At 40.9% G+C, this 280,885-nt stretch overlaps 5 protein-coding genes and 1 long non-coding RNA gene across 17 annotated transcripts; 3 read left to right on the top strand and 3 right to left on the bottom strand.

The window, feature by feature from the left end:
* The first annotated feature begins 25,554 nt into the window (after positions 1-25,554).
* LOC145421061 (uncharacterized) lies at positions 25,555-29,010 on the top strand. Its single transcript, XM_080290818.1, has 2 exons — positions 25,555-27,714; positions 27,804-29,010. The coding sequence occupies exon 2, from the start codon at positions 28,173-28,175 to the stop codon at positions 28,767-28,769; it is 597 nt and encodes a 198-aa protein (XP_080146944.1). The 5' UTR covers positions 25,555-27,714; positions 27,804-28,172; the 3' UTR covers positions 28,770-29,010.
* Positions 29,011-31,046: 2,036 nt separating this feature from the next.
* On the top strand, positions 31,047-37,348 carry LOC145421223 (uncharacterized). 2 transcript variants are annotated; one of them, XR_013902532.1, is made up of 3 exons: positions 31,047-31,337; positions 34,410-34,467; positions 36,808-37,348. It is a non-coding gene; the product is annotated as an uncharacterized LOC145421223 (long non-coding RNA). The 2 variants fall into 2 exon arrangements; XR_013902531.1 differs by lacking the exon at positions 36,808-37,348 and having other exon boundaries at positions 34,410-34,655.
* Positions 37,349-38,805: 1,457 nt separating this feature from the next.
* On the bottom strand, positions 38,806-47,580 carry tnfsf11 (TNF superfamily member 11). The gene is made up of 4 exons (XM_026145637.2): positions 47,244-47,580; positions 44,739-44,774; positions 41,364-41,487; positions 38,806-40,619 (listed from the first exon to the last, which is right to left on the bottom strand). Exons 1-4 carry the CDS (start codon positions 47,445-47,447, stop codon positions 40,186-40,188), a joined length of 798 nt encoding a protein of 265 aa, XP_026001422.1. The 5' UTR covers positions 47,448-47,580; the 3' UTR covers positions 38,806-40,185.
* A 19,297-nt stretch (positions 47,581-66,877) lies between these two features.
* akap11 (A kinase (PRKA) anchor protein 11) lies at positions 66,878-92,903 on the bottom strand. Of its 6 annotated transcripts, none has more exons than XM_026144215.2 (12): positions 92,620-92,900; positions 90,282-90,390; positions 89,057-89,167; positions 88,918-88,971; positions 88,638-88,769; positions 87,412-87,676; positions 81,838-86,194; positions 81,454-81,594; positions 77,830-77,916; positions 74,371-74,417; positions 73,726-73,925; positions 66,878-70,272 (listed from the first exon to the last, which is right to left on the bottom strand). In XM_026144215.2, exons 2-12 carry the CDS (start codon positions 90,342-90,344, stop codon positions 70,093-70,095), a joined length of 5,637 nt encoding a protein of 1,878 aa, XP_026000000.2. In that variant the 5' UTR covers positions 90,345-90,390; positions 92,620-92,900; the 3' UTR covers positions 66,878-70,092. The 6 variants fall into 6 exon arrangements, 5 of the variants coding, with proteins under 5 accessions (XP_026000000.2, XP_026000003.2, XP_026000001.2 ...); XM_026144218.2 differs by having other exon boundaries at positions 77,830-77,913; positions 92,620-92,899; XM_026144216.2 differs by lacking the exon at positions 92,620-92,900 and adding an exon at positions 92,369-92,503.
* A 2,258-nt stretch (positions 92,904-95,161) lies between these two features.
* On the bottom strand, positions 95,162-174,226 carry dgkh (diacylglycerol kinase, eta). 6 transcript variants are annotated; one of them, XM_080291096.1, is made up of 30 exons: positions 173,886-174,224; positions 172,560-172,850; positions 161,050-161,160; positions 148,722-148,802; positions 131,476-131,580; positions 130,188-130,320; positions 123,793-123,899; positions 123,442-123,567; positions 122,214-122,316; positions 119,160-119,322; positions 118,915-119,023; positions 118,353-118,574; positions 117,996-118,087; positions 117,244-117,343; positions 116,781-117,090; positions 116,517-116,642; positions 114,739-114,873; positions 114,502-114,619; positions 114,223-114,333; positions 113,479-113,575; positions 112,451-112,558; positions 108,183-108,296; positions 107,956-108,090; positions 105,277-105,437; positions 105,063-105,168; positions 104,307-104,399; positions 103,608-103,727; positions 102,950-103,077; positions 101,565-101,695; positions 95,162-98,434 (listed from the first exon to the last, which is right to left on the bottom strand). In XM_080291096.1, exons 2-30 carry the CDS (start codon positions 172,836-172,838, stop codon positions 98,382-98,384), a joined length of 3,777 nt encoding a protein of 1,258 aa, XP_080147222.1. In that variant the 5' UTR covers positions 172,839-172,850; positions 173,886-174,224; the 3' UTR covers positions 95,162-98,381. The 6 variants fall into 6 exon arrangements, 5 of the variants coding, with proteins under 5 accessions (XP_080147222.1, XP_026001603.2, XP_026001606.2 ...); XM_026145818.2 differs by having other exon boundaries at positions 102,950-103,055; positions 173,886-174,221; XM_026145821.2 differs by having other exon boundaries at positions 102,950-103,055; positions 172,560-172,724; positions 173,886-174,220.
* Positions 174,227-177,137: 2,911 nt separating this feature from the next.
* vwa8 (von Willebrand factor A domain containing 8) lies at positions 177,138-257,582 on the top strand. Its single transcript, XM_026145979.2, has 45 exons — positions 177,138-177,438; positions 178,993-179,070; positions 179,160-179,290; positions 180,057-180,167; positions 188,943-189,110; positions 189,794-189,958; positions 190,329-190,378; positions 190,467-190,575; positions 190,675-190,779; positions 190,905-191,033; positions 193,615-193,749; positions 193,834-193,911; positions 196,188-196,348; positions 196,598-196,711; positions 206,343-206,526; positions 206,815-206,892; positions 207,205-207,320; positions 207,530-207,630; positions 210,110-210,216; positions 211,505-211,576; positions 212,385-212,461; positions 215,462-215,537; positions 217,218-217,353; positions 217,837-217,956; positions 218,120-218,325; positions 222,225-222,376; positions 224,512-224,620; positions 224,959-225,097; positions 226,841-227,028; positions 232,502-232,621; positions 232,840-232,904; positions 232,986-233,111; positions 233,189-233,298; positions 235,888-236,039; positions 236,404-236,608; positions 236,698-236,779; positions 237,386-237,590; positions 244,570-244,678; positions 245,423-245,579; positions 249,548-249,656; positions 251,641-251,766; positions 252,261-252,419; positions 253,792-253,890; positions 254,115-254,353; positions 256,192-257,582. The coding sequence occupies exons 1-45, from the start codon at positions 177,300-177,302 to the stop codon at positions 256,298-256,300; spliced, it is 5,706 nt and encodes a 1,901-aa protein (XP_026001764.1). The 5' UTR covers positions 177,138-177,299; the 3' UTR covers positions 256,301-257,582.
* Positions 257,583-280,885: the final 23,303 nt, after the last annotated feature.

Genomic DNA, 280,885 nt, shown 5'->3' with positions numbered 1-280,885 from the left:
AAAATCAGAATCAGAGTACTTTATTAATCCCTAGCATGCCCAAAAGGGGCTAAGTATTGCACTGTGTACTGTACGTTGGATGGAGAAGTTGTACACAGGCAGGAGTGATTTCCTGTGTCATCCAGTGCTGCATTTGCGTAATCTCAGTCTCTCACTGAACGTGTTCCTGTGACTGGCCAGCATGTTATAGAGTGGGTGGGAGGTTGTCTAACTTGTCTAAACTTTATGTAGTAATTTTATGATGTTTATTATGATGTTGTGATGTAGCATCTAAAAGAGAAATCCATTAAAGTACATTGTTCGCTAATGCCAGTTTAGAAAAGATAGCTACAGTCAAAATATCAAATTTGATGCAAAAACTTCTAATTTAATGTAGAACGCCAAAACATTTGCACAAAACATTTGCTGCCTCTGATAAATTATCTTTTCCCACAACTCCATGGCTATGGCCTGACATCTCTTATATACATCATATGCTTTTATTAACTAAAGTATACTGAAAGGCATCATTGCATTGGAGACTATTGTGATTCTCCCTCGTCACCTCTTTAGTTGTAAAAGGTCTAAGTGTTCCACCCCCCAAGATTGTTTGAGATGTCTTACCCACTTGGCCCACTAAAAGTCACATGATAATCTCTTTAAACATTATCAGTAATGTTTGAATCTAAGACATATCCATGCATATGTTTGCATGCATTTCTAATTATTTACAGTAAAACAGTTGTTGTTGTGATAGCAATCCACAATAATAGTATAAATAAAAACACACAGGAGTGTAGCTTTTGTGGTAACTTAATGATAAACAGCAAACCTGTGTGGTTAAAGGGATGCCCGACCACTAAACCATGTATACATGCATTTATTTTCTGCTATGATTGAATTAATTTGCTATGTGGTTGATGAATCAGAGATGCTGAGGTGTAACACGGCCACACCTTGGATAAGGTGAGAAATGTTGGTGCTATTGATACAGTCTTCCAATGCGTTTTCAGTGTGTGTGTGTGTGTGTGTGTGTGTGTGTGTGTATGTGTGTGTGTGTGTGTGTGTGTGTGGACCACAACCATATATAGTAACAAAAAAGGTGACACCCTCAAAGGGTTATTAATATTCTCAGAAATGAGATCTATGCCATAGCAACAGCGCCAAACCCTACACGCACACACACACAGACATGCACACATATAGACACACGATGACTGTATGAGCAAGTGTTTCCTGGCCTTTTGCTCCTCTGTAAGGGAGTCTTACCAGAAACATGTCTATCCAAGATCCACCACATCTGTCTGAGGTTGGAGACATTAACACCTCACTCAACTCCATCGTCATTTCCTACAGCCTGTCCTCCCCCAACTTCAGGTCCATGAAAAATTAGTCATGAACAGAATGGGTGGATGGGGCTTACTAATGCTGTGTGTAATTGTTCCAATTATCAAGAAGACAAATCAAATCATGAGGGCTTATAGTGTCTTGAAATGCCAGATATGTGGGTATCAGCTTTCTTCCCGCTGACATGCAGCGCGGTGACAAGCACTTGCAAAAGGCTAGTTCGCGCTATAGCTGAGAAATAGATTTTGACACGGGGAGATGATTTGCATTTGGGGTTTTGGGGATCATTATCTGGTTCCCTGCGCTGATTTGCGAGAACAGGAATGCATCATAGTGTTTGGAGTGGGGATTATGGCAATGGCAAATTTCAAAACCAGTTTTATTCAAAGAGCGTCTTACTGGTTATCTTAACAGAAAATCAACCCTGGGGTGCAAGCAAAAAATAAAATGCAGTCGTAATGGTTTTTTCCAGGAAACATTTTCAGTCTTCTCCTTTGGTGCAACCATTTTCACCTCTGCACTTCTTCCTCAGCTAATGATGTCCTGGGTTTCCATGAGTGACTTTCAGCAGGGCAGCAGATGGAAACATGTAACACTCAAAGTGCAATAGCAGTGGTGACAGCTAGGTGAGAGATTGGGTCCACTGATTTTGTGGTCGTATTGCATTCTAGCCTGCTGAGGCAACTTGTCAGTAAGAGATTACCATTCTTTGCCTTTTTAAAATTGAAATTCATCTCTGTGTGTCGCTTTCTCATAATAGCAGCAGTGGATAAACCACATCTGCTATTATCTTTCTCGAGATGTATTTCAAAATAGCCTCACTTTACGCCAAGACCTTAAATGGGGAAAAAAGATGATTTTACTCTGTAGCTCAGAGGAGCTTTAAATGAGCAAAAGAGGTGCCAAGATAGCAAAAAATGGATTTTTGTGCAGTTCTCAAACACTGCCGTGTATGTGGTGGAGTTCCATGAAATTTAAGTCACTCAAATTCACAGTAACACGATGTTCCTGAAAAAGCACTGCAACACTTCTTTTGTTTCATTTTGTATGAAAGCCACATCTTCGGGGGCTGCATCTGTAACAGGAAGCAGGAGAGGAAATGCTAGGACACTACTAGGTTATTCGTGGGTGGTTTGAGCCTCATGACCTTTTCAAATGAGCCCAAGATGCGAGGTTTCACTTTCAAACAATGTTTTTCGGTTGTCTCTGACACAGATTTTTATCACTACACCATAAGGTGCAGATAAACAAAGGCAAACTATTTTGCAGTCCTGAAGAAACCTTTAGCTCCCCATGTCTGCACCGCCTCCACTGTTAGATCACTTCAGAGAACCAAACTAATGAAACTAAATAAAGTTGTGCAACTTATTTTTGGTACCAAATAAAGTGAAGTCATCTTGGGTCCCAATGACGTCTGCAGCCGCATTCCAGTTTAAGTGGCTCTCTCACACAAGTGGGGTAGCAGAGAATCCTCGTGGCAGTTTGTTTGATTTAACGCAGCCTTTCACTTGACGTTGTGGTGAATAATAAAACTAATGCACCCCGCTCTGTGGGAAATGTCAAGCCTGCAAAGATTTTCAATAAACATTCAGCCAATATGGATAGATGTCTGGTCAGCATCAACTGCCTGAGGCAAGGAGGCTTTGGTGACATGCACACCATAGCAGGGACATCTGAACTTTTCCCCTGCTGGCAGTGTTAATGTGCACGTTGTTTGAACGAATTGAGATTGGGATAAATTTGTCAGAGCGTTTGCCTGAGGTCAGTGAAGCGCGGTAGGAGTGTTAATGTCACTGGAACAGGCCAGAGAGGATTCCCTTAAAGTCAAAGTTAAGAGGAATAACAGTAGTGCAAGGGTGTTGTGTGCATGTGTGCATGTGTGCGTGCGTGCGTGCGTGCGTGCGCGTGTGTGTGTGTGTTGGCTCTGGAAGTACAGTGACTCCAATGAACTGGTTTCAGTGACTGAAACCAAAGAGAGCCCTGCCCACTCCCACAGTGGAAAGAATGATGTAAATGACACTATTGACCAAACAGATGCTTGCATGAGGTGAAACACTGGGCATTCTGAGTCTGTGTGTGTGTGTGTGTGTGTGTGTGTGTGTGTGTGTGTGTGTGTGTGTGTGTGTGTGTGTGTGTGTGTGTGTGTGTGTGTGTGTGTGCATGCGTGCGTGCATGAGTGTGTGTGTTCAAAAGATAGAAAGCCAATGTGTCTGTGAATCACCTCACGTGCAGCAGTTAGCTATGAAAATATTGTAATTCGGGGTGTGTTTTTATGCACAAGCGTTTGTGAATTAGTGCTCCTGCAGATAGTGTTGGACACCATCGGCGTGGCCACCTGAGGAGTGTTTGGTCTGTAAACCCTCCTTCGTCTGTTGTGGTTCCAGTGTGTATGCAGTGAGGGGGCCGGCCCTCCCTTGTTGTACACTCTCAGCATGCTTTCTAATCACATTGACCACAGAGGAAACTGTTTATGATGTGTAGGTGTGTGTCCATGTGAGCAGACCATGGGTCAGTATCGTGAGATTGCAGGTGCAGATGAGTGCCATGTTTTGCTTTATGAGCATGTAAGTCAGTGAGTAAGTATAGTGTGTGAGAGTGCCTGAGCGAGTGTTTTGCGTGAGAGACTATCTCCCTTCATGTGGTCACTGAATCTTGCCACAGTTAGCATAATTGTGTTTACAGTAAAGCTACTGCCTACTGGAACAAACACTTACTGGATCGGAATCAAACCCAAGGCCAAATACTGGAGTGTGGGATTTAAATACAGTGTGCCTTCAGATAGCAAGAGAGTACAAAGGGCTGCTTCAACATCAGTGCTCCTTATGTTGTCAAACTGGCATTTATTTGTATGAAAGGAGTAAACCAGTCCCAACAATGGCATGTAAGCCTCAGTGAGTGTGGGCCATGCTCACTAAAATGAAATAATGAAGTTTGGCCTTCAATCAAGGTAGTAATTAAAATGTATAGGGGAGGGATATACCTCCCACCAATACTCAGGTATACTTTAAATGCTTGTCCCCTGTAGTGTTAAGAAGTTTTGAGGAAAAAGCTCCTTGGAATGAAAAACCTTACTGTGTCTCATTTAATTTGCCTGATCTCATGTTCAAGATCATCTCCTCATGCAATTTTGGGCAGCTAATTTTAGATCTATTAGTGGAAGTTAATTTATGTCACTTTGTACTTGTGTCTCCTCAGTGGGTGTTGGATCTCTTCCAGTGTGCCAAAGCAGTGGTCCTTCATATTCCCGTTATTGATGAGGTTGTGGGGACTCGTCCAGGTGGTGAGTGACGATTGCACTGGTGTGAGAGAAGAACAGACCAAAAGTAAAATATTTTCACAGATGAATTAAAGGTTAATCAGTTCACATCTGAATGCTAATTAAGTTTTGACCCTAAATTTAACATATTTGCTTTTAAATGTACTGAAGGATTATTGGTCAGGTTGAAGATTTTAAACCTGTCGGCTGCTTAATCATTTTAGTTCTCTTAGACTTCCCTCTTCTACAGTCCGCATGTCTATTCCATGACGATAAGTGCTCATTACTAGCTTCAGTTGGTTAAGGTTAAACAATATGTTATGGTCAGAGCCAATTAAAGGCAAGGTAAACATAGGCTTTTCCAGAAAAGTCGAGACTTTACAGCTTCAATTGTCCTGTTTGACTAGTTTAGAAAATGTATCCAATGGTTTAGCAGATAGTCCTCTGCAATTCCATCGTGAAATAAAACATATACCCACGCTGAGAAGTTTTCAGGTGTTAATTTTAGCTCTCGAATCTAACCATCCATAAAACTTTTGACAAGATGTACTAGGCGTTAACTACAACAACAAAAAGCCCATTTGTGACAGAAAACAATTACCGACATCATATTTCAACCTAGCTATGAACCCAATGTGGGTTTTGAACCAAATCTGACTCTAATTTTTACATTAGACCCTAAAGTCTACTGTTTAAAAGCATGCTGAACCTTAAGACTCATGATGTTTGTAACAGTATGAATGGGACAAATATCTTACACACTTCAGCATTAAAGAAATTCCATAAAACCAGTGTGGAGATGGTCTGTTTTTGTTCCGAGTCCTTGATTAACAACCTCACTCACTGTTAAGCATCAGTTGCGTAGATGTCAGAGTTGGGTAGATGTCAGCTTTGCTTCCAGTTGTGCATTTGTAAAGCATGCTTTCCCAAAACTATCATTAGTGATGCCAGTCCATCCAATTCAAAAACCAGAGAGAACATTACCAAAACAGCAAGTGTTTGAGCAAATGTTTTAAATTCAAGGATGGCAAAAATTTCTATTGTCGATAGGTTTCTGACCGAGTTTTATTAATACTGCAAACCACATTTCCTGTACGCTTCCCTGATATTGTTGATTTTGCAACTTCAGGACTATCCCCAGTTCGATCTGAAAAAACAGATACCTGCCTGCAGTATCATGGGCTTGACACTCACACGCAAACATCAAAGAGAGATGACAAAAAAACCCAATGAATATTATGTGTTTTCCCACGTCCTCATGTGTCTTTGAATGTTGCATGAGTCGAATCACTGTCAGTGAGTTCATCACCCTAGCGATCTAATTCTAAACAGCTGTTTGTGTGTGTGCAAGTGCTCATGTGTTTAAATGTGTCTATGCAGGCATGTAATCCTTTGTATATGCAAGTGTGTGCGTGTGTGAGATCCTCTCCCAGACTGACATTAACTACAGACAGTGAGACGGTTGTTGACAGAGGGTTGTTGATTCCTAGATTCCTGTCTCTCTAATTTGCTACTGCTGCCGTGGTTTGGAGCAGACAAACTGACGGATCGCTGCGGGGAAACAACTATCCATGACATGTTTGTTTCCAATCAGTGGAAGGATTAACTAAGAATAAATATGTTTTTTTTCTCAGGTGATACAGTTTTAAGCAACACACATGGTACCTCTAACTCATCAGTGTGGTCTTGCTGCTGGCACATTTGAGTTTGATCCCTTTCCAAGGTCAGCTGGATTCTGGTAAAAGGATGTTTGGCAGAGGTGCACAATCTCATGTCAATAACCCAGTAGGGGGAAGTTTTTACTAGCTCTCTGTGTGTGTCCTGTAAGTGTGTGCATGTGTGTAAGTGTGCACAGGCTTGTGTTTCCTTATTTGAATTAGCTCACTCTTTTGTACAAATGTCATGACTGCTTTCACTGGAGAGCTAGAGCCATTTGTTTATCTGTACAATTTCACAAACACTTAAGTCATCTAGGGTCAGAGTGGGAATAGAGTGTAAGAAGCAGTGATGAAATACTGTTTGGGTAGAGAAATAAAACTTGTGGAGGATCTCAAAGCAAGAACAAAACAGCTTCAAAAGAAGAGAAACTGAATCATAAAGGATTGCATAAGAAATGATGAAGCAGCATGCGGAGAAAATCACATCGTGTTACTTTGATCAAAGTGACAAGCTACAAATGTCAACTTTATCGTTTTAGATTATTCTTGATGGCTGCACCTAATCAGCTCCTGCAATCAAGTCAAACTGGCTTGAAGGTGGAAAATGCCATGCCTTACAGTATCAGATATCTACTTTTCAAAGCAAGAGAAAAATATGCAGTAATTAGGATGCCAGTCTCTATTCTGTCAACTTATTCGGTCAAAGTAATTTGATAAATGAGTCTTTTGTGTGTGTTGGGTAGAGTTATTCCATTGTTTATGACGTACTGGAACAATCTGCCATGCAGGGACAAGTATAGGTTACAAAGCTGACTCCTGCAAATGGTTGACAGCAACAGGATGTTTTTTATGTCACAGGAAGCAAACAGGGTCATCAGAGCTAATGAGGTTTAGCCCAAACAAACATCTGTACAACATCATTATGAAAGCTGTTGTTTCTGACAATTGCTTCATACCAGGACAGGCATGTATAATCACAACCTTAAACATCTTTTCCTCAATTGTTTCATGAACTTTATGTTAACAGACTCATTTTGGTCAGTTTCAGTTATGTATCTCTATCTATATGTATAAATTAGCTTTTAAGGTAGCACTTGCTTAGGATTTGACAGCCTTGGCCCATTCTTTCTGTTACATTTTAATTGATTGCTGACATTTAATTCTTAATGCATCCTGAGTGTTGGTTGCTGTCCAAAACCTTTAGCAGAAAACCTGATAACAAGTCAGAGTAATGCTTAAATACAGTCGTGTGGACGATTTTGTATGTTGGCAAATTGACTGCCTTTATACAGCTTGCCCTCTTTTTCAATGCTAATTCTCTCTACGTGCCTTTTATTTAATATTTACATGCATTCATAGAGCAACTTGGGGTTAGTCTTGTCTTGAGGATATTTGGCATGCAGACTGGAGCAGACAAGGATTGCACCACCGACCTTCCAATTAGTAGGTAACCTTCTCTACCACCTGAGCTACAGCCACCCCATTGTGCTGTATCGCAAAAAGATGTTTTTCTGGAGTTTTACAAATCATCACATATATCATCATAGTTGTATAACATAACTGCTTAACACTTTAAACATTAAACTAACTTGCACAATATTGGCTCATAATAAAATTGAACCTGTTTAAACCTGTTGCTTAAAGCCCTTCTTTTCCAACATGTAAATGCATCAGTAATTTCCTTCCACAGTTTGCTTTTCCTGTCATTTGGAATGCAGCTAGCAGGTACTTCAGCAGCCATCAGTTGAGTCCTTTGTTTACTTTGGAGTCACACATCACCAGCTGCTAATACCTTCTCCTTCATAGCCCTGTTTTGTTTTTGCCTCGAGCAATAAAACACATTTGCTGTTCCTACCTCAAGCAGGAACAGTGTTCTTGCACGTTTTGTAAAGCATTGTGTTGAAACTCCCTTTTTTGGGTACAAAATCTTTATCAGAGGCTGACAGATGGCGCTAACTCTCAGCCCTGCCTGTGCTTGTCTTGTTTGTAAAAGGCATTACTATGTCACTGATAACATGATATAACACTTTTTATACTAGTATTATTGTCATGTTGTTGCATGACATGATATGGCACATCCCTAAAGACCGCACAATTTGTTTTTCATCCTGAATTTAAACAGGGTGTTCTTTTTAACATAATTGTATCTTTTATTGGAAACCGATACTGATGCTGAATGACTGTCAAAGCATAGTGAAGCCTGTGAGCTAGTTCAGGCAGGCAACTAACATGCCTCACTGCCGTGACATTATATGCTGGTGCTGGTCTATTTACACTCTATCTCCCTCTCCCACATGTCAGTGACTTTGCCAGCATTGCTCTCATGCATCATTGCCTGTGGTTTCATCCCCTCCACCACCCCAACATCCACCTGCAGGGTCAAGAACGATGTTTACTCATCTCTCCATGATTTCTTTGTGTTTCACATTCGCAGGAAGTTAAGAACTCAGATCCTAGATCTAAAACATCAATCACCTAATGCAGTTTTACTTGGCAAATGGTGCTAGCAGTTGTAAAAATAAATAAATAAATAAATAAAACTGTTTATGTACATTTAATGTAGTAAGGAAGTTCGTGTTCAGGGCCCTGTTTCAGGAAGCCGGTTTAGTGCAAACTCTGAGTAAGTATACCCTGAGTTAACGAAAACTCTGGGTTTTCGGTTTCACAAAGCGAGTTCAGCTGAAGCCTGAGTGAGTCACTATGACGACACACTCCGTGAAGCTAACCTGCCACCTAGCAGGTTTACTACAACTAACCCTGACTGTCCCCGCCTCTTTGTCGGAAACCTGACAGTAGGAAGTGTCAGACATGGCGTGTCCCTTCCTTGAAGAGCCAGTAGATCTTGAAGCCCAAATACTCCGCAGAGCTCTCCGCCGGGAGAGAGTGATTAGAGCGCGTTTGGACATTTTATCATTACCTGATGATTTCCTGTGCGAACGTTACCATTTCTCAGCACAATCTATAATTTATTTGAATAACATCCTCAGGCCATATATTGCGCATGTGACACATCGCTGACATTCTCTCAGTTCTGTACATATTATTTGTATTGCACTTCGGTTTTTTGCAAACGGGAGCTTTCTGTATAATATTGGTGACGCTGAGCACGTTTCCAAGGCTACCGTCTGTCGGGCAGTCAGGAATGTTACAGTTGCACTGAAACGTCTCCTGCACTCGTTTGTGGTGTTCCCCGGTCATAGACCCACAAGATTTATCAAAGAGGGATGCCACAAAATTGCAGGTAGCCGGATGAACAAAACTTAATTCATGATTGGTGATACTTGAACTACTACTTAAATTTTACATTTATTTTCACGGTTCCCAGGCGTGATTGGCTGTATAGATGGCACTCACATTCCAATCATTGCTCCTTCAGTAAATGAAGGAGACTATGTGAACAGGAAGTCTTTCCACAGCATTAATGTACAGGTACATAGTTCCCTGTAGCATTTCAAACTAACAAATTATTTCATTATAGTAATGGATGCTAATTTGTGTTCTCTGCACTGTGAAGATCATATGTGATGCTGCCAACATTATCACAAATGTGGAAGCCAAGTGGCCAGGCCAGGCTGGAGGACCCCCACCTGTTTTTCGGGCCTCCGCTTTTTTTCTGTTGGCTATAATGGGTCACATTTGAGCATACAGAGTAAGCAAATATGTACTTGTAATGTGCTCAGATAATTTCAATAAGTGCTTACAGAGGGGAAATTAATGTAGCCTCTAACTGCAATTGATTTACATCGGACAAACAGACCAAGCACTATGGCTAATAATACAATTACACCTTACCTGTTTGGACTATATTTTTATATTTCATTTTTACTTGCTGCCAGGAACGTTGGGGGCCTGTTGGGTTGCACCTGCGCTCAAATCACATCACAAAATAAAATGTATAAAATACAAAATAAAATATAATGAAATAACGTGTTAAATGGGTGGAAATCCCTAGATCAATGTTTAAATTAACACTCATGCATTGACTCTGTCGGCAATGTTTTGCCATGCATGCTCCCTTTCCTTTGCAGCTGCGGCTGTGTTACTTTTTTTCTGCATGATGTGCATGCTGTCGGCATATGCTGCCATCAGAATTTCCGCCTCGAGCGCTGTGAAATACGTCGACCGCGCCTTCTTTCCCTCCGTCTCCATGGTGACTCGCTTAATCTGTGCTCCACTGATCAGGGCTTTATGTATCCTCGTGCGCGTGCTTAACTTGGGGTTGTAGCAACTCCGCGTTGATTGAACTAATTGTTATCAGCCTTTCTGAAACGGAATATTCCGAGTTGGACAGTTCGGGGTTACTCAACCCTGAGTATCGTTTTTCACTCTGAGTTTTCTAAACCGGCTTCCTGAAATAGGGCCCAGAACTTGAAGTTTGAGTTCAGAACTTTCAACATTCCTAAAATGAATTCACAAAGTGCGGAAAAACATGGCACCAGTAGTTGTTTTTCAGGGGACAACAAATGCTCATCAGTAGTAGCATAGAACAGAAAATGAATGAAAAGGTGTCATCTAAAGTTTTCAAGATTTAGAAATTAAAAATAATAGAAAGAGGGAAGCTGTTCTTGATGAACTATGTAACCTGCAGACATTTGGTTGAAAAATTATGCGGAGTAAGAATTCCAGCTTTTGCGATTTTCTTTGATTCCTCTTTAAATCAGATACTGGAACAATCCCAAACTCTACAGATCATTAACTGTCATCATTAACTGATGAGCCTATCCTGATAATCCTCTTTCTGAAACTTAGAATGAACAGACTTTATAAATTGGACATAATGGTCATTTCAGTATGATCCAAAACAAACGAACCCAATAACTTATCAGGAAAGTGTTTACAGAGTATACACAGAGTATTTTTTTCAGCATTAAAGTATCCCAAGGTTCAGCAGACCTTGGGAGCAACAGCCATCTTTTATACCTATATAGTTTGTGCTCACCAGCCCAGGGGAGTAATCTGACCATTTTGCTTATTATTAGCAAGGTTTATATTAGTTATGCTTGCAAATAATGTTTAGTTTCGGACTTACTGTCTTCAAAAGATTTCTTCTCAGCTGCTCTGAGCCACTCACATTCATTTTTTCCAAATCATTTCCACTATGCCACTCTTGCACAAACATTACGTATCCCCCAAAACCAATTCTTATCGTAACCTACCACACAGACACGTTGTTATCATTCGATCTAGGGGTTATTATCAGTTGTGATCAATCCCATAGATATCTCCAGTATGTACCCATCTCTACCTACCCATAGACCAGAAAGTGTTATCATCCTTTCTAATCAGAGATCAAACTCAAAGCAACCCGGAGTATGTAGGGGGCTTGTGGAATTGAGTGCATGTTTAGTTTTCAGAGCAATATTTCCCCAGACAACCTATAAAATTAGCTTTTAGACACAGTGGTAAAACCCCTTTTAAAAATAATTCTCCAAGAGGACACACGTGAGAGAGATTTGCGGGCTCAAGTAGAACAGCTAAAAAGCAAAAGCTAACAGCAGAAACATGGCAAATTCAATAACAATGCCTTTAATTTAACTTTGCCAACACAGATGAGTCATAGTTTAACTTATCTTTAAGCTAAAGGTTGTGCAGAAAAGGTTTAAAGTAACTTATGGTTGACGTTTATTAAAAATTATGCAAGTCAAAGAGAAAAGTTCACTTACTGAATATGGATGCATGACATAAAATAATTTAAAATTTGTTGCTGTATTTCAAATCTCTACATAAGCATTTACCCATACTGTTTTAGAATTATTGTAAAATGTGGGTTTTATAACAGAAAAAATGTAAACAGAGGTTTGAAAGAGGTCACAAACTTACAATGTGCATAAACAGCCCAGAAGTTAACCCCTTTTACTGTGTGTGCAGGAAACTATGCACTGCTCTGGTTTTGTGTGTATATGAGTAAAAGAAAACAGGTTGTGCACAGCTAGAGAGCTTGTGATTTAAAGCCAAATCTATGTGTCATGTGCAGGACAGCTTTGGTGCCACATACATTTAGACTGAACTAACTGTTGTCATGCTAAGCCTTTGTCGTTTGGTGATCACTAAACAATACCCCTTCCCATTAGTTCCTCATTCAAATTTTTGTTCCAACTTTAATTAATTTTTCATGTTAATTAAAAGATATGCACTGTATTATAAATGGTAGCAGCCTATGAATGTGCTGAAAAGAGGACGTAGCAGTGTAATGAAAAGATACACAGAGGTAACTCACCACAGAAGTAAATGGATATCATCTGTATACAATCCAGTGGTTTCAGTTTACAAAATGCCTGAGTGGGTTTCCAGGAACATGACCTAAAGTAACAACACAGCAGAGCTGAGCACGGTATGAGGTTCCTGCCTGTCTCAGCAGCACAGCTGCCCTTTAAAATTGGGCTTCCAACTGATGTGATGAGGCACAAAAAATAATTATTTTATGGCTTTTCAGGATTCATATTTACACAAGAGTACAATACATACAACACTCAATAGCTAAATTAATAACACTTTGCCTGCCAGAGTATTGTTTTGAAATTACCAGTGACTCATAAATGACTAATAATTCAAGACCTCAGAGTTAGATCTTTAATGCTATCGCAACATGTGAAAACAATGATTGCTTGAATATGTTGTCACTGGCAGTGATGGTGTTAAGTTAAAATCAGTGTAATACCCTGAAATAAATCCTGTAGCTTGTAGTTTGATATTGGTGCTGATTCAGCTGTAGGATTTTGAGTGTTTAGTTACAAGGACTGTTATGACATCTTGCTTGTTCCTGACAAAAAAAAAAAGTCAGTTTTGCCTTTCTCAAAGGGAGGTAAGGTTATCAGAAATGAGGATTTTAGTCTGATTATAAATTCCTATGAAGTCAGGGTCTTCGGGTGTTCAGTGACCATGTGTTTCCTTCTTTTTTTCCTTTTTTTAAATTGTTCTCTAAACTCTTGGCAATCAGGGGACAACACTAACACCTGTTAGGTTTGGAGCGATGTTTGGGGTCAACACAAAAAGATCCTTCAGTCACAAATGATCTGATTACTGTATTATGATTTATTGGTGACATGTTTAGATTGTTTTTAACCCTTTCACGTATAGTCACTACAGTGGACAGCTATTCAAAAGCTCTTGTATTTGTGCCAGTGTTGGACACTCATCATGTGTCACTCCATACACATCAGTTTTCCACCTAAGTGGACATGTAAAAAACTCTTTGAAAAGTACGTTTAAAAAAATGAAGTTCAAAAATCCTTTTTTCATTTAACTGTACACTGTGCCAATCAAATATCACATTAGTAGAAAAATACTCAAAACCTTGGCTTTAGTTCAAGTTTGTTTAAGACTGCTGCAGCTTTTTTCTCATACTGTTTCCTGATTCTTACCGTTCCTGAGTTTGTTCCAAGTCCATTCTCACCCGCAGCTTTCTTTTATAAACCTGATTAACCTGTTCCATGCTCTTTGTGCATTCAAGGAATTATAATTCAGAGTCAACTCACACTGAAACTTCAGTCCAGCTTGCAGACTGCAGGCATTTACCTCATAGTTCTCATTTTATTTAAGGTAGCATTTCTCAACATACTCGCAAGGCTGTTACTATGCATTGCTTCACAGTCACACTGCATTTGTAACGATGGCCTACCACACCACAGACAGATCTTTGGCTGACTGTCCCTTCTCGTTGTCCACACTGTAATAAGAGAATTCATCTCCCAATGTGCCTGAACAGCAGGCAGTCCAAAAATATTCGCTGACAGGCTGTGAATTCACAACACTGTGAAGGGGGGAAACCAGCTGGAGACGTTTTAATGACATGAGATTCTCGATATAAAGCCATGTGGATCTGACAGATACAGAATGTGGCCGAGGCTGACTGCCTTCCTGGTAGTGCTACACTGTAGCGGTTAGGATGTTCTGTGTGGTCGTATCAAGGCCAGCCATATAGAAAACTGCTGCACTAATCAGAATACATGTGTTCTAGTGCTGAGATAAAGATAAAGATCAAATCTGATGCAATGCATTGCAGCTGACATTGGCCTAGTTTGTCAAAGCGTAGGAAAGATTGCCAACCATGATACTGATTTCCATTTGAGTATGAAGGGGAAGTTTTGTCATATGAGTTATGTAAAGTGAAACATCATGGTAAATTGCCTGTGGCCTGTGGTCACAATTTAATCCACCATTTTCCAACTAGACTAACTTGTTTTGCTCCTTAATGTAGACTGAGATTGAAAAATAACCTACTCTTCACAGTTTGACCCAAAGCAATTGTTCATTTGTTTAAACACAATCCTAAAGCGAACCTGAAACATGTAACTACTGTACTGAAACCCAAATTATGACCAGTAATTGTATTGTTTTTATAATTTGTTACACAATGAAAGGATTAAGAGATAACAATATTTAGAATTTACATAAACAGCAAGCTGGGGGATAGCCATGTCTGTTTCACCACAACCCACCGGATAACCAAGCAATCAGCCAACTAGTCGTACAACCCAACCCAAAGGACGCCCTGTCTGAATGTTAACATCTAATCGAAAGGCCATTTTCAGTTATAATCACCAAAAACAGATATCACCACTTTCCTATTCACTGGCAAACTCAAGACGTGTCAGTACATGTGCCTTCTTGAGCAGGGGGACCTTGCAGTGTGTGTGTGTTACCAATGATGTTCTTGGTGACTGTGGTCTCAGCTGCTTCAGATCATTAACAGGTTTTTCCTGTGTAGTTTTTGGCTGATGCACCACCTTTCTCATGATCATTCTCACCCCATGAGGATCTTTTATACAATGGGAGTAGCTGAGCAAAGTTCCAGCAGTGGATCAAATAATTACTTCCTCCATTTGTAAACTGTATGGTGGTCCGGTTTTTTTAATAGTTTTTTTTAATATATGGTAAAAACATACATTTTTGGGAGGAGCTCAGAGTAGAGCCGCTGCCCCTCCACATCGAAAGGAGCCAGTTGAGGTGGTTCGGGCATCTGACAAGGATCTTACAACATCTCCTGGGCGCCTCCTGGGTGAGGTTTTTCGGGCATGTCCCACTGGGAGGAGGCCCCGGGGCAGACCCAGGACACGCTGAAGAGATTATATCTCTCGGCTGGCCTGGGAACACCTTGGTTTCCCCCGATAAGCTGGAGAAGGTGGCTGGGAGAGGGAGGTCTGGGCTTCTCTGCTTGGGCTGCTGCCTCCGTGACCCGGCCCCGGATAAGCAGAAGAAAATGGATGGATGGAACACACATTTTTCTATATTAAGTTTTTTAACAGACTAAATGTCAATATATGTGAATACGTTTTGATGTGGGTCAGTCAGAATTCTTATTTTCTTTGTTCCCTAACTGCCAAGGCTTTGGAAAACAATCTAATGAAAAAAAAAGATGTCATCTGAAAGTTAGGAATTAGGGTTCACTGATGAGCAGACCTTTGAGGATTAGGAAGGCTAATGTAAACCAACCAATTGGAGAAGGAATATGACAGTGTCCTTCATGTCGTCTTATGAGAGTGGACTTCGTGGTTACAGGTTGTCAAGCAATTTGGTCCCTGTACAACCTGTGCAAGAGCATTGGCACAATACTCCATTGAGCTGGACTCCACCACGCGTTCCCTTTACCAGAGACTCTGTTCATAAAGGTCAAGATTTTTACTTCAGTGTCACAAAAATCATCCACTGAACAAATCAGTGGGTCAACAAGTCATCCAACCAAACAACCAAACAGCGAATTCATCATAGACGTGGGATGGAAAAAAATATGAGAGGATGGGAGAGGGATCAAATGAGGACCATATGAATGACATTCCAACTTGTCTTGATTCTGGGTGTGTTGCTTGTTGTTGCTGGTGGTTTGGGAAGTCTGAGAGCCTCCGCAGATTTAGGTTTTGTTGACAATGTGTTTGTCTGACTCATCCCTGTCGTTACTACATTACACATCCGACTCAGCGACTGATTGACTGACTGACAGAAAGGACACAATCAAACACATCTTCTACAGAATAGTATCAAAAGAGTAGCCCATTTTGATAGCATCTTTATATCACTGATTCTCTGCGTTGATTTAATCAAGGGATCTAAGTTGCACTAATCCTTATGAGGATTAGAGTGTTTGTCAGTGTTATTTATGACTGCCCAGGTGTCACGACATCTTAATGGAAGCTAACTGAACCATCTGAGACATTTTATCTGGGATTATTCTTGAGAATTGCAGCACCATGACTGGGATGGGGAGTCCCTTTGTGTATGCATGTGTGTGTGAGTTATTAAGTGTAGTTGCATGGGTGCATATATCTGTGTGCGTCTGGCCATGCCTTCATTGTCTGTGTGTATTAGTGTAAGTTTAACCACAGTCTTTCCTGTTTTTAACTGTACTGACATTCCCTCTTCCTCTGGGTGTATTCTGAAATGCAATGCTCAAATCTGTGGGATAACCAGCCATTAGAATCCTGAGTAGTGCAGGGTTTTAGTCAGAGCAATGGGAATTTGTGGGCCTACAATAAAAACTGAAAAGAAAACATTGCATTAGGTAAAACTTCAATGATACCCATAAGGCAAGTTAGGAGAAGGAAAATAAGTAGTCTGGGGCACATTTAGAAACTCTTAGGGGCTGGGGGAGCATTTGAGAAACTATGAACATTCTTTTACAGTCAAATTTAAACTTATATTTATTTTAATTTGAAATAATCTATGTCACATTATTTTTCCCGGTCAATGCAAACTAACCAAAAGTTCTTTCTAACAGAACAGATGCACAAACAATCATTGCTTGGACACATTTCAAAACTGTCACCGACATTTGTGCAAAATACCCCAATAGCCTCTACTCATCTACTTTTGCATTTATCTGTAGTTTATTGGAAGTTCTTTGTGGTTATATTGCATTCGAGCATGTATGTCTTGTGATTTTGCATCTGGTTATGGTCATTTAAGCTTTTTTTTTCTATTTTGTGTTTTGGTTTTGTGTGTGTGTCTTTAGGGTTGTTTTGAGCGGCTTTGTAATTCTCATTTTGCATTTCTTTTGGTCCATTGGATTCCAATGGTAAACTTGCTGTAAAACTGACACAGTGACTGACGACAGTCCTCTGACTCTTTTGAGTAAGTTTCATATCTATGCTTGTGGCATGCTAGCACTACAAAATGTAACTATTACAGCCAAACGAAACCGACACAGCAGATCATATCAGCAACTGTTTCATGTCTTAAGGACAAACTCATAATAAGCACAACCCAAGAGGCAGCCAACAAGACTGTGTACGCTGTAAACCTGAAGACGTTAGCAGAACTTAAAGGCAACCAATTGCCTTAAGTTTGTTAAGTTCATGAACTTAAAAGGTTATCAGAACTCCAATATTTTGATTACATTCAAAATGTACCTTTTGACTAAAATAAAAGTAATACATTTAATAATTAAATTCAAAAATATTTAATAACCGGAACTTCAAGTTTTCATCCCTGTCTCCCATGGGAATAAGTTGACATAGCTTAAAAAGAATGACTACAACAGAGTCACTTTTTTTTCAGTTTAGCAAAACTCAATATTCATTTTTCACAACTGTTTGTAAAGATCTGGGCACTGAAAACTCAAAAACATTCACACAAAATGTAGAAAAATTAAAGCAACTGACTGCCTCAGTGGCTTTTAGGACTGCTAAATTTCAATCTTAAGTACACTTCTTCAGTTCAACAGTATTTTGTTGACTTCCACCAATAACACATTGCACTGTTAACAGACATGACTATATCTCAATAGCAGATTAATAAACTCTTGAAACTCTAAAATTCTAAAGTCTACATATACCACCGTTATGGTTCTGTTATGTTTCAATACGTGCTTGGTTAACATTCATTTTCAAAACAATGACTATAAGAACTTTCTTGTAGTCCAGTTATTGCAACAAAAACATGAAATGAAACAACAACAAAAAACAAAACAAGACACTGTGCACTGATACAGTGATTCACACTCTCGAGTCTCTAAGTTGGGGAACAATTTACCAGCTTCCAGACTACTTTACTCAGTGTTATTTAGTCCCTTGGTAATTGTTACATCCCCCAGGAGGATGTCTCTTCTCCCTATTAACCCTTTGTTTTGTCCAGGCTCCACCTCCTCTGTCCTGATTGGATGCTGTGCAGAGTCCGGCTGATTGGTAATCAGCAGAGCACTATTTAAGGCCTGTGGAGCTGTGCTTCTGGGCCCTCCGGCCATTTTGGTTGCCATACTGGTGCAGGCTTGCATGCCTTTGTATTTTGTGTGAGCATTATTGTTTCATGTTCAGACTGCTTGTAGGGGAGAGCTGCCTTTTGTTTTGACACCCTGTTTTCTCCTGTTTATGTGTTGTTAGGTAGGTTATGGTTATAGCTTGTATATTTTGTTTCTTTGGAGTTAGGTAAGTTTCTTTTATTTCTACGTCAGGGATGTTTTGTTTGTTATGTTGGCCTTGGCTCTCCCTGACGTTACACCTCGGTCTGAACCCACGTCCCATCACCAGTATTAAATAAACCTTTTAAATTTACCATCTTGGCTCCTCCTTCTCTATCCACATTTATGTTCGTCCCTTCAACCCCCTAGACTAGCCAGGGGACGTAACATAAATTGGGGGCTCGTCCGGGATAAAAGTCCTGGTTAATCCATTTGTGGATGGTGAAGGTTTGGAGTTGTTTGTTTCTGCTGGTGTATTTGGCAGAGGTAGTTAGTATGGCAACTGGTGTTTTTGCTTTGAGTGCATTTTTGAGTAATCCTTCTTGGGAGGAGCTAAATGCGTGTAGAAAACGTGATTTGTTTGCTATAGCAGCACACTTTGAGTTAAATGTATCAAGGCAAATGGTGAAAGAGGACTTGAAAACTGCTGTTTCAAACAAACTTGTGGAAGAAGGCCTGCTTCCTGTTTCTAAATCACCTCGTTTGCCAGTTCCTCTTGACAGGACCCCTAATGAAGGACTGAAGCCTGCTGTGTTAAAGGACCAAGGGCAAAACCCTGCTGCTGTGGAGCAACAAATGGTGGAAAATTTAAGCACTAATGGCTCACCTTCTTTTGCTACTCCATCTTCTCCTCGTTCAAGACAAGAAGTATTACTCAAGGTACGTTTGGCTAAATTACAATTTGAGGCTCAGGATAAAGCCCAAGCTCGTCAGGCAGAGTTGGAACTTCGCAGGTTGGAAGCAGAGACAGAAAAGGTGTTAAAGCTGAAAAAGTTGGAGCTGGAGTTGCAGATTGAAAGGGAGGTCAGACTGCGTCAGTTGGAGCTACAGGCACAGACTTCAAGAAGTACCACTACTCAACCTAGTTCTGCAAATTCATCTGTTGGTGAAACAACCTCCTCCCATGTAAACCCAGGTGGTTTCAATGTGAGTAAAAACATTGTGTTGGTACCTCCATTTCGTGAATCAGAAGTTGCGCGAATGTGTTTGAACGTGTGGCTGCCTCATTGCACTGGCCAAGAGAAGTTTGGCCATTGCTTCTTCAGTGCAAATTGGTAGGCAAAGCACAAGAAGTCTGTTCTGCTTTGTCTTTGGAAGAAAGTTTGAAATATGATGTAGTGAAGTCTGCTATCCTTGCTGCTTATGAACTTGTTCCCGAAGCGTATAGGCAACGCTTTCGCAATCACAAAAGAACAGCAAATCAGACTTTTGTAGAGTTTGCTCGTGAAAAAGCTACTCTTTTTGATAGATGGATAACAGCAAGTAAAGTTCCTGACTACAACTCCTTACGTGAACTGATACTGCTGGAAGAGTTCAAAAATGGCCTGCCAGAACGCATTGTTGTACACCTTAATGAACAGAAGGTTTCCACTTTGAAAGAAGCAGCTGTGATAGCTGATGAATTTGTGCTGACTCATAAAACTGTTTTTGTGCAGAAACGTGAAGTTACCACCAGAGAACCTCCCCCACGAAAGGATCCTTCAAGCCCACGACAGACTTTTGCTCCAAGGACTGAAAGGGAATGTTTCTATTGTCATAAACTTGGTCATGTTGTTGTTGAATGTCCCGCTTTGAAGCGCAAGAACCAGTCACCAAAAGGAGTAGGATTAATTAAAACCATCCGTGCTGAGAGAAGGGACCAAAGTGAAGGAGTTGATCCCTGCTTCAAACCCTTCCTCTTAGATGGCACTGTGTCATTGACTGGGAAGCCTGAGGATGAAAAACCCATTCGAATACTCAGAGATACGGGAGGGTCAAGATCTGTGATTTTATCTGATGTATTACCCCTGAGTGACCATTCCTCTTGTCATGGTAGTATTCTGATTCAAGGAGTTGAAATGGGCTATGTCGAAGCTCCTTTGCATTATGTACACATCAAGTCAAAGTTGGTTAATGGCATCTTCTCTGTGGCAGTACGCCCCTCACTTCCCATAAAAGGGGTGCAGTTCATTTTGGGAAATGATATTGCTGGTGGAAAAGTGCAACCTGTTCCCGAAGTAATAAATGATCCAGAATCAAACTTGAAGAGCAACGACCTAGCAACATGTTTCCCATCTGTTTTTCCTGCTTGTGTTCTCACCAGGGCTCAAGCAAGACGTAAAGCTGCAGAAATTGATTTGTCAGACTCTTCGTTGGCTCAGGCTCTGGCTACAGATGATTTGCAAACCCTGATTGATCTTAAAAGTGGTTCAAAGGATACTACTGAGAAGTGGAAGGATCTACATCTTCCACAGTTAGACTTGCCAGTCACACGTGAAAGCCTTGTTGCTGCTCAGAAGTCTGATCCCTCATTGACTAAATGCTTTACTTCTCCTTCTGAAACAGGAAATAAAAAGGCTTCTTATTTCTTGGAAGATGGGGTCTTGATGCGCAAGTGGACTGCCCACCCAAGTCTAACAGCAGACGTTGAGGAAAGCTGTTCTGATGACTGTGACTGGAGCACTACTTATCAGATTGTTGTGCCTCTTGAGTATCGTCACTACGTAGTCTCCCTTGCACATGAGCACCCTCTGTCTGGTCATTTGGGAGTTACAAAAACGTACAACAAGATACTCAACCATTTCTTTTGGCCAGGATTGAAGGCTGATATAGTTGAGTTTTGCCGCACTTGTAAAACATGTCAGATTGCAGGAAAGCCAAACCAGACAGTTCCTATAGCTCCTCTTCATCCTATACCAGTACTTGGTGAACCTTTTGAACGTGTCATTGTGGACTGTGTTGGTCCATTGCCCAAGACAAAGAATGGTAATCAGTTTTTACTGACTGCAATGTGTACTTCGACTCGTTTTCCAGAAGCTGTCCCACTCAGAAGAATAACTGCACCTTTGGTGATTAAAGTTTTGACAAAGTTCTTCACTACTTTTGGTTTACCAAAAGTAGTCCAGACAGACCAAGGAACTAACTTTCTGTCTAAACTTTTCAAGCAGGTCATGCAGACTCTGGGGATTAAGCATGTTGTGTCAAGTGCATACCATCCTGAGTCTCAAGGAGCATTGGAGCGCTGGCATCAGACACTCAAGGCAACATTGCAGAAATACTGCTTGGATACTGCAAAAGAGTGGGATGAGGGAGTACCCCTGATGGTGTTTGCCATGCGCGAAGCTAAGCAAGAGTCCCTTGGGTTTAGCCCAAATGAACTAGTGTTTGGTCATTCTGTCCGGGGACCTTTGAAGTTGTTGAAAGAACAGTTCTTGTCAACAGACCATGTTGTGAAAACTAATGTTCTGGATTATGTTTCACAGTTCAGAGAGCGCCTCCATAAGGCCAGGTTGGCAGCTGCAGAAGCCCTCTCCTCTGCTCAGGGGAAGATGAAGAGTTGGTATGATAAGAAAGCCGTTCCTCGATCTTTCAATCCAGGTGACAAGGTTTTGGTTCTTCTACCAACTGCTAGCTCTGCATTGTCTGCCCGCTTCTGTGGACCATACCAGGTGGATAAGAAAGTAAATGACACTGACTATGTGATTAAAACCCCAGACAGGAAGCGTAAAACACGCTTGTGCCATCTCAATATGCTCAAATCTTTTCATTCTAGAGCTGACTCTCTCTGTGGTCCTGCAGATAAGTCTGTGGCATCTCCGTCCGAGCCAATCTCATCTCCAGAACCTCTCTTGTTGAACTCTTCCTCAGGATTGAGGTCAAGTTTAGATGAAGACGGGCTCAAACTTTGTGATGCCAGCTACCAGAATGCCAGAATGCTTAATTCTGAGGTACTGTCCCAGTTGTCTATATATCTGTCTCACTTGACCCGTGAGCAACAGTTGGACATTGAAAGGCTCGTCACCATTCATTTAACACTCTTTGGGGACATGCCTTCCCGTACTACTGTAATAGAGCACGACATTGATGTTGGGAATGCCGTGCCTATTAAGCAGCATGCTTACCGTGTGAATATGGCAAAAAGGGAAATGATGAACACAGAAGTAGACTACCTTCTGAAGCATGGATTGGCTATCCCAAGCTATAGTCCATGGAGTTCTCCGTGCCTGGTTACGCCAAAATCAGATGGAACACCTCGCTTTTGCACAGATTTCCGCAAGGTAAATGCAGTAACAGTGCCTGATTCCTTCCCACTGCCCCGTGTTGAGGACTGTATTGACAGCGTCGGATCTGCTGCTTATGTGAGTAAGCTTGACCTTCTTAAAGGTTATTGGCAAGTACCTCTGACAGAAAGAGCATCAGAAATCTCAGCTTTCGTAACACCTGATCACTTTTTACAATATACAGTCATGGCATTTGGAATGAGAAATGCTCCTGCTACCTTTCAGAGGTTAATGTCAACTGTATTATCTGGTGTGGCAAACTGTAATGTTTATCTTGATGATGTGGTCATCTATTCTTCCAGCTGGTCAGAGCATGTTGACACCTTAACCACTGTGTTCAAGCGTTTAGCTGATGCTTCCTTGACCCTCAACTTGGCTAAATGCGAGTTTGGTAAGGCTACAGTGACCTACCTTGGAAAGGAAGTTGGGCAGGGCAAGGTTCGCCCAATCAGTGCAAAGGTTAATGCCATTCTTAATTTTCCTGTGCCAACAACACGCCGTGAGCTGCGCAGATTTCTGGGGATGGTTGGTTACTACAGGTGTTTCTGTAGGAATTTTTCTGAAGTCGTAACACCACTGACAAACCTGTGCAGCCCGAAGGTACCATTCATTTGGAGTCCTGAGTGTCAACATGCTTTTGAATGTGCAAAAGGTCTTCTGTCGAGTTCACCTGTTCTTGTCGCTCCAGACTTTTCTAAACCTTTCAAGCTTGAAGTGGATGCCAGTGAGGTGGGGGCTGGAGCTGTTCTTCTTCAGGATGATGGACAAGGAGTGAGTCATCCTGTCTGCTTCTTTGGCAAGAAGTTCGATACTCATCAAAGGCGGTACTCGACAATTGAAAAGGAGACTCTGGCCATGCTTCTGGCTCTTCAGCATTTTGACGTGTATGTGGGATCTACTTCCCAACCTGTAGAGGTCTTCACTGATCACAATCCTCTCGTGTTCCTCTCTCGTATGTATAACAACAATCAGCGACTGATGAGGTGGGCTTTAATTTCACAAAACTACAACATTGAAATAAAGCATAAAAGAGGATGTGAAAATATTGTGGCCGATGCCCTCTCAAGAATGTGATGGTGTAAGGTTAACAAACTTATACGTTTGTTTTTCTGGGTGGGGGTGTTACATCCCCCAGGAGGATGTCTCTTCTCCCTATTAACCCTTTGTTTTGTCCAGGCTCCACCTCCTCTGTCCTGATTGGATGCTGTGCAGAGTCCGGCTGATTGGTAATCAGCAGAGCACTATTTAAGGCCTGTGGAGCTGTGCTTCTGGTCCCTCCGGCCATTTTGGTTGCCATACTGGTGCAGGCTTGCATGCCTTTGTATTTTGTGTGAGCATTATTGTTTCATGTTCAGACTGCTTGTAGGGGAGAGCTGCCTTTTGTTTTGACACCCTGTTTTCTCCTGTTTATGTGTTGTTAGGTAGGTTATGGTTATAGCTTGTATATTTTGTTTCTTTGGAGTTAGGTAAGTTTCTTTTATTTCTACGTCAGGGATGTTTTGTTTGTTATGTTGGCCTTGGCTCTCCCTGACGTTACACCTCGGTCTGAACCCACGTCCCATCACCAGTATTAAATAAACCTTTTAAATTTACCATCTTGGCTCCTCCTTCTCTATCCACATTTATGTTCGTCCCTTCAACCCCCTAGACTAGCCAGGGGACGTAACAGTAATAATCGTGATAGCAGATGTAGTGCACAGATCACTCCAAACATTACCAAGAATTTCATCAGCATTTCTGGGAGACCTCCACAAAGTCAGTTTGAATGAGTTTTTACAGGCTGGTAATGAAAAAACTTTCATGGATTATCATGGATTACTAAAACCAGGGTTGCTGCATCATCTCAGATCTGGCTTAACAGGCTCCTCCTGAATGAATAAGAGAGAGTGATTACAAACGAATCTACTAATTCTACACCTACATTCATCATCATAATCATCTTTATCAGAAAAATCGCTTATATTAGCGGTGACCCAGAAGATTCTACAAATTCTCATATATGTCTCCAAGTATCCTCCAGCAACTTTTAGGGTGTAGGAGTATTTTTGTAGTTGTTTTGAAAACAACTACATATGGGTAGGTAAAAACATCTGATTTGTAATCTAGACATCAATAATTTATGAGGTCACTGAACCAAAGTGACAAATAGATGATGATGAGATGGTTTGGATATGTGCAGGAGGGATAGTGGATATGGTGGACGAAAGATGTTGAGGATTGAGTTGTAAGGCAGGAGAAAAGAAAGAGGAAACCAAAAAGTAAAACCAAGTGTGCTTATGCTAGAATTCAAAATCTCAGCGTGAGGTTCATAACAAGTCTTTTTCCATTGTGAAAGCTTTCAATTTCAGCCCAAACTTTTGCTGACATACCCGTTTTGGGAGCTTTCTATACAAATAAAATCAGTCTCAGTCAGTCAGCTAACTTAGTAAAATGGCTACATTAGCTTATTAGCTGTTAGCTTTTTAACTGTTAGCAAATGGTACCACTGAATGAGATTGCTTTGCTCACTAAAATAGTTTGGAAAAAAGAAAAATCTAAAGAAAAGTAGAATACTTACTGTGAAATAAACAATGCTGTTAATGGTCAATAGTGATGAATGCACAGTCACCTTATGGCAGGTCTTTAATCCCCCGTCCACGTTTTAAAATCAAACAACCACAAAGAGTGGGTGACCCACCATATTTGACAGGAAATTAAGTCTTTATTAAAAGAAAAGAAAATGTGAAAAATTTAAAAAGCTAAATAAAAAAAGTCAGTTGACTGATTATAACGCTTGCAGTAAATGCAGATTTTTTAAATTCCCCAAAAAATTTATTGCAGTAAATTTGATTATTTTTAAGTCTAATTGTTTTGTATATGTTTAAAATGTTTATGTAATGTTTCAAAAAGAAATAAAAGCAACCAAAAACAAAGCAAAAAACAAACAAAACCTGTGAGCAACTGATAAAGGACAAGGACATTTAAATTTTACTCTTTTCTCAGAATTTAAATCAATCCGTTGTCTCCGACTAAAATTAACCCCACACAGCAAATCCAGCATGTCCAAATTAACACTGTCGGATTTGATTTCAACACTATTAAAGTGTCTATATGGGTCCACACCAGAGAGTGTTAATTTAAATACTTTACTTGTGTAAAGTATTTTCCCAAAAGACAAGGACACAGGCAACAGGTAATACTGAACTAAATGTAAAACCTCAACCTTTTTCATTTTTACCTAAACCGTGTGCACAAAACTCTGGAGGGATCTATGCTAACGTAGAATCCAGTCAGGACGTCTGCTACTGCTGTTTGCTCGTTTTTTGTTTTTTTTTATGGGTGATCATTTTCAGGCTTCAAGTAGCACCATTATACCAACATTTCACATTCTAGACATTGTTTTAGGTGTATATTAGACCAAAAGTTTGACTGAAAATTCACATGCAAGCTTTTTTCAAGGCTGTGGTATTTGCCCGCAAACAATACCTTTCAGCTAGCTAAAACAGAATATTATGCTATCACCGAGCAACATGGCTAATGCCTTTCACACAGCTTTGTCTCAACTCCAAAGAGCCACAGAAGTAAAAGCTCATAATAATAATTGAAACAATCTTTTGAAAAAATGACTTACCAAGCATGGCAAACAACTCAAATATGTAGAGCAAAATGTTCTGAAACGGCTTCACTTCAGCTTCGATTGGAGCCGTGCTGGGGGCGGAGTCTGTGAATTTACTCTGTTGGTGTCATAGCCCCTCTAGGAGTTCAGAGTTAAGAGGTCAAGAGTTAATGTTTCCATTGTAACACCTCCAGATTTGACATAGAAACACTCATTTTTAACACTCGACATAAGTTCTATATTACAGTTGTTTTTTTTTATTGGTTTGGTGCAGTTTTCACAAGCAATTGGTACATTTTCAAAACTCTTAGTACTTATATCACAACAGATCATCAAAAGTGCACGTTTTTCAAACATTTCAGCATATTTCCAATTGTGTCAGTACAATACACATAATGACAAAATATCCTTTTCACTACACAAAATAAGTGTTTCATCTAAATAAATGTTTTGTTCACAGTTACTGCCTTTCATAATGTTGTCACTATCAAATTTTTGATTTGCACCCCTTATTATTCAGTTTAATACATTTGTCTATCATTTAATTCAACTGATCTTAATGTTTAATCAATGAATCCTTCATTATGTCCATGGATTTTTAACTTGACTGATTGTTGTCTGGTCATTTGTAAGTTACACATTGCTGCAAGAGCTTTCAATCTAGAAATACTAATTGCTAATTGTTTCCCCCTGATGATCACAATTAGTTACCATATAAGTAGAACTGTGTTTGAGACTTTGCACTGTTCAAATATGGAGCAGGATAGACTCGTAGGGAGAGGAAACCTTCATCGAAGAGGTGGTGGTGCTCCTCGACAGAGAGGTGGGCACAGGCACAGGCAAAGAGAAAGAGGTGGTGGTGCTCCGCAACAGAGAGGTGGTCTTCAGAGAAATGTAGGCAGAAGACAACGCACCATCATCTCTAATGAAGTCCGGGCCATCATTGTTGACCATGGCTGAGGCTGCCAGGTTGGTACAGCCTAATTTACAAAGGTCAACTGTCAGCTCTATCATCAGAACTTTTCGCCAAGAAAACTGGTATGTCTGCTATAGCAACTTCACTTCTAAAATATAGTACTCTATTGTATAGATGAACAACATGTAATTGTCAGTTTACAGTAATGTAATTTGTAATACTTCAATATTGACAGTATATGATTGTCCTCAGAATTAACAGGAGACAACCTGGTGGTGGTCGCCCACGTGTTTTGACTGACCAGCAGGAGTTGGCTGTGGTGGAAATGGTCAGGGCAAGGAATGACATACGGCTGTCTGAAATCAAACAGGCTATTGAGAACAACAATGACACCTTTGCCAATGTGCCATCAATTAGCCTTCCAACGATTGCCCGAGTTTTGAAGAAGCACCAGGTTTCCATGAAACAAATTTACTTGGTTCCTTTTGAGAGGAACAATGTCTGGGTGAAACAACTGCGTTCAGAATATATTCAGGTACAACACTAAACTGGCATGCAATTACTGTAACAGTACTGACAACTATTAGTTGTAAAAAAAAAAAACTAACTAAATTATCATTTTAGAGGGTGATGGAGCTGGACGCTGCTGTGAATCATCACAAGTATATTTTTGTTGATGAGGCCAGTTTCAATCTGGCAAAAACTAGACGCAGAGGACGTAACCTTATTGGACAAAGGGCTACCATCCAAGTCCCTGGACAACGTGGAGGAAACAGCTCAATGGGTGCAGCTCCCCTCAGGGCTGTGTTCTTTCTCCTCTGCTCTTCTCCCTGTACACCAACTGCTGCACCTCCACCCACCAGTCTGTCAAGCTAATCAAGTTCGCAGACGACACCACCGTCATTGGACTCATCTCGGACGGGGACGAGTCTGCCTACAGGAGGGAGGTTGAACGTCTGGTGTCTTGGTGCAGCCACAACAACCTGGTGCTGAATGCCCAGAAGACAGTGGAGATTATTGTGGACTTCAGGAAGCACACAGCCCCACTCCCCCCCCATCATCCTGACTGACACCCCCATCACCTCTGTGGACTCATTCCGCTTCCTGGGTACCACCATCACCCAGGACCTGAAGTGGGAGCCCACCATCACCTCCGTCATCAAGAAAGCCCAGCAGAGGATGTACTTCCTGAGGCAGCTGAAGAAATTCAACCTGCCAACACGGACGATGATGCAATTCTACACTGCAATCATCGAGTCCATCCTCACCTCCTCCATCACCGTGTGGTACGCTGGAGCCACTATCAGGGACAAACAGAGACTGCAGCGTGTTGTGCGCTCTGCTGAGAAGGTGATTGGCTGCAGACTCCCATCTCTGCAGGACCTGTACACCTCCAGGACACGGCGGCGTGCAGCCCGGATCTCAGCTGACCCTTCTCACCCTGGACACAGTCTGTTTGACCTGCTCCCCTCAGGCAGGAGGCTCCGGTCCATTCGCACCAGAACCTCTCGCCATAAGAACAGTTTCTTCCCCTCTGCTGTTGGACACATGAACAATAACCACATGATTGTCCCCGCCACTAACACATGACCCTACGCTGTGTCACTGCATCATTTCATGTTTGGCACTGATCACCACCTGCACTCATGTATATATCTTTCTACGTAGCACTCATAATTCTTATTCTCATGTATATATCTCATGTATATCTCATGCACATATCTTTCTTTCTACATAGCACTTTAATTCTTATTGTCTGCACTGAAGCACCGCAGCAATTTCCTAATGTTGTAAACCTCAACATCTGGCAATAAACCCATTCTGATTCTGATTCTGATTCTGATTCTATATCTGAAGATGGTGTGGTAGGCTGTAGACCAGTTCTAGGGTCATACAACACTGAACACCTGATAGTTTTTTTTTTTTTAAATGAACTGGAGCAGGCCTGTCAGGGAGAAGACATTGTCTATGTTGTTGTGTGGGACAATGTCAGCTTCCACCATGCACAGCTGGTTCAGGAATGGTTTCAAACACATCCTCGCTTCATGACACTCTATCTTCCACCATATTCCCCTTTCCTCAACCCAATTGAGGAATTCTTCTCTACATGGAGGTGGAAGGTGTATGATCGCCATCCCCATGAGCATGTCTCCCTTCTTCAAGCCATGTGTGAAGCTTGTGGTGATATAACTCCTGAGCAATGTCAAGCCTGGATTCGTCATGCCAGGAAATTTTTCCCACGGTGCCTGAACAACGAAGACATCCATTGTGATGTTGATGAAAATTTATGGCCCAATGTTAATGACCGGCTTGATTAATTGTGTAAAAGTGATAAAAATAAAATAAAAAATATATTGTGCTTATGTAAATGACTTGTTGTTTTTTCTCCCTTTTTCGTGTGTATGTGTATATGTGTATGTATGTATGTATGTATGTATGTGTATATGTGTATATGTATGTATGTGTATATGTGTATATATATATATATATGTGTGTATATATATATATATATATGTGTGTATATATATATATATATATATATATATATATATATATATGTATATATATATATATATATATATATATGTATATGTGTGTATATATGTGTATATGTGTATATATATATGTGTGTATATATATATGTGTATATATATATATATATATACACACATATATGTGTATATATATATGTGTGTATATATATATGTGTATATATATATATATACACACATATATGTGTATATGTGTGTATATATATATATATACACACATATGTGTATATATATATGTGTGTGTGTGCCTGGTGTGATAGACCCCAGCCTCTATGGATCTTGTGCTCAGAGCTTGTTCTTGTGCTGCCATGATTAGTGCTTCTGTGCTGTCTTTCAGTCCAGCTTTGTCCAGCCACTGGTAGGATTTCTGGATATCAGCCACCTCCTCTATCTGCCGGTGGTACATACCGTGCAGGGGCCTGTCCTTCCATGATGGTTCCTCGTCTCCCTCCTCTTTCTTGGGTTTCTGCTGCCTGAGGTATTCACTGAGCACTCGGTCAGTTGGGGCCATCTTCCCAATGTATTCTTGGATGTTCGTTGTCTCATCCTGGACTGTGGTGCTGACACTCACCAGTCCCCGGCCCCCTTCCTTCCGCTTAGCGTACAGCCTCAGGGTGCTGGATTTGGGGTGAAACCCTCCATGCATGGTAAGGAGCTTTCTTGTCTTTATGTCAGTGTGTATATATGTGTATATACATGTGTGTGTATATATATATATATATATATATATATATATATATATATATATATATATATATATATATATATATATACACACATATATATACATATATATATACACACACACACATATATATATATATATATATATATATATATATATATATATATATATATATATATATATATATATATATATATATATATATACACACATATATATATATATATACCTCTGGTGCAAATTACTGACCTCTGTCATCATTTTAAGTGGGGGAACTTGCACAATCGGTGGCTGACTAAATACTTTTTTGCCCCACTGTATGTGTATATGTGTATATGTATATATATATATGTATATGCAGTGTTGGGGAGTAACGGAATACATGTACCGCCGTTACGTATTTAGAATACAAAATATGAGTAACTGTATTCCGTTACAGTTACCGTTTAAAAAGGTGGTATTCAGAATACAGTTACTTTGTTGAAATAAATGGATTACACTGCGGTACTTTCCTGTTTCATTTAGTCGCGGGTCAGGACTGTTTGGGTTTTGTTTGACAGCTACGTTCTTTCGTTCCAGGCGGCAGCGTTACGGTTGCCATGGTTACAGGGCGACGCTCTCTCTCTCTTTCTGCGACTGTGTGTTTCCTGGGTGAGAGAGCGCCTTTTCGTTGTTGTTGTTGTGCTAAGCTAACAGGCAGAATGCTACAAGCATAGCTCTAAAGAATGTAGCATCATGGGCAGTGTAGTCCGTGCTGCAGGGAGAATGCACTGCCATACACGTTATGTGTCTGTGAGCGCGAGGAGGGAGAAAAAGGCGAGTGGAAAGGTACGAGTTGTCGTCGAGGAAAAACGGGAGCTGGAAACATGTAAATATAATAATAACCACTGCAGCCAAGAAGAGTGCCTGACGAGCCCAGTTGTAAGTAAGCTATTAAGACTCGACTGTACACCGTGTTCGTGTTTTCCTCCGAAAACATTAAGTTCCGTTGGAGCAGTCTTTCAACGCCTCTGTCTCTCGCAAGAAAAATTGACCCACACAACAAAGTAAAGCTATTTTTCGGCTATGAGCCGACAGGGACCCCGCCGTATTAGTCAGAGGTCCCTTTACTACAGTTCGGAGTCGCGGACCTTCAGTAATAGTAATAAATCACACAGCAATAGTACATTCACGTTGTTGTAAAAAGCACGATAATATATTAAGTAATCCAAAGTATTCAGAATACGTTACTCTCATTAAGTAACGTAACGGAATACGTTACAGAATACATTTTGGGGCATGTATTCTGTATTCTGTAACGGAATACATTTTAAAAGTAACCTTCCCAACACTGTGTATATGTATATATATGTATATGTATATGTGTGTGTATATATATATATATATATATATATATATATATATATATATATACAAATGTGAGTTTTGTACTGAGAGATTTGAAAATGCACACTTTAGTTGTGAAAATAGTACCAAACCAATTTTTAAAAAACTGTAATTCTTCTTAATCTGCTTACAATAGTAATGTTTTGGTGTATTTTATTAGTTCATTTTAACAATGGAATGGTTAGTATGGAAGTACTAGCTTCCATAAATCAGAGCTCGGATTGAGACATATTTGTTTTGGTTTCACCACCAATGGTCAGCTGCTGGCTCAAGGCTTTTCAGACTCAGTTTGCTTGGTGGCTTTTCTACTGTGCCAGCAGTAAATTGAACTCAGTACTGGGTATTTCTTAACACAATGATGAGTTTGTTTATGACAAGCAATATAATAATAGGCCTTTTTCAGTGCTTGGAGTTGATTAATGTTAGTTTCAAACTACGGCTCATATGGAAACTCATTATTTTGACTGACCCCTGCGGCCACAGATGTGCATATTCTGGGCACAGTTACACACTCTCTGACACCTGGAAGCTGCCCAGTATAACCACAGTCTGGTCTACTTGTCAGCTGGAAGTTGAGTTCCTTGCTAAGGAGGACCTAAGTAGTAGTAACTTGCACCTTTCAGTCAACATGTTGCTAGATATTTCTGGGCACAAACAGTATTGTGCAAAAGTTTGAGCTGCCCCTCAATCCTTTTCCTTCTAGAATCGTTGGAAATGGTCTCAGTGACTTTTAGAAAAATGTAAATCATTCATGGGAATACAGTATGTAAGTCAAAAACACGCACCTTTATTCCTTGACACAGCCTAAACGCCTAAACTCTCTCAGACAAGCTCACTTGTAATTTATTTAAACAGTCTTCATGAATAGTTCTCCAGGCTTCTTAAAGGACATTGCAAAGCTCTTCTTTGGGTGCAAATAATATCTTTTACGCTTAGTTGGGACTAGAGCTGGGCGATAGAACGATAACGATATGTATCGCGATATAACTTTTACTCGATAGAGAAATTAAGCTATCGCGATAGACCTCGCAGCTCTTGTCCTCAAAAAAAAAAAAAAAAAAAAAGGTCAGCCAATCCAAATTAAGTAGCGCAGAGCCGAACCAATCACAGCCGCAGCGTCACGTCGCGTGACTTGTTACGTACAGCACAAGTGCCAAGCCGCACGTGTGTTTGTTTGGGAAGCAGCCAGCGGTTAATGGAGCCAGCGCGTAATGGAGGAAATGAGTGTGCCGACTAGAAAAATCAACCGAGCGTGACCGAAGAGAAAACAGATGATGGTTCCAATGCCGGAGAGATTGTCGAACGGAAGAGCCATAGAAGTTCCGTAGTGTGAAGGTATTTCGGCTATTTCAAGTCTGACAAAAAACAGAGTAGCGTGCACTGTAAATTGTGCCGAAAGCAAGTCTGGAAATACAATAAACTGGTGCATGCGTCACACTGTGCGCCACGTTATTGTTTCGGTGAAATGAATTTCTACAATACTGTTACTGTTAATTCTACTCTCTGCAGTGTTTAAATGCTTACATATACACACAGTTACTGTCCCTCCACACATACGACTCGGTTCTGCTTCTATGCCCCAGCTTTGTTTACTTTTTCCCACAGAGGCTTCTAGACTTCTGATTGGCCAACATTTCTGCACAGTTAGGAATCTAGCGCCACCTGCTGCTTTGGCATGTTCATAGCAGCGTTTTCCTTCATTTCTGCCTTTATGTGTGGACGGGATTATTTTTTAAAACGAAAACGGAAAATCTCCGTTTTCAAAAATACCCGTGTACGTGTGGACGTAGCCTCAGTCTCTGACTGGAAGCGCTAATTCGTCATTCGGCTTTTGTCAGACTAAAGTAACTGTTAAAACTGTTTGAAAAGCTCAGCTATACAACAAGGAGAGATTGAGAATTTCCTTTTAGTTCTCAGTTTATTTGATGTTGACAAAAGTTAGTCAGTTTTGTCTGTTCTTCTGTAAAACAAACTAAGATTTATTTTTAGAATTAATATTTTGTTTCTAAGTGGAATTGACAATTTAGTCTGTTTCGTTTGTCCTATTTTGAAACTTAAATGCTTTAGCGGCTGCCTTTTGTGTAGTTTGCAATATTTGCCTTTATTTATCTGAAAAAGTCTCATGTTCCTTAAGTACATCTACCCTGTTGAACTTATTATGGGAAATAAATATTTAAATAAAAACAAGCTGCTGATTATTTCACATTTTCCTTGTGAGCAACGGCACATTTAAATCTTACAAATATAGTTATTTGGCTTATATCGTGATATATATCGTTATCGCCTGAAATGAAAAAAACATATCGTGATATGAAAAAATCTCATATCGCCCAGCTCTAGTTGGGACCATATTGTCATGGTCCTCCATTTTTGCCCCGGTGTGCTGTCTTCACTCCTCGCACCAAGGTGGCAGCTGGTCTCCGACTGATCTCCACATCCACGCTACTCTCACCTGCTGCTAATCTCCTCTGATTGTTCCAGCCAGTACTTAGGACCCTGGTGGAGGACTGTTCCTCGCTGGATTGTTATACTTACCTCTGTTAGTGTAGCAAATTTCTTTGTGTTTCCTGTTTCTCTCCTAACAGCTGTCTCCATCTCCCTGTACAGATCTACCTGGGTCCTTGCCTGTTTCCCTTGGACCTGACCTGGATGAGCGTGAGTGAGAGTGAGTCACTGCATGGGATCGGATTGAGTGTGTTTGTGTCACTCTGGTACAAAGAGGAGTGTGAGCCTGTTATCCCCTGCCCTGGACCCCTTTTTTGGAACCCCTGGAGCCCTCATCCCTTGATCACTGTATATATATATATACATAACTCACGTGGTGTTGTAAATAAATGCCCCTTTGATTGCATAGCTCTGAATCCTGCCTAATCCAATGTGACACATACACTGTATGGTTGAGAAGGTGCACTAAGTTGTCATGTAGTGCTAGCGAGTGCTAGGCATTAAACAATTTAGATAATAGAATTTAACTCATCATAACTGAAGCACAAAATTCTTTGGCAGTCTGTAGCACACAGTAAGTCATGGTCTTTGTCAAATAGTCCATTAAAAATGCTCTGAAAGGCATTACGAGCGCAAAAATAGCAGAAAAGAGGCTCAGCCGTAAGTGGCCTTTTGAGAAACTGCAGTTTAACTTTGCACTTCGGCATTGGCTTCATTGTATTAGCGCACAAAAAAGGTTTGGTATATTTTCTGCAGTGTTGTGCCATGCATGTCTCTCCATTCATTTTTGCAGTGTAGATGCAAGAGTGCTTTAGTGCTTTTTCTTGGCTTACATACTGACTGCATTGCAATTGTCCATGCTCCAGTGGGAAGAGCAGAGATACTGCTCATCGTGGCACTCTGGACTGAGCCATTACTGAAGTCATCATGTTGTGAATCTGTGCACATGTAGAGTAAACGTATGAATTGTATTAAATTTGTGTTTGGGGGGAAAAATCTTTCTAAGTTTGGTTTTTGATTAAATTTAACATGTAATCCTTTACTTGCAGTTTTGATGTCGCCATAGGTCTGTTGGAAGCTCTCTCCCCTTTCGTTTAGTTAGGACCTTCAAAATGACTGCCAAATAGTGAAACCAAAATGGCTCCCATCTTGCATGACCTGCTTCTTGAAGGACCTTAGCCGTATAACACATTTCCCTTATTTTGAGCTTGCTAAGGCATTAATAAGGCATTCGTTTTGGGGGTTCAAATTTTAGATTTGCTCTCCATGGTTCTGAAAAATTGTCAAAAACGATTATTAACAAGCTCACTGGAGTCTCAGTTATAGCCAAAGTGGGATTACCTTTGAGAGTCTCCATAGAAAATTGCAAAATTTAGCATTTGGTACAGGGGAGAAAAGAAAGAAGGATAGAGAGGACTCATGGACTTCATCTCTTTGTTCTGACATTGTACTTGGGCAATCGGTACAATGCCGATCACAATCACAGTCGCCCCCTGAGCCACGGTCGGTTGGGAAGCTCATCTGTAATGGTTATGAAGGTAACAGGAAGGTTGCCGGTTCGATCCCCGGGCTCTCTGTCCTGGTCGTTGTGTCCTTGGGCAAGACACTTTACCCTACCGCCTACTGGTGATGGCCAGAGGGGCCGATGGCGCGATATGGCAGCCTCGCTTCTGTCAGTCTGCCCCAGGGCAGCTGTGGCTACAACTGTAGCTTGCCTCCACCAGTGTGTGAATGAATAGTGGAATTGTAAAGCGCTTTGGGTGCCTTGAAAAGCGCTATATAAATGCAATCCATTATTACTTGGACCAGCTGACCCATTACAATGCCCTTTAGACCTTTTGACTTTTTAATTTATTATGGGGTTCCCTTTAATTGAAGACCCCTCAAAGGTCTGCTGACCTACACAGAGACATAGACAGTCTGGCACACACAGACACACATACTTTGCCGACAGCTTAAGCAGGAGATGACAGGCCTGGTTACAGTAATAACCCTTCCAGCTATCTCACGCCCATGCGTCTGCAGTATAGCCTGTAAATCTCACTCTGTTATTGTTTTAATAACACTAATGTTAGTATTAGCCAAGCGGTAAAAACGTCAGACATCAAAAGCCTGAAACATCTGAGCTATATTGGGGTGAAGACAAAGGGCGAGGGCCCAGCTTGTGAAAATAGCTGACTGTGCTGACTCAGCAAAGGAGTGTGTGTGTGTGTGTGTGTGTGTGTGTGTGTGTGTGTGTGTGTGTGTGTGCGTGCATGAAGCAGGAAGGGCAGTAGTAGGCACAAATTTGTATACTGATAGTGCAATTGTGTAAGTGTGTGGATAGTTCAGTGCATGTAAGAGAGCCAAGCGACCTGCACAGAACAAAGCCCTGCAGCTGCTCGGTAAAAACGGACTTCTCAGAGCTCCATTTCCTCCAAACCACAAAGCCTCATAAAACTAGGCAGCCATACTTAGCTAATGGCATTAACTTCAGTACCGATGCCTCTGGTGCTGCTTATTGGGGGAAAACACCCTGATATATTTTCCAGCACATGACTTTGTTTTTCTGAATCAACAGCTCCACCTCTTCTCTGAACCATGGGGAAATAATAACTCTGAAATCACGTCTGATGGAGATGCATCGTAAAACGGCAGAAGATGGAAATAAAATCCACTTTGTGTTTGCTGGAGCTCATCTGCGACACACTGTCATGGAATATGTGAAAACCTGTTGGCAGCAGGGGTGTGGCTAGGGTCTGGGCTGGCACCACCACTGTCTGAAATTTGATTTGAACCCAAGAGCCTCCGCAAACTTTTATTCACATGGGAACACATGGGGTCTGGATTCCCTTTCTGGGAAAAACAGCATTGTCATCTTCAGGGCATCATTGTAAATGTAACTATATAATGACAAATACTAAAACATTATGTCTGCATGCTCATATAACTAATGCAAGATGCTAGAAAATACATTTCTTAAGCTGTTAAGTTGAAATATGGACTCCCCCTTTGACTCACAGTGATGTCTAAGACATAGTTTTTTGTTTTTGTGTGTGTGTGTGTGGGGGGGGGGGTTTACCAACAACCACTCAGTACAATAAAACTCCTGTACAGCTGGACAGCCTTGTATTTTGTTACTCTGTGGTTGAACCTAGTTTTGCCATATTGCTACATGGCAACCTAATGTGACTTTATGGAGGCAGGAGGCCTCACATCTATGAAAGTCCTTGTGATCTGATTCATTTTCAACACCCAGCCCTCATCCTGACTGGTTCTTGGCCCAGTGCCTCCCCATTTAAAAAATTCTATAAACACCCCTGACTGGCACCAGGGAAAATAGAAGAAAGCGATGCAGCTTGTGCCCTGTAGTGTACGTTGAAACCTATATGACATTAATATTGGTTGCTGTGGCCCCTTGCGTTTTAAAATATGTGAGTAATGAAATAAGTTCTCCACGTGTACCAAAAATGACCTATTTTATGAACCTCTGAGCGCAGCAGGCGAGACTTCTTTGTCAGCGTACATATATGGGTGTGTGTGCGCGCGCGCACGTGTGTGTATGTGTGCGTGGATGCATGCTCAGGGTGGGGGTCCAGTGAATGCCAGGCTATCCATAATGTTTACTGACACAACACATTTTAATGGTTTTAGCTAAGAGCCAAGAATTGAGAAATCAAGTCACATCAAAAGGGTGGCACACAGCGGAAGTCCATTGTTTACACTTATGGCTTCAGCTAAATCTGAGCACAGCTGAATTACTTTGTTGTTGCAAAACTTTGTACAAGTATTGTTTATTTGTATAAAACAGCTTTCTAAAAAAAATAGCATTCCCATTTTTGCCTTTAAGATGTATTATTGTTCTGTGAACTTTCATTAAGGGAAATTCTATATTATACTTTCCACAGTCAGAAATGAAATACGGCAATGCCAATCAAGTCAAAACTCAAAAACTAATTAGCTCCTCACCCACCTCAGCCAAGTATTTTTATTCCACCCCCAGATTTAATTTCAGACCCTCAGTAAGTAGTGTTTGAACAATGAGCTGAGAGTCGTGTGAGGTCCCAGCATGCAGAACAAACGTGTGAACCCCAGTCATTCTCTGGCCATATGCTGGTGAACACCCAAGATCACACAATAGAGGAATTGTTTGGCTTTGGGTCTAACATTAAGAGTTTCTCTTTCTCTTGCGTGCCGCAGGGCTTCATGGGAGACCCATTACAACGATGATCAAAACGACTCCTACATATTACATACAGGCTGTTTCTTGTTTATTTTGCAGGTCGTTTCGAGCCGGGTCTCCAAATATCTGCTGTGAGTTAGCAGTAGTGGGCGGTTTCTAGTGGGCCACTGTGACCGGGTGTGCAGAGGTAAAGGAACAACGTGACATCATTCTTTGGCAACAGCGGTGTTGAATTTTCCAAAGATTTTGGAGATGATCAAATTTCACATTGCAATCATATCACAGTCAGGGTGGCCTGTTCATCACCTTACAGCTTGAGGCAGCTAATCCTGTGAAGTTCAGCCACACCAAACAACAGCCTGGATCAGGTCTTTTCCAATACACTTGAAACAATTGTAAAAAAGTAGGTTTTTTTTATTAAAACATACACAAACATAAATAAAAAGAACACTGAATAGAAAAATCTAGCAGATGAAAACAGATGAAGGTCTTACAGGTGTGCTACAATCTTGTAGAAGAAACAATATAACCATATTGCTTTTGGCTAGGCAAGTACACACAGAATTGTCAAAAATCGAGATACATAAATATAGAATTTAAAAGGAAGCCCCTGTGTTTTAATAACAAAAAGCGTGCCTACTATTTCCTCTAAGTGCTGCTTAATGAATGTCATACAGACATAAAATATAAATGATTTTACAGGCGAAAGGTCACTTTAACAGTGGCCCGTCTCTGTACTTTTCTAGCTAATAAATAAATATTTAGTGCATATTCCCATTTACCTCACTAAGAGCCAAATGAAAAACAAACAAACAAAAAAAAAAAAGTTAAGTTAAAGATGAACCAAACTCAACTTGGTCCGTCTAGTGAAAGAAGAGACAGGAGTCTATTCCTGTCATTCATGGTCAGACAGTCCTGCTATCTGCTTCACTTGCTGATCGTCATAAATGAAACAAACATGTCATTTATGACATTGTCATGTTGTAACCTTCAAATGACCACTTGGGGCGGAAAGATGGATAATAAATGTTTTTGGAGCAACAACCCCATGGCCCCAAGTCAAACTCATACTAAACCTAAATTTTAATTTTAATTTTTGGGTGAAATTACCTATTACTGTCACTATCCGCTAAAGTTGCTAAACTGCAAGGATGCTTCACTGCCTGCCTTGATCTGACTTCCAAAGACTTTCAAGAAAACACTTATACCAAGGCCTTATTTTTATCCTATGATAATCTGCTAAGTACAAGCAGATGCTCTATCAACTCCAATTCTCTCTTTGGACATTTTTCTCCAACAATCAGCACTGATAAATCCTTTCTTGCTGCACCTCCTCCCAACAAACTTACTTCCTTAGTTGCTCCCTTGTGAATCGTTTAATTAGTGCATAAACACATGTCAATCCTTAAGTCTAAATGTTGTAATCTAAACTGAATGTATTTAAATTCCCCAACACAAACCACAAAAAAGTCCAATAAAACTCAAGTGCTATTTTGGGTGAAGTAGAGAGTGCTAGTTCTGCTTTTTGGGAAAGGAAAAACAGAAAGTGGAAAGACAAGTTTGTTTTTTGAAAGGTGTTTACCTTTTGCATAAGTTTTTCCTCATAATAAGAGTCTAAAAAGGCTATCTGATGCAAAACAATGTGACACAAAAAACAAAACAATTTAAAAAAAACAAAAACAAAAAAAACCTCTTTTGACAAATTAACATCACTAACAGTGGTTCTTTGGCATATCAAATGTTCAGTAGCATGTCCGCTCCCCATGTATTTAAGTTTCAGATACCCCACTTTATGGCCCCAAAATACGTCGCTTCTCCTGCCAGATCCAGCATGAAGGCGTTGGACACATTGACAAACAAGGCATCTCCGACATCCAGCTGGACCCCTCGTCCCTGCTGGGCACAGTACATATTATAGGTTGTGCCGTTCCACCGCATAGTGCTGCCCATCTTGCTTAATACCACAGCCTTGCTGTTGTGTTTGATGCTCTCATGGCACAAGTACTGGAAGAGCTGGGTGTTTTTAACATCCACTGGGGGATTGTCGTCTGAAATTGGCCCTTTGAAATTGTAATAGCGAAAGCAAGTTTTGGCGTAAACGTAGTAGGAACCGGCTTCCCTCACCAGCAGTTTCCCCTTGTGGTAACCCATGTTATGGAGGTGCGCATGTGTATCATCCCATTCAATGGTGATGGCCGCCAGCTCACTCTCTGTGTGACGACAAAGAACAACAGAAAAACTGGATGAATTACTTCACCTTTAGAGAACTTTTGTTGTTTATCAAGAACATCCTTTCTATATTTGCAGTAATCTAGTTTAACTAACCTAGTTTCAAACTAAAGGTTCAGTAAATCAGGTCACAACATTAAAACTTAACCTCTCTATTGTAAAACTTATATTCGTTGCAACTCTGTTAAGCATTAACATTATAGCACCATCAAGAGACTCAACACTTAAAACAGGAAGTCATCTTTGTATCCCAATGCAAAGTAATTTCTAAAGGACGTTTAATGCTGTACTACTGAACAAGGGTAAAAAGTTATGAATTCAACCATAGCTGTAGCTATTTTTGTACAACTAAGATTTACACAGTTTACAATGAGTAGAAAGTAAAACATAATGGAAAAGTATGAGCAAGTCTCGCCACTCATGGGGCATCTTGGTAACGGCTTCAGAGAGTTATTTGAGAAGCCTCTGATGAGGCAGAGGACAAGTATATGCCATATAGTAGCAAGCTAATGTTTCATTTGTTGAGCACTTTGGTTAGTGTTTAAAAACAAATCATTTCATTTGGCGATTTTTTTTTAAACTGGATGATGCATACAATATGAATCATATATTATATATAATAGTTATATCAACCCATATGGGGCAAATAACATATTTCGTTTACATTTTATTTATTATAAATGTGAAACTGTAAAAAAAAAAAAGACATTTCGATTAAGACTCACTCTTTGAGAAATCCTGATCCGTTCTGATTGGTAGATGGGCTGAAGCCATGCCATCTTTATTCTTGCATCGTCCTTTTTTCTTTGGATCTTTCAGTGCATTCAGCATTGGCTCTGTCTGCACCTCCTGCAGAAAAAGTGGAAAAGCTGACATAACAAACTGACAGATTTACAGATCAAACATGAAAGTGTTCCTGAGCTTATCATCGTGAGGTTTTGAACTTAGCGACCTCTCATATAATCAGTCACAATTAACTTGCACCAGCATGGTTAGAACTAAGCAGGGCCTATTACATGATGCTATCAGTATACAGCCTCTCAGTCAATCTTCGGTCTGAAAGCGAGCCATGTGAGCTGAGCAAGGTTTCTTGTGATTGGCTGCCTCTAGTAAACAGAAAGTTAAAGGTGGGTGAGGATGAGTGCTTGTGATGACCGTATTAAGTGCATCCACTCTTGATGACATCATACAAAGCTAAGAGTAGAAAAAGATGACTGAAACAGAGCAGTCTGGAGCCTGAACTTTTGGCTAAGAGAGACTATTTGTACATACAATGACCTCACTATATGAAACTTTAGCCAAGTTTACTATAAACATTGACCACTGGAACAGTACACAGTATATATATATACATATATATATGACATAAAATAAAGATCCGATTATAGGCCCACTATAAAGCTGTAATGTTTTTAAAAAGATTTTGACATTTTTTTACCCACAGCTTTATTCTGCTGTCTGTTTGAATAACTGCTTCTTTCCATGGAGCTGAGCATGTGTGTATACTTGAAGATGTGTGTGACCTCCTGGTGAGTGTAAACTTTCAGAAAGATTGTTCTTCTCAGGGATTTGGCAGCAATAGTGTCTGGACTGAATTCAGTCACTGACTGCTGATTCTATTCAAGGCCGCGATGACGCCGCCATCCACTGTCTGAACCGGGCTGTCCTCAGGCAAGACAGAGCATATACAGTCAAGGAAAACATGGTTTCCAAGCAAGTAAACAGTTGCAAAGGAGCTGCCAACTCTCCTACACATCTGGCATGAAATTAAAATATCAGGTGTGAGTGTTGTTTTCTGACTGCTCTTACTCAAGACATCCCAGGGATAAGGTGGAATATATATATATATAGATAAATAGATAGACATAGATATATATAGTGTTAGTGTGTAGTGTTATGCCACTATCACTTGTTTTTAAATTGAGTATTTATTCACATGCTCTGTGTAACAGATAGGGCTTTGCCGCAAAACACTGGGGTGAAGATTATTAAACTTTTTAAGCAGTTTCCTCTGATTGGAAGAATGCAGGTATAATGGCAGGATTATCTCACCTCAACTCTGAGCCAAGATTAAAAAAAAAAAAATCTAATGAAAAGGAGAGTGTTGAAAGTTTTAAACATACCAGTTGTGAAACCACACATGTGCACAGTTGCACATTCCAAATAAACTCCAGTACAAAGCCAGTCTGGCAACGTCACACCTTTAACGCTCTAATATTGCTCTTAAGTATTTATTCACAGCCTAAGTCTAGACAAATTTGCACAGATCTCAAGCTAAGATTAGCAGTCTCTGTCCCCCAAAAACAATTTGCTGCACAAACATGTTTATAGTGCAGCGCCCTGGAATGAGACAGGGGTAAACAAGGCCTTGCCAAGGCTACAAAGCAATTGTGAATGCTCTCCCAGTTGGCCCTACATTGTGGGATCTATCTTGATTTGTGGTGAGACCAAGTCATACCTCTTTAACCATAGTGAAGAGATTATTTAAACAAAGTTAACAGCAGCTTGGCAGCTACCTGAGCGACACAGGGACCTAGAAGTAAAGTGTGCAGGATGGCAGCCACTCTGCACCAGGCTAAGCTGCTACACGATGAAGACGTGCTTAGAAAATATTCATGCAGCTAAGGCTGACTGGATTGCACATGCTTGGTCCTGCAACACCACAGTGAATGCAGGCTTCAGTTCAGCCTTTTAACAACACACCGCATCCATCCTTCCCCATGTCTATTATGTTGATGAGTGGTTTCTGTGATGCTACACTAGAACAAAAGTCCTCTCACTCAGAACTTGGCCACCAAAGCAGATTGTCTCTTTGTATTTCGTACTGCATCTGACTCCTAAAACAGATCTCTAAACATTCAGATCATGAGCTATGTCTGATTCATGGCACTGTGTTCTCACCACTCCCCAGATCTTACTGACCACAGGCCCAGCCCCAGTGCAGGCCAAGCCTGAACATCCTGTCTCACATCAAAAATGAGCCGATAGCTGTCCAGCTGAGGCCTGAGAGCACCAACTCTCTTCTATAGTCTGCAGGGATCACCAACAGTCTCGGTGCTGACCCCGACACAACACAGCACTGGCCATGAGGACCTGTCATCCTGACACCTCATAAAAACTCCCAGCATGTCTTCCTGTGCTACATGGGAAACAGCCGCAGGGCTGACACAATGAACTCCTCAGTACAAGACAGGCTGGGTGGTTTGTGCAAGCACTCCGCCAGGGATATCAAACACAAATACATAATTTCAAAGGAAATTAAAACATTATGGGAACCCAGTGTTATTTTACTTCCTGGACTGTTTTTTTGCTATTGCTCTACTTTAAAAAAAAATGGGCGGCAACTTCTATAGAGGGATTAGAAAATATGACTTCAGCGATTAAGAATTTCCATTTTACAACTCCCTCGTGCTTCTCCCGATCATCGAACAAACACTCTGCGACCACTGACGCCAATGGGTGACTCAGTAATGGCCAATGCTGTAAACTACATTCTACATCGAAGATTAATCAAACTTGTGGGGGGAAAAAACCCCAAGAAGCTATTCAATGCTATATCAAAGGCAGAGAGGTGTTTTTCCTGCTGTGGTCTGACCTCTCTCCAGCCTGTGTGACCACCTAGGGTTTTTGTGCTTGCTTTACAGAAGCTGTGGTGTGCACTGAAAAACATACCCATGGGAAAATCATAACTCCTGTCACTGCAGAAATTGCACATGATTATCCTGTTTTCCAAGTGCTTTAGGCTCTTCTCTGTTAAAAAACAAAACAAAAAACATGTACTTCCCCCTTTGCAGTGACAAAAGGAAATACCTTGCAAGCGTTGGCGTATTCTTAAAGCAGATTACTTTTAGCCTCTGTGGCATTATCTCTAATTAGCAGCAGTGTAACTACTTCTTTCTTAAGCTTTACTTTAATGACAATTTCAGAGTTGATTGGAGGAAATCAAAATCTACAGATGATCAAGTCTGATTAACTAAGTGCATGTATGCGTGTAGCATGTGTATAATGTTGCAGCAGGAGGGACGTGTGAAAATGCACAATATCTGAGTGGAATGTGTCAGAGGGCATGTTGCCTGGGGTCACCCAGGGGTCAGACTCACCTCCATGGGCCGATGTGGAGTTGTGGACAAATCTACCTGAAGAAAGAAACAAAAACGGTTATAGAGATTTTGTTTTGTTTTTAATGCAGTGATAACATCATATTTAATGAGCCGAATCTATCTCAAGAATGGTTCTCTGACAGGTCAAGATAGGAGAAATATCTCAGGCTCTACAGGCTGTCCTGTAAGATGAGATTAAGACTCACGCATACAGTACACATCAGTGTGTGTGTGTGTGTGTGTCTGCGAGAGTACAAGAGAGTGGGAGGCTATTTTCCGCATGTCATTCTGCATTCCACCGCAACAGGAGGGGAAAAAGAAGTCTGTTTTGTAACTTGAGCTTTGGCTCTCAGTTGCTGCTGTTCTGTTATCTGTGTGTAATAACAACCAATAGTCTCCCATGCACGCAAACACACTTTAACCTTCACATTCCAATCAGCTGTTTTAAATTAAAAATAGTCTCTTCAGCACATTCCTATCTCTGCATGACACTGTGCCAATCCCAGGTCTCCTCACCATCTCCAGGAAGTTTTACAGGTGTTGTGGTCAGATGATGGCCCAGCACCATACTGATGACTCACACAGACTGCTGCTATATGCATCTGTCATCGGAAAAAAGCCCTGACCAACCACAGGGCCTCTTGTGCTGCTGGGTACTTAAGACAGCCTTCCCCTCTTGTCATCTTCTCAGACAATTCCACACACTTTTATTGTACAGCTATGGAATTAAATCCATATCTGTATAATAAAAACCCTGCCTTTCTTTAGTGTTCCTTTATTGACAAGCCAAAAAATAATAATCAGGGGTGTCTCTAGAGAATGGAGGCATAGGGTGGCACTGGCCCCCTCTGGAAATATGATTGGCTCTCAAACTACCACTTTCAGTATTTTCATGCTATGCTACTTTATACTCCACTGTATCCCTGAGGTACCACCTTGTTTATTTTAAAACTTTAGTTACTTATTACTTATACTTTCCTCATCTCACTTGTAACCGGTCTTGGCAGATAGCCGCCCCTCCCTGATCCTGGTTCAGCAGGATGTTTCTTCCTGTTAAAAGGGAGTTTTTCCTTCCCACTGTCCTCCAGTGCTTGCTCATAGGGGATCATCTGATTGTTAGGATTTTCTCTGTATTACTTTAGGGTTTTTACCTTAGAATATAAAGTGCCTTAAGGCGACTGTTGTAATTCCACGCTATATAATTAAAACTGAACTGAATTATTATCTTATACAATTTCTCCAATAAATGTACAAATATATGTAGCTGTGTTGTTAGAGCTAAAGCTATCCAACAGTGCGAGTATTTTAAATCATTTCCAGCTGCAGCATTAAGATTATATAGACTTTGATGAACTGTATGATATTGCATAATTAGTACCTGCCATAATTTTTGTACCATTACTTTTATAGGATTACGATTTTATGAGCCCTGTAAAACGCCCCCGAAATTCACACATAAACAGGTGGAAGAGATGGGAAAAGGGAGAAAGGAGGAAGAGAGATGCTCGCCAGGTGAACTTAGTGCATCCTGACAGAGCAGAGATGCGGTCTGCCCTCTCGGCTTGTTCAAACACGACGATTATTCAACTCTAAAACCGCCATCAAGTAGAAAAAACAATTATTAATACTATTATTATTATTATTATTTCACATCATCGCAGACACGCAACCTACAAGATGCCACACACGCGTCTTCAAGGAATATGAGCGATCCCAGATCATATGTCACTGCGCTGTCACACATGGCAGCACGTCGGAACATCCACAGGGTCCTGCTTGAACTTTGCCATACTCCCCTGCCTCCACTGCGTTTCTGCTTATCCTCAAACGTTTACAGCTAATGTCACACACAGATTACAAATACAGCTCGCGGACGGCATGTAAACACGCTGCACGAAGAACTTCAGCGGCAGCAGCGGCAGCCTCAAGTGAAAACATCTGTATTTTGCAAACAAGACATCATGGAGACTGACATTTGGATTCGCAGCCGAGCCTCAGTTGCTGAGATGTTATCGTCTCAAAAACAGGTAATCTTCGTGGAAAGGAAAAAAAATCTTTAAGGGGGGTTCGTGAGATGCTATCAGCGAGTCAGGGTGTTTCTGCAGCGAGGCAGCAGTTTAACTGCGTGCCGCCGAGGCGCAGCACCTTCAAAGGAACACCAAAGTGCACCAAAGCTTTGCGCGGAGAACAGCACAAGTGGCTCGATCTGAAAGCTGCTCCCCCCCCCCCCCCCCCCCTCTCTCTCTCTCTCTTTTTTTATCTTCACAGGTTGCTTTACATGTAGAGCTAGAAAGGTTATCTGACATTTTATAGGTATTGTAAAGTTGCGCAAACATCCCTGGACCCGGTCCTACCTCGCTCACGGCCAGCAATTGTTGACAGTCTTTTAGAAGTAAATATTTACACACAAACCCCAAGTTTGAGTGAAGCTACACACACAATGAAAGCAGTATAGGACCGAACTATGCAGTAGATCACACCACGCTGTTGCTCTGAGATTCTTACCTCTTGGAGATAACCTGTCAGGTGTAATAAGATCGCCACGCTGGAGGCCACCTGAAGCAATCCCATAACAGCGAGGGTCCCGAATAGGAGCGGCCGGTATGTGGGTTCCGAACTCTGCACCGGGTGGAAGCGGTGCTGCTGCCCCACCTCGATGTCGACGGTGTTCCGCAGGTAGCCTCTGTACTCGCTGTGGGTAGCTGCCATGCTGCGCGCTTTGTGTGTGTGCCGTTCAGCCCCGGGGCCAGGTCCCAGACTCAATGCAAGGAAGGAAACCGAGTTTGCAAGAGTCCCTATAATCAGCAGTGGGTGGGCTGAGAGAGCGCGTTTGCGTCTGCAGCCAATCAGAGGGATCCTCCGGTAGCCGGAGAGAAACAGACTCGAGCAGGACTGTCAACCGGATCGACCTGAGCGCATGACAGGTAAAGCGAGCCCTTTATGTCTGGCCCTTTGTGGAGACGCGTTAATGTGTGATCCTCCCCTTCCCGTCTACACCCCGTGAACATGAATTAGGCGCACAGCAGGGATGCAAAGAGGATGGGTTTAAAAAAGAAAAAAATCCAACCCATCAGTGATCAGTGGGCACTCCTGTTTTGTTTTTTAAAGAAAACCGAGAAAAAGATCAAATAAAATACAAACATATTCAGCCATACATTCATTCATTCATTAATTTTTGACATAAATACTAAAAAAAATGCTGCTTTGCTTAGAAAAAACTTGTCTTAGTGATTTTAAAAGTATTCAGATATGATCTTCCTCGTTTTTACACCGCTATGTTTCCACGTGTACTGGTTTACACAGTCACCTAAAAAGTGAAAGCTCTCTGGGTTGATCTCAAGAGGAGCCAAAGGTTCCCTGGGGGTAGCGACAGGAAATGCAACCGGCATAAAAATCTGTCCAAAACAAAACAGGCAAAGCTGCCTGCTGTGCCGACGCCTTCGGAATAAAAGGGAGAACCCGAGAATAGCTTTTAATGCAGAGTCTATTCTGACCTACTGGATATATAAGATGTTTCCTTATCCAGTAGAGGGAGGCTTCAATGTCTCACATCCACTTATGGAAGTTGCATAATGGGTCCGGACTGAGGGGCAAAAAGTTCTTGAACTTAAACAGTTAACTAAGCTCCAGCACCTCAGTGAAGTCAAACATATACAAGACACATTCTGCTTTAAGATAGTGAGTCTTTGTGTGTCAGATCTCATTAGCTCAACAGATTCAGTGGTGCTTTTTGGTCCTGTTCAGCCATCGTCATGTCTTTCAGAGAGGGAGTTCTGATGAACAGTGGTGCAGATTACTGGCTGAATGAAGTATAACATTCTGTGAATCCTGTGCTTCATTGCTGCCGCCACATTACTATTGGGCAACCATGTCCCGGACGCATGTATATGGAGGCTGGGGGTCTGACCACTGCTAAAACAATTAGAACTTTCTAAATTATCAGCATATTTTTAAAGAGATTCAGTTTGGTGTTTTATTTCTATTAGCAGTTTCTGATTTCCCATGGTTACCTAACTGATTTTTTCTTGGTCCCTCACTTGTTGGTGGTGTTTAACCATATGCTTTAGTCCTGCTTTAGTCTAATGTAATAACCTAGGGTCTGTGTGCACAGAGGTCTCTGGCTGGGCCAGCATAACTGATAAAGTGATGTGGTTTTGTTTCTTGTAACACAGGAAAGAGGTCACATTTGAAGACATTCCTTTGTGTAAAATGCACGGAAACTCTTAATCATGCATTTATCACATCTCTGCATTGGAATTTTGTTGTTTTTTTGTAAGTTCCTGGTTGGCACCACAGAAATGCACCACGACAGTAAACTTGTGAAATCAGCCCACTAAACGCAACCCTTCACTTCTTGTGAATTGTGAATCAGATGTGTTTTTTCAGTATATTTGTTAAAGAGCAGCTTGTAAGTCTTTTTTTTTTCTTTTGAGTCATGCATAATATTTCTTGGAAATGTACTTTTGATTTGACATGTTTTGCGAAACATAAAGGCTAAAATTTAGATGAAAAAGTGAATTTGAAGCAGAGCTCTTACGCTTTTTTTGTGAACATGCATCATATTACATCACACTAGGAAGTTGTCTCTGTCCCTGTAGTAATTTGATGAGTTGGCGGGGCAGTGAGTTGGTGTTTTTTAATCGGAGTTTCATCATGGTGAATTATGTGTATGTGCAGATTGGACAAACCCGGGCCTTACAGGACTTTGATTCCACAGTTTTCCTGATAGGAAAAGGAAAAGAGCTTTTTTTCCTGCCCGGGTGTTCTGTGCAGCTGAAGCAAGGGGTGATATTGATTCATTGTCTTAAAAAAATATTGGAAATTAGCTGTTATTCTGCTGTTTTCTCTTCCATAAAGACATGTCACTTTGTATTGTTGATCGACAACAGTTGATCCTCTCATTAATTTTGTTTAGAGATGCCTTAATACGCTATTAAATTGTCAGTTTTGTTAAACTGAAACACGTTAGAGGCAAATTCACATTATTGTTTAGCAAAACAACATTAGACAACATTAGCTAGGGTTGGTAATTTTCCAGTGTGCACTGATTTAAACTATTAACGTCTTTAGAGACTTCATACTTCCTGTAGCTTCATCTTCCCCAGCCTCATTCCCACGTGTTACATTATGGTCAAGCCCTGTGTTTCTTACTCTGTAATAAATATTGTTTGAAGTGTTATTTTAGTGCATATGTAAGCATTTTTTCTGCATAATCTAGTTATTTCAAGCTGCTGTTTAAGGTATAGTTGGGTCTGTTCTTCCAAAAAATTTTCGCAAGACAGTGCTGATATGTCAACACAGGCAAGCAGGGCATCCCATGGTGTCTGGAATCAAGCTTTAGCATCCTCCTGATGCTCTGTCAGTTTCAGTATTGGTTTAACATGAAGAACTTCAAAGACTTCATTAATCTGATTGCAAAACAATCCCATGTCATGCCAAAAAGATGCCACTTAGATGGATGGGGGCATCAATGCAAGAGTGATATCAGATAAGTTTATCAGCTTGATGCCAGATCGACCGAAACATAATGGAGCAAGAATTTGAGTATGTGTATTCGCGGGTTTCAATGCCATTTGGGCTTGTGTGTAAAAACTGCAATGGAGGAGACATGAAACAACATGTAAGAAAACATTTTCACATTTTTTTCCATTTCATCTGGAACTGCAGATCAACTATTTCTCTTTTAACCCTCTGTGGTCTAACTCTTAATCAGTGACTGTCCAAGCCTTAGTCCCAAACTAACCCTATATTTTGGAGACATGCAGAAAGTACTTTTGATACTATAGTTTGGGCAATGTAAATAGTTGTGAATTCTTGTCAGTGATTCCACTCTAGTCCTAGACTTGGGAGAACACAAGTCATGAGTGGGTGGCTGAAGTTCAGGGGGTAGAGCGAGCAGGTCATCTACTGATCAGAAGGTTGGTGGACTGGCTGTTCCAGTTTGCATGCCAAATATCCTTGGACAAGATACGACAACTTGCTCTCCAACGCCTCCATCAGAGTATGAATGTATCTGAATGTTAGAAATATAACAAAAAAATGATAGATAGCACTTAAGTGAAAAAAGTGCTTGTGAGTATCATTGTGAATGAGTCATGTTATATAAAGCACTTTGATTGCTCCTGGTATAAAAGCATTACATAGGAATCAGCCCTTTTACCATATGAAGTTACAGTGTGTAAAATCCCACCAGTAGATGTCAGTAGCTGTGTCAATAGGAGTGGTGGTTTCTTGAAGCTACTGTGAGTAGAACTGGTTGTAGTACAGATGAATGTGGCTTCTCCTTCTTCTGCTGAAAGGGATCCAGGCAAATCCATATGAATGTGGCGCCATGTAGGATGTCACCACTGGAATCACAATCAGAATCACGTTTATTGGCCATGTATGTGCGCAAACTCATACAAGGAATTTGGTTCCGATAGATGGTGACTCTCAAGCACAGCAATGTCAATTACAACAATATGTAACTATATGTAAATGGCACAATACACACACATATTCACATATATATAGATAGATGTATAAGTATGCACATATGCACACATACATACACAAAGGCGTGTAAACCAACCCTAAATAACCAGTCTAAATCTTATATACATAAAATACAGGATGGCAGAAGTGAATAAATACCACAGAATGTACATAAAGTGCAGTTGCAGTCTAGCAACTGTTTAGGAGGGAGATGGCGAGGGGAAAGAAACTGTTCCTATGACGGGTGGTCCTGGTCTTCTATACCGTCTGCCAGAGGCAGCAGGTCAAAAAGTCTGTATCCAGGGTGTGAGGGATCTGTGATGGTTTTCCCTGCCCATTTCCTGGTTCTTGAGAGGTACAGGTCCTGGATGGAGGGCAGGGGGGCGCCAATGATCCTTTCTGCTGCCCGTACAGTCCGCTGCAGTCTGTGCCTGTCCTGTTTAGTGGCTGCTCCATACCAGACTGTGATGGAGGAGCACAGGACAGACTCAATGACTGCAGTGTAGAACTGGATCAGCAGCTCCTGTGGAAGACTGTACTTCAAAGTTGTCTCAGGAAGTACATCCTCTGCTGGGTCTTTTTGAGGATGGAGGAGATGTTGGTTTCCCACTTCAGGTCCTGGGAGATGGTGGTACCCAGGAACTTGAAGATCTCCACAGTCAACACCAGACTGTCTGATATAGTGAAGGGGAGGGGTGTTGAGGGATGTCTCCTGAAGTCCACTGTCATCTCTACAGTCTTAAGCGTGTTCAGCTCCAGATTGTGCTGACTGCACCAGAGTACCAGCCGCTCAACTTCCTGCCGATATGCAGACTCATCACCATCCTGAATGAGGCCAATGACGGTTATGTCATCTGCAGACTTTAGGAGTTTAACAGCCGAGTTCTTGGAGGTGCAGTCATTGGTGTAGAGAGAGAACAATAGCGGTGAGAGGACACATCCTTGAGGGGCACCAATACTGAGGGACCGAGTGTCAGAGGTGATCCACTGACAGATAGCTGGTGACACGCTGATCTGGGAGAGTTTCAGCATAATTGAAAAGCCAAACAGTCTAATAGGCAGAATGACAGAATGATGTATAAAGTAGGGCTGCTCAATTAATCGAATTTTAATCACGATTACGATCTGGGCTTTCAACGATCATTAAAAATGACTGAGCCGATTATTAGCCCCTCCCTCATTTATCCGCGACACCTTAAAGGCCGGTCCGTGAAAATATTGTCGGGCATAAACCAGTCCGTGGCGCAAAAAAGGGTGGAGACCGCTGATTAAGAGGACCCGAGGGAAGCTCGGAAAGCTAAGCAGAAGTTATTTGGAGAGGAGAGTGACTGCCGTTGGTTGAAAAGAGTTAAAAAAAAACAAAAAAAAACTTCAGTGGTGTTGCACACTATTTTATATTATTTTTTTAAAGTCATTGTTAACCCTTTAAAGCCGGTCAGAGCAGCACGCTCCGTTTTGCGTAACTATTTTTAAATCCCTGTAGAATCTGAACCGTGTAAGCTAGCGCAATAATTTGTTTTGCATATGAAACCGGAGGAGTTGTACTTACATCTGATGCCATCAGCTTGTCCTCGGTCACGGTTTCGTTCCACATATAGCTTTGCAAAAATTGCATAAAAAGCGCTTGCAGGAACAAAAACATAATATTCCAGAAACACGCTTTGCCGATCCATCAGCTGTTCGTAACACTTCCCACAGTGAAATGATGCACATGCTGTTTTCTTTGCAAATTTGCATCATAGGATTGTTTTTTGTTTTTCCTGCAGTATATAAAAATTGCTGTATCTCCAAAATAAAACTACGAAGACACTCAAAATAAATTTCCTGTGGTGGGAAACTATTTTTTGCAACTTTATTGTATTTAAAGTTTTGAGGGATAAACCTCTTAAACTTCTCCAAGTAGAAATATATGTAAACAAAACAAACGCGATTTTCAATTTTTTTTGTAGTTTATTGCACTTTTTTGCAATTTATGTAATTACTATGAAATTAATGCATACATATTATTAAAATATGGGCTATAACAGTTGTATTGATGTATAGCAACTTGAAATGCTCCCACAAATGGCACTACAGCATGTAAAAAAAATAAATAAAAATAATATAAGCTCTGGTGGACTTGGTTCTATAGTAGGTCTTAAAGGGTTAAATAAATATCGTCAAATAATCGTGATCTCAATTTCAGTGAAAATAATCGTGATTATCATTTTTGCCATAATTGAGCAGGCCTAGTATAAAGCACTGAGAGCAGAGTTTGAATGGCTCGAAGAAGATGGGTAAGGAAATTATTGGACCAGAGTGAAAATGACAGAATTGAGTTTACGAGCAATGGAACGAGCAAACATTTCGACTGAACAACCACTGGCTGGTGGTGTTTTAATGAAGTCTAGTCATGGTTGAAAAGTAGTTCCAAAAAGAAAATTGAACCACATCATCACTTTAAATCTTCAATGTTGCCTAGACGTCATTGTTGTCCTTCTAAAAGAATTACATTCAAGAAATGGATTACACTTTCCAATGATTTGTAATTCCCAGCAGTGACAACAGCAGTGTTTTTAGATCTGGAGTTCTTTAATAGCTTAAACATCTTTTAAATTCATGCATATGTTTGTGAACAAGAAACCATTAAGTGTTTATTCTCTATTTTTAATACTTACATTGAACATATTTTTGTCTCATTCAAACATTCAGAACAGACATTCTTCCTGATTTGACCAAAACAGGCATTCCCCCTTCTTTTCCAAAAAGAACTTGCTTAGTAAAATGATTTGTTTTATCTAAAAAGCTTGTTTAAAAAAGATAGAATTTTTATGAAAATTAATTGGACACAGAAGACAGATGACAGCAAGTCTGGATTTCCACTATTGCAGCAGTGGAATAACTAATACAAAAACACAGTGTCATAGTGATTCATAAGTCTGACCACAAATATCCATAATAGGCCTTCCTGCATGAACAAACTTATTTCAAATTTCCTCTCACCATTCAGGTACTGTGACACTTACCACAGTTGTATGAAGGGAATCAGTGTTCAGCCTTTTAATTATGTGCACCTCCTATAACAATCCAGAGTTTTGAACAGTAAACAAAAGCTTTCTACACTATCACCATTGATACAACAAAGGTCGCAATTTACAGCTGTTTGTCAAATGACATAAATGAAGCAATTCTTTTTCAGCTAGTAGTTGATACGTGTTTCTGTCATGACTTTTGAAAATATTCTCCTTCCTGATGGTGAAGTTAGATTGCTGTAATTGCTCTGAAGTTTGATGTATAATTTGTATGTGTAATTTTTCTTCTCTTTTGTACATCTAGCTCATCAAATTTGTAATGATTTTTCTTCAGGTTAGATGATTATTAGCACTCTCACATCTGCCAGAAGAGTCCAAAACACTTTATTTTTCGAGATTCATCCAAGAGGTCACAAAAGAACATGATTCAACAGTAAGAAAGACACTGGGCAAAAATGACATCCATGGAAGAATCCTGAGGTGAAAAAACATCTTTAAGATCTGGAAGATGGACAATCAAACATGGTGGTGGTAGTGTGATGGTCTGGGGTTGTTTTGCTGCTAAATTATAACAATTTTGCAAAGAAGAATGACAAATTTACAGTTACCATAAATATTTGATTATAGTTCTTGCTGCCAAGGGTGATACAACCACTTATTAGGTTTATGGGGCAATTACTTTCTCACACAAGGCTAGGTGAGTTTAGATAGCTTCTTTCCCCTAATAAATGACATCAGCTTTTATAATCTACATTTTGTATTTACTCTGATTATTTTTTGTCTAATATTAAACTTTGTTTGATTATCTGAAACATTTGTGTGTGCCAGACGAAGAAGAAGAAGAAAACAGGAGTCGGGCAATTGCTTTTTCACAGCACTACATAGTGGTGTTGAAGAAAGAGAGTAAACACAAGTTCTAAAATGTCAAACTATTTATTTAAAGCTATATTAATCGATTTTTAGCCACACAGTGACTGTGACACTTGCTTTGCAGACCACATTTACAACATATATTCCATATCTAGCAGTGACAGATGAATGCTAACATTTACTTTGGGTCCTGTTTCTGACCACCCAATGAATGAAAGGCCAATATTAGCTCTGTTTTGGTTTCAAAAACTCAGAGGGTAATATTTGTCTACCTAGCTATTACATGTATCACTCTATTTACCCGCCTGTTACTAACTTAGCTCTGGACATGTTACTTTGTCAAAGCTTTTTTTTTTTCCTAAAAAAGCTCATTCAAGCTGGTAACTCGATAAGCATTGGAGGAATGAATCACAACACGAGCACTATGGGCCTAAAACCCAAACATTAACTGGCAAATTACTCTCCTATTTTTTCCTTTCCGAGCATCCACTTCTACCATTAAACATAGTTTATGATACACTTCTAACACTCAGTGTTGATTACTGCAGCTTTCAGTGACTGAAAAAGTGATTCTACAGTATGGGCATCGTCTAGCTGTGGAAATGCCAAGCAATGTCACTTTAGCTATGCATCTAAAAAAAAATATGAGAATGCTATTAATTCCTCTTCGTGCTCTATTATAATCCACTTGCAACAGCGTTCTCTAAAAACATGCACAATGGGATAATGGTATATGCTACGGTTGGACCACCTCATTAAGGCTGTGTGTCCACAGACGGTCCAGTGGTTATATATCGTGGTTGTTGCAGCATCTAAACACGGCAGTGGCTCCTGTTAGCCCAGAGGGTGACCTCCCTAACCTCTCCTGTTTTCCTAGTGCCAGCAGAACAACACTGTAGTATTTGAAAACCCAGCAGAAAACGAGCCTCCTTTAGGAACATGAGTTATTTTAGGCACCAGTAGTGACAATAGAAGGGAAGGGGTGGTTGTAGTAGGTTGGACGCGTTTGCGAAATCCAAGTTCTGGGTGCCAGAGGAGTTCATGGGAGAAGGCTAGCTTTTTCATATGTGCCCACACACCCCCATGTTCCCTTCACCCCCCCACGCTCAAACCATCAAACCATGGCGCTACAATCATTTAATACTCCATCATTATTGGGCTGTCTAACTTCATAAAACCACACACATGATTTTGGTTATGTTGTAGTGTAACCACATTCCCCCCTCTCTTACTATTACTCTTGTTTTTACGATGCTTGTATAGAACTGCCTCTGTTGATGTTTTGCTTCTGAAATGTAGCACAAGGACTGGAGTTTCTCCTGATGCTGCGTCAGAGCAAAACCAGCAGCGACGTAGACTTCACCTACGAGACCTTTCGAACCCCGTCTCAGGGCTCCAGCAACCTCCCACACTTGGCTGGCCGTCGACTGCTCTTGGTATCGGCTCTGTGGTATAAAGTGCTCATCTCTCAGTCAGGGGCTCATTAATACACCGTGAGAACCTGTGTTTAGCTGTGGGTTTCCTGTGCCCTCAGCAATTTCCTCCAGGAGTCACAAGCTCGCCGCTGCAGTAGAGAAACAGCAGTGTTCAGGTTAACGTGTGTTTGTTTGGACTGTAAGCCCACACTTTTATTCATGTCGGTCTGGTTCTCAAGTGCGCGTGCACATGCATGAATGTGTGTTTGAGTGATATCCATACCCCTGTGTTTTGCTATGTAAGCCTACAGCCACAGAGTGGATTTGGATGCTCTTTCAGATGCTGAAAGACGGCCAAAAGCCCCGTAGCTGCTACAAAGAAGAAGAAAAATGAGAGGAAACATGAATGAGAGACAAAGAGAGGAAGAGAAAGAGAAACCCAAAAGTGCCAATATAACTGCATGCAAAGATAAAACTTGAGACGGGGTGTTTACCTTTGCCACCAGCCAACTCTTACATTGTTATGAGCAACTCATTATCTCTGGTTTTAAGTGCATTACTAGTAAAACGTGTCTGTATACTCACTATGATACTGAACTCTGCAACCTCACACTTTTTTGTGAAACTGTGACGTCGGCAACTTATCCCATTGGAGGGAAGGGTCATGGGTTAAAGTGCAGGGTTCAGAAACTGCAGGACTGTGGAGTCACAGTGAGCAGGGTCTGGTCAATATGGTTCTGCCCATTGCTATTTCAACTTCAAAGCAACCAGAAAGATTCCACTGGATTCAGCCTGTTTTTCAAACCAGAAGGGTAGAAATGCATAAATTAGAGAAGCCAGATATGAGGAAATGGTTGCACTGCTGCCTGGCATAAATATCTGATGGCACGCATCCTGAGCACAGCTGTTGTAGTAGGATTTGATTGACAACAACTTATCTTCTCGAGGTCATTCAGACTTTAGAGAGACCCTGAACACCAAGGATATAACAAGGCTGGATTTTTCCACTGTTTATTTTTTGGGCTCTTTTATCTGATCGAGAGACTGCTCTTTAAGACACACGAAGAGCAAAGAATTGTCTCTTTCCCCTCACTCCCACATCCTCTGTGGTAAGAAGGTCACTCCAAGTCTGCAATAAAACACACACACATGGACACAGTCAAACACACACACATTGCCTTTCTGATTGCTTTGCTCGTAGCTCAAGAACTTTTGGGCTGCCGCCTCCATAGCAACCCCAGTGTTTACACCCCCCCCCCCCCCCTCCCCCGGCCCTCACATCACACCAGGCTGCGGTTTTATCAAAACTACATATTTGAAAAGAAAATTGGAGTGATGATCAGCCCAAACAGGGATATTCCAGACCATTAGGCAGATCCTGTTTCAGTTGATGTGAGTGGGCTGGGGAGTGTGGGAGAGTCGGGGTAAAGACTTAGCAGGCTATAAGAGCAGGCACTTCTGCACTGTGTGGAGGGAAACACTAAAATGACAAGCGACACCAGCAGAATCTGCAGCACAGATCAATGCACAGCAAAGTGTTATTTATTTTAAAGTGTTTCATGAATGAAGCATTGCCACTTAAAGGTAGGCGTATTTATAGCTATTATAAATATGTTCCAGAGGGTACCAACAGCAGACAGTTGTGACAGTGCAATTCAGATCATGTTATGGACTAAAAAAGTAATGTATCAAGCAATGTCAAAAATTAATTTCTCCTGGAAGTAATTAAATAACATACTACATTACTTTTAGGAAAAGTGATGAGCAGAGTGTAATACGCTACTTTTTTGCCACTGCAAATGTGTAACAAGAGAAAACAAACCGGTCTGTGAAACAAACCTCCCATAGAATCAACAAAAATTCATAAGGACAGAAAAACCCAGATGGAGCCTTCATGCTTTGTCAGGAGAGGAAAGCCAATGCCAATATGATTTTCAAAGACCAGTAATTATCTATGATACAGACACTAGCACTCCTAAATGCTTTCATCCTGAGCTGCTTCCACTTTCCTGCCCTGCCTCCATCTTTCATCCCAGCTCTCAGTCTTAAATGTCAACAGTTTTCTTTTCTAAACAGAGATACCAGTGGAGTATTTTCCAGTGAAAATACGAAAAGAAATGGCACTGGTCATGATTTTTGATCGACATAAAGATTAGCCTGTATTTATCAGGTATGGTCACATTGAATTTCAATAAAAGACAGAACCACTTTCTAGTTAGCAAAATGCAACAATTGATCAGAATAATTAAATAAATATGGTAGATAAATGGGTGCAGTAGTAAGTTAAGATTAATAAAACACCTACACATCCGTGATATGTATCTCCTATTCCATCACACCCCAAAGGAGCTCTGTCGGATTGCGATTATGGTGACTGTGGAGGCCATCTGAGCATGGTGAACTCATTGCTGTGTTCAAGAAACCAGTTTGAGATGATTTGAGTGGCATTATTGATGTTATGCAGCTGGAAGCAGCCATTAGAAGGTGGGTACACTGTGGTCATAAAGAGGTGGATATGGGCAGAAACTGCTAAGGTGGTTGTGGCGTTTAAACATTACCCAACTGGTACTAAGTCTGCCAAAAAAATATTAACCACACTATTGCACCACTACTGCCAGCCTCAGACTCTGATATTTCTTTAGCTGTGGGTCAGTTTAAGCAGTACTTTTTTACTCTAACTGAGCACTTTTTACTACAAGTTTCTGAAATGCTCAGACCAGCTTGTCTTGTATGGGCACAACACCTTTCTTCCACATTCTGATGCTCGAGTTGATCTTCCACAGGCCATCTTGACCATGTCTTCATGCCTAAATGCATTGAGTTGCTGTCATGTGAACTGAGGTAGCTAACAACATAGCTGGTGAGTATAAAACTTTGAAAAAAATAAAATATGATTCCACTATTTAACATCAGGTAATGAGCTCTAAGCTCATAAGCTTAAATTTGATCTTCACAGTTAATGCAATGTAATATTCCTGTATAACATTAGCCAGTATTTTATTAATGTTAGCCTTAAGGTAAGGTGGTTTCTTTATTTAAATGTCTAGTCATGTTGGTATACTTAACGGTAATGCTAGCTAGAGAACTGTCTAACCTGCCATGATAAGCATTAACTATTATGCTTATTATTATAATGTAGTCAGGTGGTTAGTATAAGCCGATAAAGAGTGGGAGTGCGGGAACAATGGGATCTAGTGGAGCTGTGTAGCATGGAAAAATGACTCAGTTCTAAATATCTCCCAAGACTGGTTTGTTGATTTGGTAGATTTGTTTCATATTGGACAGGGACTACAAAGCTTTCTCTTTGAGTATTTGGCCAGCTTAATTCTAAAACATATTAGCTGATGTTACATGACTTACTGCCATGGCTGCTTTCCAACCAAGCCCAGTCATTTAGGAATTTGGCAAGCGATGCTAAAGAATCTAAACTGATGATCATTATCTTTGACCTAAACTGACAGTGAGCCCATCCTGTACTAAGCCAAATGAGTCCATTAATGTAAACTTTTCCATAATACTGTCCAGTATTCTCACACAGCCTTTAAATCATCATCACCATTTGGTATGTGAGTATCTTATAAATTAGTAACTTCAACAAGATATCATTACAGATCTACAGTCTGATTAATGATATGACTCATTGTAAGCTTTGTCTAGATCTGTAATGATAAAAGGGAATTTGCTGCTCCGCCCTGAAATTTGAAAATTAAGAACAGGCTCTTCTTTTGCCCTATATTTCTTCCATCTTTCTCCAGATTGCCAGTAGTTGCAGCAACCACTTTTAGTTTCAGTGGGAAGGTATTAAAACAATCATGGTAGGACTCACACTGACTGCAATCACTCTCAGACAGATTGACAAGAGTTTGTGGTCTAATTTATAAACAGAGCCAGATTGCCAACATGCTGCAATCAGTCTGAGTCTCAGTGCTATATTGCTAAATAAGTGCCTGTCATTTTGCACATTTGAATAATCTTGCAGCAATTACTTCACTGTCTATGGAGGAATTTATAAATTTGTGTTTCAGATCTATGCTGTTGTGTGAATAGAAGTTGTTTAACATAAATTTCTTTGTGATTTCCACTGATTTCTCGCAGTTCATTGAATTATCATAATGAGATTTCCTGTTTTTGCAAACTTTCATGTAACTGACAATAATTTTGGCAGCTAGTAAGTGATAATAGTTGAATTGTTGCATTTGATATTTAGCATAGACCTCCCTCCATAACTAAATGCAATCACAAATTTATTGATATAAAACATTTTGAGATATTTGAATAAATTGTTGAAGACGGTAAAAAGTAATGCAAAAATGAAGCATAAACAGCAAAACTGACATTTTGGATGTTCGCTAGAACTTTCTTGATCTCCAAACCACATCTCTCTTGCAAAGCATTCAATCCAACACAATAAAAGATCAACTGCCAGTCTGGCTGCAGTCGAGTTAAGCTCAGAAGGGGTGGAGGAAGACAATGGGGGAAGAGGAAAAGCACCGATGTGCACCAGCCGTGACATCAGCATGAGACAACTTTTATTCATTTGGCCATTTTGCAAGGCTCTCCCAGACTTGACCTTCACTTCCTCTCTGTGGTCATCAGAGTGGCTCAGCTTTGCCCAAATAAGCCACAGCAAACTGTTATCTCCAGGGTAAGGTGTGTATTCGGAACTCCCCGAGGCCATCAGGAAGGAAGATATGATTTGTCAAGATGTTTCCTCATTCGTGTGTTGTCTTTCAAAGCTGAACTTGTGCTCACTACTGAGTCAATACAGCAGTGGGTGTGAACTGACAGAAAATGAGGAGAGACACAACAGCAGATGAAGCAACACCTCTTAGATTAACACTGAAAACCTGCTCCTGCTGTTTTCCTTTCCTCCAAAGTGGGAACAACGATGTGTAGTGTGCATGTGCAGTTGTGAGGTGTTTGTTGTTTTTATGAGTCAGACAGACTTACTACTCGTCTTCACAGATAATATCTAATTTTATTTACCATGTTACCAGGTCCACACAGAGCTCCAGCGGCTGTTTTCAATCTTCAACGAGTCAAAACAGAGCTATCGGTTTGGGAAACACCGGCGGCCCCTCTTGACTATGATATTTCCCCTCCACCCAAGGTCTGCTCTGTCTGCTCATTTTGAGATAAACACTCAATTCCAACATGATTCAGCTGTTCCTTCTGACATAAACTCTTATCTCTCGCTGTTCCCCCCCTCTCTCTTTCATAATTGTCTCCATCCCTTCGCTCCCACGCTGATTGTTTTCATTCTGCCAGGGTCTGAGGTGCCCTGGGAGTTGATGTGCCGGAGTTATTGTCCAGCTTATGCACACACACACTCATAGTTACAGCATCACTGTGTGGTCACTCCTGGAAATAAGCAGACAATAGCAGGGAAATGTCATGGGTAGTGTTGTGCTCACGTTTTGAAAAATGAACATTTCCAACTCCCTGGCAGTGACTCCATGGGATCTTTCATTAGTTGTGACCTTAGTCATGAAGTCAAAAGGATTAAAGAGGTCTGCCGCAATTTGTGTTACCATGACATCAGCAAAAACATCACAGCAGGATATCCAATATGTTTACAAGGCTGCCAAGTTTCATTTATCAATGGGAGTCAGACGGTGGGGGCTGGGAGTGGTGTGTGTGCATGGGGAGGTGTTGGAGCTTTGCAGTACTTTAACTGCAAAATTGTGAGCAAAATTCGACCTTAGTGTGATTTAATATAAAACTGTGACTGTGCTGAAAAGTAAAGACTGTGATACACCAGCAGGATACCATCTCTGCATAAAGTCATGAATAATTTATAGAGTAACCACTGCTGTGCCATGTTGCTTTCTTGCACAGGATCCTTTTAGGTCACCCTGTGAAGATGTAGGTATTTCATAAAATTAGAAAATGATATTACCCTCTTAAAGAGGTTTCCGAAGGGGTCACCAGAGCAGATAGATCCCTGTGGTTATTATGCTCTCTCTAACACAACTTTCCCATTATAGGAAAGTCATTATGAGACTGTAGGGTGGCTTGTTCCCCCTGAGGCAAGGTTTAGGTTGTGTCTCAGAATGACAGTTTCTGGATTTTTCATGTAAGTCTAACGTGTTATCACTACACAGTAATCAAATGCACTCAATTAGCTTATCGAAATCAGATGGTTTGCCAGTTTGCAGGTCAGAATGGAGATGTTTGGCCATAATACACATTATCATGTCTGGAGGAAACTAAATACAACATATCAGCACAAGAACTGTGAAGCACGGTGGTGGAGAGATCCAGATTTGGGCCTGTTTTTGCAGCGACTGGGCACCTAGCAGGCACTGAGTTGACCATGAACACATCTGTATAACAGAGCTGAAGCAGCTAAAGCTTCACCAATATTAGGTCATGCACCAGGACAATGATCCCAAGTACATCAGCGAATCTACAACAGAATGTCTGAAAGAAAACAATGCAGGTGACATTATGGATCAGTCAAAATCCAGATACCTACCTTACTGAAATGCTGTGGCTGGACCTTTAGAGAGCTGCACATACACAAACCTCTATAAACTGAAGAAAGGACAAGAAAGAAAGTAGAGTGTGCCAAAAGTCCTCCACAGTGATATGAGAGTCATGCAGAAAGTGATTACTTCAAGTTACTGCTGCTACGGGTGGTTCAACAAGCTACTGAATCACAGGTTGTAGATGGAAAACACTGAAATAAGTGAAGTATTTGCTATGTGAGTCAAAATAATTGTGAAAAACTAATACTTTACATCTTCTTCAAAATCAGTTCAAACAGTAACAAACAATGAGAAGAAGCTCATTGCCCACCATAAAGAAGGTGTTAAAGTATGAGAAAATATATTAATTCCAATACAGGTGGTGGCTGTATGTAGACAGGTGCAAGCAAGTTGTGTGCAATGTAAATAGTTTGAATGGGCCTCTTTCAGACATCCAGTAGAAAAGCTGCAATAAGATCCAAATGATTACATCTTCCAATCCATAAACATTTTCAGTATTACACTTGGATTCTGAGCTTTTTGGATAGCAAGACTGCAACCTCTGCCTAAAAACAATTGATCTCACGATCCAGGAGAAAATTAATTTCTGAATTATCATGTCAGAATCTGTTGAAATGCCTCATTGCTCTCCAGCGTGACCTTAGACCCACCTCAGTGATTCAGCTTCTTGGCCCATTAGGCAAGCACACCTATTAGTCCATGGTGATGAAAGAAAGAGCAGATGCATCAATAAGAAAAAAGACTGAAGTAAACAAAAGACTAGATGATGTAGCTGGTTTTCCCCTTTCCAGCACAAAGCCTAGTACAGTATATCATGGATTCCATGGGTCTGAGTCAAACGTACCCCCTCCTCTCCCCTCATCCAGTGGACTCTCCCAACAACCCAGCCGTTTGTTGCTGTTGAGAGGGAAGTGATGTCAGTGAATTACAAGTCGACACAGTGGGGGGAACCCGAGAGGATGCACCCAGCCAGAACCCTGCCTATATGATGTCAGAGACTGTGTGTGTGTCAGACATCAGCCCACACTACTGTGGAACAGACAGAGGGTATTATGGTACTGGGCTCCTGTCTGTCTCCCTACATTGCTGAGTGATTATATTCTACACAGTAACTGCTATACATATTGCTACGCTGACAACATTGTGCGTGTGTGTGTGTGTGTGTGTGTGTGTGTGTGTGTGTGTGTGTGTGTGTGTGTGTGCACTTCTCAGAACTGATTAATAAAAGCATCTGATTTTCTGCTTTTGTGTCAGAATGACATTCCTGCGGCCTCATCTCTGTTGCAATCTATGATTGAGGTTTTTGTGGTCATGTTTTAGCATGAGTCTTATCCGTAACCAAGTTTCATCCCAGCTGCATGTGGTCACCTTAAACTGACGCATTGTACGTAAGAATAATGTGTGTCACCTAACCATGGTGTTGCTTTCTGACATATCCAGTACATAAACCGATAACATTTCTATAGCTTCCACTGTCAAGAAGAGAAAGAAAGGGTTTAAAATGTTATAAGTAGGATAATATTAACAGGCATACTGTGAAATGGTGGTGTTAGTCTACATGGGTTTTTGTACTGTTAAATTAATTTTAAAAAAATCTATGGATTAATTCATCTTGACTTATTCATGAAGTAAAATCAGGCATCCCAGACACAGACTGCATTAAAAACATGCAGGCATAGATAAATGGCTGAAACTATTGCTAATGCGTAATGATTAGCAAAACAAATCATGACAAACACCTGTAAGGTAAATTTAAATGTAACGAATGAACAGATACTTAAATCGCTAAAAAGTGTTGATGAAGTATGTTGATGAAGCCGTTTATGTACAAGATGGGGGTGGGATCACATCAGGGATCGCCTCTGAGCTCCTTCTTGCTTGTGATGGTGATGGACAGGCTGGCTGATGAGTTCAGGAAGGAGTCTTCGTGGACTATGATGTTTGCAGATGGTATTGTGATCTGTAGTGAGAGTAGGGAGGAGGTGGAGGAGAGCAGAGGAATGAAAAAAAATACATGTGAAAGAATGAGAGGGAGGCAGGTAGGAAAGTGAAGTTGTAAAGAGCAGAGGGCCTTAAGGTAGATGAGTTTAAATTACAGGGAACAACGGGCAGTGCACACGAGAGGTGAAGAAGAGAACGCAGGCAGGGTGGAGTAGGTGGAGACAAGTGTTAGGCCTGATATGTGACAGAGGGATAGCAACAAGAGCGAAAGGGAAGGTTCACAAGATGGTAGTGAGACCTGCATAACAAAAACTTAAGACTTAAGTCAGATTGAGATCCTTTGAAATTTCATGTTCCAATAAGCCAAAATTCCTCCAAAAGGATATGAAAGAGTTCTTTTTCAGATTGCAGTTATTGATGCAAAGGGTGGCACAACCACCCATTAGGTTTATGGGGCAATGAGTTTTTCACCTAGGACTAGGTAGGTTTGGATTGCTTTTTTTGCCCTAATAAATACAATCATAATTTGACAGCTGCATTTTGTGTTTAATCACCTTATTTTTGTCTAATATTGAAATTTGTTTGATGATCTGAAATATTAGGAGTGATAGAAAGGCATGTCACTTCTAATATAGGAAGGATGCTGTCTTTCTCAGTATGCCATCTCTCTCTTTTTTTTTTTTACCCCCATACAGTTATTCCCTAATTTCAAGAAACCTCCTGGAAATGACATCACTCAGTCAGGTCACCCACAAGCTGAGCAGCCCATATGTTTCTATGGTTGGTCTAAGAGCCTCTTGTTGTCTGTCAGTAGGCTTGCCAACACTCAAGAGATCAAAGATGTGCTTGTCAGACGCATTCCTCTCCCTATCTATCACGATAAAGCCTGCAATTAGGTATTCCCACCTTCCCTCCTCCCTCTCTCTTTCGTCTTTTTTCTTCCTCTGTGTCAGACAGACATCTCCATTCATCTGCTGCTAAGAGAGCTGTATCCTGACAGGCTCTGGCCATTGTACCAAACATTACCCAATTATCCATGTGTGTGTGGTACGATCTAATCGCACAGCAACAATGGTTGTTTTGTGCTGCCGTATCCAGGCATAACCATGAACTGTTATTGAAGCCATCATTCAATAGATACACAGCCCTTCTGTTTTCTTTGAGACATGCAGCACAGATAATGAGGAGGAGGAGAGCTGCCTCGCCTAGTAAAGTGACACCTTTATTTTAGGTCTGGAGGAAGCTGCAGTTTAACAGCAGTAAAGGTTGTCATCAGTGAGAAACTCACCCTTAATCAGCATCCAAGAAATGCTTTTCATCCAAGTGCTTGAAACAAATTGGTAAGGTGCTTTGCTGACAGTGAGATTGTTTTTTGATTTTAAATGATTAGTTGCAGCTTGGAAAAACAAAAAAGGTTCTGTGGCGCAGTGGTTAATGTAGTCAGCCTAGGTTTAAACGATCCCCAGTTCAACACCTGGAAGAGACACGAGCGGACTCCTGCTAGCAAACTGCTAGTGCTGGTCCCAAGCTCAGATATACAGGAAGGATATCTGGTCAAAGATTGTTTGCAGTGTGGTTCTTGAGGAATTACTTCTATTAAAGTGGGTTTCCTTTTTTTTTGGTACCACAGGGTGGAAATTGCAGGGACCCCTCCTTCAGATAAAATAACATTGAAATTAAAGTTCTCATGCTAATTCTAGATGTAGAACAATACATCGTGACATTATTTAAGACAAAAAAAATTTACAACACGAGTAAAGAGCATAATGGCTGCATGTTTCTACCAAAAAAATATGTTCATTTCCTTTTCGGAAAACTGGCAGACTTTACCTGTAATACCTGTAATACAACACTTCAGCAATGTGAAACGATACTCTGCGTGCTGATACACGGATGTGTTCTCACCATTAAGACATTAATCAAAACAAAAACAAAACTAGAGCACATGAAAAAGCTTTATTGTCACACCAAGCTTTGACAAATAAATGTATAGTTTCTGATTTCAAGCTTAGAATGTGCAAACTATTTAGCAATGCCACTGGGAGAACAAGTAGTGAACTCACTGTTATATGACTTATTATAATTTATTAAATATCTTTGTTTGGCAGGATCTTACAAGGAAGCAGGAAAATACACAAGTGAGAAGAAGTAAGGTACAACTCTCGAATCTTTTTTGTTGTTTTTTTCCTTGTACAAACGCCCCAAAATAAGAGTTAAAGAGGGAGGCAGAAAACAACAATGGGAACGAGTGTAACAAAAACAGATTTTACAGCATCTGCTTCTAAACAGCAGTCTCAGCGGGTTCAGATTCAGCTTTCACAAACACGACAACATTAGCGCTACTGTAGGTCATGTGGGGTGAGCAGGAATGTAAAGTAGATCAAGAATGAAAATAAAAGAAGAGGGGCAGGGTGCTGGGAAAAACCTGGGAAAGTCCTACAAACTAGGCAGTCACATCAGGAGAGAATCTATACAGTGAAGCACTCAAGTGTCTGTGACTTTTAATACATTCCTTTAATGTAAACCAATATATATACTGTCCCTCACCTCTCAGGTTAATACTTCAATGTGTGATTTCTGCTCCCATTTTTTTTAAAATATATATATATATATTCCATTGTTATTTTTTTTCTATTAATATTGTAATGTGTAAACAATTCATACAGAACAAACACCTTTAAGATTATATGACCATATGGCAGCCTAGAGATTTAAGCAGGAACAAAGAAGGCATCTGCAGAGGCCTCTAGCATACTGTGAGGCAGTGTGGACACACATGAATCACTGCTGCACCATTACTGTAGGCCAGCACAAGGAGGAGAGTAACAATGTTAAGCTTTAAAAGTTAGATTGAGCCATGCAGGCAAACACCACCGACAACACGTAGTTTTATAATAATACATGTGAGACTGTGGTATATTACAGTGTTTCAAACTTAAATTTGACGACCTTGCAGCATCATGTCATCCTTCAGTCCCTCATTTGGGGAAAAACAGAACATAACAAAAAAAAACCAAACAAACAACAACAACAATAAATAAATACAAACATCCAAATGTATCCCATTAATTTGTAGATTGATTTTAGGTCCACAGAGGAGGGATAGGAAACGCCCAGTCTCTCCTCAGGCTAAGTCCAAAAAGGGGGGGGGAAGAAAAAAAAAAGTGCTTCTCAGCAAGTAGCTGGTAGTGCTGTGCATGTGGGGGCTGGTGAGTAATGAGGGTGTGTGTGTGTGTGTGTGTTGCACCGATGAGGTGGGGGTAGGGGGGCAGGTTACTGTACGGAAGTTGTGGTATTCATACTCGTCGACTCCTCGAGGTGACTGTGGAGTGTGGGTGACAGAATGTGTGAGTCCAGGCCTGAGCTACGCAGATGTTGCTAGCCTGCGGTTTTACGACGTGCAGACAGAGCCGGTGTCTTTAATTACTCAACGATCTGCTATCTGCGTCACTGGATCTTCCCCAAGACTGGACGAGGGCCACTGACACAGCTGACCGCCATACGCAATTAACTACTGAACTGCAGAGGGTGATCAGTCACCCGGCTTAGTAGCGGTAAGCCAAAGTGACCATTTCCTCCACAAGTAAAAGCAGCATTTCATGTTGGATTAGATACTCTACCTTCAAAAAAATAAGGCATATTTATATTTACATCTATAAAAAGAAATAGAAAAATAATCCTTGTACATACATACAAAGATTATTTTTTCTTTTCTTTTTTAATAAATCCTCACTATGACTCATTCTCCTCTTTAATATTTTACTAAGTATGACAACCAAGTAGATTGCTACTAGAAGAAGCAGGGTTACAGTATTAGGTAAAACTCTTATTTATTCTGTGGCCAAATAAATTTGCTCATGATCATCATTGCAAAAATGACGGCACAGTTCATTAAACTACAGAGGTGGGCTTAACAGAGTTTTATCAACCTCTCTGTATGGCAGCGTAGTGAATCATTTAGAGAAAAGCTAAATGTACTTACTGCAGCACAACTCTAGTGGATCAAGACAGTAACGGAATTGTGTTCATGTATTTGTGTGGATGCTGTAAAGCATCCCATCCACCCAGTCCTCCGACTGGGAGGCCTGGGTTCAAATCTTGCTAATGGCAACAATTCTTTCAGTTAACAGTTAAACATTTTTAACTCTTTTCAACAGAAATTTTATCTTCTTCACCCCTTTTCAGCACAAATCCCAGCTTTTTCAGCTGTTTTCAGAAAAAAAAAAACTATTTTCAGCAGAAATTCTGCTCATTCACCTATTTTCAGCAGAATTTTCAGCCTTTTCACCTCTTATCAGCACAAATCTCAGCATCTTTTGCTCATTTTAGCAGAATTGTCAGTTTCTCCATCTCTTTTTTGTGAGAACGAGTTTGGGTCAGTGAGATGAGTAGCCGCCTTGAGGCCAGGAGGGCCAGGTTTGAATCCTGCTCATGGCAACAGTTCACCTCTTTTCAGCAAAGATTTCTACTTCTTCAGCTGTTTTCAGCAGAATTTTCAGTTTCTTCACCACCATACAATTTTTGCAACTTTTCATCTTTTTCAGCTATTTTCAGCAGACAGCTTCAGCGTTACAGCATCCACACAGCATTTTTGCAGGAAATGCAAATTTTTCTCTTGAATTGGTTCTAATAATCTAAATGTGTTTGTGTGTGCATATGTGCGCGTGTACAGTTGGTCTCTCAACATGTGGAAATACCACCAGAGAGGTGAGGTGTGGGTGTGATGACATCATCCACCCAGCAGCTATGGGGATTCCCAGTCTGTCTTTTCTCCCAACACACTGCATCTCCCTCTGGAAACACACCGGGTGGGTCTTCCCCCACTTATTGTAGCTTAAGCACAGCAAGGTGTGAGGCCTTCGATTCAAGAGTGTAGGCAAGGAAAGGAGACACCTCATTAAATCAACACAGGTTACACATACAGGCCTGATAACTGATGAAACTGCAGCAACAAAACAGAAACTGGGGAGGAAAAAAACAAACAAACAACAAAAAAAAAAAACGGGAAAAGATGGCATGCCATACACGCAATGCAACACACGTGCTGCCCACATTTGTGAGAGGGAGTTCAGATTTATGGGGCTCACAGAGGTTGCAAAGCCCTGTTTGGAAATAATGAGAGGAGAGCAAGGAGGGAAAAAAAGCAGAGGCCTTAGGTGCGCTCCAGAAGCCACTGGAAGAGGGAGATGCAGTGAGGTTCTTTGCTGGCCTCAAGTGCCTCTTCTCTGGCCTCGGGCTGACTGTGGCTCACATCACAGTAGCGCAGCAGCATGTGCAGCAGCTCACCCACCTTCCACTTCCTCTCTCGAAGCCTCTGGACTACCGCTGGGAGCTGAAAGGACACATTGATTATACAGTCATCTCAAGGCATTTATCTTGTATTGAAAAGACTTCATAATATTAGAAAGAGCAAATGCTTGGCAATGTGAGGGAGGAAGAACTCCCTCTTTTTGTGGAGTGACAGGAAAAAGGAGAGATAGCGAGCAACAAACTGAACAAAACATAACTTACAGGAGAGAGTAAATAAAAGTTAATGAGATGCAATAGTGGCATAAAAACAGAGTGTGAAATGTGGGGATTGAAGGAGAATTGCTGAGCGCAGCATGGGAAGTCCCCAAGCAGCCCAAGCCTACTGCAGCACAACTAAGGGGGATGTTCAGGGTCACCTGAACCACAGTAAGCTGGGTTTGTAGAAAGGGACTCTGTCCTAAATTTAAACTGGAACCTGGTTTCATGGGAGGCCTGACAACTGAAGGCTCTGCCTTCCATTCTACAGGGTGGGCCATTTATATGGATGCACCGTAATAACATGGGAATGGTTGGTGATATTAAAGTCCTGTTTGTGGCACATTAGTATATGTGAGGGGCAAACTCCTCAAGATGGGTGGTGACCATGGTGGCCATTTAGAAGTCGGCCATCTTGGATACAACTTTTGTTTTTTCAATAGTAAGAGGGCCATGTGACACATCAAACTTATTGGTAATGTCACAAGAAAAACAAAGGTGTGCTTGGTTTCAACGTAACTTTATTCTTTCATGAGTTATTTACAAGTTTCTCTTTGTTCACAGCCATTGACATGTTGAAGAGGTTAACACATGAGGAGCGGATCGAAATTGTGTTGATATCTGGTGAACACAGTAACCGGGTCATTGCAGCAGATTTCAATGCAAGACACCCTACGAGACCACCCATCTCCCATGCTACAGTTAGCAAACTGCTTGCTAAGTTTCGTGAAACTGGTTCAGTGTTGGATTTGCCAAAATGTGGACGCAAGAAACCTGTTATTAATGAAGAAACATCAGTGGCTGTCCTAGCTTCATTCAGCAAGAGCCCACAGCGTAGCACTCGCTGCATGTCACTGGAGAGTGGCATTAGTCGAACATCCCTTCGGCGGATATTAGCTACTCACAAATGGCACCCTTACAAACTCCAGCTACTGCAGCATCTCAACGAGGATGACCCAGATCGGTGCACAGAATTTGCAGAATGGGCAAAAAAAAAAAAAAAAAAAAAAAACTGGAACAGGACCCTCAGTTCACGCAGAAGATTTTGTTCAGTGATGAGGCAAACTTTTATGTGAATGGTGAAGTTAACAAACAAAACCACCACTATTGGTCTGACACTAACCCACATTGGATGGATCCCTCCAAGACTGTTGGCACAACAAAAGTGATGGTTTGGTGTGGTATATGGGGTACATCGATAGTGGGTCCATTCTTCATCAATGGAAACCTCAAGGCCACTGGATATTTGAAATTGCTACATGATGATGTGTTTCCCTCTTTGTGCACTGAAGCTGGCACGTTCCCTGAGTTTTTCCAGCAGGATGGTGCACCACCACATTATGGGTGCCAGGTCCGAGCATTCCTAGATGAACAGTTTCCTGGAAAGTGGATTGGTCGTCGCGGGCCAGTTGAATGGCCGCCAAGGTCTCCCAATCTGACCCCCTTAGACTTTTATCTTTGGGGTCATCTGAAGGCAATGGTCTATGGTGTGAAGATACGAGATGTGCAGCACCTGAAACTACGGATACTGGATGCCTGTGCTGCCATTTCTCCTGCGGTGTTGCTATCAGAGTGTGAAGAGTGGGAGAAGAGGGTTGCACTGACAATCCAACACAATGGGCAGCACATTGAACACATTTTATAAGTGGTCAGAAACTTGCAAATAACTCATGAAAGAATAAAGTTACGTTGAAACCAAGCACACCATTGTTTTTCTTGTGACATTACCAATAAGTTTGATGTGTCACATGGCCCTCTTCCTATTGAAAAAACAAAAGTTGTATCCAAGATGGCCGACTTCTACATGGCCACCATGGTCACCACCCATCTTAAGGAGTTTGCCCCCTCACATATACTAATGTGCCACAAACAGGACTTTAATATCACCAACCATTCCCATGTTATTACGGTGTACCCATATAAATGGCCCACCCTGTACTTTCAGAATCTTTAGGATTTCCTTACAAGCTGACTACTGAAGTAGTAGTGAAAGGGTGTTAGTTAATACTTCTTCCTGCCTGGGGAAAAAAGGAACTCAAAAATTCTCTGAATATAACCTAAGCAGAGAGCCGTGCTTCAAAAAAACAAAATAAAACAATAATAATAATAATAATAATAATAATAGACAGTTAAATTAGAATTGTAAGGGTTTGAAATTAAACATGATGTAATGTAATCATGTTTACTAAAGTAAATGTAATGCCTAAACAGTCATTGTAACACACTCCTGAAACACGAAACTCTTGAATGCTTGTACCGTTCCCAAGTTGAAACACACTTAAGCCCCTTTTCCATTAGTATCTACTCGGATTGACTCTCCACGGCTCACCACGACTCGACTCAGATCGACTGGTTTTCCATTAAAATCGAGTACGATCAATCTGCTGCTCGATCTGTGGCTTTTTGTCAGACTTGTTTCTTTGTAGCGATTTATGTTCTCATGACCCATCGAGTGATGCCAATGACCAGGCCAATCGGTGGTATGCAGTCTGACGATGTCACATTTTAGTATGTGTTGCTTGGAACCCCAGCCGAGAAGGTACTATTTTATTACTTAGTACCAGGTACTATGACCTAATGGAAACCTGAAAACTGTGGCAAGTCAATCAGAGTAGGTACTAATAGAAAAGGGGCTCATTTTAATATGTGTAGGTCACATATCCATATACTGGCGTCATTAGACCAAAATCCATCAAATAAAGCAAAGAGAATCTCATCCCAGTAGCAGATGTTTTGCTGTATTATTATAATATTACAGTGTTAAATGTTTGAGATTGTGCTTTTGTTCAAACACAGGGTTTTTAAATAAGAAAAACAAAAAAAGCAAAAAGAGTAAAATTAGTATATGAACATTGCACATGGCCATATTTAAACATCAGGATCTGTATCACCCCACAATTTTACTGGCTGTGCAGGCTTTGGAAATTGTATAACAATATATACCATTAAGTTTTGTCAGGTAACAGCGATGACTATGACCTTTACTGAAATGCAGAAAACAGGAACAAACTGGTGAAATTACTGGTGATTTTTCCAAAAAAAATCTACAGCTCAATCGTCACAGTAGCTGGTGCTTCTCAGCTGTTTGTCTCCATAGCAAAGCACAGTATGGTGGGAACCAGCACAGAACTTTACAGGATTGTTGACCTTCAAAACAGACAATCACGGAAAGAATGACTTCTTTCACTGAAGCGACATGACGTGGTTTAAAAAGAGTTTTAGTGCTGACTAATGAAGACCACAGAGGGAACCTGTTTGTGAGGAATATAGCCACAATCACCTGCTGCAGTTCTCTGTCAGGACTTAGCTGAATCTGAGGGATGTCGGCCATGGAGGCTGCCAGCCACTGTAGCATGCTCCTGAGCTGGGGGTCGAGGGTGACGTGCTTAGGGCCACTCCCAGGATCTCTGACATCTGAGTTTGCTATGACAAGCACAGTCCTGGGAGTTTGCACTTGAGTCCTGTCCACACAGAGTGTCCCTGCAGCACAGAGAAAAAGGATTCACTCAGCCGTCAGCCACACCTTTTCAGTTTTCTAGCGCTCCTTCTTTAGAACACTATGTCCTGATCTGCTCAAACCCAGGTTTCCATAGCACAGCAAACACAATAAGGGGACCCCTTTAAGTGGAGGCAATTGTAGTCTGAGACATACAGAAGGCAGAGTGACTGACTGTGGATGGAGTGCATGCATGAGTATTAGTGTGGCTGAATGTGGGGGTGGTTAAATCCCCAGCAACAACACAGACAGACTAACACAGTCAGCTGGAATCCAACTGTGTCTCGGACAGCAAAGAGCAAGAGCACAAAAAATTTTTTTTTTCCATTAGATGTCCCAAAAACTCCAAGTATTAACCTGTAGCACTGCCACAGTCTACTTAAAAACATTAAAGAAAGAAAGATGCTGCAGGCAATAAAACGTGCTTACCACTTGATTCCTCTTTGACCTCAGCCTCCTTGTCCTCTGTATTGTCACTGTTGGATGAGAAACGCCACACAGGTTAGTAAGAAGACAGAACAGGTCGGACACACAAGGATGCATGCAAAGATATAGAAATGGCAATAAGCACACTAAAGCTAATAGCCTTTGACAAAAGCAAAGCACACAAACACTGCAACCAAAGCAATTCTGATCAAAAGACGTCTTAGACACGGTGATGCCGTATATCTTTCCTGAATTCCTGTAAATTGACTTTTCTGATCAGGTGTCTTTTGTCAGTTAATGCGCAGTGACGAAGAGGAGATCTTGATCAGTGTGAAAGTTGATTTTTCCCTTCTGAAAAGCTACTTGATATCCATTCTGTCAATTGTGCAAATATTTGCTGTGTGACGTGCCAGCAGGTAAACAGTCATTTCACCACTTTATAAGGTTGTTAATCACAGGCCTGTTGACACAGCCCACAGCTACAGACACTCAGGCTCTGCACGTTAGGATATAAGGATATCATTTTCTTTTCAGAAAGGAAAACCGTTTAAGGTGTTTCACTGTTTGAGACTGCAAAGGAGCGACGGCACTGAAAAAGTAGGGAGAGGAGGCGAACTAAGAAGGAGGGCGATAAAGCTATGCACTCAAAATATATATGGGCATCAATGGAGGTGCCTGAACAGTATAAACCTATAGGTGTGGAGTACTTCCTAGTTAGAAAATCTTTGTGTGTCTGTCTACTTGAGGTTTCACTCACACAATGCATGAATCAAACCTTTTTCCCTCCATTTTAACATCTCTTGAATTCTTTAAAAAGAACTAAACCACAAATGTGACTCTGTGAGAAATCTGCCACCTGTTGGTAGCCACAAAACTGCTATTTACTACGCTCAACATCAAGTAACTGTGGGTGTGAGCAACATATATAAAAATAGCTTATTATTAAAACAAAACTATAATGTTAATAAACTGAATTTAAAAAATACTTTTAGTAGTTATATTATTAACAAGTAACTGAATATTAATTAGATCACAAAGAAATTATTAACCAATAATCGTCTTGGGATTTATTACCACTAAAACAGTACGGAAACTTATTAAATATTTTATGAATGCTAGTCATTATATACTGACATTATATTCTGTTACTATAAACATTATTTCTAGACAGAAGAAATTACAATATATTATACATTTTACACCACTGTAAGCTGATGAAAACTACACTAACTAAAATCAAAGTAAAAGCACAATTGCTAATATAAGAACTAATACAAAATACAAATCTGTAAGTCAACCTTGTGCTCTGCTTTAATCAGCAAGACACATCAATGTGGATTCAGAATAGCTTTAAGTTATCCTTTCTTCTTTTTTCTGACCTGTAACACCTTTGTTTAACTAAAGGTTTTGACATGTTTCATATTGGAAAATCTGTTGCACTTTTGATATAATCTTGGAAGCCATCAGCTTTAGTTGATGTTATGACTATCAAAATGCACAAACCTGTGAATATTTATTGCCAGCTCTGATCATGGACTAATAAGGGAATGACAAGATGCAGAGATACTCTGTTCTCAGAGGTCTCAAATATCAAACAGACCGGCTATGTTAATATATCCGGTCAAATAATATCTTATAAAAGGACAACTGAATGTGTTAGCTTTTTAGATTTTCAATACAGCCGTTCAGTGGTAGCACCTAGAGCTGAAATGATACTGGAATTTTCTAAAAGCACATTTTGAGTTGAAGCTGCTAAACAAGCTGAAAGAAAATCCATTCATCAGCCTGAGAAAGGAAGACTAAATAAATGGTTGGTAGTACTGTCAGTTGGGTAGTACATGGCAATACATCTTTGCATTTTTTTCCACACTGCATCAAATTGAAGTTGATTACGTCAATTAAGCATCATGTGGTGGAGGGTGGTTCCTTATTTATTAATTTTTTTTTGCTGGGAGTTTTAGAACCCTATTAGTTATGGTGCTTACTCTTTAAAATACCAGAATAGGGAGGATGGAGTAGGTCTAAGTTTATTAGATTGATCAGTATTGCTGAACTATGAAATATTTTGGGTGCATACTGTATTTTTGTGGGGTTTTTTTGTTGTTTTTTTTAACTTGAGTATAAACTTATACAAAATATTTAAAAAAAACAGTTTTGTTGATTAAAAAACACTATAGGATTCATATTGGTATCGGCTGATATCCAAATTTATGATATTGGTATCAGACATAAAAAAGTGGTATCGTGCCATCTCTAGTTGCAACAGCTGCAAGACTGATATATGCAGCCACCTCTAAACATCCACCATGTCTACTACCTGTTTAAGATTAGCTTTAGGTTTCCCTTTGTATGACATTTCCAACTATTTTACATATCCTTACAGTTTCATGAATCACTTGCATTCATGAAACGGCAAAACACAAAGTAAGACAGATTGCTACCTCAAAGTTTGGGGAGAGACCCCGCCCTAGTCTAAAAAGGTTGGGTATCTTCGGATTTTGTTCACAAGAAAAAAAAGTATGTGGGGTGTGAGAGAAACAGGTAAACTGGCGCACCAGCCACAGAGCTTTTGATCTACATTTTAACTCTCACTTACAATCATGAGCTCTGGGTGGTCACTGAAAAAATAATGTTAGGAAAGAAGCAAGAAAAATGAGTTTAGGCTTGGCGAAAAGACTGGCTGAGGAGCTTGGACATCCAGAAGGAGCCCAGAGTACTCCCAATGCTTAAGGCAGGTGAGGTGTTTTGGGTATTTGATCAAGGTGCCTTGAGGCTTAACTTAGAGGTTTTCCAGGGACACCCAAGTAGGAGGAGACCACAGGGTATATCTAGAATTCACTAGCTTGGGTCTATCTCGGGATTTTCCAAAAGGAAACCTGCTCTGTGACTAGACTTTAGATAAGTGGGGGGGGAAATGGATGCCCGGTCATAATGCATGCAAGAGACTTAATTTGAAAGTTAATATATTATAGTTTCTAAAACTATGAAATTAAATGAAAAATAACCCTCCACGTTGTTCTTCAGGGACTGGTTGGCTGTTCAGAGGTAATACAACATGGACAAAATAATAACACTACATATTTCCCACAAAGACAAAAAATTGCATGCAAGCAATGCAGAACCAACAAAACTTAAGCAACACATTGCATGCTAAGATTAGCATCAACAAGCATTTGCCATGTCAAGCCTATTAATGTTTAAAGCTCAAGTATGGTCATGTTAGGGGGCTGGTGGTTCCTAGTATGAGACAAAGTATAAATCAGAATATTGTAGAGTGGCAGTTTAAATCATTTTCATATGATGAAGAAAGATTTTCCACTAGTGGATCTATCACATACTTCAGTACTTTGTGGTGCTTTCATAGCAAATTCAGTTCATTCTTTGTCACATTCTAGGTAAACCCCCATGTCTTGTGTGCATTTCTTTTCCAAGGATAGCCATGCCAATCGGGTGCTGACCAACCTGTCAGAGGGGGAGAATGACAAGTGCTCTTCACACGCCTCCCCCTCCAGGCCCAGACTGCTCCAGCTACTGCTATTCCCATTACTGCTGGACACAGAAGGCAGGTAACACACCGCTGTAACACTGACACAGTAAGTGGCTAACACAGAGAGCTACCAAAATGCAACAAAAGATCAGGATGTAATAAGCAGTTTCATCACATTTGCTATAAGAGCTTACTGTCATGTATCGTCAACAAACAACACGGAGGTGGATGGCCATTTCTGGTAATCCTTTAAATGTCAGGTGAGGTTGAAAAAAACAGAGGAGGATTCTTCAAATTATGCAGGTTTTTTCCACTGTACACCTCCCTGAATCAGCTTTAATGTTGACTGGGCCCATTTGTTGCTAAAGTCCTGAAATGTGAGATCATTACATTTTTGTTCTCACATAATCTCGTTAATCATGTGGCTTCCAGCGGGACAACCAGCTGGCAACAGAAGCATAACAACATACACTCTCGCTATAATTAGTGAATGATTAGCCTTGCTGGCTGGAACCTGCATACTGTGGCATGCTATAGCCTAACTAAAAGGGAGAGATGTTTCTGATATCTAAAAATACCTCTATTAATCTGCATTACCTCAGCGGCAGGTGTGGTCTGAATGGCATACTGAGAGGTGATTCATCTAGTCAGTCAGCCTGATCTCTGTCTCGCTAAACTCATAAAGGAATTTTCCCCCCGTTATTTCATCTGCTGAGCGGAAATAGTAGCAGCAGGCCTTTGAAATGTCTTATGAATTACACATGGTGGACTTTGTTCCAGTAGAAACAGCACTTGAAGAGAGGTGAGCACTTAAAGACACACCTTTAGAAAATATTATGACACATTAACTTTGCCCTGATGGCCAAAATAACTTAATGCTAACACAATATGCTCTTTTAGCATGTTGGGAACAAACCCATTGTCAGGTTTGCTTCCATAGAGATATCAACCCCTGCCAGAACTGTCAACAGCCCATTTCCCAGAGACTTTATCAGACTCACTCACTTTTTTTTTCTTTTTTAAATTGACACACACAAACATAGGTCATGTCCATCCAAGACAAGAAGACCAAATCGGTCATGCCTACAACTACTTAGAACTTGGTAACATAGACAGTAATCTAAAATACTTATCCTTTAGCCTTCACATATAATGCAACATAAATCAGAGAAAACTTGCACTCTGGCAGTCAAGTTTAAATGATTTTGGAAAAACATACAATCTGCACTGTCTTTGGGAAACCTTACATCTACAATGAACTGCAGAAAACACTCCTAAATGGCTCCAACGGGAGCAAAAAACCCTCCAAAAAAACCCAAAAACATAAAGTGACACAGTATGATCAAAGTATAACCTCAGGCTTTAAATTCTGAACCCAAACCAATTAAGAACAATAGATTACATTCAATGTCTTCTGCTTGGACATTAACAGACTGTCCATTCTGAAACAACTAAATACAGAAACATATGATAGATAACCTGCTGAAAAAAAGGATACTACTTGCTGTGACAAAAGAAATGGTAGCAGCTGTCACAAAAACATGAAAAAACATTTTACTGCATACCCACATGTAGACTGATACTGCATACAAGACATGCAGTATCAGTCTGTACCAAGCAGAGCTGCAACGACTATAAAAATTATTTGACGTGGAATTTTATTGTTAACATTTTCATATGCTAATAAATGTGTTGTAACTGCAATACACTACAGGAAACTGTGGGGGCAGTATTGCCTATATCGTCTGCCAAGACTAGACAATACTGAAGAAGAATGTAGCACAAACAGCAAAACAGGAGGACTGAAGAAAATAGAAACTGAGATTTTAAACATTTTGAAAGCATTCCACAGAAAACAAAGTTCAATGCAGATTGTGCAAACCGGTGCTTTCCTTCCACGACAGCACTAAAACGCCGGCAACCTGGAGCAGTAAGGTCAGTTAGTGTTAGTGCGTCACAGTTGTTGCTCATTCCAGCCTTGTGTAGGCCCACAATCTTGTCCTTGACATCATTGGAAAGCTCTTTAGTCTTGGCCATGGTGCAGAGTTTGGAACATGAAAAATAAATAAGTATTTATGTTCATGTTTGTACAGCAAGGTTTATTTCAGCTTACCTGTCGGAAACTTCTCAGGATGATGCTTGCACCATTTCAGTTTTGTTAGCTAAACAGTGAAATGCAATAATAAACCATTAAAGAGCTCCACTGTCTACTAATTTTTGGGGTTTTTCTCTCCCATATTAATATTAGCATTTATTCTGAGTAGTAAACCTCTTCCATTTAACGTTAGGTAATTAAATGTGGGTTAAATCATATACAAAATAATTGGTACTGAACATTACACCATCTGAGAAATGATGTTTTCAGTGTATCGGCAACCAGCAACAATCAAAGTTCCTAGAATGTGCTGTGCGTCGCATTTTGTCGCGCCTCGTTTACCTTCTATCAAAAAAGGGAATTTTTGACAAAGTCTGGAGACAGACCCTCAGCTTTGAAAAATGGGCTTAAAATGTTCCTTTTTAATGCTTACAGGATCAAGGAACCCTGAACCACCCCTTAGTTATGCTTCTATAGTATCAGACTACTGGGAGATTTCCCATAATACAGTAAGCAGTTTATAAAGCATAATTTGGTCTCTATGAAGTTCTTTTCTGTTTCTCTTTTCTTGATTGCTTCTGCTTGTGGTTCCGCTTATCCTTTACAGGGCCGCAGGGGGGCTGGAGCCTATCCAGCCTATCCTACAACATGCATCACACACAGAAAGACTCCAACCTGATGATGGAATTGAGCTTAGGACATTTTTGCTGTGAGGCAACTGTGCTAACCACTGTGCCACTGGCATATGTTAAAACAGGCACAAATGATCTATTAGTCTGGGATCTGGTGGTGATCATGAGGGTTATTGGGAGCTGCAGAGACTTCTGTGTCATTACACATTCAAGGTATAACAACACACAAAGACAGTTACTGGTAATGTCACCTCAAGGAGCACAAACTGGGTGATTTCAACCATAAAGTCAAAATCTGCATGTCTGCTTTCCAACTAAGCTAATCATGAAACCCACGACACACAGCTATGATCACTTTGTTCTCAGACTTGTTGTGGTTGCTATAGTTGCTAACCCAACCACCAGCTGGTTCTTATGTGACATTAGAGTTCCTATTGTGGGTGTGAATGCAAAACAGGAAAAAAAAAAACAACCAAACCTTTAATTCTCAAGGGGAGCGCCCCCGTATGTAGTTTATTTACTCTCAAGGATTCTTCAGATGTTTTAGTGAAAGTGCCTTAGGTAGGTTTTTTATTGCCACAAACAAAAGTTTGAAGCTAAAAATCATCCAAAGGAAAAAATCTTTATATGTTAGTATAACATATATACATATATATATATATACACATTTATGGAGTGTAACTAGTAGCTAGCCACTCCATAAATCACAATCTGATTCTTTCTTTCAAATTCTGGTTAAAAAGCTGTGCATAAATAAGTGTATAATAAGGAATGCACTACAAATGTTCTCAGACCCCATTCTAACGTATATTTTAAAGCACCAAGTTGGACTGTGCTCTAGAGGTGATAGATATAAAGTTAGGTGTGTTTACCTGTCGCTGAGGTGGAGGAAGCTGCTGTTATCATCTGGGTGCTCATCTTCAAAGCTCAGGTTAGACCAGCTTCCCAGGCTGTCATCTCCAACACTCAGCTGCTGGGATACAGTGGACTCAGTGGTTTCCCTACCTGAAGCACTAAATACAAAGAAACCAAAGGAGAGAGAAAGAAAAAAAAAGCCTCACTAACAATGCAAATAGTCACATGTCAGTGCAGTAAAACTGGGAAAATAAAACATTAAAATGTTTGTCAAAAGAAGTGAAACAAAGCTGATTATAGGTTACAACACGTTTATGGCCTGGCCATTGATTAAACGTATGCATGGAATGAATTTCGGGGCAAACAGACACTCTTCCTGATGTGAACTGGGAAGTGTGTACCTGGTAAGGGCAGCCTGGCATATGTTGGACAGGGCTGATGTCATGATCTCAGCAGTGAGGCTCTCGGCGTAGCTGGTGCCATCATGGCCGATCCCGCTGTCAGCATTAAGGCTGGTGTTGCTCAGCTCGCGCTTTGCTGTATCCATTGCCATGGACACCATCTCCTCTGCAAATGCCACCCTGTGGTCCAGGTCGATGTGGATTTTTGGAATCTCCAGACTAGAGAGCACTCTTGCTTGACAGTCTCCTCCCCTTTTCCTCCTCTGCAGCACAGGTTGGTAGTGGTGCCTGCTGTGCTTGCTGCAGTATGGACACTCCTGGACTTGACAGCAACAACATGGCCTCTCCCCCATTGCCCGGACCAGAACTGGGCCCTCAGACAACCTCTGTGTGTGAGTGTGTCTGTCATGGTCTTGGTGCTCCCGTGATGAATGGCCAACTGAAGCCACGCTTATCTTCAGCGTGTCATCCACTATTTTCCTGGCATAATGCTCAATGACTTGCATCACCTTGCTACTGTAACCTTGATCGTAGAGACTCCCTGTGCTGTGGTAGTGCTTGCTCTTACCCTCCTTGGATAACACAGGGCAGGAGAAGGAGTTCCTGATGAGATTCTCTGCCATGTCTTCCAGTTTGGATTTTTTATAAAGACAGGAGTCAGTGAAAGACTTTGGCAGCCGTACAGAGGAGAGATGGAGCTTGCGTGTGACATCACAGGTGATATTATATGCTAAAGATTCAGCAAAGTGGACTAGATCCATGTACTCCCTCTTACTCTGCTCTTCAGAGTCCCTGCAACAACACTGGGTGTTTCTATCCATCTCTGTTCGATCCTTGGCTGATGACGTTTTACTACTACAAGACGATTTCCATTCATCTGGCAGAGACTTAGAGGAACGAAGACGTGCACTAGAGGATCTCTGCTTTATTTTACGACTGGCGTGAGCCAAGCCAAGTTTTATAGAACGATAAGCCAAACGGCTTGCATACTGGTCCAGGACTAACTCCCTACTCCCCCCTTCCTTTTTCAGCACCCTAATGAGGTAGCTGGCATACTCATCTGTCACGCTCTCACAGCTGGGATACTCAGAGGATAGACCAGAGCTGGAGCTAGACACAGTGCTCGAAGCAGAGGTGGAAGACTGGGAGACCGAGGCAATCAGGTCATTGGACCACTGCTCAGCCAGCCTTCCTAACCTCCAGTCTCTGCTCTGATCTGTACCGGGTTGAGAGTGATGTCTGTGGTGGTAATGCAAACATTCGGAGCTAGATCTGTCCCAGCTTCTTCTTCTGAGAGCTCTGTGATACGGGCACTGCTGTCCAGAGCTCACCATCCTCTTCACATCACTAATTACCTCTCCCGCCACTTCTCCTGCATACACCCACAATGAGTTGAGGGTCTGCTCTGAAAACTGAGCCACACTGTCTCTCCTCTTCTCACTGCCCTGGTTCATCTCTCCCTGCTCCTCTTCCGCCCCTCCTAGGGTGTCCATCTCTGTTGCCATCGAGACTATGTGGCACGCCAACCGCTCAGCATAGTGGAGAGCTTCCTTGTTGGACATTACACGAGCGCACATCGGGCTGGGTGTGTGTCGGCCGCCCCCTCTCTCTGAACATGTGTTAATGACTCCAACACCGCCTTCTTCTGCCGGTTCTTCCTCCTCTTCTTCCTCATTTCCATCAGCCTCCTCAGAGAGAGATCTCATCAGTTTGAGCATAAACTCTGCCTTGTCTGCATCTGGGATGGTGTCTTTTGGTCCCGGGCCCAGCTCAGGCTGATAGTGAGGGGTTGGAGGTGGTGTTGCAGGGGAAAATTCTTTAGCCAGCTTGCTTTTCAGCTTTTTGGAGAACTGCTTTATCTGTCTCTCCTTGGACACCTCACTGGGCTGCTGGGGGGTGGACGGAGGAGTACCAGGAGTCGCAGCAGACTTCTGTCCAGAGTTTGGAGCTGAATCATCCACAGTAGCGGATATCCTCCTTTGTCCACCCGTCTCATTACCCGGCACTTCCAAAGTATTCATCATCACAGGATGTGTTTCAGACACACCCCTGGTCCTGGGGCCTCGCTCACATCGGTAACTCCCCTGGTTTAGAGTGCCTGTCTGAAAGGAAATGGGAGGATTATTTTCTTGTCCCATAGGGCCACCTAGCCTAACATGCCCAGAATCTGTATAGTCATATCTAAAACTTTCCCTGACAACTCCTTGCTTTGAAGGGGAATCCAGAGCATCGTAAGAGTCCCTGCGGCTCCTGATTGTCTTTGTGAGGAAGTCAGCACAGTCGCCCAAACCCTTCTTCATTTTAGAGGCAGTAATTAGCTCACAAGCCTCAGTTACTATCATATCCACCATGTTGCCAGAGAAGTTTTGGAATGAAGACTGTTTTTGGGAGGGCTCTCCTGCTGGTAGAGAGGTCTGAGTTCCATGACTGTAAAGGGCCGTTAGTGGAGACGTGGCATTGTCAGAGGATGACACAGTTGATCTTTTGGGGCTGGTCGGTGGGGTATGTGACAAGCTAGACCTCTGCTGAGTGGTCTCCTCGGAATCCTGGAGGTTGGAGAGGGCGTGCCCTGCTTGGGGCACAGGAATACAGCTGGCCATTCCTGATACAGTGAACAGGGCTTTCTTCACAGTACAAGAAGCATCCTCCGCTGGGACCGCTACACTTAAAACCTGCTGGTTAGCAAAGGTGCTGCAGGTATGAGTGCAGGTGTTATCTGCACTGACATAACAGATGTTGTCCACAGACACACTTATAGCTGCTTGGCTTGTGAAGGCAACATCTGCCTGAGAGAGCTCTATGAAGGCCTCCTGGATGACAGACTCAGAAAGGTCTGAAGCATAGGAGGACACCACCACCTCCTCCTCTTCTTCCTCTTGCCCATGGCCAAAAGACCAATCACTTGGGGTGAGAGGCGTTGAGGGGTGGGAGAACTGACATACTTCCATTATACCTTCAAAAACAAGCTCTTCAGCCAGATCAGCAGCAAAACGTGATACAGTGCTGTGGAAAATCTGCTTCTTCACAGTCAGGAACTCTTTGAGCGCTGCGGACACGGCCTCTCCAACCAGGAAAGTGGCCAGCCCGTTGATTGCCCGCTCCTTCAGTACATATGCACGTCGCATGCCAATCTCATGGAAGGCCATTTGAAATACTGAGGAGGTAAGTCGAGCAGCTAGGTGGCACAAGGTGGTGGTGCAGGAGGACACCCCTTTTTGGAGGTCTCGCAAAGCGCTGCCCAAGCTCATTTCCACAAGGTCACTGGCAAACCTCTGAATACCATCTTTCAGAGACTGGGATTTCTTCTGCAGCTTGGCCACCGTCACAGTCTCCTGTATTTCTGAGAGTTTCATCAGGTATCCTGAAGGGTTCTTAAATTCCTTGTGGCAGACACAGGAGAGATTCTTGTTGTCACTGATGTCGACAGCAGACTGGTAGCCACAGACAGATCCGAGAATTTCTTTGGACAGACTGCTAGCAAAGTCTGAGTAGGTCTTATACAAAGAACAGAGATCCTGAGGTTTACGTAGCTCAGAGTCATCTTGTCCATCTGCCTCTGTATTCCAGAAGTATTCCAGTGGCCCGCTGGAGTCCACCAGGGGACTGAAGGCAGAGGAGCTCAAAGGACTGAAGAGGGGACCACCGTTCTCCTCAGAGGGAGTCTGTACAGGCCGAGGGGAATCCGGCACCTCAGAGGGAATTGAGTAAGGAGAGCCTGGTTTCAGGGGCGTGGGTTTTTTCACATTGGCTGGGAGAGTGGGCTGATCAAAGCGGTGAGGATTCATTCCCTTGGTTGAGCAGCCCCTAGAAACATATTTTAAAGATGATGTACTTATGCCAGATTCATCAGCCTCTTTCTGTGCTGCTGGGACACTAATCGCATCCAGAGGCAGAGTAAGAGTACAGCTCTCAGAGTTGAGCTCATCCAGATCATCAAACTGGTCAAAGCTATCAAAAAACTCACTAACTTCGGAATCTGAGTCTTCAACTCGCTCTCTGGGCCCCCCTGGCACTTGAGGAATGTCCAGTTTGGCCAGCAGGCTCTTCTGGTAGCCCACTTCATCCAGGAAAATGATAGGGCTGGGGCTGGAACAGTCTGACTCTTCTGATTCACTGACATGAATCAAAGGTGAGGGGAGACGAGCTCCAGGACTGCAGTAAGTCCACTGGGATTCCACACCCGATGACCTCTGCACTGTGACAGATACGTCAGGACCAGATCTGTGTTTGGCTGAATACTTCTTCGAAGACGAGCTTATGATAACGCGGGAGCCTGATAATTCCTTTTTTCTCTTGTGGGCTGGGACTGTCTGTGAAGCCACATCACGCCTTTTAAAATGACTAAATGGAGCTGCAGCTGTGGAGATGGACATGAAGGAGAAAGAGGAGAAAAGTGGTTAGATGCAACAATTGCAAAGAGGGGATTATAAGATGATTTTCCACAGTGCTCATGGCACTGTGGAAAAATAACAGACAAGTAAAACTAGTAAATAGCTAATTAGTGCCATCTAGCAGTGAACTGAAACCATTTACATTCTAGAGACGTTTTAATTAAAGTTTGCACAGATTATGACAGCATAGTGCTGCGGATGGAAAAAATACATATTACATTATTCTTGTAAGATTCTAATTGTTTCACATTAAATCACAATATTAATAATTCTATGTAAGTCTTCCCATAGGGCTAGATGTGTTGAGAATGTAGAAAAAATGATAACTATGACCTTGAGCACAATTTGGCTGAAGACCTATTAAGTAATCACTGTCTATATGTTTGATTAATTTCCGACCAATGCTGAATGAGAGGCAGGGTACGCCCTGGACAGGTCACCACTCTGTCGCAGGACTAATCCGGAGAGAAAGACAACCTTCCACACTTACATTCACACCTCTGGCTGATTTGAACCCTACATTTCAAAACAATATGCAAAATAACAAATAATCTACTCTTAGGCTGTATTATCAAAAATGAAATATCTGCCACGGGACTAGAGTTTTTAAACAGACTGTGTTTTACATTTTGCTGTATAATGTCACTTTTTTCCTCCAAAGTTTGAGGGCAAAAATCTTCAAGTATTTTCAGATTTGAGTATTTTCAAGTATTCAACTGTCCTGCCAGTCTCAGTCTGTGTGTGCGCGCGCGGACGTGTGTGTGTGTGTGTGTGTGTGTGTGTGTGTGTGTGTGTCAGGCCTGCTAATCTCTGCCTGCTGCGAAAGTCCTTCTCAGAGGAGAGCCGACCACAGAAGCAGAAATACTTGCAAAAGAGCTTTTATTCCCCCTCAAAAACCAAACAAGGTTCCAAAAAGCAGACACGGGTCCTTGTTTGGTCACACTTTTTTGGGGGGGCATCTTTGCTCTCTTCTCTCCTCTTCCCCGTACTAAGCGCAACTATGGAGTTTTTTACCAGTTGGTGCTACTTGGAAAATATAGGAATGTCTATATTATACATGAAATTACAAGTGGTATACCACAAAGCATTATGAGAGCATTAAAATAAAAAGAAATCCTTTTCTGCACATGACTCAAAAACCAGAGGCCACTAAATGCCAATAAGCATTGGCTGCTAAACCTACAGGTATTGTCTGCTGTGTCGTCCTCCTCCAGATGTTCTAGAGCTGTGACAAAGTCATCCTCGATTGATGAGACCGACTGGTTGGTGTCGTCTTCGTCTGGCTGGTTGGGCTCAGCTGCGCCCCTCTGAAGAGCCTGAAGCTCCAGCGTATAGCGGAGACCTGCCATGTAGCACCCCAGCAGGCCCACCAAAGTTGGAACACTGGCTTGAGGGTAAACGTTGGTGCTGGAACTATTCCTCAGAACACACACTGTCTTTAACCAATACTGGAGGAAGAGGAAAATGGCATGAGAAAGGGGAATAAGGGGGAAATGAGAATTGCTGACAGCATGGTTTGGCTGGTGATTTTTCAGCTCATTTGAAGAAAATCATTTTTACCCAGCAAGCAGACAGACAGTCAAAGCAATCACTTTTGTAAATTAAATTCACATGGGCATTTTTTTTTTTTTTATCTCACAGGAGGAGGGAGATGGCTGGAAGTATATTGTTATGTCTGTGTCCTGATTGCAAATTGATGCATATGCAGAACGCAAAAATCCTTTAGTGCTAGCCCACTCTTTAATTCACAAAGCTGGGGCGAGAGAGCCACAGAATGAGCTGCAGGGTCTGTGTGAACCCAAACATGGCACACAGGAACAGGAAAGTGGCGGCTGCAAAAGCAACTTCTCTGTCAGCCTATCCCACACCTGTGTTTCTTTGGAAGCGTGAGAGAGACTCATACATCTGCTTACATAGCCCTCATGTGGGAAAACTTTTAATCAACAACTGCTAGAACTGGATTAGCGGTTGTTAAAAATACATCTTCTTAAAATTAAACATTTACTGTGTTTGGACATGTTTCAAGTATCATTAACCCTACACATATAAATTCAGATCCCAACACATCCCGAGGACAGCAAAAGGAATGCAGCTAAGCTGGGGTCTGAATAAGCATAGTGAAGCATTGCAGTACTCTTTTAGTCAATACATTTTTAAAGACCAGAATGAGAGGCTAAAACAAAAATTTTATGCATTTAAAAAGATACAACACCAGAATGTTAAACAAGAGAAAGTGTCTGTCGTCAGTTTAGAGAGCTCCTTTTCTAATCGACTGTACTTACTAGGATAGGCAGTAAGTGCTGTACACTTACCCACTCTTATTTCCTGCTATTCTCTCCAATCACTTCTGCTTTGTTTGACATGCTGACAAAACAAATTAATTTAACACAAAAACGGTCGTTTACATACCTGAGGTCCGGCATCCTTGTGCTCTGGCAGCCTGCGAGAGTCTTTGAGCAGCAGGACTTCATCGTTCTTAATGCTGTGGACGTGGAGGGACCTGAGAAGCTCACACAGCCCCCCTGACAGAGAAGACAGAGCCTGGTGGACAAGAACACTCAGAATCACCCCAGTTTGAAGGCCAAAGTGGTAACTAAAAGACCAGGATAGAACTCAGAGATTTAGTTTTTGAGTTTTGTGTCCTCTACCATCAAAGTATGACCTACTGTCCATAACTAACATGTTGTACCTGCTGGGTGACATCTTCTCCTTCACTTACATCAGGCAGACACACAAAGTGAATCTGAAAAAGCACAGCTGATGGTCAATATTGATGTGTCATGTGTTTAAACATGGCTGAGCTTCACTGGTGCGTTTGTGTGACATACCTCTGTCAGCCTGGTGGCGTCTCTTGCTGGCAGCTCTAAACCAATGCCACAGAGCTCCTTTTTATTCCTGAAGAGGCTCTTCACATTCTGCGCCCCACTGTCTCGCACAGTCTGCAAACAGACATGCAGCTTTTTTTTTGTTTGTTTGTTTTAAATACAAGTACACACTGGCCTACAGCCTCAGTGAGTATACTTTTATTCATCTCTGCACCGTGCACCGAGGAATGCAAAAAAAGAACTTGACTGTGTGCATCTGCCTTCTCGTACACGCGCAGATCCTAAGCAATCCCATTATTTTAAAATGCCTGATAAGGTTCTACAGGACTGTGCATTTTCAAATGAAAATGAATTAACTGCATTAGAAACTACAATGAAAATCAAGCGGGGATAAGAGAGGAAATTAAATATCTTTGCAACAAAATTCTTTTAAAAAGCGCAACATATAGTTACTGAGTTTTGTACTGAAATCCAGTGGAGTCTACATAGCATTGTTGTTTGTATTTATACTTGTGTCTTCATTCCTCAACCATCACACCGACTTGAAGCTAAGAAAAAGTGAACACTTACCAAGCAGGCATCTTACTGGCAGTGATCTCCAAGGCCAGGAGGCAAAACTTTTACTAGTAACATTAAAGCAGTTCATTTATTCATTACTTAATAGACTACTAAGCAGCTGAATCTTTAAGTATATCATGTAATTTCTTAGTAGATGTATATATTAATAATCTTAATCCTCAGCATACTTAAAAAACAAAACTTTAAATACATTTTAGTGGAATAAATACTGTGCCATGCTGACTCCTCCCAGCTGTCATAGAACAAGAGGCAGGGTATGCTCTGGAGAGGTCGGCAGACTGTTGGGGGGCCAAAACTTACGCGGCTGACAACTGTTCACACTTACAATCACACACAGGAATCATCAATTAGTCTTTGAACTGTGAAAGAGAGTTGCAATGTTTGAAAGGTCATAGCCTTCATCAAACTCCTTTAATGTGCAACTAATTCTTGACTGCAAGAAAAACAACTTGATAGCGGCAAGTCAGCTGGTTTGGTTCACAGGTGAACTCAGCACTGTGAAACTCCCAGTGGGCCAGTGGCTGGCCCACCAACTTGTTCACCATACCTTTCTGCTAGTCCTTAGCCACTGGGCAATTCAATAGGTGGAGCCCTGAGTGTACTGCACATGTGTGCAAAATTAAATGCAAATACATCCTGACAGACAGACCTCTTTCCGCACTGAGGATCTGGACCTGATTGGGACTCCTCGAATACGGGCACAGGCATCCATAGTGACAGCTAGCTGTACGTGGCTGGTTGGCCGGCTGGCCTTTCACCTGTAAGGAGTAAGAAAAGTGGATAAAAAATATGTTAAAGTGTGAAGTTCAACTTCTTTAACGACTTCTATTGTCACTTTGAATACCACAGCTAAGTCTTTTTCTATTTTAATCTACAATCCTCTGCAAGTAAAAGAGAGCAGCTCAGTGTGATCTCTCTGGTGCGCTTACATTCCACTCCACTTTCCCACCCCCCTGACCACAGCAACAATCACATGACAAAGCAATGACAGTCTCAGTGTTATTAGCAAGAAGCTATGTCCCTATCTAGTGTTGCACATAAATACAGATGCCAAAATAAGAAGCATGATGCAACAAAGTCAGTGGGCTGTGAAGATGATAGTTCCACTAACATGAATCAAGTGCCTCAAAGCAGGACTTACCTAGACTTACCCTGCTTGTGAAGCTAAGCTATTGTATTGCACTGGCAATGCTTCTTTTCTTTCTCTTTGCTATTCTTTAAACAGCCAGGCCTGCATCAAAGATCAAACAGCAAGGCAAAAGAACAGAGGGGTGTATGCGCTTAGAGCAGGACGACCACATTTGGTAAGCAGCATGAGAGCGCGAGTGATGGAAGCAAAATATTTACAGTGTACAAGAAGGAAAAGTTTCCCAAGAAATCCAAGCCTCTCCTTTGAGGTACGGGCCAAAGTGGCTAGTTGAGTCTAGACGCAGGCAGGCGGTCCTACTGATCAGCCCATCCTGCAACCTGAGAACCAGAGGGGTAGAGTGCATGCCACAGGCTTCCTCTGGTGATCCAGGACCTCCTAGCTTCGCAGCTACTGCTGCCTAAAAATCAACTATGCAGCACACCCCACTTCACTCACAACAAAAGCAGCCACAGTGATGTATATTATGGCGGTGACTAATTTGCATAAGTAGATTGATAATCTGTTTATGTTTCATGTTTAGCTCACAGACTTGTCATTCAGTGGTACAGTTTGTGAGAATCGACTCAGGAGGCCTACATCACCACCTTATGCAACCAGCGTGGTCACATAATGCGAAATGGATTCAGCATTAGTCATGTTACAGGAAAAACTACAATTAAGGGTAACTAAGTTTAGGCTTACACAAATCCTCCAGGGCTGATTCATAAAAGTCAATTATCAATGTTTGGACAAAACAAAAAACAAAAATTATGAAGCTAAGTCAAGCCAGCGAGAGGATTGTCTGGTGGGGGGAGCTGATGATCTAAAATGGGTGGCAGGGGGAAAAAAAAAAAACCCCAAAAAAACAAAGCCAACCTGTGGAGGGCTATGTAGGGATCTGGTTGTGGGCCAAATTCTGAGGGTGAGTGTGGGTGGCCGGAAGGGTGGATAAACAGAGACAGGGAGAGAAGAAAACTCACAGCTCACTGTGAGATCTGACACCAGCTTCTACTGAGGCACAGGTACCACTATGGTTAGAGATAAACTGACTTTTTGTCCTCCAATATCTGTCATTATTGCAAAAAGACAATCACGTGGAGGCCAGTACATTTCAGACATGGCAGCTGCAGAACAAATATGTGCAACTCTGACCACAGAGTTATTTTATAGACAAAATAACACATTTGCCATTTTCTATGTAAAATTTCTTTTCAACAAAATGATAACTTGATCTGCATGTTAACTGCTATTCGAACCATTTACATGTAAACATTTCGCATAACATGACTTGTTGGCATTGACAACTCCCCCTGAACACTGCATGCTTGTCGTCTTTATGGATGAATAAATGCCTGTAAACACTGCTAGATTTTTAATAGACGTAAAAAAGCATTGGGGTGCTTTGGAGGAAGAAAGCTGGCTAATTTACAGTTCGCGGGGCTGGTACCCCCCGCAGCAGCAGGCCGCAGAAGAGCCACACACCGTGGATGCTGAGGCTGATTCACGACTACTCAGGCTCTGTGAAATCATGGCCAGAACACACAAACGCCTAACCAGCTAGCTAGCAAAGGCACATTATACATAGACATACAGAGTACACAACAAACCTTGGGCACACTTAAAAAGACTGTCGACCACAGCAAAATAAACCTTTGTTAGTTGACAGGCTGTCAATCACTGTTAGCAGCAGAACCAGGCCGCGGTCCGCTCGGTCTGTTGTCACCTTAACGTCGCCAGCTAGCACCTAGCCACCAAGCTAATGACAGCGCTACGACACATCCAGATAAACCGGCAGCAGTTTGTGGTCATTTTTCGTTTAGCATATACGTCGCAATTGCTATTAGTAAGTCATTTTTACCTCTTCGCTCAGTGTCGGACTCCAGCAGCGCTGACGGTAGCCGCTGTGTTTGATGCGCGATTCGTAAACGATTCACCCGTTTGGAACTCTTCCGACCACAAAATGAAAACGTGAACTTTCAAGTCACACTGAGCACAGCAGTGTTTAGGACCTCTGTGATTAAATACCATAACTATGTCAATTCTTCCCAATCGCCAAAACACAGCCCAAAAGTCACCGGGAGGAGTTCAGGCAAATTACAGATTAATTTAGACAGCTCCTAAACCTGACTCGAAATCCCCATCTACTGCGTGCTGCCGTTCTTCCCATGAAAACAAGAATGAGGCATAATCAATCGCACACCGAAAAAAAATATATAAGTGTCGCACTGCTGCTGAAGACAGAACAATGAAAACACAGGCGCGCACACACACACACATACACTGAGTATTATTTAAAAACAACAACAATAACAATAAAATGCATCATCATAGCAAACCGATTTTGACATATACCTGGCATAGATATATATTGCCTTCTTGTTTGACCACCCACCCTTCATCGTTCTGGATACCTTTACTTATCATGTGAACATCAACACCAATAATATAGCTGGACAGTCTTTCTGTTGGTTTTAGCTTCTTGGGATAAAAATAAATATCAGGAGGAATTTTAAGCAGAAAAGTAGAAGTGAGCTACAGCAATACTACAAAGAGAGAATATCTCAGTAAAGAAAAGTCTAATCATAAGAGTGGATGCGGAAGGAAATGCTCGGGGGTCTAGTCGTATAAAATAGTTCTCTAAATGCCACAAAAGTCTGAAGTCACAATGTAGCTATTCTTTTGTTTGACACGAGTGATTAATCTCACAGCACAACAGAGAAACTGTAAAGTGTAAATTCCCAAAACATATTAGCAAAAATTAGCTTCACTTGGAAAGGTTTGGGGTGTTAACAGGTGGAATTCTAGGCCCACCGGCTGTGTTATGTTGAGATACTGTGGGCTTACAGCAAACAGACCTGCTAACCTGTTGCTACAGTCATCATCATCTCAAGCTAAGGTTGCTTTGATAGCAAACATCAACTCATCTGTGTTTGTCATCTACCACACACAGGTCGGGTCAGAGCACAACAGTAACATGGTTTGCAAACCATTAAGTAGTAGTTTAGGAACTGTGGGCAGGAGCTAAATTCTGCTGGAAAAAGAAATGGACGTCTCCATGAAGCTTGTCAGTAGATAGCATCATGAAGTTCCCTTCCTGGTAAACAGCAGCACTGACTTTGGACCAAAAGCAGCAACAACAGCTGCTGACCCCCCAAATTAGCATGTGGAAACTTCACACTGGACTTCAAACACTCTCCACTGTTCCTCTTTCCTTCCTGACTCTTGGATGCTGATTTCTAAATGAAATGCAACATTTACTTTCATCTGAAAAGTGGACTAGGACCAGAGTGCAACAGTGTGGTTCTTTTTTTTTTCTTAGCCCAGGAAAGATGCTTATAATGTCTCCAGTTATATTGTGATATTAGGAATGTAACAACCGAAGGTTTTACTCCTGGTCATCCCAGTTGCTTGTGCGCCTTTTACTACCACACTTTTCACTTCCAACGAGGAAAATTGATTAATACAGCTCTCTGCAAACAGGCAACTTTTTTAGCAGTGATGTTCTGCAGCCCTGTTGATGATCATCTGGATAACCACAACTGGTCTTCCCCATGACTGTGGTTGTGTGTACTGACCTACAATAAGAGATGTATTGTAGTCATACTATTTGAACAGTAATTTATTCAAACTCTGATATGATTTTATTTGATTTATTTTCTGTACTGCAGGTCACAATTATCAAAATGAAAATAGAAAATGTCTTTGTAGGCATTGTTGTTTGTATGTGCCTGGATATATTCAAATTTACCCCTTTTAAATTTTCTGTGGCACACCTGTATACTGTTCCAGTGTTGGATGCTCCTGTTAAACGCAACCAACGTTTCAAATAATGAGTGTAGTGTATGTGCAAGTAATCCATTTGAGATAAATGTTCAGGTTTCAGACTGGACTCAAAACTTCAGTCACTTTTTTCTTCTATTGTTGAGAACTTGACTGATTTAAGCTGAATAGTATTATCAGCAGACATGTACCAGTGTATCTGGTGCCATGTACAACAGTCGCAAAATACATTTGAAAAATTAAAAAGTTATGAGTGTTAACAATGCATAGTTTGCCCACCAGAGGGCACTTTGAAACGTTCCCATTGGCAAAACACCTGTTTGGAATGCCACAAAAACAACAAACAAGCTGATCAAAGCAGAGAGAGCATAAAAGAGTAAACAAACCAGCCAGTTTATTTAGGAAATTTGAGTATGTTTTGTTGTTCTTGTCTAAGAAAAATTAATGGCTGATATACATTTTCTGGTCACCACCTTCGTGCCACCCCATTTAAAAAGGGCTGTGTTGCATTAAAGGAGATAGAATGGCACTAACGTTTTCCATTTTCTCGACATATTTTGAAATTATAAGACACAATCCTTTTGTTTAAAGTGTTAATGAAAAAAGAAGAGCCTGTCAGATTGCATATGTATCCGATTTTATTGAAGAAGAGAGATATGAATAGGTAGCCTGTTTCAAGGCACCTTAAAAATGTACAACAAAAGCTGAACCATTTATTTATTCAGAATACAAAAATACACATCTCAGTGACTCCAAATTGTAATAAATAGTTAACCATGCATTCTAACCATAAAAAGGCACAGAAAACAGTCACTTAGTAGTCATAAAAATGATCAACTACTTTACCAAAATCATCCAGATAGTAATACAGGTGACAACTGTAACATTATATTCCAAATGTGAAAACACAATACACATCATATCATTTAACCTTAGGCAATAAATATGCAAATATTGTCTATACCTACATATATCTCCTTAAAAAGTAAAACTGTGCCATTGTAAACATAATGTAAACAAATGAAACTCACTTTTCTCCCAACGCTTCGATAACCACACCAAGTGTTAAATCCATCTTTTAGAGATCCTTGCATGGGTTTCATTGGTTTTTGAAAACCAGGCAGTTTGCAGCATTATTTACAGACCACTGGAAAACACAGCAAGGGAGAAAGGTGGCAACTTCCACTGTATATGGCAAGGTCAAGCTGGAGCCTGGGGCCAAAATGCTTCAGATTAACAGAACCTGGCAGACACCCTGGACATGCAGACGCCATTAATGCAGACAGACACAGCTCATGAACTGCAACAGCATCATTCACAACTTGCGTTTGGTGACTGGCGTGATGAGAGTACATGGATGTGAGGCCAAACTTCAAGAGCGCTGCAGCAAAGAAGCAGCGTAGAGCACCCTAGCACTGTATAAAGCACATACTAACAGAAAGGCTTCTATAACAAAGGGTTCTGGTTTACAAAAGGCTAACTGTCATTAGTCTCATCTATTTAATGGATAAAAGGCATATGAGACTAAAAAGATGGGAAGGTCTGACAAATTTGTAGTTTTATGAACACTGAATGATAAAAACTCAAATTGGACTGTAACTTTATTTATGCCAATGAGCACCTGATTGTCAGCATAAGGAGCTGGAAGATAATGCAGTTTAATGGTGTAATCCAGGCGTGTAGAGGTGTGAGATGTGATAGATTGCCCCCTGGTGGAGGGAACACACAATTCCAAAGTTTCGTTCACATTCTGCTAGGGTGGCATATTAGTCTATGGGTGTGGCAAAATTTTCAATTATACTGTAAAATTAGCTGGCAATGAAAAGTATACAACTGTACAATATGCCACTGTTGTAGTACACACACTTGAATGCACACGTTACAACAGGATACATGAAGTGAACACAACAGTCATGCCTGCCTAATCTCTCCCATTCGCTGGCACAGTCCTACTTTAGTGTATCATCTTGGAAGCACAAAGGAGCAAAACTATAAACTACTGAACCCCTGGAAGAAATCTGGAGTAAAAAGCTGTCTGTCTGTCTCTGGGTCTAACTTTGAAAATCCTCAAACCTCGAGGAAGAGTACAAAAGAACGTTTACAAGGTTTTTCTGTGGTGTTTTTTTTTACCCACCGAGGAACATCATGTTTGGAAAGTTTCAGAGACTGTATCAAAACAAGAGATTAAAATATTGCACCATCATTAGAATACAACAGCATCATCATGTACAAGAGATTAGAACAAAATCAACAACAACTGGTATGGTGTAATGTACACAATCGAATGTGTGGGCTGTCGACAATGCATGCCATGTCTACAAATGCATCAGATTACACTTACAAACATTGTTTGCATACACTGGTTTACTGTATATACAGTGCATAATTATATACAAACTTAGCATCACATATAGAAATATACCCTGTAATGCCACCAGTCTTAAATGAAACTAACAATTAGAAGTAGCATTCTAGCAAAGTCTCACTTGGAATTTGAAGGAGAAAAAAACTGAAAAAGCTGCACTTGAACAATGTTAAGCAGACTGCAGATCAACTGCTCTATTCAAAACTCATATCTAACTCCTCAATAGTGTTAAATACTGTATTAAGTTGCCAAAAGGTAAAAAGTTGAGGTGAACTGTTAACTCTATGCAATGATATGAGGATTTGCACTTGCATGAAGCAAGAAGTAGAAAGTGCCTGTTTAAGAATTCCTTTAAAAAATCTCTACAACCCTATAGTATAGGTGGTTGGCGTCTGACCAACAGTTTTACTCTCTTCCTGACTAATACAGCTTTTTCCCGCCTAAAATGAAATTAAGACTTAAAACCTACTGGCTTATTAAATAAAGACAAAACTGTCTGATGATTTCTTCGACATTCACTTTGGTACAGATTTTTCACATCCACAGAGAACGTGTCAACTTATTAATTTCATATAATCATAACTCATCGATAACTTGTTTAAAGATTTCTTACGATGTCTACCATTAAAGCACGTCTTACACGAAATGACTCAAAATATGGCACTTGACAGAAACCTTTTAAACATGTCATTATCATGCAAACAAAATAATTTAAAGCTAGAATAAAAAGTTGGATTTAGACCAAAAATGATGTTTTCAGTAGTAACAAATGGCATTATAATACTTAAGTTATGTAAAACTTGTTCAAGTGTCATTTTGCACACACACACACACAGACACACACACCCACACACACACGCATACACACAAAAAAAATCAAGACACTAATCATGCAATTAAACACATCTAAGGTTGAGCAAGCATAGCATGCAACAGTATCCCACTGTTTTCAAACAAAGCTTCCAGACAACCACCTGCATGGTCCAGATTATTCTGTTCTGCATGTGCAGCTCTGTAATGTGAGGCAGAGAGCCAGCAAATACATTTTTTACACAGACTCAACTGAAGCAGAACCCCACACCTATGGAAGTCTTAGTTTTGCTACTAGTTTGTTATCACAACTCAGACAACAAGCTGTCAACAGTAAGGTTAGTTGCATACCTGATTATGTGCTATGAATGGTTATTAAATAAGAAATGGCTTTTTTGTGTGTGTGACTTCCATCAGCGTTCTCGATTGTCATTTTGGCACCAAAGAACAAACAAACACACGCACATGTATCTTGATCACGACATCACACAGACTTTCTCAGCAGAGGGATCAAATATCCATCTCTCCTTCAATACATATCTCTTCCGCCACTGCCTATGGTGCTCCCAAACACTTCCACTAAGTCAGGAGGAATGCACGTTTCCCCTTTCTGGTAGCGTTTGCTCCTGGGTTAGAGGTCAATCATGGAGGCCTTGGCCAGGTCTTTAGTTCCCTGGAGAATTCTCTTCATATGACCCACTTTCGATATCCCCAGATCCTGAGGGCCAACAAAGACAGGAATTAAAAACACGCTGAGAGAGGTCTGTTTCACACCATCATAAATAAATGTCGAGTGGGTGATATAAACAGTCTGGTATGAACAGCACTAGAAATCAAACGTTTAAAGGCTACACACCAGGTTGCTTCATAATCTATAGTGGGAGAAATCAGTATTAATAGTGTCAAAACTATAAAATATTAATAATTAAAACATTTCATAGTGATCTAACAAATATATCTTAGGAATATTTAGGCAAATCATGTCCACAGAAATATATCTTTAATCAAATTTTCTTTAGAAGCTACTAAAAGCTATAAGGTGGGCTGCCATTCATGTCACATTTGAGATAAATTATGATATATATAGTTATCATTTGCAGAAAAATGTAAACTGAATATAAATTTCCACTGACATCATGAGCAATGTGTTAATGAATAGATACTAATGTACCAAACTAAGACTGTGAAAATGGTTCGATGGTTAACTTGCCATATTTTTTGCTCTGGTTTTGGTCAGCACCTTCTGTGAAAATGATCTATTGCTTTGGCAGCTAAAAGCCATAGACTGTATAATACAGACTTAAATCCCTCTTGTTGAAGGGAGAGGAAAACTGATTTTAGAAAAGTCTCTGAGAAAATGAGCTCTCAATTGCCAGTATCTATCACTAAGCACAACAGCTTCAATACATCATATGGCATTAATATTGTCTGTAATGATACGATATAGAGTAACCAAATAAAAAAAAGGTGGATAGCTTTTAATAAAGAAGTTGCCTCCAGTGTCTTCAGATTTTCATAAAGATCCAACCCTCAGATGTTCAGTTCATGTTTGACTGTTCAAATACCCCGGTAAGTATGTTCATTTAAAGCCTGAAGTCAACTAGTGAAAACCTAAAATCCAAATAAATATCATAATCACATTAGTTTCAGTATGCTCCCAAAGCTAGCTTACTAGTACTATTGTTAGCTTATTAGCTACAAAATTAGCTACAAATATGTTATGAGTAATTTTAAAAGACCTGGAAAAAAACCCAAGGCTTCAAATTAGTAAACCAAAATGTAACCTTGTCTTTTCTGATCTTATTAGATGCAACAAGCATCGGCAATTTGTTATGTTTTCTAACCATAACAAACCATAACAACTCCTCCAGCTCAAACGGGAGGCAGAATGGGAGGGGGGACAGCTGTCTAGGGTCTGTCCCTAGGGCCTCTTCCCAGAAAAGCCTTGTCACTACCCAGAGCACATGGCCATAGGGGAAGCTGGGGAAGACAATCAACAAGCAAACTGACAGTTTTGCTTATACGCTCAGCTCTCTCTTCACCACAACAAACTGGTACAGCGTTGCATTACTGCAGACGTGGCACCAATACATCTATCAGTCTCCAGCTCCACTCTCCCCTCACTTGTGAACAAGAACCTGAGATGCTTAAACTGTGGGGCGGTGACTCCTCCCTGACCCAGAGTCAGCACTCCATCCTCTTCCATGGCCTCAGACTTGGAGGCTCAAACAACTAGCAAATATGTATGTACGACAAAGGAATCAGAGTCGGTTGGCCTTTAAATGACTCAAAACAATCAATGTATATCAATAAACAATATATATCAGTCAGTGAATCTGTACTTTTATCCATTCAAATATAAACTACCAAGCAACATAGACAGCTAGCCACAGTATGACTGAGTGATAAATTGTAAGACAATGAAATGAGGGGCACAGATATAGAACGAACACAAGTATATTGCCATACAAATGTGAACCTGGGTATCTTGTGTGTGTTTGCATAAACAATGGTATTCAATTTTCTTGTACTGATATTTTTAACAAATCAAACAGGTAGATTGATTTTACTTGGCAATACCAGCTTATCACAGATATATTATCAGTGCAAATATCAGCCAATTATTATAGGATATCTAAAGATACATAGTTGTTGCTTACCAGTGTTTCAGCTTAACGTGTGTAAAGAGATGGTCGAGAAATCAAAGGAAAATAACCTTAAACCTTGACCTGATATGGTGTGGGGGGTATTTTGATGCTATTGGTTTATGTCCACCTCTCTGTGTAGAGAAAAGAGTCACTGAAATGTCAAATCAAAATTATTCTGAGTGATAACCTTTACCCTATGATGAAACATTTGTATTTTTATGGGAGTGGTCTCTAGGATAAAAACACCCTCATCATCAGTTTTCATCTGAGCACAAAAACCCCCACGAAGCATTAACTGTGCAACTGAGAAGATTGAGGGAAAAAAAGTCCATACTTGATTTAAATGTGGTTCATAATAACTTCAAGTTTGTCTTCTTGTGCACCTGTGCTTGGCTTCCAGTGTCCTTCTATTTTAAGATCGTTACCTGGAGGTTCAGTGGATATTACACAACCCAGATCAACATTATTATTATTATTACGAGTTGCCTTATACACTTCACTACAGTGTATTATGAAAATAGCATCAAAAACCACAGTCATGTTCTAACTTACGTTACACAGTAAAGAATGTGCTTTTGACTTTTTTTGACAGATTGTTTTAAAGTAGAATGCTCTAGTCCTCATGTTCTGATATACACGTTGACAGTATAATCTGAAACTGCAAGCTGTTTTGTTTGACAAGTGTTTATATGCATACGACTGAAGACAGTAGACACTGCACAAGCTTTCGAACAGTTCCTAGAAAGGCTATGTTTCTGCTCCCTTTGTTCGCTCCACGTTCATGTTGCAACACAGTTTTTTCAAGACTGCCACTATATGCATTCGTTTTTTTCTCACTTTTGCCCTAAGCCTAACTCAGTTTGGTCTATCCACACCGAGCCCCTCCTTGACCTGAAGGCTTCCCCCCCTTTTCAGCAGGTACACAGTGTTAGTGGGTTACAGCAAGTCTTTTTCAACAAGCCACGATCAGACGGTAAAAGCCAAGCAGAGCGATGCAGCGCAGCACGAGAGGTGGCAAAAACAGGGAGACATCTAACAGAGCGAAAGAAACGCAGCACACCAAGAGGGTACAGAGAGAAAGAGTTGATTTTGGATTGGAGGAGGGGGTTCACACAGATTCACTGAGATGTGACAACAAGTGGGTACCAGTGTGTGTGTGTGTGTGTGCGTGTGTATATGTGTGTGTGAGTGAGAGAGTACCTTCAGGTCCCTCCTCTCCAGGTGCAGCAGCTCTGAGCCTCGGATGTCGTGTCGGATGAAGGTGTCTCTGTACTCCCCCAGACTCAGCTGTTCCAGCCAGATGCCCACCTCCTCTGTGCCCCATCTTTCCACTGTACACGCACACACACATGTGTGCACACGCACACACACGCACAAAAATGCACACACAGAGCAGAGCAGAGAGAGGCTCAGAGTGCCTCACAGGTATGCAAACGCACTGCCACATTCCACAAACTGTCACACTCTCACTTCTTTTAACCACATATACTCTGTGAATGTGTCTTCAAACACACACACACAACCTCACCAATGGACACAGATTGTGGTAAATCATTGAAGAGAGAGATGGAGGGGAGGAAGGGAAGAGAGAGAAGAAGGGAGGAGAAAGAACAATGACGGCAGCTGGTAGATGAGGAAGGAGTGGGACAGAGGCCAAAGGTTGGTCAGAACAAGGCAGTGACCAATGGCGTTCACGGCAGGCTGGGAGCATGCACATCATTGACCAATATCAGCGCACACAGAGAAAAGTAGGAGGTAAAGGGAGGCGGAAGCCTGTGCAATCTGCAGGAAATACAGCTCAACTACCCAGGAAAATGCCCCAGATAGAAGGAAGGGCTTCTCAGTATACTTATTTGTACACAGCAACATTGTAATCTCACTGTCTCCTCATCTACAAATCCTATATTGCCTTTTCTACTCAGTTTTTCTTTTTTGTGTTCATATGAACTCTTCCATCTCTGCACATGTGTCCTTGGTGCACAGACTTGTTCTTCTCCCGACTTTGTACCTTCTGAAAACATACTGACAGCTGGATAAGAGCATGAAAAGAGGGGAGTATGCAAGTTGATGGTCAGGGTGTGGGATGTTAACACCTCAAACACATTCAAACACATTCTTTGTGTTTCTACTAGGGGACGACAATGGAGTACAACATTTATGCATGGGCTTCAAAAACAACAGGAGTGAGGGGCAAGATAACCATCATGAAAGGTAACCGTGATGACTCTGGGCAGAAACAAGCTGTTCTTGTGTGTGTGATGGAGCAGTGGTCAGCTTTACATTACTGAAGAATAAAGTATGGTACCACTTCCCGCTAAACATCTTGCTTGCCATTAGCAAGTGAAATAACATCTGTACCCTTTCAATTCAACTAACTTCAAGTTATGATTAACAAGTCAAAAATTACTATGATTTTATTGTTATCATCCTTTTTAATAAGAGGTGGAAACAATTATACAGTGTAAATACAAATAAGGCAGCTGGTAAGTAAGTCCCTCCCAAGGCAGATGGGAGGGACTTACTGATTCCTTATCCTGAGTTTTTCCAGTTTGCTCAGTACTGAGGAAAAGTGGACACAGCCCTACCTGATTGAGGGCTTGTCTTCTTGGTGGCCTTCTCCTTCTTGAACTTGGGCACTATGCGAAACATGCTGCTGCGACTGTTCCTCTTGCCGTAACCCAGAGAGTGATCCTGGTACATAAGCACAGTCAACCTATAGCCTTTTATTTAGCTACTCGACTCTCCTGTTACCTGAAGCCATGCTACACTGAAGACATACAGGACAGCTGCAAGACAGCTGTGTGAACACTTTGGATTTAGCTGGTCAGTAACTGATCAGTCAGTCATCTAAGCCACAAGTATTAATATGTATGCACACTATGCTTAAACCGATAACAAACTATTATTATCTTTCAGTCCTGGTGGGAAAGTTACTTAGTGACAGCCTCCAATTAGCTTTTGTTGTTCTGAGTTTTTGTTTTCCAAATATTTTTCCCTGTCAGAATACTAGGGATGGACAAGAACAGCACAATGATTTGTGTGTTAAATTTGAAGCTCATATTTGTACTTTCAGTGACAATGTGACCATATTTGAAGGCACTGTTATTGCAGATAACTCCATAGTGTTCACTTTTAGCTTTGAGTTGCAGGAGTACACAATGTACCTAATGTCTTCTATTTTACAAAGATACCACACACAATGGAGCATGTGCATGCAAACGCATATTTACTGAGGCTGCTTACCTCCTCATCATTGGGCTGCAGGATGTGGTAAAGCCAGGGGATTTCTCCCAGTTTCCCAAGTTCCAGCTCCACGCTCTGCAGAGCGCTGGACAGCTGCTCCTCCTCTGGTGGGTCCAGTTGCTGTAAGGATGACAGAGAACAAGGTGAATTTAACACACCATAATGCAACCTTAACATCAGGACCCCAAGTTATAATAAAACCACAGACTGTAAATACAAGATGGATGTAGCAGCAAATGGCAAAATCCTGTTATGAAGTCTCAGAGTAAGCATTCTTGCATTCCCCCTATGCCAGATGAGCGAGAGATGGATCTAGGTATATATTTTACACAGCACCCTAAGAGGACCAGTGACTAATTCATCACAAAACAGGTCTGCCTTAAAGCATAGCCCACTTGACTTTCTTGGCTGCAGTGGACACCATGACTTACAAAAACAACATCATGTTGTATTCAGCAAGACCAGAAACTGGTGACTTAAATTATAAACTGATCAGGAAAGTATTTACGAAGGGCACAGAGCAAGTGAGCCAGGGGCTGTTTTCCATAACAAGACTTCTGTCTGTGATCCCCTCCACCAAGATTCTTTCACCATTAGAAATAATCTAGTTTTAAAGTACACTGCCTTCAAGTCTTTGTTTCATAAACATATAAAAAGAAAGTAGGATTGAAACAATCTATTTCAGCCATGATAACTCACCAGAGAGACTCGGCCCAACAGAAGAGACTCGGTCTCATTGTGGAGTGCCTTCATAGTGCTGGCCACCTCAATGGCTGTGTTCCGAGTAAGGCTCTGTAAAAAGAATTCAATGTTACACACCATGAAAAACAGAAGCAGAGTGCACATATTTCACACAGTTCTAGATGCTATTTTAGTAGCTTAGCCTCTCTTCAGGGGTTTAATATAATATAAAGTAAGTGCTTATAATCAGAATCAGAACAAGTTAAATAACCCTTAAAACATCAATTAACAATGGAGGAAATTCACACATTGCCACATATAGTAATTACTTAAAGGGCACTTTTATTATTATATTAATGGCCAATGAAGAAATAAACTTAGCTTAACTTTTAGCAGCAGTTCAACTAAAACTGTGGATGCTGTAAACTGGACTCAAGTACTCAAGTACTTGACTTTGTCATTTTGAAATATGGCAGAAAATACCACATTTTAAAAGATTTGTCTGAAACACAGTGCCTAGCTTTTAAAGATTCAAATATCTCAAGAGCAAGAAATTGCACCTGGAACAGTGCTCATTAGTCTCCTTAAAACAATAAGTGGTACATCTTAAATGTAAGCTTTGACTTCAGTGACCTCTAATGGCAAGAAAAAGTCATTTTTATTTTACAAGAATTAATTATTTTAAACGGCAGTTTTAAGGATGGAACAGTGAGTTGTAAAAGACTTTCTCAAGACAATGTCAATGTCTCAAAAATCAGGCTAAACCCAGCTCACCTCGGGGAACTTCGGGTGTGTTTTGTTGATGGCGTGTGATGCAGCATTAACAGCGTGAGCCAGTTCCTGCTCTAAGAGCCCGTTCGTCTTTGCAGCCTCACATATCCTGTGATTAGACAGAGCGCAGTCAGTGAGCTTAGCTCAAGGTAACAAAGTCTGGGAAGCCTGTCCACACGGCGACTGATACCTGATATTCACATAAATTCAAGTTTACCTTGTAATGAGCTCTTCTGCAGCCCGGGCACACATCTGCACCAGGCCTGCCTCCTCCTCTGTGGCTAGATCCACAGACTGCTGAGGGTAGAGGTGAGGTCGCAAAGGAGGCTTATCATACTTGAGCTTGTCCTCCCATGACTTCAGTGTGTTCTCAAAAGCCTGCGGGGTAATTTTGAAGAAAACACAGATAAGTATATACATATATATATATATCAGGGGTAGGCAACCTTTCTGATGGCGAGTGCCATTTAAAATTTCCTCAGAAGTCAGTGTGTCATATGATTGCATTAGCAATAAATTTAATAACGCTCTATATGAACAGTTACACAATATATAGAACCACTTTATAGAATCATATTTGTTTGCAGATGTTGGCAGCTATCAGCGAATAGTTATCAGCTATTTTGAAACAAAAAAAGACACTTTTTATCCATAACAGCAAATGAACTGTACAACAGAAAATGCAAACGCTATTTATGGTCTCCTTACAACAATGATAAGGAAAAATAAACTAAGCCAATATGGCATGTCTGTTAATACAGAGACACACATGTTAATGTGATCTCTGGTCTCCCACTCAGAGACACAGGTCTCAGAGTGTCCAGCATTCAGACGGCTACCTGAGGACACTCATGTGAGAGAAAATCTGCTCACACAGATATGTAGAGCCAAATACTGTCAATAAGGCCTCTGCAATGTTCTGAAGACAGTTAAACTTGTCAGGTAGTGATGTCCAGCAGGTGAAAATGCACAGCTGTGGATTCCAGCTGCTTCGATGTTGCATTAACTGGCATTAACTCAGCCAGTTAATGCGAGACAAATCTAGCTGCTCATTAAAGCTTTCTGGTTTGATCAGAAAATAAAACATTGGTCCATACACCTGAAAGGCCCAAAAGTGCATTGTGTATCCATGTATCTCCGTGGTGCTGATGCTGTGCTGAGCGGACAGCTCCTGAAGCTTTTGAAGTGTCGGAATGTGGAAAGCTAACAACGTCCCTCTCACCAGTAGGCTAAGTTATTTTTAGCCAATTAATTCAATTCAATTCAATTTTATTTATATAGTGCCAAATCACAACAAAAGTCGCCTCAAGGCGCTTCATAGATACAGAGAAAACCCCCCGATGAGCAGCACTTTGGTGACAGTGGGAAGGAAAAACCCTCTTCTAACAGGAAGAATCCTCCGGCAGAACCAGGCTGCGAGCTGATTTACGATGTGCACCGCTGCTGCGGCCATTTATTTTTTGATGCACCTTCTCAGATTAATTCACTGTGTGTCATGCCCAGGGCTGGACTGGGACAAAAAAACAGCCCGGGCATTTTGACTAGAGACCGGCCCACCAGGTATTAAAGCCATAAAGCCTTTGAATGAAAACAAACACTGTTGTGACAGTGATGTACAGTCTTGTTGGTATATGTATGATTTCTATACATTTTATGTCAGATAAAAACTTTGGTTGTAAGCTTCAGATAATTATTTAATAACAGCCAGACATTTTAAATGAGAATAAGAAAGTGTTTCTTATGGTTTCTCTTTCTGGTGTTATTTGTCTCTCAGAAACAGTTCATAACGTCCCTTCAACTCATTCATGTCACCTAAAAGGTAAACCTGTTTCTCCATCACCTGTTCAGCTCTGATGATTCAGTAAGGACATCTCCTGGTTTCATCTTCATGTTTCCCTCTCACCACATATCTAAACAGACATCATGACCAGCAGCTTTACAGCTGTGGCTCCAGCAAACCTCAGCTGATACTAGAAATAAATATTAAATAAATTCTAACAACAGCTGATCAAGCTTAAACGTGCTGCTATTTAGCGCAACCTCGGCTGGTTTCCTCTTTCTGGCGCAAAGTGGGCGATAAACAAACACGAGAGAAAAGCCGATCAGCTGATCATTGATCAGTTTCATGATTAAAGTAGCAACAGGAGAGGGAGGATGAGAGAAGAAGAGGCAGCTGTGCAGCGTAACGACAGAATAAATCCACCTTTGTGTCTTTTTCCATCCTAGACAAACTGCGTCCCTTCTCAGCTCAACACGAAACACGTAATAATTTCTCTGAATGCGGGACGATTCCGTTTGTACGGGACGGTTGGCAACTCTACTAACTAACCTTATGAATAAAATAAAGTTCACTATCAGTAACATCATAGCACCCACCCAGCTGTATAGAAACTCCGTCATGCATAGTTATTGTAACTGATGGTAAAAAGTCACCACAATGAAAATAAACTCCACCTAAACTTGGTTTATATCTGACCCAGATAGACTGCAGGTCATAACTTCTTACCTGAAGTTCAGTTCACCTGACACTTGAACCGGCGGCCGCCTCGGGTCTCTCCTCCTCCTGCCTCCCCTCTCCCTCATCCACCTGCTGGCCTCCACCACTTGTTAATTTTACTGAATCTGTGGAAGCTCCACTATAGCCACCACCAAACAACTGAGTTATTTTTACACACCGACCAGCATCTGGCCAATCCAACACCTTTCATTGTTTATACCGTTACAAAAAAAAAAACATCGGCCCACCAAGCAAATGCCTGGTATGCCCGATGGCCAGTCCAGCTATGGTCGTGCCATCAGTTAACCCTTCGCGTGCCAACTGTGGCTTGCCGACCCCTGATATATATATATCTACACAAATTGCTTTTCACTCAGCAACAGCAGCACCCTTCCTCACCCGGTCTCTGGTGAGCATCTGTGCTCTGTTCTTGTGCTGGATCTTGATGACTCCAGGCGGTTGGATCCAGGCCTCACCATCTACCTGAATGGGAACCCCCTCATCACCCAGGATTGTAATCTTCACAGTTCGACACTGATTGAGGAAGACGCTTGGATTAGAATCACACAGTGTACAGACACAGAGACACAATTTGTACTTCATACGGTTTTAACGCATCTGCTCACCTGTGCTATGCGGTGGTGTTGCAATTTGATGACTCTGGACACAGCCATTTGCATGCTCCCAAAAACAGCAACCACTTCCAGGATCTTGTCATCGAAAGATGGAGCACAGAATATCTGCATAAAAACATTTTGGCAATAATGAAATCTATGTCAATGTAATGTAGCTGGAAGGATCCTAAAAGGATACAGTTGCCGCTATTTCAAATTTATGTAAATATTCCACATAAACATAAATAAAAGAAAAGCTAACATATTCAAAAATTTGTTTTCAGCAGCCCTTTAAAACAAACTACAGACTCAGCCAACCTGAGGAGGTTTATGAGCTACATCGAGGATGTGGTTTTAAAATAAGGGACAGTTAAAGACCCAGTATCAGGGGCCTGGTCAGTTTGTCTGTGACCCAGCATCTCGAGTTTATTTAGTACTGTTGATTTCCTATGTTAGATTTGTGCGTTTTTCTTAGTTTAGGGTGTAGTTGAGTTATTTTGTATTTTTGATTACTAATGAGATAATGTTCAGGTCTGGTATTATTATTAGTTAGGGTTTAGTTAACATTCCATGTCCCAATTGCCAGTCTTGGTAGCCGGGGATCAATCCACCAGGACCTCCGCCCGGCTCACATTGCACCCGACCCCTACGGTGCCACCTGCGGGTGGTGGGCCTGCAGGAAGATGGGCCCATGTCCCTTTTTCGGGCTGTGCCTGGCCGGGCCCCATGGACTAAGACCCGGCCGCCAGACGCTCGCACTTGGGCACCCTCGCTGGGCCTGGCTCCAGGGCGGGGCCCCGGTAACCCTATCCCAGGCAGGGTAAACTGTTCCCTAGATGGTCTTTTCATAGGGGTTTTCTGAATCGCTCTTTGTCTGGTCCCTCACCCAGGACCAATTTGCCATGGGAGACCCGACCAGGGGGCAAAAGCCCCCAGACAACATTCGGGAGGGGCTCAGAGTAGAGCCGCTGCTCCTCCACATCGAAAGGAGCCAGTTGAGGTGGTTCGTGCATCCGACAAGGATGCCTCCTGGGCAAGGTTTTCCGGGCATGTCCCACTGGGAGGATGCCCCGGGGCAGACCCAGGACACGCTGGAGAGTTTATATCTCTTGGCTGGCCTGGGAACGCCTTGGTGTTCCCCTGGATAAGCTGGAGGAGGTGGCTGGGGAGAGGGAGGTCTGGGCTTCTCTGCTTGGGCTGCTGACCCCACGACCTGGCCCCGGATAAGCGGAAGAAAATGGATGGATGGATGGTTTAGTTGAGTTCCAGTCTAGTTTATGGTTCTTCTATGTCTCCTGATTTATGAGTCTTTTCCTGTCCTCTGTCATGTGTAAATGTCTGTGTGCTTACGTTGTCAAGCTTGTGTTGTCTTGTGTCTGTGAAGGTTCTCAGTCATCCAGGTCATCGTAGTCAAAGGAGCTTGCAAAGAAAAGCGTCTGGACTTCTTTAAGTTGCTTGAAGACGTTTCACCTCTCATCCGAGAAGCTTCTTCAGTTCTAAGGTCAAATGGTGGAGAGTCCCAGATATAAACCTAGTGGGAGTTTCCCCCCACAGAGGGACAAAAGGACCCCCTGATGATCCTCTAATCGCCTGAGCCAAGGTGTGAAACTGGGTGTGGGTCCCAATCAGCCAGGGTTTCGGGTGTGTTCATTGTGAAACTTGGCCCCACCTTATCATGCGAATTCCTGAGGTCAGATGGCCCAGGATGTGAGTGGGCATTAAGGCGTCTGGGAAGGGATCTCAAAACTGGATTATAGATGGCAGAGAGTTGGTGTCGTAAACCCCCGCCTCTGTTCAAAGATGGTCGCTCACAGTGGACATAGATGGCTTCTTTCACTCCTCTTTCAAACCATCTGTCCTCTCTGTGCAAAATGTGAACATTGGCATCCTCGAAAGAGTGTCCTTTATCCTTAAGATGCAGATGGACTGCTGAGTCTTGTTCTGTGGAGGTGGCTCTTCTGTGTTGTGCCATGCGCTTGTGAAGTGGCTGTTTGGTCTCTCCAATGTAGAGGTCTGAGCATTCCTCACTGCACTGTACAGCATATACCACATTGTTAAGTCTGTGTTTTGGCGTTTTGTCTTTCGGGTGAACCAGTTTCTGTCTGAGCGTGTTGCTGGGTCTGAAATACATTGACATCCCGGTGTATTTCAGACCCAGCAACACGCTTTGACTGTGTTGTCTTGTCTACATTCTATTATGTGTCTTGTGTTCCCTGTGGCGTCAGGTTCATTTGTGTCAGCTGTGTTTTCCCAGGTGTTTCCACTTCTCTCATCACCCTTCTGTGTATTTAAGTCCTCTGACTTCTTCTGTTCTTTGTTGGGTTGTCTGTTGTTTCCATGTCAGGTAATATCAGGTCAGCGTTTTCTTTCGATTGCTCAGGTTTTTTTCATGTTCATCTTCATGTTTTGCATGTACGTGTTCAGTTTCTTGTTTTAGTTATCGTAGTAATTTAGTTGCTCCAAGTTGACGCTCCACAAACACACCAGCCATCCCAACATTGAGCTGGATTGTTGAAATATAGATTTAGTTGTATTTTACCGTTTCCTTAAAATGAGAAAATGAAGTAGATTTCCAAAATTGCCCTATGAAACCTCTAAATCTATTCACAGTGTTTACAAAATGAAGCAACCCAACCTGTAAAGGAGGTCCACAGAGCCATGTGCAAAAGGCAGCATACTGCCATAGGGGCCCATTTTCAGACACTATCACACCCATGCTCCTGTGGAACACCGTGTTAGCTGCACATTCAATTTATAGGCTGAAAGATTATTATAAAAGTATTTTCAATCATGTTAGCACTGCTGACAACTGTTATGCTGATGAAAGAAGTAATTCATTTAGTCGGTTAAGCGTCTGTGTAGGTTTGAAAAGGGCCAAAGAAAGAGGCTTCTTTTCTGAAACTCACTGACAATGAATTCATGTTCTAGCTTGCAGACTTGAACATGAATTCAGCGTCAGACTTTTTTTTTATTACAGTGAGAGATTGTGCGGACTTGTGAAGAGAATAATACACGCACAACTTCTTAAAATAACAAAATAACTTTATTCCTTAAAATAGAAACCTCTGACGAGTTTCAGAAACTCAACTAGACAGACTGATTAAGTGAACATGACTGCTGTCAGCAGTGCTAACATAACTAGACAAAGAGATCCCAAGCCTAATGATCATTAGTAGGATATAAGGTAACATAATGCGACACAGCAGTGAGGGGTGCTGAAACAGGCCTCTGTAGATCTAACGTAGAAATCTAATTGTTTTGACAACATTTTTGATCCATCACTTATATATAACATAAAATAATAGACTTAATTTCCAAGGGACCCCAAGATTTTGAGGAGTAGATCATATGTGTATGTTGTAAAAAAATTAATAAATAAATTAAAAAAAAAGAAAAATTGTCAAATTTATTCCTGAATTTTCTTTTACACATATTTGTACTTCTAAAACAAACAAACAAACAAACAAACAAACAAACAAAAACTTAGAAACTGCTGAAAAGCGATCAGGTGACCCTCTCAGTTGTCTTGTGGGGCACCAGCCACTAGATGGACACAGCCAGTGGGAGGGCACTGATCTGTGTGTTAGCAGGATCGGTCATTTTATCATTAGCTTTTACAATTACTAAGATGTATATTATCTTCTCTCTCTCTCTCTCTCCATATATATGTATATGTATAAAAAACTATATTTACTCCCACGTGTCAAAATGAATGATTTATTCCAAACAAAGGCAAAACTCTGATGATAATCTGTGCCTGTGTTTGTGCAGTCGTGTATATACTGTCTCTGTTTCTGCTTCCTCCTCTCCAGCAAAAACAGTTACATAACACCCCATGCACATTGCTGTATATATGTGTGTGTGTGTGTGTGTGTGTGTGTGTGTGTGTGTGTGCCCCCCCACACACACCCCTGAGTGAGCCCTCTGCAGTGTGTGCAAACTGACACTCTAATCCCTCAGCCAGTGTGCTCTGAGCCTTAAACATACAAGCAGAGACGTCTCTCTAGCCATCCTTCCCCCTGCACATCCAGGCTATTGGGGTCATGTCAAACAGGCGTCCACACTGTCATTCTTTAGGTAATATCAGAGAAGACAAAAAGAAGACAAAAAGAAAAAGAAGACAAAAAGAAAAAAGCTCCAAGCAGAGCGGAAAACACACCTGTTTTCATCCCTCAAAGATGATCTGAGTTTCCTACCAGGGCCATGCCAAGTAGGATGGAACATCACACAGAGAGCAGTTTTATTACAGTGAACAGCTTGAGAACAGTAAATGTACTTACATCATCCTCCTTGGTGCCGCCCCAGAAGTTGGTTCCGCCTGCGTAGCTAGGAATGTTCAACACTGCTATGCCTTGAAGGCTGGGCAGTGGGATGTACTGTCCATCACACTGGGAAAGACCCAAATAACAAAGTTAAGTTGGACCAGTAAAGCAAAAGAAAAGAGAACATGGTGAAAAAAAAAAAAAAAAAAAAGGACTGGTTCTTATATAGCGCTTTTCTACTCTTTCTGAGCACTCAAAGCGCTGTACACAACTTGTACATTCACCCAAGCACATTTTTCTAAGTGCTTACTAAGTAACATTCACACTCCAATGGATGCATCGGAGAGCAATTTGGGGTTAGTATCTTGCCCAAGGATGTTTGGCATGCAGACTGGGGAAGCCAGGGATCGAACCACGAACCTTCCAATCAATAGATGACCCGCTCTACCACCTGAGCTACAGCCACATATACTCTGTGTCTAAATTAAGGCTGTTTGCTGGTTCTATAAACATTTAACCACATTTTTGCTTCTGCCTTTACTGAGCTTTCAGAACTATTTCATTGAAAAACTGACACAAAAAAACTGGTGTTTTTTTTATTACACGTTATCAGTTTTCTGGCTGTGTAAATAAGCAATCTCACAGAACAGGGTGGTTTTTACTCTTACCAGACCAACATCGTCACTGCCTAAGAAACCTGGAGTTCGTTCAAATATACACATAATCATGGAATTTTTTTAAGGGCATATTATTAAGGACAGTTATTCTCTAAATGTTTTTACATAATAACAAACAATAGAATTTTTTTTAATATTAAAACTTTTTTTATTAACTTTAAATATAATAAAAATCTTTGTGAGTAAAAGGAGAGGTGAACTCTAATTTTTGTCACGTGTTCCTTATTCTGTCATGCGTAATTTAAGTGATTATAAAGATTTAAGCGCTGGTGAAATGCGAGTGTGTAACATGCAGTGTTTTCAATTAAAAATTTTCTCGTTTCTTTTTTAATCCAAAGCCTTAAATGCCTGATTTTCTCCATGTCTCACCTCCAGCTGGACCTTCTGCTCCAGGTTCTTGTAGGTTCTTTGCAGCAGCTCCTTAGTGCCCAGAACACCGTACCACATCATATTCTTGGTACGACTCCTGTGTGGGGAAGGTGCAGAGGCGGTGTGCAGGAAAAAGACTGTTGTGTCACTTCAACTTTAAAACACACAAATACGTGGACAACACATCACCTGCAACACAATCACTGAAATGGAGGGAATGTGCCTGGAAAAGTCAGACTCTGTATTTTGTAATGCCCCAAATTACAAGCAAACAAATAAATGTACAACAGCCTTGCAGAAGATTAAGTGATCACATTTTCACAATTTTTTTTTTAGACACGTGGGAAAATAAAACCTTCTGGGATGTCATCTTGGCAGCTCTTGGTGACATATTTACTTGTCTTTATTCAAGGACCAACACCTGTTTAAGGTTATCCTGTTAGCAGCACACACAAAAAAAGATAACTTAAAACTGGCTAAGGACTGCAACACTCAGTTCTAGACAGTTGGTGATTGTGTTTGACGAGGTCCTGAAAATAGAAAAACTCACATACAGACTGAAAAAATGAGAATACTTGACTGGTAAGTAACTTCAGTTATCAAAAGAGGCAGATTTGCTCCAACGCTGCCAGCTTAGGACTGTTCAAAAGTTCATGTGCTTGTTTATGTATAAACAAAGCAAATAAAATGAAATTATAAAAAAACCCACACAAATATGCTGTGTTCATTGGAAATGAGACTCACCTGCATTTCTCTGGATGCTCCTCTCGCTTGTTGTTAAACTCCAGCGAGATCTTTGCATCCAAGCCAATGCCAAAGTAGTTGTTCATAACACACTTCTCCATATAGCCCTCTCTGGATGAACAAGCAATCAACACAAACGCACACACAAAAAAGGTAGTTAGATTGCACACAAATACATGAAGTGAGAGAAAGACAAAGCAACAGTGTAGAATGTGACCAACAAACAACATCACAGTGACAAAGATGGAAGAAGGCATTAGAAAAAGACATGGCTCTTACAGAGAGTCCAGGTCAGGGTCGATGAATGATGTGGCCCCGAAAGGGTCGATGTTAGCCAGCAGCATCTTGCTAATGATAGAGCTGCCAGCAATAGAGGCAGCCAGACCTGCTCGCAAACCTGCACATACACACAAACACACATCGTCTGTGTCACACAATACTGAACTGCAATGCCTGACTGATTGTGCCCTTGTTGATCCAATGTGATGAGTTTGGTGCCTGTTTATGTGTGTTTACCTGGGCAGATGATGCGTGTGTTGAGTACAGGGAGATTCTCCTTGCTGGTGGTGAAGGGTGTGATGGTGAAGGAGCTATAGGACTGGGTGCTACGGCTCACTCTCCTCTCCGTTGGAGAACAGGGACTCTTAGCAGCTGGGCCAAGGAGAGAAAAACTTACTTTGAATTTAGGGACAGATATGATGGAAAGTATAAAGCAAAACAAAATGCGCTTCAGCTGTGTCAGAGGGTACTTATTAACACAGAGATGCACATCCATAGACATGCATCATGCATCCACATATGAACAAAAATATGAACATATTAATGCAATTTTAGGAATATAATATTTATACAGTAAGGCTGGGTGCAGGTACAAATAATAACATTTGGGGTCTATGTGTCCAATAGACAGTACTCACAAGGGCCTCATTCACCAAGATGTGGCTAACAATGTTATTACCTTCCTCATACCTTGCTCATAAATTAAGAACATACACAAAATCAACATCAATTCATCAAAGGTATGCAATGGTCATCTTTTTCCTACCTTGCACACGCTACCTGTGATCTGTACAAGGACTGTCTGAACAAGTTGAGGCTTTGGCCAACAAATTTCCAGTTAATATTTTTTCTTCTCTACATCGAATTTAATTTCAGGTAAGAATATACTGATGAATCAAAACGCATTGCTTGTGAGTGAGTCCCACTGTCTAACAACATGATTACTTTTGCATACAGTAAAATTACACACGTTTACTTTGAAAGACTGGTTGCTCGGGGTTTATTCTGGTGTTGCATCCTGGATTTGACATTATTTTTGCTTTCATTGTATGACTTCAAGAGCAATTGGTTAGAAGGCTGACAATTACTGATAGCTATATTTGAACCAGACCATGGGCAGCAATCTCTTCTGCTCTACTTCCTCGGAGTGCTTCCTGGTCAGGAAGGAGAAACAGGACGAAAGACGGAAACAAGGAGAGGACACAAAGCAGAGGGTTTGACTGATTCCTCCTAGTCTTCTAATACTTGGAAAATGTGTGGAAGGAAGGAAGCAGCCCAATGATAAACAGGAAGAACTTCTGCCCCTAAGACAATAACATATCCTGTGGCCCATCCACACACACACACACAAAGAAGCGCAGTGGACATTTCACAGTAACCTGCATGTTGAAACAGCTGGCCTGCCTGTGTACTTTCAACAGGTACACTGATTTATTATTAAAGAAGTTGCCACAGTCTGAAGATTAGAACCTAAGCAGCTCAGCCTGGTGTAAGAGGTGGAATATCACAGGAGGAAAAGTTGCTCCAAGCACTTTTAGCACTAATCCCGGAGTTTATTTATGACAGGAAACTTGATTTGCGTCAGCAGGCTTTTTTTCCCCCATTAGCTATGTCTCTGGTCCACTGTGGTGCAATGACTGCAATACCCACCAGGTGGCAACATTAAAATCATGTGTACAAAAATCTATGCCTTTAAGGCATCTTTGTTGTTCTTAAACTTGCCTAAATTATAGAGATAGCTGTGTTTCCTTCTCTCAGTAGAGAAAAGAGTGAGGAAACATGTTTTTACACCGACCACTGCTGACTTATTTTCTTAATTCAGCCCAAAAATAATATGTGTCAGCTACAAGAACAATGCAAGCTGGAAGACTTGCACAGTGGACATGCAAAGCTGGGCAGGTTAAGTTCTCTGGAACTAGCCTTTTATGAAATGTAGCGGGCCAAGTAAGTGAATGTTTGGAAGTACCTCGCAAATGTAGAAGGGGAACAGGCCAAAAAGCAGCAGAAACACTTACATGACACTGCTTCCAGTTCCTTAGTGTCCTCATCTTTCTCACTGTCTCTGTTCTCGTCCTCGCTGTCCTTCTCCAGAGGGGATGGAAGCTCTGGGTCCTCCGTATGGGCATTCTGCTCATCAACCACTAAACAGGGCATAAATGGGTTGGCCATAACACAATAAGTTGCATTTAATAACCGCATGTTTTTGTTTCAAAAACATTTTGATAATTCCATTCATCATCACGAGGCAGAATCCTTATCCTGTAGCTCACTACACGTACCTCTCTCTGCCTGTTCTATGACCTGTCGAACCGCTTTCTTCAGACTGTCGGCCCTGAGCATCAACTGCTCCCTGCTTTTGAACAGCTGGTGCGGCGAACCTCCTGCCACTCCTTTCTCCGTCTCCTCCTCCTCCAATTTCTCCTTCAGCTCTGTCAGGCTTTCTTCACTGGCCTCCTCCTCCTCCTCTTCCTCCTCCTCCTGTTCCTCCTCTACAATAGGTGGAGTGGAGAGGGGGAGCGGAGGTAGAGCTTGGCACTCTGTGTTGAGGGTCTGGAGGAGGGAGTCCAGTTTCTCATTGAGGATGGCACACTGGAGGGCACAGAGGAAGAGACACTTAAGGACCAGATGGAGTGCTGCAGCAGCATTCACAGGACAGTGAATTAGCAGAAATTTAATATATATGGAGTTGGCTTTCAGCACAAGCAGATAATGGATGTTTACTGCATTGTTTTTGAGGCTTACTTTGAGAGACATAGAGTCGCACTCCTCAGCATTCTCAGTGCTTTTCTCATACGCCTTCCCCACTTTGGCAACAAAATCCTTCACTGTCTCACACAGAATTCTAAGAAACGGGGAGAAAACACAAGTTCTTCCTGACATAACGTAATCTGAGAAAAGCTAATTATTTACCTCCTTTTGTATCTTTTTACATACTTCATTTACTATTTTCACTATATGGAAATAATTTATTTTTCACAAAAGTAAATTTTTGTTCTCCTCTTTGTTCTTTATTCTAGAATGTGGCACATGGCTGCCCCTCCCTGAGCCTGTTAAAAGGATGTTCTTGCTTCCCACTGTTGCCAACTGCTGCTCATAGCGGTTCTTTCTTACTATAAAAAAAACACCTTGAGAAAACTATTGTTGTAGAGTTGTGCTTTATAAATACATTTTTATTCCAGCCAAAAACAAAAGATTCATTACTTATGTGAAGGGAGGGGTACATTGGTTATTTGTGACTAGGACAAAATCAATACAAGAACAGTTGCTTAAATGTACTTTTGTCAAATGTGTCCCCAAGTGGACTGCTCACATATTTAAAAATGTCAGAATTATTAGTGTGATTGCTGGAGCAGCTGCAATAATGCTGCAGCAATTACAATGCAATATCACCACGACCTGCACATCATGGTTTTTAGCCTGTAGTTGATTACATTGCTGTTTGGGTTGATTTTAGACTTCTTATTCTGGGTAACGGCGGTGTTATAAACACTTACTTGGCAGAGGAGATGACCACAGAGTGCTGCTCAGAGTTGAGGATCTTTGTGAGGTGAGTAGCTACTGAGTCTTCATAGGTTGAAATGTGAAACTGTTGAGAAAACAATGAAACTGTTTATTTCTATTCAGAAAACAACTGTTAAACGCAATCTTATAGGCACTACAGTTAATAAGGTATAAGTGCTAAAATGCTTATTTGCCCATGTTTAAACTGGAGGTAAGGTGAACATGAATTCAAAATGTCAGGTGCTATTCCCTGCAACTACCTCCTCCCCATGTCTGTCTGTCTGGAATCCCCTGCTGGCTTTTATTGGGTCTACTGATGCATGTGAATATCTGTCAACTCCTGTGAGTACCTGGCAGTCGTCAGCTCCCTCAGGCGTGGTAGGGCAGCTGTGTTTGGGTGGGATCTTAATCTCGTAGGTCATGATGCTCCAGCGGTCCAACATCTTGGTGCTGGCCCTCTCTAGCTTCTCCAGAATCTGAGGCAGCTGGGTGTCATCGTCACATGACGGGCCCCAGCCAAGCACTCGCGCCAGATCATTGCCGGTGCCCAAGGGCAACACCCCCAGCTGGCACTGAAAGGCAGGCACAGGGTTTATTTGGCATCAGTGTCTGCTATACTCAAAATGAGCTGTTTGTCTGTACATTCCTGCCTGTGAGTGTGGAATGACTTTGTATCTTTATGTGAGCTTGCTCAGAGCAAAGGCAAAAAGCGCAATTGGAACACTGGCCAAAGACAAATTATCGTCTGTGTACTTGTTCTGGAAAGCTGTGCAAAACCTGTTTAAAAAGACTTTCTATCCAATATGTTTATGATAGTTTGTGATTATCATTCATTTTCAGTAGAAGAGAAACAAATCCTAATAGTGTTTTCATTGTCATTGTTAAAATAACGCTTATGTTACTGTGCACTACTTGTTTGTGTAGATTGAGTTTGTCGATCTCTGAGAGGACCCATCCCACGCTGCCATCACCTCCGCACACCAAGATTCGGAAGTTGTCAAACTTCTGAAACAGGCGCAAACTGGAAAAAACACAACAAAGCCACTCATGTACTTATTCTGCAGGATCAGCTTTCAACTAAAGCCTAATAACAAAACTGGTGCACTTTGATATTTATGGATATTTACAGCAGATTTGTTTGCAAGTGTTTTCCTCACCCAAGGTGTGGCCCACCGTTGACCAGGTCAAAGACTTGAGCTGGGTTCAGAAGCTGCTTGAAGCGCCGTAGGAACTTCACTCCCTGGTTGTCGCCACTTTTGGAGTTGACAAAGACCAGGAGGGGACTGGCACATGACGGGGGACAGGTGGCCTTCCAGAAGCCTGAAGAGTCATGGCAGCAGTAAGAACAACAAAAGTCAACATGGCTCTGTTTCATCAGACTGAAATTTACATGGAAAAAGAACATAAATTACTGTTTTATTGCTGTTTGAATTGAAATTTTTTTGTGTATAGAGTGTCCAAAGTGGAGAAGGAGTCACATAGCAGATCTGCCTAATCAATCTTTTTTGCTCAGTTCTATGCCAGGTCTATAAACGGGATTTCCTCTAATGGCCACTTGAGTTTATTGCCCACTTTTAAATGCACAACTTTCCAGCACTAAAAAAACACATCTTCACAACCTGGTAAGAAAAACATTTTTGGTGTCTATGGTTAGCTTCAACCTCGATATCAACTCTATACTGAATTTCCCGGAGGAACCCACCTGAGGGATTAATAAAGTTGTATCTAATCTAATCTAATATTATTATAAAAGTAATATATCACCTGTTCGATTTTTGTAAGCACTTTAAGATTAGGGGTGTTGCTGTGTGTCAACACAAGCTGACTGGTGTCTGTTCCACTAACTGAGGTCATTGTAGTGGAGCGCTTGATTTTTTTGCAGTTGACACCTTTTTGAGCAATATAATGTTACTGTCTTACTGATAATAGGCCCTACTGTGTGACGTAGCCCATCTAAGAAGCCTATGCTTCCATTTTGGTGCGCAACATGCTGTGGTTTCTCTGTATTATTGTAGGGTGTTTATCTTATAATATTTAGTGCCTTGAGGTAACTATTGTTTTTAATGCCATATAAATAAAACTGAATTGAATTGAATGATCATCTTATATCTGCAATAAATGTTCTGTATGCATTCTCTATGTGTTACACATCCTAAAACTTTATCCATCAAGCTTTTTTGTTTTGTTTTTTTAACATTTTCATCTAATTCAAATTGGATTGGATTGAAGAAAAAAAAATATCAGGTAAAACCTTTGATTTGTGCTACTAGAATGTTTAAATAAAACTGTCTTAACTTGATGCTTTAGTGTTTTAAATATCTTACCATGTTATGACTTAAACTTGAGCAGCAGTGCTAGATGCAGCAGGAGGTGTGAGCCAGCTCTGTCATCGCTAAACAGCCTCATCAAATTCCTGTGTGTGTGTGTCTGTGTGTGTGTGTGTGTGTGTGTGTGTGTGACACCAAGCATAATAATGCATAGGACGGGCTTAACACATGCCACAAACACGTGTTTTGCTGTGCAGTAGAGGACAAAACACATATACATACTCTGGTCTCGGGGAGGTAATGTAACTACCAGCTGTAATCTGAACACTGCCTCTGTGGTGAAAGCTTTGCGCATATTAAGGCTTCAACCTTAAATATATGGGAATACCATCTCTGGCAGCATGGACACAATCGTCCTTCTTCATATCTTTCTCATTCTCTTTAATCTCTTCCTCTACAATCTTTTGATTTATCGTCCTTTCTGGGTCACTCTCTTTGTGACTGTTTCTGTAAAGGATGAACAGAGGGAGAGCACATGAAAGTGGAGGAGAGAGAAAGGACAAGCAGGGAGTCACGATACTCTGGCACGTGCTACAGTCAGCCCCCCCAGCCAATTACAACCAAACTCCCCCTCTTTTCAGCCAGTGTTCGAGCAGAGGGGATCCTGGCACGTGCCGAGATGACGGCGAGAGAAGGACAGAAAGAGCGCAAGAAAGAGAAAGAGACAGAGAGACAGAGAGAGAGAGAGAGAGCCTAACGAAGCATATATCTCCCCTTTTGTTAGCCCTCTCCCTATCCCACATGTTAATGTGAGTCTGCCTCTCAGGTGCTGATCTTCATCTAAAACGGATTTAAGCACTGGCAAACACACACACACACACACACACACACACACACACACACACACACACACACACACACACACACACACACACACACCTGTATAAAGTCTGTCTTTATGTTGAGATCATAAGTAGAGTCTGAGGGTATTATGAAGCCTCTTGCACAGTTGTATCATTATCAAATTGGGTTTTTATCACATGCACACGTCTTGTGAGAGGATCTATTTTAAGAAACGTGTGTTTCAAACTGTCACATGGGTCTATTTTTAACCACCTCGCTATATGAGAAACAGGCAGTGTCCTGGAACACATTCCTTGTCATGATCCTGTATTAACACTCTATACTGAACTCCATATAAAAAGAAATGGAAGAGGGAATTTATAGCAACAGTTTGTCATTTTTGTCTATTCTATGTCTCAGTAATTTAATATGTAAAAGGGAGGCACTCTTGAGTAAATCAGAATGTGAGACATAAATGTGGATAACTTGTGAATAAAACCTAAACATTTCCTGCTGCATACAGTTTATGTTTTGGGTCTGCTCTTTTTTTAAAAGTGCATCCATGGGTTTTTACAGAATATATGAACTTTGTACATTTGTTGGAGCGATAAAGCACACACACAATAATGAAGAGTTTAGTAGTGATGGTTTGAAAAGAACAGTTTAACAAAAAACAAAATAATTTTACACTGTCATTCATTTAACACCGCCAAAAAATCTAGTCATATAGTCATATATACATGGTTGAACCACTTATGCCGCAGTTTAATAAACTTGCTTTGGGTCTGTTTGGTGCTAAGATCAGAGGGGAAAATAATTTTATCATTTTTTATTTCTTCAGAGAAGAAGGTATTGAGAAAAGGAAAGTGTCAGTGGCTGTGTCCCTGAGTGGATGCTGACTAAACCAAAATGAAACATCCTCCCTGCCACTATCTTTTCATACGATAGAGCAAAAGGTCAAAGTTCAATGAGAAGTCATCAGCTGAACAAATAAGAGCAAAATCTCATGAATTCACCTCTGAAAACTAATGACAGGTGCAACCTCTGACCCTCAGAGTGAGTCAGCACGATTGCACGGCTGATCACGTGTGTGTTGCCTACCATCTGAGTCGATGCTGTTGAGAGCAGTAGGGGGGATGATGGAGACTTTGCATTGACCTAGGGGACACTTGCGTGGATATAAGTCCATGCAGGCTGTGTGCACCTAAAAGAACAACACCAAATACAGGGAATTAAAACTCTAAGCAGATTTTAGATATAAGATTATTGATTTTTCCATAATTTAGTGGGCTGGTTTCAGTCATTATGCAAATGTACTGTTTATAAGATTGGGGAAACCTGCAGTCAGCTAAGACTGAAGAAGTCACTTGGATGAGTGATGAAATGTTTCTCCCATGAAAATGCTACGTCCATATGAACAGAATCCACCTTTGGAGACTCAGGAGGTAGAGCAGGTCATCTGCTGATCAGAAGGTTGGTGGTTCAATTCCTGGCTCCCCCAGTCTTCATGCCAAATATCCTTAGGCAAGATACTAACCCCCACTTGCTCTCTGATGCATCCATCGGCGTTTGAATGCGTATGAATGTATGTTAGTTAGAAAGCACTGACAAAGCATAGACAACAGTACTTGTGTGAATGGGTGTGTATGGGTGAATGCAGGGTATTGTATAGAGCACTTGGAGTACTCCAGGAGAGTAGAAAAGCGCCATATAAGAATCAGTCCATTTACGTAACGCCATGTATACCTTGTGTCATTTTGGCAGCAAAATGGGGAGCAACACTATATCATGGTCATAATGGTAATAATGTTATACTTGATCATGGTAAATATGCAGAATTTGTAAACAAAGGAAAAGAGTTTTGTACTGGAAGCTGGTTTGCAGGCTCTGATAGCATTTGGGTAAAGTCCTTCTGAAGTGTAAAAAGAGGGACTGTATTTCCCAAAATACAATCTTAAAACCATCAGATATTGTTATTAAGGTTTTTATTACCTTTTGTAATTCATCTGTATTGATCAACCAGATATTTATTGTCTGCAATAAAGAAAGCCAGGAGTAACTGACAGCTGCCTCCAGAGGATGACTACAAGTTGAGTTCCCAGATTGTTCCAGCTGGCTCTCCAGATTTCTCAGATTCCAATCATTCACGAGTTTGTGGTGAGTGCCAGGACAAGCCCAAGTGCTGCGATCAGCCCAGCGAAAAAGGAAACCTCCAAACATCTACTGTCCATGCTTGGATCAGAGCCTTGGCACGACAACAGGGAACCTACATAAAATTAACCAGATGGTTTTATTGTTATGTGCGATGTGCATGTGATAGATGCCTTACCATAGCTTTGCACCAGAGGCAGCGCCAATCCTGCAGTCTCAGCACGCTGCCACACGTCTTATCACACACAGCACACTTGGCACTGACAGGCAGGTTGCCTTCCAACCACTGGTGAGGCATTGCAATCTGTAGGTTTCAAACACACACACACACACAAAATTAAAAATGGTTAATAATGTCGGCTTCCGTTCACTTGAACTAGGACAGTTTTCTATATTGACTCCCACATTATATTTTAGAAACTCTTTGCAGAAAACCAGGCTGAGGAAATTCCCAACCAGCTCAAAATCTTATTAAAAAATTACATGAACATTCTGCCTTTCAAAGAAGACTGCTTTTGAACAAACTTACCCCATCCTCATCCTCAATGATATCCTTCCCTATGGAGGCCAGGGTGGTCCATTTACAATTGTTGGTGGCTCTGACAGCACAGCGTTTGTGCGCTTTGAATTTGCACACTGTAAAACACAAATATCACACCTGAGTCTGACAATGGTTTCCACCTTTCAACTGTCATTTTGATGATTATGACAGTTATTTATGAATCAAACAGTGATCCAGATAATCTTCCTCCAAAGACTATAAACCATGTATTTCTAGCCAATTTAAGATCAATTCAGTTTGAATTGAATTGTCATTTTTTTCTAATTTGATAAAATTTAGAACTTTTATTGTCATTGTACACTTGCTTGCACAGTCAAATTAGGTAGCAAGACCACAAAGGTGCGAAAGTAAAGAAAACAATATACAAGAAAAGAAAGAGAAACAATATAAGAATACTATGTACACTATATACACGTTGTTTGGGTTGCAAGAAGCATTGTGGGGGTGTGTACAAGGGCATCATAATAAAATGCAATAAATAATAATAGGGTGGAAGGGCTATGGTTGTTAAGGATAGGGATGGAAATTGCACATCTGCCGAAATATTGCACAGGAACAAAAAAAAATGGCAGCAACATAATATGAATTATTTTTCTTGACTGAAAACACAAATGAAGACCTCAGAAACAGACACACCCAGTGTTTTAATAAATTAGTCCAAATGAGAGGCCTACTGTGTGCGTAAATTCTCAAAAAAGTTCTGAAAACACTGTTCATCGTGAGCCATATTAGCCCAGTTTACAACCTGACATTTGCATTTCAAACTGCAGATTGGGGCAAGGGATTGACCTGGCAACCTTCTGGCTGGTACATGACCTGTTCTACCTCCTGCAGCACCCTATGTGAGACAAAACTATTCAACTCATGAACTTGACTACCTCCATTTGAGAGGTAGTTTGCAACAGAGTCATGCTAGGTGTTGTCTGTCTCCATTGTCTGTGCTAAATTAAGCTAAGAGAGTATTAGAGTGCTATCAATTCGCCTATCAAATACCTAACTATTCAACTGAAATGTCAGACGCTTCTTGATTTAAGAAGTAATGTCGTAGTTAGAGAACAATGGTTTTTAGCAGTGTTACATTGCTAACCTTACTTTCACTATGCGTTTACTGTCTACCAGAAAATCAAGAAAATGAAGGCTGAAAAAAGCAACCAAAACTGGAAGAGGACAGCATTTTTTTCCTAGACTGTTGGAGAGATTGAGTAGTTCTCCCAGGTTAATCAAATGCTGCATGGTTCAGCAATGGGAATGATTGTGGAAGGTCTACCGGGCAAACGAAATGTTGCTCTGGTGTCAAAGGAGGTAAAGAGTGATCGAAACAAAGAAAAAAAAGAAGGAACCTTGAATGGACATTCACTTAACAAAGAGAGATCTGGAGCTTCACAGGGCTTAAGCCTGGTAAGATTTTTGTTACTTGATCAGTGTAAACACAGAGCTACAAGTAGGTGTGGTGATGGAGGGATCTTACATCATTTTTACTAAAGATGATCAGTGCTGACAAAGTCATTGTACAACTTTAACATCCAGTCCATCAAGCTTTAGTCCATATAAATGAGAAGCAGAAGCATGGACTTGAATGCGTTTAATGCTGGCTGCTTTGAACAGGAATGAAGAGTGAAGTGTAAATACAACATAAATGTCTCTTAAGAAACAGTACAGTGGCACAGACAGACGGAGACTGCTCTCGACTTTTTCTCCTGTAAAGATGAGGCACTTAGCAGACTCATGAATAATGTCTGTGATATGGGGAGCTTTGCTTCCAGCTACCCCACCTTGTTGTCCTCTCTCTCTCTAAACACGCAAAACCTCATCATTAGGCATGCCACACAGATACACTACAAACTGAGCCAAAGTCATATCCGGGAGCAAAATCAATGTTTCAATCTCGTCTACCACTAAATGCTGTTAGAGAGCATTAGTAGGACGTTAAGAGAATTCTCAGGACATAATACCACTGCCTGTTAATGGCCAAACACAGAGCCGTCATACAAACCAGACTAGAAGAAAACATTGTCTCAGACTGTGAGTGTCTGTGTGAGGGTGAAATACAGACGGAAAGGCAAACTGCTTTTACGGTTTGTGTGTGTGTTTATGGGTAGGTAGCACAAATCAATCCCCACTGACTGTCCCGTGCAGGAAATCGAAGGGAAATTTAAGCCACGCTGATTGCTGTGAAACTGTTTGGCAGGCTGCCCTCAAAGTTTAATAAAGACTGCATTCTATGATAGCCTCTCTATTTTCTTGTCTCCCACTCTCTCCCATTCTCACATACTGGTTCTCATATTCCCACGGGTGATCCTCCCATTCTCACTGTCGCTGCTGACAATGAAAGTATTTTGAAATAACTCCAATGAATTAGCCATTCTGCAGAACATACAGGAACATGTAGGCATGCTTAGCACACATTTAAATAATGTGTGCCAAACATCACATTTTAAAAAATGCAACGATTTGGTTAAAACAATGCCCTTTTATAGCTAAATGTCTTTGAAATCTTTTTAATCTTCAGTGCTTATCCAGCTATGGTTGTCAGGGTGGAGCGTGTCCCTGCAGATAAGTTCCTTACAGTAAAATTCCCTAGCCAGTCAGCAGGTGCTAACCACTCCAACTCTGTGCTAAAGATGTGTGAACACAGTAACAACTGTTGTAACATGCACACCTGAATGGTACGGCTATGTCAAAGCTAGATAAAGCCCTGTGTTATCACAAAAGTTATGACATAGTTTATTTGTGCAGTAAATTGAATAATTTACCGCAAATTTTCTACTCTTACTGAGGACTCAAAAGACTTTGACACTACATTTGCCACATTTGTCCATTGACAGACATTCATTTTTACAGCTTTGTACCTATCACACACACACTTCCACACATTCACTAAAATTGGACTGTGGACAACTTGGGGTTCAACATCTTATCCAAGGACACCAGAGATCAAACCACTGACTTTCCAGGTTGTAGATCTACCTCCTGAGCCACAGGTGCTTTACAACTGCTTTGTATCACCAAAACATTTACAAATTACAGCAGTATTGTCCAAAACTCTTGAACCACCTCTCATTTCTTTCTATTTTGCTTTCAAGAAGGGAGACCTTAACTGTAGTCTTGAGCAAGACAGCTGGAACAGCTACGACCTTAATTGCATCATTGGAAGGAATTGGATGGATGGGTGGATGTATCTTGGATAATAGCTCTCCAGACTTTCTGAAGGTCTTTCCAAGTGTTTCTTTTAATATTGGCTGCTTTTTCTCTTATTTTCAGTCCACTCATTTTACATGACCATTTTCAGAGGAATGTTGTTTTGATTGTTATGCCACTTAACACTGTCCCATGAATCACTCAAGCATAAAAAAGGCATCTAACACAGTGTATGAGCCAGTGTTGTCTATACATACAATTTAGCGAAGAGCTCTGTTGTCTCACTCTGAGTTATCTAACTCAGAAAGGTGAAGTGAAAGTTATTACTGAGTTGATGACAACACAGTGTTATCCTAAAAAAATATAAAGAAATAAGGTTGTGGATCTACTTCAGTACTTACAATCATTTTGCACGTTAGCAGACAATAAAAAAATATATGAAATCTTTTATTGATATGTTAAAAAGTGGCACTGGCCATTTTAAAAATTAAAATAAACATATAAGCATTTTTATGCCATTACTGTATATCCATATGTAACTTTCACTTTGCTTCATGGTGATTTAGCCCAAAAAACAATGTCCATGAATGTCTGCCTGTAGGTACCTTGTGCCCAATGGAAGGCTTCTCTCAGTGATGTATAATGAAAACCCCATAATCTCAATGCACCTTCCTATTGTTGCTTGTCTATGCGTGGCGCAAAATAAGCCGATTCAAATAACAACCATTAGATACTGCTCTAATGATTTGGTCTTTCTCTCTACGTCTCTCTCTTTTGCCTTCTGCTCTGGAAATGAGAGGATAATGAGCACTGAGTGGCGAGGCTCTCACTGCCTCCACACGTATACAGCAAACCCAGCGCACATGTAGGCACACACACAGGACTGAGTTACACATGCACATGCTCACAGGGGAACATTAGCAAAATTAGAGTGAGAGGATATGCAGATGGTGCTCATTATGGCCTGCTGCCTGTCAATAACACTTTACACCAGCTAAAAGAAAGTACAAAAAAGAAAAAAAAATAGTGTCAGCCCCCCATGTCAAACACCTTCCTCATAACACCCCACTTCTCTGTTCTTTCACACATGAGGTGAGGAGATATGGTGTCATTCGTGATCCTTTAACAGTTTTTTCCCTGTTAAGGGCAATTGGAGGCAAGTGAAATGCTATTTTTTTAAAATGCAGTCTAAGTCAACGCTTATCTAACGCGCAATATGGCATAAAAGCATATGAATACAGGGTGACATGCACTGATATGCTGGCTGTGAGCTTGGTGGGCATCCTGCTCCACAACCCAGTGCATTTCAAAGACTCTTGCTGGCTCAGGTATATCCAATCTGCTGCACTTGGGCAGACACAAGAAAAGGCTTTTCTCACTTCAGTGACTCACCAGTCCTTACGTAAAATAGCAATATAGCCTTCCCAAAGTGCCTATAGACCTGCCAACTCACAGGCTTTGCTTCCAAAGCAAAATCATCTGTTGCAATACTATAGGGTGTCTGATCTTAAAAGAGTGGCTATTTGAAGTAGGAGCCAGGAAAGAGAGTTATGTAAGAAAACACTATGTGTCTAAAAACAAATTCTTCACAAGATAATTCAGCATCATTTCAACCTGCCTCATTCTCATTAAAGAAGACTTAATGTGCCCATTTCCATCTCTATCATGATATGCTTAGACTCTACTAGACTAGCTTTGTGTGCTTCAGAATTCAAACCTATCTTTATTTGTCCTATGCTGAGTCTTGATGCGAGTTGATCCTCTGTGTGAAGCAAGTAGTTTTAGCTTCCTTGCCTGTTCCACATGAGACGACCATATTAGGAGTAACCACTCTCACCGACATGACACAGACACAAGTTAAAAAACATTTTAAAAAAGCAATCTGAAGCCTGAGCTTTAGTTTCACAGGGATTACTTAGTACAGCGGTACCGGTCTGTGAGTTGAGGCTCAGGTGTGAAATGTATAGTTTTCAGGGTTTTTATCGGTTTTCAGCGTTATTTTGTTATCATTTTTATTGTTAACTCGGTTTTCCTGGGTCTTTTCACGTGTGTTATGAATAAATCGTATTTTTTTCGGTACCAGTACTACTTTTATTTTGTTGTATTTATCCGCGACACCTTAAAGGCCGGTCCGTGAAAATATTGTCGGTCCGTGGCGCAAAAAAGGTTGGAGACCGCTGGCTTAGTACATATGCTCACATTATTATTTGATATAGATATAGTGAAGCACAGACTTACGCAAAACAGCTCATATTAGGGCAACTACCATGAGCTCCCTTCTGTTAAAAAAGGATTTTTACTCTACCTGGAGATACTTGCCAGCTGACCTAATAATCACCATAATTACACCTAAGTCCATGGTGACTGAAATGTAGGACGAGACATGGAATGTCCACGTCAATCTGAGAGGAAAAGCAGCCAAATTTACATCTGGTGTGTTGGGATGGGCAGAGTTCTGGAATCTTTTTGATCATACGTCACATATTTGTTTACTCTGTGAGGCTGCGGTTAGCTCTCCAATCAGTGTAGGTGTTTGTGTTGGAGAAGTAAAATGCATTTTAAGACATTTTAAGTGTTACATATGTGACAATTTTTGCGACCTTTTTTGCAACCTAAAAACCCCCCCAAAAAAACAACAACAAAAACAAGTACCATGGTCTTTAGTGACCTCATAGCTGTTGAGAGCCATGCAGTTAGCAACAGTGCAGCGGTTCTTTGGAAGTTTGGATGGATGTCATACCTCCTACACCAACAATTTTCTTCATTGTCTGCAGTAGTTTGTGGCACGAGTGAAAAGCTTACCGGTAGATGACAAATTTTTTCCGTTGTCTCTCTGTCCTCCTCTCTCTTGTTTGCACTCGTGCCATCTTCTGAAGCTTTTAGTGCACTTAGGCTAACACTATGTTACTGTCAACTCAGTACTAACTTAACATTATTTCACTTCACCTTTTTGTTGTTAGATAGCTCTACTGCACAGGACCTATCATTTGTGTGAGGAGATGCACTTACAGTGAGAACAGGGACAGGAGAAACTAGCGGACTGCAAATGGAGTATTGAGTAGTCTATGTGCTAGTGCCAAAAATCTTTTGATTTTTCATCCAGTGATGACAAAAACATGTTGGCTTACCCCAAATTTAAAGTGAAATACATGAAATAATGATCCTTTTTGAGTTTCACACTTGTGATAGTAAACATGTGTAGTTTTGAGTGTATTTGTACTCACCTTCACAAGAGAGGCCGTGAGATGTGACCCCAGACAAACTATCCTTACAAACATTGCAAAAGGTGGGCCGTGCATGGGAGCAGGCGTACCAGTTGTGCATCCCTGAGAAATGTTCCACATTAAACTGTGCTGTCTGGCAAAGGAGAGGTGAAAACAGCAGTCACATGTCACAAATGTAAGCATGATCAAAAAGAAAAAACATTGAACATTGATTTACAGACACACAATTGATACTCGACTCCTTTGTGGTATACTAGCTTTCTTTTAGAATAACTATTATTCATTTTCCCCTAACACCATGACAACATTAGTTAGGAAAGTGCCTGGTATAAGAAAAGAGCCTCCACAGGAGAGAGAGAGCCTCCACTTCCTTAGAGTTGTTAGAGTGACGACTTTTACAAAAAGCTACACACCCAGGTCAGATGAACTGGATGCCTCTACACATTAGTATATGGAGAGGTCCTACTGTGGAGCCACAGTGTAGTGTACCCATGTGGGTGTTGCATCTGCAGTAGTTGGCGCAGTCCTGGATATAATTGGTTTTTCACAAGTACAACTCTAACAGGTGCTTACAAACTGGGGTACTTGCATTCTTTAACAGTGTCACATAAAAGGATACAGCAATTAAATGCTGCTGTGTGGACATATTGGCAGGAGTGCGCATGCTTGTGTGTCTGTGTGCGTGTGTTTGTGTGAACATGTGTGTTCCCTGTGTTGTGTGAGCTCTGGGGTTGCTGCAGCACTGCAGTGCAGTAAGGGGGTGAGGGATGGGGTCTTATATAAGATTTCCCTCTCAAATCAAAGGCATTAAAATGCAGCACAGCTTTCTTCCTGTGCTCGCCACATCACCTCGCTGTCAGTGCACAGCCAGGATTTACAGTCTTCTTAACATATTCTGTTGACAGTGGAATACGCTGAGCAGTTACGATCAGTTTTGATGCTGGTAACATGTTTTCTAGATTCTTCAAGAAATACTGGCTTGAAGTGAAAAAAAAAGCTTTCAAATAGGCATCTACCGAGTATGTTCTGTGTTAGAAAGTCATAAGGAGAAAAAACACTTGGGAGAATAGGATGTGCCAATACAGTTTTTCTTACTGTTACTCTGCCCAGTGTCGAACATGTGACAACATGCGGGTGGAGGCGTGCTTATGCATGTGCTGCAGCCCTATCTGAACTCCGCATTTCTATGTATCCCATCCCCAAAACTGCCAAACAACCCCCCCCTCCACAAACACACACACACACACACGCACACACACACACTTTAATCTGTTGAACTGGACCTTACCTCGTAATGCTCTCTGGACTGGACGGACTTGAGCGAGCTGATCCAGTCCTCCATCTCTTTCCTGTTCTCAGCACAGAGGATGAGCCTACGGAACGGAGTGATCACCTGGAGGCAAAGGGGGGAGGAGGTACGAGAGAGTGAGACAGATACTGTGGCTAAACAGCGAGACAGCGCAAGCGAAACAGAGCTTAATGTTTCCAGCTCTTTCCTCTTCAGCCTGCGGTACCTCTGAGTGGAGAACAACCGGCTCTGTCTTTAAGAGAGAGCAAGGATGTAAAGCCCCCCTCCCTCTTTCTCTCTCTCCTTCGCTCTCTCTCTCTCTTACATACATACACTCTCTTTGTCTCTCATTAACTCTAGCTCACTCACACCTTCTTCAGTTAAGTCTCTTCCCAGCTCTTCATGAGGCTTTGAGGCAGATATGTGCTGACAGGCAAAGAGCCTCACTAAAGGCAAAGAGCCTCTCTCTCTCCCGTTGCCTCCTCCTCTCTCGTCCTCTACTTGTGAGCATGTGTGTGTGTGTTCGTGTGTTTAAAGGACAGTGCCTGTAGATAACCCTACAGACAAACAGCACCCTTTCAACAGCCCATCACTTATTTATGCTCACTCATCTTAAAAATTCCATCTCTCCATTTCTTTCCAAGTCATTGTTTTCCCACAGTGTGTTATCTTGATTTACATTAGTGAGAGGAGAGAGTTGAAATACAGGCACGGCTCACACACACGTACACAAGATAATCTCACAGCACTAAAACTGCTCCAACCACTAGCTTTCTATCTGCAAGAAATGCTTTGTCTAAAGCAGGTCACTAAATACAAATGCCATATTTTAAGTGGACTGTATTACCAAATGAGATAATAATTAAAACCATGTAATTCATTTATTGAGCTATCCAGTCTGCTTTTTGGACAAGTGTGGAAAACAAAGTGTAAAAATAAAGAGCTAAATTTAAAATACTGTCTACAGAGAAGCTGCTTGTGAAATCTGTAGACTGTATAGATAAGATGGTCATAGCCACAATAACTTGAAAATTGGCACAGCATTACTTGTCTGATACTGCCTCTAGTTAAATGTTTTATTCATTGTTATTTTTGATTTTTAAAACCAACTGTGACAAACAAGCAATACTAGTGCATCATTAGTAGGAACTTATTACTCACAAGTAGGGATGGGTATCGTTTAGGTTTTATCCGATACCGGTGCCAAATCGGTACTTTTGAAACGGTGCCGGTGCTTAAACGGTGCTCAAACCGGTGCTTAAAGAATGGAGAACACAAACTTTGTCCAAAAACCTCTCATGTTCAGCTGTTTGTTTGTTTTTTTTGTAAAAAGATAACAATGTTAGCCTTTTCTGCAGCTATGGGGCATATATGGTATCACTCTTGGCTGGAAGCAGTGCTTAAACAATGGAAAAAAACACAAACTTTGTCCAAAAACCTCTCATGTTTAACTGTTTCCCACTTTTTCTTTGGTCATTTTAGCCTTTTTGGCCAGGGTGAAGGGAGTATCTGCCATCAAACAAGAAGACAGCATCATGTAGCTATGATGATGTTTGCTAGTTCACCTTACATGCATTAATGTAATAACGTGGTTAGCCTACTCAACGTAAATTACACTCGAACAACATTAAGCTACTCGCCCAGAGAAGAACGGCTGCTGCTGCCTTCATCATCCTCATCATTTCTGCTACACTGGCAGGGCTAGGGGCCAGGACTCTATTCTTCGGGTTTTTGGGGGATGTTGCTCCGGGTCCGATAACTGGCAACCCACCCAACATGCACGGTGTGAGGTCTCGCAGCAAGCTATCAAATACGGCGCATTTCTCGGCTTTTAAAAAAAACGCTATGCGTCGCCAGGTGTTTAATCGGATTCGAGGTGTTACCTCCTTTGACAGTATCATAGTATCAGCTTAAAGCACTTGTTGCTGCTGAGTTTGCATATTTTGCTGTGAAGTACAACCAGACTTTTGACCGCTTCGCCTTGGACATTTTTAATCTGTAGCTCTGCTCTAACTGAACGTACGTACCTGGCCCCGCCTACTATCCTGGGAAACGTAAAATGATTGGCTAGAAGTGTATCACAGCTCAGGAAAAAAAAGCACCGAAATAAAGCACCGAAATGTGCGCTGCTTTTCGGTCTGGTTACTACCGTTTATGTCAGAACCGGTGCCATCATGGCACTGGACACCGGTACCCATCCCTACTCACAAGGTATCTCTATCCTAAAGCTTTTTCACTCTAAATGGGCCCATAATTCACAAAGTGAAAATGAAGCTATGTTGAAAGACACAGAAAACTAGCAACTAAAATTACAAATCACCAAGAAAGAGGTCACAGACTGAGACAACTGGGTTTCCGATTCCGATTCCATTGGAAGGATTTAGGTTTAAATGACTTTCATGTTGGCTTCACATGCTTTTAAAGAGCTTGGGAATCATAACGCCAACAGGTAACAAGGAGGAAAACACACTAACAAATGGTGAAACAAAACATCCAAATGACCTGGGAGATTAACAACACAATAGGACACAGACAGATGCTAAACAATTAGGCTAAGGAGTGTTATTAGGAAGGATAGATCCATATAAACACAAAGAATGGTCACTTTAGTTTTAGGAGCTCTTGCTCTTGTTCCCCAACATTTTCTCAGAAACAGTTTGTGGTGAATTATGATACATCAAAAAAAAGCTAAGAATTATAAATTGCTTGAAGCTTGCATTGATGTGGGACTCAGACATTCAGCCACTGAGCCATGGCTCTGTGGTACACACAAAGATTGCAGGGGAAAAGATGCAGAAAAGTATATACAAGGTGTCTTTACACCTTGTATATACTTTGTTTTACTTCATATTTAATACTTTACTGTGTAGCATAATGTTTTGCTATGTAATAATAACTTAACATGCTCTACCTTGTAGTTAAACTGTACTGTGAATCTGAAAAATAAATTTTTTTTAGATGTGAAAATAATTTTCTGTCTTTTATGATGGCAAAATGTTTCATTGCAACACTTTGTGTTCTTGCAGCAGGTGCAGGATCTCTGTTGATACTAGTCCGAGGGAACAACAACATCTTCTGTGTCCGAGGTATATCAGATGCCGAAGTGGTATCCAGTCATGATCACACTCTTGCATTTCAGAAGCTGTTTAAAAAAAACCCCCAAACCCACAAGATTTTCTTTGCTTCTAGCTATGCTCATGTGTATCAGCAAAGTATCTGCTGTCATCAAGCAACATATATTTTGAAATTTTATTGATGGTGATGTTTTTCCTTCATCCAGCTGCTACCCAGACCAAGCTCCATGTTGCTGCTTCCGGTCTAGAAAGAGCTCCATACCGTTTCGGTCATACATACAGCTGTGAATGAGCAGATGAGCTTCAATGCCCACAACGTAACTTTCAAACCCAGAGGCAGCATCTACCTCTGTCCATTATTTTATCAGCTCAGACTTGTGTGAACAATAGTCCAATGATGTATTCTGTATACAGTTAAGGACCTTAGTCAGTGAAATCTATATGTGAGGAAATACTAGCCTCTAAACAAAAGATCATTGACACAGATGTTATATAGGGAGGAGACAAGGCACTTAAGGAATTCTGAACAGAAATCTACTGGAGACTAACTTTGACCAAAACAGTGCAGACATAATTAATCTCTTTTTGATATACATATACAATTCTATGCACTTATATTTTGCAATCACATACTGTAAAAACGCAGAAATGGAAATCAGGAACATAAATAAAGATCTGCATCTCCGCTGTGTCTTTATCTTCTGTTCTGGTGCTTCTCTTTGAGGTCACCTCATGTGCATATTTTAATTTACTGTTACATTCTTCATTGCCATCATCAAGTGTTTTCATTATCCATTACTCAGAAGAAACAGCACTGTCTTATTACTCCCTCCCCTCTCTCTCTGACTCACTGTGTCGCATTGTGTCTAATAAAACAGCCTCAGATTTTACACCTGCTTTCATCCACATGTTACATTTTTAGGTGCAGTTTGCTCTGCTGGAGCTAATCTTAGGAAGGATAGTTCACAAGCAGTCAGTTATTAAGTTTCTGTTCCCTTCTTCAATAATTTAAGAAGAAGCAGCCTATAATATAGTGCATCTGGAATGTATTCACAACACATCACTTGGTCCACATTTTATCATTTTACAGTCTTATTCCAAAATGTATTAAATTCATTTTTCACCTTTTCGCCTTCACAATTTTACACACAATACCGAAAATTGACAAAGTGAAATTATTTCAAATTTATTAAAAATGAAAAACAAAAATATTACATGTATATACCAAGCCTTTGCTCAGCGTTTTGTTGAGGCACCTTTGGTAGCAATTACAGCCTCAAGTCTTTTTGAGAAGCTCAATAATAATGAATGGGGAACATCAGCTTGTTTTCAGATTTCTCCAGAGATGTTCAATCAGGTTCACGTCTGGGCTCAGGCTGGGCCACTCAAGGACAATCACAGCGTGGTTTCGTAGCCAAACATTTTCTTATCTTGGCTATGGATTTTTTTTAGCTTTGTAAAGACGTTTCACCTCTTGTCTTCATAAAATGTAATGAAATCCGGTTGCTTTCTTTCCAAGAACCTACACAGACATATAGCTGTATTTATCTTTCAATCAACCTTGACTAGTGTCCCAATTCCTGCTGCCAAAAAACATCCCTACAGCATGATTCTGCCACCACCACGCTTCATGAACCTTTTTCATTAGGAGTAGTTTCCATATTGCCACTCATACACGTTTGATTGGTGGTGTGCAACAGAAATGGTTGTGTTTCTGAAAGGTTCTCGTCTTTCCACAAAGCAACACTGGAGTAAGCGCACGCACGTGGCTCAGGGGGTTGGGAAGCACATCTGTAACCGAAAGGTTGCTGGTTCGATCCCCGGGCTCTCTGTCTCTGTAAGACACTTTTCCCTACCGCCTACTGGTGTTGGCTAGAGGGGCCGATGGCGTGATATGGCAGCCTCGTTTCTGTCAGTCTGCCCCAGGGTAGCTGTGGCTACAAGTGTAGCTTTCCTCCACCAGTGTGTGAGAGTGAATGACTAGTGGCATTGTAAAGCGCTTTGGGTGCCTGGAAAAGCGCTATATAAATCCAATCCATTATTATTGTGCGCTTTGTCACCTCCATGACTAGGGCCATTCTACGCTGATCCCTCAGATTGGCCAGGCAACCAGCTCTATGAAGGTTCCTGGTGGTTGATTTATTTACAATGCTGGAATTGGAATAAGGCTGTACCATGACAAAATATGGAACAAGTGAAGTGTTGTGAATACTTTCCAGGTTCAGTGTAAAAACTGCACGAGGAAAAATACATAGCTTTGCAGCTTTTCCTCTAACTTATTAATGTCTCCAAATATTCATAGACTTCAGCTGATTAGCCTCTCGCTCTCTCCCTGATTTTTGATGCACTATTTCAAATGCACACCACTTGTAAGCAATACACTGCTGTGGAGCTCCAATCCTTTCTTAAATTGCATCCTTTTTAGCAATAAGATGACAAATGTGTTACAGTGCAGTCCACACAGCCTTTGGACTAAATGCATCCATCAAAGAAAAAATGAGCGAGACACTACCCCTAACTCCCCCTCTGTCTTTCTGATTGCAGGCCTGTTTAGACCTGTAGCAACCGAGGCTATTACAAGGTGTGGAAAACAGCAGGTGCACAACAAACCCGTGTCACTATGGCTGCAAGTGTGTATAGTGTGCAATGTTTATTAGGGTATGTGTATTTTAGGGTTTTAATGATACATCTGGTGCTGCACTGCCTTTCTTTCTGTAGAAAGGTTTCTGTTGCTCACTGACCATCTGGTTTGCATCAACATGTTTCAAATAGCCAAAGCTCTGGTGGAGGTAAACTTATGTACTTTGTTACCTATATAACAACATTATTTTCTTTAAGCTACAAAATGAAATGTCCTAAACTGATAAACTAAGACTTTTTTGGTTCTATATTTTATTGCTTTGGATATATAAAACAAGTGAACCATGGAGTGCATTTACAGGGTGAGTGTGGCTCAATAGGAACTGAGTAATAAAAGACTGAATCTACACACTACATAATAAAAAAAAAACATCTCGTTGGACTTATAGGGCAGACAACTCAACACAAATACTATTAAAATGCTTCTCAGACTGACTCATAAGAATGCGACTGTAGTTTTCTCAGCAGTGAGACCAAAATGAATTTCTGTTTAATCAATTACCTCACAAAAACACCAAATTCTTACAATTTAACACAGCTTGTAGTCTATTGCTATTTAGTACTAATGCACACATGCACACATTTGGATGCATCTCAACATTAAGCTACAAAGAAACATGAAACATCAGGTAGTCAGTTATTCTCATTAGACACACTTTAGTAGGAGGCTACTAAACCCTATAAAGCAGCTGACTGCCCAGTGACAATATGTTCATTACATATTAAGGGTCAACCATGTGTGAATGCACATGCAGTGCAGCAGAGTTATATAAAAATGGATGGCATGACAAAGCTTACATGATACCCACTTTTAGGGCTGCTCAATTAATCGAATTTTAATCACGATTACGATCTGGGCTTTCAACGATCATTAAAAATGACTGAGCCGATTATTAGCCCCTCCCTCATTTATCCGCGACACCTTAAAGGCCGGTCTGTGAAAATATTGTCGGGCATAAACCGGTCCGTGGCGCAAAAAAGGGTGGAGACCGCTGATTAAGAGGACCCGAGGGAAGCTCGGAAAGCTAAGCAGAAGTTATTTGGAGAGGAGAGTGACTGCCGCTGGTTGAAAAGAGAGGTAAAAAAAACTTCAGTGGTGTTGCACACTATTTTATATTATTTTTTAAAAGTCATTGTTAACCCTTTAAAGCCGGTCAGAGCAGCATGCTCCGTTTTGCGTAACTATTTTTAAATCCCTGTAGAACCTGAACCGTGTAAGCTAGCGCAATAATTTGTTTTGCATATGAAACCGGAGGAGTTGTACTTACATCTTATGCCATCAGCTTGTCCTCGGTCACGGTTTCCTTCCACATATAGCTTTGCAAAAATTGCATAAAAAGCGCTTGCAGCAACAAAAACATAATATTCCAGAAACACGCTTTGCCGTTCCTATCAGCTGTTCGTAACACTTCCCACAGTGAAATGATGCACCTGCTGTTTTCTTTGCAAATTTGCATCATAGGATTGTTTTTTGTTTTTCCTGCAATATATAAAAATTGCTGTATCTCCAAAATAAAACTATGAAGACACTCAAAATAAATTTCCTGTTGTTGTAAACTATTTTTTGCAACTTTTTTGTATTTAAAGTTTTGAGGGATAAACCTCTTAAATTTCTCCAAGTAGAAATATATGTAAACAAAACAAAATTTTCAATTTTCGATTTTCAATTTTTTTTGTAGTTTATTGCACTTTTTTGCAATTAATGTAGTTACTATGGACTTAATGCATACATATTAGTAAAATATGGGCTATAACAGTTGTATAGCAACTTGAAATACTCCCACAAATGGCACTACAGCATGTAAAAAAAATAATATAAGCTCTGGTGGACTTGGTTCTATAGTAGGTCTTAAAGGGTTAAATAAATATCGTCAAATAATCGTGATCTCAATTTCAGTGAAAATAATCGTGATTATCATTTTTGCCATAATCGAGCAGCCCTACCCACTTTTAACTCTCCAGTTCTCTAGGAAAGTCACTTTGAGTTGAACATGCTAAAGAAAGTTTATACACCGATCGGGCAAAATTACTAACATTGACAGGTAAAATAAATAACACTGATTATCTCTTTATCGTGGCACCTGTTACTGGCTGGGACATATTAAAGCAGGTGAACATTTTATCCTCAAAGTTTATGTGTTAGAAGCAAGGAAAATGGGGACGCATAAGGATTTAAGTGAGTCTGACAAGGGTCAAAATTCTGCAGTGGTCAGGCTCATTGATGAGCGAGTGAAGGCTGGCCCATGTGGTCAGATCCAACAGATGAGCTACTTTAGCTCAAAGCTGCCTAAAAGGTTAATGCTGGTTCTGATAGAAAGGTGTACACAGTCCATCATAGTTTGTTGGAATGCATGTGACTAGAGATGGAGACCAGTCAGGGTGTCCATGCTGACCCCGTGCTGTCCACTGCCGAAAGCCCCAACAATGGGCAATTTTTTTTTACATACCATACCCGGATGCACTATGGGAAGAATGCAAGCAGACAGAGGCAATGTGATGCTTTAGGAAATATTCTGCTGGGAAACCTTGGGTCCTGTAATCCCTGTGGATGTCACTTTGGCACACACCACCTACCTAAGCATTGTTGCAGACCATGTACACCCATTCATGGATGCAGTATTGCCTGACGTCTGTGGCCTTTTTCAGTAGGCTAATGCATCATGAAGAAAAGCAAAAATGTTTCAGGAACAGTTTGAAAAGCAGAAGGAGGAGGTGTTGACTTGGCCTCCAAATTCTTCAGATCTCACTCCAATCAAGCATCTGTGGGATGTGGTGGACAAACAAGTCCAAACTATGGAGGCCCCACCTCGCAACTTACAAGACTTAAAGAATATGTTGCTATAATCTCAGTGCAGATACTATAGCACACTTTCAGTGGAGTCCATGCCTCAACAAGTCAGGAATGGACCAACACAATATTATACACACCACAACAGACAGGTGGTTATAATGCAATGCCTGATCAGTGTATGCATTTACCAGTGCAAATTCTTGTCTTCACAGAATCCCTTCCACATAGGAGGTCCAACTATTGCAATCAGATTGAATGTGAACACCCCACCACCATTTCCAAAAGGCTGTCAACTTTGGAATACCCACAGAAAAGGCCACCTAGCAATACTGTTACTAAAATGGAAGTAGCATTTGTTATACTTCATTTCTGTTGCATTACAGGTTCAATAACACCAGTCTTCAGTGACTCACTGTGTTAAAGCTTGCTCTTTGTCTTAAGAGGTTCATAAGTTTCACTTTCAGTTGTTTTAGTTTTCTAATGGGACACAAGCAGGGGCGATTTTAGCCCATTTTTGGGAATGAATCAAAGCACCCCCAAAGATTTCTTACTTTTTTTGACAATATTTGCTGTTTGTGGGACACACTACTAAAAATACAAAAAGCATACATTACTTAATTGAGATGGAACATTTTAACAACAAAAGTATAGACAGCCAGGTTCATAATGGATATGAGGAAGTTTTTTTCAAAAAACGGAGCCACATTCAGGTAAAAGTGTAAAATTAAATGATCCGTCAATAAAGGATAATGTTAGATCAGTGTTTCAATATTCATATCTTTTATTAGATGTACATGTGGTTTGGTTATTTGCCTTTTGGTTGAAATTACACTGAGAGAGGACTTTTTTATTAGTGATCTTAATAGTTTTTTTAAATCTAATTGAATACAAACTATTTGTGTATGATTGTCAGTCCAAAGAGGGAGAGAGGAAAGAGGGGAACATGAGGAGAAAGTACAAGTTCAGCAAGAACCAGGTAAGAAAACAGACAGGGAATACTAACAGGCAAAACAGAAACTGTTAAACCGGCAAAGAAAAAAACCCCCAACTAATTTTACTCATACAATCTGGAAGTTATGTTGTCCCATATTAAAGCTGCTATACAGAATTTGCAAAACAAACTGGGTTGTCAGCCCTGGCACTGCATTACCATAGCGAACTTCAGTCAGAGGAAGTCACGGTTGCCAAAAACTTTTTGAAGCTCAAGAGTGAGGCTGGTGCCATCCCAGATATGTTAACATTGTACAATCTTCTGGATAATCAGATCTTCCCCACAGTGAAAACTGTAATTCAGGTTGCCCTAACAAACCCAGTTAGCAGCTGTAGCTGTGAGAGGTCATTTAGTGTCTTAAGTCAGCTCCATACCTGGCTGAGAAGAACCATGGGTCAAAGCAGACTCCAGCACCTGGCTGTGATGTCAGTTGAGAAAGAGATGCTTGAGAGACTTGAACACCAAAATGTGATAGACAGATTTGCCAACCTCAAGGTGAGGCGACATAGGTTAAAAGAAAAGAAAAAAACTGCAGAGCCATAGTAGTATCTGCAGTAAACATCTTTTCATACATTGTATACTTCGTACCAAAGGCCAAGGTGTCTCCATTTTTCTAATTTTTTAATAGTATTTTGTACATTTCAAGGACTCTTCTATTTTTGGAGTGTATTTTTTATGTATCTGTATTATATTATACATACACATTAAAAGTGAATCTCTGTCCAAAAAATGCACTCAGTCTACTTTTTACTCACTATGAGCATCGTTCATTATTCTCCCGCAGTAATTAAGGTTAGGATTTTTTTTTTTTTTTAATTCCAATCCATTGTTCTTTGGCAGTAGTAGTCTTTAACAGCATTTACATAACCTTGATCAGATTTGATGGTTTTGTTACAGACTTTTCAAAAAAGTGATGTCATGTTTTGTGACGAGGACCCAGGCACAGAGAGACTTGATGAATTTAAGAATCTTATGATTTAATAAAGAAATTTGCCGACTTGCACAGAGATGGTAAAATTATGATGACTGATGAAGACAACAGACAATGAGGACAGGGAGGAACAGGGGTTTAAATGCACCAAGTAGACAGTCAGAGGGAATTCAGGACAACTGGAGATATTTAAGGATGCAGGGACTGACAGAGCCAGGGAAGAAGTCTCATCGTGACGAGTAAAGTTTATCTTGCCTGGCTGGGCAGCTCTCTGCTCTGCTCTGATTCTAGAATCGCTCCTGAACACAAGTATGCTGACACAGAAAAAAAATGTTAAAATTGCATGAATCTCAAGTGAAACAAAGTGTAAAACACAGAGTTTCCATGAACCTTGTATCATAACATAAATTAAATAAAAGATAAACAAAATTACTTTGTATTAACTACAGAATGTACTACTGGGCAGCTCAATTAAAATCAATGGCTGCCTGGATTATTCATGATTCAGAAATGCAGTGGGTATCTATGGAAGAGTATTCCTTACCAGGTATCTCCCTTCGGAGTCTCCCATTTCTCAATCCAAAATCACAGAAAAAAATTTAAATAACTAACCCATGGGTCAAGCACACTGTAAATATTTGGAACCAAGTGTTAAAAATGCTAAAAGGGAATTTGACCATGTCTCGAGCTGTTCCCATAAATGGAAATGTTGAGTTCCTTCCATCATTGTCAGATTAGAGTTTTGAGAGGTAGGCGGAGAAAGGATTGATTACAGTCAATCAGCTGTTTGAAAAGAATACTCTTAAAAGTTTTGCCCATCTAAGGGCCAAATATGCTTTATCCCCAGGGGACCACTATAGATATTTCCAGTTAAGGGACTAAATTACAAAGCATAAGAATTGGGACAATATTAGAAGAGAACCAATCGGGTTAGAAAACGATTTCATGGAACTTGGATGATGTCACATGTCTATACAATGGAACGGATAACAGCTCAACTACAACTAAAAGTGCCAACCTTCGAGAAAAATGGGCTCCAATTATAAAATATCTTGACAGGACACTCAGGCCTTAACACTGTTACATCTGTGCTAAGGAATGTAAGTATTGGTATGTATGTATATGTATATGTGTATGTATGTTTTTCCTTTGAAATTAAGTTTTTGAATAATCCTCACTATTATATACTGCAAATTTGGTCTCAGGTTATGTTGTTGCTGTGAATTGCCTTGTTACTTTTGGCAATAAAAGTAAAAAAAAAAAAAAAAAAAGAATTACTTTGTATTGCTTGAGATGGCTTACAATCAATTTTAAGTGGTGCCTATGGAAGACTTATGATGAATTTGTATTAGCTCTGAATGTTTCCATGCCAGGCTCTTTAAGTCTGCACTCTAATACCCCTGCTATCAATCAGTCTGGAATGAAAACATGATCCTGAAATTCTAAATTTAATGGTAGTAGTATTCACAATAACCCAAGTTCTAGGTCTTTCATCAACAAACAAATTTGAAAACAGACAAACTTAGACATGAACTGCATTTAATAGCGCCTTTTTTGTAAATAGTAAAATATGACTTGCTGCTGCATGTTATTTTGTGTGGGGGTTTTTTTTTGTTTATTTTAAAAAATTATTCAGAAATGTGCATTTTAACCCAACTCTGATAGTTCATAGCCTTTACCTTCTGTTTCCTAATAAGCCTTATTTCTGTATATAGCTTTTAGCTCTAACAGATGTTCTTCTGTGGGAATCCTTCTGGCGAGAACACTGCCCAACAGTTCTGCTAAATGCTCAACTGAAGCATAATATTTTTCACACTGAATGTGGTTATTGTCAAGTTAACAAAGTTATGTGTTGCCAAGTTGACTGGAACACTAGCAGATGTTTATTTTAACAGAATAAATTCTAGCAATTCACAAATTATGTAAAAGCTATGGAAACAAAGTTCATTCAAAGATGTTAAAATCAGGTTATTTTCTTTATTATTTTTATTAAGGGAGGAACACCTGAACTGGATAAGTGGAATAGAATGGATGGATGGAATTTTATTAAGGTTAGCATGTTCCATCTAAAACACTTTAAAAGATACAACTTATAAACATTTTATAGATTCAACAATTGGTAAAGCAAAAAAAAAAAAAAATAACTGAAAGCTGCAGTCCTAATTAATAAAAGTGTGGAGTAAAAGCTCCCTGACTCTCATTTCCTCATCAGTCAGCTTAATCACTCATGTAATCAATCTGTCTCAGGACCTTGAGTCAATATCTGTTTTTTTTGGAGGGGGGGTTGCTGAGAACTGAACAACATGTTCTGAAAAATGAAGCCATGATGAAAAATCGTACCAGCTCTGTCAAACATGCTTATCTGCATTAATGTGTTTTTGTGTATGTTGAATATTGTCCTCTCCTTGCCCTCACCCAGTAATAAAGTTAATGACATTAGGATTCTTCCTCTCCTCTTAAGTGGAGAAAACACCCAAATTACTGAAAGCATTTGGTGTGTATTCCCATGCTTGCTTGTTTGTTTGCAGTGCATGTTTAACTGAATCAATCGTCCATTTATAAATTATTCTGCATGTTCAACAAGAGAAAATCTCTTCTCTCTCCCCACTGCAACTCTGACTCTATAACTTTTGTCTTGGAAGCTCAATCAACAGTATATTGTATGCTTTTAAGCACTATACATCTTCATTACCCCCCAGGAGCTGAAAAAAATAGCATGAGTATGGGTGTCCATTTGTGCTCTGGAGTGTGCACTCACATGCACATGGGAAAATTGATCTCTTTGGTCTTAGATCATCTTCTATCTGCTGGTACTATATCCATGTGTGTGTATGTGTATTTGTGTGTGTATCTGTGTCTTTCAGATAGTGATAAGATTTGTTGCCAGGGGGAACGGGAATGGCTGTTTCCAAAAATGGTTCCTGGCATCCCTCTGACTGACTAACTGGTCATCATGTGACAAAAAGAAGTGGCTCTATAAAGGGAACCTGGATGATTCACTGTTTAAAATAATCCTCATTTATCTTATAATGGGCTTTGTTCATTTTCTGCCTAAAACATGGTACTCTCATCTCTACTTACTTTGACTGGTTATTCCTGTTAAACAAAATATTGCAAAACACATACACCAACCTCATTGTTTAAAATTGTGTCTGCATTTTCAATATGTGTATTTTCAATTGTGTCTGCATCTTTAATATGAGCATCCAGCCTATACCTCATAGCAGATAATTATATTTTGGGATAGGAAATGGGGCGTTTCCTGTACCAGGCTGTAACAAGCTTGTTAATACTCTAATGTTAACATTTTAACATGGAAGTCTGTGGGGACTGACTTGCTTTTTGTAGCCAGCCTCAACCACTCCATAAACTGCAGTTTTTAAAATCTTGGTGTTGGTCTCTTTTTCAGCCCAAGAGGCTGCTACTTCTGATATCCTCTCTCTATGGCCAGGAGTAGAAAACATTTCCTAAATGAAGTGTTTAAAGAACTCGGAGCTACTGGCTCATAAATATGACTTGTACATACACAGACCTCATTATTTGAAACTTTGGCCAAGTTTAGTATAAGCATCCATCATTGTAACAGCGTATACATGAGAGTAAATAATACAAAATATAAGAAGTCTATAATGTTCTGCAAATGATTTCTCTAGGTATGAACTTTAGCTTCCAACACAATTGCATTTTACTGCAGTTACAGCCTTATAGGGCAAGATCGTTCAGCTTCTACCATCCACTCTGCACCAGGAAACTGATTCTAGTAAGCTATTTTCATTTGGTAGAGAGGTAATCAGCAACAATGACCCAATAATCTGGAACACAAGTCACGCTTTAGGCACTTTCATACACAACGCAGTAGAAAATCAGGCTGCTCACTCCCTACAACACACGCACAGACCAATGCATAAACTGATTAAATTCACATTCTGCAAACACCCAAAATTAAGCTAAAGTGAATTTCCTAAAGATTCCTCGTATGGATTCAAAGGAAACATTAAAAAGAGAGCCGAGCAAATAAGCACGAGTAAGTCAGCGTGAGAGGCGGCTGTTCCTGCAGAGGATGGAACGAGTTTGTGGGTTCGGGTTGGGTTGAGCCTTTCCTCACGTGGACTTCAAGGTGCTCCCTGTCTGCGCGACAACGACAGCCTCATTATACATTCACACAAGCACATATTCACCACAAAGACCTAAACATATACACACACAAGTGTATTCCAACATATACACTTGTACAACTCTGTGTTAGAGCATAACCACTCATAAAAATACACAGATGGATGCATTCTTGATTTTTTTAAATCCTTTTTTACTCCTATATCCTTCGTGCATTAATCTTTTCATTCAAATAAGGCAATTTGTAAAAAAAACAGCTGAAGAATTTATAAGAATGCAAGTGAAAAATATTCCTTTTTCTCAGTTTTTTTGTGACCATAACATTTTTCTTTATGTTGCTGGTAGGTTTCTAAGAGGTCCGCTCAGCTAAAATACAACCATGCACATTAGGCACACCGAGGAGTCATGTGCAGAGCGCCTACACGAACATGCACGATGAAGCGAATCATTTATGTTTCAAGCCTTTCAACCAATTAGCACCAACCTGCACAGAAGGCGTCAGCAACATCATTCATCCTCGGGGGACCAACTGACAGACAGAAAACAACAAGAGACCACACAGACAGACAGACGGACACAGAGACTGCACAGTCAAAGTCCTGCAGTGCGTCCTCTGCAGCACCGCTCTCTCTTTCTCTCTCTAAGTCGTGCTTGCACAACCTGTCTGATGAATCCTGGTCTCCCCCGGTTGGTGTGTGTGACCGTGTCTGGGTTGACACACGTAACCACAAGTCAAGAGTGTTACAGCTTCAGGTGAACTACCTTTAGGTTTTTCTTTCACTGCCCCTCTACTGTGGTCCACCCTATTTTCATTTCTTGCGCTCCCTTCCGTCTTCCTCCTCCTCTCAGCGCTCGCTCTTGCCTCAATCTCTCGCTCGCTGCCCTTTTTTCCCCCTCTTTTCCCCTGGGAGAATGTGTGCGGATGCAGTCAGCAGTGGTGTGACATCACTCCAGGATTTCCTTCTGCCTTTCCATCTTGAGTCAGTCATCCTCAATCAATAATAAGTGTAAAGCATTTTTTATTTATTTTTTTGTCAGGACCTTCTTTCCCCTCTTTCTTCACATCTCCACAGTATTTAGTCCTTTTTATATTTTTATCTCCCCTCTCTCATTCCTTCCTTCCTCCTCTCTTTCTGCCTCCTTGCACTCACCTTCTTAATAGGATGCTGATGCTCATAAGGCAGTGTTTCACATCCTATCACAACTCCACACATATAATCTTATTTATGAATATGGCAGGGGTTTAAGCTTTGCCAGCCAGCCAATGAAGCGTTTCAAGCCGATGCTAAAAATAGCTCCGTATTCTCCTCTGGGCACCATTCTCCTGCCTACCCCCTCCGCCTCTGTGTTTCTTATTATAGCAACAACCGAGGAGAGAAGAGACATTTATAGAAAGGACACAAGCTCTTTTATTTTCTGTTTTTATCCTTGCTGCTTGTAATACTCTCATTCACACACACTCACACTCACAGCTTCTCGTTCTTTTCAGCCGTCCATTCACAACCACATCACCCGTTTGGATGTGCCGTGTTGAGAGGCATTTGACAAAAACACAAGGAGCAATGCTAATTAGCAATCTATGGTAATGTTTTCTATTTATAACTAAGACTGACCTTTTCAGGTGTAAAGCTTGTCAGGTGAATAACTTCCCTTAAAGGGCATATCCCATGTTTTGTTAACCCTGATAGCTAGCTTTCCAGCTAAATACACAAAGACTGTTAGTCTAGGTTAAGAAACAATCATCTTCTTATTAATAATTCAGACAATCCGTACATATGCATCCATCTGTGCTCTTCTCCTGTTTCGACAACCATTTACAAATTCTTCATAAAATCTTGCTGGTGTGATGTCATGGAGCACAATTTAACTTGCCAACATTTACGTTTCAAAACTATGAGATTTGCAAAGTAAAGGGGTTTGGAGAAGTATGGAGACTGGATTGCAACATCCTTTCTTTCACTGTTTTCCGTGATGTTTAAACTGATTCTGGCGATACTATTACACTATGTTTCAGTGTTTTTCAGTGTTGCATCAGTGGGAGATGGAAAGTCCCTGAGAGATGGTCTTAAAATAAAGGAGAGAAATGCTTGTTGGCAGGTATGCAGTGTAAAAACAGTCGTAGTTTGACGTCATTTGGAGGAGCAATTCTCATATTTTGGCTAAAAGTTGTTCTCTATTACCAAAGATTTCCCAACAGTCACTGCTGCCAGCTCCATTTTTTGAACTTTGAAAACATTTATTGACATTAAAAAATTTCCAAACTTCTTAAATCTGAGATAAAGATTCTCAACTAAGTGCCAAACCCTACTGACTACTATGTGCCAATATTGTTTACTTAGCACAGTCCTGTTGTGAACCCTTTGCCTTCATCTAGGTGTTCTGAAACCTGATGTGATGAATGACTGATGGATTTGAACAAGGGGTGCCGCATGCTCATAGGTTGGTGATATGTGAGTCCCATGATAAATCACCCTGTTTCACTATAACAGGCACCATCATTTACAAAATGAATATCTTATTCAATAAGATGTGAACTCAGTAGCTTTCATCATAAACCACGGGACATGAGGACAGTTTTTTCAAAGATCTAGCTACTGCTGGAATTCTTTTTGCAACCAGAGGAGTCGCCTCCTACTGGTCATTACCAAAAATGTAGGTGTGTGTATTGAGTGTGTGTGTGCACATGTGTTGTCGATCAACACTTACTGTGAAGCTGTTGTTGACATTCTTAGTGCTGGACTCTGCAACACTGGCATCCGACAGATCCACCTCATCAAAGATAAGAGACTGCAGAGAAGAGACGGTGTGGTGGTGGTGGAGGAGAGGAAGATCCAAAAAGCAGGAAAGGACACAGAAGAGAACACGAGAGTGAGTCTCTGGAAATGCACAAGGCCGAACGTAGCCTATTGTTACTTGTATACTACATCATGAAGACAGCGGTGACTGGCTGTGAGGTAAATGTTGTTTCATGGCCACACCAAAGCAGTCCTAAAATGAATTAGTTAAACCTTCTAGTGTAAAATGGAAGCAACTGTAAAAGTCATGAAAAACATAAAAGGACAAACTTGCTTTCTAACACTGAAACTTCCAAAATGCTTCAAAGCTGAGAAAAGCGGATGGATTTACTTTTGAATTCAGTTTTAAATGTAAATGTGACGCTCAGGGAATTTAAGAAGGAGGAAAAAACAGATGTGCCACCCATCAGCTCTGGTTTCCTACATGACACGTGTGGGTCATTATGACATGACTAAATAAACATCATAGACCATTTGGTGAGCTGTTTTTATAACAGGCATTTAGGAATTGACATCCTGGGAGATACCGCCTTTAACACCCACCTAAATACTTTGGCCAGCCAACCTAAATGCTTTCCACTCAAGAAAAGCTGTTTGTTATATTATTACATTGAAATGACACTAAATTTAATTCAATTCAATTAAATTAAGTTTTATTTATATAGTGCCAAATCACAACTACGGTTGCCTCAAGACACCTAGTATTGTGAGGTAAAGACCCTACATCGTCAGCTATCACCTAAAAAGTATTTTCATTTCCACTATAATAGAAACAATGATTGGGAGCATGTAAAATACCTTACTGATTTTTATTTCCCCTGAAAATCTGCACAGCATGCAGGTCTGTTGATAATGTGTGATCACATCAAACACCAAACAGCAGAGCAGTTTGGAGGCAATTTTGAAACCAATTTTTAAATTGTTCCTCCTCGTTTATCTGCAATGATCCGTTTTCCAGTATGATAATCAGATTGAACTGAGATTTCCTTATGCTTCATTGATGTATACTTCATTGATAAGTATCACAATTGTCAGAGATGAGTGTAACATTGGAGATTCAAGCTTAGGAACCTGACTGGAAATATGCTCATCCTAACCGTGCAGTTCCATTGCACTTGAAAACAATTGTGTTATATTACAGTTTGTGCCTATTAGAGCAAAATTAAAAGCATTAAGCTAACGTCTGAGTGTTAGGATATTTGACCAACATTCATGTTTATTGCATTTAGCTCGTCTACTTCTGGTATAATTTTTTTGTTTAAAATAATTTAAAATGACTTATATAGCATAATCTGGATTTTTCTTCTTTACATTTAGAACAAGAAAGTCACTGGAATAGTGTGCTCCATATACTGGTTTAGACAGTAATTAGTCTACAGATGTGATACAGATGTTTCCAGTAAACTACAATGTTATTAAGGTGGACTTTTTAGTTATTGTGTAGATTTTTATAAATTGATTTTATTGCATTTCATCACAGTGAGCGATTCTGAACAGGGAAAAAGCTTATGGTCAAACAATAAGCCTAATTTTTCTGGGACCCATAAAGTTAACTCGGTTTCTTTTCATGTCCCTGGAAACACATCACCACAACACAGATACAGTATGAGGCTATCAACAGGCTTTCCCTCTTGTGTTTTCCTTTCTCCACCTAAATGAAAATAGTATGAATGACATGATGGTTGATGTTAATGTGCTTTATTGAATTTCTGTGTGGTAGAGGAGCTGGAGCCAGACGGAGAGGAGAGCCAGAGTCTGCAAACAGGAACATGATATCCTAACAGAGCTGTGATGTGTAAGGCATGCAGCTGAGCTCTTAAAGAGCCACAGGCCAAAAACCAATGGCGTCAAAGGAATGCCCTCTGACTGTCTGTGTGTGTGTGTGTGTGTGTGTGTGTGTGGGAGGAGTGCCTTGCTGCAGCTGTCAGAGGGAATGCCCAGCTAACAACACTCCACGGGCCTGGCTGGAGAGGGCTACTAGCCAAGGCTTACTGTGTGGGTGTGTGTGACAGCATTTACACATATGCCTACAAATGCATGCGACCTAAGTGTGAATGGCATGCCAACACAAATACTGTCCCCCTGTCACAGCACTCTGTGCTGCTCTCCCTTTACATCACGTGTGTGTACCGAATGTTTGTGTGTGCGTGTTTTGTTGACATACTCTTTCTCCCTCTCTCACATTCACCACACCATCCCAATACACACGCTAACACACACAAACGCAACTTTGTGTACCTAACTGTCTTGAGGTAAGCTGTAATGAAAGCCGACAGTGAATGGTGGACAAAGGCGAGCATCCTCTGTTACCCATAGATCCAGAGCTTTGCTCAGTGGCAGCATCTCAGCAGCTTCAACAAGCCTCCAATCCCTGTACCCTGTCCTTCTCACAGCAGGTCATGTAATGACTTACAGATTGTTTCATAACTGATTGTTTAATCTAGCACACAATCCAGAAATCTACCTATGACACACTTAACTTTTAACTCTGATATTTTCAGTCTTCAAATCAGGACTATGAGTCCAAACCAAAAACAAACGACTGTCACATTTTGTCTGTCTTTGTGCTCATTCTGGATCTTTAATGTAATTGTGTTTTTGTCACTTTTTGGGATAATTTTGTTTGTAATTGGTATTTTTTTCCACCTGTCTTGGTGATCGTTCTGTGTATGAGTTTACTTCATACAGAGGCTCTGGTGTCCTCTAGGGTGCATTAAATAAGCCATCCAAGGAGAAGAGCATAGCTTGTTTTACAAAATGTGATGCTGAGATGTGGCCTTACGGATGGATCAATGAGGAGGCCAGGCTTCTTAAGCACAGGGCAGCACAGCCAGCCAGGCAACCTTGGAAACACCAGAGTGTAGTGATGGACATGTAGGGGACAATGAGCACTTATTTATAGATAAGAACATCTTGTCTGGCTGTGACACAAAGAACATGTTTACTTTAACATTTTGGATTATTAAATGGAACCTGTTATGCTTATTTCCAACCCAATATTCCGAACTTGTTGTTTTGCACTTAAAACTCAGCCGCAGTGCATTCATGGGTAGAGTCAGTGTGTCTGTGCATAGCTTATTTAGCAAGTCACAAATGCACAACAGTGGCAGAAGAGATCAAAAGTTTCACAGCTTTAGTACTGTTTACCTTCACTGGCAACATCTTAGATTATTACTTGGGTTTGGCTGGGGTTGCTCTGACTTTCCAAGTTGGTAATCAAAGTTGAGGGAGCATTCCAGAAAGAAATTCCAACTGGGAACTCAGAAATTCTGACTTCTGACTTAATCTGGAACACACTATTAAACAACAGATGGGTGGGGCATATGTGCACAGCCTTATTTAGGAAATCCCATAGACAGCATATAAAAAACAGAAGTAGCTACTGAGTCATGAGCTGTTGGCTTTGGATTCTGCGTTTGAAACTTCAATGTTAAGTGTACTACCATCATATTTTTAGCACCAAAAGTAACCAAATTTAGTCCAGAGGGTGGATTTATCAGCAAATGTACAGTTGGTTAGCACGTTGCATTTACAAGTGGTAGGGGTGCAACGTTCAAACAAGTTCAACAAAAGCACGAGTCCATGTCAGCATCTCATAGTGGTGGAGGTGACGTTGAAAAGACAAATATTAGCTGCAGCTACCTGTGTGAGCACATCTGTGATTTAAAGCAACTCTGCCAGTTCAGAATTTTAACATGGCAGTCTATGGGGATTGACTCACTTTGGAGCCACCGCCGCAGGAACTGACATAATACAGAGTCAATAAAGAGAGTGTGAAATGGAGCATCAAAGCATCCTGAAAACATGAGCTTTTGGCTCATATGATGATGTCATTATAAATCATGGTTAATATAATAACAACAAACCTAATATGGAAATTATACTCTTTTAAGAGCTGTTTTTACCATTATGTTGTTTGTCCTTTTTTTAATGATGCTTCAGTTGCTCATGCTTATGCTTCTATCTCTTGGATTATCTATGATGGATCCAGATGCCTTGTCCTCCTGTGTACTTGTCTGGTATCCTTAGCTGTCTTCTCTTGGGTTCGTGCAGACCACAAGCAGGACAGGGACATGAGCAGGGGTCCAGGTGACACTCAGCTCATTGTGGGAGTGGCTGGTAAACAATGTTGCTGTTTTCTGATTAGCTGTGCTCATACACTTTCTTTAAAGTTGATTTTCCTTCCTCATCCTTGCATGAATACACAAAGCCTGGATTTATGAGGCCTTCTTGCCTCAGGAATGTTCTTCCAGACATTCCAGATGCTTTGCCGTGTTTCCCCTTGGTGAGTGGACTTTACAAGCATAATGTGTCAAACCTTCAGTTCCTAGGCTCTCCAAATCAGGCCGTTTCAGACTACCACCTCGTGGAGTGTGGCTCTATTTAAGTCTTTGACTACAAAAAACTTCATGTTAAATAATTGACTACTATTCAAGAATTTAGATTTCTTATTACCTACTGAAACCAGGCAGTATGACTTAGACATACTCCCATCAGTAAATAATTCTGGAATTTTATTTTTTCCTCTACTATGAAGTTGTCCAGATTGGTTACAGTTGGTGATTTTAACATGAATATTTGATGAATCACTCTGACCTCTTCGCTAGAAGTTTTACCAGTATTATTGATCCTTTTAAACTCGGCATGCATTTGGCTTGACACATAGCCAAAGTCCTGTGATCAGGACCTTCTGGCTGTGCATCACACAAGGCTGAGAACTAAAGATGACAGGGCTTTGGGAGAAGTGGATTCGAGTCTCTGGATCTTCTGATGTTGAGCTCTTTGGATTTGATCTTCTCTTAAAAAGCAGTTAAATCTGAGCTGATTTTTTTGCTGTCATGTTTTTATGTCATGGGTTGTGAAACATTTTGTGAAAAGTGTTCAAAGGTGCTGTATGAATAAATGTCTACTTGACTCAGGAAATAAGGAAATCCATAACAGGTCACCTTTAAGTTTAACTTATTTTTCCTTCTTCCAGCACAGCCATCAAGACACTCAAGGCATGACAAATAACACACACTGTAAAGCAATGAAAGCCACACTCCTCACTGAAGATAACTTATATATAGCCCTAGTTAGGGCTATCACTAACTTTAATTAACAGGCTAAACTAGGCGTGGCTTTACAGTCTCTGCCCAACCTCAGATTATATAAAGCACATTCATGTCATATAGTAGTGAGTTCTTGCAACCTCCTTTGCTGCATTGTTGATGGGAAGAATTTTTTTCATCTTATTTTATCCATAAAATATCCCACCCAAATCATTATTTTGTGTCAGCAAAAATTTAAAGTGACTCAAGAAAAATAATAGAGGATATTCAATCCATCTTGAGCCTTTAAAGCAATATGGCATGAATGCAGCACTGTTTTATACTGGTAAGTGGTTAAGCTGTCCTGGTGGTCTGGCCCCTGGCTGTGCTGTGCTGACCCGAATTCTCACTAGGCCTTCCTCAGATCCGCTGGCACCCAGGGGTGGGGGGGAGCGTCGTGCGCCCGTCCAGCACACGGACAGAACTCGCCAGCACACGCGACTCCTGGACACTCTGCGTAGCGCCCGCTCCTGCCAGTGTGCCAAGGCACTGCCAGACTAGTGCGAGTGCAGACAAACGCATACACACAGAGGTGCACATACACACACAAGTTCCAGACCGAGGAGGTTAGATTAGAGGTAAATGGGGAAAAAATGTCAACAAGAGTCAGAATATCAAAGGTTAAAAGGTTAAGATCTCCTTAAAATAAAATAAATGTTTAGAGGAAAATTAAACACATTAATGGAAAATTAATTGAAGTGCTTACAGGTAGAGAAATAACTGATCTAACAGAATTTGATAGGTCAAAAATGAGAGCAGGGATGTAAATAAAAGTAATAATTAAACACTGAATAACAGTGTCATTCTCATACCGGTACATAAATATGAACAGCCGCTCGCTTAGCTTAGCCTAGCATAAAGACTGAGAACAGAGAGAAAGCAGCTATCCTGGCTCTGTCCAAAGGTAACAAGACACACCTCATAAAGCTCAGTAATTAACACAGTGTATCACCAGGGTGGGACTCCTTGCTAAGCAACCACCAGAGGCTCCAGGATGTGACAAGTCCCATTCAGAACTGTGTCCAGAGAGCTTGATCAAGGAGATGATACAATGCACCTGATTTTAAACCGCCCTGCCTTCTGTATCATGTTAAAGTTTACTTGTTTTTAAAGCACTACATTATTGCACAACTCTTGAGCATGGCTCAAGAGTTGGCAGTTAGTCTTGTAATCGGAAGGTTGCCGGTTCGAGCCCCGGCTCCGACAGTCTCGGTCGTTGTGTCCTTGGGCAAGACACTTCACCCGTTGCCTACTGGTGGTGGTCAGAGGGCCTGGTGGCGCCAGTGACCGGCAGCCTTGCCTCTGTCAGTGCGCCCCAGGGCAGCTGTGGCTACAATGTAGCTGCCATCACACCACTGTGTGAATGCGTGGATGACTGAATGTAGCGTAAAGCGCTTTGGGGTCCTTGGGGACTAAGTAAAGTGCTATATAAATACAGGCCATTTACATTTTTTCACTCGCACACCTGTCTGGTATTCCAGCTCAAATTTTCTAACTATTCCAAAGTGTAGGACCAGAACATTAATTTGGCGATACCTTTTGGCTTTAATGCTCCAAGCCGCTGGTGCAGGCTGCAGGAGGAGCTGATAGCAGCAATAAATACTGAAATAATTCAATTTAGAACCAGCCGTTTCAACCAGGCTTTTCATAGACCATGCTTTATAGAAATGACTTTATGCTATTTTATGTTTTTGGTTTTTATAATTATTTGACTTTTCGGCCCATATAGCATTATTTAATTCAATAAATAAGACCTATTTATGTACATTTTAAATTATGATACTTTGTCCTTTCAATGTACTTTTACCACTATTAATTATTACTGTTTTTAGCTCTTATTAATTATGACATACATTTTGACATACATACCCACATAGCAGACAGGTCTGGCCCGGATCTGGTGTCAAGCCGGGCCTGCTAGCTGACTTCTGGCATAGTAAGATATGGGCCAGGCCTGGCGTAGATGGCACTGTTTATGTGATGGCATGCCACATCTGGCCCAACTGTGGTTTGGTTTATGTGGCCCACGCTCATAGAAAACAGGTCTGGCCCTGATCCGGCATCAAGCTCGCACTTCTGACTGACTGGTGTCATGGTAGGGTGTATGTGAACCAGATGTGGGCCAGCTCTGGCAATGATGACACTATTTATGTTTCTATTTTCCTATTTTAGTTAGAAGACCCAAATGCCATGCTGCAATACTACAGGGTGGGCCATTTATATGGATACACCGTAATAACATGGGAATGGTTGGTGATATTAAAGTCCTGTTTGTGGCACATTAGTATATGTGAGGGGGCAAACTCCTCAAGATGGGTGGTGACCATGGTGGCCATTTAGAAGTCGGCCATCTTGGATACAACTTTTGTTTTTTCAATAGGAAGAGGGCCATGTGACACATCAAACTTATTGGTACTGTCACAAGAAAAACAATGGTGTGCTTGGTTTCAACGTAACGTTATTCTTTTATGAGTTGTAATTTACAAGTTTCTCTTTGTTCACAGCCATTGACATGTTGAAGAGGTTAACACGTGAGGAGCAGATCGAAATTGTGTTGATATCTGGTGAACGCAGTAACCGGGTCATTGCAGCATATTTCAATGCAAGACACCCTACGAGACCACCCATCTCCCATGCTACAGTTAGCAAACTGCTTGCTAAGTTTCATGAAACTGGTTCAGTGTTGGATTTGCCAAAATGTGGACGCAAGAAAACTGTCACTAATGAAGAAACATCAGTGGCTGTCCTAGCTTCATTCAGCAAGAGCCCACAGCGTAGCACTCGCCGCATGTCACTGGAGAGTGGCATTAGTCGAACATCCCTTCGCCGGATATTAGCTACTCACAAATGGCACCCTTACAAACTCCAGCTACTGCAGCATCTGTCACGGTACAGGGCCATGAGGCCCAGGGTTTAAGTTCTAATGCATATTTTTGTATCCACATGTGTAGTTTAACGCATCTGGTTGTTTTCTAGTTTGCAGTTTAGTCCTTGGTTTCTTAGTCCCTTTTGTCATCTCTCCCTGGTCCATGTGTCTACCTGTCATGTTTCATGTCTCTGGTTAGGTTAAGTTCATGTTCTATCTCCATGTCTATGTCTCTGTGTTTCCTGTTTTATTTTGAAAGAGTATGGTGTTCTTTGTTCATTGTAGTTAGTGTTAGGCTGTATCCCAATTCAGGGTCTGCAGCCTTAAAGGCCACATTTTAAGGCCGATTACGTCACCGCAACGCGACAAAGGCTGTCCCAATTCGAAGGCTGCTCGAAATGCGGCCCTCAAATGCATCCTTCATTTCCCTGAATTTTAAGGACGTGGCGGTGTAGACTTCGTGACCCAACATATCCCAGAATGCATAGCGCGGCGGTGGGTGTGGATAATTTTGCCAAAAAAAACGGCGGACGAGGGGCGCCCGAAGAGTAAACTTTAAGTAAGTACTGAATATTATGTCACTTATTTATGTGCAAATGTTTAATAACGAAGAACATGAAAACATTACTGTTGGCCACATGTCGGCAAAGTTATGTGACATTAGTGACGTTTGTACAAACTTGGTTTTAAAGCCTTTACTTTAAAATATACGGCGTTCAATAGCTGACCTTAATCTTACAGAGAATGATCAAAGCTCATGTAGAAACAAACAAACAAATGAACAAAATATGTTCTCCTTCATTTCTGTCAAACAATGCTGTATGTAACGTTTCCAGCTGTTAGTATCATGGTTGCTAGGCAACCTGGGAGCGCAACGGAGGCTAGACCGTCCCATTTCACAAGCCTCGCACTTCCGGCCTTAGCGGTCTTTAAGTACGCGGCCCTTGAGGATCGTTGAGGCTGCGTACTTTAAGGCTGCAGACCCTGAATTGGGATACAGCCTTACTCTCCCCTGTATTGTCATTATGTTTCCTTCTAGTCAGCTGTGTTCTCATGTGTCTCCACTTCCCATGATCACCTCGTGTGTATTTAAGTCATCAGTCTTCCTTTGTTTGTCGCCGCGTCGTCTGTTCAACTTCACCCATGTTACGCCAGGTTTCAGGACTCTGTGCTGGTCATGTTGCTTACGTGTATACGTTTCATAGTCTTTTGTTGTTCCAGCACAGAGTCCGGTTCATAGTAGTCTCCCATATGCATCGTTGTCACCCTGTCTTTGCTTTCCCTGCTGTCTGAGTTTAGTGTCAGTTCTTAGTTTTCCCAGTTCAGCTTCTAGTTTAGTTTTGCCTCTGTGCTTTCTGTTGTTTGCCACATTAATCAGCCCAAATAAAGGCTCGCTTTTCGTTTCAAGTTCAATACTGTCTCCTCATCTATGTCTGCACCTGGAACCTCATACTCCCACACATGGTCCGCAGACCGTGACAGCATCTCAACGAGGATGACCCAGATCGGTGCACAGAATTTGCAGAATGGGCAAAACAAAGATTGGAACAGGACCCTCAGTTCACGCAGAAGATTTTGTTCAGTGATGAGGCAAACTTTTATGTGAATGGTGAAGTTAACAAACAAAACCACCGCTATTGGTCTGACACTAACCCACATTGAATGGATCCCTCCAAGACTGTTGGAACAACAAAAGTGATGGTTTGGTATGGTATATGGGGTACATCGATAGTGGGTCCATTCTTCATCAATGGAAACCTCAAGGCCACTGGATATTTGAAATTGCTACATGATGATGTGTTTCCCTCTTTATGCACTGAAGCTGGCACGTTCCCTGAGTTTTTCCAGCAGGATGGTGCACCACCACATTATGGGTGCCAGGTCCGAGCATTCCTAGATGAACAGTTTCCTGGAAAGTGGATTGGTCGTCGTGGGCCAGTTGAATGGCCGCCAAGGTCTCCCGATCTGACCCCCTTAGACTTTTATCTTTGGGGTCATCTGAAGGCAATGGTCTATGGTGTGAAGATACGAGATGTGCAGCACCTGAAACTACGGATACTGGATGCCTGTGCTGGCATTTCTCCTGCGGTGTTGCTATCAGTGTGTGAAGAGTGGGAGAAGAGGGTTGCATTGACAATCCAACACAATGGGCATTGAACACATTTTATAAGTGGTCAGAAACTTGTAAATAACTCATGAAAGAATAAAGTTATGTTGAAACCAAGCACACCATTGTTTTTCTTGTGACATTACCAATAAGTTTGATGTGTCACATGGCCCTCTTCCTATTGAAAAAATAAAAGTTGTATCCAAGATGGCCGACTTCTAAATGGCCACCATAGTCACCACCCATCTTGAGGAGTTTGCCCCCTCACATATACTAATGTGCCACAAACAGGACTTTAATATCACCAACCATTCCCATGTTATTACGGTGTATCCATATAAATGGCCCACCCTGTATACTTCTATGGTAGCCAACATTTCAAATGCAGGTTTGACAGGTTTGTGAGTGAACACTTTATCCAAAACCTAGTGAGGGTTTACTCATGTTTACTACTGGGTGGCTGTAGCTCAGAAGGTAAAGCAGGTCACCTACTGATTAGAAGGTTAGTGGATCCCTGGCTCTTCCAGTCTGCATGTCAAAAGTGTGAATGTGTATGCATGTAGTTAGGAAGCCCTCAGTTTAGAGAAAGTGTGTGATTGGGTGAATGTTGTATAGAGTAATCCGGGAGAGTAGAAAAGTGCTATATAAGAATCAGTCCAGTCACTGTCTGAACAGAGTTTTGTCATGTTACTTTTGCACTATTATGTTCCAGCGCATGTTGTTATTACATGGCTTGATTAAGGTACACATTAGGCTGACATCTGGGGCCAGAGTTGAAACTGTTCTGGGCCAGCACAGGGCCAGCAGTGTGTCTGCAACTGGCTTTGTGCTGGCCCATGTGTGGGCCACCTCTGGCAAACCAGATCTGGGCTACCAAAGGGCCATCATTCTTTGCGGTATGTGGGCCATGTGTAAGCACATTGTGTGGGCAGATCTGGGCCATACCAATTTTGCTATCTGGGTAGTTATAAGCTAATATCAATATAGTTATATTATATCTTATCAAGTTTTATGGTCCTCAGCCGGAAAGGGGTGGAGTGCCCACTCTGGGTCAGGGACGAGTTCTTGCCCCAAGTGAAAAAGTTTAAGTATCTCGGGGTCTTGTGACAGGAGAAGGGAGCGGGAGATCGACAGACGGACTGGTGCTGCAGCTGCAGTGATGTGGACGCTGCAAAAGCGAAGCTCTCAATTTAACTGTCAACCTACATCCCTATCCTCACCTATGGTCACAAGCTGTGGGTAGTGACCAAAAGAACGAGATCGTGGATACAAGCGGCGGAAATGGGCTTCCTCCGAAGGGTGACTGGCCTCTCCCTTTGAGATAGGGTGAGAAGTTCGGCCATCCGGGAGGGGCTCAGAGTAGAGCCGCTGCTCCTCCACATCGAAAGGAGCCGAGGTGGTTCAGGCATCTGACAAAGATGTCTCCAGGGTGCCTCCTGGGTGAGGTGTTCTGGGTATGTCCCACCAGAAGGAGGCCCTGGGGCAGACCCAGGACCCACTGGAGAGATTATATCTCTCGGCTTGTCCGGGGAACGCCTTGGTGTTGCCCCGGACAAGCTGAAGCAGGTGGCTGGGGAGAGGGATCTCTGCTTGGGCTGCTGCCCCGGCCCCGGACAAGCGGAAGAAGATGGATGAATGGATGGATGTTTTATGTTTTTCATTTATAAGAAGTAGTGCTTATTTTTATTATTTGGTGGGGTTTTGCTCTGCCTTGTTGTCAGCTTGTTAGTCATCTGTGAAGTGCTTTGCAGTGCTAACCTGCAAGTCTTTATAGGTAAAAGGACTGACTGACTGGTCCAAGCCAAAACACAATATGGTGCATAATCCCCTGTAAAACAGCAAAATGTCTTTTCTCCCTGTTGATTTTTTCACAGGTTAAACAAATGAGGTTTGAGGTATGAGCAAAGGCTTCCTGTATCTAGCGTTTATGCTAAGCTAAGCTAATCAGGTGCAATTTCAAGATATGTATTCACCATACAGACATGAGATGGGTATTTATTGTCTTATCTACAGTTCCTTAAGAAAATAAATAAGCGCATTGCATCCTTAATGCCGGACTGTGTTTCTCAGTCATTTGTGGCGTTAGAATAACAGTAACAGTAAAAGCAATTAGCAATTCATCCCCAGTGGCCACTAGAGCATGTGCGCCATGTGAGGAAACACTCAGTAAACCTACCTTGGCATCTTTGGCGTAGTAGAGAGTTCGTCCTCTCAGTTTGAAGTAGCGCTTTTTCCACCTCTGGAATGAGCTAGTCTGTTTCAACAGCAATCCCTCCTTTATACTTGTCTGCAGGGAGACAGAAAGACATCACAGAAATAAAACATATATATCAGAGGAACCTTCAGTCAAAAAGTAGCACAGACCTTCTCTCTCTCTCTCTCTCTTTTACAAATGTAGAAGGCACTCTTTGATTTATCTACAGGAAACTGATTAGATAAAATGTGCCTACTGTCTGTGATCGTGTGTGCATGTGTGTGAATGTGAACAGCAATTTTATGCATGGGAGACAAGGAATAGGACAAAAGTAGAGAAGAAAGGAAACCCATTACACACACACCAGAGGAAACAAAGAAGTAAAAGGAAAGAAAGATTAAAGGGAAAAGAAAGAAGGAAAGATAGGAAGGAAAGGAAGGAAAGATAGAAAGAACAGTAACCCACTGACTGCTTAAGTGTGGCCAGCTTTTTCAAGTATTCTACATTTAGAGAAAAAAATGCTCACGAAAACCTGGGAAATTTTTATATTTCCAGTTACAAACAAATCGTTTATTTTAAGCGATCTCTTCATGAAGGAATCCCTAAACTTCATGTGTTTAACTGAGATGTGGCAGCAAAGCATGGATTATATTCACTTGAAGGAAATCTGCCCGGCTGGCTGCTCCGTCATCGGAACTCCACGTCTTTCGGGACGTGGCGGAGGACTCGCTGTTGTGCACTAGGACAGATTCACATGCAGGCTGATGAACTCGGACTCCTTTTCTTCACTTGAGTTGCAGATGATGTGATTTTTATCTGCGAAAAGCGCTATATAAATAAATTTTACTTACTTACTTACTAATGGGAATACCATTACAATACCACGTACTAATATGAAACATTTACAAACCTCCTATCAACATTAATTGCACTTTGGCGAACTTTAGAATAACCCTTAGCTACAAAACTGTTAGGAGTTGGGTTCTGGTTATGTGGTGCTTTTGTCTGTATGTGTTTTTTGGTGCCTCCCTTTTTGTATAGGTAGGCGGGGCAGTGAGTCACTGAACCTGGCACACCTGTTACTCATCAGATGCTTTCCTCAAAAGTGTTCTTTAGGAGCTACCTGAAAGAAGACTAGTGTCGGAGTATTGGCGTTTTTTTGGAGCATCTGAAATTCTGCCCCTGCCTGCTGGAGCCCTTGGATACCTTGGTACCAAATAAGCTCTCCAACTGTCTGTAAAGTTTACTTTAAGCTTTTCTCGGTTATCGGGCAAGACCCTCCTAATTCTCGTCCCTCTCCTTTTTTAGATCGAGTGCACTACCTGTGTGTGTTTTCGTCACCTGCACGTCCTGGCTCCGCGTCCCCATTCATACAATGTTGTATATATTTTGTCCTTGTAAATACCTCCCCCTCACTGTAAATAAACTGTCTTCACCGCAACTCTGCCTCCGTGTGTTCTGCTTCCTGGGTCCATCTGCATTTGCCATAACAAAAACAAGCTAAGGGTTTTGGTTTTGTTGGGATTACAGCCTCTAAAATCATCCAAATATTTAATTACAAGAAAAAAATAAGTCAACTTATTTAAAGTTTATTCAAATCTATTTAAAGTCAAGTCTCAAGTTATGAATACCATATCAGAGTCAAGGAGGGTTTTTTGTTAAATGCCTAAAAGAAGCACCTACCATTGCCTGGTGTCACACAAATCGCGTATATTTGACAGAGATTTTGTCAGAGTTTCCATGAGGTGTTAGGTAACTGACACTGATTTATCCTTTTAGAAGGTCACCTTATGGGGGGAAAGTTTTGAAACCTACTTTAAGACAAAGCCACTAACTGTTTCAATATATTTTTTAATAAGATTTCACTATGTTTTCCAGGATCTCTGTTTTTTTTAGTTACATTTACAATGAGGATCTCATCATTGACTTGGGGGCCTAAAAATAACTTTATATTTATACTGTTTTAACATAGTTCTCTGTTGATATTAATAATATTTTAATTGTTCCATAGTGCTTTGTAACTTACTATAACTTCCCATGTAATGAGTTTTAAAGAAGACTGAAAGCGGTTCTAATCTGAAGCACAAATCTTTCTTTGCTAATATGAAATTTTAACTGCAGATATTTTTAAGATTATGTGTTATCTACATCATCTTTGTAAGGCATCTGTAGCTCTAACCTTACTTTTTTGTTGTTTTTTGCCTAATTAGATAGGGACAGTGAAGACTGACAGGAAAGTGGAGAGGGGTGAAGACTTGTGGTAAAGGGCCGCAGGTTGGACTTGAACCCGGGCCAGCCACTCTCAGCCATATGGGCACTTGCCCATCCCAGTGAGGTAAAGTGGCGCTAACATTACTATCATTGAAAAATGTTTATAGAACAGGTTTTGGGCAGATTATGCAGTTTGCTCATGTCAGCTAGTTTTAATTTAGATGTTTTTTAAAAAGCAGTTTTATAATAGAAACTTCACTGAGTCATTTCTTCCACATGACTAACAAATTTCCTGAGCAAGCAGAATATTTCACTTTGTCCTCAGTACTTAGGTTTTATAGTGTTGAGCTTTTAAAAGGCTCAATATAGTACGAGCTATGAAAAAAACTGTCACTTCCTAATTTCTTGTTTTTTGCATTTCCCACACATTTCAGGTCATCAAACAAATATTAATAGTAACTAAAATAACCAGAGTAAATAGAAAACACACTTTTTAAATGATGACTTCATTTATTAAAGCCAAAAACCAATCCAAGCCTGCCTGGCCCTGAAAAAGTAATTCACGTAATTACTTTTTTCACATATCAACTCATTTAAATAGAATCTGTCTAAAACGGTGAAGTAAGCTAAAAGATCTCAAACATCAACACATCATGCTATGATCTAAAGAAACTCAAGAGCTAATGACAAAAATATTATAGAAATGTTATAGACATGTATCAGTCCGAAAAGGGTTGCAAAGATGTTTCTAAAGCTTTGTTACTCCAGTGAACCATGATGAGAGGCATCAATGACTCATGCAGGAGAAATCTAAGGAACTGCACTGATCTCGCTTGTCTCAGTTAAGGTCAGTGTTCATGATTCAACAATAAGAAATGGACTGGGAAACAATTGCATACATATCGCAAACGCTTGACTGAAGTTCTTGCTCCCAAAGGTAGCACAACCAGTTATTAGGTTTACTGGGGAATAACTTTTTTACACAGGGCCAGGTGGGTTTGGATAACTGCAATACAAACTGCATTTTGTATTTTCTCAGATTGTCTTTGTCTAATATTAAAGTGTCTTTGATAATCTGAAGCATGTAAGTGTGACAAATATGCAAAAAAGAAATCAGGGAGGAGGCAAATCCTTCTTCGCAGCTCTGTACGCACACAGATGGAAATGCTGCATGGAAGGACATCATTCTCTCTGGGCTCACAGAGGAGAGGTGGGCCCCACACACACATGTGTGCACACACATACAAAATGAAATGTGCACACACACACACACACACACATGCAAGGCTATTTATAGCAAAGGAAAGCTGCTCTCTTAGGGGAGAATTACAAACAGACACGGAGGCCTGAAGCTGACATCCTGCCCACCAGCTGTGTCAACTTAAACACAGAAAACACGGCTGTAGAATAAAAGCTCACTGTGGATGAACATCACACAGACTGGTTATGTCATACTGCAAGAAGTAGGCATGTGATGTTGGGAAACAAAAATATAGATTATTAGAAATGATGAATCCTTAACATTGTGAAATCATTACTCAAGTCCTTCTGTAGCTCTGCAGCACTTGAACAACTTTCTATTACTATCTTCCTGAACCCAAACTGAGATTAGTTAAGTAACACTGCAATTTTCTTTACTACTTTAGATTCATTAAAACTGATATGACTACACCTCAACATTATTCTCTTCTCATTTGTCTGGCTCTAGTCTCCTTTGCCATTGGTGGTGACTGAAGCAGGAAAACAACAGGAAAGAGAAACACTGTTCATTTTCTAAAAAATATGTCCACTTACATTAATTCTGTCCTTCCTTTTCCATAAGTTATGGCCTGAAGACTAAATTCTTGCAGCAGATTAAGATGCAATATCTCAAAGCTGACTTCCCTATAAGGCCTTAGCAGCTTGCTGCATAATTACAGTCAAAGGGGGGCTGTATCACAGACATAGCAGTTGAGGTCATCTCCACATTTAAACCTTTTTGAGGTACTGACAACACACCAAGGTTTGGGGATCTCTTCCACAAAATCTCATGTGAACATAACTGTTGTTAGTACATCATACAGTACAGCAATGTCCTTTGGAGGACCACTGTTGACACGAGCGTGTGCACATATTGTGAGCTGTAAAAGGGAAAGGGGAGAGCCAGGTGATGACTGAGGAGCATAATGAACACCTATTTTATTAAGATTCAATACACACACACCCAATGGAAAAAGTCAGTTGTGTACCAAGTCCCACACATGCCTCCTGGGCAAAGCCCATTCTTCTTTGACAGATCTCTCAAGATTCTCCAGATTTGATGGTCTTCTGGCATGGACCTTGGTGTTCAGTTCAATCCACAGATGTAGTTCTTCACCAGGAGCGACATTTCTTTGTGTTTGTTTCGTCGTTGTGTTGAAAGACAAAGCAACAACCCAGACCCATCTCATCTGACCAAAAGATGAACTTGGTATACATACATACATAAGAGTATACATAATCTTTCTCAAGGTTGTCCTTAGCATACTTCAGTCTTCCAGGCCTGTTCTCTACCACTCCTTTACTGTGTGTCTCTCTCTGAATTTGTTAATAGTACTTCTCACTCCAGTTTTTTAGACTGGGAACTTTGTATATCCATTTCCTGAAGTTTGAACATCAACAATTCTTCTTCTCGAGTTTAAACCGATGTTTTTTGTTTTTGACATGATGTTTTCTGACATAAGAGCTTAAAGCCTTTCTGAAGTTTTTATACTGTGTGTTAGATAACTTTCAGTTTGAACTTGATTTTAGAAGGTTTGAGCATTACAAAGTTAAAGCACATCATTGCACAGCAGTGGTTTGGTCTATGAGTGGATAAAATAAGGTCAGTATATAATGCTGACCCTGGTCATTTTAGTTTTTTCTGAAAGAATGATTTTCTAAAGAAAACTTGTATGTTTAGAAATGCTATGTTGAAAACCCCACACTCTGTTAAAAAAAATTTAACAAAAACTTTAAATTTCACAGGGGGCTAATAATTTTGTCCTCATCAGTATGTGTATTGTATATCCCAGTGTGTTTCACAAATCCAGAGAAAACTTTTCGACTTTTTGACTTTTAGCAGAGAGTGGCAAAGTGGAACTTGAAGTTCATCCACAGCAAAAGAAATGACTTTGCTCTAGTTGGCCGTTCTAGTTTCTATTTTGTTCCTCCTTGGCCTCCATAGTTCCTTTCCTTGTCTTCATCTCCTTCCTGTTGCCAAGTAGGCCAGAAGTGATCTATAAATAGTCCCCCTGCTTGCCTCTGTACACGGCTTCTCTCTTTGGCTAAACTGTGAGAGAGAGTGGGTCCTGTGCCAGAGAGAAATGAGTAACCTGAGCACCATGTACCTTACACCCACACTTTGCCTGGCCACTGACAGCGGGACACACAGCACAGGCTACAAACAACATGCACAGACATACACACACAAAAAACACACACACACAAACTGATACAATGGACAAAGGCACAAGCAGTTCAAATGAATTCAGCAGCTGTGGTTGGTGGATAAGAGCAGAGCAGGAGTTCCCTAGGAGGCTAAACGAAGAGAGCAGAGCAGACCTACGTCCTGTCTTTGACAATACCCAGACAAACAGTCAGACACTTAACTCACACAGAGGCAGTTCGAGTAAGACCTTATGAACTTAAGCTGTGACTAGCTGGTCTTTTATGTTTCTTATCTTAAAGCCCAGAGCAGCGTGTTTTATACCAACTATAAGTCTCTTCTCAACCTCACTGAAGTTTGCTTGATATTGGTAGATTTTTTGTTAAAAATGTTTCTGATCACTTTATTCCATAGTGTTATTAGAGTACTGTCACCATAACAAGGTTGTGACTCCCAAGAAACCACTGTGCCTCGCTTGCAAAGTCCTGTGAATCGGCAATCTTTTACACTATTTTTATGTCCAAACAATATATAAATGTATCGGCTTTAATGTTTCTGTCCAATTGCTGTATTTACCATTATGTGTAATTATGCTTTTAACAAACATAAGAAGCATCAGTGAAGCAAACCTAAAAAAGTACCATAGCTTGTAAACCACTGTGCAGGAAATATGTGCCAACAGTAGTCTTGTACCTTTCTTTATTCTTCCCACTGTTGCCACTCCATTTTTTTAATATTTGGTTTTGTTAGCACTCTGTGGGAACATGTTTGCTCTTGCACCAACTACAAGTAAAAACACAACCACCATAAAAAAAACAAACCAAATTAAAGAAATAAAGTTGAGTTTCAAAACTAATTCCTGTTAAAAGACTCTTTGGTTATCTGCCTTTAGTCTTCTTGGAAACTGGCTGGCAGCTAAGAGAAGCCCACTGTTTCAACCATCACTCCATGCAGTCAGGCTCTGTTATACATCCATTACCAAATCATTTGTCATTGCTGAAAAAGGCTGGAGTTCTTGGGGAAGCAAGTCTTTTGGGCACCAGTGCTGAATCTCTCCATTTCTTCCTACACATCCGCCACTCTCCTGCAACTGTCTTGGCATACTGTCCTCTCTTGTGGGTGTAATTGCAACTCTGTAGTCTTCCTCCTCAAACTCCCACCACATGCTAAAATTTCACCATAGTGAAGGGAAAATTACAATCCAACGTGTAGTTGGGACAGGGCAATTCCCTTGTGATTTCCTTTGTGCAACTGGACCACATATATGGGGAGTTATACATGTGTCAAGTGGGCACACGGGATGTTATTGAGGCCAGTAATTTCCACACAATTATCTCAGTAGATTTAGCTACAAGCTTTGAACAGAAGAAGCCTCAACTTAGCAACTTACTTCAGAGAACATAATTATGTACATTTGGGAGCAAGTGAGATATAGGTTATCTGAAAGTGGAAGGCAAATGTAAAAGTATGGTGTCTTTTGTCTTTAGCAATTTAAGTATTACTTAAATTCATAATCATATATACATAATCGCATACACCCAAAGTAAGCAATATAATAATAGCAATGTAATAAATATATTGTTTTTCTTTACTTCCTCTTTGAGTTGAAGAAACTGATTTTTGTTTTTGAGTTATTTAGTTTTTGTTAAGTAAGCCTTGAGACAAGACACCAGGTCAGTTTTTCTGCTACGTCAGCACTTCCCAGGTGATAAAAGTTCAGGTTCTACATCAGTAATTCTTCAGCTAAAGGGACTTTAGCTACAATATTATATATGTTCTGCAATACTCTGTCATTTTATATTTGCTCCTTTATGTTTACAGTTGAGTTACTCAAGCTGTCCTTTATTTCTCTTCATGTTAAAGTAACCATCAGAATGGTAAATGGTAAATGGCCTGTATTTGTATAGGGCTTTACTTAGTCCCCAAGGACCCCAAAGCGCTTTACATGTTCAGTCATCCACCCATTCACACACACTGGTGATGGCAAGCTACATTGTAGCCACAGCTGCCCTGGGGCGCACTGACAGAGGTGAGGCTGCCGGACACTGGTGCCACCAGGCTCTCTGACCACCACCAGTAGGCAACGGATGAAGTGTCTTGACCAAGGACACAACGACCGAGACTGTCCAAGCTGGGGCTCGAACCGGCAACCCTCCGATTACAAGACAAACTGCCAACTCTTGAGCCACGATCGCCCCATGCTTTATTAACCTCTTAAGCCCCAACGCCCCCTGATACGGGGGAAAAAGGCAGGAGATGAGTTAGGCTTGGGGTTTAAGAGGTTAATCACTAAGGAAGTTATGTAATTTATATTTAACAAAGCTGTGACACCATGAGTGCAGTAGGTTGCTGGCTTGATGTCATGCAAAACTCAAGTTGTCTTGCTGAAGAGTGGAACATCTCAAAAACAAATAGCGGAACAAATAGCAATCCCATTTATATCACATCAGTTATATCAAAAGAAAATATTGAACTTATCCTGAAAGAGTGTGTTTGTGTATTTATGTTCTGTGGCTGAAAATGAAACCGAAAATGTCTACGTTAACTCAACAAGCACTTTGATTTACTGGAGTCAGAAAATGCATGTTATCCAAATATGCAAACACTGTTACTGTAATACTTGGCTTTGCATTAACATAAAAATAAATTGATTGCCCTAATTCTTTTATGGTCATGTTAACTTATTCAGGTTTACACTGTTATCAAGATGAAGTACTTAAAAAAAAAAAGAAAGAAACTGAGTAGCCCCTTCTTGCAAAGTTAGACAATACATCCAGAGAGACTTCCTAATAAATGCCAGTTAAATTTAGGGGAAAAAAACAAAAAACAAAAAAATCTCCAACAACTTATATATCCATCCATCCATCCCATCCATCCATTCGCTTCCGCTTATCCTTTTCAGGGTCGCGGGGGGCGCTGGAGCCTATCCCAGCTGTCATAGGGCGAGAGGCAGGGTACACCCTGGACAGGTCGCCAGTCTGTCGCAGGGCCAACTTATATATCTCATATCCAAAAAGCCAGTCCTACACTTTCCATAAAAGGAAACCACAGTGTGTCACATCTCTCTGCTATATCTCCACCCCACTCCCACTAACTCAGCATATCTGCTCTGGATTATTTTATGTCAAGCTTGCAGAGCTATCCCGATTCCCCGGACAGCAGTAACAGCAGCGCAACAGCAGCAGGTTCTGACATGCCATCAGCTCTGCTTTCAATCACACAGCTACAGCATTAGTCACACGTTTATAAGCTCTCTTCAACTGCAACAGCACCTCCTCCAAAAAAAAAACAAACAAAAAAAAACAGAGGGGGCTGAGAGTGGAGATGACAGCAAAGAGGCTATGAAAAGATTATTATGCATCCTTACATTTTGGCTATAATAATAAATATGTAGCCCAAGTATACTGGATCTTTTGTGCGATTATTGTCATAAACTCACTTAATGGCTGAAATGCATTGCACAGCAATGTATGTTTATCACCATAGAGAGAAATATCCATTTCTAATTTCTATTTCTATTTCTAATCCCTCCCATGTACAGTCCAATCCCATTAGTTTTTGTATAAAAGAAGAGCTCCCGGAACAACAACAGTGGGCTTATATCAATAATAATTGATATTAGTCAGAAAAACAGCTGCAGTGACTTCAGCTGCATTATTCAGTGTTCTTCTGTCACGAGTCAAGACTTTCATTGAAATCAATATCAATGTTACCATATGAGCGTCCATTTTTCCTTAAATTGACTTTGTTGCCCACAGTAGATTGCATGAGATGTTGTTATATGAGCTTAATAGCTTATCTAATTCTGCCTGAACAACCCCCCTGTTGACTCTTTTCTTTCATTCCTCCTACTCTAAAAGCTTTTGAGAGCTTTCGTGTTACATTATATGAGTTGTTAACTTGGACATTTCCGATTCAAGTTAGCCGTCTTTCCCATTTTTACATTCTGTCTGCGTTTTGGTTTACTGACAAGCCTTTCTTGGAATTTTTGGAAAATTTCAAACATACGCAGAGAGGGCATATCGGAGGTAATTATGGGATGAGATTTACTCCGTGCCATATGTGCCCCCTGTAACTAAACCGGTCTAACAGGCAGGCATTACCATGGAGTTGACCAATAAGGGACGGAAGATGCCGTTGTCTGTAGCAACCAAAGAACCAGAGAGATAGTGGACAGACAGAGGGATGGACACAGACAATGTGACGGGCAAGCGTATGCACATACATGCATGCACACACAGATCCAGAGCTGTGCAAACAACCCAGTGGAACAACACTCAGTGAGTCAGTGCCTGCATGATCCATTAGGAACTCTCAGCACAGACACACACACCAAGAGAAAACTCAATGACCCACACGAAAACAAGTCTGAGACCTCTGTTAGCGCTAAGTCAACATGCTAGGCAAACTGATGCAATTACAACAGAAGTGCTTTATACCACTGATAATTCTACAGTGACATGGAGCCTGCTGAATATAGTGTGGCAGAACAGATTAGGGCTATCTGGGCTGTCTGCCAACCGATGCAATTAGCATCACCTTCAGTATATACATTGCTGCAGTCAGGAGCGTACATCATATCAACCTGCCTTTTATTCACTTTTTCAAACTCCAGCCAAACTTCATGGATGACAGGCGAATAAAGAATGACTGATGGAAAAATCAGCCTACAGCAAACAGTCCTTGAGGAAAATTCAACAAACATTAGCTGATGAGACAGTCATTCACCTCTGTTTACACTTAAGACTATATATTATATCACCCTTTAGGTCAGCCCTTGCCTGACATAATAATGTTGCAACTGCAAACATTTATGGCTTTAAGCTTCTCAAATCTTTTCTCGCAGAATAATGAGCTTTTTGTTTCTTACTAGTCACTCTAAGCAAAACTGTTTGAATTTAGTAACTTCTGATAACATTTTATCATTATTTATAACATTATTATTCATAACATAACAATCAGCATCAAATTTTTGATTTTTTTTTAGTAACTTCTTAATTAAATCAGCACAAATATCTCTTAAAGTGTTTCCTCTAGGTAGCATTTTAGGAGATTTTGCATAAAAAATGAATGTCCAGACATTCCTGAGCCCCAAGTCTCTAAATATATCCCCATGTTGAATAATGAAGATGGGGTGGAGCGGAGCAGTCAATAATTAAGTGGATCCCTTGATGTGGGAGGGTGGCCCTCATTAAGCGTGTGAGCCAAGAAAGCTTGGGTGTCAGAGACGAAGAATCTGCACAACATACTCTCACTTAGTCCTGCGTGTTAAGCAGAGAGATGCAACAGATTGCAAACAGATGCGAAACAAAATGTTTTATCATAAAGGCTGAAATGTTTACTTCATTTTCTATCAGGTCAAACTGACTTTAAGGCCAGAATGACATTCAAGGCTAAAGAACTGTGCACACCATAGATGAAAATTTAACACACAAAAAGATGTTGCTATCATAAGGAATACTTGCTTTCTTTTGCTTGAGTAGACTTTGTTGCCAGCAACAGATTCGATAAGTTATGATTAAATAATCTTAAACCTTAACGTAAAGAGAATAATTACATCTGCAATTTTGCCCAAATAACCCCCTATTACTGATTTTTATTTCACACCTTCCATAGAAAGACGGAGCTTTCATGTTACATGTAAATGCTTAAATATAAGTCTATCCTTGCTTCTTACTTCGCTTTACTGGTATCTTAGGCATCAGTAAGGCTGAAAGACAATAAAGCTCTGCGCACAAATGAAACTGTTGAATGTCCAAAGCAGCAGGTAGATCCTTGGTGCTGTCATAGCAAACGTTGCTTGAGGATAACCCAGCAGCCAGGGAGCAGCTAGTCCCAGCAAACACACACACTAAATCAGATATCAATACAAGCAGAGAAGCGACAGTTGCCTTACCTTGCTCCTGATCTGCCCTGAGGTGGACACTTTCCGGATGAGTTTCTGGGGGCCTTCCTGCTCTGCCTCGCTATCGGAGGACTCCTCCGTAGCGCCGGAGCCGGCGACAGCGCCCACCACATGGGCATGGATCCCCGCCGCGGACGGCGGCCCTTTCTCCGGCTCCTGTCGAGGGGAGGGATAAAACCAATCGGGGTTAGCCTTCGCCTCCGCCGTCCCCTTCCTCTCCTGGAGGCGAGAGCTGCTCAGCGGCTGGGAAGCGTCTCTCCTCGCTGTCATCTCTCACTGCCTCTATGACAATAAAGACGGCTGTGTTTGCTGGAGTGTGTGTGGGCCGGGAAACGCATAGGGGATGTAGCATGTCGCGGCACAGCGGGGATGGGCTACACGGCGTTTATATATAGATATTAAAAAAGGAGCCGAGTCTCTGTTTTGTTGCTGGTTATGGTTCCAGCCTGCACGGCCAGTCCAGACTGAGGCTACAGACCGCCTCATCCACTCCGTAAACCGGGGAACTTGGCCATGGAATGGCAGACCCTAGCGGCTGTCTGACACAAACACGAGAGAAATTAAACTACTTTTGAGTTGTTGTTTTTGCCTGATGTGATGTTGAATAACTAATATGCACACAAAGACTATTATAAGTAGGTTTCTAATATACACATCACAGTGATAACTAAGAGTTATATGGTAGTGGCACTGTAATTCATAGAAATAGTCTCATAATATTTGTTTCTATTTATAGCTGCTGTTGTGGGCCTAATGAGAGCTATATAGGAGTTATGAACATATAGGCCACAAAGGCATATTTTCTGTATTTTTTTCAATATTTTTCTATAAATATACAATTTTTTCCGTGTTATAATCCAAGTCCAAATAACTCACTTTTATGTATGTAACTAAACCGTTAAACTGATTTGACAAGACAGCGTTAAATTGAATTTCCATGAAGCGGACAACAGTTTTACTTCGATTTAAAACTAAAGGAAATGGACAGACTGTGTGGGTGAAAAAAGAATCAAAAACTGTTGTTTATCTGAGAACTGTTAACTAAGACTTACGAACGTCCCACGACACAGTTTAAACGGGCCACTTATTTAGTTATTTATTTATTTAACAGAATGACAGCCCGTCGTAATAACGCCAATGAGGGGGGTAAAGGCGCGCGCGCAGTCTTTAGCGGACCAAACACCGCCAAAGTGTGCAAACTCACAAACAGACCACGCAAGACGTCTCACTGTTTTCCTTTCTCTGGAAAAACTCAAAGTAGAATGGGATGCGGAGCGATTCAAAACAAAGTCTCCACCAGTTTTGAACGTTACTAACCAGTTCCTCCCAGGCTGGGCTGCGGCTGTAAGGGTAGACATCTTCCATAGTCCCAGACCTCAGCGTCCGCTCCGGAGAGAAAAGAAACGAAATTAGGGAAGGAAGGTGGAGGAATTCACAACCTGCCTCGCGCTCACTGGCCTCGCTACGCCACTCATGTGCACACCGAACAGATTGGACTACACACTCGCCTCGTCCTCCCACCGCTCTCCTCTCCTCCTCCTGTCCGCTCCTTTCCTTCTCCTCCTCCTCCGCGACGTTCTCTCTCTTCTTTCAAGAACCGGGCTTATTGGCGTTACACGTGATAAATGTCAAAGCGATTTAAACTGCCGGGGCTCGTTCGGCACCGCTCGCTCGCGAGGGGGGGGCGCGAATGTGTGTAATCCAACTGTGTGCACGTGTGAGCACAATTGTGAGGGTAGTTTCAATGACGTCATCTATAATCATTGCCGGTCCGGATTTAGTTAGCATAGATTTTTTTTCTCAGTGTTCTCAGATTTTCCCCCACTCTTCGTGTCATTTCAGTCCAGTAAAACCCACGCCCCTCCAGTTACTCTCTGGCAGCTCCGAACACTTCGTTTGACGTTAGTTTGATGATAATGTTGTAGGTTGCTTTATGGAAAGCATTGTTTAGTTTCATAGGAAGAATAAATATGTAACCTGGACCATACACACTACAGTGTTACAGAGGGAGTACCTACAACAACTCCAAGAGGAATTCCGAATATTTCGGATTTTTTTGAAAGCATTAAGCATTACTTACAAGTACAAAGGGTACATTATGTACTTTACCTAGAGGAAGGTCATAATTGTACTGAAGTAATGGTACAGATGCAGGGCTGGACTGGGACAAAAAATCGGCCCGGGCATTTTGACTCGAGACCGGCCCACCAGGTAAAAGAATAAAATAAAAACAAAATGCTGTTGTGACACTAATGTACAGTGTCTTGTTGGTATATATGTATGAATTCTATACATTTTACATCTGATAAAAACTTTGGTCGTAAGATTCAGATAATTATTTGTTAAAAGCTAGACATTTTAAATGAATATAAGAAAGTAAAGTATTTCTTTATGCCCACTTTTCCCTGTTAATGCCCTTCCTGGCCCCCTGGCAAAACTTTGCTAGACCCGCCCCTGCACAGTTACCAGCTGTCAGCTACGTAAAAAAGGATCCTGGTGTAAGTTGTCTCTCAGAAACAGTTTATAACTTCCCTTCAACTCATTCATGTCACCTAAAAGGTAAACTTGTTTCTCCATCACCTTTACAGCTCTGATGATTCAGTAAGGACATCTCCTGTTTTCATCTTCATGTTTCCCTCTCACCACATATCATGACCAGCAGCTTTTACAGCTGTGGCTCCAGCAAACATCAGCTGATACTAGAGAGTAATATTTAATAAATTCTAACAACAGCTGATCAAGGTTAAATGTGCTGCTGTTGTTTAGCGCAACCACTGCTGGTTTCCTGTTTCTGGCGCGAAGTGGGCAATAAACAAACAAGAGAGAAAAGCCAGTTTCGTGACAACAGCAGAGAAAGGGAGAGAGAATGAGAGAAGTAGAGGCAGCTGACAGCCTAAAGACACAGAATAACTCCAGCTTTGTGTCTTTTTTTCATTCTAGCTGAAGTACGGGACAGATCGCGTTCCTTTTCAGCCCAATACGAAACGCGGCCACCACGGGTCCCTTCCTCCACTTTCCCTCATCCACCTGCTGGCCTCTGTGGAAGCTCCGCCATAGCCACCACCAAACATCAGAGTAAAACAATAAAAAACCCATCGGCCCACCAGGCAAATGCCCTGTATGCCCGATGGCCAGTCCAGCTACGTGCAGATGTGAACGATGGGCCATCATATAACATGCAGATATTTGTAGCTGTGGGTGTTTGCACTTTTAAAGCACTTTTAAGAAAGTTAATGTTTACTTTTAGAGAATGACTGGATGGCTAAGAGTATAATTTTAGCACTCACAGATCAGACAGTGAGTGGTTCCCATTACTCATCCAGCATGAGGAAGGACTGGTTGTTTGTGTATTTATTGATTTCTTTTTAAGTAACTGTGGTTTTTATGTATATTATGGTTTTATATTTTAAAAAAGATTTTATCATTTTTATTATGGTTTATATGTTGTGTTATTGTTCTTTTTAAAATATGGACGTAAAGATTGAATTGAATTGAATTGAATATTTCACATGGCGCTGGTGCCACCCTTGCCCTTCGCCACAGCTTCGGCCAGTGCTTTGCTTTGTAAATATAAAGAGGTGCTTTGGCTGTTTCCTTATCTCCCAAGGGGTTGCCACGTGTTTGATTTGGCACAGAAGGAGTGCACTAGCTTGAGACTCTCTGAGGCTGGGTTTCTATCTCCTCCCGGATCAATTTTGTTCTGTTATAATATTGTTATTGTTGTGTTTTCTGTAAAGTTTTGTTTCTAAATATGCTATATTGATAATCTAATTCTAGGCTTTCAAACATAAGGCCCAGGGGGCCAGAATTGGACAGCAAAGACTCCAATCCGTCCCATTTGTAGTCTATGGAAAATGTGAAGGAGGGGATAAATTTAGTACTTTCAACTGTATTTTGGTACATTTTAAAGTTTGTCCTCCTGATAAAGATCTTCTCCAAGCCATTCATACTACAGCACAGTGATGAAGAAAGAGAAAAAAAAATAATTAAATGAGAGAAAAGTTCCTGTTTTTTCACTATCTACTTTAATGTTGTTTTATTTTTTTAATACAATGCATCCACAGTAAAATAAATAAATTTAAAAAAGGACTTTCTGTGAGTTAACAAAAATGGTTATAACTACGGGATAATCTCGACAATGAACTTCCAGAACTTTCTATAATTTTTAGCAGCGATTTCTTAAAATTTACGTTTAGAGAATTGGAGGAGTTACTTTAAAAACTTGAATCCAAGAATGGATTTTATTTGAAGAGGGGACAGCAGAATCAGCAAATAAATGAATAGATTCAGATTAATAAAGCCACTAAAATTAGAATATATTGTAAAGAGTTATTTGGGCATAACATATTCCAAAAGACAAAAAAATGTTATTTTCAATAAACAATATTTGTAGCCTTCTTTATTAGCCAAAGCCAGTTGAAACAACCAGGTGCAAAATTAATAACCTAAAATATTACTAAACAAAACTATGCTTTTTTTAAACAACAGAATCTTAGTAATATTGCAAAAATTATCGGCGCGAACGGAACACTTTTCAATTAAAATGGTATTCCCACGGAAGACTTGTTTGTCGGACCATTTGGTCCTTCTGTTATTTATTTCCGACTCCGAAAAAATGAGCTGACGCTTGTTGTGAAATGGGAATAAGGCCGCGGGTCAGACCGTTTTAAAAGACAGCCTGCTAATTTTTTTCATTGTTAGGTTTTGTATGATAACGTAGACATTTTGAACATGCACTCCCAAATTTTATGTGGCGGCACAGCTGCGGCTGTTGCTGCAAGAAGGGTGCGGTATATTTTGGGTTGTGTCCTGGGAAGAGACGGCTGGATGTTCAGAACTCATGAGGTCAAACTTCTGAACACAGCCTCAGGTAACCGGCCTTTAAGTTGTAATGCCATTTCACTTGTTTCATTTCATTGTTTCATTTAAGTTGTAATGCCACGTATACAGCCAGTGAACAGGTGTTTTCAGTTTGTTTTCAGCTGGAAATAGGAACACATGTGTCTGGTGACAGCTAACTGGCTAAATAAATAGCTGTTGTCTAATGGGGCAGGAATCACACTGCGGTGGCTCCTTGGTAGCAAAAATACTGTTGAATATATAGTTTGTTCCACGTAGAGGAAAACGGTGTAAGCTCAGCATCTGAAGTGAGAAGTGATCTAGTGAGACAGTCGATGCATTTACCTTGCACTAGGTGAAAGGTTGGAACATGGTACTTAGCCACGTATAACACACGTGTTGCTCTTTAAACTGGAGCATGCTGAAATAACGGCAATACTTCTGTCACATTTAGTTCCAAACACCATTTTAAATGTATTGTTTTTTTTCCGGACACCTTTTAAAACCTGATTTACATCAAAATCTTAGTTAACGATGTATGCTAATTAAACCTGAAGCTGAAACTTGCATCTTAATATCAACCTTTTGTAATAGTTAATACAAATAACTCAATTTTATATTTACAGTGCTGTGCAAAAGTCCTGGGCTGCCGCTCATTTCTTTAGAAATTTGATAGGAAAATGGGAAAGGAAATTATACAGACAGTATTTAAGGCAAAACCAAAGTGTGTATGATCACCTTCATTCATTAGCCATAACTCTCTTGGGCAACTTTCATGTAAATTCTTTAAATAGTCTTCAGGAATAGTTCTCCAGGCTTCACGAAGGATACTTGAAAAATATGGCAAAAAAGAGAGAAAAAATAATTATATGCCTAGTTAATTTTCTGCTATTAAAGTTGATATCACTGAAAATAGGATATATGAAAACCAAATAAGATTTTGATTTCTATAATCATGTTTTAATTTATTTATTGATTGATTGACTGGAAGTCCCGACCATTGCTTTATTGATTCTCAGCAGAGCTGAGCAGAAGCAGCTTAATTCCATTCTGGGAGAGTAAATCTTAAGTTTGAGAGCAAACTTCAGGAAAGACAAATAATTATTAGATCATGCAAGAGTGTGAACTGTTGCCTGTCTCTATGTTCACCCTGAGATGCACCACAGGGATTCGCACCAGGTTTTCTGGAACCTTACTACATTATTACCAACATAGGACAGTCTTGCCAGGGGGAGGGGGACAACACAGTGCACAACACTGATTCATACCCCTGAGTCAGCTGCCTTTTATATACTTGAAACTTATGCAAGTCAAAAGTTAAGTAAGTGAACAGTTTCCAAAAAGATTGTGACACTGTAAAATTTGAATAAAAACAGAATGCAGTGATTTGCAAATCTAATAAAACCATATTGTTAAACCGAAACTGTTTGAGAAGTGTTTTTTTTTTATATCTTTATTTTTTATTGTACCTTCATCAAAGACTAACACTAATGTGAATATAAAATCAACTCTACTGTTGTGATTATGACTTGACTTGTCTGTCAAAAACCATCGTGCATGCATTGGTCATCCTGTTCCTTTACAGGTGACACAGTGAAGATTGGTGAGATCACTTACAAACTCAAGCCACCCCAGAATCCAGAGCTTGTTCCTGTGAAACACAGTAGGTAATCTTCTGTGTGTGTATGTCACAACAAAGCCTATAGGTATGTCAGCATAAAACGTTTCCTTTTTGCTTTTTTTTTTGGCCAGTTTCAGACTCCCTACCTCAGACGGTGGCTCAACACCTCCGATGGATTATGCAGAAAGACCTTTTGGGTCAGGATGTGTTCCTCATTGGCCCCCCAGGACCCCTGAGAAGATCCATAGCTATGCAGTACCTTGTGAGTCCTCCATGTTACACACTGAAACACTCAATATAAAAGAGGAGTATCTTTTTCTTTTTTTTCTTTAAACCACAGTTTTGATCATGTGATTAGGACTGAACCATGAACAAAAATTAAAAACTCCATTATTCTGATGTTTTTCCTGCTCACTTGTTGCTAAACAATCATTAAACATTACCGTGATATGGAAGATGGAACTGCGGTTCAGTATTGTAGATGCCATAGTTTTGGCTTTGGTTGCAAAGCGACTTGCAGATGTGGAGTAACTAAGCACTTGCTGATTTTCAGGGATCGTGGCTGAGCTTGACCGTGTGGCTTGCCTAAAGTAAATTCACTGACCTTTGTGGAAATGTGTACATGGCTCACAGTAACTCCCACACAGGTCTTATTCTAGTGCAGCATCCTTAGAACGATTATTTGTCAAAGTGGCAAAATTCAGAAAGTGCAGAAGTTCATACAGTCAAAAGTAGTGAAATGTAAATGCAGTTTTAAAACATTGCATAGCTTTAATAAGATAAATATAAAGTTGTATCATTCTAATAGTGCGATGGAAACTTTTATACAAATTCGGCACCAAAGTAAAGAGTAAATTGTGCTCTACCAGGTTTGTTCTAATAAACGATGGACTAGGAGTGTCTTTGCAGGATACGCATAGTAATTTGATTTATTTTTACAATTCTATCATATTATTTGGCATCAGATAAGCCAGAGAATATGCTTTTAACTTTTAACAAGCCAAACTTGTTCTCTTGCTCTTGACTAGGAGTTGACTAAACGGGAAGTGGAGTATGTCGCTTTGTCCAGGGACACCACAGAGACCGACCTCAAACAGAGGAGAGAGATTCGATCGGGGACGGCCTTCTACATAGACCAGGTAAGCTTATTTAATGGATTGTACACAGTCTAATATGCAGGCTTCGACATAAATCCACTTTACATCGACATTTGAATTATTTTTGATGAAAGCTGTAAAGTATAATATTGTGTTTTCTGAAATATTGTTTTATTTTAGTTGTGCATTATGCATCACAAAGCCAAATCAATTGCCACAACAGCTGGATGTATGCAGGGCCGTGCAGAGAGGTTTAAAGGGGCGGGTGCTCAAAGTTAAAAAGGGGCACATTGAACCAGGCTGAATAACAACAACACACATTCATCAAGAATCTAATATGGGCAACAAGGCAAAGCAAACGTAGCCAATGTTTTACCTGATGGGTACAATGTTGCTGTTGAGGGGTTGCTGCTGATAGTGCTGGAGGGCAGGGCTGTGTTGATCTGAGACTGTAGACAGTAAAAAGTCCACAGGAGAGATGGTAGCTGATTAAACAAGTGTCATGAGATAATAACAAAATGCAAAGATTGGTGACAGCGCTTGGAACCATAAGGCAACAAAAAACTGAGAAATAAACTAGACTGTGAATCACTCTTTGCTTCTCTTCTTCCTTCCATCCCATCATTTCATATATCACTCTCCACTTGCTGTCTATCTGAGAACAAGGCACAACTTGCTATTGCAATAAACTATAATCTAATTATCCACACCTAACAACTCTTGCACTTAATCTATAATAAAATGATGACAGAAAAATGTTATAGCACTGCCTTTAGTAGCCTCACACAGCTCCTACTGTTTCCTCCTCATGTCCTTACCAGGCATGTCTGGACAATATTATATCATGAGTAATATTTTTTTTAAAAATCCATCTAAATAAAACACACACATGCACGCACACACAATGACATTTTAGACCTTCTTCAGAATACTGTATATACTATGGGCATCACTGTGCTGATCCAGAATCCTTACATTATTATTTATTACTAGAGCTACAATAATAAAGCAATGAGTAGGGGGAAGTAATAAATATGAAATAATGTCATTATGATGATTCCATTTGTTTCACTATCCACTCTGTGCAGGGAGAAAGCTTATTACATTTTTAAACTGTAGAGATACAATAATCTTACTGCTGTAAAATCCAAATTTTGTCTTATTTAAAATATAAATCTAATATAATCTGCTTCTTAATGTATGTTCTTTAAAATACAGCGTGTGTTTTTAATATATTATAATTATAATAATGCATAATTATGTGGACATGCATATTAGATCGTTTTTAGTGAAATATAATCCCTCCAGAAAGGCAGGAAAAGTCCGGAAACTTACTTTAAAACTAAATATGTTTCTAAATACTTTAAAACTAAATATGTTCCCTAAAACGGTGACAGAGCTACAGACCCATGACAGCCTTACACAGGTAGCCAGCAGCTATGACCAGCACTACTTGTGCAGTTAATAAAAGGACAGGTAATGTTTGTCGCGCTGTTGCACACACAGCACGCTCGTTTGTTTCAGTTCGTCAGTTGCAACAAGACAGCTTACCAACGTGTACGTAATAAGCTAATACTCCTGGGTGCTATACACTACAGTGTACGCTGTACACCTACTTACTGGTTTTGTCGCATCAGTCTGTGTCTCTGAGTTAACTTGTGTTTCTCCTACAGCTCCGGACCGCAAAAAATGCGCGTGCTCTTTGTGAGCTCGTTCCCGGCTCGTAACCAGCTCGTAACCAGCGCGTTCTGCCGTCAAGGGCGGTCATTGGTTAAATGTGATCATGTGACTGATGCAAGCCAGATCCTTTTATGTAGCAAAACTGTGATTAATAGTTAAATATTATTGTTGAGGGGCACAGACAGGACTCCGCACGCACACACACATTAAATGTTTTTTTAAATAATTAAAAAAAAAAAAGTTGCCTCAACAAAAGGGCACTTTGGGCACCCATCAGGAAAGGGGCGGGTGCTCAAGCCCCTCTAGCCCCCCCCCTCTGCACGTGCCTGGATGTATGCTAGGTGCATGGCCTGTGTGCTAAATACAACTGAAAGATTTGGGATTGCTTTTTCTGCATTAATTACAATAATAAAAATGTACAGTCATGAGTTTCTGGCTATGTGTTTGTGTAATACGACAGAACCATTAAAACCACAGTTGAAGGCAAACACAGCTTGGAGTGTGAGTAGAACATTAACTGAGTGCGCCTTGTCCTCGCATGAAACATAGTAACACAAAATGTTGCTTCACCACAGTTTTGCACTCTTCCAAATTTCATTCTCTTGCTTTCCATGCTCCTTTTTGATCGATCGAGGCTTTCGGCAAACATATGCCTCCATTCTGTGTGGACTCTGTAAGTTGAGTAACCATAGAAACCAGCAGTTCCTCATTATCCAGGCCAGTTTCTCTAAGGAGAACTTTGTGTTTTCCATCCATCTCCATTTATTGTCTCACAGCTACAGAAAAACGAATTATGAAATGGGAAGAAAAGCTAAGTCCAGTGTAAGGAAGAGGACTCCCTTACTGCATTTATTTATATTATATTATCTGTATAGCACTTTAGAGCACACCTTTCACTTTATTAAAAGCACCTTATCAAGCACTTTATTTAGCATTGCACTTTAAGCATGGATTTGCACACAAGAAGTTTAAATATTTATTGACTATTTATTGGGAATTCTAAAATCAGTTGGTAGCCTTATTTCAGATCCGGCACAGCTGCTCCTCATCAAGGAATGTGGTGGTTGTCTGTCAGGAGAGAAGAATGGTGATTGTGATCAAGGTTTACCAGTAAGGAAAACTAATGCAAGTGTGTGTGTGAAATCTAGGGATAAAAGTGGTGCAAATAGGTGTTTGTAAGATAATGATTACTCACCTTTCTTGCCTGTGTCCTCTTTAAGGTGTTTGGGCAAATGTTTCCCCGGGGGTCCAGACACCATTTAAAGGTTCCGGGAGAGACCATTGGTAAAGAGAGTGTGGTGAATCTTTTTGTGCTTGGGTTTCTGGGTTTTTATAATATTGGGTTTGGTGTAACATTAAAGTGTGAAATATTTATTAATATGTAAATGTGAAAATGTATTTATTTATTCTTATTGATATATTGTATACTGTGGTGGAAGGTTGGGATTTAAGAATTTACCTGAGAGTGGAATAATGGTTAAGTCTGTGACAGCTGAACATATTTAAGGCTGCCAGTCCTCATTAGAGGATGGATTTTTGTGCTGTGAAGAAGCTCGACAAGTTAATTGTTGTAAGGAGAGCTGTATAGCAAATAAATACTTTGTTCCACTACACTTGCCTTGGTCCATCTCACTGTGTTTCCAGCCGCTAAGGGCCGCACTGTTACATCCAGATTAGGCTGATCATTAAACTGTGGCATTGGGCTTCAAAGAGTCACAACTGATAATAAGCTGTGATAATTAACATTTAGTCAGTCATGTCATTATCCACGACTAATTAGCACATGGCTTCATCTGCGTAAAAAATAAATCAGTTGTGTAACAGTTCAGACATCAGCTCCATGGAAACGGGGAAGTTTTTCACGTTTTATTTTCAGCACATTTATTCCTTAAACTTTACTCAGAAAGCTGCTCTCCTGGAACAGACTTGCAGCTTATTAGGCTTTCTTATAATTAGACTGCAGCTGGAAGGGAGTCCACTTACTGTAGTGCTACTCCACTGTCTTCACTGCTCTTAGTGCTCTGAGAAAGTGGTTTTATGAATATGTATATGCATTGAGTTCCTTGTTAATGCATCAGGAGTAAACACATCAAAGAAGCAGCATTTCCTACACATGAGCAGTGTACTGAGCAGTTTTATGGTTTGATAAAGCGAGGCAGCTTGTTTGTGTTCCAGCACAAATCAGCCATTAGTGCCTTCACACTGCTGACGTGGTAGTTTTGTTCACCTCCAGCAGATTTTGTTAAGTTTATCATTTTGATGCTTGTGACTCCTTTTACTAAATTGAATGGCAGGGTTCCATCTATGTGACACAATGCAATTTCATTATAAAATGTTTGCCTGTGGCTCTTCCAGACCACTCCACTCATAGAGGGAAAATGTTTTAAGACATTTGATCAACTTACAAGAAAAAAATAATTAGAGAATGGGGCATCCAGTTAAGGGATACTTACAGAGCAGAAATTTAAAAAAATATTTTACCAGAAGGTCTCAATGTGAATGAAGTATAAACGGCTCTGTACACTCTAGTGATTTATGACCTCGGCTCTGTGAACTACCTGTGGAAAAAAATATCAAAATTATATAGGATTACAACAATTGTTATATGTGTGTGTATATATATCCCTGGACCATGGTTTAGACAATGAAAGTCATATTATAATCAGTGACTTGAAACTGGTGACAGAGACCAAACTTATCAGTAAAGGATTTACTCAGGGTGTAGACCGTGGGGAAAAAAGAGCTCTTATCCCATAACGTGACTTCTATAAAACCAGACTTGTTTTTTATTTTTCATAACCAAAGCAATCCAACATTCATGCGTACAATGTAGTCCAGATAAGAGGAATAGACTATTTTTAGATGTCACACACAACTGTAAGCAAATTTAAGAGGGAAAAGGTGCTTTGGTGTGCCACACTAAACAAACACTAGAAGCAATATTGACTGTTATCAGTAGCGTCTTCTGCATGAACTAAGCTTTTATTTGAGTCTGTCAGTAGAGAGATGACAGGAAATTAAGAGATTAAAACAGGTGTGACCTACAATAAAGATGTTTGGCTGGCCTCGACACCGGGCCGTTGTGGGCACCTTAATGTAGAAGGTACCAGGTTGACTATGTTATTATTAGCATGACCTCAGGCTAATACAGCTTAACTGTTTATTGGGCAGTTATAGAAATAGCATGCATCAGTGCACTCCTCCATATTTTACCAGTGCAGCTATGATTCCCCTTCCCCAAGCTTTAGCATTAATAGAATCAAGACGCCTTTGAAAAATAACTCATGAATTCGGAGCTTTGTACTCTCTGATGAGAGTAGAATCAGTTTCAACAGCCGTTGTAAATCTTACAACCTGGGTTTGTTTACCATGACAAAATGCCTAAATTACATATAACAACTGGGGCAAATGATTGGATTTGAGATACTAGGTACTTTATTAATATGTTCAATTTAAGTTTATTTTTCACATTTTATAGTTGTCAACACAATGTACTGAAATAGGAAGTAGTCCCAACACACACTCTTCATTAGTTGAAATTAACAGCATTTAGTCATGTTGAGGGAATTTTCTTCCAGCATTGGTCCTTTTATATGACTGGATATGGAAGGGATGCTGAAGTCATGCTGAAATTTTTAACTGTTATCCATATGTCTATCCACCTATTTTCCTAGGTTTGCTATGAAGTAACTAGTACTCATAGCAAGAGGTTTCCTGGTTCAAACCCAGCAGCTGGCTCAGCTTTTCTATGTGGAGTTTGCACGTTCTCCTTGTGCCTACTTGGGTTTCCTCTGGGTGCTCTAGCGCTCTCCCACAGTCCAAAGACATGAATGTTAGGTTAACTGGTGATTCTGAATCCTAGATGTGCATGTAATGTAGATAAATGGTCAAGTTCATAAAGGAAACTGCTATATTTTAGTGGCTACCAATCCGTAGCACAAAAGGCTGTTGGACAGGTCGCCAGTCCATCAAAGCTCCAACAGAGTTGTTGAAAATGCTGTAACTGTTTTATGAATATCTGCATATTCACTTGTATCACTGGTTCAGTGATAAACCAAACATGGACTCAAACCCTGGATTAGGGCTGCAACACTTCCCCGTAACTTAAGTAAGGTAGCATTGTATAGTCGGATCATCTGCTCTGTTAGAACATTAGAAAATCAGTTTTGAGAGTTTTCATGGAAAATCATTTAACCATAGACACAAACTGAAACTGGGAATAACCATTTGTGAAAAATATGCATGATCAAGTTGTTTGATTAAACAGTTTTCATCCCTTAATGACTTTAATAGTTTTGTTTCTATCAGTGCACATCTTTCCCTGGAACAAGAAAAGCTAGCCAACTCATCCAACTTCCTCTGCCTGAGGCTCATCTTCCTCCCACCTCTTTATCTAAATCAAAACATTGTCCATTGTTTCCATAGAAACAGCATTATTGATGTTAATAAATGGGGTGAAAGATTGCTTATTTGTGGGCTTTCCTACATTCAAACGTCCAGTGGAAAGGTTTTATGTTGTTGGGATGTTGTGGATTATGAGTCCTGTGCCATGTGTCTGGTGCAATAACACTGTGTACATATTATATTTTCCAACATTTGTTTTATGGACTGGAGATGTGTGGGTGCAAATTAGAGAGCTTTTCTCTTTGAGAATAGTTTTGTAGGAGGTGTGCGTTTGTGTGTTAACTAGAACATCCAAGTATTCCTCAGGGGTCTGTGCTGATTTGGAGCCCTATATTCAGGCTTAACGTGTCAGTCCCTGAGCTTAAGCTGTCCCTCCCCTCCCATCCTTCCACTTCATTTTCTATCTCTGGTTCTTGGTCTTTTTTCTTTTTTTTTCTTTTTTTCACCCTTCCTCCTTCATTCCAAGCATCACCCTACCCTCAAAGTATGCATGAAGGAGTCACATGGATGTAATCGCATGCTTGTTATATTTTTGACATTTCCCAGTCACCCTTCTTCATTTAGCTGGCTCTTATGTAAGGCAGCTTACCTCAAACCCAGTCTACAAATAAGTCTCTATTACAGTAATAAAAAGCCTTCCACCTCCACTGGAGCTGAATCTGAACCCAAACGTACAGCTGTGCTGAAATCATTTGACAGGATGCACTTAAAATTTTTTCCAACACAAAAAATGAAACAAAAACAAAAAAACTTGCAATTAAATATCACATGTAGTTATAATTAAATATAAATATAATTCAAAGGTATCCACAAGAAAACTGGATTCTCTTATTTCCACTAGTTAAAGTTAAAGGGCTGGCCCCATGGGGGAAACAAAACTCACTGCTGTGGCTGAATTACCACAGAGTAAATAGAGGTTTGTTGTCAAATTAGAAGCCAAAAATCCGGAAATAATGGAAAACCTTTTTGTTCAGGACTCAAGCAGTCTAATTGATTTAATTTGAAAGGTTCTGGAACAAGAGCAGAGCCTGAAGACATCAGACTCTAAAAATCTGGTTTGTGGGACATTTAAAATTATTTTATTGGATATTATGTGACATTAAAAATATTATCTAGGGTTGATTTTTTAAAACTTTTTTTTATATCATGCTAGGCCATTTATTAAAAAAATCATTCAAATTTATTTTCAGCTTGAGTTGTGTTAAATTTGTCCTTTTTTAGGTTCTCAACCTACCATTAAAGCTTAAAATGGTTTTGGACCCTTGTTAACTGGAGTCTTGACCCATTTTGGTTTGTGGACTCTTGTTTTGAAAGTCTCAACTTAAGAGTTTGTGTTTGCCATCGCCATTCTGGTTTGTTTTATTGTTTTTTAAACTGATGTGACATGATGGGCATAGGTAGACCTGTCTGAGAAAATGAGCAGACTGCACACTTGTGTAGTAGCGACTTTTCAGTCACAAGCTCTGAAGGATTCCCTTCTTTGTAGTCTTTTCTTATTCAAAATACAGCGTACTATGAACATCATATTGCATTCATTAAGACTGGAAACTACTGACAATAAATCTATTAGGAAAATACTTACTGAGGTCATAAATCACTAGAGAAATTGCCACTAGGTAGTTGCCCTTTACTGGTCATTTCAAAGAATGCAGGTTTAATGAACTTGGACGTACCTGATGCTGCATCTAGCGTTTGTATACAGTCTATGTTGTGACCTGCAAACACATTGGGGAAAACATGCTTCTGTATGTGCATGAAGTAGGTAAATTAGGAACAGAAGCTTTTTGATTCATACACATAGCATTATGAAAAAAAAATGAAACATCACATATAACACAAAGAGATGTTATAGGAAGTGATGTCTCTGTAGACTTTTAACTCTTTTTTTTCTTTTTTTTAATAGTTCTAGCTACATTAATATTACACATTCACTGTTCTGTGACATTTCTAACATTTCTAAGTGGCTAAAAGCATTTGGTGGGATGTTTTCTTTTTTTCCGCATGGCTGGTGTCAGACATAGCACAAGGCCCCTCTGTGCTTCCCTGCCTCTCTCTTTCTCTCTCTCCTACTCTACATCCTGCGTCATTTACATTTCTAACAATTATCTGATTACAGCGTTGGTGCCGAAAATGGATCAAGAGTTAAATATAGAGCATCTGGTCCTCACTATAGTTTTATGGCTCTGCTTCCCACACAACCTGCCACGCATTTACATGTTAACCTAATTACATAGCCGCTCGCTCTGCGGTCCACCCAGACAGCTAAAGTTTCCTGCCTCTTGACGTCAGACGTGCTTTTTGATTTCTGCAGAAATGTGCGCAGACACATGCATTTGCACACACACTGTATAAACTTGAGATGTTTTATCCCACATTTGGTGGGAGAAAATAGAGGTTCTTAAAACAGCAGAGACTGGTTTGAAAGTTTCTGAGTAGCTTGGAGGACAAACACAGATGAGGACAACCTCAGGAAAAGCTTTATCGGAAGCTTATACTGTCTTATATAGAGTATGCACAATGAGGACTGGTGGAAGGTCAGATTCCCTGTCTGTACAAAAGCTTTTAGCCCAGAGATCAGAGGTCATCCTGTACAGTGGAGCGACAGATTTGACCTGAGGCAAAACTCATCATGTGTTGGAAGAGTTTACAACATCCTTCCCCTTCCTCTCCTATTATTTCTGAAGTATTGATTGACTTCATCGCTTTGTCTTGACTTTTAATGCTTTTTCCTAGTGTGCTGTAAGGGCCGCAATAAGAGGCCGAGTCCTGGTCCTGGAGGGGCTGGAGAAAGCTGAGAGGAACGTCCTGCCTGTTCTTAACAACCTGCTGGAGAATCGAGAGATGCAGCTGGAGGATGGCCGCTTCCTCATGTCAGCGGAGCGTTATGACAAGCTGCTGCAGGTCAGAGCAGCACACTCGCCTGCACAAGTCAAACACTTCCCACGGCTAATTTCTAAACTAGAACTTACACATGGGACTAATCTTTTTAGGTAACAACAGCTGAGGCATTAACTTTTTTTAACCCCTCAGCTGTAAAAGTTTGATGGGCTATTGTTGCCACGCTGGACGAATCCCTGGGCAGTGTGGGCACCCAAGTTTGTGAACATGATAATTCAAGATCAAGGCGACATACGATTTTCAAATTGACACTTAGGTGCATTCACTAAAAATGTCAGACACGTTCAAATATTGGTCATCTTAACTTCCAGGTCAAGGTGAAAATGCGATAACTCAAGAAGGATATTACCTCGGATTTTCACATTTCTAGCACAGGTTCATCTACTGGGAGCCTCAGGGGGCGCTGTTATTATTTTTTATAATGCTGGCTGTTGTTTATGGAGTCATGTCTATATGTAAATTCCCACTTAAGCAGTGAATTTCCACACTACTCCTACAGTGCTCTTGTTGTGTTTTGAGGGAAAAAAATGCTGTTGCTATAAATCCTGCTGCTGTGCGACATTCAGAGTCTGTACTTGTCACATGGAGCTTTGGAGCTGCAGCCTTTTGGATAAAAATAGCATTTAATATCAAATGTGTGAGATGAAAGAAAGTTATAGGCCATTTCTTACCTTGATGCATTTCAGGAGCACACCAAAGAAGAGCTGGACAGCTGGAAGATTGTCCGCGTAAGCGAGGACTTTCGGGTCATCGCGCTTGGTCTTCCTGTACCCAAGTACAAAGGCAATCCGCTGGATCCTCCTCTCCGCTCTCGCTTCCAGGCTAGAGACGTCTATTACCTACCATTCAAGGTCAATCCAGGAATTTATGGATTACTTAAAAGAAAGTAATCTGCAAGCTGAAAGCTTCAATAAGATCTGAAAGCTTCAATAAGATAAGAAAGGTGTGGCTGTGGGGGAGAAAGAGACGAACTGATACAAATTTTCCTTTTATGCACTCTGATAATAAACATAACACACTTTGTACAACATACTGAAATGTTATTATACTGAAGAAAATTAGCGATAATACTAGAGGATATATTAGTTTTGGATTTGTTCTGGAATTTAAGTATTGAGCTTTTGTTTTCTTTCTCTCTGGCCTCTCAGCCAACAGTGTTCTGCGGTAAATTTGTGAGACTTTGAGGATATTTAAGTCTTGTTTTCTTCTGTATATTTTCAGGACCAGTTGGAGTTGCTGTACTCAGCAGGACCAAATGTCGCTGCAGAAAGGTACATTTAGGTAGATGCATACTGAAGTGCGAGTATTCTTTGATGGTCTGTGTCTTCATGCAGTATTGTGTTGTTTCCTGTGTGTCAGAGTTTCCCAGCTGCTCTCACTAGCTACTACGCTATGCTCCCAGGAATCATCCAGCCTAGGCCTTCCTGACTTTCCTGTGGACAACCTGCTTCCTGTCCTTCATGTCCTGGTGAGACAGGAGCGAGATAGAAAAATGAAAGCCAAAAATTTAAAGGAGAATTTGTTTTAAAGTTACTAGTGCCTGTGTGACTTTTCTGTCCTTTTCCAGAACTCTTTCCCAATGCTATCCTCCCAGCAACTGCTCCATAGGCTTTATCCATATAACAGTATGTTGGGCAAGGACGGTCGCACTGCTGTTGAGGGTGTACTCAGTGTAAGTCAAGATGTGATGTTAAAGTGTCTGTATATGGTTTTACCTCAGGTGCATGCTTGATATAACCTGAACATCATATGGTTGATTGAAGGCATCAGTTTTGCTTTATATGCATTCTTTCACAGCGATTTGAGCTTCTGGATGGTCATCGTCAGCCAGCACCCACCACCATTTTGAGTGTGTCCACGGCAAAAGATGTAGAAGGTCATGCAGACATCACTTTACATGTAGTGGACAAAGACATCACCTTTCAGGTACCAGCAGTCTGGGTGTACACCATAGACTACATATAAAAGACAGACATAGCCAGCATGACATCGCCCACTGCTTTGTGAACTTTTATTTTGAAGCCTTGAATTTAGAGGTGTGGTAGTTGCCTTCTTGTTTATTGGACTGTAGCTTATCAGCTAACCAGCTTGGTTTGCAAGTTGGGATCATTGCAAAGACACAGATACCCAATTAGTATCACGATGTTAGAAATCAATGAAGGATATAATTTAATTCACTAATTAGACATAAACAAATCAAGTTGTATTTCTTCAAATAAGCATTTCAAAGATGCTCCAGAGGGACGAGCAGAACACATAAAGTCAAGCAACCTCTGTGGACAGCGCAATTATTACCCAACCTTTAGACCCCAAAAGACTGATTCTGGATGTAGCGTTTTCAGTGGGAGAAACGCTGCGTCATCATCCAAGTGACTTCTTCGGTCTCAGCTGACTGCAGGTTTCCCCAACTTTATAAACAGCACATTTGCACAAATCTAGCCCACTGAATGAACAGTGGGATGTGAGGTCAGTTCCTTGATCTGCAAATTGTCATAACCACTCATCAAAGACCATTGATCAGTGATCATTGATTGATGGCAATGAGTGCCATTCACAGAGAGTTGGGGAATGGCTGTAATCACGGCAAAGTAAGATGGGAAAAGATGTACACTTAGGCCCCCTCCTCATTTCAGAGATGGTCTTTCCCGTTTCATGTAAATGACTCCGCCAAAGATCAGTGGTCAAAGATCAGTGGTCAGCTGAGACTGAAGACGTCACTTGGATGAGTGACGAAATGTTTCTCCCACTGAAAACGCTACGGCCAAATTGAGTATGCATCAAGACCAACCTTTAGACCTTAATACAATGAGTGAAGAAAAAAACACCCTAATTTCAAGATAGCAATTTTTTCTTCTTTTTTTAAATACCATTTCTTTTAATACCATGACATAGACATACTGTATTTCTGCTGTAAAGTTGAGCATTTTGATATGTGAGTCAGTGGAGATTAGTGTCTTTGGAGCTGACCTCAAGTGGTCATCAAAGGAACAGCAGTTTTAAATACGTCCTTGTTGGTTTTATTTTTTGGTCACCGTTTTCAGTAAACATTTAAGCTAAAGTCTAGTTTGCACGCTGTGCAGATTTAACTGTCTGGCAAGGTTAGCATACATATTACGCGGTTAGCCAGCCAGCTCTGACTAACACAAATCGTACAACATTGATATGGCTTATAATTTGGTCAAATTCATTACAACTATGTGTCAGTCTTAAATTAGCCAGCCTTATGTACTTATTTCACTGGGTTTTTTTTTCTTAAGATACTGTGTAATTTTTCTGTGCTAGCTGGAGTCGTGAGTCGTTTACAATAGTCACAGTTAGTCATTATTGATATTTATGATTAGCAGGCTCATTTACTAAGCAACTGTTAGCTAGCGTTTCTCACGTTTGACAATGTGAGAGTCACTGAAGCGTTGCATTGACGGGTTAGATTTTGCAGAAAACCCATCCTGCATTTTTCAGATAAAAGTCACTGTATTAAATTTCCATTAGTCCATTCAAACATTAACAATAAAAAGCATTTAATGTATAAAAAAAATGCATAAAGCAAATCTATAGTGTAATCGATCCTAATGAGTGCAAGCATTAGGCTTCATTATGAATCAAAAAACATGCAGAGTGATTAAGTCATCCTTTTATAGAGATGCCCATTATCACGTCGCAGACCACACACGGACAGACAGGCAGACACACTGTATCAGTAGCTTGACCGTCTTATCTCTCACTGACACTCTGTAGCTGAATGTAAATTTTGTTAAGGCAACATGTTTATCAGTCATTAATTTTTCATGTTAGATAAAAAAGCAGCAGTGCGTGTGAATGTTACTGCATAGTGTTTGGAAAAACAGACATCCTTTCAGACTACTAAAAATAGTGGTGTGGATCCTGCAGGTAAACAAATGATATCACTCTGGTTAACTCTTTGAGGCTGCACTTTCTTCATGTGTGGCAGGAACTGTGTTGGCTCCTAATATGTAGTGGGGTTTTTTTTGCTTGTTTAACGCAGAGTTCTTAAAAAATAATGAATTTTGTTTCCAGCTGTTCGGCCGTGAATCTGTGAATCACGGGTTTGTTTAGGGCAGTGGTTCTTAATCTGTGGGGCACAGAGCCACTCCAGGTGATGTCTGGATGACCGTGGTGGAATGACCCAAGTCTGGGGGCAGCAAAACCAAAATATCGATATAAACCATCACACACATACCACTCTCACCCACTGAGGGAGTGGTATGTGTGTTTTTTCTAGTTTTTGTACTAAGTCAATAAAGGGAAACATCCTTAATATGCACACAGTGCTGGCTGCAAGCACAAAACTCTGCACACCAGCTGTGCAAACTTGTCTGTGAGGGGCAGCCAGTCATAAGAAAGTAACCATAAAGGGAGCTAAACATATTTTTACTTTCTTTTTTACTTTTTTTTTCTTCCCACACAGGGTAAAATGTCAGGCTTCACCAGATGCCGCTGCTGTTGTTTGCCTCCTTCATGCTTGTTTCTCCTGTTTATGAAACTTCAGGTTCCAGCAGGCGTTAAGGAGCCACGTCCACCCAAAAGCAGTCCCACCTACATTCATACACCAAGCCACTCCCAGTTGTTGGCCGAGATGATACAGTCGCACATGGTTAAGGACATATGTCTGATAGGACCTAAGGTGGCTAACACTTGATATACATATACACATACAATGCACATAGTGAATCTGATTTTAATAACGAATACCTTCTTTTATTTCTAGGGTTGCGGCAAGTCGGTGATTGCCAGAGAGTTTGCTGAGATGCTGGGTTACAGCATGGAGCCTGTCATGCTCTACCAGGTAAAAACGTCTGGTCTTTAAAATGTTCAAAAATATGATTATTTCTGAAGTTTTGAGTTGTCTGCAGAGCATGAGGGGAAGTACGAATGTAACCACCAAACATTTGCGTCACAGACCCCGAATAATTAATGCCACAGTCATATCTTTCACCATCTGTCATCCCTTTGACCTACATTGTAAAAGATTTTGCAGTATTTCTTTTTACAGATACTTCTGTGCATCATGTATATATCTGTCTTAGTTTGCAAATTAAAGCAGTATCACTTAGGCAGTAAATATATGCTAATCTAATAATGTATTTATAATGTCAGGGAAAAATATTATTACCAGTGGCTCAGATAACTCAGATATGTCATGAAGAGGGTGTAGCACTGTTCTGTCTACCTTGGGCTCCCAGCACTACATGCGGACACAGCATTTTGTTAACAACAATTTATACTCTGGCACTGATGTCCAGATGCTTTTGCACCTTGGCACAGCCCGGCATGACCGTGCACACTCAGCATGAGATTGCTTATTCATTTAACTGTTGCGTCAGTTATTTCTCTGGAATGTGTAGGCCCCAGTGTGATACTGCCATAGAGAACCCCAACCAGTAGGGTGGAGAGGCAAGCAAATGTTGCTATGAGGGTATTTTATTAAAAGTTTTCTTAGATTTAAGTGGCTCTGTTATGCTAATTTCCAGCTTCATATTTAAAAATTTGGACTTTACTAGATTAACTTTGCATGATTGACAGGTAAATATAATGCTTATGTATCTTATATTGGAGCTGTTCTGGCCTTCTGAGATGATGGATGGTGCCCACCCAGATCTGGACCAGGGCATCATCCCGATACCTAACCAATCAGATCAAAATCCCAGAATTTTAATGGATTTGATGCTGTTCTCTGATGAAAAAGTGTTCGTGTAAATTTTTTGAGCAATATGTATATATGAGAGAAAATAGGGAAAAGCATAAGTTGAAGTGCATGCTCAGTTGGTTAATTTATTTTGATTTTTTTATTGCTTTTAGAATTTTGAATGAGTGTACAGTGCATGTGTGCAATATGTGTGTGTGTGGAATGTAGTCAGCTCGGTGATAATTGTGAAGGAAGCGGTTGTGTTGCAGCTCTGTATGTATGAATGCATCATGTAGCTGCTATTCTTAGCTAGCTGAGGTCAGGGGTGACCTGTGCTGCGGGAATTGTGGAATCCTTCACCACACAATTCATCTGGTCAACTCTGAAAACCCCATTTTTGGGAAAGCAAAGTGACATGTCAGGCTAGAGAACAGAATATAGATTGTGTCCTTCAACAAGCTGAGTGTGTGTGTGTGTGTGTGTGTGTGTGTGTGTGTGTGTGTGTGTGGGGGGGGGGGGGGGGGGGGGGGTTGACTCATGACCTTCATCAGGATCGTCATAAAACAGTTTGCAGAAAATCTTTTAAAGAGCATATGTATAGAATACCATCCTTCGCATAGGCACTGTTGATGTTTTTTTTTTTGATGACATTTTAAAAAAAATTAACCTGGTTCAATAGCACCAGTCTCTCTGATTTATTATAAGGCTTTCAGGCTTTCACTCCAGCCTGGTGATGGGGAGATATAGTATTGTTATGTCCCATGTTTATCAGTGTGGCCTTACTTGTTGGAGCTCTCACTGAATGCATCACTGTCTGTTCTGTTAGATAAAAATGTGAAAATAATAGACAGGACTTGAGGGGTTTATGATGCGTAGAAATGATAAATGTCACCAGATCTAGGACGAATGACACTTCCTCTGAGTCTTTTAATGTTTGAACTTGATATTGTGACAAAATGAAGCTCTCTCATACCAGCTGCTGTTACAGCTGTACCTAATTCTCTTTAATTCAAGAAAGAAATGAGTAGTATGTTGCTGTGAAGCTGTTAGGATTGCAGTAATCACTGCCTAGAACAAATTCTGCACTTGTCCTCCCTCGTCTACCCCCTGTCTTTACCATGACATGGCAGCATGATAGTGAATATGACAGTCTTGCTTAACAGACAGTGTTATCTGTAAAGTAGAGATATTGCATTTAGCAGCTGGGCCAAACCATCTGGGAACAGAGTTAAAGGAGGGAAAAATGGAAAGCTGGTGCATTTGTCATCTTGTCTTCACAGTTACTAAACGCAATCGCAGACAGAATCACTTCTGACTATTTTTAGATCTTTTTTGCTCTGCCAACCTGCTGTACACATCTGTCTCTGCTGTTCATTTTCCATCTCCCACTTTCTTGCCTTTATCACACACCTCCCTCCATTGTGTTTGATTCCCAGGACATGACAGTCAGGGACCTTCTCCAACAGAGGTACACGCTCCCAAATGGGGACACAGCATGGAGGCCATCTCCACTGGTCACTGCTGCCATGGAGGGCAAGCTGCTGCTTCTTGACGGCATACACAGAGTCAACCTGGGAACCTTGGCTGTACTATCCAGGTGCTTTGGCTCATTTCCTGGATGTAGCTGCTGTGATATTTTCCAAATGCTCTGTTGATATTGGGTTTTTTGTTATCTGTGCCATCTGTACTCTGTGTTCTCCTTTCAGAACGCTCCACAGCAGCTAAGGTTCTGCTTTAATGTATTTCTTATTGTTTCAGTTTCTTAATAAAGGAAGCCGGTGCTGTAAAATAACAAACAAACACACACCACTCAGCTCATTTCTCAGATTTTATTTTCTTGCCCCAGGTTACTCCATGACAGGGAGATAGATCTGTATGATGGGACCAGGCTGCTGAGGTGGGACAGATACCAGACTCTAAAGGAACAACTACATTTAAGTGACCAGGAACTGCAAGAGAGGTACACACATGCATGCACACAGGTTATCACACACATTTGGGTTAATTGTACGAAAGGTGATCACACTTGGAAATGTGACAGTGTTTTTTTGTTTTGTTTTTTTAAAGACAGTAACAAATATCACAAGTTTGACCTATGTTTGAATTCTTAAAGACAATAAAGCCATGGCAGTGCTTTCACCTCTTCTCTAACTGCACACTCGTGAAATCCCAAATCTCCACTGTCCCTTGTCTATTTCAGCTTCCAGGCTCACGCTTAAAGTGATGGAATGGAGTGATAAAATAAATAATATATTCAAGTGTAAAAGTAAAGTTGTAGTTCACCTTCTCTTAAATTTTAGATTCAAAAGCCTTCAGAGGAGCATTGTTTGTGTGGCACCAGTCAACAAGGATGAGAAAGAATAAGCTAAAAAATGTAGCTGTCGTTTCAACAAGAGTACAAGAAGTGAGGGTACTGGCACAGGATACTTACTGAAATAACAAAAACTAGCACCTTAGTGACACAGTAACACAAACTTACCAACCTACTGAGGAAGCAGAAGAAGTACAGCTCTAGTGTTTTTTATAAATCAAAAAATTTAGCCGTGTTTGCTAAGAGTGCAGGAGTTTAAGTTCCTTGTTGGAACAACTGTCTGAAACAAACGAATATCATATAAAAAATAGAATTAATAGAAAATATTAGATTTATTATTTTTGGTGGCTGATACCTGTTTTACTGCCAATCCTGTCCCCATCACTAAATGTCCTTAGCTCCTGTGTCTGCTTGATAACATATCTAATGACATCTACTCTTGGCTGACTGTGCATCCCAACTTTGTGTAACCCACCTAAACTCCAAGTGAGTAAAAACAGTTTGCACAGTTTACAGTTTTATTATAACCCAGGTTGTAAACTGAAGGTCCAGATGCATCTCTCAGGTACTGTGTTGGGTCTTACTGTATTTTTTCCCCCTCTCATGAGTCATATACTCCTCGTCTACTACAGTTGGATTTTTTTTCATGCCTACCACTTCTTATTTTTTGAAGATGCACTGCACACCATGCTGAAACATGCGTTGTTGGTGCAGGAATACTATTTTATGCCAACTCCTTTTTTGTAGATTCAACCAAAGAAATAGGATACATTACACACATGTATTACATACATTGTATGTTTTTTTAACAGGTTGCTAGTAACAAAGTGACTAAAGATATAATTTAAAATGGGTTCTGTCTTAGGTTGCCTGTTTTGTGTAGACCCAATAGTGATGTATCTCATAGTGCTTTTTAAAAATGCTTGAATGATTCATAGGTCAGTGTTAAGCGGTTTAGGGAAAAACGATAACAAACAAAGACATTTCTCTGTAAATGGTCAGGCACAAAGACTGAACTGAATATGATAGAAAAGGCAGCCAATGTCTTTCTTTTCAGACCACTTGACTACAGATGACTAAAGTCAGGCTCATTGTAGGCAAAATATAAAGAAATCAGGGGGAGCTCAAGACTATTGCACAGTAGTGTATGTGAAGTTTTCTTTGTTTTAAACATGTGGGGAGCAGAGAGTGAAGACAAAACATTATTCCATAAAAATTAAAAGAGAGTGAGAAGCTGATTTTTGTTGGTTTCATTGGTTTGATACTGAAACTCACTGTAGGACTTGTAATAGGTGCGTGTGTTTGAGTTGTATCTCTCTTTTGGATCTCTTTCATCTAACATATTCTGAGGATAATATCACAGAGACTGTCTTACAAGATGTTAGTGTAACCGGTGTGTTTCTGCGTTGTGTCTGACAAAGAAAGGTAAAAGAAAGAAAGCTCCTCTCCCACAGGGGAATTGTAGAAAAAGGGCTGCATTTATTTTTACATTAAACATAAAGTACGAACTTACATGGGACATATTTGACATAAGATAAAAAAAAAACACCAACACAAAATCCGACATACCTGACAAAGAAAGGTAAAAGAAAGAAAGACCTCCGAGTAAATAACTTGCTCGCTCCAGCTCCTACGACCAAATACAAACAGTGGGGGAGAGGGTTAGCTCAACCCATCACAACTTCCAAGCTAGCCAGAATTATATTATAATTATATATCATGCTAGCGTTAATGGCGCCTAAAACACATTTGTGACACACACATACTACACATTTATAGCATCTCACAAAAAAAAGCACAATGATGGCAATAATTGAACTAAAATCACAATCAGAAGCATCAGGGTGGATAAATATACATTATATGTGTGTTATACAGTGTCTGGAAAGAAATGACACCCACCTCTCCCACAGGGGAATTGTAGAAAAGGGGAGAGGCCAAAGGGGTACACTGTATTTATAGGGTTGCACCAAAGAAGAAGAACAATGAGGAGGGGCTCCAACTAATAATGAATATAACTACAGGCTTGGAGGTCCTAACAGTCAGGTATAAGGAACACATTTTGTGTAATTATAACAATATGTAATTTATGGCTGGGTTACATTGGTTCTTAAAATAGCCCAAAGTAAAGAAGAATGCTTGGATCTGCAGCATTTGAGAACATTCTCATAAGATCAGACACTTTTTATACACTACACATCCATTTTCTTCTTATTTTCTGACTGCCCATTGTGCTTCCTAATTAACAAAACTGGTAACAACAAAAAGACAAACTGCGTTAGAGCAGTGGTACTGGGAGTGGGTTGAGTGTGACAATGTGTGTTGACAGTGACTGCTGGAAGTCAAAGGCATGATTTCCAGTTTTCAGGTATACTTATTTTTCTCCCAGTTTTCCCAACTCCGTTAAAACCTCTTTGGGGGTGGTGTGAGGGAGTGGGGGCAACAATCTTGCATATTTTACATGTGAACAACTGTTGATGGTTTTGACCCTGCATGTAACTCGTGAAGTGCCTCTGTGTGTATGTATGAGCATGCACTTTTTAAAACCCCCCACCGAAGCTGGCAGGAAGGATGTTTGTGGTGGGGTGTCTGGGCTTAAATAAACCCACTTCCACTTCTCCCACTCCTGTGGCTCAGATGAAGTGTATCCAGTAGGAAACATAGATTTGACAAAGTCAGAGCAAGAAGAAAGAACCTTCTAGTGTGTGTGTGTGTGTGTGTGTGTGTGTGTGTGTGTGTGTGTGTGTGTGTGTGTGTGTGTGTGTGTTAGGGTTGGGCGTTTGGACGAATATATCGAGCCTATCGTTGAAAGTTTTTACAAGGGCGATTTATTTATTTGCCCATGAGTAAGTTTGCTAATAATGATGGAGCTAATACAACTAGTCAACAGAAAAAATAATAATAATAGCGCTGTTTTAACAACACCCTCTTTCATCTGCGAGCAAATGCACCCTCCTCAGAGTGCGCCCAAATGCTTGTTGATGGAGCTGCAGAAGCTGGTGATAGCCTAGCATACACAGCCAGATGGAGGACATGTACATGCTCATGCAAATTTGTCGTGTTTCAGTACTTTTCTCGCAGTATACGTCTGCACGAGTATGGAACACCAGGACTGACATAATGAATTAATTAAATACACCATTAAATCATTAATTAAATGTGGCAATAATTAATTAAAATTGGAAATAATTAATTTAATAAATATATACGACGCATTTAATTAATTATTGACACATTTAATTAATTATTAACCATTTTAATGAATTATTTAATAATTTATTTATTTAATTCATTATGGCACTATTGTCCCCTTCATGTCTCACCTTGAAATAATTTTATCTGTCAGCCTCACCCATCAAACTAAGTGGGCGGGGTTAACGCTGCCACTGCAGCTTCTCTAACATTTGATTGGTTGCCGTGCCAAGTAAGTCAAGACTAATCTTCACATGTCTGGTCAGGTTGTCAACATAGAACATGTTTACAAAAGTGCTCAGGTGTTTTCAGAGATGTCACTAGCTCTGCTAACAGTCAGCTGACAGAGTGTACCAAGCTCACAGCCCCGGTGTTCCATCTTGACAGTTTTTTTTTGGTTTTTTCTTTAGCTTGTTTGTTTTTCGGGGAAAAAGGCAGGGGGGGGGGGTTACGTTAACCGGTTTGTTTACATATTCCACTCTCCGTGTTCCACATGTTGCATTCGCAGATTCTCATTTGCACCGAACGATCGTCTCTTTCCGCCTGGTCTTGTGTCTCTGTGCTTCTGTAACATAAAGAAGGAGCTGACATTTTTCTCACGACACCAGCGATCAGCTCAACAGACCCTCAGTTTACTTGCATGCATCCTCCTCCTCACTTGTCAGCTGTTTAACACCTGCTGCTAATTCAAGAAACACGCCCACGTTACCTGGTGATAGTCACAGTTTAACTGGGCAGCCGGTGCTCGATTTAACGCAATGTCGGCACATTTTTCTGCACAAGATAAGTAAATATCGTTTTTTCCCTGAGTGCAGAGCTGCTGGAGCTTGTTTCCCAACAGAGCACTTTATTGGTGAACCCACTTTATCAGCGGCTTATGTCCAATCACCGGCACACTGCTTTGAAACCTCACCTGAGTGTTAGCACTCAGTGGTTCAGTGGTCCAGTGTTTAACTGGACTTAATTCACTCAGGTTTTGTTTGTCGGGTCACGTTTACTTTGCTGTTTTATTTACAACTGAGCAAATCGGTTTGGTTTCGACTGAGAAAATTGTCAGGCGGTGGAAGGAATACTTCGAGGACCTCCTTAATCCCACTGACACGACTTCCGAGGAGAAAGCACAGTCTGGGGATGAGGGGAATGACCCCCCCAATTTCTGGAGGCGAGGTCGCTGAGGCAGTTAAACAACTCCTTGGTGGCAGAGCCCCTGGTGTTGATGAGGTCCGCCCCGAGTTCCTGAAGGCTCTGGACGTTGTAGGGCTGTCCTGGTTGACACGCCTCTACAATGTTGCGTGGAGATCAGGGGCAGTACCTGTGGACTGGCAGACCGGGGTGGTGGTCCCAGCCGAGTTTGGAGCAGCGGGAATGAGGATCAGCACCTCCAAATCTGAGGCCATGGTTCTCAGCCGGAAAAGGGTGGAGTGTAGTCGGCTAAAAACTGTCCAAAGGTAGATCAGCAGAGCTTAGCTTGTCTCAGTTCAGTTAGTTCCTCCTGCTCTTACCAAATCACTTCCTTTCCAAAAACTGCTGCTGATCTATTGTTGTTCATATCCCAGTGAAGGCATTCAGCGAAAGTTCAAAGGAAATAAAGTGACAACTTCTCTCTAAGACTTTCCAGATGTTTACCTGTTATGTCACACAGTGCGGCAGTGTTGATGTCTCCTTGTATGGCAGCCGCACACACCACTCATCACTGTTCCTCTCAGCAGTCAAAAACAGTTTTTGTTCCTTCTGCAGCTCATATAGACAGGCTTTGCCCCTCGACAACTTTCAGACCTCCGTATGGATAATAAAGCTGTTGTGCGTCTGCTTCCATTTCGTCACATGAAGATGGATGTATGCAGCTTCTCAGAGGTCTTGTCCTGACAAAGTTCATCACATACACAACATCATCTGACAGAGGAGCTAGATCTTGGCAACGAGCACCTCACCATGCAAAAAACAGTGCGTAACAATAACAAGGCCTTTCAGTTCTTCCACTCTTTGTTGTTCAAGATATTTTCATGTGGCTGAAAAAATGTCTTCTCTTGTTTTTATGAAGGTTTTTCTAGTTCACTGTGTTGTGAAATTCTTTATATTATTCAGAAATTGTCACTAGACATTTTTTTTTTTGTGTCTGTCCCAAATTCACTCCGATGGTAAGAGAGGGCAGTGAAACTTTCAGGAGAAGTTTCTACTGAAAAGGGGTAAAGAAGCAGAACTTTGCGCTAAAAAGAGGTGAATCAGCAGAATTTCTGCTGAAAACAGGAAGAGAAGCTGAGGTTTCTGCTAAAAAAAGAATCTGGAATTTGTGCTGAAAAGAGGTGAAAATGCTGAATGTTCAGCAAAAAAGAGATAAGGAACCTGAAAATTGTGCTAAATATATTTGAATATTTAGTTATTGAAATAAATGAACCAAACAAAGTTTTATTTCTAAACATATATAGACCACCAAAATCTAATACAAACTTTTTTAATGATTTCAATGACCTTTGCTCTGCAATATGTCTAGACTATGACCAGATAGCAATTGTGGGAGATTTTAAAATTCATACTTACAAGCCACAAGATAGCAGAACAAAAGCAATAAATTATGTCCTCCATAACTTTGATCTAATCCAGCACATTAGTGAGCCAACACATAATCGAGGACACACTCTGGACCTACGTATTAGCAAAGATCTAAATATCTCTAACATTGCCATTACTGATATTGCATTATCTGATCATTTCTGCATTTCATTTGATAGCAACATCTTAGCCAATATACCTAATCAGAGTAAGATCACTGTTAAAAAACGCTTCCTTAAAGAAAACTCAGCTGAATATTTTAAACTGATGTACACTTCCACCTTGTTTAAATCACCAACATCCACCAACACACATTCAGTAAACAAACTGACAGATGATTTTCTATCCAAAATCTTAGACATGATGGATAAGATTGCACCATTCAAGGTTAAAACTGTCTCTAGTAAAAAGAAGTCTCCGTGGAGAAGTATGTAATGAAAAAAGAGAGTGCCGGCGTGCTGAGAAAAAATGGCGGAAAACTCAACTCCAGGTTCACTGCGAGATAAAGAGAGGCTGAATAAGTATCAACTATCCCTGAAGGATGCAAGGGAGTCATTTTTCTCTGAGATTATTCATAGAAAAAACAATAATGCTAGGACATTATTTGCTACAGTGGAGAGATTAATTACTCCTCCAGTGGCAATAACCCCTGAACTAAGCTCCACCAGGGCCTGCAATGAATTTGCCAGCTTCTTTATTGAAAAGATCTTGAAAATCAGAAGATTGATTGGCACATTAGTTTCAACCCCAATACCGACGTTAAGCCCAATTAGCACTTATGCAGAGAAAATGACTCACTTTCAAACAATAAATCAATCAAGCCTCGATAAAATTATTGAGAATCTAAGCTCTGCCACCTGCTGCTTGGATATATTATTATATAGTATTATTTCTTAAAAAGGTCCTCCCAGCCATCAGGGAGGATCTGATCCAAATAGTTAACGCATCCCTTCTGTCAGGTGTCTTTCCCAAAGCCTTAAAAATAGCAGTTATCAAACCAATATTAAAGAAAAAGAACCTAGACAGCACATTAATGCAGAACTACAGACCAATCTCTAATCTTCCATGTATCGGTAAAATTATTGAAAAAGCTGTTTTCCAGCAGTTAAACAGCTTTCCCACAATGAACAACCGCTTTGATATTTATCAGTCTGGTTTTCGTAGGCACCACAGCACTGAGACAGCCCTTGTCAAAGTGTTTAATGACATCCGTATAAATACTGACCGTGGGAAATCCACAGTATTGGTACTACTGGACCTTAGCGTGGCGTTTGACACCGTTGATCATGATATATTACTGGAGCGTCTAGAGAGCTGGGCCGGACTTTCTGGTACAGCACTTGACTGGTTCAAGTCCTACCTTAAGAACAGGAACTTCTATGTGTCAATTAGCCAATTTTCATCACAAAATATAGAAATCACATGCGGGGTCCCCCAGGGTTCCATCCTAGGACCCCTCTTATTTAGCATTTACATGCTCCCGTTAAGCCAGATTATAACCACCAATAATATTAACTACCACAATTATGCAGACGATACTCAACTTTATATCTCAATGTCACTAGGTGATATTGAACCTATCCAAACTCTTAATAAATGCATTGAGCAAATTAATAATTGGATGTCTCATAATTTCCTTCAACTGAACAATAACAAAACTGAAGTACTTATCTTTGGACCCAAAAAAGATTGATTAAATATCAGTAATCAGCTCAAACTGGTCCAACTAGAAACTACCAATCAGGCCAGAAATTTAGGTGTAATAATGGACTCAGACCTGAACCTCCAGGGCCACATAAAAGTTATAACAAAGTCAGCCTTCTGTCACCTGAGGAACATTTCTAGGATTAAAGGACTGATGACACAAGGAGACCTAGAAAAACTCATCCATGCATTTATCTCTAGCCAGCTTGACTACTGTAACAGTATCTTCACAAGTTTACCCAAAAAATCAATTAGACAACTGCAGCTGATTCAGAACGCTGCTGCTCGTGTTCTCACTAGAACCAAGAAAATAGAGCACATTACTCCAGTTCTAAAGTCATTACACTGGCTCCCTGTAGTTCAGAGAATAGACTTTAAAGTGCTTTTATTAGTTTATAAATCTTTGAATGGGTTAGCACCAGAGTACATTAGGGATCTGCTATCATGGTACAAACCATCTAGATCAGTCAGGTCCTCCAGCTCTCGTTTATTGACCGTCCCTAGAACCAGAACTAAACATGGAGAAGCAGCTTTTAGTTTCTATGCTCCTCACATCTGGAACACACTATCGGGAGAATTTAAAGCTGCAGAGACACTGAACTCTTTTAAGTCTAAAATTAAAACTTACTTATTTAGACTTGCTTATGAGTAACTGATCCTATTATGGCTCTCTACTTCTTTGTTTAAATTTTTTCATATAAATTATTGTCTTGATTATTGTTTTATTGTAAATGCTTTCTTGTAAATGTTTTCCTGTATTTTACTTTTATAGTGTTTTGTGTTTTATTTTAATCATGTAAAGCACCTTGAATTGCCTTGTGCTGATAGTATGCTATACAAATAAAATTGCCTTGCCTTGCCTTGCCTAAAAAGAGATTAAGAAGCAGAACTTTGTGCTGAAAACAGGTGAATTAGCAGAATTTCTGCAAAAAAAAAAGAGGTAAAGAAGCTGAAGTTTGTGCTGAAAACAGCTGAAGAAGCTGGAATTTGTGCTGAAAAGTAGTGGAAAAAGTGAACATTCTGCTAAAAAGGGGTGAAAAAGCTGAAATTTGTGTTGAAAAGAGTTTAAACAGTTGAACTGTCAACTGATTTTTTTTTTTGTCATAAGCGGGATTCGAACTCCTGCTCTGAGAACAGCTGCTCATCTCACTGAGCTAAAACATGGCTCAGCCTGGCAAGCAAAACTGGTGATCACACTGATAATGTGGTCCCATTAAGCAAAATTGGCCCAAAAATTGAATAAAAAGCTTAATATCTCAAAAAGTATAAACGTTATTAGCATGAAAAGATATAGCTGGCATTAGCAGAAGGAGCAGAACAGTATAAAGTTTAAATCGGTTGAAAACTGAGGGAGTAGTTAACCAGCAAAGGTCTGAGCAACTAGAATAAGGTAGAATAAAGTTTAAAGAGAAACAGGATCTCACACAATTAAATGTTTCATACTCACTACATTATACAACCAAACAGAGGGAGTACAGCAGATAGTGGAGTGTGTTTTTATGCATAAAATATCTTCCCACACATTCATCCAGTGACTTGGATGATGGTTAGCGCCCACTTTGCCCACAGTAGTGTAAATATATCCTGCCGCAGCATGGGTGTCTCCGTGGTTTGATAGAAATGGACATTGCTGTCCTCTTGAATCAGAAGATTTCATGGGCAGCTGTCAAAAGTCATGCTCTTAACCCTGAGCTCGATTGGCTAGGACACACATGCAAACGGATACATCCGTGAGCAACACTGTGTGCACCTACGTTCCACATCGACTTGAACAGATGTTCAACTTGTGTGCCAGCGTGATCCAATGTGTGTGTTTATTTTTGTGTCTTTTTAGATCAGTTTTCCCCATTCATCCATCGTTCAGAGTGCTGGCCCTAGCAGAACCCCCTGTCGTGGGGAGTGCAGGCAGCAACAGCAGAGCTCAGCAGTGGTTGGGCCCCGAGGTGCTCACTATGTTCCTTTACCACAATGTCATGCCGCTGGCCAAAGAAGAGGAGATGGGCCTCATACAGGGACTGGTGAGACATGCAAATACTGAGACCTACTAAAAATCTTGGATGGGTTTCAATCTCAGTGACCTTGACCTTGGTCAAAGGTCAGTGGTCAAGTTTTGTTAAAATCCTTTGAATTTGATAACTGGAAAACAAGGCGACGTAGGATTTTGAAATTGATCCCATACATGTGTCTCTAGGAGGCTGAGGGGTAGCACTGGTGTTTGCCAGTATTTTTCTAACTGGAAGACAACGCCTCTGTTTCCACTCTCATCATAAGTCCTTCTTGGCTTCTTTTTCTTCTTTTGTTTTTAGGCTCCTAATGTACCGATGGAAGGAGCAGAGCAGCTACTGCACCTCGCACACAGTCTCCGCAAGACAAATGACCCCACAGTAAGTGTGTGTGCTTTACATATGGCAGCAGTTCCCAAATGGTGGGCGGGACATGAACATTATTACTGCATTATTACAACAGAATTTTGGGTTTACTTCACCAGACCTAGCATGTGACAAACTACAGACACAGGTAAATGGTAGTGGAGTTTTGAGAAACCAAAATACAGGTGTTGTTCTCGTTCCAGGTGGTGTAAATGGATGTCAGAAGTGTACAGTCCAACAGTCACGTGTCAGATTGCAGATATTTTTTCGTGCAGATATAAAGGTAGAGATGTTTGGAGGCTACTCATGTATGGTGTCTGTTGCTAGGCACAGTCTCTGGCCTCGTCTCTCTCCACTAGACAGCTGCTAAGGATCTGTCGCCGTCTCTCTCAGCACCCTGAGGAGAGCATCACTCACGCAGTTAATAAGGCTTGTCTCTCCAGGTACACACTCTCTCTCTCTTTCTCTCTCTCTCACACACCCACACACACACAAGCTGTCCAGGGTAGACCCCACATCTCACTCTGTGATGGCTGGGTTAGGTTTCAGCAATATGGATACACAGAAATTAATGTTAATATTTGATTTGTGTGTCATAAAAACAAGGCAACTGTGTGGGTTTTTATTTTGTGTGTGTGTGCGTGTGTTTTAGATTCCTGCCCAGCCTGGCCCGTTCCTCTCTTCAAAAAAACCTCATGAACTGCTCCATACAGGATGCAACAGACCCCGCTGATCGCTCTCTTGATTATCCCTGTGAGTTCCAGTCACTTAGATCAATTAGATTTAAAATGGTATATTATGCGAAATTGTGTGTTATGTGTTGTTGACATAACACAGGCTCATCCCTTTAGTTAGGTGCCTTTTTTGTTCTTGAATGATTCATAGAGGACCATTAAGATTGTGACTCAAGACTTCTGCACAGCACTGTATACCAGCAGAAGCACAAATCAGTTCGCTTCATTTACATACAGCAATAAAGTCTTTATTGTACCAATATTACGGAACATAGGTTAATAACTGAATATAGAACTGTAACCCCCCTCCAAAGGCAACCTCAATCGCTTATTCTACAGAAATGGAACAATGCACGATAAATGACAAATAACTTGTAAAGCTGGTAGCCGGAAAGTTTTGTCTCTTAGCATTCATTCTGAACTTGTGATGTTTCCTTGTAAAGAATAAATGTCGACTTCTACTGTGTGGACATACTGGTAGCGCAGGCACATGTATTATTTAAAAGATGGAAAGCAGGATTCAGCTGGCCTCAAAGAAAACAAACAGCTCAACCCAAAATAATCTCGTCTTCTGACTCACAAGCACCTCTCAGCATTGTCAAAAATCAGGTTTGACTCTCTCATTTGACTCATGCATGCAATTATTCTGGTTACAGGTAAAATGGATGTTTTCCAAAGCACTAATAATTTGAACAGTGGATCACTTGAGTGTGTGATTAGTGTTCGATTGTGAGTTGGCATGTGAGAACTAGGAGCACCACTCATGTAAACCAGTGAGTGGGATTATTATCACTAAAAAGCTGGTGACAAAATGCTCAGTGACAAAGCAGCTAATGATGCTATTGTAGGTAAGATCAAAACATAAAATAAAAGGATGCTGTGGAACTCCATGGATTATTTTTCTTTGTATTACATGTCACAATCCAGGATATTTACTACTGGGTTACTAATATTGGTACATGATTCTTGATGCTCATTTGATGTCAAAACAAAATGATTCTTCCATGTTTTTAACCTCCTTTGTCAAAAAAGTAGTTTGAATCCACTAACTTGGTGGTGGCATGTTGTTTACTTAAAATGTTGGCACAATGCTTTGTTAGCAGGAAATGTTGGGTTGGTTCCTTAGTAGCTTGCTAATGTCACTATGAGGTATGACATTCATTAGATTATGCTCAGTTAAGCATTTCTATATTAGCTACTGCAAATATTGTAACTGATGGGGCAAAGCTGATTTTAACCTGGCACAGCCAGCTGTCTCATACAAAGCGCCAATGTGTATTTCAGGATAACATAAGAAGGATAATTCTGTGGATGTTGTTGAATGTTGAATTGAAACTCATCCACCTGGAATTCTTAATGAAACTGTAATTCCATGCTTTTAGCTGCTTCATGAAATTTGAGGTATTTTCTCCTTTGCTTTGAAATTAGCAACATTAGCATTGTTTGTGTATAGCCCTGTTGCCTTTCTTAAAGCATGGGCAGAGATTTTGCAGTAGCAGCATTAGTTACCATCTTCTGCCTGCAGTTTCCCCTGTGCTTTTGGGTGTATTGCTCCTTCTTCAGCATTTAAGGACACTAGTATGCTGTCCCTGTCAGTTCTGAGAGAACTGCAGCTTCAATACACGTGCTGCCTGCAGTACAGGCAAGGTACCTAAACAAAAACAAAAAAGCAATAGAAATGTAACGTTTCCGAATTTTTGCCAACTACACTGATACATCTTCTAGACATGAATGACAGTATCAGATTTCTGATATGCATTATTCATCCACATTATGTTATGAATGTTGATAGTTCTTCTTTTCCACTGGAAGAATATTTCCTGTTAGCTTTGATAGTCGTGCATCAGCACAATCTGACATCACACCAACTTTGTATTCAGCAGCAGCAGGTTAAAGTGTCCAATGTTATATTTTCATCAAAGACTGTACTTAAAAGATAGACCTAGCCACCATGGCGTCATAGGTTTCTGGAGCGTTAGACTTGGATTTTATTTTATTTTTGAGCCAGAAGTGAGAATATTTGTACAAGATGGTGAAGTCCTAAGGTGTCTGCTAATAATAATAATAACATTTTACTCACCAAAGATAAAGCACAAACTTGGCTGTACCACACAGCACGCCCGATTATTATTTAGACAATTCAATTAAACAGCTCCAGAAGGCACCAGTACTGCAAGCACTCTCTCTTTTTTGACAACAGCATAATAAAACTGTAAATTCTCTTTTTTGTGTCCCACCCCAATATTTTTAGTGGCTCCCATATGGCCACCCCTATAATTAAAAAATTCTGGAGGCACCTCTGTCTCACATGCGTTTCTGTCATGTCCAGAAAGGTTTGGGCATGGGCTGCATGTGAGAAAATGCAGTTTTATTGCAGTTTGTACGGTCAAATCACTGCATCTCAAAGTCTGAGTTGGGGTAAAAGGAACCATTCCCAGCATTAGTCAGTCTAAATGAAGAAGCCCATGTTTATGGCCCACATTGCTGTATTTCTACAGGTATGGTAAAGGACGGTGTGTTGACCATTGGGAGTGTCTCCGCTCCCATCTACAATGCTGACCAGAAAATGAAGGTTCCTGACGTGCTCTTCTATGATAATCCCCAGGTAAGCTGTGAGAGGGCTGGAAAAGACTTTTTTCAGTCTCAGCACATGACCCAGATTTGATCACATAAGTGCTAAGGCAGATTACAACCTGTAAAGCGTAATCTGAATTTCAATTGCTCTTTTTTTTTCTCCCTCAAACTGAGAAAGCTTAGCTCTGCAGATTCACCACCACCCAGTTCAGGCAATCATACACCAATGAAAACACAGCTCTGTCCCTTGTTGTCATCGTTATCATACTTGCCTTTGTCAGATTAAAGTTTTCATTGTGTAAGGATTTTGCTTTTAGTTCCGGTATTAGCTGATATTTCCTCTGGCCATGCTCTTTCTCATCTGTGTTGGACCCTTATCAGATAGTTTTCGAGATGCTAATCTGGCCTGGCAGTAACATCAGCCCCAATACACTGTTAGCGACCTCTGATTGGTTGGTATTGGGGTTTTTTATGGTATAATAAAATTCTTAACTGTCTGTGTCGTCGTGTGTACGCCAGGCATGATTACTGCTGAATGTTTGGTGTGATACACATTGAGTTTTGGTGTTTAAATAGGATCAAAAAATTTTTAAAAAGCTTCCTCCTGATGGACTTTGTGTTTTTCAGTTTTTAAAATGTTCAGTTGCCAAAAATACAAAAGTCACATCGGCTTCAGGGTACATGCTGTGGGGGTGAAAATGGGCAGAACTCCAAGTGCTTATCTTTCTTTTCAGATTCTTCACAGTCCTACTTCTGTTGCTCTGTGCTGATTGATGCTGAGTGGTAACAAATATCACAACTCAAGCAGCTGAATCTGAATCAAATCTTTAAATGCAGCAAGTTCCATAAATTTTGCCTTTGGTATCCTGTTCACAGATCGCTTTCCTCAGCGGATAAATCAATAGGTTTTTGTTTGGTTTAATGCTAGTGTCTTGTGCCTAATCCTTGCCTTATTGGTGACATTAATTGCAGTATATCCAAAAAACAACCAGCCATGGTAATGATACTGTGACATCCTCTGGCAACACTGATGATTTATCTCTTTCTTCATGTCCCCATTTTGCGCTTTTTCCTCTGCCTGCCCGTGTTTTGGTCTGAAATAAAAAAGGTGGAAGAGGTTGAGATAGGATGGAAGCAACGAGGATGACCTACTTTATGAATGACCTGTTTTCTGAGCAAACTTTGTTGTTTTTAATACATTTTAAGCTGATTTATTCTCAACTGTAAGCAGTATTGCTCTTTGCAACATCCATCTGGGTTAAATTACAATCTGAGCTACTTGTTCAGCTGAATATGTGTTTGCTTAAATATCTCTGCAGCACATGATGGTGATGGAGGACATGCTGAAAGACTTTCTGTTAGGAGAGCACCTCCTCTTAGTGGGAAACCAGGTGAGTGATGTTTGAAAGCGTAATAATTTCACCATATTGTAATTTCCTCTGCCCACAGAAAAGAACCCTGGGCAACCTTTGGTCCATTTATGGTCAGGATTACAAACCCACTTTTTGTCATGTAAAATAAACAGAGGTCAGATCTGTGTTTGCAGACCATGGTTTTGTCTAATTTCTGGAGTAGTGGTTTTTAGTGAAGTAGGCCACCCATGTCAGCTCTGTTCGAGCATGGAGGGAAGAGTTACGAAATAGACTCCCTGCGTCCTCATGTCACCCTCCAACCCTGCGCAGTCACAGTTCACATAAGGCATAAGTAACATAAGGACACATGCAGCAACTCCTTGGGGGACACTCTGTGCCCCCAGCGTTGTCCAACTGGGCTGGGTTAAAGGGAGGATAGATGAGGATGGATGACTGGACATGGTGTGCTGTGAGCCCAGAGGAGTGTTTCTGTGTTTGTGTTTATTTGTGCGCTTGCATATGAGAGGGACTGAGTGGCAGAAGGCATTTGCAAATCTGAGTGTGTGACCATGCACGGTCCACGCTGAGGCATTACGAGCTGTCAGAGCGACTTACTGGACATCTGACAGACTGGCCGAGAGATCCGACAGGCTCTGTGGGATGCCGGTGGGAGTCCCGAAGAACAGCCCCTGTCACAGCGAAGCACCATCAAAATTAGAGGGATGCAGTTGGGTCTTCCTCTCAGTCCTGCCTCTTTGAAAGTTGAAATGGATGCTTCTTTCTATCTTTGTGGTCTAACTACAAACACAGTCCACATATAAAGACTGATGATGATGTCCCTCCACAGGGTGTTGGCAAAAATAAAATTGTGGACCGGTTCCTGCACCTTCTCAACAGGCCCAGAGAATATCTACAGCTCCACAGGTGAGGAGAATCACCATAGCATCATTTTTCTGTTGCTGTCCTAGCCTTTTTGAAACCAAACTTCATGAGCCAACTAAGAAGTCTCACTGAGAAATAAAGGTACTCTGCACCCCCAGTCACAGCGTAGCTCCTCCACTAAGCATACCCTACGGTGTTTTTCTTTTTGACTCTAATTGAAATCATGATTTACTAATGATTTATGTTGCCAGTGATAAGATCTAAAACCAGTTACTGAGACCATAAACTCATCAGTTTGATTAGATCAGAGAGCCTAAATTTTGTTTTCCCATGGATTTCAGCACAAGTAGCCTTATTTTTGGAAGCAGCGAAGTCATTCTGGAGACTTTTAGTTCCAGAAGCTAAGTTAAAGTTTTATGAGGTTCATGTTTAGAGTAGTGGTTCCCAACCAACAACTTTCTGCTTCAGAGGGTACTTCTGCAGTAACAAGGAGGTATGTGGAAAGATTATGTTATGTAATCTTAAATTCATTTTTTAACTGAATCAAGGAACCGAGTTGACCAGCAGAACAGTTAAGAGACACTTATCTCTTATCATTCACATTTAGTCATTAATCTCTGACTCTCTTCCATAGTGTGTCTTTTCACCTGGCCCCCTCCCTTCACCCCCAACTGGTCAAAAAAGATGGCTGCCCCCTCCCTCAGCCTGATTCTTCCTGGTTTCTTCATGTTAAAAGGGAGTTTTTCCTTCCCACTGTTGCCAAAAGCTTGTTCATAGGGTGACGTTGGATTGTTGGATTTTCTCTGTTATTGTGGGTTACATGAAAATTGTAAACACATATGCAATGGCAAAGAAATGAGTTGAAATGGCCAGCCAACACAGTGGCAGTCTCCAGTTTAAAATTAGTACATTATATAGCTCCAAGTTGCGCCAATTTCCTCAAAGTGCTTTATTGTGTAATGGTAAAGATTCTACGATAATTGAGAGAAAACTCCAACAATCAGATGGACCCATCCAATGAGCAAGCACTCGGGACAGGGGGAAGGAAAAGCTCCCTTTTTAACAGGAAGAAACTACCAACAGAACCAGGCTCAGGGAGGGGCAGGGATCTGCCTGGCTGGTTGTGGGTGAAGGAAGACAGACAAACGTGAGAGGTGTGAATGAAGAGCTTCTTTATTACAACACAGTTGTTGGAATAAATCAGATGGACAAAGAAGACTTCCCTGCTCAGTGTGTCTGATGCCACTTTTAATTTGATGCTTTAATGTTTTTTAAAGATATCACTAAACTTTCCTGTTCCACCAAAAGCTGTAAGGAAAAAGCCAGTATTTTTCTTACTACCTTGGCAGCCTTGACCTTCTCATATAAGAGCATTAAAATCTCTTTTTTTCCTCAGTAAATTAGGCCTTTCTTTCCCAGAACGACGACTTTACATGGACAAACTAAAGAAAAGCCTTTTCAGTCTTTGTTAATTCGGGTCCCCTGGTTCTATAAATACTCACATGGTGACACCATAAGAATTTTAGGTCAGGTTCTGTAGCTCAGATCATGGAGCCAAGAGATGGGCCTCATTTTGATCTCGGCACTTATAAGAAATCAATGACTCTGATGGAAGCCGAGCAATTTACTGGAGAAAAGTTTAATTTTGACGCCGGTCAATTCTAGATCAATAACATATTCAATATCATTCTTAAGGCCAGATTTTTCTACTGCCTGTGCGTGTGTAGTTGTTTAAAGTCATGTGAAAGTCAAAGTGGAGCTGAGCATGGATGTGGCCTGGTTTGCTACTGTAGCAGTAGCTAATATTAGACCAGGGCAGAGGCAGAAATATCTGCCTGTGGCTATTGGGAGCCTGTGTGACTGAAGGCCTACAGAGATGTGGCTCAGAAAAAGCAAGACACGTGCAGCCGGCCAGGAAGGAAACTAGGACAGCTCCTGGGTCAGATATTGTGAGATATCGAAGAGCAAGCGAGAGGAGATGTTCAGAGGAAGAGAAAATTTTGGGCGACCCCAGGGAGTTATAGTTGTCGGGGAAATGTTCAGTGTTATGATTGTGTGGCTGGCCTGTGGAAACCAAGTACAGTGTCACTGACACCTTTTTTTTTAGCTGCACTGCATCTACATCAAATGATAGTAACAAATGTTCAAGTAAAAAAGCACTACGAGAAACATGTGCAAGATCTGATCACCAGAGTTACCCTTTCAGTTCAACAAGACTAAGTTTAGCCATTTCAGTTAGGAGTTACTTTGTAGAAGAATTAGTAACCAGAACCTGTTTTGCCCTTTTTGTTCTTAATACAAAGCATTTCTGAGTGTAACTTAAGCTTATGGGGCAAGCAGGTGAGCACATGCAACCAGGCTGAAATGAGGCACCATGGGTTCACATGCGGCCCGAGTCCCCTTGCTTTCCTCTCCACTCTCCATTCCACTATCTAATGAAGGAAAAGTCCCCAAAAAGGTCCTTAAGAAATAGAAAGCATTTCTAAGGGTGCACTTTTTTTCTAGCACTATATAATTAAAAGAAAAAGTACAATTTGTTTGTCTAATAAAGATGTGCTGTGCTTCTCCCCTGCTGTGCATGTACGTGTAGCTAAAGTCCTTCTAATGCCAGTCTTGCTACTCAGCAGCCATCTTTGAAACATGCCTGGGCAGTTATCTTGAAACGCTGAATGAATGAGGAGAGAGGGTAAACATTCATTTGGATGCTAACAAGGGTGTAAACCGCGCATTAGAGAGTCCAAAGTCAAGGCAGATTGTTGACTGGTGTGCATTGTGGCTTGTTGCACCAAAGCACTGAACAGGTGTAGAAGTAATTCACATTACAGCAAGGCTTAAAAAGTACCTTTACCCACATTTTTACTACCATAATTAGTGCTGTGCTTACGGGTTAGAGCAACAACATGACAGCAGATATGTTTCCCATTACCTAGCCGTCTTTACTGTCCACATGGATTTCTGCTCAGAATTCTTTGAGCCTGTTTCCTCTTATGTAATGGCTCTGTTGTAACCATCTTCTTTTTTCGTTTTCTTTTGCCTCTGCAGGGATACAACAGTCCAGACTCTGACCTTACAGCCCTCGGTGCGAGATGGCATCATTACATATGAGGACTCCCCTCTGGTCAGTTAGTTTTTTTTTCCCCCATGTTCACAGATGCCACAGATGTATATTGTGGTAGACATGATCATCACCACAAATCAAGTTGTGTTGGAATCGTTTTATTCTGTATGGTTTTATTTGTTTTTGCCACATAGAAAGCATGTTCTTATTTACCTGAGAGTTCTGGATGTTTTGTAAGGTACAAGTACATTTGAAATGTAACTCAGTCAGTTTAATTCTTAGTGTGAACTATTAGAAGTGTTCTAAAAGCCATCTTTTGTGATGAAGAAAGCCTGTGCAGAGATTTGAGAATTGGACTAATGTGCTCAACTGTTTTTGTGTAATTACAGGAATCTAAATGAGCTGTCTGATGGAGTTTTAGTAAGACCCATAAAGACACTGTTACAATAGTCCACTAAAAAGAAATCTGTGCACATATTTATTTATTTTTGTATCAGTTTTAGACAGACATCCTGCGGATTATGAATGTGTAGGCCAGTTTGATATATGTATTCACCACATGAACTCTTTCTATCTGGGACAGCATCTTCATCATCAGCTTTTTCACAACTGTAACAACAGACATCCATACATTTTTGCTATAGTTTTAAGATTAAGGTTAATAGGCTGATTTTTTTTTAATTGTCTTTATATGACTATCGATATTTAGGTCAGTCAATAATTATTTCAAGATTTCTTGCCTGGTTTGAGAATTTAAGCAACATTCGTCTAGATAGGTTAGAGACTTTAATTCTTTTTTCTTTAGAGGTGAAAAAAATATACCTCAGTCCTTTCTTTCAATTTCAGGAAGTTTGGGCACATCCACTCATTAATTTCAAGTGTAGGGCTCAGTAGTCCTGAGGTGACACTGATGTGTGCGGTGTGAATAAGAATGAAATGTAATATGAATGCAACATCTGAGATAGAGAAAGGGTGTATATGTAAGTATGAAAGATCCAAGGATGGAGCCTTGAGGACTCATACATGTAAATATATAATATTATGTATAACAGTATGTGAATGCTCAGGGACTGTCATTGGATTCCACTTATGATTACCAGTGATTTGTCTTATTTTCTGGACTTTTTAGTGAAAGATACAAAATCATCAATAGTGTATTACGTTTCTGGGTGCAGTGGCACAGAGTTGTGTGTGAACATTATTTGTTGTTTTTTAATCTCAGAGAAAGATATCCATCTTGGCCATTTTAGATCAAGATTTTAAAAAAGGATTATTTTGCTTGACAATGGCAGGCTTCTTAATGGTTTACTCCATGAAATACATGAAAATAAAAATACATAATAGTAGCTTTGTTGTTCTAATCGCCAGCAGAGAAGAAACTGTGGTATTTGTGTCTCCCATATGCCTAAGAACTTTCTCAACTTATGTGTCGAATAAGCAGCTTTCATAGGAGCATATCTGATGACTTCTCAGAACACAGTGTCCAGAGCTTTTAGTACATTGTGATGCACACCTACACAATCCCAAAATTAGGACTACTTAGTCAAAATAAGTGAAAAAACCTGTGAGGGTGGATTGTGAATGTGTAGGCCAGTTTGATATATGTATTCACCACATGAACTCTTTCTATCTGGGACAGCATCTTCATCATCAGCTTTTTCCCAACTGTAACAGCAATTGTGCTTTTTTGTTAGTCAAATGGCATGTGTGTGTATGTTTGTGTGTGTTGTCTGTGTTCAGGTAAAGGCAGTGAAGTTTGGCCATGTGTTAGTGATAGATGAGGCCGACAAAGCTCCTACAAACGTCACCTGCATTCTCAAAACCCTGGTGGAGAGCGGAGAGATGATCCTGGCTGATGGACGCAGAATCATCTCAGGTGCACTCATACGCACATTCATGCATGCACACACCTTGACAGCAGACATGTCCCAGATTCAGAACGAGAACTGTTTTTACGACGAATTAACGACTGCATGTACTACAAGGCAAACACGAGTGGAACATCAGATGCAGGCCACTGAAGGAAGCTTAGGATAAAAGCCTTTATGGACAGGTACCAACAGATTTTGGATCACGCTGCTCTGTAAACATTTAGTTTTTCCACATATTCCCATGTAATCACATGGGCTGCTGACAGCTACTCCATTCCTGAGAGGCTCATCCTCCTAGTGGAATGTAAACGCAATCTTGAGACTTCATAAACACGACCTTCAGGCTGTCAGCGTAGTAGAGGTGTGTGTGAAAATCTGTGACACAAATTAAAACACTGAGAGTAAAAAAGGAGATTCATACAGAAACAGACTGAGATGAAACTGTGCTTGTTTTGGTCATGTGTAGACAACAACTGTCTGTTCCACAGGTCCACGTGAAGCCGAGGGGAGGCCTGACACCATAATTATGCACCCAGACTTCAGGATGATCGTCCTCGCTAACAGACCTGGTTTTCCTTTTCTGGGCAATGACTTCTTTGGAGCTCTAGGTACCCAAAAACACACGCACAACTGAAACTGAGGCTTTTCCTACAACATTAATACCCCAACACATTAAAAATAGATAAACACTTAACTTTTTTTTTTGCCCTGGGTATCGAATATTGTATATGGAGAGAAACACATTAAATTCTGTCTTGTATTTTGTACCAGGCGATATTTTTAGCTGCCATGCTGTGGACAACCCGAAGCCCAAAGCGGAGCTGGCTATGCTAAAACAGTATGGCCCCGATGTTCCCGATGCTACGTTGCAAAAGCTCGTGGCAGCCTTTGGAGAGCTCAGGTCCTTGGCCGACCAGGGTACCATCAACTACCCCTATTCTACTAGAGAGGTGGTCAACATTGTCAAACACCTCCAGGTAGGAAGACACACTGAAATACGGTACATACTGACTACCTTTTATTAATAATTCATAACATTTATGCGACCTGAATCCTGAACTGCTAGTGCTTTAATAATGTAAGAGAGTCTCCTCAAAATATAGCTGTCTCCGAGAGGAGAGAGGGTGTCTGTGCTTTGGTCCACTTTCAGAAGCTTACAGCTTAAACATACAGCTAACTGTCAGTTAAAGGGATCAACGGTATCTCCATGTTTTTATCCTCTTGTAAAGTGGCGTTACTTGACTGAGAGTTCAAAAAAATCGAATCTATGTTTTAGCTCTGTTCCTTTAAGCCAGGTTTCTTCTGATTGGCTATCAATGATATAAAAAAAAGAGGTTTGAGTAACAGGTGGGTGGGGCTATATATATATACTTTTACATAGCTTAAACACATTACTTCAAACCTTGACCATGTTTTTATAAGAGCATGCACCACTGGAGCGTTATATACAACCTTGGATCCAAAATGGTTTGTATACTGTGTAAAATGAAATTAAAAATAGAAATCATCATTTTATTCAGAAAATATATCAAATTTTTAAATTAAGACATTTTACTATTTAATGAAAACAAATGAGGGCATTTTGAATTTGATAACAGCAACACGTCTTTTAAAAGTTATGATTAGGGCAATGCTGGAAAGGTAAGTGGTGCTATTGTAGAAACAGACGGCTGGCGGAACATTGTGCAGCTAATTGGGTTCATTGGTTAGTAACATGTTAGGGTGTAAAAAGAGCGTCTCAGAGAGGCAGAGATTCTCAGAAGTGAAGATGGGTACCAGTGTGCAAAAAGCTAATATCTCATCATCCTCAGTACATAATGTCATCAGAAGAGTCAGAGAAACTGGGGAAATCTCTTTGCCCGAGGGATAAGGCTGAAAATCAATAATAAATGAACATGATCTCCAGGCCCTCAGGCAGCACTGCAGTGAAAACAGATGTGATTCTTGGGGTTCAGTAACACAGTTCACTGTGCCATCCACAAATACAGGTTAAAGCTCTATCGTGTGAACAAAATCCTTACACACCACTGTTGTCTCTGGGCCAAAGCTTTTTTAAGTGAAAACTGTTCTGTGGTCAGAGAAATCAAAATTTGAAATTCTTTTTGGAAAACATGGACACTGCGTCCTCTGGACTAAAAAGTAGAATCTTATCATGGCTCATTTATTGGCAGCTTGGAAAGGTACCATCCATACTATAAGGTAAATACAGGTTTTACCACAAGATCCAGGTGTCTTTTTCAGGAAAAGCCTTGCGTATTTCAGCTAGACAATGATAGAAAGCATACTCCATATATATTATAATGGCATGGCTTCATAATAGAAGAGTCAGAGGGCTTTCATCAAATGAAGCATCGTGACACAAAAATAGGACCAAGAAGAACCAGGACCGTTGAGCAGCTAAACTCTTATATGAGACAAGAATGGGATAGCGTTCCTCTCCCAAAAGTCCAAGAGCTCTCTTCTCAATTCCTAAACTTTTAAAGACTGATGTTAAAAGAAGAGGCGATGCTACACTGTGATAAAAATGGCCCAGTCACAACTGTTTTTGAGACCTGTAGCTGCCATCAAATTCAAAATGCTCTTATTTCTTTTCTTAAAATGATACTTTTTCTCAGTTTAAACATTCAATATATTTTCTGTATTCTCTTGTAAGTAAAATGTGGCTTAGGTAAGATATGCAAATCACTGCATTTTTTTTAATATACATTTTTCACAGTGTACCGAATCTTTTTGTAATTTGTGATGTGTATATCATAAAGACAAGCATAATGGCTCCGCCTTAAATTGCCTGATGCAGGACTGTGGTTTCCAACATTAAAATAATTAGTATCATATGTTACATTGGCTGTGCTCTTAAAAGGAATTTTCCAGTCCATTCCATAGGAGCTTAAAAGTCCCTCCACCCTCATTTGTCATGTCTTTCTTTCTCCGGCCACCGATTCCTCTCTTTAACCCTCTAATTTCCTAGTATTCAGAGCCCACAGATGTGCACCACAAACCGACTTAGGAGATAGGCGAGATGATCATCAATATGTCATCAAAGCGACATATTTGTATAGTATAAAATTGCTAGACTTTCTTCAATGAGTAGATGTTTTGTTTTACATTTAGAATGATATTTTACAAGGTTTTAGAAGTGATTGTCACCATATTTTCAAATCTTTTTTATCCCTTTGATACCATAGTCTTTTGAGCAGCTACTCCGTTTTCCACCTTCAGACGAACAGTATGGAGCCACATTACAGAGCGCATGCTGTTTACATTAACAGTCTCCCACCATCAATAGCTATAAGCTGCTGTTTACCATCATCCTCTCAGCTCAATCATCTGGAAAAAGAAAAGCAAGTGAATGGCTGCATGCAGAGCTGTCACATTACCATGCCTCCTTGTGGTTACATTCTTCAGAAATGTACACGCTATAGAGCACAAAAAGGACAGACTCCAAAAGAAGAGAAGGAGAGGGGATTAAGCATTAAAGCTTGCACTATAGATCAACAGTTTAGTGTACAAAGACCAGCTCATATTTGAGTGACCTCCCAGTTCTTTCATCCATCACCACCATTATTGATGTCTGAATGACTGGGTGTGACAGGGAATCATTTCAATTTAGCTGTACTCTAAATAGCTCGTTTTATGCCTTCATTGCTATTTTAACCTTAATTTATACCATCGTGATCGATGCAGCTCAGTGCTCTATAGTCAGCTGTAACCTACTGGGAGAGACTGCTATTGACTGTGCAGCGATTCACTGGACTGTATAAGTACACTGTAATATGGAGGCTTAAAAGTGCAATTATGGTCCTAATAATGGCATGAAGATTACTCACATCAGAACTGAAGATGTATTGCAGTAAGGAGTTGAAAGGGCAGGGGATGCATTCGTATTTGCAGCTATTATGTTAATTTCCACCTTGCTGTCAAGCACTTCTATGCCTGGAAATATAGTCTGAAAAATTTCTGAAATATTCAATAACTGTCAAGTACTGAAAGCAGCTATCAAATTAGATTTGTAATGTCTGTCTTTACTTCTCCCTTCATTGCTTATTCATAATACTCTAATCAGACAAACATGGTATATTACACTTATTGTTCATATTTTTTACATTACCAAAAACAGATCTTAAAAATAAGTATGTTGGTAAAGGTGTTAAATATTCAGTGTGCACACAAACAGTTCCAAACCCCTGTGCTGGTTTGGTATTGTAAAAAAAAAAAAAAGAAAGTCTGTCACCAAAATCTTCACTCCAACAATGTTTTAGGTTGTTGTCTGCTTATATAAAAGAAAGCATCAGAAATCTGCTGTTTTAAAAAAGACCATTTCTTCTTTCCTCTATTGTCTGTCATACTGTAAATATATTCTTCCAGTGGTGGATTCTCATATTAAACTGGCGTAAGTATCAAATATTGAAGTCAGCATGTATACAAGTAATCCAAGGACTGCTCTAAGCTGCCAGGAAACATCACTTGTACAGTACGTAGGTAGTATCATTCTCAAATGTGCCACCATGTTTGCTTTGTAATACAGAAAATGCTTTTAGGCATTAGAACTGGAGTCTGTAATTATCATCAAAGACGGAGCAAAGATGCTGTTGTCTGTCATTGTTCAGAGTTTAGAGATGACTAATCTTCGTTTCTTATGTCTTATCCCAAACTTTCCCTGCGTTGACCCCTGTTAAGGAGCTGAAAATCATATTAATTTTCCTTGTCTCTGCCCCCTTTTCCATAACTCCCACCTCCCACCTGTCATTATCATTGTTTCTCCCCCTCCTACTCTCTGTGTCCTTCCTTCCTCTTCCTTTTCTTTCCCTGGTGACCCTTCCTCTTTTACTTCCTCTTCTCTGGCCTTTCCTTCCTACTCTCCTTTACCTCCCGCTAGAAATTTCCCGATGAGGGTCTGGCCAACGTGGTGAGAAACGTCTTTGACTTTGACTCATACAACAAAGACATGCGGGAGGTTCTAATTGAAGCACTGCACAAGCACGGGATTCCCATTGGAGCCAAGCCCAGCTCTGTCAAGCTGGCTAAGGAGTAAGGCATCGGGAGCACAAGATGTTTGACAAGACACGCGCGCGCACACACACACACACACACACACACACACACACACACACACACACACACACACACACACACACACACACACACACACACACATTAGAGGCACATCAATTACGTGACACACACACAGACAGAATCAGATTGTTGCACTGTTAGAACTGTGGTCACAGAGCCTCACAGGGGGATAATAATAGCTGGATGGACCAAAATACATGACGAACACATAGTCAACGATGGAGCAGATCAAGATTTGGGGTTTGTCATACTATAAAAGGTGCTAGCTGATGTGTGGCGCTGCTCAGAATGATCGCAGAGTAGAGCCTTATCTCGGATCTTTATCAGTTCCACAGAGGATCCGTTTTTCTTGTTAATCCAAACCTTTATCCCTCATAAAATTAGAAATCTGTCAGAAGCGGTTTTAAATAATGGAACCTAAACTTGTCATTACTTGATTTGTTCAGAGTTTATCTTAGCATGTCAGCTATTTTAAATATATCAAAAACTATCGATGCTTAACACACAGTGGAAATATAATCTAATATGATGCCCATTCAAATGTGAATAATCAACCCTGCTAGCTTCCTCAGTCTGGTAAAGTGATGGCAGACGTGCACAGTGTACAATATTTGCCATGCATGCAAGATGCTCTTCTCCATTAGTGCATTCTTCACGGTGCTGCCCCTCCTACACAGGCCCCCGGCACACAAATCTGTCTTCTGGTTTGGAGCTGGCTCTGAACGCTGCAAATGAATCACAGAGAAATGTCTCTCTTATTACATATTACAAAGAGATATAGTGAAATACTTCACTAAATTAGTGCGATGCGAGTGGAAGGCACTCTGTAGTGAGCTGAGCAACTCAAAGATGCAGAAGACATGCAGTAGTAATCCTGGCCATGCAATCTTTTAATGCATAGATTTTTCAGCATAATTGTTCCCCCGGAGTTTGTCTTAATGCCAGTGGTTTTTGTTGTGTTGGTAGTTTTGTTGTTGCCTTTCAAAGAACCTTTCCAGAAACTTGCCAACTGAAAGTGGCTTCTGAGAGGTCAGCGGTTTCAGGGACTGTTCCACGTGAGTGTGTGACTGTCAGGCATCATTTTGTAATTTTAAAATGTTGTTGACTGTTGGCATTGAATTCCTGAAAGGCTTGAACTCGGTTGATGCTGCCTTGAACTGTATGAGTGGTTTCTATTAGATCTTTAGGCTTTCATGAAGTCTCCACAATGCTTCCTGAAGTGTTAAATAAACAAAGATCTATTCTAAAACCTATTTATAAGAAAAATCTATTCTGAAATCAACCCCATTGCCTCACAATGTACAGCTTTGTCTTTTAAATAAAGGAAAATATTTGTTTCTTCTGTCTCCTGTGGTTTTATTTAAGTATCACATTTATAAATACACATTCATATCTCATTAACAAGTAAATCCTGAAACAAACAGGGCAGAAACAAGTATTTTCCTGTTATGTCTGTACCGACATCAATCCAAGTCGTTAAATTACTCTTCTGTCATCACCCATCTTAAACACCTTATCAGACTAGTTTCTCTACCCACATCACAGCAAACATTTGTCCATTCAGATTTGGAAATGGAAAACAAAGAGTAATTTCTCTTTCTGCTTTTCCATTCATAGAAATGCTTATGATTACAGAACTGTCTATCCTCCAGAATTTTTTTTTTTTTTGTGGTACTGATGCATTTTTCACTCCACCTGCAGCCAATAAGATTCATGGGAAAACCAGTGGACATCTGGTCAGACACAAACACATAGACGCTTGTTCTGAATATGTTGACTTTAGCCTTTCTTGAGACAATGGGATCACATTTCAAAGTCTTTCTTTTAAAAATCTAGCTTGTAACAGGATAAGGCTCACATCTGAAGTCAGTTTGTGGCAGCCACGTTGAGCCCTTAAGTAGGCTGAGTTCATCTTAATTGATGTGGGCAAGCAAAATCGTTTCCCATTTCCAAAATGAGAAATCACAACATCAGTACCCACACCCAGAAAAAAACAAAAAACTTCCATGCATCTGTGCCAGTACTTTCTTATTATAAATTACATTTTGCAGGCCTTACAGTGGAGTTATCATGTGACCTTCAATTTTTAGGTTTCCGCTGCCGGAGGTCAAGATGACAGGATATTGGACCATAAACCAAGGTGGCAACACTCGACGCAAACTACTGTGTCCCACGGACACACGGCCCATAGATGTCAAGGTATACACATGAAGACAGGTTATTACAGTGTGATGCCCCACACTTCTCGTGTATTGGACCAGTACTCAAAGTGAGTGTCTGTGGTTATCTTACATTCCTCCCAGCTACAAAAGACTGACAGCAGTGAGTTTTTAACGTAAGAAATGTATCAAGATGTTCATCCACAACCCAAATGGTTCCTCTGGTTACATTGCTTATCAAATGTACTCTTTTAACTCTTTTGCACTTAAGCTGCAAGCAGAACACTAGAGTGTGCCATGTTGTTGCAATAGTATGACTTGTTTTGATATATTGTGAGTACGTGCGCACTGCTATAAGTGTCTGACGTCTGTTTCCAGGGCCCAGTGTTTCTGCGTGTCCAGAAGTACCCCTGCAACAGGCAGGAAAGCAGGGCTTTGAGTTTCACTGAAGAGAAAGCCCACTGGCAGATTCCCATGAATGAAGTTAACATCATCTGTGACGTCACCACCAAAGATGGTATTATACAAGCAAACACAAACTTGCGCACGTTATTAAGCAGTCCCTCCTCGAGTCTGTGTTATCAGATGTTCTTTTCTTTGTGATGCTTTAGAGATTTCAGTGGGTGAAGCATCATGAAGTAAATAAGGTGCTATATACAGGAAGGAATAACAACAATAAAAAACGTTTACCCTAGGCCTCAGTGTGTGTGTGGACAGTACAGGATGAAGCAAGGAAACTGTTTGAAGTATGTACTGGAAACAGTGTGCAGCTGTGTAAGGGAGAGGAAAAGCACAAGATATGCAGTGACAGTGATCATAAACTGGAAGAAGACAGGATACCATTAACATGACATAATGAAGAATGGATTCATGTATTTAAAAAGTAATTAGACCAATAGGAAAATCACTAACGACAGAAGAACATTTAAAAAAAAAACACCTGGAAATTTAACAAGGTAATTAAAAATTCCTAATTATAGAATTTTTAGTAAAATTAAAAACAAAAAGATATTAGAAGAGATTGGATTTTTAATAGTTTTTTTTCCCCTGAGTTATTGGTTCTTGAGTTATTAAGGATGGAGTTACTGTTACAACTTTTCAGTAATTTACAGTTTAAAGTAGTTGGAAACTTACCACGGACACACGGTTAGACTTTGCGCCATGTTTGTTCAGCTGTGGTGCTACTCTGCTACATGTGCTGCAGGCAGTGCTGAGAGGACGTAACTCTGCTTAACAAACTATGTGATGACACCATTTGTAAATCACCCCAGATGTCTTTTTCTGCACCATGCTCTATAAAAGAGACAATCACAAGTGTTACATTGATGCACAAGGGTGGCTGTTACACAGGAGGTAGAGCAGGCTATCTACTAATCGGAAAAGTGGTGGTTGGATTCCTGGCTGCTCCAGTCTGCATGCCAAATATCCTCGGGCAAGATACTAATCCCATTAGATACAAAAGAACTTAAACATAGAAGAAAAAAGTGCTGGAGTGAATGGGTGAATGAGGGATCTTATATTAGGTGCTTTGAGTGCTCTAGAAGAATAGAAAGGCGCTGTATAAGAATCAGTCCATACATACTGGACAACATATATCCTCATATCTTTGCAGTAAGTCCATACTGGCCGATGATATCAACTAACCAATATATAAGAAAACATAGAAGTTTATAGAAGCTTTATATCAGCTTTAGGTGGCCTAATCAGAAGCATACTGAAAAGCACCTGTCAGACTTCACATTGGAGGTAAAAAAGAAAAAAAAAAAAAACCTTTAAAGCAAGCCTCACACCATGCGAGCCATCTTAAAACACCTGTATGCACTCAGTTGGGTAGCTATTTTGAAACTTTATCTAAGTGTATTTAGATTTATTTCAGTATTCATCAGGATTTACAAACTTTACATTTACAGAATTTCCTTAAAAATCCGATTTTAAACTTCAAAGGTTTGCTGAATTCACCCAAAAATAAGTTTTTGGTCTCCTGCAGAATTCTTTCATCAGTTCAATCCAGAATCACTTGAGTGCCATGTGTCCATTATAACATCGGTTGTGTCAGAAATCACCCCTACAGTGTATTTATTAATCCCTATATATTCGATCAATGATGACCACCCCTAATTTCAGATTGTCACCATTTTGCATCGACACGACAGCTGCAGAGTAACATTACTCTATTTAATTAGCACCTTGCATTCTGGGAAATGTACTGCCTGTTGCAGTAGCTCAATTCAGAGAATGCATTCAATCTTTGTTTTGACAGATGTGCTGTATGTGGCCACCTGTAACCCAGTGTCCCTGTACTCCATGAAGGAGCGTGGGGAAACTATCAAGTGCATAGAGCTCTACGATGTCTTCCCCAGGACCATCAGTGGTGTCTGGCAGCCCTTTGTTACGGTTGCTCCACTTGGGAGTCCACTGGATGGACAGGTGGTGCTGCACGAGGAACAGGTTGGCAGACAAATATATACACATGTACACAAAGACATGTTTGCATGATTAGATTGCATTAGATCGAGTGAATGAAATTAATGTACCCAATGAGATTTTCATTGTTAATGTTACACATTTTCACCACAGCCCAATGGCCGTTTATCCAAACTGCTCTAAATGCCTGTTCAAAGGGAAGTGGGGTTTGGGGCTTGCTCTGTGCTGACATTTCTCACACACTCCCTAAAAGGCTTGTAGCTTGTAACACTTAACATACCTATGGACAAGGTGACATTTTTCAGTTTTTGCCCACTTTGATCAGTTTGTACATTTTGCTATGTTATCATGATTTCAGTTTTCAACCATAGACTGTATACAAAAGTATTTTGACGACCATCATGAGGTTGAAGTCATTATGTCAAAGTGTCTGGCTTCGCTAGCAGGTTGATTCATATACAGTATGAGTGCATCACACAAATAGATGTGCTAGCACAAGGTACTCCATAAAAAGGAAACACTGGATCATCACAGTATAGCACAAAGTCAGTTAACCTTCAGGGATATCTCTCTGTCCAGTTAGGAACCATAAACCATTATGAATCTATTTCACCTGCTTTGGTGCAAATGAAGGTGACAGCAGGTGCACTGGAGTAGCAACTCCAGGTGGTGGCCACAGACCGTTCTTCTTTATTTATCAACAATACCTGGTATGGTGCCAGGCGCTTTTATAAATGTGGTCAGGAAACCTCGTGTCCTTGAAGTGATTGGTCTGTCTTAGACAGGTGGTAGTGGAGCCTCCGTGACTGGTCAAATATACGTTTGGGTGTTGCTAACTTTAACAGCATCAAACTTGACTGGCTTTTGCAATTGATATAAACGTCTGAGTTCCAGAAGATGATTTATTCATCAAAGCTGTACAGCACCCCCAGTGGTCAAAACCCACAACAGTGTGTCTTCAAGGTAGTGGAGGGGAGTCAAAACAAAAACAACAAAACCAAAAACACACACACACACACACATAAATGAAAAGAATCACCATTAAGTATGTTTTGTAGTTTTAGTGGTATAGAAAGGGTGCACTTGCATCTGTTGGTCTTCACTGAGGAACCCTAGTCTAACCATTTTTGTCTAACGTTCTTGTTTACAATCCAGTAACCGGACACTTACACAACACTGGTATTTAAACTTTTTTTTTTTATTTCTTGAGGACAACCACAGATTCCTCACAGATTTAAAATAGCTGTGCAGAAGTCCGCTTCTTAAAATGGTTGGAGGTTAGTGGTTGTTGAGTCGGTCGTTGAATCCCTCTTACCCCGTAAGACCCTGTCCTATGACAGCAGAGTGTCAGACAAGAACAATGTGTGTAGGCTGTTTCTCCGACCAGAACACTTCCACAGCTGGTGCATATTAGGCAAGAGGAGGACTTCTAAAAATACTGTGGCGATGGATCATGTTACGTCTGTCTAAAAATGAAGAGGTCCAGACAACATGAAGTTCATTTGCAGGTCATTGGCCTTCCAGGGAGATCAGGGAAACCATCACACACACACACACACACACATTTCACTAGCTGGGCCCACGTCCTCATATTAGGTTTGACAGCATTTTAGTAGGTAAAGGTGAATGCTTGGACATGAAGTGAGCTGCGGTTTGGGGAAGGCCCCGAAGGGGACTGGCAATGGCTCCCGGGCCTGGCAGATCCCCTTGTACTTAAATAGGAGTGAAGAAGTTAAAGAATTGAGAACAAGGAGGGAGGGAGGGTGGGGCACGTAAACGAGAATGAACAGCTTGCAGAACTGTGGGAACCTATATAGATGACGACCGGAAGGAGCGTATTTGGAGGCGTGGTCCCGCTCCTGAAATTCCGATACATAATCTACAGAGGTTGGCCGATTGTGCTAAGCATACACACATGAATGAATGCATCCACAGTCTTGTGAAAGTATTTAAAGACATCACAATGGTACATTTAAGGGTATGAAAACATAGTAGTTATATTTTTATCCCTCAGATACACAAAATCTTAGTGCAGATACATCCACATGCAGGATGCACACGTGTGTTCTCAGATGTACATACTTCCTCCAATGGCAGTGTATGTTTAGAATCAGGAAATGGGGTTTGCCCTCTCTGTCTTCAGTATCACTGTGTGAGTGTCAGGAATGGGAGGCCATAAGGAAACCATTAGCGTGAAGCAGGGTAGCCGGGCCCGAGGCCAGCTCCCCTGTGGCTCCTTCTCATAAAACTCAATTGAAGATGAATCCTTGTGCGTCACAAACGAAAGCCTTTTGCACAGTTCATCCAAAACACACACGCACACACACACACACAAATATCCTGCACACACACACAGAAGCCCATACGGGCAATCGGTTTATCTTTGAATTGAATTAGTTGAAAGTGCAGCAGGCACATTTGTTGAATGTAGAGGAACATCAGCACCCAAACCAGAGGGTTCCACTGGAAGAAGAGCACCCTCTGTTGATGGAGGAACTGTACTGGAGGAAATAAACACTAGGATTTATAGTATTAAACAGAAATGGTCATAAACTGTCTCATAATTAACAAAAACAGGAGACCACACAGGGAATTACAAGTTGAAATCAAGAAATATTTAGTTAATTCAGTGAAACTAATTAAGAAGAAGTCGATCAGCTGTGTGGGTGGTGTAAAAGAGCACAGATGGAGGTTATTGGAAGCAAAAGACAATCCTAGTCACTGATGAGCTCAGGGACAGTTAAACCCACATTTACCACAAAACATAGAAGAAACCACATGGATAAGAGTGAAGGTCCACAAAGTACTCTTCAAAAAGCAAAAATAATAAAGTTAATTTGAAAAATAAATTATTTTAACATTTTTAAATTTAATATCTTAGCACAGCGGTCCCCAACCCCCGGGCCTCAGACCGGTACCGGTCCGTGAGTCGTTTGGTACCGGGCCACGAGAGTTGAGGCTCAGGTGTGAAATGTATGGTTGTCAGGGTTTTTATCGGTTTTCAGCGTTGTTTTATTATTGTTTTTATCGTTAACTCGGTTTTCCTGGGTCTTTTCAGTGTGTTATGAATAAATCGTATTTTTTTCGGTACCGGTACTAGTTTTATTTTGTTGTATTTATCCGCGACACCTTAAAGGCCGTCCATCCATCCATCCATCCATCCATCTTCATCCGCTTTGTCCGGGGCCGGGTCGCGGGGGCAGCAGCCTAAGCAAAGAGGCCCAGACCTCCCTCTCCCCAGCCACCTCCTCCAGCTTATCCGGGGGAATACCAAGGCGTTCCCAGGCCAGCCGAGAGATATAATCTCTCCAGCGTGTCCTGGGTCTGCCCCGGGGCCTCCTCCCGGTGGGACATGCCTGGAACACCTCACCCAGGAGGCGCCCAGGGGGCATCCTTGTCAGATGCCCGAACCACCTCAGCTGGCTCCTTTCGATGTGGAGCAGCAGGTGCTCTACTCTGAGCCCCTCCCGGATGGCCGAACTTCTCACCCTATCTCTAAGGGAGAGGCCAGCCACCCTTCGGAGGAAGCTCATTTCTGCCGCTTGTATCCGCGATCTCGTTCTTTCGGTCACTACCCACAGCTCGTGGCCATAGGTGAGGGTAGGGACGTAGATCGACCGGTAAATTGAGAGCTTCGCTTTTACACTCAGCTCCCTCTTCACCACGACGGACCGGTGCAGCGTCCGCATTACTGCAGCTGCAGCCCCAATCCGTCTGTCGATCTCCGGCTCCCTTCTCCCATCACTCGCGAACAAGACCCCGAGATACTTGAACTCCTCCACTTGGGGCAGGAACTCATCCCCGACCCGGAGTGGGCACTCCACCCTTTTCCGGCTGAGAACCATGGCCTCAGATTTGGAGGTGCTGATCCTCATTCCCGCTGCTTCACACTCGGCTGCGAACCGTTCCAGTGCGAGCTGGAGGCCCTCACCCGATGAAGCCAACATCATCTGCAAAAATCAGAGATGAGATTCTGAGGCCACCAAAGCGAAAGCCCTCCGCCACTTGGCTGCGCCTAGAAATCCTGTCCATAAAAATTATGAACAGAACCGGAGACAAAGGGCAGCCCTGGCGGAGCCCATCACCCACCGGGAACGAGTCCGACTTATTGCCGGCAATGCGAACCAAGCTCTTGCAACGGTTGTATAGGGATCGAATGGCCCGTAGCAATGGGCCAGACACCCCATATTCCCGCAACACCTCCCACAGGACACCCCGAGGGACACGGTCGAATGCCTTCTCCAAGTCCACAAAACACATGTAGACTGGTTGGGCAAACTCCCATGCACCCTCAAGTATCCTGGAGAGGATAAAGAGCTGGTCCAGTGTTCCGCGACCAGGACGAAAACCGCATTGTTCCTCCTGTATCCGAGGTTCGACTAACGGACGAACTCTCCTTTCCAGCACCCTGGCATAGACTTTCCCAGGGAGGCTGAGGAGTGTGATCTCCCTGTAGTTGGAACACACCCTCCGGTCCCCTTTCTTAAAGATGGGGACCACCACCCCGGTCTGCCAGTCCACAGGTACTGCCCCTGATCTCCACGCAACATTGCAGAGGCGTGTCAACCAGGACAGCCCTACAACGTCCAGAGCCTTCAGGAACTTGGGGCGGACCTCATCAACACCAGGGGCTCTGCCACCAAGGAGTTGTTTAACTGCCTCAGCGACCTCGCCCCCGGAAAATTGTCAGGCGGTGGAAGGAATACTTCGAGGACCTCCTTAATCCCACTGACACGTCTTCCGAGGAGGAAGCAGAGTCTGGGGATGAGGGGAATGACCCACCTTAAAGGCCGGTCCATGAAAATATTGTCGAGCATAAACCGGTCCGTGGCGCAAAAAAGGTTGGGGACCGCTGTCTTAGCAGACTAATAACCAACCTTTTCCATCAATCTTCCAAGTACGCTTGCTGACAACTGTATTCAGTGTTGACAGTTTTGTGTTATACAAAAGTGTTGGATCTCCAAGTGATTAGGCTGTAAAAATGCTGCCCACCTCACTACAGGTTTCCTTTGAACCTTAAAACATGAGAAGACACTCCTAGGTCTTTCAAATAACAAAATATTTCATATAATATGTATTTAGCTTTTTGGACATGTGTTTAGGCACAGAGCTGCCGAGTGATTTGTAGACAAGCAGCTGTATGTTAAAATCAGTGTCCTGAATGACACTACTAGTGCTGGTGTAGTGAGCTTGTATTTTCTTGTCAGCAAGCTTTGTTTGAAAACTGTGTAGTTGTAGTTAGGAAAGTCCTGCAGTGGTGCGTTGTGGTGTAGTGGTGAATGGCATCCAAATAGACAAATTAACACTCTAATTTTTATGGTTTAATTTTAATGGAGAGACAGAATATCATTTAAAAAACACATACCAAAAAACATATTATACAAAAGTTATAATTTGCACCGAGTGAGAAAAGTGTTTGATCCCCTGAAAACCAGCCAGAATTCAGGCTCCTCTCAGTTGTATTCTCCAGTTTTAATTCCTCTTTCTGTCTCTTTAGGGTAACACAGTGCTCCATTTGGACTTGGTGACAGGCGCCTTGCGGAGGCTCATGATTTCCCCCGACAGTGATCAGTCTTCCAGCAGATCGTCGAACTGGTGGAACAGTAAGGAACAACAGGTCAGAAGACTCTGTGTCTCCAGAGACAAATTTAAATTCACTTGTGGCTCGTAAACTCTTTGCTTTTCATTCAAGGCTTTATTTTTTCCACGTGACTAGATTTAAATCTGACATTGAACTAGACTGCATTATGAAAAGACTTGTCAATTATTCATCTGATCATTCCGTGAAAAGATTTGAACTTAATGTGTTTTTGTTTCTGTGATTGTTGCCTGCAGGCAGGGTATAAAATGTGTCGTGACTTCTCCCACAAAAACTGGCTTCTGTTCTATAAGGAGGACAGGTAAACTACATCCATGACATTGTTACACAGCACCAGCATCCTGAAGTCCTGTGGTATCAGTCGCTGCTTTTGCATGTGCAGCAACCAGCTGGAGGTCCTGGATGTGCTTGAGGGACGAGTTCACTCCATCTCCCTTCCGATCAACCTAAAGTCTGTCTTCCTGGTGGCAGAGGACCGCTGGCTGCTGCTGGAGAGCAACTCTAACAAGTAAGTAATGGATCTCAAATATCTGTCCAGGTCTCTGGCTTGAACTTTAAAATAATTGTGCATGTCTGACTGTATAGGAAGTTCCTGCTGACCAAGCCCATGCACATGGCAGCTGAAGACTCTGGAGTCTGTCAGCTTCACAGCATCAGTGAGGACTCAGTCAACTCAGGCCATGGAACAAGCTCAGGTATATATTTATACACACAGACACACACACACACAGAGTCGAAATGAAAAATCTTACTTTTCTTGTCTTTATCATTCAAGCTTGGGACCTCTACCAGAGGTCTGGGAGCTTAATGGTCCTGCGCAGTATCTTAGCTTTAACTAGACTGGTGCTCTTCTGGACACAGATCTGATGTCGTTCCTGGGATGTTGTGGTCTATCACACCAGGCAAGATCCTTGGTGCTGGCTGTGCAAAGATACCCAGAGACAATCCAGCACATAACAACAGTGTCCAGGATGCTAGCAGGCAGGGCATACATGGAATAGCAGAACCAGGTAGCCTGTATAATATACAGGAATACCTGTGCTGAGTATGGCCTGTCCCAAGGTCAAAATGGAAAATGCCCCTTTGAGTTGTTGAGAACAACCGAGTTATGATCCTGTAGGACTTCCAGTTACAGACAGGCAAAGTGGTGGCGGCTAATCAACTGGACATAGTGGTGGTAGACAAGCAGAGGAAGAGGGCTGTAATGATAGATGTAATCTGTATTGACTAGTGGCCTTTAGCTCTGATGGCCACAAGACGTGTCTTCGGGGTTTTCGTGGTCATCATGATCCTGATGACCCTGACTGATGAAAGCCACAAGCCTAAACACGTCAGTCCAGCAATAAAGATATGTTCTCTACAAGTTTTGACTTCTTGTGGTCATAAATCTTAGAAAGCTGATGTCAGTAACTGGTGGACAAATATGCAAAACAACTTCAAGATGTTGTTCAATGCTAGCGTCTGGAGGCCAAATATGCACTTACTTTTTCCATTCAAGAATATCCGTTTATATTTTTATCAATAAATAATTGAAAAGCTAATAACTTGTGATGTTGCTCATGTAGATCACCTTTAACTTTTAGAGACTGTTTCAAAGTGTTTGCTTGTTTAAATATGTCAAATATCCACTTGTGGGATATACTGTTTTTTTTTCTCCAACATTATATTCATCACATTTTTAAATGGACTAAAAAAGCCACAAAGAAACTAAAAAGAACAAACAAACAAAGCGGGTCCTACTGCGCTTAAAAGGTTTGCACGTTTTGATCGTAATTAGTTAAATCTCTTTTGAAATAATCTTTGTACCGTACCATAATTTATTGATATAGCACTTTAAAAACAGCACATGGGCAGCCAAAGTGCTGTACAGCAGAAATATAAAAAGTACAATAAATCAATAACAATAAATTAACAATGGCAGTTACTCACTGAGTCAAAAGCCAGCGGATAAAAATTTGTTTTTAACCTGGATTTAAAGACCAATACTGAAGTAGATTGCCTAATGTGACGAGGAAGAAGAAGAACTCTCAGTCTCCTCCAAGTTTCAGCCGCGATTTAGGGGCTGAGAGCAACAGCTGCTCAGCTGACCGGAGTAAACGAGGGGGGCTTCAGCAGATTGGACAAATATACAGGCGCCAAACTGTTTAAGGATTTACAATTTAAAATGATTTTAAATTGGAAGCCTTTGTAAGAAGGCCAGAACTGGAGTAATTTGCTCAAATTTTCTTTTACCAGTTAAAAACCGTGCTGCAGCATTATGCACCAGTTGCAGGTGTGACAGAGCGCCCTGGCCAACCCCTATTAAAAGGGAGTTCCAGTAATCCAAGCGTGAGGTTATAAAAGAATGGATGACAGTTTCCAAGTCACGCCTGGAGAGAAGAGGCTTACCTCTGACAGACGTCTGAGGTAAAAGAATGAAGATTTCACCAAGCCATTTACGTGGGCATCAAAACAAAGCGCACTGTCGATTTTTACCCCAAGATTAGTAACCGAGCTTTTCAGGGGTCAGAGCAGCAAAGTCAACATCTGGGGTACCAAAAGAACGACTGAGACCGAATAAAATTCCTTCAGTTTTCCGTTTGTTAAAATTTTAGAAATTTTGACTTAACATCGCTAAGACAATCAAGCAGGACTCCAACCGAGGAGCTGTCAGAGTGATTAAAAGATAGATAAAGCTGGCAATCGTCACCATATAGATGAAATGAAATTTTGTGTTTTCGGAAAATCGCACCTAATGGCAAACCGCAATCTCCCTATGTTTATTTAACAGATTTTCATGTTCTTCTGTATTGCTGTGTAGCAGTTCTTAAAGACCCAATTAACATGGAGACTGAAATAGAGAGAATTAAACTAATAACAGCTGTATTTCAGACCTCTAAGTTTATACATTAAATGGCCATAAGTTAAATACATTTTCAAATGTTTAGTCATTTGAAAAGTCTATAGCTCATAGTTGTCACACTTCAGTGGATTGTATTCTTAAGAGGAAATGCGGGAGCTTCTTGACAGGTTTCTAAATGATGTCATTTCTGCATTCTTCACATGAAGTACAAAGATTGAGTAGAGTTGAGTTCAGAAGTAGGGCAATTGATTTCCCAAGGAGCGAGGGCTTATAAAGAAATAAAAATTTATATTGAGCACGAGTGAGTTCAGCTTATTGATGTGACCCTCGACAACACTCAGTCCCAGTTTCCCCCAATGGACAAGTTTCTATTTCTTTCTTTTTCTCACTGCTTTCTTTCATGTTTCTGTTCCACCAAACTCATGCTGGTCCATCACTGCAGCCGAGTTGTCTATACCCCAGATGCTGTCATGTGAGCAGCTACCCAACGAGAACCTGAGTGCCGCTCTGAACCAGAAGATTGTTTCCCCTAACCGTGTGCTGGTTGACACAGATTCCTATGCGCGGCTCATCGTCGGCTTCCCAGATCTCATGGTGAGATTATGAGGGAATTTGGTGAAGAAATTTGTGTGACAATAATAATTCTTTTTCCAGTTTCCTGTCTTCTTTCTTTTTATGTTTCTACTAGAAGTAGAAATATCTAGTTTAACTCTATAGAGCTTGAAGGGAAGCGGGGTCATGTGGCGTTAACATTTTTTTGGAACCTATTTGAAAGTCAAAGCTAAGACAAGGCCTAGCTTTGAGTCTGTATTTTATCTGCCTGATTCATGTATGAAAAAATGAAAGCGTTAGAGAAGATGTTAATTGAAAACAAAGAGCATTGTGAGTGAGTTACTCTAATGCGTATGACCGATGGCTTAAGAGTGACGTTTTCCTTCGGATTTCTTCTCTTGATGAGTCACCTAATGAAGTGTACAGCTTTAAAAGACCCGTCAACCTATCAGCGATAAAGAGTGGTGACAGCGGGGCTCAAGCATTCTTCAGAGGAGGGCTTCGGAGCGCCACGGCCAAACAGGAGAATTGTGTCGGTCTGATCCCGGTCAATCAGGTGGTTCGAGCTCTTCCACCTAACAAAGTCCCCCTAAAAGAGCTGTACCCCAAAGGTCAGAGTTCACCTTACATAAAGGTTTTCAGGAAATATAAGTTTTGAAAGTTTTCAAAAGTTTAAAGATTAGTTTTCTTTGCCACGCAGACGTCACACCTCCAATGACAGCAGCATACCTGGAGGTGACTGATCTCAACTCCAAGAAGCTCAAATATATTCCTGTTCCAAGGTAAACCGCTGGTGTCTTACTACCTCACTACCTCATTCTGCAGTACTTTCAGAACAAGAATGTAACTTTACATCCTTTGGCTCCAGCTAGAGGTCAGTGACAGCATTGCACTATAAAAGAAAAAAAACCCCAAAAGTGCTAATATATCTTCTCTGCATCTTACATGTGTTCAACCTTGGAAACTTGTAATTTTTTTAGAGGACATATTACGCTTTTTTCCCCCTAATTTTTGTCTCTTAGACAAATGGATACTCATATTTAACATGGACCAGGTTCCAAAAAAATTAACCCAGCATATGTGAAAATTGTCATTTCAAGTACACCATTCTGCCGGTAAGCGCAGAAGCCCCTCCCATCATCTATTTAAGAGGGGCAGCTTTAAAGGGTGGAAAGAGATAAAACATTTGTTTCAGAGGATGATCTGAAGGCCTGCCCCAAGGCCCAGTATAAGATCTGTACAGACCATGAATAAATATCATTACTATAATTGCATAGGATCTGGAATAGAAAAGAGTGGAATAAAAACTCAATGGTCCCTGCTTATCTAAATCAACTTCTTTTTCTGTGTTCTGTGTTGTGACCTTTTCTTGTATCTGTAATTGGCAGGTCAATGACTGTGTCGCCCTACACCAACTGGGTGTCCAAGGTGTCAGAGTGTGATGTGCTGATAGCTGCTCTTGGTTCTGGAGGTGTCGTCACGGTGGATATGGGCGGGTACATCCGTCTCTGGGAGACAGGATTAGACACCTTGCAGCGCTCACTGATGGAATGGAGGAATATGATTGGCTCAGAGGACGGCAGACCCATACAGGTAATACAACAGAGTGTCTTTGAGCACATTACATGGCTCATTGATAAGTTTCTCTATAGAATTCCACAAAGTGGCAAATACAATGACTAGAAACGCTTGCAGCCTGCAGTTAATCTCCACACCACAGAGGGGCAGCACCTCTATTTTAAAGCAACTCTCCATTGGAAGTTGCTCTGCATGCTCGCCTCACTCTGGCAGAAGACATTAGCTGAAACATTTCTGTTTTTGTGCTAAAGGGAATATTTTCAGCTCCATAATTCATGACCCAGCTGTACCCAGGGTGGGTGGTTATGAATGGCTGGCTGTCGTGCTGATGATGCAATAGCTTTGACCCTTAGTGTAGGTCAGAACATTCAGACCAGAGCACTGAGACAGCATTGTTTAGGTGCCCACATGTGCACATAGACACAAACATTCTTGGCATATTGGAGTCGTCCACATGCAGAGAGCATTAGCTGCAGATCTGTGTTTGTTGCACCAGGCATGAAGATAGAAGATGCAACATGGCCTGAAAAAATGGTAACAAGGAGACCAATCATGAAGTTGTATAATATCAGTGACTAATTTTTGGAGTCTGAGCTATTTGCATTGGTTGCTGTAAAACATATCACAAGGCTATCCCAAGCGTCTTTGTGTGAGATTATAGACTCGAAAACACCCATAGCTCACCGTTTCTGCCTGTTTCTGGTTTAGATTTGTCAATAGTCATATCTTCTTTGGTGGGTCACCTTGAGTCCACTGTAGGTTAGACTTGGACAGACTCTCCCTGTGCTCAGTCTCAGCAAACAGCATGGGCTCTACTGAGTTTGTTCACAGCCGCCTAAAAGGCTCTCTATATCTGCTTTGCCAAACAGTGTACATACTACGTTAGCTCTATATGGGCGTAGATGTTTGCACAGTATGTGCCAAGTACCTTGTTTTTATGACATGGTTATAGAGCATAACAAAATGGGTTCTGACTAAAGTGTGAAGTGGAAAAAAGAAGGAAATCTGTTCATGCTGGAAGTGGTTAACAGGTTTAATAAACAAAGCTCATGTCATGATGGCTTATTGCCTTCGTAATACTCATTAATACCTCTACTGTATACTTCTGGAAAAGCACGCAATGAGCTATGTGTGTGTGCCCAAGTAAGCGTGGCGCCTCCACACGTCGCTCTGACTTTGCTCCATTACAGCATAGCTGACATCATTCCTGCAGACAAAGATACATAGGAGACATCACTCATCATCTATCTGCACGCATGGTGCCAGATTGGTGTCTGCAGCTATCCTGCATATTGCAACCAGTTATAGTCACTCAACCTGACACTTAATTGTGTGATTTGTTGTTTTTACACTTCCCTGTTTTCGGCAGGTTTGGCCAGGTGCCACTTTTCCATCTACCTGGCCTTTCCCCACTGACACAAGCTCTTCAGTTTCACTCATATTCATGCATGCACATGCTTGCTCCCTCAAAGTTTAAAGCATCTGTAGAAGTGTCTACAGATGCTTTGTCCCACCTTAATGGACATATTTGTATGCTGTACCAGTTGTAAAGTATAGGGCCAAGTATGTTAATACAAGTCATAAAAATATGGCATGTTGAACTCTGAGACAAAGCTTTCTAACCACATTGCTCACTTCATAAATTAGTCGATCTTAATAATAGTTTCCGAAATCTCTTTATGCCCATCCATTCATGCATCCATCTATATGTTCATTTTACTGAAAAGCCATTGATTAATGGTGCAGTGTTTCCTACACCATTAATTTCAGGTCATTCAGAACCTGCACGCACACACACAACATAACACAGCTTCATCAATCTGCAGATACACTGAATCACTGAGACCTTTATATAACACACAGAATATTTTTGAACGTTCGTGTACGGGCACGCATTTATGCTGACACCCACACACTAGCGTGCGCCCAGCATCACACTGGGACATGTATTTACTCAAGAAAAGGGCTGACCTCATGTACTATGTGTGACTGCATACACACATTCAAAAGTGTGTATTCACACTTACACCATCGCTCTTATATCACTGTCTGTCTGTAGTGGTCTGAAGGAGAATAAGAAATTTATGAGGTTATTTATCCTAGAAGACAAGGCGTGGACCGCAGATAAGAGACAGACAGAGACATATACTGGTAGAAAGCAAAAGAAAGAAAAAGGGAGGGGTAAAAACGTTGATTCCCACTGTCATTAAAAATGAAGTTTTCTCCACTGACGTTGCCGTCCTTTTTCCCTTAATTCCTTCTTTTGGTTTCTGCCTGTCTCTCAGCACTAACGTGCCATCATTAGCTTACTGTTTATGAGTGGGACATGCAGCAACAGCAGCACACAAACACATTTATCCAAGATTTACGCAGTAATTTGACATCAACCATTCAGTTCTGTGGTGCTTCTTTAAACCCCAAATTGTGGTTACGGAGCGTAGTAATCTGTCTTTTGTTTGGAGCAGGAAATTCAAAATTACTTTAGCATGAGACAAGCACCAATCAAGCATGCTGTCCAAACATACCCAGACTCTGTGGAGAAATAAATGAAAATTGGCATCAATGCAGGTATTATAAGGTATTTACAGTTCAGCATGTTCTTCAAAGGTGTTTTCCTGCTCTTATGGAGCTGCTTAAACTGCATCAAAGCTTTGCCTTAAGCGTGATACAATCTTGGAATATTCATTCTAATCTAAGCAAACATCTCTACGCATGAAGCATTCAACTCTTAATTTCATTCATTACAGTGTGTGGTTTTATCAGTTTCGCGTGACTGGTAAGAATCATCCATCCTTAAATCCTTTTATGCTAAAGACGCCAGTATTAAAAAAAACAAAAAAAGCGAGGGTTTTAATTCAATTGTGTGTCATTGTTTAAATCAGTGGTGTCAAACAGAAGGCCTGGGGGCCAAATTAGCCCGACAGAGACTCCCAATATCTTAAAATCCCACTGGACGGCTTTGGAAAATGTGAAGAAGGGCATATGTTTGGGACTTTATTTTACAGTTTTTCCTACTGATCTATTTGTCTATACAGAAAAAAAGAAGAAGCAAAAACTGTGTTTTCTTATTACAAGACATTTTGGGAAATGAGGTACTTTTTATGTAATTTTACAGATCTATTAATTACAATTTAGTCCCAAAGAGTCATCCTGACAGATTTCTTTTCATTTACTACAGCAGAATTTCTTCATCGTGTTGAAAAACTGAGATGTACTGTGGATTAAATATTGTGTTATTTTTTTTCATATGAACATAAGTAAGAGATTCCATATGTGTTTAAGCTTCTGTACTTCATATCTGGTTATAAACTTTATAAAATCTGTTATTTTAAACATGCTCAAGAGGTCCAGTTCAGTGGCTCGGATATGTGGAGGTAAAGCAATGCCCCAACGACCTTCTAATCCATTCAAATGGAGGAATTATAAAAAAGAGAATGTACAGTTTTATGTGAGATGATGCATAGAGGTTAAAACCATTTTTTCAGTGAATTTTAACATGAAAGTCCATGTTTTTTTCACCTTTCCATGACATCTATTTTTCAGCCTGGGAGGTCATCGGTTGTGTTTTTCAAAGACAATGAGCATTCAGTTGCTGTAGCAAGATCTACTGGAACAGTTATAGTTTAGCCAACATTAGCTGTGTCTGAAATCACTCATTTACTAATCCTGGTATAATAGACAGCCGATAGTTCACTCAAAGCTGAACAGTAACTGACATAATGAACACACGCTTGCACATTGTGTCATTACCATAGGCTGTTCAGACTTTAACAATCATTCTGGAAACTCTAAATTCAGCACATTTGTGAGACTGTAAGTACGTTTTTCTTTTCTCTTCTTTTCTGTTCTGTCGTTCCAGTTTTAAGGGCACTACACGGATAAGTTCTCATCCTTAATTAAGACATTCTGATCAGTTGATGCAAATTATATGTAACACACCATGTAGCAAACAGGGAATGATTTTAGACATGACCTTTTATTACAGCTAAAGATGATACAAATATTTTTGTGTGCATAAATATCTTTTATGGAATTAAAGGAGAACAATTTGTGTTAATACATCAAAATATAGCTTTTATAATGGATTTTATATTAGATTAGAACTCAACACTAGTTGAGTTCTAAGAACTCAACCCTTTTCCTGGTTTGACAGAGTCAGATTAGAGTGCATTAGCAGTGTGGTGATACATTCATAATTATGCTGCGACGCAGAGAGAGTGTTATATCTATATACAGTGTGATGACAAGGGTGAATTACTGAAATAAGCCGACGCTGAGAAAATCCCATAGCTCAACTTCCTCTGTGAATGACAGGCACAAAATGAGCATCGGGGACCAGGTGATGTTAACCTGATGGAGATGGTGCTAGGTTGGTGGCACTAACTTTTATCGAGTGATTGCAATCTCATTCAAAAACACTTGTATAGCAACTGTAAGCCTTAAAGTCATATTCCTGTGGATCAAGTGCACACACCCACTCCTCAACATGACACAGCTGTGTGCAGCACAGCTCATGTTATGCAGAGGTTTCTGAGAGGCACGTTAGTGTGTAATCAGAGATCAGTTACAGTAGTGGAGGTGAGCTTTGGTTATTGACCAAGGTCTCACTACTTACTTAGGTTAACACTAGTTTCTTCTTAATTTTTTTAAAGACATTTTTACTGTCGGCCAGTATAGGCAATCCTCATGTCAGTCTGTTGTGTAAGGCAGCCCACACAGCTGGAGTTCTGCTGTGATTGTGCCTCACTCTTTGAGTCTGTGTCTATTTGTAGGAAAGGAGAGTGTTTAAAGTTGTGCTTTGCATGTATGGCTTGATTAGCTATTTATCAATGAAAAATCAAAAACATTGGTCCAGTCACGCATGTTGTTGTCCAACTGTAATCAAGCGCATCAAGCTAAGTACCATAACATGGCTTTAAATAGCCAGGCCTCAATTGTTTTCTGCAACCTTTGAGGCTGGTCTTGGCAAGGCTACACATCAGCATCAACATGAAAAAGCATCATTTTGGCTCCAGTGATTGGTTTGGGGACATCTCCCTTTGGGAAAAGGAAAAAGTGAATAAAATATTTTGATCTTTATTTGGTTTTTTTTAAAGATATTCTCCCGGGTTTGTTCATTTGTCACTATGTTACTCATATGTGAACTCATAACTTCACAGTATGCTACGTATGAAAATTGGGACTGATGAGTAGACGTGGTAGAGGTGGATGGTTTGAAGCAGCAGGCAGAGAGACATTTCACAGATGGTGATGGGAGCTAAAATAGGCTGCCAAACTTAGAGGGTGTGTTTGTGATGTGATGTGAAGAGAGGGTCAGGTTATGTGTGTGTGACGCAGAGCAACTCCAGTTGTCTGCCCGAACTAGCTCGCAGGGTTCCCTCCATCTGTGCTCTCACGTTGTAATGGTGACACATGCTCTACATTACCTCCAGTCTCCCTCTGTCTTATTATTTTAAGGCTGACGAGTGACTTTGTCTGCAATAAAATAATATCAGAAATGTCAAATCTACTTTTAGACACACTTTAACAGTTAGTTGTCTTAAATTTAAAATTGGAATTTATTATACATTCTGTATACATTCTTTCTAATGGCCAGCAGGGGCGATTCATCTGGTTGCATTTGTATAGACTGTGGAAAAATGACTCTCATTTTGTGAATTTAGCAGACACTTTGAAGATGAGTTCATGGTCTTAATCGCTATTTTCAGTTCTTATTGAAAGCAACTTGATGTTCATTTTAAACTATGCTCCCCATTGGTGTCTCAAAGGTTGACAACACAGGATATGATTTAGAAGGACCTTATATTGTGATCAACAAGCTGCTGCTGTGTAAGTCGTGTTTAGAGGTGCAGCTTGATTTAAAACGTTAATGTGACTCTGTTCAAGGATCCAAACATCTGTTGTCTGTCTGGTAAATCCCGTCATCAATAATAGAGCCTCTGTTTAAGCTCAGTACCACAATGGGCATTATCTTGTCCGTATAATCTGACTTGCTGTGTATCAGACTGGTGCTCCTAATCTGAACTAAATATAGAGAGCACTGCTGATCCAGCAGCTTCGTGCAGGTGTGGGAACAGAGCCTGAGCTCTGAGCTCCTCTGTGTGTCAGTGTGATGCGTGGATACTGGGTGAGGACGGGGAGGGGAGGGGTCCTTTTCAGCAAACTGCCGCTCCCTTCAGATAAGTCTCTGTTAACCGCTCAGACCACAAGAAACCAATAAAAAAATCAACAGCAGAAAAGATAATAACTTGAACATACACACAGCGCTTTCCACAGTTTACAAGAGACCTTCTTCCCCCCACAGATACCATTTGAATTCCTGCAATATGTAAGAATGCAGCTGAACCACAGGGGATACACTTAGTCTCTCACTGAACTACCCGTTTCTCTCTCAGTCCTTCAAGCGTGCCAGACTCTGGCCTGCCGCCCTGCCTCAGAGTGAGAGGCAGCATGCTGATTTTGGCTCTGATGGTGCCATTGAGATGGACCTAAAAAAGCAAAGTTTTAACCTCTGTGTCTCCTTCCCTCCGTCTATTATCCCCCCTGCAGAGAAAGACAGAGCTTATTCTGTCCATTCTGCTAAGACCTCACTACTAAATGATAGAGACTCCTTTAATTCTAATAATGCTTTGACTGATAATGCTATGTAACTGACTGTTTGGTTGTGTGTATGGCCCTCACATACTAGTTCAGTGCATCATGACATTGCAGAGAAAGGTTTTAGAGAAATGATCTGGGCTTATCAAGAAATGATGGCTGATCTCAAACCGGATTACATTAGGTGCTATTTGAACACACATACTTAGATTCTTTTTCATAATATGGATACATTTTTAGCTTGTCAGTTCAATTTACTCTAAAATAATAGAAATACCGAATTATTATTTTGTGCATTTTTGTTATTTTGTATCAAAAAATGAGCATGTTTTTGTTGGATGTTTATGGCATTTTTATGACATCACCCACATGGCTTCCCTTCATCCTATCCTTGCAGATCACCATCCAGAGGGACAGTGGCCTGGATGTCAGCGCCCCGAAACATGGCAAGATCGACCCCCACAATGCTCCTCATGTCGGGGGTAACCAGTGGGCGGGAGGCACAGGTAACAGTTGTTTCTGACCACATTGTAACATGCATGAAATAAAAAAATCCATGTGTCCAAATATATCCACAGACCCTTCTATAAACCCATTGCCATAACTTGTAATGTAACCTATTAATATGTCCCTAGTATTGTAACTACATGCATGACACGTACACATTTTCGACTCTTTCTTCTGCTAACATTTTTTTTTTAAATTGACTGGAAGAGAATGGATCCCCTTGAAGTGAGAAACTCCACCACCAACTAGTGTTTTGGCAGCAAAATTGCTGAACTTGGTTAGTCTGCATCATAGACACAACATAGATTATGTATCGTCATCTCAGGCACAAATCTCTGGCTGTGAAGATAGAAGCCTCACCCACCTGCTGTTCAAACCCGTTTATGATGGCAACCAATCTGAACAAAGCTGAAATGGCTTCTTTCAGTCAGAGGCCTAGTATAAGATAAAGAGGCACAGACAACTCCAAAATAAAAATGTCAAGCTTGTTAGCAGCATTATAGGTCCTTTTGATAGTCAGAAGATGTGGTCAAATTTAGAAGGCAGCAGGAAAAATCGTCATCAGTCGTAGTGGTGAAACAGTCAGTTAATGTATCGTCTGTCAACAGAAAATTAACAACTTTTATATAGTCAGTTATAATGATAATGATCTGTTTTACATTTGTGAGGTATGGCAATACTTTTGTGTCAACGTTTATTAATGACAAAAGCTTTTGTAACAGTTTGAATCGCTTTCTCTACAGGTGGCAGAGACACAGCAGGGCTGGGTGGCAAGGGAGGCCCCTATCGTCTGGATGCAGGGCATAAGGTCTATCAGGTTTCACAGGTGGAGAAGGATGCGGTTCCTGAAGAGGTCCGTAAGGCAGCCCGAGAAATGGCTGAAAAGGCCTTCAAAGAAAGGTAATATGCATGAAATGCATGCTAAAAATAGCTGTGCGGTGTTGGAAAGCACGCTTGATCTTTAACCATATCCAAATAGAGTTAACGCCACAGGTGCAAAACCATGGAGAGGTGTGCAGACTTTTTTTGTTGGTTTTTTGTTCACTGATTGTTGCAAAAAAACAACAACTGAAGTGTCTGAGGTGTATAATGTAAAGTGATGTGAACCAGATGTGTGTGAACAATACGCATGTGTGGGCCATCTGCCACCCCAGGTATGGTGCACCAAACAACTCCAGGGTGCTCTGTCCCAGCTGGATGGTAAAGCACAGTGGTAGATCCCACTGGGCGACCTCTGTGTGTGTGTGTGTGTGTGTGTGTGTGTGTGTGTGTGTGTGTGTGTGTGTGTGTGTGTGTGTGTGTGTGTGTGTGTGTGTGTGTGTGTGCGCGCGTGTTGAGCCCATATTCACTTCAGAGGAGGTTAGGTTGCGAGGGCATCCCTTTCACCAGCTCATCCATGAAGGGCGTCTCTGTTCACTTTAGCTTCAAACAGTCCCCCCTTCCCCCTCCCTCTTTCCTGCATTGCCCTTCTCATACACTGCCTGCTTTCACCCCAAGAGGACAACCTCTCAGATTCTCCTCTCTCTCTCTTTCCCCCTCTTCTCTTCCCTCTGTCTTTACCCATTTTAATAGCCTTGTTTTTCAGATTTTTTCCTCTGCCTTGTCTTCAGCCTGTCTATCACTAAGCTCAGATAATATCTAGTAGCTACATGCTGACGCTCTGCTATTCACTCACATGTCACTCTAACAGGTAAGCACAGACATAGAAATAAAGGGCTGCTTGATTTTTCTTTTCCATGCCACAAGCCAACACTGTCAGCCTTTTTCCTATTCCTTCCCAATGTGTGTCCAAAGTCATATGTTTACTTAGCTTTAAGTTAAGCATCAGTAAAACTAAGATCTTTGCAGAAACCTTTACGTAAGTGACACACGCACACGCACACACACGCACACACACACACACGCACGCACACACACACACACACAAAGATCTTCTGCTTGTTTTCAGTGGTGGTGAAAGACACCAGAAATAGTAAAACTCCCATTTCGATCCTGTGTTTTGTGGCCTTGTTCTTTCCTCTTTGCAGTCATCCCCTTCTTTACAGTTTCACTCTTGCTGCATCCTTACTTTTTATTTGAATTCCATAGTGGGTTTATGGACGTGCCCTTAGGATCTGCCTCCTCAAATGCAAGAAAAGCAAAAGTTATATATAAACAAGAAGAAATGCTGGTTTGCAATGCAGTTTATTTAAGATGGTCCAATCAAAATCTGAATTTCCCTTTGTTATCATGGAAAAAGCATCCTTTGGTCTAAATAGGTGCAGGAGTATCCAGCTTGCTGTTAAAAGCCAGCATCCATAATGGTATTGGTGGGTTTGAGTGCAGCTGGTATAACTAACACTTATATTTGAAAATGCACCACAAATGAACAACAGATCCAGACGCCTTTTTGGAGACCTCTTGTTTTATTTCTGCAAAACAGAGCCACATCACATTCTGCATGTATTACATCAGCGCTGATATCAGACCTCAGCATGTCATGTCTGGCCTGCAGACAGTTTTTCCTGTGCTGCAGGAAACACTGAAAACATTTGATGGATTATGAACAAAAACTGCAGGAAAGGAAGCTGGAAAAACTGGAAAACATTTGAGTTGCAGTTGTTCCTCTCATTTCCCGAAGTCTTCCAGTGTGGTTTCAATGAGATTCGTTTACAAATAATCACATTGTTGTTAAATTTACACTTCACCCACTGGTTCAGCTTGGAAACACGATTGTAGTTATGTTTAAGGAAATCCAAAGCAAATACACAAGAATGAGGTTTCCTAAATACCAGAGTAACAGATCCAAATCCAAAAAATGGGTGTCCCGCTTCAAGATTTAATGGGTGTTAACAAAGCTGTTATTGTTTAGTGAGGACTGTATTTCAAAGTTTCATTGCAATGACTGTAAAGAAATGCTCACATAATGTGACAGTTAATAGTCAGGCGACCACAAAGGCCTATTTAACCGCTCAGTTCCTCTAATTAAATGCATGACAATAAAGGAGTGAAAAAACACTATGAAAAATAGGAAAATAAAACTGTCTCTGTCCTTGGAAAAGGAGCTTTTTTGAGTGGAGGACAGCTTGTTTAGTAGCAGGGAGTGTCAACCATAAGTCTTTGTTTTTGTGGTTGTTGTATGTGAGTTTTCAGTGTGCTGGCTCCACCTTATTTAGTAAAAACCCTCTGTTGCTCTCTCCCGTATAAGTCAAGGTTCAGGAATTTGCAGGAAATAGCTCCGGCCGCTGGCCAGAGTGTCTGCTCGCCACATCCATTGCATGCATCCTCACACTGATGCACGTATACACACACATAGGAATGTGTGGAGGAAGGCGTTGCTCTTGTTTTGTGGACTGACGCGACGCAGTAAGAATACACAGAAACAAACAAAATGGCTGTGTGTGTAGGTCCGATATTACTTAATGCAGATCAAGTTTGTTTATTGTACATTTACCTTTATTTAATTTCCTTTTAGATTCATTTGACATAGATTCTACTCCAAGAGTCCAAGAGGACACTAATATGATATGATGAGTGGTATACCTAACAGCTGAGTAGTAAAAGTATCATTTATTTATATAAGTTGTAGGAAGGTCATTCACAAACAGTGAGGATGTGCACAGGGGATACTCTGCAAACAAATTTAGACTGTTCTCAGATCAGATGTGCACAAGTGATAAAGGCCTTTAATTCAATCCAATTTAGTTTTAAAGAAATAAATAATCATAATAATAATTCTGTCGTTATTTACTGTTTTCCAGAAGAATACAAACCAAAAAAGGCTCATGGAATTAATTCAAAGAAATTAAATTATATATTAAGGTTAGTCATAAGGTTTAGGCTTTAGCAAACCCGTTTATTAAAATATATTCCAATAAGCAACCCTTTCACTACAAGGCCCCAGTCGTCACATTAGTGATCATAGATCAATTATATATGCTTTGCATCATGAAACTGCATTCATTAAACAAATATCATTATTGTCACTTATATACTGTTTTTGAAGCCTCCGTTAATGAAGCCTGAGATGCAGTTTCTTTTTTTCTAATAGGAAGTAACAAATTGAGTGGATGCAAATTAAAAATACTAGCTTTTCAAACTACAAATTCTTGTCTTTATACTGCATGACTTACCTGAATTAACATTTTTTAAAACTGCCATCCAAGTGTTGGTGATTATGAGTTTGTGTGTGTGTGTGTGTGTGTGTGTGTGTGTGTGTGTGTGTGTGTGTGTGTGTGTGTGTGTGTGTGTGTGTGTGTGTGTGTGTGTGTGTGAATGCATGATCTGTTTTGATTGCATAGCCGATGCCTGTGCAGTCTGTGTCAGTATTTTGTCTGAATCTGCTCACACACAACCGATCCACACAGATTTGTTGCAGCCTGTGATAGATAAGGCTTACTCTCATCCCTGCATTGTTTTTTTTAAGTCACTGCTCTGAATGTCTGCAGTGTTGACGGTCTAGCCGTCACCAAAGGTTTCAAATGCGTGTCAGAGGATTTCACCCACTTTGCACACACATACACACACCAGCATGAAGGACCCTTACCACGCTTAAGGAAGGTTCTGTGTCTTTGTGTATAAGTAATACTAAAGTACCTGCACGCTGGCGTTACACCGATAAGCATGACTTGGGGAGAAAGGAGCACCTGTGTCTTGATGCCCGCAGGTGTGTTCTGGAGAGCACATGGGTTCATATTTAGAAACACTGACCCTTTGTCAGTTTGTTCTCAGGTGTCCTGGGCTAATGAAAAAAGGGCTCTGTTTGTACTCTTTCTGTATCTCACTGCCTCAAGATGCACACGGTGTTAATTTGGACAATAAAGGTTTAGTCATAGCTAATGCCATGCATCTCCCCCTCCCCTCTGTTTTTGTCTGACTTTTTGTCTCAGGTTGAAGGAGATTGATATGAGTGAATACGATGCTGCTACATACGAGCGCTTCTCCAGTGCCGTGAGGAGACAAGTTCAGTCACTCCGCATCATCCTGGACAGTTTACAGGTTGGCGTCACACCACACACTGTTTGTGTTTAACACAAGTTTCCTTGTTTGAAGGTATCAGTGTTTTTGCAACATCCAGGTTCATCTGCAGTAGCTTTTTTTATTTATTGCTCAGTCCCAATATTATAAAATGAGTAAAATATTGAAAGCCAAGATTCCCAATTTGCTGGTTTAAGTGGTTGCTTGTAATGACAGGCTCGTCTTTGTCAGATCAGTTTATTTAAACACCACCAACTCAGGCTGCAGTAGCTTCTATTGTACGGCTTGACACTGAAAAAAGTCATGGGGTCATAAAGTCAGCAGATGACAATTGGTTGACCTTATACATCCTCGCACGTGGTGCTGGACACGGAAAGAGGGGGCGCTGTCCCCCAGGAGCACTCTGATTTGTTAAAGAGAATGCGGACTAAGATCACAGGGAGTGGTGGTATTGTCTACGTTTCATTATTTTGGTTTCCACTTTCCGCCCTTTGTTTGGGCGTCTTAGTGCGAGCGTCTCTGGTGGGTGTGCTTGTTTGTGTGCGTTCATGGGCATCTGACAAGAACGCAATCATGCAGCCACGATTACAGAGCAGTGACACTGAACTGTGCTCTATTATTCTTCTATCCAGGTGTGAAGGTGTTTTTTTGCATGTGTTGTGCTGTGGAGGGTGTGTGATTTTGTTTTCCATCCAGGTGGGCTTTGAACATGAGTTTGGTTGTAATTTGCGTTTGTCCTTATTGCCTTGGGCAGCTTCTTCACTGGAAAGATGATGGAGATCCCACTAAAACCCAGCAGGCAAGACGCTATGAAGTCATGTCAATTTTTATGCCATTCCTACAGAGGGACTGAAAGGAGTCATACACACGCACACAACTATAAATGGCAAGCTTTCAATAAACTGATAGTGTATTGTTTCCATCTGCTGGGGTTTTCCTCAGGGAAAACCCTCTCTATTTACCTCTCAACAATAGACTGGCTTGGAACATACAAACCCTCAGCCCGCATTGTGAAGTTCTAAAAGTAAGATATCAGTCCGAGCTGACCGCAAAGTGTTTTTATTTTACGTTATTGATGAGGAAGAGTATCCTGGCTTTTGCGTCAAGACATTTCATTAATATGACATTTAGGTGCCGCACTAACACAACACCTCTTTCAGTTACAGTTCAACATAGTTAAAAAAAACAGCGCCTTGAGCCAACTGTTGTTGTGAATTGGCACCATGTGAACAAAATTGAACTGAATAGTTAAATTGAAGCTGACACCTTGTATTTTAAATGAGATGCGCTTAAGCACCAGAAGTAATAACTTCAGTCTGTTGTATTTCTGGATAGGTAATTTTTGTGCCTGCTTTGAGAAATGTTGTTGCGTCATGAACGAAGAGAATGTGCATCCATTTATGTCAGAATCGTTTGTCATAGTGAGGAAAAAAGGGATCTGGTTCTGTTACCTTTGTTTGTGCTGTTCTACTGTGCACTGCATTCAGAAAGGTGAAAGTAGTTGTTACATCTGTTACTACTTATCAATGATGTGAAGTCAAACAACCTTGTTATTGCTGGCTATTCTTTGTTTCTTTGTGTGCTCACACGTCATTTGCCGTGTAAAGAAAATCTCAAGACACGAAACCAAATATCCTGACTCACCAGTAACTGCAGGAGTGACCTAAAGAGAATGGGGAGAGGCACATCGGGTTTCCTCTTTGTTTGACGTCTTCTCCCTAAAGATCTCCTTCCGCTGAGGGAAAGATGAGGGCAGGACAGGGAGTGATGGCGCTCTTCCTTTCAGGTTTTCTCCTTGTAACATCACAAGAAATGGGGCCACAGATTCAGTGTAGCCTTTTCAATGTAGCCTTAGCCTCTTTTTGTTTGCTGGGTGTGAGTGCTAGTTGTTGGTATTGGTGAACTTTGAGCTCCTCTGTCATCTTTAAAAACCTCCATCAAAACAAAATCATCTCTCCCAGGCATATTTGGCTTACTTATTCTAATTTGGTGGATGTGCTTTCAGGCTAAAGGGAAGGAGCGGCAGTGGTTAAAGAACCAGGCTCTGGGAGAGCTGGATGACACCAAGATCATCGATGGACTGACTGGAGAGAAGGCTATATATAAACGCAGGGGAGAGCTGGAACCAGAGGTGTTTGTTTTTTCTTGAAACTTTCTTATTTTTGAATCTGCCACACCTCCAAAGACTGCTACACTCACTCCCACAGTCACACATAATTTTGACCTTTATCTGTCAGGCGGTACATTCCAGCGGTGTGTGTGTGTGCGAGATTATTATTACACCCTGCTGTTTCTGCTCCAGCTCACTCAGTTTCTAGTTACGTCTTGTGCTGTCATCTGTGCGCGCATGCACACAGCAGAAAAGTAGTTCCCACACTAATCATGCCAACACACACTAGCCCATAATATAAATACTGTGTTTTTCTAACGTATTTAGCTCCAAGTCTTACATAGTTTTGGTCTGAGCTGAGCTACATTGAAATAATTGCACCCAGTTTTGAAATCCCGACCTTGTGTAAAATATTATTTTTATGTAACTACACCATCTAAAGTAGGGATTTTAGCTCGATTTAATCAGTAGTTGCTGATGTATTTATTTATTTAGTAACTTATGTGTGCTTACAGCTGGGCAGCCCTCAGCAGAAGCCCAAGCGGTTACGGGTGTTGGCCGACGTGTCGGGCAGCATGTACCGCTTCAACGGTGTGGATGGCAGGCTGGAGCGCTCCATGGAAGCTGTTTGTATGGTCATGGAAGCTCTTGAGAACTATGAGCACAAATTCAAGGTGAAAACGCTACATCGCGCATCACAATACAGAAGATTCTATGTGACTTTTCCTAAGTCAGGTGATAGATAACAGCTGCATGTCCAGTATATGGAGTTTACTTCACATGAACAATTACTGTGCTTCCTTTGTGTTAGTACACTTTTATATAGTACACTTCATACCCTATATACTTAGTGTAAATCTTTATTTTAACTTAAGTATCAAGTAGTCGTACATGAAATAATAATAACTATTCAAGCTTTTGTTTCTGGTGTGAAATTCATAATTGCCATAATTCCTGAATTGCACCCTCGTATATCAAAACATGCAGTGTGTCTTTTAAAGCCTTTCTCATGCCACACTGTGATCTAATTTGTCAGTGCTTTATTGGGTAGGAATTGGTAATACAGTTGACGCTTTTCATGGAAAATCAGGAGTCCGTTGTAGCCACGAGAAGTGGAATCGGTCCAGAGATGGAGCATGAAAAGAGACAGGGGGAGACGGGAGTGCATACAAAAAAAGTTTTGGAGAGAGACAGACTTCTTGGCCCCTTAGTGACACTCAAGCCAACCTAATACTGATCACATATCACACAAACTCGCATACACATTTTTCAGTGTTCCACATGGCATTTCAGTCTCACTGCTGTCTTTGAATAACACTCCTTACATAAAAGAGCGTCTGGTAACGCATAAGATATATACACTGTCACCATGTGCCCGTGCTGCCCGCAGTTTCGCATTATATGCGTGTTTGCATCTTACAATCATCCACCATCGATAGTCAAACGTGTCACTTTATAGTTTGATGCCTTTTTTTAGTACACTCTTTAGGCACCCATTCACAATCCTGAAGTGGATGACGCCCACTGTGGATTGACATGGCCTTAATTTTGGTGACATTGAACCTGGTTAGATTTAGAGCTATGTGTTAGACTTTATGAGTCATGTAGCAAAATAAACCCTGGAAAAACAATACAAAATTGACAGCACCAAAAGGTCTTCTTACCCAGCAACAGTGATATGGATGCATGAGACACACAGTCGCATACCTTTGACCACCACAGTCATAACTGCCCTTATTAGATGTGGCTCATATACATAATACCTGGGTCTTCAAATAGCTGCCTGGGGGCTCACAGTGTCAGGCTGAGTGTGAGCTGCCTTATGTAAGTCAGTTATGATGGATGGTCTGGTGGAGACATGTAAACCTCTGACACTGTTAACATCTTGCAATGTTCGCATTTACAATGTGACCTTTCTGCACCTTCACACCTCTGTCGGGGAGACTGTTACATTACAAGTTAAGTAACAAGTCAAATCACTACAGTCTTTACTTAAATGTTGTAACAATGTGTCTTTTGTGTCTTTTAACTCTTTTCTCTACACAGTATGACATAGTGGGCCACTCGGGCGATGGCTACGACATTGAACTGGTCACGGCAGACAAAATCCCCAAGAATAACAAGCAGAGACTTAAAGTCCTGAAGGTATTCTCATGCTTTGTTTTGCTCACCCAATTGGACTGCAAAAAGTGTTTTGCATGCATTTCTTTCTCTTTAACATCTGTGTTCACATGAAATTGTACATTAAGTCAAAGTAGCCACACAAACTGATGAACATCTCCAAACGATGTCATTTGGGGCTGCAAGTATGAAGCTAAATAAAATCTGTGGCTTGCTCTTTATTAATCAGCCTTTTCCTTGCACTTCAGGTCATGCATGCCCACTCTCAGTTCTGCATGAGTGGTGACTACACTCTGGAGGGGACGGAGGCCAGCATCAAGGAGCTGGCGAGAGAAGAAGCAGATGAGCACTTTGTGGTGGTGCTGAGCGACGCTAATCTGGAGCGCTACGGCATTCGGCCCGAGCGCTTTGCCCAAGTCTTGACCTCTGACCCACAGGTCAATGCCTTTGCCATTTTCATTGGCTCCCTTGGCGATCAGGCTGAAAGGTAAGGAGGTGAAGATGATGATAACTTGGGTGGAGTTAACTAAGAGCGAGCAAAGTGCAAAAGAGATGGAAAGAAAAGAGGAGTAGATGAAGGAACATGAAGATGCAAAGAACTCATCATGAGACAATTCTTAAGTTCTGGGGCTCCAAACAGTTGCATTTAGTTAGTTTGCTCTTCAAGGTCATCTTCTCATGCACCTCTGTATTGCTTCCAACACTGCTTTTATTTTTCTGATTGCTTATGTCTGCTTGCACCTGTGTCGTTGCAATTTAAAAATGGACCTCAAATTTACACAGTGAGTGCTTTGAAATCTGGAACTATTGTTAATAATGATCTCATTGGCTCAAATTTGAGGGCTGAGGTCGGTATTTACTTATGTATATCATCACTCTAGGCTCTTGGCTAACTAAGGGTTAGCATGCTGTCTGTGCAGATCCTTGCAAAGACCCTAAGTTGTGTTAGCAGCATAATGTGGTTGTTTCTGTCCTGGATGCAGTTTGCACTTTACCATTGCGCCCTCATGCTTTTGTGCAATAAAAATAAAAGTCCTTATCCACGCTGTAGACCGTGGCTCTATTTTCCTCCTCAGCCACACAATCTGAAATCAGCTGATTGTAGTGCAGGTGCGAGTGGAACTGATAAGCAAGCAGACTAAACAAATAGAAATACTAGGAATAGAACTGCTAGAAACGGTTCTCAATTCCCATCCCTAGTTTCCCACAGATTCATGTTGCTGAAAATTTGTCCACTCCCTCTGATTGAAAGCAAAGTGCAGGGTTACTGTTTTGACACACCAGAGGGAATCTAGTGGCATATTAGAGACAGAAGGGCCAGGAGACAGAAAGAGCCCTCCAGTGCTTTCAGTGCTGCGGTTATCACTGAAAGCAGTCCCAGAGATGAATGAGGAGATAACCCTGAAGAAGAGATTGACCAATTTTTATTTAGTTAAGGTTTTAAATCTTCAATTTCAATTCCAGAATGTTAAAGTAGCTCCTTTTGGGCTGTATTAAAACATCAGCATCCCCATCTGCTGCCTGTCCTTACTGTCCTGTCTCAGATCAAGTTTCCAGGCCAGATGAAAGCGCAACAAGTGTACTCGTTAACCTGCTCCTCCTCATCCTCATTGCCATTCTACTGCAGGCTTCTACTGTAGCGCCTTACCAGACATACATCCTCTCTGTTGAGGCTTGCAGGCCTTGAAGCTTTAAACTTGTTGAAGAACTGCCTGGCTTAATGCAGTCTTTAGCTCCAGGAGCTTCAGAAGATAATAAACCTGTTCTATGCTTTGCTCACGAAGAGCAGAAAAAAAGCAAAGATAGAAAGAGACAAGAAGTCAACTACTCTTTAAGGGCAGGCTGTCAGAATTTGAAGATAGAAATTAAAATAATATCTTGTCATGCCCTGGAAGCCCTGGAATTGGTTATGGATGCCCTTAGAGTTATATAATTTTCCTTCTTGAGCAACACTTTGGGAATGCTAATTTTATATCCCTGTTGACTGCCCATGTGTGTGTATGTCCTGAGAGGAGAAATGCATAGGGACACGGTTGAATGAAAGAACAAAGGCAGAGGCTCATTAGAGTAAATGGGTTTATACAAATGATTCAAAGGCATTGGAGGTGGCTCTGTTGTCTTGTTGCTGAGCTCCACCGAGTGAAAGGCATCTCTTTCATCCACACACACTCATACACTGTATTCTTTTAATGGGAATATGTAGTGCCAGCTCACACAGCAAATACAAGTAGTCTCTTTTAATTTTGGGAAACAATTCCAGTGCTAAAGTTCAGTTCCTTTCTTTGACCTCTATCTTCATTCTCTCTTCGTGTTCTTTTGTTTCAGACTCCAAAAGACCCTTCCAGCAGGGAGGTCCTTTGTCGCCATGGACACCAAGCAGATCCCCCAAATCCTGCAGCAGATCTTCACCTCCACAATGTTATCGAGTGCTTGATGCAAACACATAGTACATACCGTCCACTCACTTGTTATCTCACACACCCAAAACTTCAAAAAGTTTGTTGTGAAAGCGCTGAAAATCTTCACACTCTGTGTCAGATCAAATGACTTTATCATGGCTGCAGCAGGTCCGGAGGGGTCGCATTAGCACGAGCCGGGGGTTTGACAGTTTGTTATTGTTAAGAAGCCTGTTAGCATGACAGAGTAACTAATGTTTAGATATTTTGCTGTGTCCCTCTGGGAACAGCTACAGTACACAAAGTGTGTGATCTCTTTTAGTGTGACTGTAATCTGCTGTGTAATCGGTGACGCGTATGCCTGGAGCCTGTCTCAGATCCCATTTAGGGATCAAACACAGCCTAACAGCTGTTCTTTTTAATTGTGTTTTTGCCCCTACACACACACACACACACACACACACACACACACACACACACACACACACACCTTTGTCCTCTATCGGGCTGTGAGAAACTCAAAGGGAAGGGCCATGGAGTCGTGACAGCATCCATTTATGTCAGAGCTCCTGACTTCTTGTCTGTCACGCAGAAAAATGCATATACACACACAAGAAAGCCGACAGTAAAGCCCCACCTGACCGACACTAGGATGCGCCGAGCAGCAATAACTTGGCGCCTTTGGTATGTTGGGACTGCCACCAGGGAATTTCCCACCTGGCTGCACGCGGACTTTAAAGCCTGCCGCTGTTGTACACCCCCATGCTGTGTGAGTGTGCGTGTATGTGTGTGTGTGTATTTTCCTAGAGCATCTATGTCAACATGTGCAGACCCTTTTCTTCCTGTCTGGTGGAACATGTGTTGCCTCGTGTGCGCTCAGAGCTGCCTTTCATTGCAAGAGCTCCCAAACACAAAATACTTTCACTGCGAGACAGATGAAGAGAAAAATACAGGACTAGTGGGTCAGTGTGTATCAAACATCATATCGGTGTCTTCCCTGGTTGTCATAGTTTTTGTTCATGCCTGACTATGTTGAATCAATAGAAGCCTGTCCAGCTGTCAGCCTCTATTGATTTCTGTGAGTGAGGCATATGCCATTTTTTTATTAACCTACTTTAATTTGCCTCTGGCTCCTGGGCTGCTGATTAGTTGGAAATGTAAGATATTTGCTGGGTGGAACCTCATGTTGGGAAGGCATTAAAAAGTGTATATTAAAATTCATACATGTATCTAGTTTTCACATTGTTAATTTCTGGTGAAATAAACTGTAAAAGTAATGTAGAGCATTTTAATAAATGTTAACATTGCTATTTGATTCAATTTCTGCCCCATCACTTCCCTTCTGAAGACTATTTCTGCTGCTGCTCGATTATCCGATAAGTCACATTTCTGACGAGCGTCCTTCCTGGTGTTGCAAAAGAAAACCGTTTATCTGCAGATGTTTTTTTTTTTTTTAAAAAACAAGTGGAGATAATGGATGAAGATTAAGTATTTCTTAACAAGAAGCAGTCAGAGAGCGCAAACCTCCGTCAAAGCAGCTCACTCTCTGAGCAGGTTTTACTTTCAGGGAAATCATTTCATATTTTGTAAATTTTTGTTTGGTTTTCTTTGTTCTTTTTATGTTATTTATTTAGAACAGTGCATGTTAATGAACATAAATGTAAAAAAATTACATGAATGTAAACATACCAGATTATAGCCATTTAATTTCCATCTGTTGTCCATAAAAAATAGACATAATAATTCATAAAAAATGCATAATTCATTCATAATAAAAACTCCATCACCAAACTCACACATACACACCATTCTGTTCCCAAATAAAACATTAAAACTATACAACTCATACATGATCACACACTTGATTTGTCCATAACCAGTTTTTAACCTTTGCCTTAAACAAATTGAGTGTAGAGCATTCTCTAATCGGTTGAGGACGACTGTTCCACAGATGGCCACCCTTGACAGAGAGGACGTTCTGCCCAAATGCTGTCCGTCTGTGGGGTATAAACAAGTCTCCTCGGGTTGAAGCTTGAGTGGTCCTGTCTGAGCTTTCTTTATGCCTAATGAACTGCTTTAGTGGTGGTGGAGCAAGGGAGTGTAAGACTTTATATATTAAACACAATCTTTTAAGTTTCACTAAGTTATTGAAGTTCATGTAATTTATGTTTTTTTAACACATGACAGTGGTGGTGGGAAGTTGGTTTTTTGTCAAGTAGTTTTAAACTTCTTTTATAAATGTTTTCAATAGTTTTAAGTGTTGTTGGACAAGCAAGTGACCAGGACGTCAAACAATAGTCCATATGAGAGATGATCATTGAGTAAAAATAAGTTTTTGCAACATTCATATTTAAATTATTACGTATATGATTAAAATTTCGATTATTAAATTTAAGTACCTGGGACTCTTTATTTATGTGACTCTTGAAGGATAATGTTGGGTCTAGAATGACCCCAAGATATTTAAATTCTGGAGCTAATTCAAGCTCTACTCCATCCAGGAATATTTTTAAATAATTTTGATAATTATTATTAATCATTTTTAAATGTACTTTGAAAACTTTGTAGTCCAGTTAAAATCAGATAAGGGATGCATGAAGATGTTTACTTTGATTACAGAAACCTTCTGAAGGAGTAGGCGATGGTATGATTTGTAAATAACTGGACAAATAGCTTTATTTTATAATGCAATATTATACTGCAGTGTATTTTTAACTAGGCAACTCATTCTCTTTCTTTAAAGATACAAGACATTGTGGGGTCAACCTGAAAGAAAGGCAGATGTGAAATGTAAAAGTGAGGTCAGAGGTCAAATGTGATATATTTAGATGCAAACTATAATGTAATGTTTAGAGTCCCCATATACCAGAATCGTTCAATAAATGCTTTTAAGTGTAGCTTGAAAGATGAGACATTTTATGAAAGTTTGATATTATTTGACCTTGAAGAAGAGGTCAAAGGTCCAAAGTAAGTGATATTTAGAATCCCCATATATCATCCCCTATATGCCCCTATGGTGTCAGTATAAGCAATGACAGTAATGGCAACAGGTCTATATAGTTTTATTATCACTTTGACATTCAGTTCAATCGATTGACCTTGAAGGAGAGGTCACAGGTCAAATGTGACATGATATTAAAGGACCTTGAAGACTTCAGTGGATAGAAGCCAGATTTTAATAGATTGTTAACATGAGTCCACTTTACACGCCTTTTTTAAAAAAATTTTTTTTAATCAGAATTCATTAAAAACTTTCTGACCTATCATGTTTACAGACTGAAATAATGGCAGCGATACACACAAGCGTTTGCTGGTGGTAATAAGTGGAGACTAGTCTCTAAATTGTAATTTTACAGAAGAAATGAAGTAAAACTTCCAGTTGGAGAATGGCCACTGCTTGCTATTAACACAAAAACTGACTTCTTTAGTTCATAATTCGTAAAAGTGCTCCGCTGCCCTTTCTTCCAGTGGGTTGTCACGGCTGATGGATCCGCATGTTTTAATTTGGCACAGATTTTGCACTAGACTCTCTTTTTTTCCTGATGCAATCATCTTCCAACATTTATAATACATTCAGAAAAAAAACCTTTTGCTTTTGCTTGACACAAGCCGTAATTGTGAGCAGATTAAAGGACATTTTGCAAGTGTTGGTTAGAGTCAACATTTATAATTTCATATTCAGTGTCAGCAACATATTTAGGATGTTTAGTAAAACCACGAATGATATGTGGGCAATAATGCGTTACTGTGTTGTGTATAATTCTACAAGGGAACACAAGAACTCCATTCTTAGAAACCGAGGCAGTTCTTTGCATCCCAGACCGCTCGGCTTTCCTCTCATTTCCTGCTGGTCACTTTTTCCGTGTGCCTCAATGATCCATTCATTGGACCACAATCACCAGGCCCACCCTCCCACTGTAGCCAAAACAACTGTCTGCATACTATGTGCTGTTGTTCACATATACGCACAGCATGCTGATAGCTCTGGTGCTACATTCATTGTGTTCTTTGGGTTTCCGTGCTTTACCACCAGAAATAATTTGCCACACAGTTCTCGCTGCTTTGAAGTCTTTCCTCCTCCGGTGCTCGGGTAATGACGTTTTAGAAGATTATTTATGTTCTCAGTCAATGGCTGTCATGACTTTCTCTGACTATGCTGCTTCCTCTGTTTACTCTTAGTGGGCCTGTGAGGAAAAATAAGCGCCCTTTCTATAACACAGAGGATCTTATTTCAAGAAATATATGAGGTTTATGTGAAGTTTACAACATGCACATGCAAAATAAGATTCATTTACATAAGAATGTTGCTGGTATACAGTGAGTATGTCTACACTAACCTCTGCTTGAGACTGTCTGCCCAGTGTGCTGGTAATTACATACTGCTGCTTGCTTCCTGTGCTATACTGCTTTATTGACTCATTGTTTGTCACGCTGAATTTGCAATGACAAATGGTTTTAGGATAACTTTGTGTGCCGACACACACTTAACCTGTTACACTCATCCTAAGTCCCTCTACAAACGCAAAATAAGACGTGGTATAGTGGGGCGTTACATTCATTAGTCACAGTTAGATGTGTGTTTATCTTGTGTTTCCCCCTTCTTACACGCTGGCATACCCTATGAGTCACATTGTATTTTTTTGCAGTTGGCAAAATGTGCAATCTATTTTCAGCTACTTCTTGCTGATGTTGTTACATTTCATGCCTGGGCACACAAATACATGTTCACTACGTACTGTAATAAGTGTGAGCAACTCGCATGGCTGGCTTTGGGTTAAACTACAGTGGGACTGATCACAGGAGGGACACCACAGGGAGAGATTGACTGTGACTGTGATTGATTGCTGATCTTGTGGCAGCCTAGCAGGAGACATGAGGTGGGGTGATTGCTTTAGTGCAGGGGTCCCCAATCCCAGTCCACGAGGGCCGGTGTCCTGCAGGTTTTAGATCTCACCCTGGGTCAACACCTGAATCACATGATTAGTTCATTACCAGGCCTCTGGAGAACTTCAAGACATGTTGAGAAGGTAATTTATCCATTTAAATCAGCTGTGTTGGATCAAGGACACATCTAAAACCTGCAGGGACACCGGCCCTCGTGGACTGGGATTGGGGACCCCTGCTTTAGTGTTTCCCTATAAAGATTAAAAGCAGGGGCATATGTGCTCATTGTAGCTGCTGGGTGATTGATGCCAGTCTTCTAGCTTGCTTGCAGCCCTGTATGTTAGGAATGTACCCACAGGAATGTTACCTGCTCAGTAGATGGAAACATTTCTCAAAAACACAGACTCTGTTTTTTGTTTCAATAAACACATTGCTGTAAATGTACATCTTTGTGTGAACGATATGTGCAATGGCAGCTTTACTTTGCCTTACTGGGGCGCTCTTAAGCAGAATCCTTATGCCAGACAACTATCTCATCCAGCTCTTCTGGAGGCACACCAAGGCATTCCCAAGGCAGCTGAGAGGCATAATCTCTTCAGCGTGTCCTGGGGACAGCAGCTCTTTCCCAATGTGGAGTGAACACTACATTTTTCCAACTGGGAACTATGGCCTCAGACTAATGATAATTAATACTGAATCTCATCCTAGCTACTCCACACTGAAATACAAACCAGCCTATTCCAAACTGGAGATTGAAGACAACAGAATTACATCATCTGCAAAAAAGCATACCTGTAGATAGGTACCTGGTACCCTCTATTTTTTTGGCTGCACCCAACAACGGACTCCTTCTTTTCAAGCTCTTAAGACTACCATGACGCGGATGACTGAGAACCTATAGAGACATTGTACAGGGGCTGAAGAGCCATCAACAGTGAGACAGATAGCATTCTGTTTGGTCTGTTACTTTGCAGGTGAGTCTTATGCTTCAGTGCAGCCACATTTCTTATTGTTTATGGAAGCAGGGTGCGTTCCTCATTTGAATTAGGTGAAGTTGTAGCACATTTTCTGGTACTCATTAGCTGGTAGTATCAGTCTATGTCTGAGTCTGCGGAGACAAGAATGTCTGTGTTGTAAAGGGAAGGGAGAAAAACAGCAAGAGAGAGGCCTCATCTGCCTAAAAAAGGTCTCTCCTGGGTTGGGCACACACCCACACCTTACACACACATCCTGACAAATAGCCACCTGACATCCACCCCTGTCAAGCCCTAATTGAGTTGGACATGAAATCTCGGGAGGTGCTTTATGAGCTGTGCTGCTGACAGACCCAAAGACAGAGTGGCGGAGCACCTGACACATAGAAATGCTGATACGGAGACACATGGGCCGCCAGTCAGACTGTTGGAGCAGTGATGAAAAACAAACTGCGGTACAGAGAGGATTACACGTCTTTATTTCATCACATCATTCAAGTTCTCCTGACACAATTTTTGTTCCAAACATGAGTGTATGTTGATGAAATGATTAAAGGTAAACCTATTATTGATATAACCCGGGCAATGTGTTTTTAGCATGTCAGTATGTCAGTGTTATATGCAGATATAAATACGATTAATGCTAACTAGTTTTAATGTACTTTTTGTGGGAAACAAATTAGTTTTAAGTGCAGTTTTTCAGCATTAATATGTTCTTTTTACCATGTAGTTGGGACATCCCACCCCTGTCAGTACCGCATTGTTGTAGTGATTGATGGTCAAAGGTAAGGTTTTAAGGAATCTCACTTTCAGCAGGCTGTTAGTCAAAGGAGTAGCTCTGTGCTGAAGTGTGGCTCCAGAAATGAAACGCTTGGTCAGTATAGATTCCTGTCTCTAGTGGTTATGGAAGGAAACTCAACATTTTAAAACTAAGGATAGTCTCTGTTTTTCCAGAGTGCCCCAGTCACTTCCAGTCACTGGTTTAGTGCCAATATATTACGGAGAGAGGAATTTTTCCCAGACAATGAGAACGAATAACTACATGACAGGCACAGGAAGAGACAGCTTCTTGTTTGTTTCAACGTCCTGAACAGCTGGTTGGGTTCCTTAGTATCACTGCTTGGGTCTGTGCTTTTGAACAGCAGTTTATTTTCTGTTACCTGATCATAAATAAATTTAAAAAATGCCTTAACTCAGAATTTTGTGATCGATCACCATTACAGGTGCCACGTTGTCATATGCAGGACTTTGTAGTTGTAGCTAATCCTCAAACATCTTTGATTTTTGATCGCCTGATCTATGGTGAACATCAAACAGACCCAATACACCCAAAAGTGTTTTAAGGGTCAAATAGAGATACCTGGCTAAGACCCAAGAAAGTACTGGAAAGCCAAAAGGACTGGAGTTTTTTTAGGTATATTATTACATTTTTGGTTTGCCTCGTGTGTTTTGGACAATCAGCTGGATCCTCCAGCTCTTACCATGCTGTTAAAAACATTTGGGGGTTTGGATATGATAGGAGCCAGATGACTTCTAAGTTCTGGCATCTGACTGGGTAGCCTCATCGACTGCCTGAGGGTAAATTAAAAACAGGAACCTAAAAACAGCATTCTGCAGTGGAGAAGCCTGCACTGTCCAAACCTGAAGATCATCAGGTCAAGGCTACTCCCTGCCCCAGTGTTGCAATGTCATCTCCTACTTTTCTTAAGTTAAATGAAATTAACTTACTGTTTGGCCTGCTGTTAGCTGTTTTTAAATGTATAAATACAGCATGAAAAAAAATTATTTCCAAGAGGAAACCAAGTTAGTGATATTCATCCACTTATGTCCGCTGATTAAGATTTACATTGCTGAATACAGTTCAGTGCTTTCCCATTAGTATCTATGCTGTGCTTCCCCGGGGAAAAATTGCTGTGTGTAGATCGGTTCATTTGTGATTCGGCTGTTTTGTGTGTGCCACGCAATTAATGATTAGTTTGATAGTTAGCAGATATCACTACACTGACTGAGTTCAAAATGAAATTTTATGGATTATTTCAATGAGGAAATTTACGGTAGTGTCCTCTGATCTCCAAGGAAAATTACCTGAACTGTGTCACAAACTCTTAATCAGAGTGCATTTAAAGGAAAGAGGTATTTCGGCCACATCGCTCTTATTTGATACAGTGGACAAAATGCAGGGTGCAACATAATTGTGGTCTGTAATGAACTCACGGGGAGCTGTGTAAAATTACAGCTTGATATGTAAGTAAATGAGCTATACTGAAGAGATGGTAAAAATGGTAAATGGCCTGTATTTATATAGCGCTTTACTAGTCCCTAAGGACCCCAAAGCGCTTTACATATCCAGTCATCCACCCATTCACACACACATTCACACACTGTATGTACAACATGCACTCAGACAGTGCCCCTGTTTTCTCTGACTTTGTCAGGTAGTTAAAGTTTGAACAGATTACTCCATAGTCTCTCTGGAAAAGCTATTTGTTTCTGCTGAAACCATGTGCTTAGTTGTTGAATAACTCAGGTAAGTCTTGCCAGACCAAAGTGGAACATTTGTAATGATAACAGCCGATTCAGACACAAGCAAGGTTCTGTGCATGAGTGTGTAAGTAATATCAGGCCAGTGAAACACAAAGAGAGCAAGCTTGGAAAACTGGCATTGTTCTAGTTTTCTTGCTACCACAGACTGCTATTTGAAATCTCTCTACATCTGTACACATCCTACATTCACATCACTTATATACAGTACATGTGGCTACTGATATCATATGATCTGAAATAAATGAAGGCATCAGTAAAATCAGACATCAGAGTCAGTGAATCCCCCATTAGTAATGCATCCAATTTCATATGGTCCTATGAAGCATCTTACGTCATGCAGAGGATGTGGTTTTGGCACAGTGTTAGTGTGGTCAGCACTCCAAACAGATCTGATAAGGCTGTCATCCATGACTACCAGTAAACAGTGTTTGTCTGTATGCTGCCATGTGTTGACTTGTTGTTGTGCTAGATACTTGAAATACAAACACATATGCTAAGTTTCTCTATATGACTTTATCAGTCTCTCACATTGGTGTGGAGGAATTTTTTGCAACGTTGTTTCAGTACATTAAGATTTACAGGCAGTCCGGTGTGATCTAGTGTGGACAAAGAGTTAGCTGTCAGACAAGTGGCCTCATCGCCTTGATGATACTTGCCCTGTTAATTGCAATGGAAACTGTAAGGGTTTTTTTTTTCCTCAGAGGACTGCATAGAGCCCTGTGGAAAAAAAACTTTCTGAGCACAAAAAGAAGTCTTTGCCAATCAACTATTCTGGAAATGCAGAATCCTGACATTTATTCCAGTTTAGTTGTATTGATTAGTATAATTCTCTCCATGTGTCTCCTCCATGCTTTCTGAAAGTTTATTTTGTGGCTAAATCAGCCCACTGTGGAGTTAGCTGTGGGCTACGCTTAATTTATCAGAGGCTCAAAATATTGAGCCAGGAGAGTCATCCACAGGCCAGCTCATAGTCATATGAGAATTGCATACTTGCTGACTTTGCACATGGTGGTGGATGCACATCTGGCTGGGGACTTGTTGCCTTGGCTACAGGCTGGAACTGACTTTTTTGGTTGTTGCTGTTTATTGTTTGTTGCCTGTTCCACTTCCTGCATGGTGATTTAAGTGTGCTTGTGTGTGTGTGTGTGTGTGTGTGTGTGTGTGTGTGTGTGTGCCTATATACCCTGATTTGTTTTGCAGATTGCTCCTTTCTCTCTGCCCCCATTCCACTCTCTCATTCTTTCCCTTCTGCTTCACTCTTGCATCACGTTGTCTAACTCAAGTTGCTCTGGCAAGACCTTCAACCACCCCCACCATTCTCTCTCCCGTACTCTCTTTCTCTCTTTTGTCTCTGTCACTTTCTCCTCCAGCTACATTCCACTGTGTGCCACAGATCTGATGCGATAACTCAGCTGGTTCAGACCCGTTGGAGTGTCATAATGAATGACAAAGAAAGGACTGATGTCACTAGAGGCAACTGAGGTTCCTCACTCTGCCTCTCTTGTGGCTTTACCTATTGTGTTCATGCTTCATCCATGTCTCTCCGATCTTGATTCCTAGAAACAAAAAACAAGGGTGGAGGTATCACAGCTGACCTCACAGCCTCAGTGTCTCACAGACAGTGTCTGAGCTGGCTTTTTTGCCAGCAAGAGCCCTGAGGGAAAACGCAGTAATGGCCATAATGATGATGAATGAAGCTCTGAAACTGTGACAGGTAGGAGCAGATTTGTGGAGGCCCTATCACCCATCTTCTGTATCATAAAAAACCCCTACAGTTTAGCCCACGCATGCATTCCTTTCAAGAATCTGCCTCTCCAAGACAGTGCAGACATAGTGGTGGATTGTGTGCGTGCGTGCGTTTCCTGACTCTTACTCCACTGAGGACAGGAACTTCATTACAGACCAGCATTCAGACCTGTTTTGGAATAACAGGGGAAGATATTTTTCACCTCTCAGCTTCCCTGCTTAAATGTCATTACCCACGTAATTCCTGTTGAAAAGTTCTTTCTTATCTAATAATAGTCAGCAATATTATTCTGCTGCTTAATGGGCTGGGAAAAGAAAAAAAATGGAGTAGCAGTTATAGGGTGTTCCTGTTCTCTCACTTGCAGTTCTTCAAAGTGAGAGGGAGAGAACAGTAATTAGTGTATCCACAGTTAGAGTCTGTTGTTCTTGCATGCTGGAGCCTTGATTGGGGTAATTAGCTTTGACAACGGAGTCAAAGCTTGTTTTGGACTACAGGTTTTTCACTCCACTTTATTGTGATCACACTGCAAATTTATGCGCTGATGCCTTTGGGATTTTTTTTTTTTTAGAAAGTTGTATGGGGAATGCAATGATATGCAGAATTTGTGTTTTTACTGAGAGAAGATTGCCAGACTGCAATATTCAAGCAGCTGTTAACTGTGTATTGCATGTTCATGTGTTTCAAGGGCTGCTTCAGAAGCATGTTGACAAAATAACAAATTTTTATTATTTTATTAATAACAAATTAGTGATGCTACCAGGAAAAAAAGAAAAGAAAAATCCAGTCAGGTTTAAATCAAGGAGAAATTATTGCCTAAAATTTTGCTGGCAAACATATTGGTAATATGAGCTCTCTATATAGACAACCAGGAGACGGAGTATTGTTATTATTTGTTTGGAGTCACTTTTGCAAGCTTTAGAAACCAACTCCCAGAGCTTGCATGTGACGCTTTAGAAACTAAATGTTCTACTGTCCTTTGTTTTTGTTCTTTGTTATGCTGTGAGTAAGCAGTAGATTTATCTGAATGCAAAAACCGCCTGCTGTTGGATATGACACCAATGAGAACAATCATAGTCAACCAAATCAGTCAGTTTCCTTTCAAATGAAACAGACTAGAGTTGGAGATTTTGGTGATTATCGATGCATATAACAAAGTAGCTTACAGGGACTTCCCCTCTGTGCCAGTGGCTTATGTAATGGAAGTAATGACCCCCTGTTGGTTTCCAACTGGCTGCCCTACATGGAGCCTAATATTCTCATTCTAATTTGTTTAAAAGGCATAATTTCACATTTCAGTTCACAGCTCTGAACTTCCTGGCTGCAGTCTTCTCCGTTTTAATGCAGTGCTAAAAGTGTAGATTCTTAAAAACAAGTTTCCACAAAACTTGATCAAAGTAGCAGAAAAAAAAAATTAAATGATGAATATGAATCTCTGTAAAACAGTTAAAAAAAAACATTTCGTGTCAAGGGGTATTAAAACAAGTTTAATATTCCTGCAAAAATACCTTTATAAGGTTTATAGTGTGTAGATACACTATGTATATGGAAAATGGATGAAATACTACTTTGGAGTAGTTTCCTTTGCCAACATATTAGACCTGGAAGGGATCATATTTGGATGAGAAGATAAAATGCTACGTTATAAGCTTATGTTAGCAAGCTATACTAGCTGCAACACATACCTGCTAGCAAGTGCTAAATGACATAATAATAAAACACTACAATTAGAGTCTTGTAAAGTAGAATACAAAGTATATTGAATGAGCTGCTCCACATAAAATGATACATTATCAGACTGTTCAATCCAAAATGTTCCAAATCGTCCCAGCAGGACAAACACGGACAAAGGGTCCAGTGACTAGCCTAGCAGATGACTAGCAGCTACAGCTGCCTCTGTCAACACACCTGTCAATCAAAGCAGCCTCATTCCTAATTTTTATGAATAGGGGTGCAATCCACAGAGTCCAAAGCGAATTTTTGTACCAGTTTGGAAACATGCTTTTTTACTTCAAGTTCAAGTGGCCACTTGAGGAACTGCAGTTTTTGGCTGCTCCGCATTAGCTTCATTTTTCAGCCCCATTGATAGTTGCTTGGATTTATGGTGCTGTCCAATGAATCTCTTCTGAGTTTCACTTTAAAAGCGTCTGCTTTGACTTGAGCAATATTTTATATCAGAGATCTGTAAGTCCCTTCAGCTATTGACTTACAGCTTTTCTCAGTTAAACTCGACATGATTTACTGCTCATGAAAAATGTTCCGTACAGTTCAAAGACATGCAGTGTCTTGTTGAGCTACCTTCTGTTTATTTGTGCTGGGAGTGAGGAGCGGGTGATAGAAGCTATTATTGGATCATTGGACCCGACATTCCCAGCGAGCTGAGGAGGAAAAGACGGGGGTGTCGTGCTGGGAAGGAGCGCCGTCGCCCGAGAAGGAGACGTTATCGACCATCTCTTCCTTCTGTAATCATTGGAAACGTAAGATCTTTGCCCAATAAGATGGATGAGCTCACGTCGCTAACCTGGTCACAGAGGGAGTACCGGTGTTGTGCCAAAAAGTGATTGTCTGCCAAAAACTGATTTCCAATGTTTCTGTGTATTTTTTATGTGTAATATCTTTACGTATGTTCGTAAATAGACTTCGGTGAACAGGGTTTACAAAGGGGTTATATAGAGAATTAAAACAATATCTGTTTTTCAAGTATCTTTACAACTCTCTGCTATTGTACTTACATTATAACCAATCCGGTCCTTTATCCCCACTTAAAATATTTTTACAGAAATATTGTAATATTTGCTGCCATTTCTGCTGTCCTCTTGGCCAACTTACTCTTACAAAAGACATTTTTAATGTTAATGAGATGTTTTTAACTGGATAAATAAAGGTTATATAAAAGTCACTGCCAAAAACTGATTGCGGCTTCTACCTTGTTACACGAATGTTGTTTGTGGCTCAAGATGACTTTATGTCATCCATGAGGGATGCATTTGACATATGTTTCACCTATTATAGCCCAACAAGTTACTTATAGCAGTTTAAATACGAGCAATCAGTTTTTGGCAAATACCGGAAATCAGTTTTTGGCAGACAATCACTTTTTGGCACAACACCGGCAATGTAGCATCATGATGCTAACGGAGTCGTGGCTAACACCGCTAACTCCGGACACAAGCGTGACACTACCGGGATTTCAGATGCTGCGAGCGGACAGGACGAGAGAGAGCGGTAAGAGGAAAGGAGGGGGACTGGCAGTTTTTGTGAACGACAGATGGTGTAACCCTGGGCACATCACTGTGAAAGAACAACTCTGCAGCAGAGACATTGAGCTGTTAGCCGTTAGCATGCGTCCGTACTATCTGCCCCGGGAATTCTCGCATGTTATCGCAACAACAGCGTATGTCCCCCCCTCGACCAACGCGGATGCAGCCTGTGACACTCTCCACTCAGTGGTCAGCAGACTGCAAACACAATCTCCGAGAGCCCTTCTCATAATATCAGGGGACTTCAATCATGCCTCTTTGGACTCCACACTGCCCACCTTCACCCAGTATGTGACCTGCTCAACCAGAGACAATAAAACACTGGACTTACTGTATGCCAATGCTGAAGAGGCATACAGTTCATCACCTCTCCCTCCACTGGGCAAATCTGACCACAACCTGGTGCACCTTGTCCCTGTGTATGAGCCCTTAGTGCGCAGGGTGCCACCAGCCACCCGCACAGTGCAGAGATGGTCAGAGGAGAGCGAGGAGGCTCTTAAGGACTGTTTTGAGTCGACTGTGTGGGAGGTGATCTGTGACGACCATGGAGAGGACATCGACAGCCTTACTACATGCATTACTGACTATATTAATTTCTGTGTGGATAACACTGTACCTACCAGGACTGTACGGTGTTTCTCCAACAACAAACCTTGGATTACCCCAGAAATTAAAGCTGTCCTCAAGCAGAAGAGGAGGGCCTTCAAATCCAAAGACAAAGAGGAGTTGAAAAGGGTGCAGAGAGAGTTGAGGGGACTGATAAGGAATGGGAAGGAGAGCTACAGGCAGAAGATGGAGAACCAGCTTCAGCAAAACAACGTTGGTGAAGTCTGGAGAGGCCTCAGAACCATCTCAGGCCACAAACAGCAGAACTCTCTGCCTGGGAGGGATGTGAGATGGGCAAATGAACTGAATCATTTCTTCAACAGATTTGATTCAACCATGAGGCAGTCTGCAACATCGGCTGCAGACTCACCCACCCCCACTGCTGCTGTTCCACCTCTGACACCTCAGACACTTCACACCTCCTCTATTCACCCTGCTCACTCCCCCCCACCCCCAACAACAGCATCCAATACACACTCAACACAAGGCTCCAGCCTGTCTCTCTCAACCACCCAGGTTAGGAGGGAACTGAGGAGGATTAATGGCAAGAAGGCAGCGGGCCCAGATGGCATCAGCTCGAGGGTCGTCAGGTCCTGCGCGGACCAACTGTGTGGGGTGATGGAGCACCTCTTCAACCTGAGCCTGAGGTTGGGAAGAGTCCCACAGCTCTGGAAAACCTCCTGTGTTGTACCAGTGCCAAAGACTTCACGCCCCAAGGACCTCAACAGCTACAGGCCGGTGGCTCTGACATCCCACCTGATGAAGACCCTGGAGCGGTTGGTCCTGGCTCAGCTTCGGCGCCTAACAAGCTCATCACTGGACCCACTTCAGTTTGCCTACCAGCCTGGCATTGGAGCGGATGATGCCGTCATTCACCTCCTACATCGTTCCCTCGCTCACCTGGAGACCGCTGGAAGCACTGTGAGAATCATGTTCTTTGATTTCTCCAGTGCCTTCAACACTATTCTTCCCTCGGTTCTGAAGGACAAGCTGGAGAACTCTGGAGTGGACCATCACCTCACTACCTGGATTTTGGACTACCTCACCGACCGACCACAGTATGTGAGGACTCAGGGCTGTGTGTCGGACAGGGTCGTCTGCAGTACGGGGGCCCCACAGGGAACGGTTCTGGCTCCGTTCCTCTTCACCATCTACACTGCAGACTTCTCCCACAATTCCACCCAGTGCTTCCTGCAGAAGTTCTCTGATGACTCTGCAATAGTCGGCCTCGTCACTGATGGGGACGACAAGGAGTACAGAGGACTGACTCAAGACTTTGTGGACTGGTGCCAGCTGAACTACCTCCAGATCAACGCCAGTAAAACCAAGGAGCTGGTGGTAGACTTCCGCAGGCACAAGCATTCTCCACTGCAACCACTGAACATCCAGGGTATGGACATTGAGGCTGTGGACAGCTACAGGTACCTTGGTGTTCATCTGAACAACAGACTGGACTGGACTCATAACTCAGACGCCCTCTACAGGAAAGGGCAGAGCAGGCTGTACCTGCTGCGGAGACTCAGGTCGTTTGGGGTGGAGGGCCCACTCCTGAAGACCTTCTATGACTCTGTGGTGGCTTCTGCTATCTTTTATGGTGTGGTCTGCTGGGGCGGCAGCATCTCTGCTGGGGACAGGAAGAGACTGAACAGGGTGATCCGAAGGGCCAGCTCTGTTCTAGGATGCCCTCTGGACCCAGTGGAGGTGGTGAGTGACAGGAGAATGGCGGCTAAGCTGTCATCCCTGTTGGACAACATCTCCCACCCCATGCAGCAGACTGTGACAGCACTGAGCAGCTCCTTCAGTGGGAGACTGCGGCACCCACGGTGTGGGACGGAGAGATTTCGCAGGTCTTTCCTCCCCACTGCTGTCAGACTCCACAACAAAGACTTTAACTGAACAAACACACACATCCACACATGTGCAATAACACTAAGTGCAATAATCTTTTCTGGCATCGTTGTATTTTTACTCAGTTGTATATAGCATTCGTATTCTATTTTTATCTTATTGTATATTTTTATTCTATTTTATTCTACTGTATATAGTATTTTATTTTATTCTATTCTGTACAGTTGTGTACTGTATTTATTCTTATTGTATTCTAATTTTTGCCTCATAATTTTTGCACTGTCCACTTCCTGCTGTGACAAAACAAATTTCCCACGTGTGGGACTAATAAAGGTTATCTTATCTTATCTTATCTTATCAGTAATTAAATGTTTTGATTTGACAGTCATTTAGTATCCTTCCAGCCAAGATCTATTTAATAAAAAGTGAATTTGAGAAAGGAAGTCTAGGGGATTGGAGACATATCCTGGCTACCACCTCTCTCATTTGATTTATGAATGATAACAAGCACTGGGATGTGCACCTACACACAGAGAGAAAGCTAGATTTAAACACAAGTTCATGCACATTTTAAAATCCTGTTTAACTCCGCCTTACTGCCTGAGAAAATGGAAACAATGCTTCATCAAGAATGAGGAGAAAATGAATCACAGAGCAAAGAAAGAAAGCATAAAACAAACACAACAGGTTAAGGTTGAAAGCAAAGGGCTTTGAAGGCATCTGCCTTTTGTGAAAGACAAGACAGCATTCTCCTTGTGTAGAGCAATGATTGTGTGAGGTGATTCCCCTTGAGCTCTCCTGAGGATGAAAGTCACTTGTTCAGCAACAGTCTAGGAAAATAAAAAAGTCCTGAGGTAGTAGGTGAAGAAGGAGCTTTAGGTAAGTGCAAAGTGCTGATATGAGTACTTTGGGGGAAATTGCTCCCCTTTCTGATGTAAATCAATAGTTATTATGTAGTATTTTGGGGAGGGATGTTCAAGCGGCTCACTTGAATTACAAGGAGTATTTCCAGTAGCTTGTTTCCTGCTTAATCCAAGAAAGGATCATCTCAAAAAGTTGATTCTGCTCACCTGGGCGTAACGTTTTCAGTGGGAGAAATGTGTTGTCACTCATCCAAGTGACTCCTTCAGTCTGAGCTGACTGCAGGTTTCCCCAACCTTTTAAACAGTGCATCTGCATAATGACTGAAACCAGCACCACTGACGAACAATGGGCTGTGAGGTCAGTTTTATATTAGTGATCAGGAAAGTGCAGTTTCACGTAAACTAACCCTTACTGAAGGAGTCCTGGTGAAGGCCCAAAGCTAAACACTAACCCACATTTCTAACCTGGCTAAGGGGCAGGTTGTATAAAGGAACAGAGACAGAGATACTGACGGGAGTAACGAGGTCTGAGATGGAGGAACAGAAGCAGAGTCAACTCTTCTAAGAAATCCCAAAGGAGAATAAGTGTGGGTAAAGGCAAGCGTGACAAGAAGACAATAGACAGACACATGTTTGCAGGAGCTGTGAAAAGGAGCAGGTGGAGGATACACAGACAGAACAGAAAGATGGGAGGAGAAGTGAAAGCAGGAGAGATTAGAGGAGTTAGCATCTCTTTGATGCTTAATTATTAACAGCGGCCTTTGTCTATGTAATAGCGTTTACTTGCATCAGATTAATATGATTATTCACAGTGTTTGCTGATGAATATTTAGTGTAAGGAAATTAGAGCTCTGCTCAAAGAAACATGTTTCAGTGCATCACATTTGCACAGTTTAAATATGGCATATAAAAGAGCCTGTATTTAAGCATTTTTCCCTGCTTGACACTAGATTATTGCATTACGGGTAGTTTTTGTCAGTTCCGTTGCTGTAACTAATTATAGTGTGTTAATCTGAAGTATGCATTTAGTCTTCGAGTCACAGCACATGCTGATTCCCAATTAATGAACAGGATGTAAACCAATTAGAAAATTCTGATATGATGCCTTTTCACAAACACTTCTTTGCTATCATTATTTCAGCAGATGTTTGTGAATGATCCTGGTGTGCCTTCACAAAACGTATTACAGTAAAAATGTGCTTTCATTTGAGAATCAACTAGATAACATCAGAGTATAGATGATACAGATCAAACATTAAACAGAGCATTTTCTCTCTAATGTCTGTTTGTTCTCTTCATACTAAATTTTACTCGGTCTTGGGTTCATTTTTGATCAGTTTTTGACTGTCGATGCTCACATAGAGTCTATGACCCACTCTTGCTTTTTCCATTAAAAATATAGTGCTAAACTCAGGACTGTTGTCTCAAAAAGTGAACTTGTTCATGCCTTCATCTCCTTCCGCTTGGATTACTGCAATGCTCCATTTCCTTGTCTGTCTAAAGTGTCTATTAATCGCTTCCAGTCTGTCCAAAATGCTGCTTCAAGGCTTTTAACTCACCCTTATAAATTATCTCATATCACCCAAATGTTAAAAAGTGTCTGCACATGCTTCAAGTTTAGGTATCATTTTAAAATCTTGGTTCTTACTTTTATGGCCTTACAAGGTGAGGCACCCATTTATCACTTACTCCACTCCTGCTCTCCAAGCCTGATCCTTAGTTCCACTCCTGGAAGCCTTCTACCCGTCTAAAAAGTAAGAGGGATTGTCCATTCCAGACCTTAGCTCCAAATCTGTGAAAGTGTTTGCTGCTCTCTCTTTGCATCATGTAAAAAACAGCTTACAGCCCATCTGTTCAGACGGGCATTTGGGTAATGTTCTTTGCTTTGTTGTTTTACTTGTCATGTGCGTAATAAGTGAAGTACATTCATAATATGATATGATACAGTATGGGGCAGCAACAAAGGCATCCTCTTTTACCCCTGCAGCCACTCCCTTTCAATAACTCCTCCTGCAGAAAACACATTTGTTCTTCTGCTAGTTTATAGTTTAGCTGCTATTGACATAGCTGCTAATGTTTCTTAAAGTCTTGTGTATTTGTCAAAGTGAGGAAGGTGTAGTCAACTACAGTGAGTGGAAACATGTCCTTGGTATCTTGTTGTGCTGCTTGGTATGACATGTGGTAACAAAATGTTATCAGTTGCTAACAGTGGCTACACGTGAACTACTTTTAAGAGTCCTGACTTTAAAGGATATTTTTTTTGTTTTTCTTTTATTCCAATTATTAATTGGTGAGTCTTCCACAGTGTGTGTTGTGCCCTGTCTCCTTCCTATCACACCCAGCAGATGGCTGCCTCTGCTTGAGCCCGGTTTTATGGACTTTTCTTACCATACACTATACAGCACTGTGAGGTGAGTGTTGTTGTGATTTGTCACTATATGATGAAAATTATAATGAGTATGATGAAATTGAATTGAAAGTGAAATGAACCGAATTGAAGTCAGTTCATTTCAGCAGAAAAGCATTTGTCTGCATGACTCTGCCTCCAACACAGAAAAGAACACAGAACTAACAAAGTGCAGGTAAATGGGGACATCTGAAACGAAGCTGCATACTCCAGCAAACATTGACATGCATGTCACATTTGTTTTTGCTCGCTTGCTTTCAAATTACTTTTGCTCATTCTGAAGGTCTTTCCATTTTCTTGCCCATATCTGCTTCTTCTTCTTCATTGTCAGAGATCCCTCCAAATCTACTTATCAAAAGTGGGCATGACAAAAGGGGTGTGGCAAATGAGAGGAAGTGGGAACGAAAGGGTTTTGTTAAATGCATTATGGATCTAGGACACAGACAGATGGATAAATGGGAGGAAATAGAGAGTGGAACAGATGGGAACCAGACAGCATAAACTGACAACATAGGAAGAGCTGTATGGTCACAGAGGGCCATCTGGAATCTGTCTGTTTTTGTCTATGTATTGTGTTTTCTGGTGTTTGCTTATTAATGACTTTTTCTGTGTTTCACATGGGAGAAAGGAAATATCTAACACTTTAATAACAAACCTCTGATTAATGTTTGCAAAGTAAACTGATGAATGCAGAATGCAGCCGTCATACTGGCTCTTTGGGATAGCCCATCCAGCATATGTGCAACACTCCAGTGACTCATCAGATGGAAATACAGGGTCACACTTCATGGTAATGGTCATACACCCTGACTCAGAGTCTGTCTGCGAACTGTGGTCCACCAGCCACGTAGGCATCCGGCGTGATTCATGAGCCATATCTGGTATTTATTACCAAATTGGATAGTTGGATTCTTTGTAGACTAGAAAAAGTTTTTGTTTCAATAGGACAAAATATTAGTTTGATACAGTCCATCAAAATGAAGGTGAAGCAAAACTACTACAAAACTGGTTCTCTTCAGTATTACTTTAAAACACACCAGTCATTTGCATTCCTTGCATTAAATCTTTCCAGTTTGTCTGAGGCTCAGAGGAAGTACAGACTCAGTTAAGAGCAGCCAAGGAAGGCAGCTGTGCCTAAAATTTGGCTGGGGATTTGGTGGGCTCGAATCCCAGTGATATCAGAGTGTGCCAAAGCTTTATAACTTGCTAGTTGTGCTTTGCTACAGCCACATATGCAACCTGCAGTGATGAGCAAATTTATAATGCTTTGTATGTGCTAAGACTTCAGTTACTGAATAAAATATAAGCACATTTTTGCTTATATTAAAGTCACGTAAGATTTTAAATTAAATTATTCATAAGCAGACAAAGCACTGAGAAGCCAATGTTCAGCTTTTTATTTTATTTATGTTTAATTTATTTATGTTTTCCACATTACGGTTAATTCAGTCTGCCTGAAAAGCAGAACTATGACAGATGGTAAATGGACTGGTTCATATCTAAAAGCACTCAAAGTGCTTTGCACAACTTGTCTCATTCACCCATTCACACAAGTACTTCCTATTTACCATTCACACACATTAATACTTCAGTTGATGCATCAGGGCGCAACTTGGGGTTAGTATCTCGCCCAAGGATGCAGGATGCATGCAGAGAGACGCAGGCAACCATTAACATTTATGGTTAACTTAGGATAGCAAATTAACCTTTGAACTGTGGGACGAAGTTGAAGAACAGGGAAAACACACAAACTGAGATAGCTATACAGAGAAAACTTGTTTTCTGTAAACATGTTTATTTCTGCTCTAAATTTGGGAATTTTAACCTGTTTTTTGTGCACAGTCTCAAGTGGCCACTTGAAGAACTGCAGTGGAATAGAAAGCTGTAACTGCCCTGGCATGTAAAATTAATAAGTTAACAAACATATTTCTATGAAAACGACTGGGGTTTGTGTGTGTGTGTGTGTGTGTGTGTGTGTGTGTGTGTGTGTGTGTGTGTGTGTGTGTGTGTGTGTGTGTGTGTGTGTGAGCGAGTGAGTGAGAGAGAAAACTCTAGTCTGAAGGCAAATGGCCAATTCTTTGCACCACTTAAATTGCAGCCACCCAAAATTTGTCCAGTGGACACGGATTCATCTAAAAAAAAGAAACATGATTCAGCTTCTCACAGAGCTCAATGAGAGAACATTCAAACCCAGATTAGAAAAAAGTAGAAGGCCCACAACGATTACATAACTGACTGTAGTCTGTTGTCATAATACTTTGTGTTATGGGTTTAGTCAGATTTGAAATGTTAACTCTTTTTCCACTCAACATTGTTTCTTAGTAACTAAACAAGCCAAAACGTCTCATTCTTCCTTAATATGTGAGTCTCTAGAAAACCGTCTGCTGCTTAGCTTTTGACAGCAGTAAATTTACTCATCTGTCAGCACCAACACACCCACATATTGTTCCGATTTCCAAGCAGGCAGTGCCTCTGTTCTGTATGTGTGAAATATCTGCCTTCATACCAGAGAGTGACCCATAATTCCCACGGTGGTGATAAGACTCCATCTTCATGGATAGGCCATTCAAAGTCATTTTAGTCATACAGCCCTGTGAAAAACTAAAGCCAAGTTCAGTAGCTCGTAGAACCAGCTTTAGCAGTAACCGTTTTCTGTGTGACTTTATCAGTCACTCACATCATTGTGGAGAAATTTTGGGACACTTTTCTATATAACTGTGATGGCTGCAGTTACAGCTCCACAGTGGTAATATCCACCAAATATTAGTGTATTGGCTTATACATGACACTACACTAACATTTTTCTTTCTTTAAATAGGGTTTAATTTACAGGATAATAACTGGTTTTGGTTTAGAATTAATTCAGGTATCCACATAACACTGCATTCTAAAATAAGTGCGCACATTTTAGTTTACACTGTTATGTATGATTTAATCTCTTTGTTTTCTGAGTTAACTGAGTTGCAGCTACTCCAGTCCCTTGATTGACGAGCCAAGAGGTGGAAAAGGGGCGGAGCCAGCATATATGGAGGACAGCAAATTGGCTCATACCATAACTCTTGATCATGGAGGGGGGGGGGAATTGGGATTTGTTATGTTAGTTTCAGTTAGGTTTTGTGTGTTCTACCCCTTTTTGTGTTTTTGTGGGCTGATCAGCCACTATTTAAGTTTCCCCTTTGGCTCGTTTAGAGAGGTCAGTTTGTTTGAGTTATCAGTATTATTTGATTGATCTATGAGTAGAGTTCTGTTATTTTGACCTCTCTTATGGGCCCAAGATTTTGATTTTTTTTTTTTGTATGATTTAACCAACTATGTTTTTGGGTTCAACAAAAAAAAAAACATTTTTGGATTTTAACCTGTGCCTGACTTTCTTTCACTGCTCAGTTCATCACAATGACACTGGTTCAGTTCATTATAGTTTTGTAGTCTCTTAAGGTCCTACTACAGCACAGGTGTCGAACTCCAGGCCTCGAGGGCCGGTGTCCTGCATGTTTTAGATGTGTCCTTGATCCAACATAGCTGATTTACATGGCTAGATTATCACCTCAACATGTCTTGAAGTGCTCCAGAAGCCTGTTAACGAACTAATAATTTGATTCAGGTGTGTTGAAACAGGGTGATATCTAAAACCTGCGGGACACCGGCCCTCGAGGCCTGGAGTTCGACACCCCTGTACTACAGCATTTCAATTAGGCTGGGGTCTGCGAATTTGAGTGGCCAATTGCAACACCTTCATTCTTCTTGTTAGCTGTGATTGGGACCTTTGTCGTATTACATGACCCAATTTTGGCCAAGCTTGAGAGATTCAACATTAGAACACTTTGATAAACAGAGGAGCTTTTGGTCAACTCATTGACTGCAAAGCCAAAATTTTCCTACTCCAATATGGTGATCAACAGTTGCTATTTATCCTGATATGTTGGCTTGTTTTTCACCGATAGCGACTTTGTGCTTTTTGGCCAAACATCTCCGCTTTCATCTCATCCGCCCTAAGACATTGACAGAAGCTATGTAGGGGTTTGTTCTTGGGCGTTTTTTAGCTTTTGAGTTTTTTGCGTTTTCTCTCTTCAGACATCCAGCTGGGACATCCAGTCATGAGAAAAATAAAAACTATCTTGAATGTTCTCCATCTGTGAAAAATCTTTCTCACTGTTGACTGCAGTCAAAGGACACTGTCATTCAGGTCATAGATGAGTCAGTGTAATAGTGGTGATGATCATAATGAATGTGCAATTTAGGGGACATGATAAGGTCAGAGAGACGCAATCATAATTACCCAAATGACAGCTAAACCTAGTTGTTCATCTTCATTTGAGGAAGTCTGAACTTGCTCATGATTTTGAAAGCTTGTCATTGGAGGGGAGGTCTTTAGTGCATGCCTCTGTCATATGAAGTTCATCACATTGTTTTCAAAACATCACCAAATTTGGGGAACATCCCTTAATGACTGATATCCCTTTAATATCTCGAACATGTCATATCTAAAAAAAAAAGTAAACTGGGACATTTACAGTAATTTTTGGGAGGATCTTTTAACCACTTCACATCACTGAAAAAAATTCTAACCAAGGGAGATTGTATTACTTCTTGTATTATAGGCTAGGACTTATCCAGACATGGGGGAAATTAAATCTCATTCACTTGACTTTCCTTAGTTTGGATGGAAAGCAGAATACAAAAAAGAATCTGTGACCAACACTCAGAAAAAGCTGACTCAAACCTTTCTTTTATGAGGCAACAGTGCAAACAGGATGGGTAGATTAAAGACAGAGACATCTGAACATATCAGTTAATGTTTCCCTCTTCTTGCAGTGTTAGCAGTGACATCTGGACACCAGTAATGTGAAGACTCGGTAGAAAGCTGAATCTGATATTTGGATTCGTGTATTTCTGTCTCTTTGTGATGTGGATGCACATCTGTGGGTCTCTGCCCAGCCTATTCATAGACCAACCACTTGAGCAGGCTCGAGGGGCCTCCCATGGGAATCCGTGTGAATGTATAGATGTCATATGGAAGGATTTAGTTTGTTTGATATGATGCTGCCCATCTTGCTCCCATTGTCTATGCACCTCTTTATTCATCTTAATTTTCTGTTTTGGAAGCCTCTTAATCCTTTCACCTTGCTACGTTGCCTTATCTTGTTCTAGCCCCTTTTCCACAGCTGTGTCCTCCTTGCTCCTGACTCCCTGACTTTCCCACACTTCCAGGCCTGTGAACATGACTGCTGTCCACACTGCCAAGGCCAACATTTCTACAGGATTGACCCATGTGGCCAAAAAGATGCTCGCTGCTGCCAAGGGGGGGAGGTTGTTTTATGTGTTATGTCAACAAGGACTGCCAGATCAGTGCCAGCTGTCTTCCAAACACCATCCAGTGGCAGTGGCACTGTACCCACAGCTTCCCTGTGGCAACTTCCCAGTGCCAACTGTACTGAAAAAACAACATGGACGGGTGTCGCAGTGCCAGCTTCCTGCCATCACATTAATACAGAC

The sequence above is a fragment of the Astatotilapia calliptera genome, chromosome 16, assembly GCF_964374335.1.
Source record: "Astatotilapia calliptera chromosome 16, fAstCal68.1, whole genome shotgun sequence".
In the NCBI taxonomy this organism is placed as follows: Eukaryota; Metazoa; Chordata; class Actinopteri; order Cichliformes; family Cichlidae; genus Astatotilapia; species Astatotilapia calliptera.
This window is presented reverse-complemented; position numbering and strand designations above follow the sequence as displayed.

Bases quoted from the DNA above. Each gene is read 5' to 3' on its own strand.
- LOC145421061 (XM_080290818.1), top strand. From the start codon at position 28,173: ATGCCCAGAAGACAGTGGAGATTATTGTGGACTTCAGGAAGCACACAG.
- tnfsf11 (XM_026145637.2), bottom strand. From the start codon at position 47,447: ATGGCAGCTACCCACAGCGAGTACAGAGGCTACCTGCGGAACACCGTC. The intron at 44,775-47,243 runs GTAAGAATCTCA...TTCTTTCTTCAG, and splicing joins TGACAGGTTATCTCCAAGAG to GTAGATTTGTCCACAACTCC. The intron at 40,620-41,363 runs GTGAGTCTTAAT...GTCGTCACACAG, and splicing joins GGATCAGGATTTCTCAAAGA to AGAGTGAGCTGGCGGCCATC.
- akap11 (XM_026144215.2), bottom strand. From the start codon at position 90,344: ATGGATGCCTGTGCCCGTATTCGAGGAGTCCCAATCAGGTCCAGATCC. The intron at 87,677-88,637 runs GTATGTAAACGA...CTCTTCCTCCAG, and splicing joins ACAAGGATGCCGGACCTCAG to TATTGGTTAAAGACAGTGTG. The intron at 86,195-87,411 runs GTAGGTTTAGCA...CCATCTCCACAG, and splicing joins CGACACAGCAGACAATACCT to CTGCAGCTCCATTTAGTCAT.
- dgkh (XM_026145818.2), bottom strand. From the start codon at position 172,838: ATGACAGCGAGGAGAGACGCTTCCCAGCCGCTGAGCAGCTCTCGCCTC. The intron at 114,620-114,738 runs GTAAACACACAT...GTGTATGTGCAG, and splicing joins CACACGCATCATCTGCCCAG to GTTTGCGAGCAGGTCTGGCT. The intron at 108,297-112,450 runs GTAAGTACATTT...GTTTTTATGCAG, and splicing joins GCGGCACCAAGGAGGATGAT to ATATTCTGTGCTCCATCTTT.
- vwa8 (XM_026145979.2), top strand. From the start codon at position 177,300: ATGCACTCCCAAATTTTATGTGGCGGCACAGCTGCGGCTGTTGCTGCA. The intron at 211,577-212,384 runs GTGAGTGATGTT...GTCCCTCCACAG, and splicing joins TCCTCTTAGTGGGAAACCAG to GGTGTTGGCAAAAATAAAAT. The intron at 212,462-215,461 runs GTGAGGAGAATC...TTGCCTCTGCAG, and splicing joins GAATATCTACAGCTCCACAG to GGATACAACAGTCCAGACTC.